The sequence below is a fragment of the Hesperophylax consimilis genome, chromosome 4 (genome assembly GCF_061612785.1).
Source record: "Hesperophylax consimilis isolate HC1 chromosome 4, BYU_Hcon_1.0, whole genome shotgun sequence".
Lineage (NCBI taxonomy): Eukaryota > Metazoa > Arthropoda > Insecta > Trichoptera > Limnephilidae > Hesperophylax > Hesperophylax consimilis.
Genome location: NC_142839.1, coordinates 42,437,458 through 42,725,815, shown reverse-complemented (window position 1 = coordinate 42,725,815; position 288,358 = coordinate 42,437,458). Strand labels below are relative to the sequence as shown.

The window sequence follows — 288,358 nt, the reverse complement described above, 5'->3', positions numbered from 1 at the left end:
GTCTTCCAAATGAGCTCCACGGCCGACAGTTCTTTCGGAAGGTGCGAAGAAACGATACTCGTATTGGAATAATCAGCATTCTTGGCACTCCAAATATCGACATCGTGCTTAAAGATGCTCAATACGACCAATACAATATTTTATCAAAATTAGCATGTACGAATCATGTTCCATTGTTCCATTTTTAAGCTTATACCTGTGAAAGAAATGTATTCACAGAAAAAAGGGCTTAAACATATAGTATTTTTTTAATTGATTGATTGGTTAATATTTAAACAATTTAAAAAAATTTTATACTCGTTTTATTTTTTACCGTTTTAGCTTATTATAGCCATCTTTAGATTGAGATAAAATTAGTTCCATTCATCATTATATTCCACCACAAACCGTCGGTATTAAAAATAGAAATACAATAATATGGTTTAGGGTTTAGTTATGTATTATTTATAAAGTGATCCTACCTCTTCAAGGGTGTAAAATAATATATTTTCACAATTTGTAACACGTGAGTTTTTTTAAAAAAACTAAGAGACATTTCTCCTATATTTCGTATTCCGGTGTGTATATTTTTCGTATAATCTCATAAAATGTAATTTACACCCATCCATCCATATAAATAAAAATGTTCGTTTGTTCAAAATTTCAAATCTCCGAAATTTCTTCCCCGATTGCTTTGAAATTTTGACACAACTTTGCATTCGAATACGCTTGTGTTTTTATATTTCAATATTATATAGATGTCACCTGTGACAGGTAAAAATATTATTTTTGAAAAACAGCGCCATTTGCTAGACGTATAAGCAAAACTCGCTATTGTTTCTATATCTGCACAGAAAGACTGAGCCACAGCAACGCGTGATGAGGTACAGCTAGTAAGTGTATAAAAATATATCTGTATATAAGCCTTTTACAAGGTAACGGAGAGCATTTTATGTTTTCTTTATTTTGTCAACATTTCCCTTTTTGGAGAAGCCACTTTCTTTTCAAGGACGGCAGAACGTTTGTTAATTAACTTAATCAGATGCAATTTGAGATTATCGACCGGCGATACTTCTGACATCGATGTTCCGAACGTTTTAGAAAAATGTTTAGTTGAACGCGGAGAACTCTTAATGATAAAATATTGCTAATTTTCCCTTAAAATCATTCATTATTCGTTTATAAACTGAATCGCAGTCCCTTAACGCATAATTTGATAGGTTTCCTGATACCTTTAGTAAAATACCAATGAATTGTCACAATGTCATAACACGTGTTTATAAAAATTCTAACGTTCTCGCATTTCGTCATTATATCATAAAGACAAACGTAGGTGCATGAAAACGTGTTCTGATATTATTACGAATATACTAAAAGCTTGTCAAGCAGTTCCGTTTTTAAACGGATTAACAATAATTTGAAGAAATTTTTAATAAATCATTTTTCTCCGTGTACTCTGCTACAGACCATTCGCGTCCACAAAAATCTATTAAACTATACAAATACTCGTAGGATATATTATATCACCGAATGGGTGAGGTTTCGGTACAGAAGTATACGGTCTCATAATAGGTGACGTTGAAGAACTTTCTAGTTCAGACTCCGGCTGTTTATTAAAGGTCATCAAATAACGGAATTTACGCAGAACCTACTACTTAACTTACAAAAGCATTCGCTGGTCATATTAAATCATTCATATCAATGATTGATTATCTATGAAATTTATTCGTTATTTTTTGTTCAGTTTTTTGCATCGAGATATGTGGCGAAAGGAGGTTCATTCGTGCCTGCAAAAGATCCGGATTGTGGCAATATATTTACAACGGCATTCCACAGATTAAAAGAAAAGCTTCGTACGTATACAAGGGATTAACAATGTCAAACGTGAATTTAATTTATACATCTCTGAAAAACATCTCTTTGTGAGTTTGTGTTTGAACAATAATTACTTTGCAAACGTTCCTTGAAAAGACAAAATAAACTGCCTGTGAAGAATTTAATAGGCTTTCTCGACAGGTTCTGATCAATACTTTAAATTTCAATGTTTATTTTTTCAAGTCTATTACTATTTCAGTTTTGTGAAACAACTGGCACATATTGTAAAAATATCTAGACCAGAACTTTCACAGAACTTTATAATTAACTTTGAAGTTTGATGAATTGTTTTTTGTTGAATTTTGTTTCTTTGGCTTCAGCATTATAAATTTAATGGTGAAACATTTTGACCGCTACTTCATCTTCTTCTAGCATCCTCTCCGATCGTAGGTTGGCTTAACATAGCTGCCCCAGATATTTTTTTTATATCCGGCGCGAGCAAGTATATTTTAATTAATTAATATGTGTCACCCTCTTTTTTTACATCTCCTTCCCCTCCTCAGCTTCCCACTACCTTCAAACTCACCCCAATTGGGAATGCCATAGTGGAACTCTTGTGTGATATGGATATAATTTTTTTTATTGATATTGTTTAATTCAATGGATCACTAAGATTACGCGATTTCAAACAACTTCCAACATATTGTAAACATTCTTAATTATATTATTCTCATTTAATGTGGGTAAGTACCATATCTAATGGATACCAGCGTGTTTGTTTGTTCACGAAGCATTTCTCTTACCATATCATTACCAGTTGTTATTTGCCTGGGTGCGAGACTCACAACATGATGTTAATGTTTTGAATGTTGCATTAGTTCCCGACATGCATTCGACGTGCCGACCGCCGAAGGCAGATCAATATCTGTACATCCCTAAATTCTTCTCGAAACATGACTGATGAGCCTTTCCGTGCATTCATTCTTCGTCTGTTGAAGCATATCGATGCATAGTTGAACTCTTGCACATGCTGAATGATTACACAAGACATTCAACAAGCGCATATTGTATTACGTTTAACAACGTCCGTGGCAAAGCAGTAAGCCTCATTGCTCTAAACCCACAGATAGCGGGTTTGAAGCGATATGGGTTAGTTCATAATTAATACATAGATTTAAACGATAATAATAATTTAAATAATTTTGTTTTCACCACCATTTATTAATCAAGAAGGATCGACATGTTTCTTCGTCTAGAAACTATTGGTTTTGAAATATGTCGATGTTTTTGATTAAATAAGTAGCGGTGTATAAAATGATATTTATTCTATTTAAAATAAAATGACGCCACAAAGTGATTTTATAATTATTGAAGACATAATATTAGTTTTTAGTTTTTTCCAAGAGGTACGTATAGAAGTGCAATGCACATATAAGAATATTTCAGAGTAATAAAAAGTAGCCAAAATAATACAATCAAAGAATAATAATAGAAAAGTAGCGAAAAAATAATTTAACAATTAGAATAAATTAAATTTGTTTTTAATACCACTTCATTGTGTATATTTTTAATATATAAAACCAAACGATTTCGGTTCACCGTGAACCATCGTCGTTGTTATATCAGAAAAAAATTTAAATTATGCAAATAGCAGTTTATGGATATTTGATCCTCTCTTGTTTCCAGAGGGCCATCAGGGGGGACTCCATTTCATTAGCTATGGCAATGGTGATGATTTTCTTGGATTTCCGTAGTGTGCGCCATATGCTTCCCATGCGGTGGATTTTCTGAAAATAAATAAAAGAATAAAAAGCATATTTGAATTTTTGAGAGACCGTCATTCAGAGTTGAAACGTTGCTCGTTATGGCTTTTGCCAGTAATGATAAGATCCCAAGTACTTCCCAACCCTCCTCTTCCTCTGTTTGCCCTTTCCCTCGTCCTATTGCCTCACTTTCGGGGTAGACATCTCGAAGTTCCCATAGTTCTACAAGCTTCGAACGATTGGCGACACTTGCGCGCTAGGTACAACATACCTATAGAAAACCTCCACCTAAATATTACAAAGCTTTAAGGTACAATTCCGAGGACCGCGGCAGACTGCAACCCGCAGACTGTAGACCGCAGACTATAGACCACAGGCCGCAGACTATAGACCGCAGACCGCAGACTGCTGACCGAAGATTGCATTCCAAAAAATAGTTAAATTATAATGTTTATTAAATCATTTTACAAGTGTATATTCTAATAAATAATTATTTATTATATAATATAGTGCATATATATTTTATCTCAATATGCTGCAGTCAGCTGCATTCTGCCGCCAACCTCTGAATCGTTGAACTTAGTTTTTTTATCACACATAATCCTATTATCAGTTAGTATACAGCTTTAAATAATTTATTGTATCTTGCACTGTAACCAAATTCGGGCTTACAAAATTACCTAATTAGATAATAACTATCATGTCGGTTATCGTGAAACTGTGTCTCATAAATTTAGTTATGGCTCTATAAAGCGGGTCAGAATTTGGGCAATAAACAGAATAACGACCCTCGTTTTTCACTCTGATTGAAATTCGAAAAACTGTTAAAATATTTCCACTCCAATCGTTAAAAGGCTACGAACGGTTTATGAATTTATTTACCTCTGTGTTTCTGTTTGACCCGTATCGCTATTTTAGCCAACAGATGATTTAAATCTCAATTTCTGAGTAATAAATCTCCGAGATGTTTGGTTATAAATCCTTGACGATCGATTCCCATATCTGGGGGGCATCTCTTGATTTGTTGTGTAAGCAATTTATCACTTTAATAAAATTAAACAGTCATAAACATTTGCCATTTGGATCACTTTTTCGATTTCTTAAATAAAGGTACACAATGAAGTCGATCTTAATGATATTTAATTGTTATTCAATCAATGTTGAACTTTTATTTCATTATGAAATCGATATTGTTCGATTTTTCTCTGGTCCAAACGACTGGTAGGTACATACTATATCCATACTAAAGACTGATGATAGACCTTTGATATTAAAATGGGAAAATTTGGTTTGAGATTTTTTAAATGTGAGTACCGCAAAAGAGTTCTAACTGTATTTACACCAGATATATATTTTTAAAATTATTAAATAACGCAAATTAACTTGCGCACGCCGGGATTTGAGCCCATCACCTCCGGATTCATAGCCAAGGATCAAATCACTCAATCACGGCGGTCTTCATTAGATGCATAAGTCCAAATAACCAATTTTCTGGTAGAACAACGTACGATTTTGTTTTTGAGAGGGGCCAACGTGGTTACGGATTACCAAAAACTTGTAGCGGCAAGCTACTAGTAAGTTCTGGAACATCGATATATGCAACGCGCCCCGATTAAAAACCTACGAGATAAGCGGCGAAGACGCGCCGATTTGCTTGTAGCCGGGAAGATTCTCGATTCTACCGGACACGAGTGCCCTATGATGCCCGTAATTTCTTCGTCTGGGGTTATTATAAATGGTTCCATGAAAACCCAACACAGTGACAATTCAACACACCTATAAAAAGTGAAATAAATTCATTAGAAGCGATGAAAAAAAAAATTTCAACCAAACCTAACCTAACCTAACCTACATAACCCAGTTAATAAATTTTTTGTTTCATCACTTTTCATGACTTTGTATAACTTTTTAAAGATGTGATGAATTATCATTTTGATGATTTATCCGGTCACCATTATAAATAGTTAGTTTACGCCAAATAAATTATAAAATTAGCGGAACTACAAACGTAATAACCAACATAGTGGCGTCCATGCGAGTGAAACAAAACTTTTTAAGCAGATTTAGGGATTGTAATGAGCACGAAAGTTAACATTTTGAAAACTTTTTGTGATTCAATAATAAACATTTCATTATAATTATTATTTAGTTTTATTTAGATCACCCTTTTCAACCATTTTTTTTTATCTTATTAGGCTTTCGATCAAATTTTAAGTATGACGCCGTAGAGATAGCTCAATAAAATTTACAGGGTAAACAGATCACGAGATTAGCAAGCTTTAAAAAAATGGTTTTTAAAGGTTTGGGCAGAATTTTTTTTAATATTTTGTTTTTATTAAATCGTCCTCAAAAATTTCAAAAGCTTAGAATTTCAACTAACTTCGAGAGTCAACTTTTTTTAATGGCGCAATGGTATCAAATCTGCCCACAAATTTGTGTCTATAAGACATGCTATTTACCTGATAAGTAAAAAAAACTGTACATATGTCTCAATAATTTATGTCTCTGTGACCAATAATCTTTTGCAAGTTAAGGTTTCAAAAAAGGAACGAAAAAAAATCGAAACTCGAAAACTACGAAAAACGCTGAAAAGATATGGGGTTGATTTGGGTAGCCCTAGAGGTGCTCTACCTCAGGACTTCCGCTTGGCACTATTTTTTGGGACACCCTGTATATCATCTGTAAGATACATACCAACTCAAAATATTTTTAAAAAAAAATCTCATAAAGCAATAAAAGTTCGTCATAATATTATTATTAGTCATATTGTACCTAAGTACAAACAACCACGAAAAAATGTTTGTTTTTTTTTTAACCTTTGAACTTTATAATTTATGCAAATTAAAAACTGTTGTTAAAATGAAAGTATCGTGTTAATCTGCACATGTTAGACAATCACAATGCTCACATACAAACGAGTTTTAAACACAGCATTAAAAAATAGCTAAACGTTTATTTGGAAGGCTCATTTCTGTTTTATACCCATTACAAATAGTCATTCTTTATTAACTTTTCTACTAAATAATAATTCAGAATATTTTTTCATGTGGTAGGCATTGCTGCGTGGTTACAGTACTCAGTTTTATAACAACACTAGCCGTAGACCCGTGAAAATATATTTTTTTTAAATTGCCGATAATCGATCCCCGACCAACAGTTTAACAGACATTTTTGCTGGCTACTACACCACCAACGATTGTAAGAATGGTGGCCTAAATTCATTTTAATATACTAAAAATAATGTATTTTTGAATGTTACGTACATCACAATCGAATTTATATCAAACAAATTATTTTCGGTTGTCTGTGATGATAAGCAAGATGTGAAATATTCCTGAATAATGCGTAAAAACGTAACTTTTTTTTATTTATTTTAATATTCTTTATTTTGGCTTTCACCCATTTGGGGTAATCTTGGCCATATACAATTAACATTTTTCTTATTAACGAATACAACAAATTACAGAATATAATTGATAACACATCATAAACATATTACATAACGTAATATAAATAAACCAAACATAACATAAACATACTTAACATAAACGGTACAGAGCCGGTAACCACAAAATTATAAAAATATAAACCTGTGTTATATAAGTGGGCACTTTTCGTTATTTAACCAAAGATTTTTCTAAAATTAGTAGCGTTTTTTTAACAGAACTATGAAATTGGCAATCTTATAAACAAACACAGCATATGGGAGAAAACAAATGTGATTATAAAACATAAAGATAAACATAGCACAAACATAAGATGAACATAACATAAACATATCATAACAAAACATACACATAACATATCATAAACATAAACCTACCATAAACATAACTTAACATAAACATAACATAGGTAAACATTCACCTTCAATGAACTTCTAATTTTTAAAAGTTTAACTCATTGCGGGAACCAAGTGATAAAGTAGGTACCAAAAATGTTTGATTTTAATAATATTACTATATTTGAAATGTAGAAGTATTGAATTCAATTTATGATTTTTATGGTTTTCTATCGGTGTTCATTCAAAAAGTAATTCTGCTCGACTCTCATCTTATTTGTGTACAAAAATATATTAATATTATATTTTAAAAAAGCAATATTCTAATTAAAATATTTTATAAATACTTTTTCATTTTCATCCATTTCCAAAAACTTTAAATTATAACATCCCCTGATTTTCGCTTGATATTGCTAGAATTATTTATAATATGTGATTACTATGCTTATTATTATTATTAGCATCATAAAAATAACCGACATACTTAAATTTTAATTTTAATCACTAAAAACATTTATTTTAAACAAATGTCTCTACATCTTAAATGAATACCTTAAATAAATTAAATACCTCTGTTTTTTATTTTTTATTTTTTTTTGGTTTTAGACATTTCACCCTGAAAAGAGTGCTTTGTTTTTTATTTATTATTTAAATACATTTGTTAACATGTAATTGTTTAGGTTATGTGATATAATTTATATTTGTTGGGTTAGCTGGAAGAAATAGGATGTAACCTATAAGCTATACCCTTTATAATCTGTATTTTTGTGCAATAAATATATTTTTGAATTTTGAATTTATGTTAGTGCAATCTTCTTTAACGCAAATTAAGTGCTCATAAAACTACGTACCTACTTTTTAAAACCACACAGAAATCCCAGGAATTTCCATGCTACCCTTTTTCCGCCAGTAAGACATCTATCAAAACTAAATAGTTTGTTTTTATTGATTATACTAGCGAAAATTGGAAAAAGCTTTTTTATATTATTATATGGGCCAATCTTCCAAAATGGTGCCTGTCTTAATTTCACATCAGTGCATTATGGTATTTGTGTTATTTATAAAACAGTATACCGTAAGTTTATCAAAATGCCACCAGCTTCTGATGTATTAAAACACACATCCATTCCATCGACGTTTCCACCACTAATGGGTATTATTAGTTCTCATTGTCGTGTTGTGGACCAGAACAGAGGTCCGGTTCATTTTATCTCTTCAATCGATACTCTCTCAACTCATAGAGCATTTCTAGCGCGCCCATAGAGCACTTAATAGGAAATAAAATAAACATTTAACCAGCCCTGAGGCTTGATCCATTCATCTTATAAAACTAACCCGGCGCGAGGTTTTTTCCCGGAGTAACGGCCATGTAACCATGTCCCGTTGTGGGGATACCCCGTCCCTTTTGGTGAGGTGACTTCTCTCCGGAGCGTGGATCGGATCCGCCTAATCTGCCCGTTTTGTCTCGGCGCCCGTAACGGTAACGTATTTTTAAGCCCGACGCACGATAAGACAATCTGCCAAATTATAACACATTACGGCCACGAAGAACTTCTTTTATCCGGGGTGATACAATTCATGTGTTTATTTTGATCTTTGAATTTTGTTTAAAAATCATACAGAAGTAATATTAAGTCATAAGTCTAATTTTTCTAATTGCAGCCCATTCCATGCCATTGATCAGTTCTGTTAAGGGTTGTGAGTTTCTTAACTTATCAAGATTCCATTTCCTGCTTTTTGAATAATGAAAATTGTACATCAAATCCATTTTTGATCTATATACTTTGCGCATTATTTATTCATTCATAACATTATAATATGGTACATTACAATAGAATCCTCAGCCGTTCATAACGCTTAACTTTGCTAGTAAAAAAAACAGGAACAGGGAAACTAACAAAAACACTCGATACAAGCATAATAAAACCTAGAAATACATGTGCAGAAAAATAGAGACAAACCACAAGATCTGAAACTGTCTATAATGAGAGACTCACTGCTTCAAGAACTTGGGGTCAGCGAAGTGTTGCCAAGATTCCTGCACTGTGAGCTGCCCCGCTTATAATTGTGACAGATAATTGAATATTTAGTAACGCGTTTTGTGAAATCAACAATTAATCGCCTGTTTGATCCTGATTGACATTAAAAATGGACTTATGTAAATGAAAAGAGAAGGTCAATCGATCGTGTTATTTTCACAAGGAAAGATGAATGGAAGCCTTTACCTGGTGATGATTTTGGCTTCTTTTGAGTCCTGCTGGTTTCTTGTCGATTCCGTGAATCAATCATAGTTTATATAATCACCATTAATGTTAGATTTTCACAACACAAACTCTGTTTATACTCACCACACAGAAATATTGTGGTTGGGAATGATATTTGCACTATTTACTGGACTTTTCACGAGATTATTTAACGCGCAGCTAAATAACATGCACTCTCAATTACGACGAAAATTCGGATCATAAAACAAAAATGAAATAATATGCGTGTTAATAAGAAATGAATAACACTCGCGTCGGTGTTCTTTTTTCAATTCTTGTTTCTTCCAAGGTGAGACTTTTAAGAAAGGAACAAAGAGAAATGACAATTTTAATATGACATTTGGAAATGGAATAATCATAAAACTGTTTCAATGTTAAACATCGCCCTTACTCGTAAGAATAAAGCTTACTCGCAAATTCAAAATACCTCTAGAAACCTACGATTTATGAGTGCCTCCAAAAGTGTTCCGGCTCACGTAGAGTGTAGTGGCAAGCGACAGAGTATCATTAGGTCCGAGGCACTGCAGCACGGCACGGCACGGTACGGCTCGGCACGTCTCTAGGTGACCGGTCATCCTGACGGATACGGAACGGCTGCGACCGTCCGGGTCGTGAACAAACAATCACGAGATACCGCGTCATGGATTTTTTTTTTTTTTTTTTTTTTTTTTTTTTTTTTTTTTTTTTTTTTTTTTTTTTTTTTTTTTTTTTTTTTTTTTTTTTTTTTTTTTTTTTTTTTTTTTTTTACAGTATTACCGCACAAGAGTCCCAACTGCTTCCGTCTGGAGCCAGTGAGACTATGGCATCCCCAATTGGGGTATGATGTGAGGCTGAGGGTATTGGGGAGGGGAGGGAGATGGGGAAGAGGAAGGTGGGGAAGTACCTGGCTATTCAGATCTGGTCACCAAACACGGCTAAAGCCATTTCAAGCAACGTTTCAATTCTGAATGGTGGTCTTACACCAGGGCGATACTGAGAGTATCTTCCACTCTGATGGATATGGATGGATACTAATAAAGGTCAGATTGCGTTAGAATCAAGAAGACACGAGGCCCTAATGAGATGTATTACAGTATCGAGTGTAAAGCGGCTTCGTGTGTCAGGACTTGTATCTAATTTAGAAGCTTTCCCATAAATAGGTGAACCGATTCATCATGGCGGCGATGGATTACGCTTGTTTGTTCCACGGCATCTCTATTGTGAAACTTTCCGTTATTGTGAACGTGTATGTACTGTGGTAAGAAGCTTATTCCTAAGGCGAATATAAATCAGAATGAATATCATTTTTATCGTTGTATTCATCTTTACGAAATAAAACATTTATATTTTTTTGACATATTTCATCCACTTTTATTGAAATTTTCATTTAAGTCACATTAAAATTCCACAGAAGAAATGTGTAACGCGTTCAGATGTGCATAATATTTAAATTATAGATATTGCACAACTAATAACAGCGCAATGTTGCTTACCAAATATCGACCAAAGCTTAAAATGAGAGAACGTGGCTTTATTTAAGGCGAAGCTTAATGCCAAATCACTATTTTGATTAATTTTTATAACGAATTGGTGTACATTATGAATACCAAAAAATATTCTTTAGATAAATTGAAGGTTTTCCTATCGCTTCGCTTGAGTAGAATACAAATTAAAATATAAATTATTCAATAAAAAAATACAAATGCAAACTACTAAAAAAATTATTTTTTTTTCAATATAAATGTATGAACGCATAAAGGAAACAACTTTAAAAAATACCGTATTATAGCTAAGATTATTTGTGACAGTTTTACTTGATTAACTTTTTTTCTTTCTTATAAAATTATTTACAAAATAAATAAAAACCTGTTTTTTGCTTGAAATGGAACGTTTCTAGGCTCCGTTTGTCAGACAATTTTAATGCCTATTACCTACGATATAAGGTATACCAAGAATATACACATTTTTGACTTGTAGTTTCCTCTTAAATTATGTTTATGTTTATTATAAAATAAAAAATAAATAGTGAAATTATGAAGCTAGTTTTCAATCCGACAACAACGTATTGATTTAATCTGTTGTATGTATTTATATTGTGAATTAAAAAATGATAGCAGAAGTCGGGGACGTCCGAGGAATACATGGCATGATCAAGTAAATCAGATACTTGAGTCGGACATATCAAGAGCTAGAATAATAGAAGAGTATGTATAAGACGATATATGAATATGAATGGGGGGAGGAGTGTTTGCCAAGACCGAGTTGCGTGGCTGTCCATTCTCCCTGCCTACCCTTGCGGAGAAAACGGCCTAATCGTTACTTAGTTAATAAACTAAACAAATACCGGTACAATGTAATTAGGGTGAATAAGTAATGCAATCAATATTTATGAATTTGGAAGGCGGATATGGGTACCGCTACCTCGGGAACCATTAATTGGATAATCAACACCTCTGCCATCGTTCACCCCAACTGGTTTGCTAAGTTTAGTGACTTAGCAGGGGTGCCCCGGTTCATGGGTTGAGAATTGTCTAGGTCTTGACAGCGGGTGCGTCTGGCCACCTACTGTGCGGCGGGCCAGTTTTGAAGAGAGTGATTGAAGGAGACCTTGTTACCTCTCAAACAGGACTCTCTCAATCCATAGCCTTGCATGGCAGTAGGAGAGGTGAATTCAAACGTCCGTCAATTCTGGGCACACCAACCTCCAGATTCCTACTCCTCTTACCTTTTTCCTTCCCAGATCTTGATCTTCTTCTTTACATTAAAAAAACCCTCCATACAGTATCCCCAAAATATGACATAGGCTCCGAGGTAAATTATTTTCCTCGAGGGCTTCCTGTATGGAACTAATGTTAAAAAAGATAAATTCCATGAAATAAATACCGAGGTGGGACATTTTTATTTTAAATTAAAAATATAATTTTATTTTAATAAACCGTCAATAATAACTCCAGCTTAATTAATAATAAAATAAATTTATCTTAGAGTAATTTTAACAATTTTGATTTATTTTAATGTTATTAAATTATTAAATTTAATATTTAGTAGTAATTTTTACAATATTTAATTTGTTCCATTGACCCGCGCTGAAACTGTTACCTCCTCCTGTTACCAACCCCTCCTATGGTAATTTGTCTCCCTTTTTTATAGTTGTGTTTCTTTCTGTCGCCAATAAGATGTCTTCTTTTTTCTATTTTCATATCTTTCTCTCGTTGTATTTTTAATATTTTGTCAAGAAAATAGTTCCTATTGTCGAAAAAAATTATTTTTCCTGACTTTACCTGACCAGTGAAGGAATAAATTCACAAGCTTGAATTTGACTGGCAACATTTTTTCGTGAATTTTGAGACCGTTACCGCCGGGGTGAGATGACGAAAGGATGATTGTGCCGATTGTGTTGTTTTCAAAATGAGTACTTTCTTTTCGTTTTTAATTTAAAGTGTGCTGAGTGAAAACTCTTGCTAATCGAAAGCCATCTGCCGCTGGAGACGATGGAATACTTATTTAATAATCACGCGGATGCTCCCCAAAACTAACTCGTTCACGCAAATGCCTTATTTGTGGCCCCCTTCGATGGACTTGGAAGGCCTTGACGTCTCCCATCTACCAGCACGTTGGCGGTTACCCTCGCTTTAAGGAGCCCTCTCGCCTTTGAATGAATCAGCTTCGGGATGCTGTGGATGGATGCTGGAGATGGATCCAGGGTCGTGACGTACAAGAGATCTTTCTCCTGCCTTCTGCCCATCCGAGTTGCACATTCTTCGCGTCGTTATACGTCGTTTTTTTTAGATTAGCTCAGTTTTACGTCGGGTCCACAGGTATGATGATTGTTTGAAATTTAATATATTTTGGTTTAAATATATATTACATGCTTTCTTCTTGTAAATTCTTTTTTTTATTTCAGAACAAAAGATAGAACCTTTTCCCAATAACAGCACAATCTTTGTCATGGCCTAACTTAATCTGAGACGGTCTCAATCATTCAATGGTCTCAATAGCCCCGGCAATAATTTGAGGAATACATGACATTTAATGTCAATAAGTGTCAGTGTGTAATTGTGATTAGTTAATATTAAGCCATATTGAAGCCTGAGATAACCTGGTTGGCTGTCATTTATTAATTCAATAAAAGTAATGTATTACAAAGTTTTCGAAACTCCGTAGTTTTTTTTCCCATTCAAAAATATATTTTTTCTTAAAAGAATATTCTTTTTCCATGCAAACAATTCACTTTTTAATCTGAAAACTACCTTAAAATGTTGATACATAGAAAAAAGTTACCTTCCTTTTTTTACTTTTACTATCATGTAGAATCACCTGCCTATGTTTGTGCACCCCGGACACCCTGTAGGTATTGTTATTTACTTACTTAGCTGTCATACGCAGATTGATTGGCTCAAATTATATGTAGGTGATTTTAATGTTTGCATGCGCGTACCCCTTTGCAACCTTCTACTACTCACTTCAAGGAGTTTTCTGTATCGATCCCTGGTATAGTAATACTATTAGAATTCAAATTAAATAATATTCAAATCGCCTATCTGATCCACCCAGCCCTGCTAGAAAAAGAACTTAAGGCGATGCACTACGTCGTGTAATATTTTGAATCGAGCCGGTATCAATAACACACCTTACGTAGTTGGCGATAGGGCTTAAATTCCCGCTTAACATAATCCACCTTTTTTGATTTATGCAAGAAAAAAACATGGTCAAAAAGTGCCTTTTATTTTATTTTGTGGATGTTCAGGCACAAATATTTAAATGATTTCGATCATTTTATAATTAACTTAATTTTCCATATTATACAATGAAACCATAACCGAAAATGGGTTCGTAAGTAGGAGATTTTGAACTTTAACTAGTTTTCATAGGCCCTATACATTATTTTTTTCTGGGCCTATAAAAAGACTTATCTAAAAATACTCGATTATTTCAAAGGCCAAGATGTATTCTACTCGCAGTATTTAATTAAATCATCTGAAACATTTCTAGGCGACAAAACTTTCAAACCAAAAACGCGTGATTTTGCATTATTAGGTAGTGCATCGCCTTAAATAATTAAAACCATAAAATAATTGGATACATGTTCGTGAACACTGTTTATGTATGTATACTTTATGTATAGAAAGAAGGTTAAGGTTGAGTGTGAAGTATAGGCATACAAATATTACGTACCGGCCTTCCCATAGTGCCATTTCATTATTAATAAATTCTTATCCGCACTTGCATTAATTTATGAAAAATCCCTCATTGCCTCGTATAATCTCCTGTCCTGAAAGGGGACAACTTCCTCGGTATTAATAATAGGACTGCAACTGGCCATAATCTCTCCGGGGACATTTAAAGTGTTTGAGGGGATAGCTGGAGGCTGGGTAATGTACAATACTATCCGCCGGTGAGTGGGGCGGGAGAAGGAAGCGGGTGAAGGAATGCGCGCGTGCCCCGTGACCCCCGTCGCGCCTGTGCATCGCCGCAACGTAATCATTCTGTACCTGCTAAAAAACCTTTCAACTGAATCGAGAAAATGGCACGTAATTCGGCGGTGATAATTCATCGTCTTTTTACATCGTAAATTTGTCGTCAACGTTGAAATATGCCTGATTGAAACACATTTATTTGTTTTGACTTTTGGTTTAATTTGATTGGTTTTTAAAATGAGCTGGAGATTTTTTTATAAATCATGAACTTTATAGTAACTGCTTATCAAGTAAACGTAACTAAATAGGTGCAGTGCAGAGTTCAAATGAAAGTGTTATTCTCTGACGAGACGCTGCGGGGTGATATATGTGCATACATAAATCAACTACGTTACGTTGGGACAGAACTCCGGTAAATTATTATGATAATTATTACTAGTTGAGAACCGCCATTAAGGTCGACATAATTTGAAAAAAAAGTAACAAAACTAAGCAATAATAATTCAAAATATCGAAACGAGGGAAACTTAAAGTATCGAGTATTTGTGATTTTAAAATAATATAAATTCAAGAACCCAACAAATTTCGTATCCACTTACATGATCACTTAAGTATATTTTTCGCACGACGATTAATTTTATTCAAAAATCTATCACAGGCCATCAATTAAATTGGGACTAACATTCAGACATAGGAAAGTATGAATAGTGATTATAACATACATATTCCCACTAATGTTCTCCTCATTACAATATAGACACAACATTAATACGGCACCCACGTGAATAGAAAAATAACACATCGCCTAATGTCATTAATTAATCCAACGCCTTAGAAAACAAGCCTTGCAATTAATCACAAATGCCAAAAAAATGGGAAAAGTTATTCCTAAACACAACATCTCTAATTTCATGTATTTGAAATACACAGTCACTCAAACGTGATTTTACATTGTATGTTATGTTTTGGCGGAATTACACGGAATGTCAACTAATCGCTAGTTCTTGAAGACGGATGGGGTATTGAAACATTAGCACGCGTTGGTTGGGAGGACGCCCCCTAACGCGTCTAAGAAAGCCTGAAAGCTGCTGGAGCGACGACGGACCGACGACGGAACGACAACGGAAAGGCAAAGTCGAGCGTGTAGCGGCTAAGTGGAAGGTGATGTATTTTTATTTTTATTTTATTTTATTTGGAAAACCAACAGTTATAATAATTACAAAGTATGGTGTATTAAGTGTTAATTATTTAACCAATAATAGGTTTTCACTTAAGTATTTTAATTATTTAGTGAATATATAATATTTATGTAATAAAAAAAGTTACATTAGCCTATTGGGATGGGATGGGGAAGGGAGGGGTATGGGATGGATCTAGTCTGTGTAATGTGTAGCATGTACGTAATAAAAAATAAAAATGATAATATAATTATTTATTGATTTTAGGTTTGAAATTGTGGGGTGCTGAGTTAAATAAGTCTAATTCACTGTATGAATTATTAAAATTGTATGAAGCACGGTGAATAAAAGCATTTTGTTTTGAGTTCGTGTTACATTGAGGGATGTTTAATGTGTGATTTTGTCTGGTTTGTCTGATGGGTACTCTTAATTGAATTCTTTCAAGTAATTCCGGGCAATCTATCACAGTATGGCCCAGAGGCAGAGGTTAAATAGAAAAAGCATGTGTATTCCTCCGTATCTGATACTTGATAGAGAATATTACCTTTAATATTGCCATTTATATTACTTTGTCTCACTTCAACGCTGGCGATACTATCTTCAATCTATTACGACAGGGGTTCGCAACCAATTGAGCGAGTCTCAAAAGCTCTTCTTAAATCAACTAAATCTTACGAATCTCTTGACATCTAAATTAGAAAAGATTACACAGCATTTAGTTAAGAAATAATCACTAAAGTCTTTTGTTGCCCTCTTATTTTGGAGGTTGACTGTCATAATTTATTATATTACTGTGCTAATAATTTACAAACAAATACACATAACTTATATATAATTGGCAAACCAAATTTTATTTTTTTTAATAATGAGAATATACGAACTTAACATTGTGACAGACTTTTCATTGTTTAAATTAAAAATATTTTGGTAAGTTTTTAGATTCTCACGGCCAAAAGCATTTTTGTTGTTTGTTTTTGGGGTGTTATGCCGTGTTGCGCAACACGGCATAACACCCCAAAAACAAACAACAAAAATAAAAATATTTTATTCGCATTAATTTCATTTGGAACATTTGTACTATATTATATTATATCCACATTCCAATTATCTGTGTCTTCTGTGCAGTGTCCCTGTCATGCATACGAGTAATAAGGGTTTGCGATTTCGCAACTCGTAATCCCGCGGAATTTCAGCCTAATTTTTTCCAGCGGATTTGCTGGATTTTCATGTGATGGATTTTTGGGATTGGAAAAAATACTAAAATTACACCAAAACCTGCGATGATAATCCCATCAACTAGTTAAGTATGGAAGCATAGAGCGCGTTTTCCGCTTCTGGGCTTTTGTGCACAAATTTCCGTTCACGACGTACGGGTGACAGGACTCTCCAAAGTCTATGTTTTTTTACGATCTTATTTTTGATCAAAGTCGTATTACGTTACGTTTTCAACGTATTTTTAACAATATTGCTAGTACCAATGATAATTGATCTCAAATAATTGTGGAGAATTCTGTTACGTATTGTATTCTTCAAATACATTTTTTATAATATTACTAGTTCCAGACATGATCGACAGGAAAATTCCTCTTGAATGGCTCACTGTGTTACCTTTTCAATGTATTTTTTTATAAAATATTAGTGTCAAGGATAAATGATGCCAAATTATAAAAAAGTTGGTTTTATTTTAACTTAATGAGATCAATAAAATCTGATATCAGAGTTAAGGACCCCCTTTAAGCTGGTTCCCGACCGCTGTAACTAGATTGTACCTGTACACTTGCGAAGCCTTATCCCGAAAGGGTAAGCAGTGCTCCTAGGCCTATCTCGCCGCTATCTCCAGCATCGCGAATTACCGCAGATGATATCCGATACTGATATCTTAATCGTCTTATAATGGGAGGATATTTTTTCTGCGCTCTTCGGCCCCTTGTTCTACAGCCGCTAACTGCCGAGTGACAGTAGACCAGCTCTAAGCCGAAGATAAGTGGACCGGGAGAAGTCATTAACTCTTTATGGCTCATTCATGTTTTAGATTATCAATCATTTACATTAATTCATGGCGTTATTGAGCGGTTAGCATTTAATGACCGTCTTATGTTCAAATCAAGACAATATTATTAATTTCTTATCTTGATTCGCAAGCAAAATTTAATTCATTGAAAGTTTGTAAATGATATTATTTTAAACGAATTCCGATTAAATTGATGATAGCGTTCACTTTCGCAGGTTTTATTGCTTTTGTATTATGTAATATACATATATATATATATATATATATATATACTTTTTTGTATGTTACACATCAATTAAAGTAAAATTGGCGGGGGTAAATATAATCATATAAATAAGTCGTCTAAACGTGGCCTAGCCATAGTTTAAAAATGGCTAAAATTATAAATACGAACTAAACACAATTAACATGTAATATTGTGCTTCTATCTGCTTTTGTTTTATATATTTATATTATAGAAACAAAACAATACATTGGTTAGAGTGAGGGAACACTTGACAGATATTATATATTTCTGACGGTTGATCAACTGAAGTTCTGACGTTGCCCGGGTTTTACGTTGAATTTATCGAAATGAGATGTAGCTGGTAATTTAAGTGATTTTAAAATTCTGCTTTAAGGGGTTGAAAAGTGAATTTGGGTGGTTTTTCGAAATCTCGTATAGACAGTCACCTTTTAAAGGTCAAGTGTGCAAAATATCACCAATCTCGGAATAAAACTATAAATTTGTATAAAAATCTACGCTGCCCTCCCGCCACAGACACTCTTCTTGGTATAAATAATATAATAGGCAAATAGATAATAGACGTTTATAGATGTTAATTTTACGATGGTAGGCCATAGGTAGAGATTATTGCAAAAGTATGAGATGCGACCGATACTTGTAGAATACTGAAATGAATTTTCGAAAGTCATATTATTCTTGTGCTTTAATATTACGCTCCATTATTTATTTACACTGCTTTCTCAGTTTTCGTAAATAACTTATTTAACAACAACCGTATAACTTCAAGTGAATTGTTTTATGAGGGAATGTAATTTGGGGCACAGCGGGGTTCAAACCGTTCGTTTCTCCCGCAAATCGTTTCCGCGAGAGGCAAATATAAAAATGCCTTTTTATTAAATTATAAAATGATAAAAATCACATATATTTCATTCGAACAGAATGGTATCAAAAATAATAAACAATTTTGACCTGAAATAATAAATACAGAACTTTCTTTTATGGGTTTTATGTTGGACAAGTTTATTTACAGTAACACTTTATGAAATAATTAAATCCTTTGGGAGTGTTTCTTTTAAATGGATATTTTAAAAGATGCCTGTCTCGGTAAGACAAGAAATCCTGGATTCAATTCCTAGTTGTTACCGTCATATTTGTATTTGTCTTGTTCTGTTTCATGTTTGGTTTAGATGTATTAATATTATCTTCTTCTTTAAAGAATATAAAAACTCCTGTTTATAATTGAATTTGAGAGTCACTTCTGGTATGGAGCCCTAAAATACCTGAAAAACCCGTTTCACAGATTCCCTGTCTTAACAAACGGAATGCCGTATTTGGAGCATATTTTATCGGTATTTCAATGGAAGGTGCCACGAGGAACGTGCGTCATTGATCACTTTAGCACCGGCGCACTACCGGGAAACGCACACTTGTATACACTTCAAATTAACCACTTTAGAACGGATTGCTTCTACGAGTCGTTCTTGTGTTCAACAGTTCGGCTGTGGAATAATTTTCCGTTTTTCTTCCCTCCTAAAACATGACTAGACCTTGCCAGTTCCCCAAAAAGACCCTCCACACAGCATCCCCGAAGATGATAGTCATGGGCTGAGTTTAACTTGTGAAATATAGGAATCTATAAAAAATGAAAGTAAAATAGTACCTTTTCTATAATGGACAGTTAGAAATGCAAATAAATTAACAAATTCCGTGAAATTGAGACGGCTTAATTAAAAGTAAGCGTACAGTTTGGAATTTATTTTGTGCTTATTGTGAAGTCACTCGGATACCGATTGGAATTTTTAAAACGGTCATTCTCGACTCCCCGTTGGGCTTGCTCAAATGAAAAATACGCGTCCAGTGAAGTACGTGTATGCACAACGTTAAGACAATAATGGTTATATCACGTCAACCTAGCACTAGAGGCAAATAAAGACTGCAGTGGAATACAGCAGGAGTCTGGCACTCCTAAAAATAAGCTAAATAAGGGTAAATATGCAGAAAATAGGGAAAATAGAAAATGTGCGCAGATTTTGAAAAATACTTAAAAATTCATTATTTCCCATTTTCGGAAACTGAAATAATTACTTATTATTGTTAACTAACCAACAGTGGTTTTTTGAAGTGAAACTTCTTTAGGCGCGTAATGGATTTTCGGGGACGGAGTAAAACCGAGTCAGGATCGACACGAAAATGCGGGTACCCCCACCACCGCTCACCGTTCACTGTCCCTCTCTCACCATATGCGCTTGTTGAGGTGGGGGAGCCGCTCACGAACGTTCTCTCTCTTCTCTTCTTTCCTCTCTCTCAGACACCAGCGAACTGCGCCACGCCAAGCATCAGCTGCTTGGTTAGTATACTGCGTCGTGAGTGTAATACGAGTGAAATACGTAATTGATTGTGGTTCATACGGTTTGGTACAGAATTTCAGTGTTAAAAATGAGTAGTGACGAGATAGAGGTGATGAACACATCAGTGGCACAAGAGGAAATATCCCCTGAGAATCACCAAAGAAGAGGAGAGTCTGATTCACACAGTGATGACATTAACATAAGGTAAATATAACCTATAAGAGTTGATAAATATTTCACAATATAGTAGTATTGTTGGAATAGGATTGTTTAATATATTGGCGAGATTATATTAACAGTGAAATATGATGTAGGAATGTCGTTACAATCAAAGCAATGGCCAACAGGCGGTACAGACAGCGGAAAAAAGAATTAAAGCCTCCCAAACCTCAAGCTAAAACGGCAGCAGAACGTTGTAAAGCATACAGAGACCGTCAAAAACTTTTTAATTGTAATATTGTTATTTATGTAATATTGTATACTTGTGAATAAATTGAAAATTTTTGGAACTATACATTAATCGAACGTCATTCATCTATAAGAAAATATTAGAAAAAGCAAATCCATGCTTCGTCGTTGAATTATTTAACCTCTAATTTTCAAACTAACCTAAGAGAGAAAATAGAGATGATGAAATGAAAATAGAGAGAGAGGAATACTAGAAGTTTCACTTCTGTCTTGCGTAGGCTTGACACACCCACTTTTTTTTAATAAAAGTGAATACCATGACCCTATTTTCTATATATTTACTAAAATAACTTGTCAGCACTAATCAGCATTCTGCGTTTTTTTGTGGTGCTTTTCTCACACTGAAGAAATAGACCCATATAAGTTTGTATATACTAAGCAATATCGACCAAACAAGTATTTAAAATGACAAATTTCTTTCTTAAATATAAAATCAATTTCATTAACTTGTAAGAGGGCTACCGAATTGGAATATAAGGGAGAAATGGCCACAAAGTATGCCAGCTTCAAGATGCTACATTCACAAATGTTTATTCCATGGTCTCCTTTATATTACACATGAATCCTTCCTGTCTGAAGTATTAATTTATATTATTTACACTGACCATTGTTTGAAAGGTAGGTTTTGACATCTTCTTTCAGCTCTTGCAACAATAATTCCGGTCATGGTGACATTTTAGAATGGGTACTTTGGGTAGGTAGGACAATTGCAGTTTTTGATACTAAGGATTCATTCACTTACCTACTCCCATATGTACTGCCCGAACTTATTAAGACTAACGAACACTTATTTCTGGTCTAGAAGATTTTTTTCATTTAAAATATTTCTAAGTACAGCGTGAATGCTTTCTTCGAAAATTTACTTTTTATAACCAAGAGTAGGCGGAATCATTAAATGACTTAAGATGTAAATAAATAGATCGAAAATCAGTAAATACCTTTTGCAGGTCATACAACCGAAGTTTATACCCTGTTTAAAAATTACAATAAACGACTAGCCAGAGAGGTTTCGAAGATTTGTTTTTTTTATTTAATTCCACTATTTATGTGTATAAAATCGGCTTCCAGTTGTGATAATTATCATCAATGAATTCTCACTGAAATGATTACGTGGGATGTTTACGTACTAATTATGTTAAATCCATAATTTCCAAATGGTATTTCGCTATTTTAATATCACGTATTATTTTTATAGTAAGACCATAAAAATACGTACATACCTTCTAATAGGATCCGGGTGCATCTTTCATTACTATATCGAAGTATTGATGATTTAACACATAATCTTAACTACAAATAGCAGTAAATATAATCATATATAAATATTTTCTTCAAGATAATACTAACACATCTAAAGGAAACATGAAATAGAACAAGACACATAAAAATAAAAGATTCACGGAAAAAACGGTCACAAATAGGAATCAAACCCCGGATTTCTTGTCTTACCGGACAGCATCTTAACCACTAGACTTAGTTATAAAACGTCATATTTTTCAATCTCATATTTCAAATTATCAACTAGTTATAAATTTCTTGGATTTGTGATAAGAATAAGCAAACAATTCTCTAAGCCCGAAGCAATGACATCGATGTTCAACTGCGTTATACCTACGATTTAAATTAGAATACGCTTCTGCTGTCTGGGCCCCATACCAGCAAAATTATGTAGAATTACTAGAACAAATTCAAAAAAATTTCTAAGATATCTTTAGATGAGAACGCATGGTGAATACCCAAGATTTGCGCATCACTTAGATTTGCTCTCCGAAACGCACTACGAAAGTCTCCAATCTATGAGAAATGGGATCCTAAAAGTAACGGTGTTTAAAATCATAAACTACTAAATTGACAGCCCATACCTCTTGGAATGCTATAAATTGTTTGTACCGAACAACTACCGTCGGCGTCGACGCCACGACTTGCTCTGTATTCCACACGGCAGAACGTAAGTTCTGGCCCAGCATAGTATGACAAGAGGTATGATGCTGCTAAATGATACCTCTGGGTCTCTTGACATTTTCAACATTGGCCTTGAATAATATATTTATTGTTTTTGTGTTTAATTCGTAGAACTCAATTTTTTTTTTTTAAATTTATGAAAATCCAATTTAATAATTTAATTATTAATTGCAGAACTTCGTAATTATATTATTAAATTTGATTTTAATTAAACTTAATAAAAAAAATAAAAAAAATTGGCATTGAAGATTTCAAAAGTCATTTAAGGCAAGAACTCTAAATTATCGGTTATTGTAAAATGTTTCATTTAGAACTTTGTATATTTCATGTGTATTGTAATAGGATTACATCAATCTGTAATGCACAAAACAAAAAAAAGAATCATCAGAATTAACAATATCATCTTTCTAGTAATTTTACCATATTTTTTGTAATGAATTGATCTGTAAATTAAATATTGTCTCGGATCTGATTTTTATTTATATGTGATACCTATTGACTTTTTCTAAAAGTCGAAAAGAATATTCGTATAAAATATTATTACTATGTATGTAGATATATATAAAGAGTGTTGAATTGAAATGTGACTTTTAATAAAGAGTGTTGAATTGAAATGTGACTTTTAATAAAGAGTGTTGAATTGAAATGTGACTTTTAATAAAGAGTGTTGAATTGAAATGTGACTTTTAATAAAGAGTGTTGAAACTCGAGCTAAACTGGAAAGCAACTATTAGTGTAAATAAAAGAGTTTTAATCGATGACGTTACAAAATACATACTTAGACGCACCGTAGAAATGTTTACAATATAAAATACACAATATATACAATACATTACAGGTAGATGTTTACAATGTGTAAGCTACAATTATATTTCCAGTAAATGTAAGGTCCTGTGCTACCACTAAGTAAATTGCACTAAAAAAGTACCAAAATGCCCTCATGCGTGATGAGAAAATGATTTTATTACTCGGCAAACACTAGTAAAAGTCAAGAAATAAGATTTCATTCGTAAATATACTCAAATCATTTTACTATCATTAAAAATACCATATAGTTTCCCGAAGATTTAAGCGCCATTCGAGAAAGTGAGATGACAAACGCAGTAACACATACATATAAGAAGGACAACCTAATAGCAGTAGGTCACCTCATACAGTATTCTGTGTTCGTCTTATATGTAGTGTAAGCGAGTGAGAGTATCTTGTTATCTCAGTCACACCCGTGGTGTAGAATTTAATTTGACGCAAATGCGAAAAAGCCGCCCGCTATCGTTTATTTCATTCATAAGGACATATTCTTTCAATGTCTATCTTTTTCATACATGAACAGTGTTTGAATAAAGAATTTACTGGGAGAGATTTTACTTTAAAGAGCTTGTGAGACAACAACGAATCTAGATTCTAACACTGAACACGTCACTGTGTGCATATTAGGTACCTAAGTATTTAGTTTTGAAGTGGTGTAAGAATAGCGGGTTGGTTGATGATGCAGGCACTCAATCATCAAGGTCTACTTCTGCCCGATGACTGCTAATGGATAGTTAGGATCTAATAAGCCTTGGATCGTGGAGCAACTCCTAAAGGCGATGGTCGCGGGTTCAAAGGTCGCCCAAGAGAATGGAGAAGGCAACGTCAAGTCAAAGACATAATTAAGTAACCCAGATGGATGTTAAACGCTAATCGATCGGTGCACATACAAAAAAAATATTCAGTACTTAATTATCATGGGATTCCCTGAATTCTTAATACGTACGTTCCAATTTTTGAAAATGACAGTCAAAATAATTTTCTGATTGAATATAATTTTTTATATTTTCCGATTTTATGTCCGGGTTAAATCTTCCCCACAGGAAAAACTAGACCCTTCCACACACTTTTCGACAAATTATCATCTAGTCAATCAACATTATGCAAGTGCATTATATAATAAAAATAAATACAAAACAATACAAGAACAACACGTCAACTCACCAGAGATCAAATGGGAAAATAATTCACCGACTCCAGATATTTTCATATCAGATGGTTCGGCTCGGTAGAACTCCTAACAGGGCCTATAAATCCTACTGATCTTTCGTTAAAATCTTTCGTTATCCTACATGTATTTAAAATTTATTATTTATTTTTCATTATAATATTATTATTATACGTAGGAATTTTTCACTTATTTCTGTAACTCTTTTTACTGCATAATAGGCAAAAAATTAAACACTATAAATCATTATTTATTTTGTAAGCCGACTGCCAGCTCATTCCAAAAAAGTCCTAAACTGTTATTTAGAATATGAATTTTTAAACATCTTGACGAAAGGGAAGGAACATACCAGCAGCATTTTGGGATTTTATATTGATTTTCGCTAGTTTTCGACATTTTCTGGAAAACACATTATTCGTTTTACTATATTTTTCTGCCTTCATGCATAATTTTGAGGAAAACAAGTTCCCTTAAGCCTATGTCATCTTGTGTGGAGAGTCCTTTTATGAAAAGGAAGAAGAGGCAGTTCTGGGAAGGAAAAAGGTAGGAGGGGTGGGTAAGAATCTAGGGATCAGTGTGTCTTGGAGAGACGGACGAATGAATTTATCCCTCCCACTGCGAGACGATGTTTCGCAAGACGATGGGTCGAGTTACCAGTGGGAGAGGCCAAAGGGTCTCCCCAAACCAGCCTCTCCCGATCTGGCACGCCACGCAGCTGGTGGGCAGGCACATCCTGAACACACCTCACCCGATGAACCCGGACACTGCTGCTAAATCACCAAACATGAACTACTAAAATGAACTTTTAGATCTTGAAAAGTTTGTTATACCTACATCTTCATACCACACCATTTTTGCTATAGATATTATTAACGAGGAAAAACTTTAGCATTTGGTAGACACCCACCCACCTCCATATATTTTTTTCCTTTAATTTACCTAATTCTCATTTTTCACTGATAACTTTGTTATATCCTGTTATTTTTAGATTTAAAATAAAATACAAAACATGCATTTTTTTTTAAATGTTGTGTACATGCATCGATACTATGAAATTATAAATGAATGGGCAATTTTACAATAAAAACACATAAACAACGAAAAGCAATAGTGGATATTAATGGCGGACAATGTTTTTTTTCAGCAATACATCAATAAATTAAATTATCCTACCGATTTCGATAAAAGCAAAGACAATTTATCTATATATTTTTTGCCTTCGTCGTTGACTTTTTCGTTATCTCAGGGTTATGATCGGCCGTCAGGTCAGACATAATAAAAGGTGAAAAGTCAACTAAAATGTTTAATGAATGGTTCTCTAAGGCCAGCGGTAGTCGATACATCGGTGATTTGTTTTCAATCCAACATTTTGAAGTGCTTTAAAGTAGAAACACACTGAGTCGACGTACGCTACGTAAGGAACGCATTAAGATACCTGTACTAATTGAAATCCATACATTTTCTATGGAAATGGATGCTTTAGAAACACACTCGTCACACGTAACACAAACGCACGCTTCCGTGGGACGTGTAAAGATGGAGGAGGTGGCCTCACGTATCCAACTAGTTGATTTCACATCCTCAAATCCTTAAATTCACTCTCTGAATCGCAAGACATGACAAAACTATGAATTGCATCTGCTGGCAAGTGAAACACATAAACATAACCTAAAAAAATAAGTTCAATTCAACAAAACTAGAGACCACTTGTCACGTGGTCACACACGTTGCGTGTGTACGTTGACCTGGGTACGTAGTAATGCGTGTATCACGTACGTCGACCCAGTGTGTTCCAACCTTTAGAAGGCCACGTGGAATAAAGACATAAATCCACTTAATAATAAACCGTATAAATTAAGTGATTTATGTCCATCATTCCCCTTGTCACACGAGCGTGATTCTGTGTTTATGTTATCGTGGCAATCTGTAAAACAGTATTGAGCCGGAATCGAGGAATTATCATATTCTCAATGAAATCTTATACATGTGTAAATTAAGGTGTTATAATTCATTTACCAAACTCTCAATATTGTTTTTATTGACGTATTTAGAAACGTTAACACAGATATAGCGAACCTGCAGGCTGCAGGTACCTGCGGATTTGTAAGAATCTTTGTTGTGTATATTTTATTTCGTTTAAAATACAACCGAACAAAGCAATTTTATGACATTTCACCCCGATAATTATATAATAATAATAATAAGCCTTTTATTCTGAACTTCTGTTAGGTATATTAATATTAGAAATGTTTTGTTTATTATAATATATCCCGAAGCTCAGTTTGCCTCTTGGCATAGGCCTCCTCTAACAACTCCGATAATTATAATAGTTAACAATTCTTTATACAATTATTGGTTTGGTAAATCTTTTTAGCAAAATATTTCAATCATCTTCTATGAAGTTTTCAATTAAGCAAGCAAATTTTTCGTCCTACAAAAAGTTTTAAAAATCGTTATCTACATTGTGATTTTCATACAAAAACTAATTGTATCACATTCAAAAAGTGGATCGTTTTCCGATTATTAAATAATCAAAGTGTGAACACATCTACTATAACAGTGATTCTAAAAACAAAATCTTATTTGCGTGACAAGTGACATTTAAAGCCATAGACTTAAACCTAATGAAATATTGTTCTGGCTGTCACTGAAACCAGAGACAATATTTTGAATTTGAATTGAAGTGGGGGCATTTTCGAACCCAACTTTCTTGTAAACTGTGAACAAAATGTCTAATACCCAAACACGTAGCAATAAATCAAACCTTGATAAAGAGGACAAACAAACTATGGATAAAATTTTTGATTATATCGACAAAAAGTTTGATTCTTTAAAAAAGGATATAATTCAAAAAATTGAATGTCAGAATACGGAATCTATAAAAAGTATTGAGTACATAAGTGCTCAATATGACGAAATTATTAAAAAATTGGATACAAATAATAACCAAAATAAATCAATCCAAAACGAACTTGAAAATATTAAAAAAGAGCAAGTGGGAAAAAACGCTACAATAAAAAAAATGGAACTAAGACTAGATGAAATTGAATATACATCAAATCTGCACTACCTAGAAATTGCAGGAATTCCACAAAAAAATGGTGAACAACTGGAGGAAATTATAAAAAAGTCGCATCTGCAGCTGGAGTTCAAATCAAACACGCTGATATAAACAATGTGACCAGAACTACAGACCGAAGACTTAATGCTCCGCCAAAAATCCTAGTAAAATTTACAGAAATTAAACTAAAAGAAATCCTTCTATCTAAAAAAAGAGAAATGGACCTTAATTTACTAAAGGATTTGACAAACGAAAAAGTGTACATAGGTGAAGTAATAAGTCCCTACAAAAAAGAGTTGCTTTGGAAAGCAAAGCAACTAGCCAAAGAAAAATATTATGAATTTGTTTGGATCAAAAATGGGAAAATAATGGTTCGTAAAGGTCATGATCAAAAAATTTTGTACGTAAATCATCTGGACGACCTCGATAAATTAATATAACAAATCACTTACTTGAACACACCAAACTGAAATACCTACTGAGAACATGGATAAGGAAACAATAACTACAAACAAACCAGATGAACTGCTAACTCTTAAAAACAATTTTAATATATTAAATAAAAATATACGAAGTATCTATCAACAAAAACTTCGATGAACTTCAAATACTAATTAAGAATCTAAAAATTAATCTTGATATAATTATCCTCACTGAGTGCTGGATAAAGGATAAATATTCACCCTTACATATTAATAATTACACCTCAAATGCAACCAATTTGAATTACACAAAAAATGATGGTGTGATAGTGTACATTAAAGATGACACTAAAACTGAAGTCAATGAAATAAAATTCCCAAATGCAAACTGTTTGAAAATCAAAGTGGGTGATGAAACCACTATATTAGCTCTGTATCGATCACCAGCTACAACTAATATTAATCAGTTTCTTGAAACGCTTTCTAATAAACTCAATCTTCTAAAAAACAAAAAAAACGTCTTCCTCATCGGAGATATAAATATTGACATACTAGAAAACGGTCATCCAAATAGAACTGATTATCTGCAAACACTGGCCGCCCACGGACTTGAAAGTTTGATAAATAAACCTACGCGTGTTACAAATGACAGCAAATCTTGCATCGACCACATATTCAGTAAGACTGTTAAACCAACCAACTCTATCATATTCACCTCTACTATAACCGACCACTATACAACAATTTTATCTATTACAAAAAAGAAAATACAAAGATCGCAGCCCTACCCAATTATCGTGCAGAAGACAGAAACCATATGGAATGAAGTAAAACAACAATTACTAAATACAAACTGGATAAACCTACTGGAGAACCTTGATACAAATAGTGCCTGGAGTAAATTCATTGAATATATAACTCATACCATCATGTCAAATACCAAATCAATAGAAAAAAAGATTTCACATAAAAATCAACATCTTAAACCATGGATAACCCAAAGTGTTATAAATTGCATTAGAAAAAGAGATGAACTACACAGGAAAGTTAGTTTAAATCCTTGTGATATTTTTATACAACGATATTATAAAAGATACAGAAATATTTGCAAAAATGTTGTACGCAATGTCAAAGAAAATTATTATAAGAAAAAAATAGACGAATGTAACAATGACCCACGCAAATCATGGAAGATCATTAATGAAATTAGAAGTGCAAAATCATCCCATAACAAAAGCATAGATGAACTAACAATTGAAAATACCCAAATCTCTTTCGAAAAACATCCGGACAAAATTCTCGAATACGTAAACGAATTTTTAACAAATATAGGGTCAAAATTGGCAAAGCAAATCAGACATCCAAAAACTAGCATTTTACCAGAAGAAAAGGAAAGTATGAACCAGATAGATAAATTAAAGTTAACTAATGTAACCAATACTGAAATCAGAAACGCAATTGTATCCCTCAATGTTAATAAATCATCGGGAAATGATATAATCTCAAATAAAACAATAAAACAACTCCAAAATGAACTGACCTTCCCTTTGACATACTTGGTCAATCTGTCTATATCTACAAATGTATTCCCCTCATGCCTTAAAAAAGCAACAGTTATACCTATACATAAAAGTGGTAACAAAAAGGATATATATAACTACCGACCCATAAGTCTCTTAAGCTCCTTTTCAAAAATCTTGGAAACTGTAATGAAGAAGCAAATTGTTCATTTTCTTGAACAAAACAAATTATTATCACCATCCCAATATGGCTTTAGGGAAAATCTAAGCACCAATGATGCCATAGAAAATCTAACAAGCATAGCCATAAAAAACATAGATGAAGGGAAAAAGTGTTTGGCTTTATTCATAGATCTTCAAAAAGCTTTTGACACAATAGACCATAAAATATTACTAACTAAGCTAAAAAAAATAGGAATGGCCGAAACAACAATGAACTTATTAGAGTCATATATAACAGGGCGAGAACAACAAGTACAAATTGGCAAACAAAAGAGCAAACTACTTTCTTTAAACTATGGCGTCCCTCAAGGAAGTGTACTGGGACCGATCCTATTCATTATCTATATCAACGATTTAACTAACCTTACCATTAAAGGAAACATAATCAGTTTTGCTGATGATACTGTTTTATTATTTCAAGAAGAAAATTGGACGGATACATTTAATGAGGCTGAAAAGGGGCTTAGTGCACTTCAAAATTGGCTTAAAATCAACTCGCTTACCCTTAATATAAGCAAAACAAAATATATAACATTTTCAATACACGCAAGGAGCCAACCAATAAAATCACTAGAACTAAAACTACACGAATGCCATGGAAATAATATACAATGTTACTGCCCCGTCATCGAAAAAACACAAAACATAAAATATCTAGGAGTAACAATCGACGAAAATCTTAGATGGGACCTACACATCAAAGGTATTACGGAAAAACTCACAAGCCTTATATATTTCTTTAAAAATCTAAGAAACGTATTAAATAAAAAGGATATGAAAAAGGTCTACTACGCATTATGTCACTATCGAATTGAATATGGAATCATAGGATGGGGATCTGCTACACATACGTACCTACACAACCTGAATACGATTCAAAAAGGAATCATAAAGACCATATCGAAAGTACCAATTAGAACGCCTTCAATTGAAATATTCAATTCCTTTGACGTACCAAATGTACAGCAAATATATGCCAAAAATATATTATTGAAGCTCTTCAAAAATAACAAATCCTCTACTAGACTGTGTATGCATAACACTAGATCGAACAAAAATGATATAAAAAATATTCCAAGTTATAAAACCACATTCGGACAAAGAAACTATACATACTTTGCAACAAAACTCCATAACATCCTTCCCCAAGACATAAAACTAATAAAAAATCCTAATGAATACAAATCATTAATAAAAATATGGCTGAAAGAGGTCAATGAAAAAACCCTAATGAAAACACTAAAAACGATATAGAAGACACTAAAAACGACATAGAAGACATTAAAAACGACATAGAAGATAAATAAACCATATTTAAATAACTTTAGTCCGCCTCGGCACAGGACCCCCTAGTGAGGAGGACTAAGAAATACAATATTTTATACTTAATTTCACCATTATATTTTGTATGTAACAATTATTTTATATAGTCGCTAAAATAAAAAATAAAAATAAAATAAAAAATTTACTTACGGTATTGTATGGTGTGTAGTCGTCTTTGTCGTAATGTAGTTTATTTCTAAAGTAAGTTTTTTTAAGCTATATGAATTAGTAAGATGGAGAATACTATCACAGAAGTCTATGTGTCGTGCAACAATTGTTTTATAAATTGGTAAACTTGTTTTTTAATCAATATTTTTTTCCTTATTTTTCCAAGTAAAGACACCCCTTAGCCAATTTTGGCAATGGAATCGGCATTTTTTTCAAGAGGTATATTTTTTTTATTTAGGTAAAATAATTTTACGTTTCAGAGTCATCCAGCAAAGTTGGCCTCACTGGGTGGCTTACCCGTTCTGAGGCCTTCATTTTATAATATAAAAATATAATATACATAATACATTTAAAGAGAAAATAATACATTTAAAAATATAATCTTGTGTGTTTGTGAGTGATGTATGTTTTATGTTGGTTTTGTGGGTTACGTGTAGGTTTTTTTTTTATTTTATGTTATCAAATTTTGGTAATATTGTCTTTTTTGTTCTTTAACCATTTTGTGTTTGGAATTATTTTCGTTTCCCTCAATTTTATTTTCAATTAAAACTGAAAATATTGTGGAATATATAAATTGACTGTGGAATGCTTTTATAGCATGAATGAACAATTGAACAATTTCAAGAATCAGTATTGCAAAATTTAAGATTAAATCTAAGATCTAATCGCAAAAACTTGAAAATGCAGCACCGCCATTACACGGTGAAACCGGTCCGGTCATAAATAAAAACGGGGAACAATGTTATAAGGGTGTTTATATAATAATATGTGAATGGTAGCAGAAGACGAAGACGCCCGAGGAAGACATGACACGATCAAGTGAATCAGATACTCGAGTCGGGCCTTGTCAAGAGTCAGAATAAAAGAAGAGTAGGTATGTATGAGACGATATATGAATGTGAATAAATGGAAAGGAAAGTGTGCCAAGACTGAATTGTTTGGCGGTCCATCCTCTCTGCCTAACAGCGTGATGGTTAATTAGTTAGTTCTTAGATTCAATTGATTTAACTTTTATCATTAGGATTTTTTTCACTATTTGGTCGTCCGGTTTAAAGTTTCATTGAACGCATCATGTTGATATGAATCATAATAATTATACAACAAAAGTCGTGTTTAATATGTAGTCATTCCAGAGTATCATCAAACATTCTATCATTTAGGCACTTGTACAATATTAAGTTAACATAATGATACTATAAATATTAACTTTGAAAACAGAAAGAATGTTTATCGTCAAATTATACGCTTCGAAAAATCACTTGTGAAAACGTTATTACTTGGACCTTTCAAATGAGAACACATACTTTGTAATACACCACTTTTATTGTAAATGAAAGTGAACCAGGTTTCAACTATCTTGAGTGTCATCAGGGCTTGTACAAAATAAATACAAATAAAAAAGAAGGAGACAAACTATTTTATGAAGGTAGATAGGGGGAGGAGATTATAGTTTCAGCGGAGTTAAACGGAACAAATTAAATATGAGACTAGCAGTTAAATTCATTTGATTACTAATTATGTTGGCGTTATTATTGACGGCTTTCTTAATTTCTATGGCTTCTAAATAATTTAAACTAATTCCAATTCGATCTGTATATAATTCTTTAGTTTCTGAGGTTTTATCGAAAGAGTGCGATTAATTTCTATTAAATGATTCGCAAATTCAGAAAATGCATTGTTCTTTTACTTTTATGTTGACTTACTCGTAAAAGGTATAAAAAGCAAGCTGTTTTTCCCATTTATCTTCCGATAAATTATAGTAAAAGTTGTGTACTACAAAATTTGTTTTAATTTTTTATATTTAATGTAGGTATAACCCAAAATATTTCCATTCTTCGAAAAAAAAACACTATGTAACCTTCAATTGAAAGTGTAAAAGCACAAACGAAACAAAAAAACACTATGTAACCTTCAATTGAAAGTGTAAAAGCACAAACGAAACAAAAAAAAAACACTATGTAACCTTCAATTGAAAGTGTAAAAGCACAAACGAAACAAAAAAAAAACACGATGTAACCTTCAATTGAAAGTGTAAAAGCACAAACGAAACAAAAAAAACACACTATGTAACCTTCAATTGAAAGTGTAAAACCACAAACGAAACAAAAAAAACACTATGTAACCTTCAATTGAAAGTGTAAAAACACAAACGAAACAAAAAAAAACACTATGTAACCTTCAATTGAAAGTGTAAAAGCACAAACGAAACAAAAAAAAACACTATGTAACCTTCAATTGAAAGTGTAAAAGCACAAACGAAACAAAAAAAAACACTATGTAACCTTCAATTGAAAGTGTAAAAGCACAAACGAAACAAAAAAAAACACTATGTAACCTTCAATTGAAAGTGTAAAAGCACAAACGAAACAAAAAAAACACTATGTAACCTTCAATTGAAAGTGTAAAAGCACAAACGAAACAAAAAAAAACACTATGTAACCTTCAATTGAAAGTGTAAAAGCACAAACGAAACAAAAAAAAAACAAACCTAATTCGTTACAATGCTTTTGTTATCAGATCGCAAGTTGCAAGAATAGTTTTTTTTTTTAGTTTATTAGTCGTCTACGTGTAAAAAGCTCAATAATTAATTAACCTACCGCAGCATGAACATCTATAAATTTAATAAAATCAAACACTGTAAACCCCACAGGAAACCATAAAATCCTATTATATTATTAGTAAAAGTTGTGTACTACAAAATTTGTTTTAATTTTTTATATTTAATGTAGGTATAACCCAAAATATTTCCATTCTTCGAAAAAAAAACACTATGTAACCTTCAATTGAAAGTGTAAAAGCACAAACGAAACAAAAAAAAAACACTATGTAACCTTCAATTGAAAGTGTAAAAGCACAAACGAAACAAAAAAAACACACTATGTAACCTTCAATTGAAAGTGTAAAACCACAAACGAAACAAAAAAAACACTATGTAACCTTCAATTGAAAGTGTAAAAACACAAACGAAACAAAAAAAAACACTATGTAACCTTCAATTGAAAGTGTAAAAGCACAAACGAAACAAAAAAAAACACTATGTAACCTTCAATTGAAAGTGTAAAAGCACAAACGAAACAAAAAAAAACACTATGTAACCTTCAATTGAAAGTGTAAAAGCACAAACGAAACAAAAAAAAACACTATGTAACCTTCAATTGAAAGTGTAAAAGCACAAACGAAACAAAAAAAAACACTATGTAACCTTCAATTGAAAGTGTAAAAGCACAAACGAAACAAAAAAAACACTATGTAACCTTCAATTGAAAGTGTAAAAGCACAAACGAAACAAAAAAAAACACTATGTAACCTTCAATTGAAAGTGTAAAAGCACAAACGAAACAAAAAAAAAACAAACCTAATTCGTTACAATGCTTTTGTTATCAGATCGCAAGTTGCAAGAATAGTTTTTTTTTTTAGTTTATTAGTCGTCTACGTGTAAAAAGCTCAATAATTAATTAACCTACCGCAGCATGAACATCTATAAATTTAATAAAATCAAACACTGTAAACCCCACAGGAAACCATAAAATCCTATTATATTATTAATCAGCGAGTTATTTTTTGAAAAACAAACTAATTCGTACAAAATCTTTCAACGCCAGATCGGAGAGCGGCTATATTTCATGAAACCCGATAATAATATATTCTAATTAACTCTGGACAGGTGCAAGTATGCATATTGGTTCTGGCTATAAAAAATATACCCGAAACAATAAATCTAAGAATGCAAAATAAATATAAATAAACAGACATTTGACAAATATAATGATTTCTAGTCTGGGTACTAATTTATCCAATGGATACCACAATTACGGTTAATTAATAATTTATTTTCGGAGTGTTATGTCGTGTTGCGCTACCTCCTTCTTTAGCCAAAGTTTCGGACAGCATTACAGTGTCCATCATCAGGTCAGATGTCCATCATCAGGTCAGGTGTCCATCATCAGGGCAGGTGGGCAATAATCACGGTATATCCATGAGATAACGTTATAGTATATTTATTATTATTTTTTATTATTTATTCTTATTAAAACAGCAAAAAAGCATTCGCACAAATAACACGTTGATAAGTGTGTATTGCTAATTTATTAAAAATCTCTTCAAATTATAATAATCCGGTAATCCGGTTAAAAACTGAATTGCAGGACGTTTCCTGACTAACTTTTAGTAAATTCATAATATATCGGAATTTGCCTTGATAATATATAACGACGAAATGTGAAAAAATTAGGATTTTTATGAACACGTGTTCCAACATCGTCATAATAGTTCGGTTATAGTATTTTTACTGGTGCAGTTACAGTCTTTGCCATAATATTATCTGCGTTCGGGATTTGCGCTGTCGCCATTGGAAGTGGACTGTGGAGTGGTTTATAGGCACCCGATAATTTATCTGGGGGCTGTTTATAATACTGCTTAAAGGAAATTACCGGGTTAAATTCTGGAAAAGAATCAATTCGATCAACGAACACATTTAAAAAATATATATAGACAATGGGATATTTTCACAAACTATGAATACCGTTAAAAATATGTGGAAGATTTAAAGTTTATTTTTTTTATTCTGATCATTGTACTAAAAATATGTAATTTGAATACTCTCGTTCATAATTATTGATTTTAAAAAAGATCTTTACCCGAACATTCAGAAACGGTTCCTACTGGCTACAACGTCATCTCTAATATATAAAAATTCAGCGTGCGTGTGTTTGTGCACGCAAAACTAGAAAAGTAGTTGACCGATATCGCTAAAATTTTCAAAGCTATTCTTATTAGTACTAGGAGTGATTAGAGAGTTGTGTGAATCGTAGAAGAAGTTTTGGACACCCGAGAAATACGAAACGCAGTGTCTCTGCACCGGAATGAAATACAGAGTCGAAAAAAAGTCGATGTAATATAGTTCTTTAACAGTAACATTATGGTATACAGTAGTGAATGGCGGTAGAAGTCAGAGACGCCCGAAAAAGATATTACAATACACTAGTTGTGACAGAAAACGCCACTGGCTGGTATGACGGCTGTCATCAACATTGCCCGATGTGACGTTTACGCCACCGAATTCTCGAATAAAAACGAACATGTCGATGGCATGAAATTTAGATCTTTATAAAAAATTTAATTCAAGTCAACGAAAAAATACCCTCATTTGTTTTCCCTCCCTTAAAAACTCTTTAAACTCCCTTATTTATTTAAGAATTTCCTGGAAATAGTCTCAACAAATCAGTTCAGGTAGTGCTGAACAGGAAAACGAAAAATTAATTAAATTTTGAGAAGTTGTGATATATAGACTACATTTAAATGTTTAAGATATACTACACTTTCAGACACAAACACGTTCTAACAATCAAAACGTGGATGATTCTCATTGGCATTTCTCCTGTTCAATTTTTCACTCAAAAATTTGTCCTTTTTTATAAAACACGTGGATATATAGCACGGTCGATCAATAAAAGATTTTAAAATAATTTCTATAACTTGTCATCGTTCCCGAGCTCGACTGTAGACCGTCAACGAACAAACAACAGTTCACAGCGACGTGTTTTTAATTCATTCGCTGTGATCTGTTGATCTACAGATTTTTTTTTTTAAGAAAGACAAACATTCCCGGGTTACGAATAACCCGACAATATTTTAAAATCTCCTACTACCACCACAGTAAGCTGAAAATGTTGCTTGTTTTGTGATGGAGGACTTAGCCAGCCGAGGAATTGAACACACTACGCCTGGGTGAGACCCAAACGCGATGTCAATTCGGCCACCGACCGGTCGAAAATATATATCAATAACTTTACAATATCAGATAGTTATGCAGAACTAGTGACGAATTTGTAGCTAGCATGGTCAAACTATCGATACGCTAACTGTGAGTGGTTTATTTAGACGCTAACCGATATCGTACTGCAAATCGGTATACGCTGGCAATACTAGCAGCTGGCAAATGAATTACGTCAGACGGCTAAGCAAAAGTAAAAAATACTAATAAATTGACAATTTCGAATTTAAACAATAACTTTAATGGGCATTCGCAGTCCGCGTGTACTTTTTTACACTTAAAACGGAAGTGAATTAGTTCATGAAGTCTTTAGTTATGACTAACAACTTTTGTTCCTCCAGGTTGGAATCAATTTATCGCGTTTCGATTGTCCGTGGATCGTTTATACAATTTCGTTGAACTTAAGGGCTTAGTTAGTTCACCTCCATTCAATAATTGGGCAGTTATTGTGCATAAAGAACGACATTATCCAAAAAGACGTGCATATTGACAACTTGGAGGTATCGCAAAAAGCAGCGGCTTTTGTATACCGACTAACGGAATCATATTTGACCGTGCTTGCAAACATCGCTAACTAACCATAGATGACGGATTTTATCAATATCGCATTGACATATAACTTTATGGATCGGTATAAAATCATTAGTAGTTACGCCTGTCGATCCGACTTTACAATGTCGTTTTCGTTATCGATTTCACTGTGCCAGACCCCCTGGTACCTTTCCAATAGATAAGAATGTCATCTACATAACGAATATGGTATAGTAGCTGTCACACAGTAGGTCTTGCTTATAAATAATAGTTCTTAATAAATTAAATAATAATATAGAGGTACATATATTGAAGAATAACTATAAATTGAAATGAAAGTCTACAAATTGAACTTGATTGTGGTGTGTGGTAAAACAAATAGGAGGTAGTAGTCAAAATTTGAGTCCATTGCCATTATTGCCAAAACTGGTCACTTGTTTGCAAGTACTGCTGAATTGTAAGAAAATTCACAAAAGACGCTAGTGCGGATTCACCAGAATGAAATCATCTCATTACACAAATATTAAAAATAAATTATTTAAATTATTAATGAAATTCTAGACAGCCCTGATTTACTGAGTCTAATCACCTTCAACATACCAACTCGATCGAAAATTATTTTTAATTGCAACAATAACATCAGGACTGAGTCATTTAGATACACGCTTTTATCGAAATTGCAAGAAGTTGGCAATGCTCGCAGAAATCGTAGATGCGTTTAACTGCACGGAAAATAGTTACAAGAAGGCTATTATAACGTACCATGGTAATAATGACAATTATAATGAGCATAATACTATTCTTCTACACGGTTCTATACAACTTGTAATGCAAATTTTACGTTTGATTACTACTCCACTGAATTATTTTGTAAATATTATCACATGTTTATAAAAGCCCATATGGGAGTATGATATAAGAATAAATAAATAATATTATATTATATCATTATCAATGATTTTATTATGTAGTTTATAGTATCTACGGGATTTGAGCGTTCGTGTCACGCGTCGAGAAAGCCATTCAAGAGATTCATTCAAATGCTGAGAGGCCGTTTTTAGAATCTCGGCAGGATGTTGGCACTTTTCAATGAAAACAATAATATGCTAATCATTTAGCTATTTACCAATTGCCATATAAATGTGGACTTTCCCAGTCCACAGAATTTCGCCATGAATGAAGTGAATGTGTAGGAAGACACAACTTTTTACACGGGTTATGAATACATAAAATGTATTATTCATCGAATATGTGTATATGCTAATTTTATGTTTTTTTCTTCTTTTCGTTCACTCTTTTGTTGTATCCGGCTTACGCGAGACTTATGATCTACTACCGATTTTTTTTCATTATAATAAAACATGTTCACGTTTGAATAATGTTATTCGATAATTTTATTTTCATCCTTATAGGCCTGTGATTTATTGGCTCAAGTAATCCGAACATTTGAATGAAATCTATTTAACAACTGTGAAAGTGAGCCTTCATGGAATAGTGAATAAGTGTTCATTGTGTTTGGGTGTGAATGCTGCCAGTATCAGTTAGGGATTAAGTTAAATCTTTCTGTAGACCGGACACTAGACACGTGACAAGTGACACAAGGCACGTGGGTCAATGTCCAGTTACGCTGGGCATCCTTAATAAGCACAATTTGTTTTTTTAAACTGTTATCAGTTTGATAACAATCCGGAGAAGCATAATATTTAAGTAGATTTTTTGTTGAAATCAATGTACGGATAATGTAGCGTGTTTTGACATAGAAAGTAGGTTTGTATGCTAGTTTTTTCTTTTTTAATTAAACCCAAAAAAGAACTTGTTTCAGGTGTTTAGTTCGAATTTAGTTAGTTAATTTTAACTAACCTGAAGTCGCAAATATTGTATGCGAATAAGTTTGTGGTTTTACTGTGGATTTTTACTTTGTAATCAACTTTTGACAGAACTATTTGGGTAGCCGTGGAAAGCAAGTAGAATTGGGAAGGGATTCTTAGCGTTGGTCTTTTCAATCGATATAATGGTCTTGAGGGATCAGCATTGGCTGGTTATCACTGCACAAGCTTCCGTAATAGACTTGAATTAAACGCACACTGTCACGCACGCGTCCTTGAATGTTGGTACTCCACACAGCTAGACAGGTACAGGTAATTGGGTGGAAGAATGCAGGAACATCAATCATCCTTAAATCACCTTTATAAAGATTTTACATCTGACATGTCGAGCGCGCATTGTTGTCCAAATAGTGCCCGTTCAAAAAGTGATGCCACCGGAATCGGAAACTACACATCCCATTTCCATATTTATATAACTAACCGAACTTAAACCAAAATCAATTGGTGAGATAAATAAAAGAAATGTCTTATCATAGATTATTTACGAGATGACGGGGCAAGTTAGAACAAGTTAAATAATGTATATTTATGTGAAATAAAGTATTTCATAACGATATGTTAAAGGGAAATGCACATAGTTGCGTTAACATAACCTAAATACACTGTAACGAAAATAACACTATAATAAAAATTAAAGATGGCCGCCAAGTGAGTACGATCAATTTGTCAATTTTAATTTTAACCACATGCATTATTTTACTTCCCCAGAGACTGAAATAGATGGTCCGCATTGAAATTGAATTGACATAGAGTATTTTTTTAAAGTAATTTATGTGTTTTAGTGAAGGATGTCAAGATTGTCCAGCGCATCGTAGGAATAAATACTAACAAAGAGAGATCGGATAAAAATTAAAAGAACGAGCCGATACACAAAAGGGCATGATTTATATATACGTGCTAATAAAGAAAACAATTACTTTTAAATAACTAATCGTTTCTTCTCTAACCAGGTAGGTGAGCTATACCTATCTTAATTTTTCTCCTTTTAAACTTCTCTCTCTCTCTCTCTCTCTCTCTCTCTTATTTACTGTATTAGATATTAATATATTACATATTTTAAACATCCCTTTGTCTTAATGCAACCTAAATAATCTGTAATTTTAAATATTTCATCTAATTTACTATCATCTCCTACACACGTGGGATCTATGTGAATAGAGCTTTTGTTTCTTTAATCAAAATGTGTTTTTTTTAATTATATACTTAGAAGAAAACAGAGATACATACATTATTTAACAAGACAGTCATTGGAGATTTCGATGCATTCTAAATTTTCTCCCGGATTAATAGGATACGAGTTTGGAGACGTAAATCGTGTATAGATGGAAAAATGGTCACCTATTGGGAATAAAGCAACTGCAACAAGGTTTGTGTTACCAGAGAGTGTAGCTTTTATCCCCTCTGAGCTTTTATCCAATGAGTTGATTGTAAAGGCAAGACTAAATTCTCTTGAATTTATGTTAATAATAGTGTAAAGAACTCATGGGAACGAAAAGTTTAAGGGATAACATGTGTAGGTATGGACTTGTAATAATTCGGTGAGTATTTAATTATAATAATTTTCCAAAAACCCCGGCCACTTTGTTCAGCGGCACGGCAACATGAGAAGGGGAAAGAGTCATCCGCGGTCAGTCGCGGGATAATTCCCGGCCGATTGACCGCCAAATTACGAATGCAAATCTGATCGAGCCATTAGTGCGATCTGCGGAGGAACGTGTAATTACCTGCTCTGGAGCCCGGCTAAGGCCCACACGATTTTCCCATCGCATTTTTATTAATACGGACTACGTGGCCATCGCCGTAACGATCTTCGGCAGAGCCTTCGACTCTCTTCATAAGTATTAACCCTAAATATTCCGATAGCGAAGGGCGCAAGCAACCTGTAACCTCCCATGATTGCCCGTAAATATGTTTACGACTCGACCGAATATTCCAGCGTTCGTGCGGTGTTATTATACGATATTTTGCGGACAGCTCCTGTGGTACACTACTGAAGCAAACTGCGAATAATGTCATAAAATAAACCCTGTTCCGCACCAACCGCTGAAGTAAATGCAGGCATCTCAAGCTTACTAAAAGAGTTTTGTTGCAGCTCGCTATAGTTGCTGTACTTGTTTGAGAAGTCTCCGTGCTCAGACTCAAATAAATACTTTCGGACATGTCAGAATTCTAAACGTCCGCACAAAATACAGGAGACAGCTCCTTGGGTCTTCCAATTGGATGCCCCCACGTGAAGCTGCGGAAATCAGCTTCGGAGGTTGTGCAAAAAGAAACTGGACCAGCAATGGGCAGAGGCCATTGAATTAAGATCAATTGTGATGACTTTTTGAAATAGGTATACCCACCCACGATATATATACACTGAGAGAAATGAGTATTGTTTTTTTTTAGTTTTTTTTTTATTATTTATACCCGCTTAACTGCCGAAGCAGTTTGTCCGCAGTTTATTTTCATTATTCAAATTATTGGTAATCCGGTTAAAAACGGGATTGCAGGCCATTTTTTGATAAACTATTTGTAAATTCCTAAGATATCGGAACACGCGTTCGTGTACCTGCACTTGCCTTGATAATATACAATGACGTAGTGATAATATCTTCGTATTTTACTAAAAGTTTATTAGGAAACCTATCTACTCATTCGTTTAAGTCCTAAAATCCTGTTTTAATCAGATTACGCGTAATTTGAAAAGATTCTCAATAAATTTTCAATATTTTAAATCAGTTTTTTTCCGTGTAGAAGCATGCATGTACTGAGCAACTATTTTCATTCTACTCACATCGACATCTCGTCGAACTTATTCTGTCAGACATAATTTTACCACGCATCTTATATTCTGAGTTTTAATTTATATTACAGATTGTCTATACTTTCGGCAGTTTTCTGCCAATTTCATACTTCACTGACTACATAAGGAATAACATTGAACTTCGTTTTGGTCCGCGGACCTCACCTCCTATAACCTCAATAGAAATTATGAATGTATTCTGCCGTCCATTCATTACGACATCACCTGCATATACCCATCTGTCTAAGTCCTTACTAGCTTTCCCAAATATACGAACTAGAAAGTAATAACTACACAAACTCATGCACTTGCTTCAACTATTAACCATTTACAATTATTAAGTCTTCTTAACTCTCGTTACATTAAAATTCTACATTTTAACTGTAAATCCGGCACTGGCAAAAACAATTATGAATTGGAGAAATAACATAGGTTTTCATCGACAAGCAGGTAGCCCCGTACCAACATTTAATTATGAATGACTTATTATGCTGTTTCTAGGCACAAATCGATCCTACATTTTTGAAACAGAAAGTGTAAAATTGCTGTGCATACTAATAAAAACATTATGTTAAAGCTCCCGCTATTCAAAGAACTGTTGAACAGGTACTGAAGTTGAGTAATTACACAATTTTACGAAATCCTAAAAAAATATAGAAATATGGAAAAGGTCAAACATACACCAATATGTCAAAATAATCGTTAAATATTAATAACAATCGGAGAACTTCGAAGTAGCAATAAAAACTATCGGTGGAATTGCCTTTTGGAATATGTTGAACGGTAAAGAATTAAATAAAATATTTTTCACATAACTCTACCTTTCTGCCTTTTCATCGCGTCTGACTATATGGAGAATACGTGAAGGTATGGAGCACTTTGATATGTGTTCACTGTCATATTTCAGATTTTTATCAATATTTTTTTCCATCATAAATATATAACTAATCAGCATGATATTATTTGGTTATTACATATAATAATTTGAAAATATTTTTTTATGTTTGTGGTGTATAAATAAAATTTATAATTTAATTATGACATTAGGTACTTCCACGATTTCACAAGGTTCTAATAGCGTTGCGGTATGAAAAAGTCTGTGATTCATGGTTCCAGGGGTCATTTGGATAACCTTTCTAGAGAAGAGCGTCTGTGGCGGGCGCCCTGCTTGTTTTTTTATACAAAATCTTATAATGATGAAGTCTTGCCCATTTGACCTTCAAAATAAGATGAAGGTCACTGTTTATATAAGATTTTGAAAAACCACCACATCTCCTGTCCCTAACCTTAACAGCAGAATTTGAAATTTGGAAACTTGATATTCAAATTGAGAGGAAAATTATTACTGTCTACATCTGATTTCGAAAAATCTTTGTAAAGCCCGGGAAACGCCGGGGACTTCTACTAGTATTTAATAATAATTTTTGACAAAGGTTCTCAAGCCTGTATTAAACCTAAACTATCCTTAACATTAACCATTTTTACCCTATTTTGTAAATAGTATCAGAATTGGTTATTTATGAAGGGAAGGAACTATTTTAAAGAATGCCAGATATCACTAAATTAAGTTCATTTGCTTTACTATTCTTTTTTTCATTTAAATTGTTAAAAATTTATTTTTAAAATAATTAATTAATTTATCTTTATTTTCATTATATCACCAATTAAATTCATTTGTTTATTTGCCCATTTCTATTTTTATTTATATTTTATCTTATTAAAATCAATAGTTTGTAATACGGTTGGTTTATTCTTGTGAAATGTACTTAACTAGAAAACCAGTTAAAGTATTACCTATTTTACAAATACATTGCATTTAACAAAATAATATATTAAAAAATGAACATGTATTACATTTATATAATTATACACAAATTTCGGACATTAATACGGACATGTGTCTAGTGTGGTAGTCGTAAAGCATGTAAAAAACTGTATAAAAATATATTTTACGTATAAATGAAAGGAAAAAAAAGTACTTAAGATTTTCGTTTGCCCAATAACAGATAGCACTATAAAGTTATTTAAATGTCATAATAACCGAAACCGATGTATGAATGTGAATAAAATAAGAAGTAGGATTAAGACAATGGGGGATTACGCAATCTACGCATGAAGTTCTTCAAAATAAGTTCAAAACCAATAAATAACCAACGTAGTAAGAATGGGATTTACAATATTGATGATACGCCATCAATTAACATGAATTCGAATTATTTTGTCTACAGCTAGTTTCTTATCGAGTTCAATCAGGCATTCACTTTTTTCTCCCTTGCACAACTCGATTAAAAAACTACGAATTAATTATGACTAGATCTCAATGCATGGGAATCGGTACTAAAAATACCGAGATTTCTCTAGACAAGATTCTGCGCTACCGATCTCGTTTCGCGAACAAATATTTCTGTTTATTTCTCATGGGGGGCAATCTGATAATAAAAATTACTCAATCGCGCTGTAATCACGAATTCCCCATCATTTACAGTATAAAGCATCCACTGATGAGATAAATCTACAGAATTGTGTCGTAGGCGTGTCCGTGTACCGGAATTTATCTTTTTTTTCTTTCTTTCAGTTAAGAATGAAAAAAACATCTTGAAATTCTTTCGGCATTATCAATATCATGTCTACGACTATGAAACTAGTGAAATAGATAACTTTACAATACCGGATCGATAGGCGAAACTACCAATGTTTTTGTAGCGATTTCACGAGCACGGTCACGCTGATGATAGCCGAACCGGTATTGATAATGCAATAAATAAGACATCGATATACGCTGGCAATTTTGGCGCGTGTGTCTACGAATCGACATTATTAAACGGCAGACGTCTACGCGAAATTAAAAAATACGTATAAATTAAGAAGGTCAAAATGAAATAATAATAATAATGTTTAATATACATTAGCACTCCGTATATACGTTTGGACCCTAAAACGGGAGTTAATTTGTTAATGAGGTCAATTAGTTAGCTCTATGGATCGTATATATGATTTCTTTCAATTCTTAGAGCTTCTTCAGTTCAGCTCCATTCATGCCAGTATGTTGCATACTGAACGACAGTTCAAAATTTTTTGTTAATTGATAGCTTATGAGGCAAGGAGTTGTTTGACGGTCAGTCCCCTCTATGAAACGACGGAAAAATTACTTGGTTAATTTATTTTAATTAAATGAAGTTTCTTATAAACTAGACGAAATGATCACTATTTATTTTATTGTGAATCTTCTTTTTTTAATTTCCCTATAAATATGTGGTTTTTTTTCATTTTATAATTGAGGTAAACTTAACCAATTTTAGTTAAAAAATATTATCTGTTTACAGATTTAATACGTGAAAATGTGAATTTAGCTGTGTATTTTCCTAAATTAATATTACAATAATTATTATTGTCTTTCAATCCGGTTGTTTAAGATTAGTTCTCGGTAGTAACTCGCAAGTACATAGGTAGGTCGAGTTGTTTACTATTAATGAGACAATCTGGATAATTCTCTCAACGCCACATGTATATGCAGAACAAATTCTTGCGATTTTGTGTTCAGTGTCAGCACCTGATTCTCCTTGTTTATTGACACGGAGTGCTAATCGATATGGCTGGCCCCGGGAATAATATAATATATGACCAAGTTGCGGCTCTCTTTGGCTCTGGTTCGGTTCATTATCCACCTGACGCGAGATGTGACCGGCCAATGGTGGCGGTGAGTGGAGTCAGTGGTCCTGTGATCTCGCCGCCGTGGGAAGCTGGACCTCCGAAATATGCCCAACTTAGCGTAATAGTCCAGTCAGTGGGGAGTTTTACCTTGCAAAAGGTTAGGTAGTAGCGATTTTGATATATGTTGTTAAGATTGGGAATCTAAAGAAAAAAAAAAGTTTTCGACCTTGGGAGGGTCGAGCTCGATCCGCCATCTTGGATTGAAGGTGCCAAAATTTGTTTTTTTTTAAATAATTGTGAAGTGGTCGTTTTTACAACCAAGTTGTTTAGCGCAAACTTAAAGACAACTAAATTACCTACATTTTTTGTGGAAAGTTTTTTTTGTAAGTCTAATAGGTAACGAGTTACAGTGGCGGAAATGTGAATATTTTTCAAAAAAGTGATGAAATTCCCAACTTTGTAATTTTTGGGGGTTATTCATTACATAATTATAATAATTTTGTTAACTCATTTCCACACCACCATGAGGTAGAGAACATTGCGCATTTTTTTTATTGTGGTATCCCCAGTAGGTCAACTCCACAGATATAAGTCTCATAATCTTAAGGTCGTGAGTTCATTCCTCACCCGGGGCATATCTTTTTAGAATGTCACAGCGGTGCTGCCAAGGTCTGGTATCTGTGAGAGGATAGTGTGTCAGCGCTTTATTAGCAGCAGACACATGCCTGGACGGATGACGAACCTCGTGCTGGCACTGTTGGTGGACGCGGTGGACTCTTTCGCTGCAGCAGCTGGCCCAGTTTCTTCACCACCTAGGATTCTTGCTGCAGAGTCTCCATCTTCTATCTTCGTGTCACCTGTTCCTAAACTTAATTTTACTTAACTTAACTTCACTCTATTTTTGTAATATTTATATTTTTTTGTAATACCTGCATCAACTGTAAAGCGCCCCTGAGGTGATATCTCACAAAAGCGGCGCTATACAAATTATCCAATAAATAAATAAATAAATAAATACCAGCGTTATGCTACAGTAAATTATGTTACATTACTGTGAATTATGTTACTATAAATTATGTTACTTAATAACAGTCTTCGTCATCAATGTCATCATATAACTCATTGCCTGTGATATTTGGGCTTCCATTGACAAAATCTCTTCTTCTTCTTCCTCAACATCGATGTGAACCTCTGGCGAATTTCGGCATGTTTGACCATTACAGCACCCACATACAATAGAACACTTCAATCCAGCTTTCCTGCAGCCACATGCAACGCCGCATTCTTTTTTACAATTGCATGAAATAAATTTTAATAAAGTCTCGGGTGCTGGTTTCTTTGTCATTCTTACTGGAACAAGCCCGTTGATGTCACGTTTCCAGGCCCAGTTTTCTGGATTTTTTTGGATTCCATACCATTTTTGGACTTGATGGTACGTTCTAAATGCATGGTACCGTGTAGCGTCGTTCGTTAGTGGCAAAGAGGCAAGATTGAATTTGCTTTTTGTTGTCGACTTTGCGAAACGTTTGTAGAGGACTTCTTCCAAGGTTTCCTTATCCATGTCACCCCCGTATAAAGCAACAAGAAAGCGTGTTCCTGCAACTGCTATGTCTTCTGGTGTTGCATCATGTTGTTTGAAGATTCTTATCATGGCATTGAGTCTTGTGTTGTTTTGCACAAGCGAACAAAATTTATTTTTTCCTTGGTTGAAGAAGGACGATGTTGTATCGCAGCCGCTAAAGGCATGAAGAAACAGAATATTCTCAGCCGCCTCTTTGTATTTCATACTATTCGCGGAATACAATCTTTCAAAAGTTTTGCCTCTACCGGGTTTGCGAAGATATATACTATTTTTTTGTGGTGCTAATGCTGTCATGCTGTCAGCAGAACTAGGAGATCAACGTCTTTGCCAATAATGAAAACAGCGTCATATGATGAACACAAGGAAATCGCAGTTTTGACAATCAACTCATCAGCATCTTCTTCAGCCTGCTTAACTGTAAAATCATCCTGTATAAATTGCTTTGTAAGCATCGAAATCAAACGGACTTTGTTATTTTCATTGGCTAAAAATCGTTCTTGTGAAACTTGAATTGGCATTGTTTCATCGGAAAGAACATCTGCAGACATGTGCTTCTTCGATCGGCGAAGTCTTTCTGCGGTTTTCGTATTTTTTTCACCATCATCAAGCGGATATCCATCGAAAACAATGACTGCATATGATCCATAGTGATTTCTTACATAGTGAACGTACTTCTCGCAAATTGACCCAAAATAATCATTCCGATTCCATACAACTTTATGTAAAAGATATCCTCCATCTACAACATTAATTTTGCTACCTTCAAGTTGCACGCCTTCTGGAAGTTGTTCGAAAACACCATAAAATGATGATTTCGTACCTTTGCGCACGAGCACACTGAGTGACCGAGCATCCAGGCAACGTCCTGTAACCACCCCGACTCAATCAGTGTTGCCAAGTCAGCTGTAGACTAGGATCCCACTATAACAAATCAACGTCATCGAGCACACGGATGATGCTATATAAGTATATTGTAACGTAGAAATACGTTAAAATGATATTGTGTAATATGTTCGTACAAAATTTATCAAGAAAACTGGAGTTTTACAATTTTTTGTCAAAATTTTCTGCTTTCAACCGCTGTAACTCGTTACTTATTAGACTTACAAAAAAAAACTTTCTACAAAAAATGTAGGTAATTTAGTTTTCTTTAAGTTTGCCTTCAACCATTTGGTTGTAAAAACGACCACTTCACAATTATTTTGAAAAAAACAAATTTTGGCACCTTCAATCCAAGATGGCGGATCGAGCTCGACCCTCCCAAGGTCGAAAACTTTTTTTTTTCTTTAGAGTCCCAATCTTAACAACATATGTGAAAATCGCTACTACCTAACCTTTTGCAAGGTGGAGCCCTTTTTTATCCCCCACTGACTGGACTATAATGCCCGATAAAAGTTTTCTTGTGCAAACTGCGTTACGAATATACAATGAAACATTTTGGCTTTTGCGTTCAAAGAGCGCAAGACGTGATACAAATAAATAAATAATTAAACCGTAATTTTTGTCCCATTTATAAAAACAATAATAGTGGTTTATTATCTTCCATTTTTTGTAACAAATAAAGGTATTATTATTATTTTTTAATGTTCATAAGACAAGGTTTTATGCATAGCACAAAGGATAACAAATTACCATAAACAATAATTAGTTGCCTGAAACATCAATACAAATTGAAAATATCTCCACAAAAAGAAAAATAAAGTTCGTTGTTTACAGGTGGCAAAAATATAATAAGCAGTAATTGTTGATTGAAGTACTAGTACACATTGAATTATTTGGCGGGTTGGAAATAAGCCGACGTGGCTCACTAGTCCAGAGCATCTGACCGGAAATCAGAAGGTGCGGGTTCAATTCCCGTCGGCGGCATTAATTTTTACTCGGGAGATATTTTCAATTTGTATTGATGTTTAAGGCGACTAATAATTGCTTGTCATAATTTAAATAAAGGTAATGATATCCTCACTGGGATCCCCGTGGAAGATTTCATTCTCATATTAAATGTAGTAATATGGATATTATAAAGTAATTATTAATATATAGTTATTATTGATAATAGTTTTTTTATGAATTAATCAAAAATATATTTATTATTATTATTATTAATTAATCAATTTACGGTGAACAATAATATCGGAAGACACACGTTGTCTTTGCTCCGTGTTAAATTTGTACTAAACCCGGTAAAAAGTCCGCTTAAAGCATATATTTAAATCGAAAGTAGTCCCTTGAGGGACAACTAATAAACAAGATTAATAGTTGGTTAAAAACGAACAATATTTAAATATTTTAAAGTGAAATTAAAATCTTCAGTGACAGTGACAGAACAAGTGATAATAACATTTCATTTTGGACGCATACAATCACAGTTCACAGTACCTACCTCGCATGTATCGGTGTAACGGTGCGCACAACATGATGCAAATATACTACCGCATCAAATAAATTACATTGTGTACTCAAGCAGGGCTGTCACACACAACAACATGAATACTAACGACAACGCCTTCATATCTATTAATGAAGCAAAAGAACTCATTGACGGCATCCATAATGCCATTACGGATCCATCTCTCAAAATTACTAAAGACCAAATGGCTAAACTTTTAACAAAATTATCTACCCTTTCAAGCAAAATGATTGACGTTGGTACCAAGGTTGGAATAATTGAGGGTAAATTAATGACATATGAAAAAATTGTCTCCCAACCCCCGCAACAATCAACGGCGGACGACAAAAAAACGTACGCTAGCGTAATTGAAAAAGGAAAATCAAACTTGCCAAAAGAAGAGCTGCATACAATTAAGATAATTTCGAATAATAATGAAAACACTGACCAAATAAAAATAAACATACAAAAACAAATTAGAGTCGGGAAATTGTGAGTTGAAGTTTCTGGAATAAAAAAAACAATTAATAACAATGTTATCATCACTTGCCCCAAAAAAGAAGACGCTGATAAAATTATGAAAGAAATAAACAAAAAAGAAAATAACAGCATATCTGCATCAGAAATAAAAAAACGTAAACCGAACGTTATCATCAAAGGAATACATAAAGACTACAACATTCAAGATTTTAACGAAGATTTTATAGAACAAAATGAAGACATTTATCAACTTACCAAAGAAGACAGCAAACACATGCCCAAAATAATGGCAAAAATAAAAAACAAAAGAAGCGATCAACTATCCAACTACATCCTAGAAACAACCGGTCAAATGAGAAAACTATTAATCGAAAAAGGAAGAATAAACCTGGGATTTATGCGGGTTCACGTAGAGGACTCCAACCCATTGTCCCAATGCTACCACTGCCTGTGGTTCGAACATACTGCCAACAAGTGCCGAAAGAAAACAGAAAAACCCAAATGTCTCCACTGCGCAGAAGAACACATTCTAGCGTACTGCCCAAATAAAAATCAAGCACCAAAGTGCTACAATTGTCTAGCCTTTAATAAAAAAAGAAATGGGAAAATAAATTCTAACCATCGAGCGAATGACAGCAAGTGCCACTACGTCAAGAAAATGACAGAATCTGCTTACCAGAAAATTGACTATAATTAAAATGCTATATTCATAAAAAAAAACAAGTAAGAAATTAATATCTCAACTATACTTTGTTTACAGCATATCAATGTCGACACCCTGTTTAATAGCGCCTGTTCAAATTTGCAGTATCTACTTAAGTACTAACAACTCACAGTCGAGTTACATTATTATTTATAAGTATATGATTATTATTGTTCCGCCCAATTATGACGTTATTAATAGAAACGAGTTCTTAATTACTAACAAAATATACTTCCGAACATATTTATTTGCACACTCATTCATCTGTAACACAATATTTCATGATGATTTCAGATGATTTCATAAATAATGAATTAGAAAAAAATATTAAAATTCAAGAATATGAATGCATATCCACTGATTCATGTAACAAAATTATTTCTAAAAACAACAGTGATATAATTATTATGCACCTAAATATTCGTAGTGTTCAAAAAAAATTTGGAGAGCTAACTCTAAAAATAAATAATTTAATAAAAAAACCGGACTTCATAGTATTATCCGAAACATTTACAAATGCTGAGTCACCTTCTTATTGCTTACCCGAATACAATTATATTTCTACCAAAATAGATATCAATAAAAATAGTGGAATAGTAATATTTGCAAGTAATAAATTTAGTATTATTAAAATAATTGAACACCCAATACATTTAGTTAACTGCATCGAAATACATTTCAAACTCGGCAAATCAATGTACCATCTAATAGCTATCTATAGAACGCACGGCTCGAATATAATTACGTTTATTAATGACCTTAAATGCATATTATCGAAATTTAAAAATAAGCTTTGCTTCATTGTAGGTGATTTTAACTTAAACATTAATGACAAAATTGAAAATGGTTGCAAAAATGAATACATTAACTGTATGACTGAACAAAACTTCATATCTTGCATAAATAAAAACACAAGAGAAATAAAAGAACATACTCCATCCTGCTTAGATCATATCTGGACAAACGTAAATATTAAAAATCTTCACAAATTAAAATCAATTGTTTGGAAAACTAACATAACTGACCATCATTCATGCTTACTTCTATATAATAACAATATTAAACAAAAAAAAACATAATATAATAACTAAAAAATCCACCATTAATATGACCATTCTCACTGAAAAGCTAAAAAAAGAGGATTGGAACAATGTTTTAAACAGTGATGACACTGAAACATGTTCGACTAACTTTGAAAATACCCTGTCGCAACACATTAAAAATTCAACAAATGAAACAACAACACACATAAAATCTAAATTAAGATGTTTAAAGCCTTGGATTACACAAGGACTTATAATATCTATTAGAAACAAAGAAAAACTTTACAAGACAACTTTAAAAAATCCCCAAAATGAAAATGCATATATTTTATATAAAAAATATAAAAATAAATTAACAGCCTATATTAAAAAAAGTAAAGAAGATTTTTTTAAAAATAAAATATTATCCTCAGAAAATAACCAAAAACAAATGTGGAAAACAGTTAATTTGGCTATTGACAATACAAAAAAAACACAAAACGTAAAATATATTGAGCATGATAACAAAATTATAGATGCCAATATGCAACCTAAACAATGTGCAAACATATTTAACTCTTTTTTTGCTAATGTCGGAAAAAATCTTGCGAAAAATATCCAAAAATCTTTTATCCCGGAAAATCATAATAATGAAAACTTACAGGAACGTAATATACTCTCAACGTTTGAAACGACAACAGAATGTGAAATCATAAAAATAATAGATAATATGAAAGTAGGTTCGTCTCCCGGTTTTGATTCTATTACGGCACATATGTTAAAATCTATGAAACCTTATTTAATAAAACCAATCACTCATTTAATAAACCTAAGTTTAACAAAAGGAATATTTCCAACGAACTACAAAAATACAATAATCTCACCTATTTACAAATCTGGAGATCCACATCAAGTAACAAATTATCGACCAATCTGTTTAATTTCAAATATAGGAAAAATCTTTGAAAAAATAGTAAAAAAACAATTAGTCAATTTCCTAGATAATAATAAAATACTACACAAAAACCAGTTTGGATTTATAAAATCTCTCAGCACACAAGATGCTATTGCTAACGTAACTTCATACATTTACGAATCTTTAGATAAAGGTAAAAAATGTGCAGGTATATTTATTGATCTAAGGAAAGCCTTTGATAGCATATCGCATAAGATTCTACTAAAAAAAATGAATAATATAGGCATAAAAGACAACGCGATTAAATGGATTTCAAACTACCTAAAAAATCGACCACAAGTCGTAAAAATAAATAATGTTAATAGCGATAAAGAACATTCTGACTTTGGAATCCCGCAAGGTACAGTGCTTGGACCAATTCTTTTCACCATATATGTTAACGACATTTTCTTTCAACCACTACATGGCCAAATTACTTCGTATGCCGACGACACAGTTCTAATAATAAGCGAAAAAACTTGGGAAAACGTAATACTTAAAGCCACTGAAGACATAAATACTCTTAAGAATTTCTTCGACATTAATTTTCTATCACTAAATAGCGATAAAACATATGTAATTCCATTTTCAATACACACAAAAGACATCCCTAAAAATTTTAACATTATCATTCATGACAATTCCAAAATACATAATAAAAATTACTGTCTCCAAAACTGCACAATACTAAAAAACACAAACACAATCAAATATCTAGGAGTAATTATCGATAAAAATTTGAATTGGAAGGAACAAATATGTCAAATTGTAAAAAAAATCAGAAAACTGATATATGTATTTTTAAGAATCAGAAATTTTTTGTCTATAAAAAACCTATATTTAATATATTATGCCTTGGTCCAATCAACGCTAAAATATGGTATCATTAGTTGGGGATCCACATACAAAACTAACATTACTCCAATAGAAGTGGTACAAAGGTTAATAATTAAAATAATATTACGAAAACCTTCCGATTACCCAACGGATCGATTATTCGAAGAATTTCAAGTGCCTTCATTTAAAGATCTTTATATTAAAAATGCACTAATTCAAATCATAAAAGAAAAAGACAAGTATCAATTTCTAACTGAAAACCGTACTAGACTTAAATATATTTTTCCATGCCCAAAATTAAACACTTCCTTTGCACAAAATTATTACACTTACCGGGCAAGAATTTTTTTCAATCGACTACCTGAAGAAATTAGAAACATTAATGATAACATCAAAATAATAAACACTGTAAAAAAATATTTTAAAGACAAACTCACAAAAAATAAAAATGTTTCCAATTGAATTAATCTTAAGAATAACTCACTTCATGAAAAATAACTCACTTCATTTAAATAAGTTTAAAATCATTTTATTTTTAATTACATACTTATTGCAATAAAACAATGTACACTCCTCTTCCAGCCACAAGCTAATGCTTCTATGGAAGAGGGGTCCTGAAATATTTTATCTTATATTGTAACAAATAAACAAAAATGTACTTATATAATAAATGTAATAAATAATAATAAAAAAAAATAAAAAAATAATAAAAAAATATTACATGGTGTTTTTGATCGGTTTCAGAATGTATTTTGTGTCAGTATATTTTCTATTTCTGACCTGCATATATTTTGTATCAAGCTTTTTATTTGACATTTAAATGTTACAATATTGGTGAGAGTTTTGAAAGAGAGTGGGATTTTGTTGTAGAATTTAGTACCATAGTACAAGAAGCTTTTTTGCCCAAATGTTTTATTTGTAGTTGCTAGTGGGATATTTTTTTTACCCTAAGGTCTAGTGTGTCTTATTAACGTGTTAGTTAATACACACGATACACAGAGGAAAATAATTTCCCTCAGGGCCTACATCATCTGTAGGGATTATGTGAGGGAATTTTTATGGTGAGGAAAGAGAGGAATTTGTGTAAAAGAAAAATTTGTGAAGGTTCGTAGGAATCTGGGGATCAGTGCGTCGAGGAGTGACGGGCGTATGAATCCGTCTCTCTCACTGCGGTGCAAGGCGATGGGTCGATAAATTCCGGCTGGAGAGACCAGAGGGTCTCTCCCGATTCGGCCCGCCACGCAGTATGTGGGTAGATGCCTCCGCCGCCAAGACCTAGTCAAACCTCACCCCATGAGCCCGGACACCCTGGTAAGACACCAAACGTAGCGAACCACTTGAAGTGAACTATGGCAGAGGTGTTGGTTACTCAATGAAAGGTTCCCGTGGCGGCTGTACCTAAACCCACCTCCCGAATTAGTAAGTAGATATTATTAATTTTTGCAAGAAATTTTGTTTTTATTACTGTGACAGCTGTATCGGCATTAAGGCCATTATCAAACTGTGATTATGGTCTGAATAATTCAGTAGCAAGTAATGCATGTTTTATTTTACTACACTAAGTTACAACTTTTAATTTATTTAAATAACTACCTTGTGAAGTTTGAGTGGTAGGAGCGGATGGAACGTCACACACAAACACACATTCCTTGCTTCATTCACATTCACTGATTTTTATTGGAACTCTTGACAGAAACTGCCTCTAGTATTCAATTCACTTATTAATCATTCCGTCCACACGACGCCTATACAATGCACTGAGTCGCTCCCAACTAACAAAAAAATAATTAAGCAATAAAAAGGGCAAAATAAAGTATATGAAATCAATTGTATTCGGGCCTATCCATCAATATCCAAGTATTTATTAAGTTACTTGTTGGTTGCGAGCAGCCTAGTGCGTTGTGCGGGCGTCGTGTGGATAGAAACCATGAAATAGGATTAAATTGTGATTAATAATACAGTTTATCTTTAAAAAAGTAACCTGGAGTAGAACTTCGACTCGTTTTTGTGTAAGAGGGTTTGTATGTGGAACGAGCTACCGGTGTTTTTCCTCCTCCATAAAATCCGGGCCTCTTCAAGACCCGCATTAATAAAAACCCTTTTTACAGCCCCTACCTTAACCCGCCTCACAACTCTGCCCAACCGTATTCAACATAGTTCCCCTGCCTTTCACAGTACAGACAGGGGGAGCTCTTGCGAGGTCGCACATAAAAAAATAATTTAAAATAACTGTTAACATTTGGAAACACATCAACAAATTCTCTATTAAATGTAGATTTACATTGATTTGTAACTGTTAGTGTAATATGAGAAAGATAAAAAGATACCACTCTTAAAACTAAAGTTAATGGTTTACATTGAATATTAAGGTTATTCGTTTTCCTAGAATTAAACTTAGCAAACTATGTCGTCGGTATTTTCTTAATATTTAATGGACCATTCCAAATTTTATAATTCAAAGAACTGAACTCATTTGCTGATTTTCGATGGTTTTGTTCTCATGTGACTTATTTATGAGTGTATAGTGTGTAGGTTTTTCGGTGTACCTATTCAGTAAAGGTATTCAGTTTGCTGGGAAACTAACAAATAAAAGTGGCACAAGCAGGTTTCTCTACGCTTCTTCCAATCTCCTTACAATTCGTCATGCATAATTTAATTAATATTATTTTAGTTTGTATATGTACATATTTTTTCTGGTAGTTACCAACCATTTACACATGAATAAGGAACTCCAGGGAAAAATATTATGGCTTAAAAATATGAATTTATGAATAAGTAAGTTATATTATGTATTATTGTATTCTGAATTTATAAGTCATCATTTAAAAACTAATAAAGCACCATCACGTTAAAACACGACGTTTTGTTGGTACGGCTGAATCTGCTGATTCATCATAACCAATCTACGTGAGTAATATATATATGGTCTACAATATCCACATCAGGGTTACCAATTCGTGTATATGTCCATTTGTAAATGTTATGGGCAACTTAGTTCCATCCATCCATCAGCGCCCATAGATGATTTATTTACTAATTATCCAATTATTTTCATTACTATCAATATCTGCCACATGTAAACTATGTTTGGAGCAACACGGTTCCATTTCATTTTAGAACTCATTTGCTTGAGACAAGGTGGTTCCATTTTATTTTAGAACTTCTTTTTTTTTAGACGGTTTAGTGGTTCCATCTACCAATTGTGTGAAACAAATGAAACAAAATAAATGAAAAATTTTATTTATGATAAAGTTAAGAACGTAGTTCGTATTGTAATTTTGCACAAAAACATGGCATTCAGCCAAAAAAACTAATCTAAAGAATCAGATAGAACCCTGATGCGCTAAGTTTAGCTGACTTTCGTGGCAAGAAGGTATAAAAGTTTTTTTACATACTTAGTTAATTGGCTAAATTCCACGTGTTACACAAAAAAAACTCAATATGTTCTTAGTATTCAATTTTCATTTTTCAATTCAATTAGTTTATTCCTTTAAAAACATTACAAAATTACATTTTATTTCGTTTTTAAGTACATTTGTAAAATGGTATCACATAATAAGTAAGCGGTGTATAAACTATACCAGCATCAATAGAGCTTGCCTTTTAAATGCAGCTTCACCGATGCTAAATATGTCGATATCCGAATTAATTCTGTTCAACAGCAAGACTGCTCTCCCCACCGGCATGACCTGCAGGCAAGTTAGTCCTGCAGGCCGGGAGACAAAACAGTCTATGCTGTCGGTGACGGAGGTAACCATCAGGAACATAGAGACTAATACTCTCCATGATAGTCGGATTTTCAAACCATCCACGAATAAGTTTGTAGAAGTGTGATACAATATGCACATCTCTTCTGACCCGTAGATGGTTCATACCGAGCATGCCCAAGAGAAAGTCAGTAGGATAGAGCCACGGGTAGTAGCCATACTCCCTCAGGTAGAGGAATCTCAGAAATTTCTTCTGCACTCTCTCCAACATGAGGGAATACTTCACTTGATGTGGGCTCCAAACCACCGACCCACTCTCAAGCCTACTCCTAACCAACGCAATGTATAGCACTTGGAGAACCCGGGTGTCTCTAAAATTCCTCGCAGTGCGTAGGACGAAGCCCAGAATTTTCAGTGAAGCACTACACGTCATTTCGATATGAGTATGAAATGTCAGCCTACTATCAAACATGATGCCAATACTTTCATAGTGGAGACACGTTTTAAACTTCGGGCATTCATGGTATACCGGTAAAACCAAGTATGACGTGCCCGTGTGAAATAAAGAATGAAACATTTAGAAAAATTGAATTCGATCCGATTCCGTTTACTCCAGTCAACAATTCTATTAATGTCCGATTGGAGTCGAATGCAGTCTTCTAAAGTTTTAATTTCCAAGAATAGTTTTAGGTCATCAGCAAAAAGAAGTGACCTGGAATGCAGAATATTTTCTGTAATATCGTTAATAAAAATCAGAAAGAGGAGCGGTCCTAAATTAGAACCCTGTGGAACGTCTGAGAGCACAAGGAATAATTTTGACAAGAATATTCCATGAGATACAAATTGCTTTTTTCCAGTAAAATAGCTGGCAAAGAATATGAGAAACCGTAAAGAAAAACCTATAGTTGACAAATTATTTAATAATATGTCATGGTTTACGGTATCAAATGCCTTCGAGAAATCATTATATGAGCAATCTACTTGGTAGCCCTTATCTAAAGATTTTGAAACATAATCTGTGAGTACCAGTAGGTTAGTATCTGTTGATCGGCCTTTTCTAAATCCATGCTGTTCCGATATTAAGAAAGGCTCTTCTTGAAACAGCACATGTTTATGAATTATCGATTCGAATAACTTAACCGGGGCGGAAAGTATTGCCACTGGCCTGAAATTTTCGACAGATGTCTTTGATCCACTTTTGAAAATAGGACAAATTTTTTAAACTTTCCAGGAATCAGGAAAAATACCAGTTTCTAAAGATAGGTTGAATATAAAGCTTAGTGGCATTTTTTAAAATTCAACAAATCCTTTTAAAAAAAAATACTGGAAGAAAGTCTGGCCCAAGTGAATGTGTATGTTTCATGTTATTAATTGAAGATTTAACATCTGATTCGTCTATATGACTTATATCAATGTTTTGGGCTCCCTTCACATTCATCTTGGAAGCAGAAATGGGATTTAGTAATGGAGGCTCATTACTATACACTGATTGGAAATGAGTTGCAAATGCATTGGCTACATCCGCTCCTCTAACTTCCCGATCACCATGCATCATGATGTCTGTTATACCACCATCCTTGCGCAGTGATTTTACGTAGTCCCAAAATGCCTTGGGATCATGCTTGATATCACTCTCTATTGAGTCGACATACGTTCGGAATGCTATATGAACATTTTTTCTAACAACTGCTCTGAGGTTACTGAACATTTCATACTCATTTTGGTCACCAGTAGCTTTCCATTTTTTATGGTGAGCATATTTTATCTCAATGCTCCTGATGGTATCTCTAGTGAACCACTTCGGATATCGACGTCCACCTCTGTTGGGAAGTTTCCTAGGGAAGCAAGCGTCAAATACATGATATATACATGAATAAAAATGGTGTAGCGCCTCATTAACGGTATCGAATTTACAAAGTTCATGCCAATCCAATTGGCTCATCATCTGATAAAGTTTGACATTGGAAGTTTCATAAATTTTAATTGTTATTATTTTATTCGGAATTCAAACCTTGAACCTGAATTTCTTAGTTTCATACAAATGGCAGAGTAATCCTTATTACTCCATGACATGATCGTAGAGTAGAGAAACACACAGAATAATTGGGTCTAACGTCTAAAAAGTCACTGAATATTATAGTTCAAAAACTGTAATGGAAACTAACACAAAGAAATGTAATCTTTAGATTCCGAAATTATGTGTGTACCTCATTAATAGTCTAATCGGAATGCACACCGTCTATCGTTAAAGTTCGACGACCCTTCAGAAAGTTGGGTACCTTATTCTTAGGAATTAACAAGTCAGGGGTGCTCGCCCCGGATACGCGCCCCGCTGATGGCATCGATAACAATTGACCTGGTATGCAATAACGGAGGTAATAGCGACCTAGTCAGGGGTAACAAACTAGCTGCGGCGGTAATGCAGTAGGTACCAGGTAGTTCTGGTGTAACGACAAGTGCTCGCCGCACCTGCCCGTTAGAGTTGGCCGCTCTTGCGGTAAGTGACAACATACGGGCCGCAACGGATCCAACGACCAACGGATATAGGAATAACGAATTCGGTCGGCGCGGGTACTTCTACTAGATAAAGGTCTGAGGAAGCCTTATCAATACGAATCGACAAAGTGCTACACACAGCACTCATTAAAATATCTTCCTCGAGTTTGAATATGTTGTTATAATATGTTAAACTGTAGACCAAAGTAAGGGTATGACTGCCGTTACACGGGTAAGAAATTTTACTTCGAACTGGTGACATAGGGTTTGATTTAGGAAGAGTTGCTATAAACAGTGCAAATAGAAAATCATCTATTTTCAAATAATAATAATAATAATACTTGGATGACTTGTATAGCGCCGTTTTTGTGCAAAAACACCTCAAGGGCGCTGTACAAACTTATAATACATTTCTACAGTGATCTATGTTATTACTTAACTATTTATGGAGAAAATATACAGTAATGTACTTACCTGGTAGGTCACTTGAGATTAACACTTAATTAACATTATCTAATTGTTTATTGGCGAAATTTAGATACAGGATTTAGGACTTAATTGAAAAATTGAATATAACTGGACTTTCTCTTAGGATTGGTATATTTAATTTAAGGGTACGACAGCTTAAAAAGGTAAGTTTTTAGTTTAGACCTGAATTCTGTTGGACTTGTTATGGATTTTAGTTCCGGAGGGAGTTTATTCCAAGCCTTCGGCCCAGATACTCCGAAAGCGCGATCACCAAACTTAGTATTTGGCTTGCGCATAGGTTCTATCAGTCTGCCTACAGCTGCTGATGTTGCTGATCTAAGCGTTGACTGCCTCAGACCAGTTTTTTCCGGGAAGCATAGTTAAGAGATGTAGGGTGGGGTCATTTCATTGATGGATTTAAACACCATCCAGCACAGTTTGTACTGGATTCTTTCAGGGCACTTGAGCCAGTAAAGGTTACGAAGGTGTTCTGAAATGTGCGAATATTTTGAAACCCCGGTTATGAGCCGTGCTGCTGCATTAAATATTTACACATAATGAAGAATTTATTTATTAATTTAACGCCCAGAAAGCTTTTACATGTAGGTGGTACAATTTTGATGACAGACAATTTTGAAACATGAGAAAGAAATAATAAAAATAAAATTACATTAAAAAATAATATATGCAAGAAACAAAATTAAAAAGACCAAGAACATAAATTAAAAAATACGGCGATTTAACTGGTTTACAAAAATACAACTTCCATTTAGGAATAGTGTTGATATAAGTCTTTTACGTTATCCACAAAATTCGTATCACCTAAGTATTGGTTTCCCATACTGTGAAACCGTTGTATTGGGGAGTTCGCAATGTAATTGCGCTTATGTGAGTTGCAGTGGAATAGTGTATTTTGTCGTGTTGTTATTGTAGATATTCGTAAGTTTATGAGTTGCAGAAGTTAGCAACAGTCGAATTTAGAGTTTGGAATTTTCGAATAAAAAAGTTAAGTCGTTTATTTTACGCCTGTCTTCCAGTGTGTGTATTTTTAGAGTATTTGTAAAAAGTATGTCAGGATTTTGTTATTGGGTGTTGTAATAATGTATTGTATGGTATTATCACACACTCACACATGCCTAACTCCCTGGGCAGGGCGGTAGATAGTCCGCCCAAATGCCCTATCGTCATCAACCCTAAAATAATTGGAGAGTCCTAAAATCTAGTAAACTGTTGCTGGCCTTCCGCCATCCCTTCACGCTCTAGCATGCAGTTTTGGCTTCCACAACATCCAGTCACCTTAGTATAGGTCTCCTATCACTCGTTCAATCTGCAGATGAAAAAAAAATCAATACGATTATCTGAACATTATACATGAGCCAAAATTTTAATTAAAAAAGTCTCGAATTCAAATAATTTTAACTACTTTCTTAGCAATTTTATCTGCTGACTAGTAGGATTATTGACCTGTTGCATAATGTACGTTGTACCTGCCCACTTACTGAAGGAAATACAAAAACTGGGACATGTGCCCTCATCATAAGATTTAAATATATTTTGCATAACTGGGCTTCCAACCCCAACTCATTATCATGTGCTGCCTATAAGCTATGATTATGCAACGGTCATCATGGGCTATAATTCACAATGTGCTGATGTAACTTACATGTGCAGTTGGGAACGTCACTACTATAGAAGATATAGTGCTTACTGGTGTAAAATAGATAGTTAGTTTGTTGACACCTTTATGGCCGCCTGTACAGATGATTTTGTAAATATCAAAACAATATTGTTTCTTGATTTCGAATTCCTCGTAACCTATCTCATAATTTGCGTGGGTTTGATATCAAAGTTCAACCAAACAATTCAAACAAACATTTTACAGGATGTGTACATGTTTTCATACAAAATTCGTACTTCCTGGAGCCAGTGGGACTACGGCCCTCTCTCTATTATTTAATATTTAAGGAAATTTATGAAGCTGGAAGAAATTGACGAGAGAACGAAGAAAAGGGAGAGAACAGTAGAGAAATATTATCCACTATCTGTCATATAGAGTAAGTATATTTTAACCAGCTGTAAGAAAACTGTTAATACAAAATATTTAAGGAATTTTGTGAAGCAGAAAGAAATTGGCGAGAGAACGAAGAAGAGGGAGGGAACAGTTGAGAAATATTATCTACTATCTGTCATATAGAGTAAGTATATATTAACCAGCTATAAGAAAACTATTAATACAAAATATTTAAGGAATTTTGTGAAGCAGAAAGAAATTGGCGAGAGAACGAAGAAGAGGGAGGTAACAGTAGAGAAATATTATCTACTATATGTCATATAGAGTAAGTATATATTAACCAGCTGTAAGAAAACTATTAACACAAAATATGCAATGCAATAGGACGATACACCGGAAAAAAAGTATAAGCATTCGATAAAATTCCACAGTGAAAATTGCATTAATACTATAATACACGTGGACAAAATCACATTATACAAGAAATATTACAAACAAATTGTATAAAAATGATTAATGTCATATTAACGAGTGATTTATAATATGGCTAAAGTCATGTTAAACCATGCGACATTTCAGTTCTTTCAAGTCAAAAACTTTGAATAGATGGTACATGAAAAATAACCATTTCTTTACTGACTCAATGGGGTAGATAAGCTTAAACTGAGAAAATACGATGATTCACATATACAGTGGTCCGTTTGATAGATGCCCCATGAATGAGAAGGGATTGAAATAATTAGATCACTTGCGTCAGGTGGAATGCTATCCTTTTTCTACCATTATTGCAATGGAAGATACTTCGAGATAGCGTCATTGATCCCTTCAGCACCTGTGCTAAATGCGCACCCAACGTACACAGTTTACATTTATCACACGAGCACGTGTCGTTTCTACGACTCCTTGAGTTCAACAGCTCTCTTACAACATGATTATCTTCACTCCTTCTTATCTTCAAAAACCCTCCACACAGCGTCACCAAAGATGACTTAGACCCTAAGGGAAATTGTTTTAATGGTAAAAAAATTAAAAAAACACTCAAAAGTTCCAACGCATACAAAAACACATCAACATAATTATAGGCATATATGTATATCTAACGAGGTAATGGTAAGTAAGATAAGGTGTTAAGACACCATCCCACCCCTGTAGCGACAGAAGAGGTCACGTGCCACCGCACCAAGCCGCGTGCCACCGGAGCGTGTCACCTCCCTTCCGTCAGGTGCCGCGGTACCTACCCACTGTACCCGGTGCCGCCTCTGCTATGGCACGCTTAGCTTACTACCTACTGGCTACTGGCTACTGGTCACACTTGCGTGGAAAGGCAGCAGGTTGAATGGAATAAAAATTGTGGCCTACTGGAATGCTCTTACATAGGGTGATACCGGACATTGAATTAGTATGCGCTAATTATTTATTTGTATTATTATAAGGGACATTTTTAATTATTAAGGTAGTTGTATACCGATGGCGGCACGTAATTGTAAAAGGGTTTCTGATAATTATTATTAAATTTGATCTGATAAACCAAATGAAAATTGGTTCAGGTATGAAAAAAAAAATTTTCCTGCACGGAAATGCTGTTGTTATTTTTAAAACCAGTTTTGTTTCCATAGAAGTTAGGAATTATCACAAGTCATCAGTAAATAAGGGTGTTTAAATTTTTTTCGTCTGCAATTTTATTTACATAAGAGCAGATTTATTCATCGTTTGAAACATTTACAGAGTGTTGACGTAAATATATTTTTTAAATACAATCAATTTACTTATAGTTACTTGCAAGCTCTTTTAACAAATACAATCAAAAATAAAATAATCTTCAAAAATAATTGTGTAGGTCATTCTAAAAGTCCCGTTAAGAACGAGTACTGATGTTATTTTTGAAAAAATTATATTCAAAAAATATCTTGATTCATCAATTTAAAAATACCCATGTGTATTAAGAACGAATAAGCACTAGAGCCTTGAGACAGTCACACGTAAAATCTTTTAACATCCCAGTTTGTCAAAACTCCTATGGATAAAAAAGTTTTAAATACAAAATTCTCTACCTACTGACATTAGAAACACGCAAACGAAAACTTCCTTTAAAAGTAAAATCATTGATTACCTCCAATAAACATATCCATCAGGAGTATTCCTTACCATATTTTTATTTATGTGTACTGTTTATATATTCATACTTGAATTGTATAATCTAAAAAAAAATACCGATTTTATTTTATTTGTCATTTTAACAATATCATGTAAACAAAACCTAGCTAACAACCACCCTGATAATTGCCATCTCAACACAGCCATTTCACACCTAGTGAGATGGGTAATAAGTGATTTCTATTTTTAAAATTTTCAACAAGAAGTAACAAAATGCTGTTTTAATGGGTGAGGAAAGGGAGTGGGTGGTTTTTCAAATTTTCTTGTAGACAGTGACCTTCCTCCTGTTATGAAGGTCGAGTATGTAAAATTTCAGCAATATCGAAATAAAACTGTAGTTTTGAAAATCAAACCCACAAACACGCATCCGGATACTCTTCTTTATCTATTTTCCAATATAAATAAAAAATGTAAATGTTCGTTTGTTCAAAATTTTAAATCTCCGAATGTTCATCACCGATTGCTTTGAAATTTGGAAATAACGTTCATTCGAATAAGCGTGTTTTTTTATGTACTTATATTACATAGATTTTTGTAACCTGTGATAGGTAAAAACATGCTTTTTTAAAAAAACATCATAATCTGTTGGACAAACGTGCTTTTTTTAAACAGCGCTATCTGTTGGACGTAAAAGCAACACGCGCTATTTTTGTGTTTGTCTGCGCAGACACACTGAGCTTCAGCTCAGCGTGGCGGGATACAGTTACGGCCGCTGTTCCCAATCCTAATAATCAAATTCTAAGCGAATCACCACTGCACTACGTAATTCCAACACACAATAATTGCTTAAGCAAGCCGCTCAGTCTAAGCCAGCCGGACAGCTGGATTGGCTATTTAAGCAATATGTAAGGAAAAAGCTAGTTACAAAAAGTGTCGACAGAGTGAAAAAATACCGCGAATCAATGATCGAATGTCACTCTGACAATCGACAGTCGCGCTCCTTTCAGTTTTTTGTGTTGCATTTGTCATTATCGTTTTAAAATGGATAGATAGGAGTTTTAGACATTTTAGATATACTAGATATTGCGGAATGGGCCGAAGTAATTGATGAAAACATCGGGTTAAACAGGCGGCGACAGGGTGTGGATGTCAATTACATCGAACTATTTATTAATTTACGGACAATATGTCCATTAAAACCCTAATATTGACACGAATAAGAAAACATAGATGACAGTGAATGAAGAGTACATGTATGTGAAGGGCAAAGACAATGTAAAATAGAAAAAGTACATATAGAAAATAACTACAAATGAATATGACAAAGAATTTTTTGACCGTTTTCGTATAAAACGTGTTTTTTATATATTTTGAACCTAATTGAGGAGAATTTAACTTATGCAAGCGAAAGGTAAGTTTTTATTTACGCAAGTGTCATTTTTGCGATGAATGTGCGAAATATTTTGCCCTTACCTCATGTCAGATCTGAAAACCTTTCAATTCTATCAATTTAATGTTATTCTTCGCACGCTTTGCTTTGATCTCCATTTTAAGGTTTGTTTGGGTTTGTTTTGCTGTCGCACGGAGAAAAAACTTACGTCGATCTGCCAAATGAAATGGAAAGTCCCGATTGTGGCATCACGTTCATGTTGTCACTTTATTTTTAATATATTATATACGTTAGTTTAAAAAATATGAAATACCAGTTTATGAATAACGGTATTTAAAAGAAGTAATGTGTATTAATAAGAGCTACAATAATTAACTCTTTAACCCTTTGCACTCTCAATTTTTTTTTTAATTTCCTACTACCAACTCCTTAATTAATTTACAAAAAGGGATAAAAAGTGGCCTCAATAAAAAGTTAAACAAAAAATTTTAAAATATGTAATTTTTATTACTCTTTCTTTACATAGAGTACAAAAAACATAGAAATATATAAAATTAACAACTTAATATGCCCTTATTCACTACTAACGAAATATTTGCTACTAAAAACAGTAAAAACAAATGTAAATACACAAACAGAACAAAATATTATGTGATAACAAGTGAATAGGTATAAGAATCCTTTGTTATGTGTTGGGAGAAATCCCTCAGCGCTTCCTATTGTTACACAGGTAGATAGGCAAGTACCTACCTACTTACATGCGTCGCAACCAAATAACTGCGCAGTGCATTTACAAGGTTAAAAATAATACGATTTTAAAAATTATCTAAAAGGCGAAACTTGACGAGATATATGTATTTTGCGTATTCGGAATATTCAGAATGAGATATAAAGTGTTTAAAAGAAAAAAAAATACATTTGATAATTTAAATTATTTTTCGAAATTGCATTACTATAATGTCGAGTATGACTCGACATAGGAGTTGGTGTAAGAAATATAATGTCGAGCCACACTCGACAAAGGAGTGGTATGAGTTAATATTAATTTAACAAAGAAAGTTTTTAATTTGATGTCATTTTATTGTCTATGGTAATGTGCGGTAGTGTGTGGGGCTACTTAAGATTTTCAAAGATAAAATGATTGGGAACAACGCAAATCGAACGTTCCCTACAAAATGCTTAAAAATCGCTTGGCTGAGCAAAAACAAAGATTTGAACTTAGATAACGATTAAAAAGTTGGGAACAGCGGCCGTTAGTATAATAATAAAATGACATTCCGGCCTGTAGTCCCCACAGAGGTGAAAACAATCTCATAAATAGCTACAGCGAGAGGAGAGTACACCAGTAGAATACAGCAAATCCTATGCCAAGAATTGGTTACATAACTTAAACATTGGTTCATATATTTATTTATTTATTCAAACGCCAAATAATGGCTTTTACAATACGGTAATCATCGAATTACAAGCGTACAGTGATAAACAAGGTAATAATAACAATAAATTAAAGAACAATTAATGTGTAAACAAAAACACTATTGCAAGTGATGCCGTTATTAATAGTGCTGTAATACAAAAAGTATTGGGCCTAAATGCGACCCTTGGGGTACACCGCTAGTAGCCATGAATTTGTGTGATATGTTAGAGTTGTTTTTTACTGGCAGAATTATATTAGTTAAGTAGCTCTTTATCCATTCCAATAGTTTATCCTCTATTCCAATTTTTCCGAAGTTTATTGAAGCGAATTTTGTGGTTAACTTTGTCAAAAGCTTTTACGAAGTCTGTATATATTGAGTCGACTTGGTTTTTTTTTCAAGCGAACTAGCTATAAATTGTTCATACAAAGAGAGAATTGATAGAGTGGATCTGCCCGGCTTAAAGCCATGTTGATTTGATACAATGATTTTATTGATATGTACGGAGATTTTATCAAGGATAAGTTTTTCAAATAATTTGGGGATAGTTGAGAGCATGCAAATGGGTCGATAATTTGTGACATCATGAAAATCTCTTTTTTTGAATATAGGTGTTGGGTAACATTTTTCCATAGATCAGGGAAGCAGCCACAATTTAGTGATTAGTTAAATAATTGACACAGTGGCTTGGCAAGTATTGATACACAGTCAATCAGAAAAGCTGGATTAATTTTGTCAGGACCCTCTTTTTTCTTTATATTGAGTGATTTTATTTTTGATTACATCAGAAACATTAATATCTAAAGCGGGAATGTAGATTGATACATTTAGATGAAAGGGTGGAATTTGATCATTTGGGATGTCTGTATCGTATACACTTTTGAAGAAATCGGCAAAGAAATTAACAATGTCTTTAGTATCACTACTACTTTTCCCCTCGAAATACATGTACGTGGGTAGGCTGGGTTTCCTTTTTCTTAGTGAGTTTATGTGTTTAAAAAAGTTTTTGGTATCTCAAGGAATGGACTTTTCTGTATTAAGTATATGTATTTGATATAATTTATTGGCGAGTATTTTACAGTCAGTTCTGTACTTATGAAATATTTTGTAGTCAGAGATTGAGTAGAGCTCTCGTATAAATTAAAAAATAAAAATGTTACCAGATTACGTGTTTAAAGGTGTATTTAGTGCAGTTCATGGCAATCCTGCGAGAAGCTGCAAAAATTTTAGGCTTCTTAAGACAAATTTATCGGCAACACAAAACATTAATTATCATAAAGGTTTTAAAATGTTCAATGAACTCCCCGTAAATGTTAGGAAGATAAAATTCTTGCAGCTTTTCGTGTTATGTGTCAATGTTGTGAAGTCCAAATATTAGTACGTAAGTAATACAATATTTAAATGTCAAATTTTATATCTAAATAAAATTAAAATAAATTATAGGCTTGGTAGGTAGGTATGTAAGTGAATAATCATTGAAAAATCATTGTAAAAATGTCTTTGTCGCAGAACGCATGGGACCCTGCCAGACTCCAGATCCCAGCATCGTAACACTCGAGAGAAAGTTATTTGCCCGTCAATCACAAATGCTATAAATCATTCACGTCTTTTTTTATTTAATTTCCTTTTTTTTATTTTTTGCTTGTACATTCTTACTATTTACGTGTATTTATATACTTTATGGGATCTGTGTCTCCCCACATTCCGGAATAAATACTTTACTATTATTAAATTATTATAAGCAATAATTAGTCGCCTGAAATATCAATACAAACTGAAAATATCTCCCGAGTAAAAATAAATGCCGCCATTAAAATAATCATTAAAAAATATTTTTTATTATTAATTGATAATTACGATGTGATTTAAAAAACATGTTTAAAAGACACGTTTTAATTCAATACTACCACAATATTTAGATCAAAAGGACAGGTCAAGACGTGCCTAATAATAAGTACAATAATGAGGTGTAACGAGTCAAGTGTCAGGTGCGGGTAGAGGACGGTGGGCAGGGGTGCGCACTGATGGCTGACGAGGCACGCGCCCGCGCCCGCGCCAGCTGACTGGGAGGTCAGCGAGCTGTGACTACTAACGTTTTCTACCGCTGCACTACCTTGATAATGTGAAATTTGGCGGGAAACTAGACATCATTTAGCAGAATATTATTTTTAGTACTTACCTCATGTTCTCGAGTCTTTAAAAAATTATGGAACAACATAAAAATAGTACTTCTGTGATCTCTAGACCTCACGTCCGAAAGGGTAAGTATCTATATTTCTCTTATTTATTAAATCAAAACCAAAATTTATTCTGAAATCATAAAATTTGTAAGTAGGTATGTTAGGTAGGTACTTAAATACCTACCTACTTAATTACAAACCACATATATATTAGGTAACTTTTTTTAAAAAATAAGGAATTTTACAATTTGTCTAAAGAAATGTCACCATCTCAAGGGCAATTATTTTTTTTAACTTTCTCTAGGCCGATATGGGATATGATATACCTACTATTATTATTATTATATTGCTATGTAACCAGTAAATTATTTTGAACTCTGTTATTATATATATAATCATTGAACTCCTTTGTACAGCAGTACTCCCCATGATAACTTGTATTGTACCTTCTTATATTGTCCATACTCAGCTTATTATGTTAAGTACTATGCACTTATTATTTTACTTCTGAACAACTTACCTACAACAATGTATACATACCCTTAAAAGCCTTCAAGGCGTTAATAAATAAATAAAATCTCTTGACTCTGGACAAACACAGATTCGCCTATCTGACGGTACCGGAACACAATTGTAAAACGTCAAATGATTGTCCGGCATTCTTCCATTGTTGACACTTTCTGCTTGAGAACAGGTCTAACTTTTATTTTTTTACAATTCGTTGTGCCAATATCTCGGCTGTTCGCGTGTACACCCACTTATAATATCGGCGTCTATGTTTCTACTCTCCTACGACATGTTATACATGTCTCCTACGACATGATTCAATATTAATCATATCAAATCCTTCCAGCATCGTTTCTTAAGGGGAATTACTTGGAGGTTAGGGGTATTCCTCATACGATGAATTTGAAGTAAAATTAAATCTTTCTTTGTTAAATTATATTATTATTAAAAGAAGGAAGAACTTTGATCTCATATGCATTTTCTAAATTATTAAAAGAATTATTGACTCACCTACTTTGTTGCAACTCATCCCTTTCAATATCCCTTCATGTAGACTCAGAAATAATGATTTGCTTTTCCTCAATCATCACTCCACAAATTATGGGTACCATTCACTAATGTCAAGTCAAGCAAGACCTTGAATTTTTTGGTGTAAACCTAAATGATTTTTGTTGGTCATTACGCAAGTAATATTTTGTATTGATGTGGCAGAAGTTGTGAACTTCATCAAAACCTTGTTTCTATCTCGACTTGACATTATCTTTATTGTTTGTGTGCCCTATTTTTGTGATAGCAGCAATTCCTTTAATTATCCTGCATTGTATCATTTGTCCTTGTATTCAGTTCGTGTAATATATAATGTGTTGTAATTGGACAAGGTCCGTTAGTAAATAAATAAATAAATATTGTTAATTGCTTCCCATCCTTAAAAGGCCTCTTCATAGAATTTCCAGTAAATAAATGACCAATTTCTTCCCAAATCTGGTATAACCCAGTGTGGCCATGTATGCAGTTAGAACAAAATAACCCTAATTCATTGTATTTTGACAATATGATCAGCGTTGCCAATTCGTTGAAGATTCCTGAAATTGTGGGGAATTTAAAATATTTTGTAAGAATTGGGCATTTTGCGGGGAGTAACTTTTTGTGGGGGAAATGCGGGATTCTGGGCATTTTTTGACTAGCCAAACATATTCGAAAAAAATATTTATAAGGATTGTGAGAATCTACTACTCTTTTTATTCAGCAGCAAATTTCTATTTTTAAATCCTGAACCAAATAGAAAATCCGAAAATGACTAGATTATAAAAGTTAAATGTTAATTCAATCGAATTTTGTTTCATTTTAGAGGTAAAAAAACATGCGGGGAATTTGAACATCTATTGTGGGTATTTTCGAACATATGCATTGGCAACCTTGTGTAATTAATACCGAGAGCATTATTTCTTGATTTTACATTATGCAAACATGTTGTAAAATAATATATTTACTTCTTTAATAATTGCACAATCATATACAAAGTATTTTATTTTAATTATATTTACAATTTCAAACCAATTATTTTTTTTAAACCTGAATGAAAGCTACATTCCGGAAATGACTAAATAATAAAAAATAAATGCTAATTTCAATAGAATTTTGTTTCATTTCGGAGGTAGAATTACATATATGGAACTTGAGGGCAATTGTTATTTTGTTCTCCCTAATTTGGGAATTTTGAGCATCTATTGGTGGTATTTTAGAACGTACTTTACTATTAATTTATCAGTGTTGTTAACGATAGCTTTTAACCCATTTATGTGCGATAAGTCAGTCAACCTCGTTAATACAAATCTCAACACTCCGACTAGAATACTAGACTAGCCGCTGTGCTGCGAAGGCAAATGAACTCCAAAGGACATAAATGTATGGTTTTACCTTGATTAAAAATAAAGTATTGTATTTTTATTCGCCTGCATAATGGTTTGCATATCTCCGTCCCGAATAACTTGGCAAGTAAATATTTCCATGTAACTATTTATCACCTTTGCGAGTTAAAGAATGGTCCATGGTATCAATAAGAAATAAGGTAAACACGTGATATATGGCTCAGAGATTCCGCTCGCAGTTTACACTCTGAAATATTGCCCCAAGGAGCTCGGCAGCTCGGATACCTGTTGTCTGTTGTACTCAAGCCGGCCACGTCTGCTCTGTGGGCAGATATACCTGTATTTTCACCGACAGTAAATTCTATACTTTGTTTTTTATAAACTGATTGAAATATCAAAACAATATTCTTATGTAATAAGAAATGCAGTGTAATAAAAATAACTCGTTGCCATGGAGATAAGCACAAAACATGAATATCGTTACCCCAAAGCGAAAAGTTCATACCATACAAAAGTTTATTTGAAATTTCGATTTCCTAAATCGTTTAAGGAATTGTTATGGAATAAATTGTCAAAATCGTGCAGGTATTCATTAACATTTTTAGCTTTATCCATTTCTCTGGACTGGTCGGGGACTTATCGCTTCGTAGTGCATCCTAGCTTCTGCTACTTTTTGACCGTGGTCTATTGACGTCCAATTTGGGAGACAGGTATGAGTTCAGCCGTTCCGGGAATTATTTATTGGATAACCAACACCTCCGCCACCTCACCCCAAGTGGTTTGCTAAGTTTGGTGACTTAGCAAAGGTGTCCGGGTTCATGGGGTAAGGTTTGCCTAGGTCTTATTTTCCGCCCCAGAACTTCTTTTCCTTAAAAATACCCCCCACACAGAATCCCCAAAGATGGCATAGGCCCTGAGTGAATTTATTTTCCTCGGGGCCTCCTGTGTGGAGAAGTCTCTCCTCGCACATCTTCTGAATTCGTTTACCCCAGCTTTCTGTGGTGATCTGACTTCTCTGGATTTTCCTATAAAATTCTCTACGATAATCTGTGATTCAATCCAATATTGTATTTGTATGCCTTTCTTGAAACAATTATTTTTTATATGGACAAAACTATTTAATAATAATAATTCGTCAAAATATTTTAAAGCATAACTTGCAAAAAGAGTACATTCATAAATTAATTTTGTTAAAGCTTCAGTTTAAGGATAACTTTTATGATTGTTATAAGTTTGATATGTAATCTAATATTTACCTTCGTCTTATATATATCACTCCTTTAACAGTAGACTTGCGCGGCACCGATGTTTATTATTTGAAGACCAAATGGTGTCTCATTTTTATAGTTTAGGATTAGTAAAAAGGTTAAAACAAAAGTAGTTACTAGTACCTACCTACATATTATTAACAAACTTTAGTTATTAAATCTGGTCGCCATTTAAAATATTTTGTCTTTAAGATTTGAAAGAACAATTTTCGATCATTAACGTCTAATGATCGATTACCTTAGTCTGTTATACAGGATGCAGCAAAACAGACAGTGCAGTTTTGAAGGGTCGGTACATCCCGTGTGGTGGGGGTAGGAACCTGGGAAGGGTTTCATTGTGTCGGGAGGGTCGTGCCGTTTTCAGTCGTTACCATGGTTTGGTCCGGACTACACCGGAGTTTCGCCATCCGCACGTTTCTTCAAAATTGCCGTTGCCACCCAGCAAACATTCCGGCTGCAATTTTCGACTTCTTCCTGTGGGGCTAGGAAGAACCCAAGGATCAAATTCGGGGGGAAATTGCCGCTGTACTCGTCGAAATGTGCCAAAATGCAGCCGAAAACTTCAGAAATCGCCTTCATCAATGTAACGCTGCTAGGGGCTTTTATGTTTTATCTTTTTTCTGGTGTCATCTTTAGGACTTCGTGCATAAAACGGCACGATTTGCCGAAAAAAATAAAATAAACCCCATTTTTGTAAGTAGTGCCGTCATTTTAATAGCCCTTCAAAACTGGACTGACTGTTTTTGCACTCTATGTTTTGCCGCACCCTGTACATATATTTTTAAATGTCCTGATTAATAACTTCCTATCCTTATTCTTCGACACAATATATTATGAAGTCATCAATAATTCAATAAAAACATAATAAAATTAACCTTTAAAGATCAAGTAAATTCGTCCAAGTAATATTTTACAAAACTCTGCTTAAATCAATATAACTTATTCGAGCACAAGAACTCAGTTTATTTATTCGATTTTTTAAAACCGTTGAAGTGAAATCTAATACGAATCTAATATCTATGTTTGGCGTAAGTTATTAATGTTTTGATACGTTGAAATGGCTTGGGAGGAAGTATGTAAGAAATGCAAAGTTGCTTGTTGTTTTAAATATGGGAGTGAGTCCGAGATGTATTTGACTTTTACGAATTATAATATTGGGTGACCCCCCATGAAGTATGGAGTAGGTAGACGTTGCGCTTGGTGTTGTGATTGCCGTTGTTTATGTGCCCAAAGAACGCAAATGACAGAACATCTGTAGCGTATATTCATATTCAATTTTACACAAAAAAACTCAGTTACCTAAACATAACATTATATTATACAGGGATTTCCAATAAGAGGTGTTATTTTGATATTCAATCGTAAAAGATCAATGGTTTCGTTGCTTGTGTGGCACGTAGCGCCGTCTTGTTGAAAGTAAACGTTGTCCAGATCAATACAATCCAATTCTGGCCATAAAAAATCGTTAATCATCTCTCGATAACGCAATCCATTTACATTAACTGTTACTCCAGCCTCATTTTCGAAAAAGTAAGGTCCAATGACTCCGCCGGACCATAAACCGCACCAAACAGTCACACGTTGAGGATAGAGAGGCTTTTCAACAATAACTCTTGGGTTTTCCGAGCCCCAGATGCGATAATTTTGTTTGTTGACGAAGCCACCAAGGTGGAAATGGGCCTCATCACTCAAGATGATTTGCATTTGATTCACTCAAGTGAATTTAAATAATTTCAATTCGTTGTTGAAGCGTGCATCGTTCCATTTTTATTAATGGCGTAGTTTTTTCCTGACAAATGTCAAAAAATGACAGCTTCAAAAGTAACATCTACCGAAATAGCTGGCTATTCAAAATAACACCTCTTATTGGAAAACCCTGTACTATAGATAATATATTATTATTTATTTATTAACGCCATTTTTCTGGGCTTTTACGTGAGAATATTAAGAAATATACATTATTTATTGTACATAACTGCATTTCTTCATTAACAACATTTTATATTTGTTTAAACATAAATTGAAGATGTCCACTGACTTGGTATAATTGTTTCCCTCCATTAGTATTCTGGGCAAAGAGGAATACATATGGTAGTTAGTCCCAGAATTTCTGCACTGAAATAAATCCTGACTTACAAAGCTTATCAATTCTAGCAATAGAGGACTATCAACTAAATCATTTAAAATTTTATATAGAAATACCAAGTCAGTGAAAATTCTTCTGTCTGACAATTTGAGCATATTATTAATGATAATTTTAATAATTATATAATTTAATAATTTATTATAGATGACATTATACTATAGATAATAGTATATTATAGGTAATATTATATTATAGATAACATTATATTAAAGATAACATATATTGTGGCGGTAGTGCAAGGAGAAAATTTGCTGATATTAAATATTGCTAACTTATTAAGAATATCTTCAAATTAATCGTAATCCGGTTAAAATTGGCACTGAAGGCCCTCACCGAATGAATTGAAAGGTTACCCCTTAAACTTTTCGTAAAAAATAAATGTATTATATCGATGTCGAAATTCATAAAAATCGTTATATTTTCGTATTTCGTCAATGTACATCATCATGCAGGTGCATGAACACGTTTTCCGATACATTTTAAATGTATTAAAAGTTTAACAGGATCCTGCAATCCCGTTTTTAACCTGATTTTAATAAATCAGCAATACTCTTTTTGCTGAGAGTGTAAATATAAACCACTAGTAAAATAGTCTAAAACAGTCAGAAAATATATTTTAAAAAGAGCTACTGCTAATTCTCATTTCAGTACTTATGTGGGGGTTTTGATATCTCGCCAAACAGTGTTTTTAATCAAGATCCATTCAAATCTTCAACCCGATGTAAGAACGGATACTGTAAAATCTGATTGATTCCCCTCTCTTAGTAGATGTTGGATTATTTATTATGTAGTACAAATGGCAGGTGAGATTTCTGAGTTTGTTCTTCCGATATTCAAATGAATATTGCTCCGAAGAACAAATGCCATGCCAACTGTTTAAAAATTTTAAATGATGTAAGCATTCATATCGTCTTTTTGAAATCTTTAAATACCAATAATATTTGTTCTTAACGCAGTTATACAACACTGCTATTTGTATACCATGTTCACTGTTTAATAAGGAGAAAAATGGGTATTGAAAATTTATTAAAATCTAAAAAATATAATATAGTATAGAAAATTTATCTCTTCAAATTATTTGTAATCCGGATAAAAACGGGATTGCAGGCCCTCAACACATAAATGTACAGGTTTAAAGATATATTTTTTAGTAAAATACGAATATATTATGACGGTTGACCGGATAAATCATCAAAATGATAAATCATCACACCTTTAAAAAGTTATATAAAGTCATGGAAAGTGACAAAAATTTTAGTAACTGGGTTAAGTAGGTTAGGTTAGGTTAGGTTTAAATTTTTTTTTCATCGTTTTTAATGACTTTATATCACTTTTTAAATGTGTGTTGAATTGTCACTGTGTTGAGTTGTCATTTTTTATTTTTTTAAAGAAAGACAAACATTCCCGGGTTACGAATAACCTGACAATATTTGAAAATCTCCTACTACCACCACAGTAAGCTGAAAATGTTGCTTGTGTTGTGATGGAAGACTTAGTCAGCCGAGGAATTGAACACAATACGCCTGGGTGGGACCCAAACGCGATGTCAACTCGGAATGAACAAGAACAATGAACAAGTGTTCCGATATATTAGGAATTGAGTAAAAGTTTATCAGGAAACGTCCTGCAATCACATTTTTCTCCGTGTATTTTATTAATTGTTTATGATATTCAATCAATAAAATTGAATTGCCTTTTATTCCAATAATTAACAGCTGCGGCGAAAGATTGCGTGTAAGTGTAAAGATATATATTTTTTTGAAATCCCATTGACCTTTATAAATGTTGGTAGTAAAATACCCGCCGAGTAACTGTGAACCATAAACATTATTCTGGCTCGATCCACGACTACATTTAAAGTGGTGTAAAGTCCCATTTTATTGACAATTTCTTATCAGATAAGTAATAATATTGAAGGGAACAATCGTAACCCACAATAAGCATGTTACTTCAGAACAAGGCGTGATTTAACAAACCGGTACTTCATACAGTCCATACAGTCCTTACTCCCAACTCCCTACTCCTTACGCTGATGACCAAATACCGCAATGATTTATTTACTTACCGAAATCGAATGAAACAATGAATGATGCCAAAACACTTCACCAAATCGGTGTATCCAAGCCCAGTTTATAAATTAAATAAACTGGTCAAATTTCGCCTTAAAAGTTCAATTTTTATTAATCACGGTTAAGTTTGAACGTTAGGTTAGGATTATTTAAAATAATCCAAACTAACAATATTAAAACCTAATAGAACCTATAATGAAAACCTATTTTGTCCATTTACATAAACCCCGAACAGTTATTTCCATTGGTTTTAAATTAAATGATGTTTTTTTAAGAGGAATCTACAAGCCAAACATTTTTATATTCTTGGTACACCTTAAATTGTAGGTAAAATAGACATTAAAATCGCTTGACAAACGGAGTATAGAATCGTTCGATTTCAAGCACAAAACTGCTTTTTTATTTATTTTGTAAATAATTTTATAAGAGAAAATTTAATCTAGTGAAACTGTCACAGATAATCATAGATAGCTGTAATACTGTATTTTTTTAAGTTGTTTACTTTATGCGTTCATACATTTCTTTTGAAAATAATATTTTTTAATAGTTTATATTTATATTTTTTATTGAGTAATTTATTATTTTATTTGTATTCTACTAAAGCGAAACGATAGGAAAAACTTTAATTTATCTAAAGCATTTATTTTTTAGTTTTCATTATGTACACCGATTCGTTAGAAAGATTAATCAAAATAGTGATTTGGCATTAAGCCGAACATTCGACAATTTTTTTCAACCAGGTTTAGTTAATTTGTTTGATAAAAATTTAATATCCTATTAATTAGGTAGTTTGGTAATTATGTTGTCTGAGTCCAGAAGTGGCGAGTTCAAAATCTGACATGTTTGAGAATAATAATCACATAAAAAATGTTTGCAGTCAAACAATCAGTTATTCAAAAAAAATTATACATATTGCCTTTTGTAAAATTACCGTTTCACTTTCACTGAACTTCGGAGACCTTAATGTGCAGGTACATAGGTACCAAACTAATCAATTTTATTGAGAAATATCGATGTTTTAAAAGTAATAGGCATTTTTTTCATAGGTTCATATTGTAAAACATAATTTGATAATGTGGTTCCCACCCGTGCTGAAGCCTCTATTTACAAATTAATAATATTCAATAAAAATTTAATATTTAATAATAAAATAAAATAAAACCGGTTAAATTCCCTTTTTAATTAATTTTGTTATGCAATAATAAAATTTTGTATTATATTAATGTTGTCTTTCCCGAAATTAGTATTTTTTAAACTCACTGCGAATAAAATTTTTATTTTTTTTATTTTTTAACTTCCGATTTAGTTGTCCGGGTTAAGTCTTCCCCAAAGGAAAAACTTAACCCTTCCACTCACTTTTCCACAAATGATCAGCTAGTCAATCAACACTATGTAAGTGCATTATATAAGTAAAATAAATACAAAACAATACAAGAACAACAACACGTCAAATCACCAGATATCAAATGGGAAAAAAAAATTCACCGTCTCCAGATATTTTCATATCAGAGGGTTCGGCTCGGTAGAACTACTAACAGGGCCTATAAATCCTACTGATCCCTCAACATAAATATTTAAAAAATCTTTTGTTATCCTACATGTATTTAAAATGACCGACTTTTGCATCTTTATATATAAATTTTTTATTTATTTATTTATTTATTTATTTATTTATTTATTTATTTATTTATTGTTTATTTGCAAAAACAGTATGAACCAGAACATTGCAATATCGATAATTAACATTTACAAAAAAGTGAATAACAAATAGGTACATTTACAAGTGGGACAAAGAAAAAAGTTTCAAATTTAGATTTACAATTTTAAGTATTGAATAATAATATTTCACGTTTAAATACGTTGTAGGACATGTGGAAAATATCCACATTTCCTGCGAGGCAGTTAATTAACCTAGTGATTCTTCCCAAGGGCATCACCATTGGTAAGTTAGTTCTGCACCTAGGAAGAATCAAAAGCCTGTGTTGGCGGCCTCGCGCGAAATTATCCGGGACATAAAATCCTATTTTAGCCAGAATGTCTGGTATTGATACTAAACCGTTTAGTAGCTTATACGCCATCAGGAGTAATGCAACATCCCTTCTGGAACTAAGGCTGCATATACCCAGCATTCCCGAGATAAATGCTGTTGGAAACAGCCATGGGTAATAACCAAACTCTCTCATGTAGAGGTATCGTAAAAACTTTTTTTGTATCTTCTCGACCATTAGTACATAGACAGTGTCCTCTGGCCCCCATACCTGAGATCCATTCTCGAGAATGCTACGCACTAAGCTAAAGTAAAGCAGCCTTATTACTGCAAGGTTGGTCAAGTCTTTCGAATTGTGTATGACAAAACCCAACATCTTAGTGGCTGATTTACAGATCTTTTCAATATGAGCGTGAAATGTTAAGCGAATGTCGTACACAATTCCCAAGTCCTTGCAAGTCACCATGTGCTTCAGTGACGTATCTTTCATTTTGTAATTAAAATATATGGTCTTGTGTGCCCTTGTAAAGCACATCACTGAACATTTTTGGAAGTTGAACCCAAGTTTGTTATCAATACTCCAGTCAATAATTGCATCGATATCTTCCTGGAGCTTTCTACAGTCTTCTATCGATCTTATTCTCAGAAAGAGTTTGATGTCATCGGCAAAAAGTAGAAAACGGACGAATTTAATCTTTCCCTGAATATTGTTTATAAAAATTAAAAACAATAGGGGTCCTAAATTGGATCCCTGCGGCACACCAGAATTTGTAGGATATGCATTAGAGTTGAACTCACCATAGGACACGAATTGTTCTCTTTCACTCAAATAGTTACAAAAGAGTTTCAATAAGTTTTCCGAAAAACCAATTTCTTCGAGCCTATTTAGAAGCACTAAGTGATCAACTCTATCGAAAGCCTTTGCAAAGTCATGGTAAGATGCGTCAACTTGCTCGTTGTTATCGAGTGCTCTCGACAAGTAATCTGTAAATACCATTAAATTTGTAGTGGTTGATCGGCCATGTCTAAATCCATGTTGTTGTTCGATCAAGAATGGTTCAACTTTGGTATAAACATATTTATGGATAATTATTTCCAATAGTTTAGCAGGTGCGGAGAGAATCGCTTTTTTGATAGATCTAATACGCCTAAATTTTTAATTAGAGAGCTAGGTATAATGCCAGTAGCCGAAATAACGAATGGTAATATTTTTATAGTCTGAGAATGCCAAATTCTTTTTATTTCATTTCCTAAATCTGTGTATTTTCTTATTTTTTCACTAACAGATTTTTGAATATTACAGGAATTTGGAATAGCAACATCAATGATATAAGTTATTTTTTTAATTTTGTCATGTAAAACTATATCGGGTCTATTATGACTAATCGCTCGGTCTGTTAGTATAGTTTTATCATAATATATTTTATAAAATTCGTTTTCTAAAAATGAATTTGGTTCGTATTCATAATATGGTACTACATTACGGCAGTCAATCATGTTATGTTTAATTACCAAATTTTGGTGAATTATTTTTAAAACTTGATTGTGCCTAAATGTATACTCGGACGGTGCTAATATAGAACATCCCGATATAATATGTTCTATAGTTTCCGGAAAAGCCAAACATTTTCTACACAAATCATCAATTTGATTTGTATCTTTGATTATATGCTTTCTATAATTTTTAGTATTAATGACTCTATCCTGAATTGCAAGCATAAATCCTTCTATTTCTGCGCTCAACTCTCCAATACTCAACCATTTGTTTGACTTAATTTTGTCAACATACGTTTGGTTGAGATAATTGAAGTGTTTTGCGTGTAAAATTTTATTTGACCAGGAATCTAATAATTCCTGGTTGGGATTTATAAAAATGTTGGCATTCTCATCGTATAAATTTAAAGGTGTAATATTTCTATCTGCCTTGCAAATTATTTTGTGCATTTCTGAGCTATGAGCTTTCCTATGGAAAAAAGTTCTTAGCATTTCTACCTGATTATGTTTCAAAGAAGTTATTTTGACTATACCTCTACCTCCTAAATTTCTAGGTAAATTAACTCGTTCTATAGCTGAATTTGGATGATGGCAATTAAACTTTGTTAGCGTAGTTCTAACTAATCTTTCTAAGTTATCTAAATCTGTATTAGACCATTTAATTATGCCAAATGAGTACGTTAATAGAGGTATTGCCCAAGTATTTATTGCTTTTACTAAATTTTTAGCAGATAGATTGCATTTTAAAATTTTCCTTATCCTAGTTTGAAATTTAATCCTAATATCATTTTTAATACTACTATGGTCTAATCTATTTGATTGTGGGTATCCTAAATACTTATAAACCTCATCCCTTTTCATACTAGTAATTTGGAAATTTCTAAATATACTCTCGTCCCCATCTACAATTTTGCCTTTCTCTATATGGATCGTTCTACATTTATCTAAACCAAATGTCATTTTGATATCATCTGAAAAGTTTTTAACTACCTCGATCATTTTCTCTAAATTTTGTTCAGAATTCGAAAATAATTTTATATCATCCATAAATAATAAATGCGAAATTGTACTACTCTCCCTTGTATAACCCTTAACTTTTATTCCAAACTTGCTTTTAATTAACATTTTAGATAGAGGATTCAATGCTAAGCAAAACCAAAGAGGACTCAATGAGTCTCCTTGAAAAATCCCTCTTTTAATTGAAATGCCCGGTATTACTATTTTCTTACCTTTTAAATTGATAAGTAAATTGGTATTCCAAAAGGACATAATATTTTCCAAAAAGCTAATAATAATGGGGTTAATTTTATATATTTTTAATACTTTGATCAGCCACGAGTGCGGGACACTATCGAAAGCCTTTTGGTAGTCTATATAGCAAGTATGTAAATTACGTTTTCGAGTTTGAATCTGTTTTAGAATTACAGAATCGATAACTAATTGTTCTTTACATCCCATATGTTTTCTGCGACAACCTTTTTGTTGTTCAGATAAAATATTTTTTTCATCTAAATGAGTATATATTAAATCTGTTAAACAAGAGGTTAAAATTTTGTATATTGTCGGTAAACATGTAATGGGTCTGTACTGAGAAGGATTATTAATATTTTCGCTTTTGGGTAACATATAAGTAATACCCTTAGTTAGAAAATTTGGAAAATTTTGAGGTTGACTGACAAATTTTGAAAGATTTTTTGCCAAAAGAGGATGTAAAGTAGTCAGACGTTTGTACCAAAAATTATGTATCCAATCGCAACCCGTGGCTTTCCAATTATGAGTATTTTTAATAATTTTGGTTAACAATTCAACCGATATATTAGAAAAACTCATTTGTTCAATACCTGAAAAATTGAGTTCTTCATTTTCTATCCATGGAGTTGACTCGTTATGTTTTATATCTTTACTAAAAATATTACTGAAAATAAAATAAAATATTACTTTATATAAATATTACTGTTATTATTTTGTAATGTATTATCACTAAATAAATATAGTATAATATTAAAACCAAAAAATGTAATGAACATAAATATTAAAATCGGCAATTATTACGAGGTACAGTTGTATATTATAACCTGTATTGTGATGGTATTGTGAATACTTGTTTTAATTTTTTGTAACATTGCCTTTTTTGTACTTTAATCCAACTTTTAATTTTGTATTTGAAATTTTTCCCTCAATTTTTGTATCGAGTGAAAGATTGTTGAATGTTTTTATTGCCTCGCGTTTGTCTTTGTCCAAAGCTAAGCTAATCTATTAATGATATTTTGTGTTTGTTGAAATGTTTTTTTAGTCAAAAATTTTGTTTAGCAGTGTTTTTAAACATAACTGGCGTATATCTAGTATATTAAACATGTTGAATATTTAGTCGGTTTCAATCTATGCATGTTTTTTTAAGTATTAATTTTAAGATTTTCTGTGCAATTTCCATCTGACCTATAGCTGAGTTTGTTACTCCTCCCCAAACAATGATTCCATATTCTATTATATTATCCATATTCATTTGGTAGGTACCACAATCTTATTCTCTCAATGACCAACTTGATTTCTCCAAAATTAAAAACAGATAACGTTACTAATAAATTAATAATATCTGGTCACCGTTCATCTGTGCTTCACCTTCCTGCCCACATTTTGAAAAACGTTTAGGTTAATTATTATTATGAATTTCATTCAGGAATCGGTGGAACTGAAATGGTTACGAGGAAATACGATTTATGAGCTATTAATCTTCCTAATAAGTATTTAGCTATTTAAATGCGAGATGAAATGGCCCATCACAGCACGAGGACAGGTAGTTTGGATTGAAATTTATATTTGTAGATTCGGCTACTGCATTTCTATAAAGCCAACTGCTATAAATTAGAGTCCACTCTCTCGGGAATTCTGTCTCCGGGCCAAACTGGTTTTATTACCGAGAACGTCTTGAAGTATGGATTTTATAGGCATTTAAAGGCTCTTTAGATAGGTATTAATTACATAAATAAACATTCCATTCAACTGTTGATCAACTAAAAATGAAATGCTTAAAATTATTATTGTTCTACGAAGAGACAGGATTCTACTAAAGATAAAGATATTTTATTAAAGATCAGGCGCCAAAGAATTTCTAAGTCAGATTACGTAATACGAAGATGCATGTTTTTTTATGTGGACATCGCACAAGACTTCTGAGGCTGAAGGTAGTGGGGAGAGGGAGGAGATGGGGAAGAGGATGGTTGGGATGTACCTGATGACTATTCAGTTCTGGTCTCCAAACACGGCTAACGCCATTTCAAGCAACGTTTTTATTCTGAATTATAATCTTTCACCAGGGCGATAGTAAAATTAACTATGAATTCATTTTACCTATTTGACTATCTGTATTGAAACGATGCATAAATCGCAGAAATGTGTCTCCACCGTGGAAGCCATGACTAAAATAATGAAAATGTGCATTATTTCATTGTATTTTAAAACATAAAACTACACATTACCATGTCGAATATTTAAGTAAAGAGTTCAACGGAACTGGTAGCAAAAGGGCGCGAACAATTGAAAAATGGAATTATTATGAATAAATAAATAAATTCCACACTTCCGTTAGGCGAGCAGCGTACACCGGATAAACAAACCGAACAATCCACCTGCCGACTGAAACAAAAAGTGTAATTATGTTATGAAGAAATACCAGCATATGCGACACGGGCGAGGCCGGGACCTGTTAAGAAGTTACGCTTGGTCGCGATTCCGTGTTTGCTCCCTTAACCGGAATAATAGACATATTATGCAAGAATAGGCACGGGGTCGTGCCTCGCTGATATAAAATACATCAGGTGGGCTCTTATATGCACTTAAGCGATCCACTGTTGGTCTCACAGGATTTGTAGTTTATTGGTGAGAGGCGTTTATTCGCACTTCGATGTTGGTCCTTCTCGCAAAGTTTTATAAGCACCCCTGCTTATGGGACTATGATCTGTTATCGGCTCGAGTGGTGTAGTAAAGGCAAGAGACATCGATAGGTATATGAAAACAAATACTTATTTATAATATCATGATTGAAATTATCTGCTTAATTGTGAAAGCTTCCACACCAATAACATTAATAAACAAGTTACATCACATTACTAACTTTACACTACTACTCATGTTGCGACGTACAAAGAAACTACTCATACGCCCGAGAGGCGCATCATATCTCAAATGAAACTTAGGCAATTAAACAGTCTTCTCTTTAAAAACAAAACACTTAAAGTATACACTTTACAAAAAAAACTACTTCTACTACTACAGTACAAAAAATAGTCAATTATGAAGTAATTAACTAAAAAAAAGTTTAAAAAAAATATTTTAGATAGTAATTTGATTAATAGCCCAAAACGTACATACAAGCTACTCATACGTCTTTGGAGCGCCAAGGGTAGTAATATCAAAAAAATAGCAAACCTACCGTAACGCAACAACCGTATTAAATATTTTTCACACTGAGTGTCGTCCTGTACAGATAGCAGGGGCCAATCCAATGCATTCTAATTCTATAGATAAAAATGATCTATGCACTGCACGGGGTAGATACTTTAACGCTACAAAGGAGTAGGTACTTGTAGGTGGCAGGTAATCACCGATTGAAACACTTGTTCGGCCCGAATGCCCTTTCATAATTCCAATTCCATTTCATTTCGGAAATTGGAAAATTTTCTAAACCATATTATTGATATATTGTTACGAAATTTATTAAAGAGGCAATTGACCTTTGCGATGCAGATGGGCAGGCATAATTGAGAAACAGTAACACCATGCAAGTGGTTTGAACGTCATTCTTAGCAGAAAGGGTGAGGCTTCCGCCTGTTCAGATCTTATCACTAAATATAGCTTAATTGCAACCAATCGTCTTGATTTAAAAGATCGTAGTAAAGCGGAGAGGGAAATCGTTTTCAAACCGAACACAAGCACACAAACATAAGGTTCAAATATTTAAAGATAGAAATATGTTTGTTTTTTTTTTACTTTTATATTTATGGTTATATAAAATATTAGCATTTTTTCATTTGCATTTGGCGTGATTCGAACCTGTGAGCCGGTATTATTTAGATATATTTATTTTAAATTTCTATATTTCTTTCGACAGTTGTGGAGACATTTTATAGGATTCTCGAACGTAATATGTATATAACATCACCCAGACTTGCAGCCTTCACACCTTTGTAATGCCTGTAAAAAATCAACATGAAAAAACAAAGTTAATTTTTAATATAATAGGTACATCGATTATTATATAGGTATTTAACATAGACATATGAATATTAGTAGACCTGCCCTAAGTGATTAAAAGCGTATTATTCCCCACTCCCCATACCGGTTCCATTGGAGCCGGCTGGGCTCGCGTATGGCTTCCCGTGAATCTTGAGAATGTGACGTCATCATTCTTGTTCGAACTAGCGTCGAGCTATGGTCGAGGCATTTTATGAAATAACACGGCAAAATAGTGGCTTGTGATATGAAAACTTCTAAAAATAGATGTGAAAAAGAGAATAAACCCAATTGTCGTATTACATTCCATATGTAAGCATCATTTTAAGCTTATTCACGTCGTATAATATGAATCAGTTGTAGAAACATATAGGTACTATCACATCGAGCCAACATTGGTCGAATGTAGCGATTCTCAAGTGTGCGCATCGTTGTTACTGGGAAGTAAATTATGAACACTTATAAAAGTGTCTTAACTAAATACGTAAACAAAATATTCGACTCTGAAAATAGAAGAATTTTTTTTGATGAATTTGGACTTCGCAAATTTGTTCGTAACGTGGCGAGTAATTTGCGCTCCCATGTAAAAATGTCTATTCATTCAAAAGCAGATTTTACTTTTAGGAACTAAATGGTGATATTATAATGCGAGATGCCTATATACTGTCAGATTGATTTATTGACGAATCACAGTCAGCTTTACCCCCTTCGTTCTTCAACAGTTGATTTTACCCTCACCTTTAATTTCTAGTCTATATATTCATATGTCTGTGGTATTTAATAAAATTGGAGGTTTGACTGAGGATTGAACCTGCCTTCCCGGGGACTGGAGTCAACCGCGCAAACAGTTGAACCAAATCCCGATTTGGTAACACCGACATTTATTCAATTTCAGAGAAATGGTTATATAATATCAGAGTATATTCATTCAAAAGCAGATTTTACTTTTAGGAACTAAATGGTGATATTATAATGCGAGATGCCTATATACTGTCAGATTGATTTATTGACGAATCACAGTCAGCTTTACCCCCTTCGTTCTTCAACAGTTGATTTTACCCTCACCTTTAATTTCTAGTCTATATATTCATATGTCTGTGGTATTTAATAAAATTGGAGGTTTGACTGAGGATTGAACCTGCCTTCCCGGGGACTGGAGTCAACCGCGCAAACAGTTGAACCAAATCCCGATTTGGTAACACCGACATTTATTCAATTTCAGAGAAATGGTTATATAATATCAGAGTGTGTATGCGTGATTGCCACAAAAAGTTAATAGAATCCATTGTCATCGACAAAGAATCTAATTGCCTAGTTTCGGCTTGATCAAATGTCGGTAAAAGGAAAAAAAAAAGAAGAAAAAAACATGTCAATATATTTATTTGTTTGGTGCGACGGGATTCCGACCCGCAACCCAGGGAATTATTTTTAATAAATAACACATAATATATGTTAATGACAAATTTTAAAAATAAATACTTTCTTTCTCGCAACACTTGTTCCGTTGTATGACAGTGCTTCAGAAAATCAGTATTTATGTATGTGAATACCGCACTACATGATCTATAGTGTGAGACTATGGTATCCCCAATCGGGGGATGTTACGAGGCTGAAGAGTATAGGGAGGGGAAGGAGATGGCGGGGAAGTACCTGACTAACCAGATCTAGTCACCAAACACGACTAAAGTCATTTTAAGCAACGTTTCAATTCTGAATGGTGCTCTTTCACCAGTGCGATAAAGAAAGCATCTAGTTACTAATATGCAACTAGCCACAAATAAATTTTACACGTATTATTTTTTCGTATGAATTAAATGTAAAATAACACAATTTAACTAAGGGTTCATCCCACTTTATAGCATAGCCAATTGAAAAAAGCTATGTCATATTCGTTGATGTAATTTCTGGTAGATTTATCTAAAACACAAAAACGAAAAATGTTTGAGTTCAGTATGGTTGTGGCTACGGTCCGAACTAGAATTATGATTTTTTTTATGTAACAATAACAAAATTGTGGCTGTTGAAAAAAAATCTCCAAAATAAGTCTAATTTGAGTCATATTTAGATTTTTAAAAGTACCTAAATTAAAAATATTCTAATAATTCTTATTTCAGCAATAGCGATACACGTGGCAAATGTGTAGTTAAAATTTCGTGATGATCGGTTCAGTAATTCTGGAGAAAAAATCAACGAAGCAAGAAAAATGTGTTTTTGAGAAAAAAGCGTTTAATTTTTTTTTACTGAAAAATCTATCAGCTAATTAACGATGCCAGTACCCTACCCTACGGAGAACGCTAAATAAACTCAGAAAGCTCCCTCAAATAATTCTTCAGACGATTTGATCTTTATAAAATTTATAGACAATATTTTCGAAGTGGTCTATTTTCGAAATCCATTAAATAAAATAATATTTTTAAATTGAAGAACCCTTAAATATTTTTTTCATATTTCGCATGCCTGAATATCAGCGACCTCCTGATTCGTAGTTGAGGATCTTACCCTCGACCATGGAGGCTTTTATAGACGGTCTATATATATATTTATTTGAATACCACACAGTACGAGTCCCAACTGCTCCCAACCGTCTGGAGCAGGTGAGACCGTGGCATCCCCAACTGGGGTGAGGCTGAAGGTAGTTTGGAGGGGAAGGAGATGGGGAAGAGGAAGGTGGGGGTAGATCTGGTCACCAAACACGGCTAAAGCCATTCAAGCAACGTTTCAATACGGAATGGAGGTCTCACACCAGGGCGATACTGATAGTATCTTGCACTATGGAAAATGCCGCAAGTATGCTGTACGTATATTATTTTTAATGAACAAATTGTGAAATAACACAAATTAATCAAATAAAATTTACTTACGCACCTTGGATTTTAACCTGCTACCTTCGGCTTGCTAGTCGATAGCCTTACCCCTCGGTCACGGAGGCCGTCACAATATGCTATCTTATATGCTTTGAACATTCGATCAAAAAGTTATACATGCAAAACCTATCGCGCGCAAAAATAAGTTGAGATGAATTTTCTTCTTTAAATGTGAATAAAATTAACAAATAGGTAGGTACGCTACCTGTGCCACAATTTATCGCGCAGTAAGAGTATCGTCGCTTAATAAATTCTGTCGGTAGAAATCAAAAGGTTGTGTCACTATTTTAAGCAGTCCAATTTGACAATTTACTTACGGCCAATGTCGTCGGCATTTGGAAAGTAAACAGTAAAGACCTACCTCTGCAAGTACGCTGGTATGTATATTAGGTATTGTTAGGTACCTACCTATAGTCACTGCAAGAGTGCCTACCTGCTGTGTACCTGTGACTGTGACCCGCGTATTGTGCATGGCATGATAGCATCCTTGACCGGGCGGTGCACTTTGCATTTTGGGTAAACATTCTGTGCATACAAAAATATGTTTTTGCATCGCATTTAATAAACATGTAATTCGGAGCGGTTGAGAATATTTGTGAGACCCGAAACATTGACATAAACAGGGTTTCCTTTAAAAACAAATGTCAAAATTCAAGAAATAAAATAAAAGTCATCAGAAATAGTCTGATGGCAGAAACTTGAGAACTTTTTAGAAAAGTTGCAATTCAAGAGAAGCTCCTTTGATGTGATTCAGACAATTTAGTTACGTATTAAGTTTTTTTTATTAATTTATTCAAGATTACCATTTTGCCTAATATTTTTAAATTGATAATTGGTCGAAAATTATGTACGAAGGTATTATTTTAGCCATCACGAAAAAAAGTATTTTAATTTTTCCTAGATTTTTAAATAATAACTAAGTAAAATAATTAACTAATTGAACTTAAAAAAATAATAACAAAAAAATTAAATCGTGAAACTTTATGTTTCACTAAAAGATATTACACTACCATTGGGTAAAATTGAATTACATTAATTTATATTAAATTACATTCAATTACATTACTATATTATGGTAACATTAAATTTTACATTACTTGCTTGATGTTGTATTTTATTAATTTATTTTTATTCTTATTTTACGAGTATTTTTTTCATATTACCGACACAGAGGCAGTGCCTTTGTGGGTTCCCTTAAGTTACATCTTTTTACATTTAATATGTTTGTAATTTTTTTTATTTAAAAAATGTGTATACTTACTTACGTTTAAAAAAATCATTGGGAAAAATATTTATTATGTAGTTTATGTTTATAACGAAAGCCCGACAGTAATTCAGCCTGCTTTAATTACCACAACAAGACAAATACAAATACGAAAAAACTATATTTTCTTCACAGCAAACAAAACCATCCAGCTTTGAAGATAATCTTTCCCTTTCTTCTTTCTTCCCGCTCAATACAAAAGAACTCGATTGTTCAGTAACTCTAACTAACTGTTCCATTTTTCAAATATTTTCAGAGTGATGGTTAGGATTGTTAGGTACCTACTGTGGAAAATTGACATGACGCTAAAAGTATTTTCAATTAGAATTCCAACACTGACGATATTTAAAAAGAACTCCGGGTTTTTCTAGTTTCTCGGTCTGTGGGCCCCTTATTATTTGAAGAAAGTATCAACATTTATAATACGTAGGTAGGTATCAAACACGACGCAGCTAATGAAATCGAATTTATTGAATTTGCATTCAATAGACTATTCAGGGAATCAAAGTTTCCGTAATCAACAAGCGGAACAGCAGTTAGGTCTGCATTCGAAATAAATAACGATTTCAGTAATATGATTCACAGTCTTATCTTCTCAATAAGAATTACAACGTGGATTTAATAAATAATTCCCGTTAAAAACTTTGAAGGTTTTGTGAAGTGTGATACCTGCATTTAAAAATAACCAACTACATTTTTAACAGGTTTCAAATTTAAATATTTCATGATTATTTTTTCTTTAATATAAAGCAGAAAATCTGTTTCCAGAAAACAGAATGGTGAGCACTGACATTACGAGTCAGTGAATATGTTTTTAGATCATTAACTTTAACATGTCCAATAAAGTGTAAAAATTACAAAATGTCATATTGCGCCCTCCACAACTCAATAGGCATATCATTTTTTTTTATTAAATAGATATTAGTTTGTTCCATAATTGTTAACAAAAATTTGGGACGAAGCAGGGTAATAAAGCTAGCGAATTATAATTACTGCAAAATTCAAAACAACACTTATGCAAAATGTACGTAAAAGCCCAATGGGCGTTTAAATAAATAAATCACAAAAAATACACTAATATATTAGGAGCATTGTTAACCCACATTTCGCCGCTACCCGTCCCGTTCCCGACATCGGATTTTGATGGAATTTGGATATATGGTATAAAAGTACAGTTTTTTGGAAAAACGTATACTTACAAAACTATGAGGTGTTTCATTCACAGCGTCAGCGAAATAGTGGGTTAAAAATTAAATTTTAAACAACACAAGTATACTTTTAAGTAGATTTATTATTATTTAAATACAGTCACCTTTGACAACTACACTTATTTCCTAAATTATAAATGATATTTCTAACCTATATAATAAAGAAAAACTCAAGAAGTGCCATTTGGGTGTGCCTAATTTCGGCCTATATCTCATAAGTTCTTATTGTAAGTGCAGATATGCATTGAAGTAGGTGAACTTACCTACTTCTATTAATATATGTATAGAAGTAGGTAAGTACACCTACTTCAATGCAAATCTGCACTTACAATAAGAACTTATAAAGAAAAACAGATATTTATTACATAATACTTTATTTTCCAGTATGGTGTATGTCGTCGCATTTATGAAGCAATGCTAGATTACACTCTATACACATATAATAAGTTTGTGAATGATATATACGACATCTTTTTCTATTTTCCCCTTTGTTTAAAAAGCGACTACTTCCTATACTATGATGTCGCCAATCTACTGGGTCTGCCAATAGGTAGAGTACACTTTTGACGACTTTGTGAAGTCTGTGGCAACACTCTAATATTCAGAATACACTTATTTTCTTCTGGATGAACCATTTAATATAATTTCCATGCATTATAAAGAACCATCACAGAAGTTAGGAGAATATGGCCCACCACCACTTTTTACCACAAACCCTTATTCTATAGCTCAAAACTAAATTATCAGCTAAATCAACTCTGCCATCTTTCATCTATCGAACAAGTAGGATCTCACTTACCTTTTAGAATCTATAATCAAATTTACCCCTTTGTAATATTTTTATTTGTTTATCTTCAATGTTTTCATCCTCAACGTTGTTTGGCGCTCGCAAAAAACTAGGTTGCGATTTCTTCCAACGCATTTCCCTCAGCACTGACCATGAAGATGTTGATGATTGTGGTTGTGATGGAGTTATTGAAGAATCACTCACCATCCTTTTTGACTGGACTTCCAAAGTTCCTGCCATATCCCGACTGTGAGGTAGATGTAGCGTCTTCTTGAAAATCATTGTCTTCAATATCTTCTTCATTAGTAAGTTTGGAGACTTCATCTATATATTCTTCCCATCATCGTCAACATTCCAATTCACTGCGATGAAGTCGGCAGCTTCTTGTGCGGTAATAAATCTTTGAATTCAACCTATTCAGAAGAAAAAACATAGTATTAGCGATTGATGCCGGTAATGATGAATAAATAATGCAAAACTTTTTTTCCCCGAATTTCGCTAACGTTGCGCTAGCGCAACACATAGAGGAATTATATAAAATGACCTTTTATATTTATTATTTTGTTAATGTTTATTTCTTATTAAATATCAATCACTTCTATATTGATAATGACTAAAAGTTATTAAAATATTTAAACGATAATAATTATTAACGTGAACGATAATAATTATTCTAAACAGCTTACCTGAGTGTCGTATATCATCCGTCTTTGAAGGCGTCTACCATGGAACGTATTTAAACCTGTTATCTGCTAAGGGTAAAGAAAGAACTTAGAACTAAGAACTTGAAGGAATAAGGGCAATTTCTTATCAAGTTCTTAGAATATGACCCTGCAAATAAACCATTGCACTACCGCAACATCAGCGAAATATAGGTTAAGAGCTCTTTTTCTAATAAAAAATAGTGAAATTAGTTTATCAATTTATTATTGCACATTCCAAAGAAAAATACACTATACATTAAAAAATAGCAAAAAAATGGGTACATTAAAAATTATCACATAGTTCCATAAATTTCACATCTGCAGTCAATCAAGTCAAACTTAAACAAAAATAATCATGAAACATTTACAGATGAGTGATTGTATGAAATATGATTCCTAAACAACTAAATTAAATAAGCAAATGTAGTACACTCCTCCACCACCACAATCAACAGTTATTATTTATTGATAAATAAATAAATAATAACTGATAACTATTTAATAACCTGAAACATTACATTCATAAAAATGATCTTTTGGAAATGCTGTACTTTTGTTGGTCATATTTATTTTTATTTGTATGATATCACACGAGTCAGAATCAAGAGAAACCAGTTGAACCGTGGCATGCACCAATAGTAGGGTGTCTGAAAGACCAATAAACGAAGGGAAGCAAGAAGAAAAACTAGAAAAAGTTTAGAAAAACCCAACTATGTTTAGAGAATTAAATCACGAGAGTAAAATAATCCAGACAGTACATAAGCAAAATTATTAATTATTCATTTTTAAATGGAAGAATTATTATTTACAGATGAAAGCAGTTACATTATCAACCGTCAACTTCTAGAAAAGTTGCTTAACCTTTAGGCTGCGTTCAAGTGTATGGGTGATTTCACTTCCACACGGCACATTTTATCATCTCGTCTCGCCAACCAATAATACTTTTTAAAACTGTAATTAAATATATCGCCCATGATCATTCTTTGTGTAAACCTTGCCCAAATTACGCATCGCTATCTTAACTAATCATAAATAACTCAAAATAATTGTTTTGGAGCGATGTTTATAAAAACATGATGAAATATTACTGAATGTCTGTTTGTGTTTGAATTTTTATATTTTTATTTAATATATGCGCCGAGCATTTTTGATAAAAAAGGATTTGTTTATGAACTTATTTACACGGTATGCAATGTTTCAAACATTTTTCTTTTTAAACTTCGAGAATAATGATGAAATTTTTTCCCTCACAACGAAAGAATAAACATATTTTTTAAATATTAGGTAATCAATTAAAATTCTGTTTTCTGGGCACTATGTTAGTTAAAATATTATATTTATATTAAAACACATTGCGTACCAATACATAAATTCTCTAAAACACAAAACAAGTTGCAGCAAACAACCAATCTCAAAGTGTATCTTTTTAGGTTGAACAGTTCTAATGCGTTTTTAAATTAAAATAAATTCTTAAAATACTTATTTTTACTATAGCGAAATGAGATTATCAAATGAAATTCCTAAATTCACAATTGCTAAAAAAACAAAATTACCCTAAAATAAAAAGTGACGCACAGTTCACAGTTTATTGCGGATGCACGGCGAACAAGATCGTTTGAACGGACGGGGCAAATTTGAAACGAGTTGAAGGTGAAAACCTGTCTCGGGCGCATGAAATCTTTAACCCAAGATAAATTTATTGAAAATATTTCTAGGGATGTCGCTAGAGATATGAATGGGGAATTTTTACAAATTAATTTCGGTTCTGTATCGTGCCTGTACGCAATACAGCGATGTTTCAAACTGAGAAATAACTATAGTTGGTTCCTGCGTGAGAGGCAAGCGCAATGTAATGACTATAAATGCTTCCCGCCGGGGGTTAACATTTAAGACCACTTGGCAAGAGTTTTTGCAGGTTATTGCTTAGGGATAAATTAGGTAATATTACAATAAACCTAAAATTATCGAGTAGTAAATGAAATACAAATTAAGTATACCATACAATAGTGTTTTAAAATTTATACTGAATAATATGCACAGTAAAGGATAAATCTCAAAACACAGATAAAATAAAAATGGAGAAATTTATGAGATTACAATAATTAATATACATACATGCATAATTATTGTAAAAAGTTTGGATGAGAAAATTTCTACAATAGGTACCGGTTAGGTTTTAAAAACATACATATTATATGATGCCACCGTTAAGAGATTGTCCACGGAGAAATCTAAACTACAGATCACAAAAAAAATTCATTTATCTGTGTCAAATTCTCAGTAGCTGGATTATATTAAGGAAAAATAATTATTACTATATCCCTCCGAAAGGGCAAAACCTCTGCAAATATCTCATATGTTAGGAACGTTATTGAAAACAATAAAATAAAAAATAGCACAGGACAAATGAAAATTGTCAAAGATGACCAAGTTTATTATCTAAGCATTAGTAAAGCGATGCAAAATTAATGTAAGCAGCCTCAATTAAAAATAAATTCATACAATTGTTCAACAAAAATACAGAAAATCAATGATTATGCCTAATAACTTTAATAATGAGTATAATGACTTTTGAAGTGGCCCATTTTAAAACTAAAAAGTTTTGTACCAACCTAGGGCAAGAGTTCTCAAATCGGCCGATCGCGGAGCAAAATTTGGTCAATCCCAATAAATGATATTTGTGAATTTTTCCATGTTTTTAATTCACAAACATGAATGAAAAAAAATCATTTTACATAAATATTTAAAATTTTAGAAGAGCAAAAAAAAAAAAGCATCAGCAAAAAATCTCATAAGATTCTTGTTAGAAGTTGATCGCCTTGAAAGTTGAGGTAAAAAGTAGCAACCAACCACAAAAGGGTTAGGAACCCTTGACCTGTGGAATTCAGGAATGTAACATACACAGTTGGCAAAGATCTCTAAGTATGATCGCACCTTCTGAGATTCATGAGAACTCGTTTAATCGTTTTTCAAAATATTTAAATATTTCTTACTATCAAAACGGAGCGTTTGCTCAATGCCTTAAAATATATAGCAATAGTCCAAACGATGTAATACTTTGAATTATATTCAATAAACAGAAAACATAAAAATAGTAATGAGTACAAGTTTTATTTTACATCCGGGAACCAATAAAATAAAATTATTTCCTTTTTTCATTGCAGATTTTTAAAATAATAATTCACTGCATAGTTGGTACGGTTGCCCCTCACAAAACTATGAGAACATGCATGGAATTAGATATGATTTGAAGCTGAAAGGCAATCGGAAATGTTCATAAAGGGGGAGGAATCGCAGCACGGCTAAAACAAATCACATAAAAATTGTTTACATAACTATAAGAATACCACTAACGGAAAATAACGCTGAGCTTTGTTGATCAGTATTAGACCTTTGTTACAAATTTTAATGTAGTAGAAGCTCACTTTAATTGACAAATGCTAAAATTATAATCAAATAAGAAAGAGATCCATTCTGCAAGAATTTGACAAAAATGACAAATACGTAATTTTAAAAAGATTTTTTTCCATGGAATGATTTAATTAAGCTTGGTTAAAAAGATAAAGCTAAAAGCTGTGAGATTCATCAGTTTCAGTGGTAATTTTGTAGGATAATCATAATTCATCATGTTCGAAGGGGGAACTGGAGTTGAGGAACTGGTGAAATAGTTGCTGAGAGTTGACATGATCGGCTGCAACTCTGACAAGGCGAAGAAATTCTTCCACGTCAAAAGCGAAATTTGTAAACTTAGGGTGAGCTCCTCCGTCGGGGTGGTGACCCTATAAAAAGAATGATATTATTAATTGGAGACATTCGTAACATAAAGTTTTGGTCCAAACCTAAAGGCAAAAAAAACAAAATAGTAATAACGCAAGAAGATTGTTGTGTATTTGCGTGTTTATAATATTATGTATTCCATTGTGCATATTTGAAAGATTAAGAAGACAACGGAACACTGAATTTATGATATTAAACAGAAGAAAAAAATATATATTACGCTCACCGCATCTTCCTGAAATAATTTATCTTTCTTTTCCCAAGTGACGTACTTCACTCCACGTAGGCGGGCCAAATCGTAATAGCATCCACTGTCCTCGCAATTGTACCTAGAAGGTATAAAATGTTGTTTTTATGGACAAATCCAGCCGCTAACAATAACACGCCTTATGTGGATGGCAATAAGGTTTAAATTCCCGCTTCACACCATCCACCTGTTGATTTACGCAAGAAATAAACATCCCCAAAAAAGTATTTTATTTTATTTTGCAGACACAAATATTTAAATATTTTAGGATCATTTTATAAAGAACTTAATTTGCCACATTAAAAAAAAAATCATAATCAAAAATCGACAAAGAATTTCGAAAAGTAGGAGATTTTGAACTTTAAAGCAGTTTTTATAGGCCTAATATGTTATTTCTTTCTGGGCTTACAAAATAACTTTAAAAAAACAATTGACAATATTAAAGGCCAAGATGTGTTCTAATCCCAGTATTTAATTAGAGCATCTAAAATATTTCTAAGCGTTCAAATTTTCAAACCAAAAACATGTGATTTTGCATTACTACGTAGTGCATCGCCTTAAAAAAGATTATTAATTGCATGAGGAATAGCTAAAAAAAACAAATATACATTTGAAAAGATATCACTGATTTTATCTGTGGGCCAATATAATGAAAAGGAAATATTATATTTACACTCACAATTCAAATATAACGGCCCAATCTGGTAAAAATAGCAAATGAGTTAATCCAGCGCCATGCATTCCAATGAATATATCCGTATTATGTGTGATGCTCAATTGCTGGGAGAAAGGAATATTTCTATTATAGACTGCTCGTTTCACTTCAAATTCCCCCGTCTCATTAAGAGCATTCAGGAGATCATCCTCGTTGAGTATTTTCCTGTATTTCGTCTCACGAGACAGCAGTGTGATCCTTATTTTCCTGTTTTGTCTTTCATGTTTGACAATGTTCAAGCCGTTGAGAATGTGGGAGGAGAAAGCATGGAATAGACCACTTTTTTCACAGCCGTAAATCTACAAAGATAACAAAAAAAATGTGATGAGAAAATGAATTCCTTGTTGAAACTACATAAAATTAGACCACATTTAAATCTGAAATATAATTTGTTGAACTTTAAAACTTAAATCATTTGCGGCATTATTAATTTGTTGAACTTTTAAATGTAAAACATTTGCGGCAATATTAATTTGTTGAACTTTTAAACGTAAAACATAAGCGACAATATTAACACAAAATTTTTTTATACTGCCTATTGGATTCATGTAGTTTTTTTTGCATTAGCTTCCCACAGGAGGCCCTGAGGAAAAAAATTCCCTTAAGGCCTGTGTCATCTTTAGGGATACTTGTGGTGGGTCTTTTTAGGAAAAGGAAGAAGAGAAAGTTTTTGGAAGGAAAAAGGTATGAAGGGGTGGGTAGCAATCTGGTGATTAATGTGTCCAGGAGTGACGGATGTATGAATGATGGGTCGAGAGAAAGTTGGACTGGAGAGCAGTTGCGGCTCGTAACTTTTGGATGTACTAGAGTGCTAATAATAAATAAAATGACATTATTAGCACTCTATAATTCTCAAAAGTCAAGAGCCACCACCGCCGAAGAGGTCAAAAAGTCTTCCTCAACCAGTCTCTCCCGATCCGACCTGCCACACAGTAGGTGGGCAAACGTATCCGCCGCCAAGATCTAGACAAACCTGACCCCATGAATCCGGGCACCCCTGCTAAGTCACCAAACGTAGCGAACCACTTGGGGTGACCTAAGGCAGAGGTGTTGTTGATCCAATATACAATTATAATAAATTTGAAAAAAAAAAAAACCCGGCTTTAAAAAGATCTCGCAAATCCGACGACAGAGATTTTGCTTAGCCACTGAATAAAAAATTTATGCGTGATTTGTGTTATCCCCTCTCTTTTCCAATCTGACGTCGAGATCGCCAATTGCAATAGCAGAGGTGATGCTATACGTCCATATTATATTTAAAAAAAAAATAAAATAAAATAAAATAAAAAAATTATTTTCATTCAGTTATTATCTCTTTTTTTTAGCAGAAGCCGAAACAGGAAATATTATTATGCCTCCGAATCATTTGCCAGTTTATCCATAAAATAAAATTAATTTAATTACTTTTTCTTAATTTTACTGAAATTCATTGAATATTTTCAACTGCGGAATTTTTTTCTAGCAAACAATAACTGTATAGTTCTCGGGTTGGCAGTACCCAAACCCGCCTCCCAAATTGAGTTTAAATGATTGTTTATCTTTAATGAACATTTATGTATGTAGTTTTAAGAACTTTTTACATTGTATTATTTATATTGAACATTATAATGTACTATCGGTAAGATGCTATTGAGTGCATCATATCCGTATGACTATTTTAAAATGAATAGAGAAAATCTTCTTACAATAGGAGTATTATAAAAGAGGCCAAATATCATTCTGGGCAACAGTGGAAAAACAACATTTTTGAAGCAAACAACTTCTCCTCGGAATGTTTTCAGGTCCCAAACAGGATTGTTGGTGAAGGCGTTCCACGTCTCTTTGAATGCAGAATCATAAGTGAATGTCTCCCAGATCAAGATGTGATTGTCCTTGGAGAAGAGGGATGGATGTGTGGAGTTTACATGGAGTGATGTATACAAATTAAAGAAGTCACAGAAGTGGTGATACATGTTGACAGCTGAAACAGAAAACAGATTACTGAAATGGTTTCCTCACTAAACGTAACAAATTATTTATTGTTAAAACAATTCTCGTAATTTATTCATTTGACAAACGTGGCATAAGGCTGTAATCTCCAATAACACAAATTTCTTCACATATGATGTTCAAATCACTTTTAATAGCGTGTAATATATCTAAACAAAATTACTGCCGAACTTAGTTCTCCACACACAAAATGTACCTATTACCTACTAGAAAACATTAAAGACAACCAAATACAATAAATACTAGTCTCTAGGAAATTAACATATTTTATATACACGGTGTCCGGAAACTCGTAGTACAAGCGGGAAACTGGAGAATCTACACCACATGGGGAACCCAAAAAAACATAAAGTTTTTTGATTTGAGCATTTTCAAAAAAAAAAAAAACCAAAAAAAAAATATTTTTCGGCTATTTTAGAGTTAAAGTTTTTTCTGGTGTTTAGGGTTGAATAACAGATGTTTTAACCCTGCAGAGCAGAAATATTTTTTATGATTACACCGGGTTAAATGAAGGGTGATTTCAAAATAATGCTTCAAATCCGAGTTTCTTCATTTGTTTTACTTTCAAATAGTTTTAATTAGTTGGGTACTTTGATCTTCAGTAATAATTTATAAGAATTTGATTAAAAAAAAAAAAAAAAAAAAAAACTTCAAACTCGATTTACTCGATAACGAAAGCTCAAATAAAAAAAAAATATACTACAAAATCGACTCCAAATGTGATGTAGATTCACCAGTTTCCCGCTTGTACTACGAGTTTCCGGACACCCTGTATAGGGTACATATTATTATTAAATATGTATCTAATGCTATTCACTTACTTGCATCAATTTTCATTATGTACGTAGGTTTTTCTATGATAACATCACACAAGCCGTCACGAATAGGTCGGCGAGGGATGCTTTCAAAGTTTTTCATTTCCGGAGCCCAGGACTGCAGCGGGCTCACATGCTCCGCTTCCTTCATCAGGCGGTCCTGATGGAACTTGCAATAGCCACCTGAAATTAACATTAAACTAGAGAATTAGAATTCAGCAAGAAAAATGCACATGAGACCTGGACATTGAAAGCAAGCTGAATGATTATTATTAAAGCTTTGCAAATAAAACTGCAGGAAATTATTGAACATACCAGGGAGAGTAGAGGTCACCAATGGGCTGGTGCTAAGGGAACTCAAAGAGGACAGTATACCTAAGAAAAGATGGGTGTATAGCTGAAGGGGAGTATTTTTGGCTGAGAAACAATTATCAGAAAACAGAAGAAGGTGTGGAGAAACTTTTTGTCAGGCTTCAAGCCGGGAACAGTTTATCAATATGGTGGTTAATATTCTTTAGAGAATTGGGCTCCCCAGAGATGAAGAATAAACATTGGGCAATCATTTCTGGCTTTTTTTCAAACATTTCTTTCTGTACCTTATAGGCAAACATACGGTTATGTATGGACAGCAGAGGCGGTTCCTTGGTACGTGCATTTGTGCATTGCACTGCTTGTCTTCAATCTCCACATAACAAATTACAACGACATCTGTGCCCCAGTGATCGATGTAAGAAATTCGTAATTCCCGTCAGGTCATTATTTGAGCTATCTTCTAGTAAAAAAATCCCGCGCAAGAGCAAGCGGTCGTGCATACCCCGATATGCACAGAACCAACTTTTACCATACTACTAAAACAGCGTCGGGCGGTATCGAGTCAGCCCGAAGTAGCCGAAACGGTGACATGAGCGAGACAGATTACACTCTTAACGTCAAATTACATGTTAGAGCAGTGCAGATACATAACCCATCCGTGCATTATCGAAGTGCTTTGACGGCGAGTGAATTTTGCATCACTTTGATCATGCGTAATCCAATGCGTTTGGAATGGATTCGCTTAGAAATACTAATGTTCAATGTTAACGCAACAACATTAACACATTAGAACTCGTTCGCGGTGAAATCAAACGGTTTCGCTATATTTTCAACGATGAATTGAGTGTCCTTTATTTTCAAGATAATTTTGTATTATTCAATCAGTTATTTTACAAATATAATTTAGAAGATAGAATGAATTGCAGTAGGTGTTCCCATTCATTAATTTGCTCCACCTAAATTACAGACTAGGTACATTTTAAAAGTGAAATGCACTGCTGGTAATTACAGTCACGGGCCGCGTCTGATGGACAGTGCAATTTATTTATTTATATTATTTAATTACCGACAAAAATGTCTACTTCAGCACACTCTATCTTATTACACAGTTGAAACGTTTGGGTCAGAGGGCTAAAATAGGTGATATTATTTTTAAATGTATTCAGGTGAACATGCTATGGCGTCTTAAACAATGGGACTTGGGAACATTTATTTCAATATTGCTAAGACATAATGCATTATCAAGATGGCCGTGAATTATTTTGTGGAAACATATTAGTCAGTTGCCTTCTAATTTCAAATATATTAATCTTATGACGTACATTGTACAATCATTTATTAAACTGACTCTACAATGTTTTCATAATTGCAGTAATATGAAATAAAGATAATATAATAATATAGGTAGGAGTTTAAAAAAATACACACTCCACACAGTTGCCATAATCACACCTACACAAGTAAATCTTGCAGCACACAAAAAATACAAGTGGGCAAATGTATTACATATTCAGATATCTATGGATTAGGCAAGAGTTGTTTGTCAGAAGAGTAAAAATCCATTATATCTTCAAAAGATTTTGTTATTGTTTCTAATTTAACGAAATGAATTCTTACCAATCTGTCCCTGATTCAAAATGTCCATCTTATATCTAAGATTGTCACCTCTTGTTATAAGGTCAGTAAAGTTGATCATTATGTTCCGGCCACGGCAAAACCTATAAAGAATTAGTTTGATTTAAATATTTTATATGAAAATCATTCACAAAATAATTAAGGAAACAATATTATTGAAATCCAAAGTTACCGTAAATATTTTGAACACTCTAGAAAGGTATCATCGAAAAATAATGGTTCACACATCACCGACATTTCGGAAAATTGCTCCTTCACATATCCTAAAATATAAAATGAATTATTTATAAGATTAGAGATCTGTCTCTCCATTTTATATAGAGTAGAAAAGATTGGTGTTGTTCAAACAAAAACGTAAAAAGATAATTTTATAAGTTGGGAAATAATTACCAAAGTCTCCTTGAGAATAGAACGTCTCCACTTGTGCCTTTTTTGTCTTCACCCATCCTTTGTGATCTCCTGGGCAATATGGCATTGAGTAGGCATTTAGTGGTTTACAATCCGGCTCATATCCCCAACATTTATCAGTATCCAAATACTGTTTATATGAACAATTCTCGTCTTCGGCACATTCCTTGGCGATTTGAGGAAAGGCATTAAAATAATAAGGCAAATGAGCCTCAGGTATATTGATATCGGTAAGGTTAAGAGAAAGGACGTGGGAAACTAATAAACACAAACATATTTTCAAAAAGTCCGCGACTGAAAAACAACGTATCTGCATTATTTCTTTGATGTTATCTATTTCCGAAAGTATCAACAACGGAGAACACTCATATTATTATTATTTACAAAAATATAACCTCAAATTTAGACTTGTCAGTGTGACAGATGGGCGCGCGTTCGAGTATGAACTCCGCACATATGACTCCTCTGTTCAAAACTGCGCCACCATGCGTTACAGCTGATAATATTCGGTAGTTTTTTAGTGTCATGTCATTTAAGTGTTTAACTTTAGTAAAGTCTAAATCGTTTATTAAAAAGTGAATAATAAATATTTTCTAACTTCTTTATGTTTTTACCGATTTGTAATCACGTTTATCGTTATCATTTATTTTTATTAGCTTTGAAACGTAATAGGATTATTCAACTTTTTTTTCAACTCGGCTGACACTTGTACCAATTCTCATATTTTAAAGAGTTTTATAGCTGGACATGTGAAAAACATATTAAAATATGTCGAGAAGTTCTCGCAGTTCAAATTATTGAAATAAATGTAGAAACAAATGAAATTGGTCGTGATGACGACCATGTTACATAAAGTCATTTTAAACTCATATGGGAAGATAAAACTCACAGAGTGGGAAAATAATATATATGTTTTTTAAGTATAGTTATGTCCTTACATGAATATTATCATGAATCATAATAATGCTTCTACAACGCAATAAATCAGGCAAACTTACGTGCACAAGTGAAAGTGCTATTACGAACAGGGTTCAGCATCTTGAGAGTTGAGGCGTCATTTCAACAGATGGCAGTAGAAGATTTCGCGCCTTTTCCGGAAAGTAGCCGTGGTGGGGATCTTCCTGTACCACGTGAGTAGCGTCACCCAATCAGCTGGGTAATTCTGTGCCCGCCGCCAAGCTCGTTTTCTGGTTGTGACTTGAGTGTACCGATTAGCGTTTTCGTTTTCCTGTGATGATTTGACCAGGATTTTCTTTTGATAGTTGTATTTTGCGAAAAGTCGATATCTTCAGTAAACGGTCTAGATGTTAATCTGTTCTTTACGACTACATTATGCCTTTTTTGTTCTAAAATGTATTCGTATGAAGTCGCCATTTTGACCAAACACAAAAGTCAAAATACTAATAACTCTTTTGTAGGCATATTTTCTCAACTTTTTGTAGCTATATATGATTCTTAGGCCTCGCAGTCATTAATCGAACAACGAAAATGTCTCAGAAGAGCAATTCAGTGAATTTCCTGATACGCGATGCTAATGGTGAGTAGACAAACATTGGTGCCACGGCACAGTTGTGTGAATTTTCTTGCCGTTATAATCAACGCTTTTGGATAGGTTTATATATTTAAATTACCTTATAACTAATGATAAATATGTAGAATAGTTTCCCTCAAATAATTATATATTTCAAAAAATTACTGCGTTTCCTTTGCTTCGCTGTCAAGGCGTTTCTTCCGCCTAAACGTAACTGCCGGATAGTAAACATCGACGAATTAAATTAGAATTGCCCGCTCAACTACCTTTATTCAATTTCTACAAGTGTATTGACCATCTTCCTATTCTCGCGGCAAAACGTGCAGTATCATAGGTAATCATATAATAATTATTTTTTAAATCCTAAGCCCTGTTATTGTAGCTGTATCCCATGTACTGATAAAGAAAGATCGCGTCACGGGAATGGAAGACGGAAAAGAAAAAATATTTTAATTAATTTTAATAATAATCCCTTCACGCTGCATTGAAAATTGTATACTGACCCTTGATCCAACATGTGCATTCGGTGACATTCCGATTATGATACAGAGCCATGCATGTCATTTAAATAAAGATAACACAAAATACTTGTCGAAACTTTAAATAAAAAGGTTTAACGCGAGATTTCATACCATCTTCATTGTGGCTGTACCGTTTCTTTTTGCTGAATCCAATTGCTTATATTTTTGGGATGACTTAGTTATTTCCAACCTCAAAATGCCATGCTACATAATGAATGCACTTAGAAACCACATAATTTTACTGACCTCTGTGAATAGTTGTTTTTTAAAGATATGTAGTGACTGAAACAGGTTATTTAACTATTGCCTACTCCCTCTGTTTACAAATTGTTAATTTAAGTTAAATGTGTTCGTTTGGTTTGTAGCATTGTATGGGCCCAATTAAATAAATTTTAAATTAAAAGTTTTCCATAAATCATCAAAATAATTCTAGTAGTAAATTCGCATTGAACAATGAATGGAAATGGTTCGTAGACGACTGGTTCAAAGCTTTCCATTCAGACGTCGTCGGTTCAATCCTCCTAGCTAAGTCATCGGTCATTGTGCAAGCAACATTTTTCACTTACAATGATGGAAGTAAGAGGAGTTCAAATATTGTTGGGTTATTTGTAACCTGGGAATGTTTGTCTTTCTTTAAAAAAAAAAAGGTAAAATGTTTTATGCTATTATAATATTAAGGTATTTTTATTTTGCTTAAAGTATAATAGGGTAAGCCAGCCTCCATCAAAGCCAGAGTCAAGTTAGCCTCTCAGAAGCTGGTTGTACTGTACAGGGACTTGCCCGGGGATGTTTTAGTGATATAAATCTGTACAAATCGCTAGTGTGCCCCACTGTCGAATTTGGCTGCCACCCTGGGTTTGGAACCCCAAAATAATTGAAAAACCCTCAACAAGAAAAATGGGCGGCCCGTTTGTTACAAACGGATTGCAATCTCTAGGGCACAGGTGGGAATGCTGTCCTCGTTCTACTGATATTGATGAATTCATTCCGTTTAACATTGACGGGAAACATGTCAAATGCACAGTCAATATTTGTACATGCTAGGCATTTGCCAAATGATACCGGGTTGTTTCTATGGCTTGGCTGTGTTTTCCCCCTTCTACAATATGGGTCTCTTCAAGACATGTTCACTCCCTCGTCAACAAGACCCACCACACTGCATCCCCAAAGATGTCAAAGGCCTTAAGCGGATGGGGGGGAAAGATAACCTGTTAGTTAATCCTTAGCGCTACACATTGAAATGCACCATTAAGGTACGATTCTGAGGCTAGCCGCAGACTGTGAACCGCAACGGCAGACCGCAGACTCAATGCTAAATGTTACAATAATTATTATTATCATATCATCTCACCGCTGACCTCGGAATCGTACCTTAAAATAGGGTATTTTGAAGGAATTTAAATAAAAAAATCATACAAACTACAAAAATAAAAACTACACATTTCAATGCACCATAAGATAGGCACTATCTCCTCGAACTATAATATAATATTGTAGTACTTAGTTGATCACTGTCTGGTTGTTAAGCTTCTTCCAGTTGTAAAGGCTCCTTGTATTTCCAGTTAAAGGTGGGTTTCTTTTGCACGGCCTTAAATGGCTGCCAAGTTGCAATACCCAACCACAATTCAAATTGCAATAGATAAGCCCAAAATGCGAAGTTTAAAAATGGATAAATGTAATAATATTATTTCTGGATTGGAATAATGATGTTTGTGTTCATATGACGCCGTTTTTTCGCGCCTTAAGTACGTTTCGTGTTTGTGCTGTGCTTAAAAACCAACTTTAAGTGCAAAAATCATAGTTTATTCCCTAGCCTTTATAAATATACTGTTTGCGAGAAATTAACTCATAGTTTTATCGTGTCTATCAGTGTTTTGTCGTCTTTTAATTGTGATTGTTGCGCAAATGAGTGACATCGAAAATAATGACGCGGCGTCGGTCGGCAACAGCGACCAAACGCAAGATTCCCGGAAGCGCCGACGCGAAGATTCGGACTCAGATTCCTCGTCCAGTCAGAGGGGTTACAGACACCTGGACACGCGAGTTGAACGACTGACGCAACAGGTGTCCGCTCTGACGGACGCCCTAATGGGCAGTCGCGTAGAACTCGAGGAATATCCGGGGAGAGAAGACCCCGCTGAAGGTACACGGAGGGAAGGATCGGGGTTCATAGAACTTCCCGCCAGCCTAGCCGCCCAGAAGAACATTCTGGAGTTCGGAAACCCGAGCACCGTGGTGAAAGAGGCACCGATCCGGAAAGCGGACGCGAGAAGAGTGGGAGTTATTTCGGCTCTTCAGCATTTTAACTCGGAGGAATGGTCGCGGGTTCGCTACGCCGAAACCCAAAAGGCTTACACCGCCACGCCTGCCTTCGTAGAGCTGGAGGTGAATGAAGAGCTGAAGAGGCTCGACAAGAACAGCTCTTTTGCACCAGCCCTGGATCGTTCCCTGGGAGCTCTCTCGAATGCCATCCTATCACAAACGGAGGCAGTAAAAGGGAATATGCAGACGCTGGTAAACTGGGCAGCCGATCCCGGCACCTGCTTGACCCCTTCGACCCTGTTCGAGAAAATCCAGGAGATGTTCGCCAAGGAATCCCCATACAGTAGGATTACGGACGACGTCCTACAAATTGTATGTGGAAGGCGAACTGAGTGTCTCCAAAGTAGGCGAAAGGCCCTGTTGGAGGGAATAACAGACCCCTTTACCAGGGAAGGCCTCGCCAGGATCCCACCGAGCTCCAGTCACCTCTTTGATAAAGAGGAACTTGCGGCCTATATATTGGCAAACGGGGGACGAGACAAGGTTGTCAGTGTCGCACCTTTGTCCTATACCCCCCGTCAACCACAACCCTCTACCTCACAAATGGCAAGGCCGGTGAGGGAAGCTCCACCCTCACTCCCTAGAAAGCCCTTTCGACCCGCTCCTAGGCCAGAGAAAGATAGGACACATCGCCAGCCCACCAAGAAGCAAGAGCCCTCTCGCAAGTCGACTAGCGATCGGGGTAGGAGGCGATGGAGGTGACTGGAGGCCAGAGCCCTTCCGGGGAGGACGCCTGAAGGCATATCGGGAGGTGTGGAGGGAGTTGGGGGCGTCACCACTAATCCTGAACATCCTGGAAGGAGCAAGGATTCACTTTGTGTCCAAACCTCCTCTGGCTCTTCCATCAGCCGAGCTCAGGCAGAACTTCAGGACAAAGTCGTCTTCAGACATGACCGCGCACATCGAAATGATGAAAGCGTCAAAGATTCTGGAGGCAGCAGACGACTCTCCGAGCTTCCTGTCAGGTATGTTCCTTACCTCCAAATCAGACCACACCTTCAGACCCATCTTCAACTTGAAGGCCTTGAACGTCTTCATAGATTCAAAGCCCTTCAAACTTTTCAGCCATTTTCGGGTTCCGGAATTCCTCCAACCCGACGATTGGATGATAAAAGTAGACCTCTCCCAGGCTTATTTCCACGTGCCGATCGCAAGATCACACCGGAAATTCCTGCGCCTCGTCTACAATGGAGAACTCCTTCAGATGACGTGTCTGCCCTTCGGCCTGTCATCAGCGCCAAGGATCTTCTCGCTGCTCTCAAACTGGGTAGCGGAGCTGCTAAGAAGGAAGGGACTGAGGACAGTAGTCTACCTAGACGACTTCTTAGTAGCAAACCAGTGCAGAGAACACCTGGCCCGCCAAGTCGTTATTATAGTGCACACACTTCAACAACTAGGTTGGTGCATAAACCTGGAGAAATGCATCCTGACGCCCACGCAAAAGTTGGAGTTCCTGGGCATAACATGGGACACGAGAGCAGACCAAAAGTCTCTCTCCGACCGCAAGTGCTCTGGTCTACGCCAAGCCTTACAGGTTCCCTTGGAAGTCGGCAGTTGCTCTCCCAGGCAGGCTCTAGGTCTCCTGGGAAGACTCAACTTTGCAAATTTCGTGATCCCTCGTGGTCGCTTGCATTGCCGCAGACTGCAGAGGTTCAGCCGCCACATACAGCATCTGAAACCGTCTCGGCCGGTTGCTCTGTCCACCGCAGCACTGCAGGACATACAGTGGTGGCTAGGGGCCATCGGAAGCACGAGCCCAATTCAACCCCTCTCATTCCATCACTTCCTGACGACAGATGCAGCGGACACAGGATGGGGAGGACAGCTAGACGACACCACAGTTGCGGGTCATTGGACGGGGGAGCAGGCACTATGGCACTCAAACCGGAAGGAAGCATATGCCGTGTTAGCGGTCATCAAAGACCAAGCTCATCTCCTGGCAGGGACAAATGTCTTACTACAGACGGACAACAAGACAGTTGTGGCTTACGTCAACAAGGAAGGGGGCACAAAATCCCTTGCCCTTCTAGAAACCACGCGGGAGTTACTAGATTTCGTAGACCAGATGGAGATATCTCTGACAGCCCAATACATTCCAGGAAGATTCAACGGAATTGCGGACCGTCTCTCTCGGGGCGCACAGCTCCCAGAGTGGCACCTACTAAGTCCGGTGACAGAAAAGATATTTGGAAAATGGGGTTGCCCTCAAATAGACCTGTTCGCTTCAGCCACGGCTCACGTGGTACCAACCTACGTATCCAGAGACTCAAGCGACTGCTCAGCTTGCTTTCCCAACGCGTTCAGTCGACCTTGGGACTACAATCTAGCATGGGTATTCCCTCCGCCAAATCTCGTTCCGAGAGTGCTAGCACACTTAAATCAGGCGAGGGGCATGTTTCTGCTAGTCGTTCCAAAATGGGAGAGGACCTTCTGGAGAAGCGACCTAAAACAGCGAACAGACGAACCCCCAATGCGCCTGCAAAATCTAGAGGGAGTCCTAATAGACACGTCGACAGGACTGCCTCCTCCCAGGATCCAGGATCTGGAACTAGAGGTGTGGAGAATTGCGGGTGGGATCAAGCCCTCACATCTTGGAGTCGGGAAGAACGCCAACTCCTCAACTCATCCTGGAGAGAGTCTACACTGAAGACTTACAAACCTGCATGGGATAGGTGGCGTAGATGGGGCACGCAGAACGGCGTGGATGTCAACAATCCCCCACCAACAATGGTCGCCAGGTATCTAGCCCACTTATTTGTTCGAGAAGGTCTAGCCCCTAAGACCATTCAGGTCCACAAATCAGCCATCGTCACATTTTGCGGCCCAGCTCAGAATGCGAGAAAAATCAGTTCTGATTTTCTGGTGAGACACGTTCTCAAGGCAATCTCAATGGCACGAGGAATCAAAGAGAAAGCCCCCATCTGGGACCCAAGACAGGTGGTAGACTGGTTGGTCAAGAATCCCCCCGCAGAAGACTCACTATTTGAAGCATCACGGAGGGCAGCAATACTTCTCGTCTTGGCGTCAGGCAGGAGAGTTCATGATTTAACTCTCCTAAGAGTTACCCCAGACCATTTTATCGACAAGAGGAGTACGATCACCTTGTGGCCAGTTTTCGGAGCAAAGACCGATTCAGCCAAACACAAACAGTCAGGCTGGAAATTGACGGGTCCAGAAAAAGACAACATCAACCCACTTAAATGGTTGAGGAAAGTTGTTGCTCTCTCTAAAGCCAGAAGAGGCCCGCTACTAAAGCACCTGTTTGTGACCACATCAGGAGAGGCAAAACCTGCAACGCAGACAATAATAGGGGGGTGGATTAAATCAGTCCTCAGAGAAGCAGGAGTCCACGCAACCCCAGGAAGTGTACGCTCGGCTGTAGCCTCTCTAAACTGGTTGGAAGACTATCCTATAGAGGAGATACTCGCAAGAGGGAATTGGAAATCTGAGCACACCTTCCGGAAATTCTACCGAAGGGAGGTCGCTCACTCGGGTAGCGAACACCTCCAGTGCTCAATGGCTCCATTCTTTACTCCAGTTTAAATAGCATCACATATAACGCAAGTTTCAGATCACCAGGTGAGAGCAGACACATCTCATAATGGATTCCAGGCATCGATTAGGAACACAAAATAGAATAATTTTACCTACCAATAAAATTTATATTTTGTTTCCATCGATGCCTGGAATCCAGGTAATCCCTACCTGGTGCATTACGAGTCATATGAACACAAACATCACGTGACCTGAAATGCGCGTCACTACAGTGTTGCCAGTAGGGAGAAAAAGTGTGGCAAGTGGAGAAAAAGGGCAAATATAGGGAATAAACACGCGCGAAACGTAAATAAAAGGGCGAAAGAGCAAGCTCTCTCTCATAATGGGAGGTGTGGAGGGAGTTGGGGGCGTCACCACTAATCCTGAACATCCTGGAAGGAGCAAGGATTCACTTTGTGTCCAAACCTCCTCTGGCTCTTCCATCAGCCGAGCTCAGGCAGAACTTCAGGACAAAGTCGTCTTCAGACATGACCGCGCACATCGAAATGATGAAAGCGTCAAAGATTCTGGAGGCAGCAGACGACTCTCCGAGCTTCCTGTCAGGTATGTTCCTTACCTCCAAATCAGACCACACCTTCAGACCCATCTTCAACTTGAAGGCCTTGAACGTCTTCATAGATTCAAAGCCCTTCAAACTTTTCAGCCATTTTCGGGTTCCGGAATTCCTCCAACCCGACGATTGGATGATAAAAGTAGACCTCTCCCAGGCTTATTTCCACGTGCCGATCGCAAGATCACACCGGAAATTCCTGCGCCTCGTCTACAATGGAGAACTCCTTCAGATGACGTGTCTGCCCTTCGGCCTGTCATCAGCGCCAAGGATCTTCTCGCTGCTCTCAAACTGGGTAGCGGAGCTGCTAAGAAGGAAGGGACTGAGGACAGTAGTCTACCTAGACGACTTCTTAGTAGCAAACCAGTGCAGAGAACACCTGGCCCGCCAAGTCGTTATTATAGTGCACACACTTCAACAACTAGGTTGGTGCATAAACCTGGAGAAATGCATCCTGACGCCCACGCAAAAGTTGGAGTTCCTGGGCATAACATGGGACACGAGAGCAGACCAAAAGTCTCTCTCCGACCGCAAGTGCTCTGGTCTACGCCAAGCCTTACAGGTTCCCTTGGAAGTCGGCAGTTGCTCTCCCAGGCAGGCTCTAGGTCTCCTGGGAAGACTCAACTTTGCAAATTTCGTGATCCCTCGTGGTCGCTTGCATTGCCGCAGACTGCAGAGGTTCAGCCGCCACATACAGCATCTGAAACCGTCTCGGCCGGTTGCTCTGTCCACCGCAGCACTGCAGGACATACAGTGGTGGCTAGGGGCCATCGGAAGCACGAGCCCAATTCAACCCCTCTCATTCCATCACTTCCTGACGACAGATGCAGCGGACACAGGATGGGGAGGACAGCTAGACGACACCACAGTTGCGGGTCATTGGACGGGGGAGCAGGCACTATGGCACTCAAACCGGAAGGAAGCATATGCCGTGTTAGCGGTCATCAAAGACCAAGCTCATCTCCTGGCAGGGACAAATGTCTTACTACAGACGGACAACAAGACAGTTGTGGCTTACGTCAACAAGGAAGGGGGCACAAAATCCCTTGCCCTTCTAGAAACCACGCGGGAGTTACTAGATTTCGTAGACCAGATGGAGATATCTCTGACAGCCCAATACATTCCAGGAAGATTCAACGGAATTGCGGACCGTCTCTCTCGGGGCGCACAGCTCCCAGAGTGGCACCTACTAAGTCCGGTGACAGAAAAGATATTTGGAAAATGGGGTTGCCCTCAAATAGACCTGTTCGCTTCAGCCACGGCTCACGTGGTACCAACCTACGTATCCAGAGACTCAAGCGACTGCTCAGCTTGCTTTCCCAACGCGTTCAGTCGACCTTGGGACTACAATCTAGCATGGGTATTCCCTCCGCCAAATCTCGTTCCGAGAGTGCTAGCACACTTAAATCAGGCGAGGGGCATGTTTCTGCTAGTCGTTCCAAAATGGGAGAGGACCTTCTGGAGAAGCGACCTAAAACAGCGAACAGACGAACCCCCAATGCGCCTGCAAAATCTAGAGGGAGTCCTAATAGACACGTCGACAGGACTGCCTCCTCCCAGGATCCAGGATCTGGAACTAGAGGTGTGGAGAATTGCGGGTGGGATCAAGCCCTCACATCTTGGAGTCGGGAAGAACGCCAACTCCTCAACTCATCCTGGAGAGAGTCTACACTGAAGACTTACAAACCTGCATGGGATAGGTGGCGTAGATGGGGCACGCAGAACGGCGTGGATGTCAACAATCCCCCACCAACAATGGTCGCCAGGTATCTAGCCCACTTATTTGTTCGAGAAGGTCTAGCCCCTAAGACCATTCAGGTCCACAAATCAGCCATCGTCACATTTTGCGGCCCAGCTCAGAATGCGAGAAAAATCAGTTCTGATTTTCTGGTGAGACACGTTCTCAAGGCAATCTCAATGGCACGAGGAATCAAAGAGAAAGCCCCCATCTGGGACCCAAGACAGGTGGTAGACTGGTTGGTCAAGAATCCCCCCGCAGAAGACTCACTATTTGAAGCATCACGGAGGGCAGCAATACTTCTCGTCTTGGCGTCAGGCAGGAGAGTTCATGATTTAACTCTCCTAAGAGTTACCCCAGACCATTTTATCGACAAGAGGAGTACGATCACCTTGTGGCCAGTTTTCGGAGCAAAGACCGATTCAGCCAAACACAAACAGTCAGGCTGGAAATTGACGGGTCCAGAAAAAGACAACATCAACCCACTTAAATGGTTGAGGAAAGTTGTTGCTCTCTCTAAAGCCAGAAGAGGCCCGCTACTAAAGCACCTGTTTGTGACCACATCAGGAGAGGCAAAACCTGCAACGCAGACAATAATAGGGGGGTGGATTAAATCAGTCCTCAGAGAAGCAGGAGTCCACGCAACCCCAGGAAGTGTACGCTCGGCTGTAGCCTCTCTAAACTGGTTGGAAGACTATCCTATAGAGGAGATACTCGCAAGAGGGAATTGGAAATCTGAGCACACCTTCCGGAAATTCTACCGAAGGGAGGTCGCTCACTCGGGTAGCGAACACCTCCAGTGCTCAATGGCTCCATTCTTTACTCCAGTTTAAATAGCATCACATATAACGCAAGTTTCAGATCACCAGGTGAGAGCAGACACATCTCATAATGGATTCCAGGCATCGATTAGGAACACAAAATAGAATAATTTTACCTACCAATAAAATTTATATTTTGTTTCCATCGATGCCTGGAATCCAGGTAATCCCTACCTGGTGCATTACGAGTCATATGAACACAAACATCACGTGACCTGAAATGCGCGTCACTACAGTGTTGCCAGTAGGGAGAAAAAGTGTGGCAAGTGGAGAAAAAGGGCAAATATAGGGAATAAACACGCGCGAAACGTAAATAAAAGGGCGAAAGAGCAAGCTCTCTCTCATAATGGATTCCAGGCATCGATGGAAACAAAATATAAATTTTATTGGTAGGTAAAATTATTCTATTATTTATTTTTCAAATTTAAGTATGGAAGTTACATTCCACTTTACAGAGGAGTGCTGCCAACCTTACTGTTTTGTAGTTATAACAATAGGGTAATTATAATTTTTGACTGTTTGGGATTTTAAATTATTGTTTCGGTTGCCTGCTTAGTAACTCCGATCAGCTGTTAGGCAATACTCTATTTTAATACAAGCTCTGGCCTTGGTAGATGGTAAATTACAATATGTACTCATAAGACAATCATTATGTTTGAGCCCCTACATAACAAAATTATGTGAAATAGAGTGATTGCATACACATTTATTATATCATCCATATTATACAATTAACCTTCACAGAGTCATGCTATAATGTCTACCCTGTCGCTAAATATTGTAATTCCTTGTTTTAAAAACTAAAATAGAACTCAGATAATAAAAGAAGAAATGCCTTTATTGTAATTCAACCATGAAACCCAAAAAAGCATTTCTCGAAAAATAGAAGTTGAGGCACAATGGTATGCAGGTTTTCAGATTTTTAAATTATCACCTTGTGGAGACCGTGCTGTCTTAATTAGTTGCCTTTCTGATCTCATGCCCTGAATCCCTTTATTAGGAACTTTTTACCATTTCTGTAAAGCTGACTATTTGTAGACCGGAATAAATCTGATTTCACCAACTGATGAAGGACTCCAGTCGAATCTGACCTTTCGAAGGAGTTGCTAAAGTGCCAAGCGTATCGGAGAGTGTATTTGATGAAAATACCGAACAAGCATTGCTAAATAAATCTTCATACCAAGTGCTATTCATTCTAAGACTTATGGTGCACCAAACATGTTTTGTTCTGAAGAAGGGGTAGATAAGTCTTTAGGCGTTGATTATCGGAACAATATTCGTCTGAATGCTAGCCGAGCGCCCCTACCCACATGACTATCGACCACCTCTATATTCTATATGAATTAATTGAACCTTGCAGGACAACCTCAGATGATAAAAGTGGTGCAGAGCTCCCCAACAACGAAGCAGGCTGTGGGGCAGATGCAGATGGCTCCGGGAGGAGTGAAGACTTACTTCAAGGTGCCCGGCCAGCCCGACACTAGCGCTCAGGTTACCACCATTTTCAAAACTCTTTACTATCAAATTTCCACCAATTTATTTTACGGATATACTGATTATTTTTAATCAACACAAATTGATATTATTAGAATGTGCGTCCTCGGTCATCCAGCTTTGAACATAAGCCTCCCTCATGTCTCCTGTTTTGCTGATTCCTGGCAACTCTCGCCATCTAAATCTGGCAGTTCTCTTCGGGGGGGGGGGTTAGTCTGTATCTTTTGCGTTAGCTAACGAAGGTCAATTCAGCAATAAATGAGTAGCATATAACATACAAAAACAGACCCCCCCTCCCAGGAGTTCATATGTACATACTTTACACACGACTCATTTAGCACCACGTTAGCTAATGCAAAATCTCACCCCCCAGGTCATCTATCTACATATTCCTCATTTATGGGTGACCTCCGCATCTATTCCCAACGTTGTTTTTTATAAGTTTTCCTTTTTCTTTGCAGAGTAAAACAGCCCTCTACAAAGCAGTAAATGTAGCAGGATTTAAAGGTGGTTCAAGTAAGTTGTTTATGAACATATTGTATATATTTTTTATGATTTAATTGATTATGTTTTCCTAATGTGGCAATCTCTTCTACAGAAATAGTCCAGGTACCTGTTCAAACTATTGGTCAATTACAAAAAGTGGCCATTGTACCGCAATCCACAGGTCCAGTAAAAAAAGTGAGTGAAATTATTTGATGATATCTTGATTTATTAAGTTCACATTTCTATTATTTAATAGGTTATTAAAAATTTTCGTTTCTAAGTTATTTCACAAGAACATGCTATCAATTGAATCTAAATTATCTGCCTTGATTTTGCATGTTCGGGTCACACTGCCGGTAGTCAGTTCAACCCCTCAAGCCTCTGGCATATTCTGTGAGAAGATTGGAGTATTTCCGCTTTGCAATAAAATCCAAATAAGTGGAATATTTCTGAATATATCAAAAACGTAAAAACTGTTTTTGAAAGGTGGCGAAACATGCTTTCAAATTTTATTATTAGAAATACAAATAATTTTTTTTCAAATTTATGGAGTTTCATAATTTTTTCAAATTGTTGGAACAATTTTTTTCTGAGAGGTGTACATTTTAATTCTTCTGCTGTTAATTTCTTGATTTGAATATAAAGCTTGAGGTTTTCTTTTAACACCATTTATATCGTACTTCTCACCATTATGGTAAAGGAGATACAACGATCTATATGAACTGTACCCAAAAGCGAACAAATTAGCCTGAGGGGTTTTTAAATCTGGAATACCTATTTGGTGAGTGTTGTGAAGTCGAAGGAAAAGAGGGAAGTACACAGCTGGAGTGTTGTGAAGCAGAATCAGGAGAGGGAAGTACACAGCTGGAGTGTTGTGTTGCAGAATGAGGAGAGGGAAGTACACAGCTGGAGTGTTGTGAAGCAGAAGACAGAGAGGAAGTACACAGCTGGCTATTCAAACCAATTGGGAATATCTTCCACTGTGAATGAAAACAACATTTCACCAGATTTGTAACCAGTAACCTCTGGGCATGAACCTAAATAACCTGGGCTTTTTAGGTCCATGCCTCTGGGAGCCACAGATCTTACAGTTTACTATTAGCTTTAAAACATGGCAGATGTCTCAACATCGTCGCTGACTGTCATGTTTCTATCACTCCCAGTGATGTGTGAGCTTGATTAATTGGTGTATGTATTGGTTTCCAGGTACAAAATCAACAATCAAGTGTTTCGGGAGCTAACAAGGTGTTCGACTCACAACCTGTTGAGCAGCCCTCCCCTAAACAGAGCGCCCCCATGCCTCCCGTCAATGAGAACAAAAATCACATATCATCTATCTTAACCCACACCAATAGGAAGCGACATGATTCGGAAACCGATTCCCTCACCGAATAGTAAGTGCTGTAAAATCTCCTGTAACTCCTGTAAAATACAGTGTAACTCAAGTGTGTTTTACTGTATACATGTTAATAATAATAATAATAATAACATGGCATTTATATAGCGCAGTTTAGTGTTATTTCACTTCAAATGCGCTTAACTATAACAAACTTAAAAATGGTAATTCAGTATTATATGAGTTATGTTATATCCCATTGTAATCTTTCAATATTAAGATTTGTTCTGCATAATAGGGTATTTTTGTCGATTAGTAAATTTTCTATAACAATTTAAAATGGACTATTTTCGATGTGCTGCCAAAATAACATCTTTGTTTTTATTTGTGAATTCAGCGGCGTTGACATCACGCCGGGCGACGTTGGTGACAGCCGTCTTTCCAGATATTGACGTTTTGTATGTCATAATGACATAAAAAAGCCTATATCTGGTAAGACGGTCGTATCTAGTTTTAACGTCATTAATTACAAATGAAAATATTAAAATTACAATTTTTTTTGTACAATAACAGAATCAGGAAAATAAACTCTTAAATCTTCCACACATTTTTAACATTATTCATAGTTTATGAAAATACCCCATTAAGCTAGCCCAAATTAAACTTGGAACGAAGATATTGATGGGTTTTACAAGTCTGTATCTACTTTACTTGACCTAACTTTTCCATGTTTTTCATGCTTTTGTCATAATTTTTACAAATAATTTATTGGTAATTGCTTATTAATAATGTTCAATGATAATTAAAAAGTGGTATTATACATTAAAAAATACATATTATTTTATGGGGATATAATTTATAAATTAGTTCACTGCTGTAAAGTAACAGATTTGTAGATTATTTATTTATTCAATCATAGATAAGACATAAACAACTGTACGTAAGGATTTAAGATATTGATATTTTGAATAGTCAAAATTGTTTTCTGCAAATTGCATTTTTCATAACATGTTATTTTTCTAATCAGATTATTTATTTTCCGTGGAATCCAATATCATGCCATATAAACAGAATATAATTTTAATTTGAATTTCATCATTTTTGTGATGCCCACTTGCACTTGGAAAAAACCTCACTACAATTTATTTTACCATGATCACAAATTTATCAATTTGTAAAATCGCATCAAAATCAAAAATTGATTTCATATTGTGAACTTGATATTATAATTTTAAATAATATTAAGTGAGTGATGCAGAGAAAACAGCATTACTTGTTTGTTATTCATGTTCAAATCAATAATTCACTATGTGCACTTTGCATTTCACCACATATTTGTTAAATTACATTAATTTTTTCTCCATTGAATTACATATTTCAATCCCTTCCTGTGTAACTCTCATCTCTAATGTCACATCCATGTGTTAGTATGTGATAATACAATAATGGTTCCCAGCATATTTTGTCAGTTTGATTATCAAACTCACATTCCGCCCACAAGGTCAAACAATCTGCTTTATGTTGACTTGAATTGCTTTTTTGTTTGTTACCATTTTTGTATCAAATGAGATAGAAGGGTTTTTTGTTGTTGAATTAATTTAAGCTGTAAATTTGCTAAAAGCAGGGGTGTCATCGTTGAATTTAATGCCATACTATTTACATAGTCCCACTCTGTAAAGCCAAACCCAAAACATAATAAACCTGGGGTGTTAAAAACTTCTATCACATTTTTGATAACGCAGTCGAATCCATTTTGAATTTAATGTCTCCATTAAATACTGATTCTTGTCCCATTTCAGTTTTTGATCAAATTGTGATCAGCTGTCAAGCACAACGGTATTTCTGTTTACGCATGTCAGCTTATCACAAATTGATGAAAAGCTGAAATGTGGCTGAGAATTAGCGTTAAACAGGAACCCACCAAATGTAAAAAATTCAGAATGCATACAGTATACATTCAGTGCAGAGAATGTGAAGGAGTTCATCTCTACCTTGATGTTGCTTTTTGTTTTATACCTTTGGTATATCCTTTGCTAGTCTGGTCCATGGAGTAAGATGTTTATTTTTTTTTATTTGCAGGAGGTTTTTAGAGTGTCCATTAATGAGTGATTTCTCTAAAAACTTGATAATGTTAACTTGATGTGTCCTCAATTTTAGCACATCAAAGAGACGAAAAGCAGCCGACAAAGTAGGCAAGGGATTGAGGCATTTTTCAATGAAAGTTTGCGAAAAAGTGAGAAAGAAAGGTTTCACATCATATAACGAGGTGGCAGATGAATTAGTTGCAGAATTCACGGCCGGAATACATGGTTCTCCAGACAATCAGGTACAGTTCATCAGCATTTATATATTTCCTATTAATTACCATCATTATTAATATAATATCTTCACCATTCAGGCAAAAATCACCATCTCACGTGCACGAGTTGGAGATATCTAAATTTGAATATTAGAGAAATAAACTATATAACTTCGAACTTTCCGTTGCATAAACTTTAAAACCGTAATTTTCAGTTTATGTAACATAATTTTAGCTTTCAAAAATGTAAAACATTGTGGTTTGGTGACTTGCCTGAACGGCAGATGATATTGGCCACTGAACAAAAAATCACTAGCAGTGTAATCTATATCAATTTGAAAAGAATTTGTGCAAGACTTTTCGACTCCTATACCCTAGGTAGGTCAGTGAAATCGATTATCAATTGAAGAAATATTTTCGATATTTGAAATATTTTATCAATTTTAGTGAGGTCAATTTGACCTTACGCACATCAAGCACACCCACAACACACTTCTATCGATTGATACCTAACATAGTGATATTTACATATTTCATAATAGACTAATTAAAATTCATCCTTTTCTTTCAGCAATATGACCAAAAAAATATTAGAAGACGTGTCTATGATGCGTTGAACGTACTTATGGCAATGAATATAATTTCCAAAGAAAAGAAGGAAATCCGCTGGCTGGGCCTGCCCACCAACTCGATACAGGAATGCTCCACCCTGGAGAAAGAGAAGCAATACAAACTGGAGCGCATCCAGCAGAAAACGCAACAGTTGCATGACCTTATCTTACAGGTAATTACTTCAAAATGTATCTAAAAACAGCTCCTAAAGTTTTTTGTTTTTTTTAAACCTTTTAGTTGTATCGTGGGGGGTGTGGCAAACATATCGCTCAGGGAGTGAAAATTTGACCATTCAAAAACTAGGGGCCTTTGGGGAACCTAGGAGTGCTCAGGCCACCTCCGTGGACTCTTTATTTGTGGGGCCTGCAGAAGAAACCATGGAGAGTAGAGTTGAGGCCACTTCTGTGGGGCCTTCAGGAAGCGTGGACCAGGGGGAGCGGACTCTTCTATCATGGGGTTCCTTCAGGGAACCAAGGGGGAGTGGAGAACTGAGGCCACCTTGGTGGACTCTTCCCTCTCGGGGTCTTCAGGGAACTAAAGGGGTGTGGACAGGAGCTGAGGCCACCTTAGTGGACTTTTCCCTTTTGAGAACTAAGGGGGAGTGGAAAGGAGGGCAGAGGCCACCTCTGTGGGGCCTTCACGCAACCAATTGGGAGTGGACTCTTCTCTTTGTGGGGCTTTCAGGAAACCTAATGGGAGTGGAGAGCTGAGTCCACTTTTGTTCTACGGGCCTTCAGGGAACCCATAAAATAGGAATTTCTTATGGGAGAACCCTTACCGCTACAGGATTCTCCAGGGTATTCATAAACAGGGACCCTCATGGGACTTTAAACCAACTCAAAGAAATTATGTAAAATGGAAGATAGCACAATGGGCCCATTCCCAGAGTGCTCACTTAACATGTTGAGCGCCATTGTAGAAATGAAGAAAAATTACCATTTTAAATTTGAAAAAAAAAAACTCAGATGGCATCGGCGACCATCAAAACGTATTCCTTTTTTTTTTTACCAAAATTTTCCATGAAAATCAACTGCGGTCACCGGTGACCGTCATGGCGCTATGGGGGAAAAATGACGATTTTCGTTATGAGGTCACCGGTGACCTACATGGCGTTCAACGTGTTAAACTATGATTTATACTATCTCCACTTTAATAAAATAGATAAATAATCCCTTAGTCGCTGTAAAAAAAATACGGAATAGGTTTTTGGGTTCTCTGTGATACAGATTCACCAGTTTCCTTCTTGTACTACATGTTTCCCGACACTGTGTATACAGGGCGTATCAGGAATAATTTGTATGATGCCATTTTGTGTAAAAATGCCTCTAGCATGCTACTTACTCAACAGACTTAAACCACCGATTCCTGAGATTAATTGGTGTAAAAAAATGTAGATTGCATTATGTGTAGTAAACCCAACCAAATCTGTTTTGAAAAATGAAAACACAATTTAAGCACAAAACATAGTTTAAGAACACAAAGTTTGGAAAAGTTTTAGATGGGTTTGAGGTAAGATTAATGTTTTGTTGAAATTGTGTGTACAATTTAAACAGGAGATAAAACAATTCGAAAATATCATGTTCGGAATGTGTTGATTATTAATTTAATTGTATATGATTCATTTACTTCTGAACACGCAATATGTAATCAATAGTGAGATAAATAAAACCTGTGGCATTTATGTACCCCGAGTCAGAGAGATTACTACATATTATCTTTTGACCTGTTGAATGTAGTACAATAATGTCATCTTGAAACCTGTTGCTCATCTTCCATAGAAAAGTCTATTTACTAAACTATTTGCACCTGCTTTGTATTCTATGGTCTGACGATGTAAGCATTTGTAATTACGCTGTTGGTCAATGAACATAATATATTAATGACGTGTTGTTTTCAGCAAATATCTTTCAAGAGCCTTGTAGAGCGTAATAAAGCGGCAGAGAGTCGGGGGCTCACTCCGTCCCCGTCGTCTGCCATCCAATTGCCTTTCATCGTTGTCAACACCAGTGAGCAGTCACTCATAGACTGTAGTATTTCTCATGATAAGTAAGTCATAACATGTCATTATCACATCCATCCAAATGTCAAGAACAATCTTAGACTGCATATTTTTAGCACTGTTAAACCTGAATACATATTTTAATGATATGTATTCTGCAAATATTAATAATTAAGTAATCTGCAAATCTAATCTTATCTTATAGGGGATTTTTTTTGCCAGAATTTTTTTCTCTGTTAGCAGTTTGCAAGGTTCAATGGGAAACTAATAAGAAGCAATACTAGTAGTACTAATTTTTAGAGACAATTTATGACAAATTTACTTAAAAGGCAGATTTTCACTGTGCCATGTCCATTTATTTGACAGCTACAAATTGAACAATTTATTTCTAATGATATTAAGAACAATTTAGCCAAATTTGGAAAGGGTGAAATCATTACCTATGTAATTTTTTGGTGGGAGGGGGACTTCAAAGCCACGAAACAAAAACAATATCTCAAAAACTTGAGTTTGCGTACTTTAATTATGAGCAATCCAGTGGTAAAGGTCTAGAATACTGCTGCACGGGTTAATATACAAAAATTTAAAAAACAACACTTGGTTTCAACTTAATTACCACATACGGGGGTATAGTAAAATATGTTTGACTACCATGTATGATTTTATTAATTCTAAACATTTACCTGTCAGTTTGTACTGTTTAATTATTTATTTTTAATTAAAGTTCTTTATTTTCAGGACAGAATACCTTTTCAATTTCTCTGAAAAGTTCCAAATTCATGATGACATAGATATTTTGAAACGCATGGGGCTATACCTAGGTAATTATAAAATCATTTTTGCACAAACTTCATTGTTTTAAATTAGCTAAGGAAAACATTTCACTGATAAGTTGTATGTTCGTTTCAGGGTTAGATAAAGGAGAGTGTTCCGAGGCTGATTTACAAAAGGCTAAAAGTATGGTCCCCAAGTCACTAGAACATTATGTTGAACGTAAGTTATCATTTAATAATATTAAACGTCAGATTAAATAATAAAGGAGGAATGTATGTCTAGTGTTAATATTGTTTTAGAACTGGGCCAAGGAGTTGATGTGCAATTGGAGGAGTTACTAGACGTAAACAATATAAAGAGTGAAGATATATCGGAGGACGGAGACGAGCTGGAGGGTGAGGGAGAAGAGGAACTGGAAGGAGAGACATACTCGGACGAGGAGGATCAGGAGGATCAAGAGAGCTCTAGTGATGTAGACATCAACGGAGAATGAAGTCGTCTGGAATGAACACATTGCACTAATTGCCATACTTGGTATTAACGGCATACCTGCGATGCACCCAATTCGCCTCTTAATTAAGAATCCAGTTGGCTGTTGTGCCATTGAAAGAAGCCGTAACGCTCCAGTTCTAGTTCCAGTGTAAATGGACAGGTTCTGGTTCCGTTGGTCACCATCTTGTTGCGGACTGCCTTGTTTTAAATTATGAAAGTCGTCTTAAAAATGTCCAATGTCTACTTAACATTTTCACTGGTGCAAAAGTTTTAGATCTTAACAAATTTTTAAACCAATTATTTTATAAGAATTATTTCACTGGCTCGCATTAATAAAGTGAAGTTTATAAATGGATTATATTTGACGGTTTTTATTTTTATTAAGTGTTTTCTACCGCCAATGCAATTGAACCAAACTGAGAATTTTTATATGCACATGAAATTGTACTTTGCGTAGAGTACACTTAATTAACCGTTATTTGTTCGATGAAAAAATTATTGTTGAGAGTAAACTGGCCATTTTACCAACTACATTGTCTTTCATTTGAAATTTGCAAAATTAGTGGACAATCTACGATTATAATGTGTACTGCTTCCTCACTACTCGCTACAAGATGTGGAAATATTTAAAAACATTGAAGACCGGGGTTAATAAATAACCTTTTTTAATTTGTTCAAAATTGAAGCATCACACGTGAAACATGACTGACTGATCTCTGTATGAGGAGAGAGTGTCACCCAAACAACTTTAGCACAGGGTGCATTTAAACAATGTTGCGGAGTTTAGAAACAACTTTATTTTATATAGCATATCCATTCTCTGAATGATCTGCCCGTGTGATCTAAGCCAAAAAAGTGCGAGCAGAACCACAAATAATGGGATAGGAATAAACAAACTGCAAGTGGCGTTTCGCACCGTTTGCAGTTGCTTACCAATTCGTAGTTCAGCTTGTGCTTATTCTTTCCTGTTTATATGCAGTATAAGGTTGGTAACTGGCATTAAAGACTAGTTAAACAGTTGGGACTAGTGATGGACTCACATTTATTCATAGATTCCCGGGAATTATGAAGGAATTTTCATCTAAACGGTGGAATCCCCATCCCTACTACTAAATTTTATTATATTTACAAATGTATCCTATTAGAGCATTCTGAGGACAGATCTTTTAGAATTTTTGGTAAATACTGAAGATATGGGCTGTTGATATTTGCACCCGGCTGATAAGCGTGTGATGTCACGATACATACAATGATTGGCACAGCAGTACTGCAATTAAAATTATGAATTGTGTTGTCACGAAACATGATTGCATAGGTACGTTTTATGCAAATTCACCTTGACATTTTAGAGATATCGGAAACTAAACTTTTTGTCATTATAACTCTTCAAATATAACACATTTTCATTAAATAAAAATATAAAACAACCTCTTTCAGAGTAATAATAAAAAATCCTAACTTTGGAGAATTTATATTAGATCAGGGAATATTATAATGTAGTCAAGGTCTGGGGAATACATTTGCGATTCCCATCAACAAGTTGCCTGGGTGACTTGTCATTAAAACATGGTCACTCCCGCAACCAGAATTCGAATCTCGGGTTTGCTACAAATAAAAATAAAAGCAAGAGGATTTAATTACCAAATGCTAGTCTTTTTCTTGCAGTAAAAATAAGAGATAAATTTAACTAAAACGGCTCATGGGTCGGAAAGGAATCGATATAAACTAGATGTGGCAATGGAAGTACACAGCGCTGCTCACGTACTGTAGTGATCCCTATATGGGCCAGAGTACTTTCTGTATCACGCTTTCTTACTTCACTTGTTTTATATAGATTCCTTACTGGCCCATGGGGGAGCCGCATAACAAACCTCGCAAATCATCCTGATAACTGGAGCAGAATATAAGTCTTGGCGAAATCATAGGTAAAAAACAGAATTGATAAGTAAACATCAATAAAATCCACTAGTACCACATAACAGCCGTTGATTTAATGTCTCACAATGTACAGAAGAGTAATCAATTATTATTTAAGGCGTATTCACTTCAGATCCTCGTCATCGAACAAGTCGTCAAAATCTGTGGAAAGAAATGATATTAGACAATCACGCAATACCCATACTACTAATTATTGTTAGGTATACCTTGTACAGATTACTATCAAATTCAGGTGATAATATTTACCATTGAAAAAATCGGCATGAACTGCCTTTTCATTGGCAGCTAAATCCATCAACAGTCCTGTGGAACCGCCGGCCTGGAAACGTAAATCACTCGTTTCAATTCATGAAATAGTATGAATAAAATGAAATCAATACATCGGTAGCAAGGTAAAAAACGAACCATTTCTGACAGTAAAGAGAATAGCTTTAAAAGGGGACGAAATATTCGCACACTTCCGTATAAAATTACACCAAAGTCGTAAAGTTTTTTTGAAAAATTCATTACGGCTTGATAACCTAAAGTTTAATACCTCTTCTAGGTCCATGTAAGGGCCAACTCCTTCAGGGAACATTTCATCGGCGGCTATTGTAGGCTTCATGTTTATTTTATGAAATAGACAGCAATAATAATTAAATTGTTTTCAACGAAATACAAGACCCCAGATGATTGTTATTTTGTGACAGTTCGTTTTGGTTGTTTTGATTTTATCTATGCTTTCAGTAAAACCGTAGACATAGATATACGACCATAAATAAACCACTCACGGTACCACTAACACCATTGAAAAAAAAAATAATTAAAGTATAGATATATCAATGACTGCCACCGTAAATATTTTTCACCGTAGAGGACTCTTCAAATAGTATTGTATTGTAAAAAAAATTGTATTGAAACTAGAATTTTTTTTTCAATCGTGTCCATCCATGTTTGACGGCCGGCATAGTCCAGTGGTAACGCATTGGACTGCCATTCCGAAGGTCGCGGGTTCGAACCCGACGTGCGCAAATAAATTTTATTTGATTAATTTGTGTTATTTCACAATTAATTAATTAAAATAATATATAGTATATTTGCGGCACGTTCCAGAGTGGAAGATACTACCAGTATCGCCCTGGTGTAAGACCACCATTCAGAATTGAAACGTTGCTCCAAATGGCTTTAGCCGTGTTTAGTGACTAGATCTGAATAGCCAGGTACTTCCCCACCTTCCTCTTTCCCTTCCCCTCTTACCTTCAGCCTCACAACATCCCCCAATTGGGGATGCCATAGTCTCACTGGCTCCAGACGGGAGCAGTTGGGACTCTTGTGAGGTCTTTACTATAAAAATAAAAATAAAAATAAATCATCTCTATATTAAAATAAATAAGCCAATTATTTTTTCGTAGATTTAGAACTATTCACATCAAAATTATAATTTTTTCGCATATTTACCATATTCCATATAATTATTTCCATGGCATTTTTTGGTTTGTTTGGTTATCTTCACATTTACTTTCTCTATGCAGCTATCTGTCAAATCAGTGTCAACCTGTGCAAGCTTACCGTACTCTGTGTAGTGTATTTACAATTTAAACATTTATTTGAGATGCTGGTTGCACGAAACATATTAAATTAAGAATGAGTTATGCAAGGCGTCGATATGCCAGCATTGAATATATGGACGCGCCCATACTTGAACTGATATTTATATATTTAGATCTTCGCGATTTAAGAAATTGTTCACTCGTATGCAAAGCTTGGTGTCGAGTTCTTTCTGATGGAAATAATGAAGTTTGGAGATTCCAATGCATGCGTAGACTACCAGAGGAAATTGTTAAATCCAAATTACTTTCTACTATAACCCCATTCAGATCAAAATTGCGTGCATTCTTTCACGCATGGAATCCCAACGATTGTTCGAGGAATATTTACATCAAACCCAATGGATTCACGTTACACAGGTACCTTTACATGCTCAATATCTCAAAGCTTAGTCTTACTGTGAAACATGATCTTAAATTTTTCCTTTTTATGTCAGAATATTGTATCTGCATTGAAAAAAATAACCATACTGTCAATGTACCACCACATTACACTTAATTTTGATAAAATCGTGCAATCTATACTAATATTGCCATTGAATTTTGTGTTCGACTTCAATTTTTTTTCCTGACAATATTTGTATCACAAATCAGTTTTCTACAATTAATTGCGCCTTAAAGAATTCCTTTTAATTTTGAATGGAGAAATCTTAACTTGTTTTTATTTTTAATTAATTTAAATCCGTTTTTCATTCTGACTGTCCTAAAATGGGAATCCTTCCTAGTTGGACAGTCAAAAGCATAAAATATGATCATTATTATAAAAAATAAATAAATTCAGTAAGTGCTGTTTACTATCCAAACCGACTTTAAATTTCAATTTGTAAAAAAATATTGATTGTGTAAATAATTTTTTTTAGAAATCCCGTTGCGCAAAGCACTGACGCGGCTCGAGGTAAAATCGGATTCCGGAAAGGCCGCCATGCGTGGGAGGTGATATGGGAGGGCCCCCTGGGCACGGTGGCGGTCATCGGCATCGCCACCAAAGAGGCTTCCCTACAGTGCCCCGGCTATGTGGCCCTGCTGGGCTCCGACGAACAGAGCTGGGGCTGGAACCTGGTGGACAACCACCTGCTGCACAACGGAGACACGCAGGGGAGCTATCCCATTCTGAACAACCCTCCCAAATACCAGGTTAGTGCTCTGATGTTTTTGTGCATTCTCTCTATATTGGCCATGTTTTTGGGTTGGACGTTTTTGATGTGTTTGCTAAACCACTGTTACTTGGTTATATTTGAAGGGGTTAAACACTAAGTTGGCAGTAATACGTACTAAGTTCAAATCCGGGAGCAGGTGTTGATGACTCCATTTTAAACTTAATATAATAAAATAAAATAATTATCATGGGTATCGCTGCCTTCACCATGTGAGTTGGGTCATCTAACACATCTCCATTGTTCCCCTTGATGTTTTCGCTAATCATTGGAATACTATTTGGAATCCTTCCTTTTTCATTAAGGTATTTTAGTAAAGAAGTATTAACTATTTACTATTTTTTGTATTTATTTTTATTTTTTTACATTAACCCCACACTTCCCTCAGGGCCTATGTCATCTTTGGGTATGCTATGTAGAGGGTCTTTTTAAGGAAAGGAAGGAGAGGAAGTTCTGGGAAGGAAAAGGGTGAGAGGGGTGGGTAGGAATCTAGGGATTAGTGTGTCCTGGAGTGGCGGACTTATGAATCTATCCCTCCCACTAGAGTGACCAGTCGGAGAGGTCGAAGGGTCTCCCCGAAGCAGCCTCTCAGGTGGGCTGCCACATCCTGAACACACCTCACCCGATGAACCTGGGCACCCCTGCTAAATCACCAAACCTAGCGAATGTTAGGATTATTGATGTTTGTTATTTTTCAGGTGGGAGAAAGAATAAGAGTTATTTTAGACTGTCGCAATAACACTCTTTCTTTCGAAAGGAATAATGATTTCCTAGGAGTCGCATTTAGAGGTAAAACTAATATTTAAATAAAATAATTATTTTAAAGCACTGATATACATTTTTTTTAACATTGCTATATTTCCTGCCAAAGGAAACTGTTCAATATGTATACTATATATTTCACTTACAGGTTTACCAAAGAAGAAACTGTTCCCAACAGTTTCAGCTGTGTACGGTAACACAGAAGTATCCATGGTTTATATAGGCCCCCCATATGATGGTTGAAGTCCGTTTACACCCTTAAATAACGTTTAGAATGTTACATAGTTAAAAACCAAGGAACATTTAATAATGAAAAAACTATTGATGTTTACTTTTAAAGTGAACTAAAATCTAGAACAATGTTTGATAAGCTGCGGTAAATACATGATACTGGAGAGGAAATACTTCTGCACTTTATTGTTGTGCCATGCAATGGTAGCATTCTTATTGATATGGTTTGAGGTATTTATAATCATTTTAAGGGGTTAGGCGTAAAATAATTAGTATTTTAAATGAAAAAAAATTATAGTAGTTTAATTTATTTTATAAAACAAATTATACAAACTTATTATATTATGTTTTATCTTTATTTTACGGCCAAGATCACCCTTAATGGGTAAAAGCCAAAAAATAATTAAAAAATTTAAATAAACTTTATTTGACAAAAATTATAGGTACATAAATATTTCTTTAGAAAGTTATTGCCATATTTGTTGGATCCCGTCCCACAAGTTGGGTTTGCGGTAACCATCATGACATTTCACTGGTTCATCTAAAATCAATCAAACAAACAAAAAAAATCTAGTGCCTGATCAAAGGTTTTTTTTCTTAAATACACAAAAAAAGACTCGGCCACTAATAATACTTTACTTGTGATTTTTCAAGGAAAAAAGCACTACTTTACTGTTTATAAAAAATAGAAGTTTTAATTTAATAAAAACCCTTCGATCAGGCACTAGTTTTTATGCTTTCAACAAACTGTATAAATTTCATTCAAATCCGTCGAGTGGTTTTTGAATTACAGTAGTCACCTTCTTTGAAAACATAGTTAAATAAATAAATAAGTTTTATCAAAAGTTAAAGCTTAATATAATAACATTATACTATTTGTTTTATAAAATAAATTGAACTAATGTCAATTTAAAAAAACTTAACCTTTTTTTGTCACTGACTACCCCTAACCCCTCAATGCATCTTTGTTTAATTATTATTGTGACTGATTTTCAATTTGTGTTAAATTTTTTGTTTTGTCGTTCCATCCTTATTGGTGTATTCACAAACTCCCATGTTATATTAGCCCCGTGCAAGTTTGTTTTCTTTCCCCCCCAAGCAAACATCTGAGCCTCTGGGCATTGTGTTATCAAGAGTTTTACGCAAACTACTATGTATTTATCATTCATCTATCTCAGATGGAATTAAGATTGATGAAAGTTTAGCGCCACAGACTAAATTATTTCCTACTTGCCAAGTAAATAATGCATACATCCACATAATCCATCCATCTAAGGAAACAAATGAATTTTTCACATTGTCTTTCACATATCTTGCCTGCAATTAATCTGTTTTGAGATATGTGCTCCAAACATTAGTTGCAGCCTCTTTAAGGCCCAGTCCATAAGATACACCTAAGGCAACCAACTAAGGTAGTTAAAACACCACTGTCTAAATTTTAAGCAGGAACACTGTTGCCAGAAAAATTCTAAATGATACCCGATGAAAACAATTTTTACAAATATTGAATAAAACTTATTAGCTTGAGCCAAACTACAATATTATAATCAAACCAAATTTTACACCAAAAATTATGGTTTTATGTCTGGTCATTTTGCATTTATGATTTTATTATTACGATAATTTATTATGAATTAATATTTATTACAAAAATAACTCTTAACTTGTGCAAATAATTAAGTTTAAGAAATAAATTGAACAATGTTGTTCAATTTCACTTTCGGCGTGTAATTTATTTCAATTATATTCTTTACTATGCCAATATTTAATTCATTCTGTAAATAGTATTTTTATTTTATTATTCCGTGATACTATCTGAATCTCTGAACTATACTTTAATGTGTTCATTTAAATTCTAGTCAAATGACGAAATTAAATTTAAATTAAGTATTAGAATTTCTACAAAATTTTCATTATTTATTTTATTTATTCCCTATACACTATAGTCACATACTTTAATATTTATTTAAATTATCCTGCAAATGACTTGCAATAATTGGGAAGTAATTAGTTTTAAAAACAATGACAGGAGGTGACTTCTCGCGCTTAGATTTGTGCGGCGCTTCAAGTACCTGAAAATTTTCATATATGAAAAATTGACTATGAATTATTTTTTCAATCCTAAGGCCCTTTGTACATGGATATACTTACAAGCTACGTAAGTGTGACGCAACCACAAGGTAGCCTACCGGTATTCTACTCTCTAATGCTGGTTTAATAATTATGTTAATACTTGATCATTTTTTCACGAGTAGCTGTCGAGTTAATACGATGTCCTTTCAGCCTCAATCCACACCTTCTCCGCTAAAGCCGTATTATGTATTCCGGTAAATTATAGTTATATGAACATGGATATTTTTCCACCTCCACAACAAATTAACATTAAAATCATGTTCAAATTTCATCAAACGATTAGTAGGTACAAATGCAACTCGCGTAGCGTGCAACTGACGTTAAACCCGTAGTCGACGCGTAGCGTTGTGTACGAACACTAGCAAAATAGTATGGCGGGTACTCATGAGCGGCGCGTATGGTACGTGCACGCATGTCCATGTACGAAGGACCTAAACCCTCTAGTAAGAAGAAAGTCACCAGCCGCCATTGTTTAAAATGTGTTTTGGATATTATGTAATAACTTGTATACATTATTTTGTAAACTTATCTTAAACCCCTCTGCGTAAAAAAAAACAAAATGTTATTAGGCGGCGTGTCAAAAACTTGCACGAGTATTTAATTAACTCCAAGGACATATGTACCAATACAGAATATATCTTTAATTATTATCTCACAGACAATAAATACCTTCACACTGCTTTATTTATCCATTAATTGTTGATTTCTAAATAATATTGTGAAAATCAATAGTATAATTTCAAAGGCAGCAATCTGATATTACGTCACTTTTTCAGCAGACCAAAAAAACGCCTTTGATTTCAAAATTATGTCTGCCGATTGCCGATTACGATTCTAACATTTTTACAGACTCTTTTGTTTTTTTATTTGTTTCAATGAACCAATGCACTCCGCCATTGTATTACATCATTAGAATAAAGCTTTGTGATATTACAGATTGCCATATTTTTTCTCACTCTAGAGTAGATTTCCATGTTTGAAACTAAATTGCATTTTGAAATTGAAATTGTAGGCCAAATTGCAGTTTTTGGTTCGGAATTCTGATACAGATTTTTGGAGTTTGAAATCCTCAATGTCACATAACTCATTTTTCTTAAAAATTTCAAATAATACGACTCATTTAATGTTTATATTTCTTTGGTTAACTAAATACAATAAGACAATCGCTACACTTGTAATGCTTATAAAGATGTTCCTCAACTATTATATACATTTACATATGTATATAAAGCCAATGCAAGCATCATTTTGATTGAAACACCATTTACCACAACAGAGAGTTTTATTTTTAATTTACATATACATATTTATATTCACATCAATTTAATTTTGGCTAGTTTTATACGCAACCTCAAGTCCTAATAATTCATACATACACATACGAGTATGTGAGAGGTGAATAGGCTTAAGCTAGGATTAAATTAAATTTAATAGGATTAAACATCTTTGCAACCTCGAAGAGAAGGAAACTTCATTTTATTAATATCAAATTGTTTTTCAAATTATAATTTCCTCTAATTTAACTAATTTAATTGAAGCCAGCAAATAAAACGCTTGATTTTATTTTTAATTTATGTTTTTTTACAAAATATTTATTGACTAGTGTAATAATTTGTAATAATATTACTAAGTGACCGTTGATGCCTTTTATTGATGGTAATAATAATTGTACTGTAAATAGTTAGGATTGCTAGATTAGATTTTATGGACTCGTATTGTGTCAAATCCTTAAGTTTAAACCATTCTATTGCAATTAATTTATTCAAAAAAGAGTTTATGTTTAAATATTGAAAGCTTGTAAATAACCATCACGCCATTTCTCCGGAAAGGGGTGAGCAGAGAGATTTGAATACCACACAACCCTGTACTGCACACACACACAATATGATTGACTCATTCATACTTTTTGTTTTCTGACCTTTGACATAACCGAGTAAGTGTTTTATTCACTCGATAATGACGTCCCTTAATTCTTCTTCTATGCATTTGCACCTCATGTATTCTTCTGACACTCCTTTCTCCGTCCATTCACTCTATGTGTCAAAACCATCTGAGCGATTATTTCTTAATGTTGTTCATTACTCCGGTCAGTGGTTGAGTGGGCATAGCGCTTGGGTCTCACCCGAGCGTCGCGTGTTCGATTCCTCGGCAGGCTAAGTCCTCCATCACAACACAAGCAACATTTTCGGCTTTCTGTGGTGGTAGTAGGAGATTTTCAAACATTGTTGGGTTATTCGTAACCTGGGAATGTTTGTCTTTCTTTTTAAAAAAAAAAAAAAAATACTCTTACATCATCTGCCTATAATCCATTCGAAATATGGTTTACACACAAACTCACATGTGTCTAATTTTCACTGCATTCAGTCAGCCTTTATGCCTCATTGTTAGTATCAGAACTCCGTTGTGAACTGCAAGGTTCACTTTCTTTGTAACTTTTTTTAGCAAAATTCAGTCCTTCATTAATTTAACTTTCTACATTTACCATTCCGTTAAATATCCTTATCAGCCCTGTCTCAAAAACATAATCAAATTTATCATTTTGCTTCAAGGATTCATCATTAATTTAACTTTCTACATTTACCATTCCGTTAAATATCCTTATCAGCCCTGTCTCAAAAACATAATCAAATTTATCATTTTGCTTCAAGGATTCATCATTAATTTAACTTTCTACATTTACCATTCCGTTAAATATCCTTATCAACCCTGTCTCAAAAACATAATCAAAATTATTATTTTCCTTCAAGGATTCATCATTAATTTAATCATCAACGTACATCAAAATTATAACATGTAGATTTTTTCACTTATTTCAGACTTTTGTGTTTTACTTGAAATATTGTATACATATTTTGAATTCAGTATTATATACCCACCTAAATTAGAAATCAATAATTTATTCAATTGCAATAGTAAAGATGACATGATGTGCAAATAATATTAAATTAGTTTACTAAGACTTAGTTACTACAATCATTTAAAAATTAAATAACCTCAAAATCGACCACCAAGTCAAATCAATCATTGTTTCGGGGGTTTAGGATCATAGGGGCCTATCTACAAAAACATGGTTTTGAGGTACACGCAAATAATGATTGGAATGCTCGTATGTCCAATTGTATTGGCTGTAACGGCTGTATGTACTTTGTGTCAGTAATAAATATGATTATGGCTTTAACAAAACCATGCTTAGCTCAAAACATCAGTTTTTGTAGTTAGGCCCTTGTAATCCTGAGCCCCCAGTTTTTACTTATGTATTGGTTATAAGTTTCAGCAAAGCCTAATAAATGTACATGTAGTCTTTATCGAATTGTTTCAAAAATTCCACTTAGTTTAACATTAATCTCTAGTCAGCCGATGTCCAGAAATAGAAATTTAATTATGCAATTTCGTTTGTACCAAGAAAAGTTAGCTTTTGTAAATATGCATTAATGTGGTTCTAGAGACAGCATCTCACAATGAAACCATAACTAGTACAACAAATTGATAATGAATAATTTAACAAATAAATAATGTTAAAAGATGTGTAATATTAGCAATGAATCTTTATGCTATTAATTATTAAATAAATGTATATTTTCAAATGAGTTTGGGTGTGGGTTCTTGTTACGACATTTCAAAATCTAACAGAGTAATGTTGGTTGACTGTATTCCACTTCATCGTCTTTTGTAGTGAGAATCTTAAATCTTATCTGGCTAAGACAGACAATCTTCAACATTTTTATGATGGTAAAATTTTAAAATATGCAGAAACATAATTTTATTTAAGTTATTAGTTAGTATCTAATCAAGAGGGATTGAATGATTTTGTTTCTATAGGGAGTTTTGCATTAACAATCTAAAATCACCCATAGTCCTACATTACAACCTGACAAAACCCTCATGCGTCACTTTGGTACGAGTGGAGGCAGACCACAGGGCCGTATGTAAGTATGTACCTTCGACGACTCACGAATGAGAAAGTCGACCAATGTTCGTACTTTCGACAGTGATTGCGACCGGCCTGGATTTGAAAATCGTTGCTCAGGGCTGACCCTGGCAGACCATGATACAAAGCAAGGATTTCATCAGTTATGTTGGTCTGATCAATCTGATTGAAACAATTATGTACATCAAACGGGCATTAAAATGATAGATTCATCTGATATTGTTTGATTATGTGAGTTCAGTTTATCATTCCATACGGTATTTTCCTATCCTGCCAGTAGCTGAAAATCACTAGTTGATAATGTAATGACCAACTCTTGCAGTTTGTATGCAATATCACAAATAAATAAATTACTGGTGCTTAGACTTTTGATGCAAACTCCATTCACATGTTTCTAAAATAAACTTGAACTCTGGCAAATATTCCTATTTAACCAGGGTTAGTTTATTTTAAAGCAATAAAGTGTTACCTACGAAAATACTTCTAGCAGTTTGTAAAGGAAAGTATTTTACATACTAAATTTTAGACCTATCTACCTAGAAAAATCTGAGCATTAATTTGACTGATTTAAAGAGATAAATATTTACCTCATAATATTATTATGTATTAACCTTTTCTAGAAAGATCTGATTAAAATTAATAAAACCTTATTAACCTTTTTTGCCTTCGAGTACCTTGTGCATTTAGATAACATTATTTGTTTTTTTTTTATATCTGTAGAAATATACATATTTTTAATTTCAGCATTTTTATGAACATTATTTATTTATTTGTGTTTTCCTGTACTAGTAATATTTAATAAACCTAAAATTTCGTCTTCTAATAATGTCTTATTTTTCATAAAACCTATAATATATATATGGTGATCCAATTCCAGTTTCCTAACTTTTATTTTCAAAAAAACACACAATATATAAAGATTATCATATTTTTTTTATTGATTGAAAATTTGGTATCAGATCATCAATTAATTATGTCAAGCAAATGGTCTTGATCTTGGCTTGTTCGCTCAATAAGACAGTCAAATTGATTGTAAATCTTCCTGTAAAAGTCGATACACAGTTCATACAGAATTGTTATTGCTGTAGAATAATTGAACAATTTTAACCCATGATTTGAAACATTTGAGCCATTTTTGTTATTTGTTATCATATTATCATATTTGAGCCGTGTTCAAACGATCTATTTAGTAAATGTGCTGTATCAAATTAACATTTGATGTTTTAAATATGCGCCATTAAAGACAGCTGTCTAATTTACAGTGTTGCCAATAAAGGAAACTCGAATTGGATCTCACTTTATTATTGGACAGTTATTTATAGTGCTGTTTGGGGATGAAATCACGTCAAAGTGAACCGTTCAATCATTTATTTGAGTTTTTATAGTTAAATTACCTTGAAAAAAACCAATGAACATAAACAGTTCAAATATACCCATAAATAATTTAACCTGCCTGATTGGCCGATAGGAACTGGTACCTGGTACCTGGCACTCTATGATGATGTGATAATAATGAGTTGTTATTGAGATGAACACTTTTTGGCCAACAGCTGACTGCGCTTTTCACTTCTTACAATAACATCGATAATTTTGAAGTTATAGGTCTCCGGGGAATGGTTAATATTATAAATAAATAATAAAAAAATAACAGATTGTAAATAGAAATAAAAATAATTAGTGGAAGTATTTTTTTTATTCAAACAAATAACAGTGAAACTATTAGATATATAATGTAAGAATGTGGACAAGATTGCTTCTTAATATTTAAAATATTATGATTTCGATTGCTGATAATTTTTGTGTAATTTTCTAATGAAAATTCTGCTACCTTTCGGAGAATTTGAACAATTATTCAAATTTCAAGGTTAATTTTCAAGTTCTGTGAAAGGTTTTTTCAGTTCTGTCTGAATAATGATATAATAACAGAAGCCTTTCTGTACAGTGATATAATAACAGAACTTGAATAGGACTTTCACAGAACCCGAAAATAAATGTTGAAATTTGATGAATTGTTCAAATTCTCCGAAACAACCCATCCTTAGTGAACACTTTTTTGATAAAAAAATTTCCTTCAGCAAATTTAGTATGAAACTTAGGTCACTTGTTTCACAGAATAATAAATTTCAAGTTTTGTGAAAGTTCTGTTATTATTTCAATATGTGTGAAACAACTGGTTAATAATGATATAATAACAGAATTTGAATAGAACCTGAAAATTAGCATTGAAATTTGACGAATTGTTCAAATTCTGTGGAATAATCTGACCTAAATCAAAATTATGAAATTCAACAGATAAAAATTGGGGCAAATTTATGTATTCTAATAATATTTAAAAAAAAAAAAATTAAGCATGCAATTTTCTTCATTACTAACTAGCCCCGCTACATAGCTCAGAACAATAGCTCGTATTGCTTTAACATCCAACAGATGGTGCTGTAAAAAAAAATGTTTGTCCAATAGATTATGCTGTTTTTACCTGTCACGGGTGACATCTATATAATATAGGTATGTAAAAACACATGCATATTCAAATGCAACGTTGTGTCAAAATTTCAAAGCAATCGGTGAAGAACAGTCGGAGATTTAAGATTTTGAACAAACGAACATTGACATTTTTATTTATATAGAAGAAAGACGTATAAAATACCGTAATACGTTCCAGGTTTTAAATACAATATTAAAATAATAATTGTGAGTAAAATGCATTGTATTTTATTATAGCAGGCATTGTGTAATTTTATTACTTTTGTTAAAGTGGTACTTCAATTTTCCACAAACTTGGTGTTCAAAATTAGAGAAATTTAATAAATTTTTAAATAAACTTATTATGATTTTGCCTCCCAAACGTTTATCCTTCTCTCTCTCAATAGTGATTAAATAATTTAATAACATTGCTTACAACAGCAGTAAGCCTATTTTTGTAAGTTCAATTATTAATTTTAACAATTAACAACATAACACCCAGACAAGCAACCCCCGTAAATAAAAAAAATCCATGCAATATAATATTGTTGCATTTGGTGGAAATAAAATTTGTAACCCCACCATAGAATAAAGAAAAACACAAGAAATGCCGTGTGGATGTATTTAGTGATCCAATATTTGGCCATCGGGGCCTTGAATTTCCAATACAAAACTGTGTTTCATAATGATCACAAAATTCAAATGGGATGGAGATCTACGATGTCAGGTGAGTGTAAGTGAGACAGAGCGCATGCTAAATGGTCTAGAACCAAAAGGTACTAAGTCAATTTGTATGGAAGGCTCTTCTAGCTTTCTTCTTTATTCTATGCCCTGTCACAGTCAAATACTTTAACCATTTACTACAAGTTTGTTTGACTGCAGTGAAATATCCAAACATTTACATGATTCCTTTATCATACTAAAATCAAGCAGATGAACTAGTCGTTTACTAACCGACGTCTACTTCATATTACATTATTAATAGATTTCCAACACAAAAGAACAGTTTCAAAAACAGAAAGAATCCTTTTATTTTATTCTACAAATCACTACGGAACAATCTCCTTAATGTTTAAAGTTTTAACTGTTTAAACAGTTGTCAATGCGCTACTGATGAATAAATAGTAAAATTGAGCTGCATTTTACGTCAAATCTTCTAAGCCACTTATGTAATAAAATTATTATTAATTTTATGAAATATGTGATTTGGTATAGCAAACAATATAAAACATAACATAGAAATGACACAGATAGTATATTGCGCCAAATATCAAATGGCTTATTCAACTATCAATATAAAACAGGTTTAAATAATAAATTCTTTTCTACTGGCAAGGATATAACTGCTCAAATAATTCTGTGTTCCCACTTAATCTATTCTATGAGAATTTATGGTCAATTTCAGTCGCGTGACTTTTTGGTATACTAGAGTGCTAATATTACAAAAAATTACATCATTGATGTTCTTGTATCCAAAAACGATTTTTTTTTTTCGAAAATTCGGTTTTTTGTATGAAGATTTTCAGGAAATCCGTTCGGTGCACGGAAACTGAAATTTCCTGAAAAACTTACACACAAAAAATGGAATTTTCTAAAAAAAAAATCGTTTTGGACTAAACAGCATCAATAATGTCGAATTTGTCAAACTTAGAACCCGATCTCACACTCAAAAGTCACGAGCCACCACTGGTCAATTTACAGAACGAAAGTTGAAGTCAATTTAACTTACTATATACTCACTGTTTTAATCCATAGATTCTATGAAATAGATCATATAATAGACTAGGTGAGATATAGGCTTATTATAACAAAATAGCCATTATTTTATTACATATTCAATTGATTATTTTATGTAAAATCAGCATTATCTTATCGCTGTTTGATATGAATGGAAAATTTTTATGTTTTCTAAATGCCTAAGATCGTAACAAAATATTATAAAATAAGGAGTCGAGAACATTATTCTCAATACAAACTTTAGTACCAAAAAAAAATAATAAAAATCAATAAATTGGAAAAGTAAATTAGTATAAGGTTAATAAGAAAAAGGGCTGTAATGTGTAATAATAAGGTACAGTAGAATCTCGATTATCATGGCTTATCAAGATAAATGAAGTTATTAAAGAAAAAGCTAATTATTATAAAATTACATGGTAACAATAGATTTTGAATTTTCAGATAGTCAAGGTGCTACTGTAATTATTATTAGATATATTATACCCGTTAATTACACTTATATTTTGTTACATTAGTAGGTATGAATGTTAAAATAAAATGGCTCTTGAAATACTGATTCTAGTTCTTAGTTACCCGTTGTCCTCAAGAGCGTGGATGCGTAATTTTAACAACAAAGGGCTAAAGATAGAAAGATTTCCAGACTACGGATGCGACTGCAGCATTGGGTTCAGATTCAGGATACCATGCAATGCCACCCAACCTTTCCAATGTACATAATAAAATTAGAAGGTTTTTAGATCATTCCATAACCATCATGAGAAACTAGGTTTTACAAACTCATGGTCATGATAGTATATGTGTATTCCAGAAGGTTAAATGAAAGTTAAAACTTTGGTCCCTTGTGGAAGTTTTCTTGACTGTATAGTTCTGGATGTGCGACTGAGGAATATTGCATATTCAAAACTATCAAAAATATACATAAATAATATATTATTGACCAATTCAAATACTTCAATTAACTTAACAGAGGTTCAGTCTTCTGTTGTGAGAACAATGGTTTTGATTTATGAACGCACAATCTCTTTAAAACCGTAGGTTTTATTCTTCAATCTACCTCCATCTATTTAAATTATTTCAGAAGGTAATTTACACAGGACAACTTTAATAAAATTCACAAATTTAAAAAATATTACAGAAATATTTATACCAATATACCAATGCGCAATTAAACTATTGTGATCTAAAATATAATATTTTTTCCGTCTCATTAAAAGCCACAGGAACACTAAAGCTTTATTAATGGTTTTACAGAATGTTCTGCTGTACATTTATAGGCAATGCCGGGTTCACACGAGGACTGGACAATACTGTCTTGTTCCAGCTCCGGACACATTGTCCTAGTGTGAACAGTAGTTGGAGGACAAGGTAACGTACCAAGACATTGTCCAAGAAATAGATGTGCCAGCTATCTCCGCAGGATAGTGTCTTACCCTACCACCTCACCCAGCCGCATTGTCCGCGTATAAACGCACTTAGACAAAACAGTAGGAAAATAGCCAGTTGCTCCACGCATACGTATCTCGGCATCGCGCTCAGATATTTTAATTCGGCTTACAAATGTTGCATAAATGGAATACTACAATAATACATCTAGGTATAAAAGACCTAATATTTTTAGCGAACTCGCTTGTAATGCGCGTCGTTGTGTATCTATTTTCGCAGCATTCCGCGTTTGAATTACGGTTGAATTGTTGTATAATCCCACTGTCCTGTACATCTAGGTCGAAGCTGTTCATGGAGCTGAGACAAGACAATGTTGCATTGTCTTCTGTATTGTCCTCGTGTGATCTCGGCATAAACAACTTTTTTCAGTACAATGCTATGATCCCTTAAAATTTTCATTCAATAGAACTAAATACATTCATAATTTAAATAACAGGTCCATTCTCTTCTCAGAAACATTAAAATTGGCAACTTTCCTGATTTATAAATTTCAGTTACATTTAGGAAGAAAATTGTAAAAGTCTGAAAATGTTAATTTTTAATTTTTGCCATTCGAACGAGGAATAAGGACAGTTGAAAACATTTTATCTTATGGTCAATTATTATGTCATAATATAATGAGCAGGCATCAAACAAAATTGTATTTTGTAATTTCTGGAACTCCATATAATGTTACTTATTATTAATATTAATTATTTAATAGATCAAGTTTTAAAAAGTCTGTTTATTAAGTTCTACTTAGCCCGCCGTCCCACTCTCCAGTAAGGAATTGACACAAACCGAGTGCAGAAAGACCCTGCACAGAAAAGTAAAGTTTGCTACGGTTTGCAGCGCAACCATTGTCAGACTTTTCTGCGCAGGGTCTTACAGTTTAAGTCGATTTGTTACCCTCTCTTTACCATTACCGACCCATGGGGTATCGAGCTTATTTAAAATAATAAAAAATTCAAAACACCCATATGTCGGTGGCGGTCCGTGACTTTTCAATGAGCTTGAGTGGTAAGATTGAAAAAACGACAAGGATGGATTTTCAATCTGGTGATGCTGTGCTTCCCCAAACTGAAAGAATCCTGAAAATCTCCATAAAAAATTGTTTTTTCAGCTACAACATCAATAATGTCGTATTTTTTAATCTTGCCACTCTAGCCACTGCCATATGTGCTAGTAATTTAAAACAACTCAATAAAAAAATTATTAGAGTTTTAAAGGATACATACTATACATAACTGAAAAAAATGAGCGAATCGGAATTGGAAGCTAATATGATATAAATTGAATAATTTTCAATTGAAAACTCTAAACCAGGAAAAAAAAGGTGAACCGTGGTCGTTTTACTTTAACTACATAAAAGTGTCGCTCACACTAAAGTGGTTTTAATTAAGTTATATTATAATACACTCGGCGTCACAAAAATCGCACCTATTTTAAAATCTTATGAGACAATAAAGCGATGGTCTCTTTTGGATGTGCAGCGTCGTCGCCCTGATCCACACATCCGGATGAAGCCACCAGTCTCCTGAAAACCCGTAGAACTGCAAAACGGCTTGAGTTTAGTTGCCGGGCATCATCACACTGTCACATCCCTAATTGCAGTAGTGCCACCACTTGAGCGGCTTCGTCAGCAGTGGTGTCCATTTTAAGGGGTTATTTTCTAGCACTAATTAGTCGCGTTTGTCCTCTTCAATGTTCATATAGTGAATGACCTATATTTATCTTAAACTGTTCTTTTTATAGCCCAGATGATACAAGTTGTGGCACCTATAAAGAGTATATGCGCACATTTTAACATCCGATACTCGGAAAATGTGTATTATTTATGAAATGAAACTATTGTCTGATGAGAGGTTGTTAAATGTACTTTAGATTGATATCAATATTGTTTGGGTTAGATGTATTGGCTCGGGGAAATTTTACATATTCGAAGGTGTGAGATTTTTGTGACACCGAGTGTATTGTAAGTGTCTTACACTTAGCATTAAAGTGGTTTTAATTTAGTTACATTATGTAAGTTCAGTGTTTAAAACTTAATAGTAAAGTGGTTTCATTTTAACTAAGAGAGACTAACACTTCGCCAGGCTACAATAACAGGGTTCGGATTGCCGTGTTAGTTCTGAGATAGTGAAGGTAACGGTGATAAACCCCGTCATAAGAAAGGTAGTAAATTAGCTACATAGTATTACATATATTAAGAGTTTCTAACACTTAACAGTAAAGTGATTTTACCTTCGCTACATAAGAATGTCTAACACTTAAGGCAATATAATTTTCAATTAAAAGTATTACTTCACATAGTGTCCTTATCCAGTGGATTTCTTTTCAGTAAAATAGTAAATTTGTTAAAAAAACATGACAATCTAAAATGTGTATACATAGTAGTATTTAAAACTAAACGATAATTACAAAAAGATTAAAGAAAGTAGCGAAAAATTCATTAGGTAATTGTCATTAAACAAAGTGCCCAACCATTAAAAAGTTTCTTACTAAAAAAATAACACTAACTAGCTTGCTATCATTTAAGTTAGTATATTTATATCAAGTAAAAATGCAATTCAAAGGTGAAAGTGAAAATTGAAATCTAGACATGGCTAGAAAGGATTTAAGAATTGAAAATGATGTTTGTTTTCAGATTTACCTACAAAAATAAAAGTCAGTGATTCTCATATAATAAATTATGAATAATTAGTAAGCATTTGAAGACCCATGTGAAAAAACTTTAATATAATAATAATATGGCATTGATGAAGATCTAGATAATTCATTATTTATCTCTCAAATCAATTGATTAGAAACCCATGCAAAGTTTTCACAATAGCAAACCTTCAAAAAGATAATTGTAGATTGAAATCTACATTATATAAGTGTTCGGGGTTAAACTGCTGTAACTTTATAAGTACACTTTACGTAAATTTTTAGAAATTCCAATGTTAAAGGTATCTACTTTTCAGGTAATAAGGTTTAAATGCACCAAATGGTTATTACCGGCATTATTATTTTCTGCATTGTTGCCATATTTACCACCCTCTCTCCTTACAATGTCAGTTTGTTTTGAATTTACATCCAGTGTACAAGTACATATAAGTTTCTTTTTTACCTGTACTATGATGTAGAATCACCTCCCGAAGTAACTGCATTTTAAGCCCGGACACCCTGTATATATTTAAAGGTAGTAAAATACCTACTAAATATTTTCATAGAAAGCAAACACTATTGACATTGAAAATTACATAGTTATTTCATTTTAACACCACTAAATTTGCTTTATTATACCGCCCTGGTAAAAATTGGGTACAATGTAATGTTAAGTTCAGGCATAAAACAGTGGTGCTAAAACAAAACTATCCCTATTTCCTTTTTTTTAAAGTAGTTATTTAAATAATCATTGATTGCAAAATAAATTAAAAAGGATCTGAAAAAATGTTAAATCTTTTTCACCTTTGAGTCTTCATTTGTAAAGCTGTAAAATTGAAGTAATAAATAAGATTAGCCTCAGAAAATACTCTCATGTGTCAACTACTTTCTGACAGCAGTTAATCACTGTGAGTATGTTCAGAATGGTCTCCTTCGTACACATTCAGCGGTTTCTTGCAAGACGGGCATTCTTTGCTTCCCAAAACACGTTTGACCAGGGACATATCCGCATCCAGGGATGGCTTGGCCTTAGTGGGGCCGAACTGGGTGATGAAGAAGGGAGCCAGGATGCAGAAGATCTTGCAGAGGAGAGGGCACAGGAGACCCTGGTGGAAGCACGAAGCAACTCGGTACCAGGGACCCTCGAACGGATCCTTGAGGGCAGGACACAGCATATGGTTCAGGTTTACTTGAGAAGGCTAAATACAAAAACAACAAAATCATAAATTCAAAATCATTGAACTTTATTTTCATTTTGCATTAACCTTTTGAATGCCAGCGTATGTATCCTTAAAAAGATATGTTTAAAAAATTATTTCTCTGAATATAATTAGATGTTCTGGGGAAACTACATTTAGTAGATTATTTATACTTTTTTTAAATATATAAACACATTATCTGATAAGACGGTACAGTTTAAATTATGACGAAAATAGAATCAGAACGCGCACGGCAACTTTGCATCGGCACAACAACAGTTAAAGAATTTGAAATGCAAGAAAAATAATTAATTGATTTGTAAAACCATTGAATTTTTTGTGAGTTTGACCCTTTATTGTTCTGGAGTTCAGTTCAGAACAACAAAAGTAGAATTTCATTTATCATTCAAAGAACTTTACTTCCATCAATTAACATAAATTACAAGGCAATGATGCAAATTTATCCCAATTTAAAAAAATATTTTTAAATACCGGCACAGTAATGACATAAAATATGATCAATTGACCGTGATTAAGTATACGATCATGACCATGCATAAATATGATCAATTATCTCTGATTATAATGAGTTTGTATTTCCCCACCTGCTCAAAAAAGTCAATTTAATTAAAACACAATGAAAGGTCATAAATAAGCCTACGATAATATTATTTGATCAGATATTAAAAACAATTATCGACAAAGTAAAAACTATTTATAAGCTAGGAGCCTAATCTAGTTAAGAAAATGTTAATTACATCAATAAATGAATAATAATTTAAATATTACTTACAATGGCAAAGCCTTGAAGAATAATGAAATGATAAAGCAAGTTAATACTGTAGCTGAATACATCCCACTTGTAGTCCGTCAGCTTTGGTAAATTGTAGGCACCTGGGGGAAATGAACATTATTAGAAGTGTCTAATTTTGAAACCGTTCATCCGTGGTAGAATTTCATTTTGATAAGAATTTTGTTAGAAAAACTTCATAATTAATTCAAACAAAAAATATATTTCTGAAACATTTTTTATCAACTACATAATTCTTTTATAATCAAAATATTTAGTGAACATTTTTAGTTAATCATGAGAATATTTGAGCGCTTTTATGACCACCTATATAATATTATTTATACAGGGTATCCAGGGATAAAACATTAGTCACTTTGGGGAGTGATTCTACATGATAGTACAAGTAAAAAAGATGAATGTGTAACTTTTTCGAAATTCAACAAAAATATTTTTTCCATAAAAGATTTATTTCTCCATTCAAACATTTTTTTTTATTATTTCCTGAAAACTACCTTAAATCATTGTAAATTCGAAAAAAGTTATTTTTACTCTTTACTTCAGGATTTTTAGGAGAATTTTTATCAGGAGTTGCTTGAACGCGTTTTTCGCGTACTGTTGGTAGAGAGCAGGAGACGCTTAAAAGCGTTTTTGGTATTTTCATGCTATTGGTAGACGGCGGGAAATGCCAAAACGTGTTGTTATTCCAAAAATAAATATCTATCATTGTCAAATGTAATTAATTATGCACTCTATCTGAAAAAATTTCTCGCCTTACGGAGTGGATTGATAAAAACCACCCACTAACATTGTGTCAAACTATTAAGGACCATGGTAAAATAATTTTCTCTTACCTCCAAGTCGGAGAAGGTAGTATGGTATCACAAGAATCAGAAGATGTTGTATCCAATACAGCGCTGCCTCAGCCCCAATCTAGAAGGTTTAACCACTCAGAACATTAGAACGTCAAAAGACGTAAATATGATAATAGCGGTCAAGACATTAGAACGTCTTTTCACGTAAACGCGCGAGATTTTACAAAAATCGATTTATTTCCATCACTAGTATACGGATTGCCATGATTTAAAAAACAGAGTATCGATAATGAATAACGCTACGCGTCTGTATTCAAGAATATCTATGGAAAGTAGAGGTGCATTATCTAAGCCGATTGGATCTGTCATCTTGTTCGTTCATAATTTATTACGTTTCTAAATAATTTATTAAAAATAGTTTTGGACGGTTAATATTTTGAGGTGACTAATAGTTTTTAATTATATTTCTTCAATATATAAAGTGTTATTTCTTTATGATACTCAGAAAAAAGTACATTTTTCACGGCTTTGAAATAATGCTAAGCGATTCTTACATATTTTTGACGTTTTCATAAAATGTATATTTAGAAACGCAAATATTTACGTATTACAACATAATGCGATAGTGGATTTCATAATCTTTCCAAAACATTTTTTAGAATGAGGCTACGTTTCCCAAAACGTGAGTTATGAAGCTTTTAGCGAAACTCGAAAATAACACAAAAATTATTACGTTTTGACAGTTCTCAAAGGAACACATAGTAAAAAAATGTCTTTGTCTGAGAGGTTAATAAACATACTAATTTAGGTTGGTGGTGCATGCGTAAGTAATAGGAATTATTCATGCGGAATGCTTTACATTATTTGAGTTCAATGAACTTTTAATTTTCAAAATTGGAACTACTATACATCAGACAAAAGCAGATACCAAAATTATTTTATGACTTTAAATTTTTATTCGAAATGAGTATTGTGTTGTTCAAATGTTTGACAGATGCTTAGATGAATTAAGAGTGAAGATACATTACTGAGACAATGCGCGTGGTTTTACTGAACTAGGTCTAGTGGACACACTTTAGCGGCCTGTTCATAATATATACATTATTTGAATGGCTATCCTTTTCATAAACGGTGCTACATTTTTTATTCGATTAGTATGAACTAGCTGACGTGTACCCAGCGTTACTGGGGGTTAACTTTAGGAGATAGACATATACCGTTGCAGACCTTTCTGTGGGCCTTTTTAAGATATACAATTCTGTAGTACATTATTTTGATGTATCTTATAAGGTTTAGCCAGCGTTAGCAATGTAAGCGCCCGAAAATATATTTTTATGACGTGATTAGAAAATATTGACTTTCTCTACTTTATATGCAAGTATTACATATATATATAAACCTTCCAGAAGAAATTCTCTAAATGATAGTGAAAACCGTATTAAAATCCGTTACGTATTATAGCAGAACTAAGCGCACAAACAGACAGACGCGGATGGCGACATTGTTTTAAACTATTTAGAGATATAACGTGTCTTGTATTTTTATTGGTGTCGTAATTTTTCAAGTTTACTAACATTCAATATGTTTTAAAAAATATATATATTACAATTTGGTGATTTTCTCAACTACCATACTAGGCTCATGCCCTATTAAGGTGGAAACACATTATTAAAACCCGACGCGACCCGATGAAACGCGATGCGTGTTGAGTCGAATCAAATGTATTGTTTTCTATAGACCAGAATCACACTATGAACATCTGACGCGGCGCCATGTGCGCACATGCCACCCGATCCAGACGTGCCAGGTCGGTGTGTTGCCCATGGTGGGGGTAAACACGCCACCAGACGCGGCCTGCGCAGTATGTTTCTAGAAAACACCCGACGCCACGCGTCAGTTGTTCGAGAACTGTCACAGAGCATATACGGAATTTATGCCAATTTAATATTATTTTTGCATTTATTTAGCGAAATGACCGACGAACAATTAATTGAGTTGGTAAAACGATATCCTGTTCTATATGACATGAGTTTAGCTATATACAGGGATCATACTGTGAGAATATCCTATTCTATATGACATGAGTTTAGCTATATACAGGGATCATACTGTGACAAATAATCTTGTGTATGTCACTTTGAATAAATTCGTGTATTTCTTCAAATTGTGTTTTAGTAACCAGAAAATACATATGAAATCTTTCATTATCTTGAAGTAAGTCTGGATACATGAGTATGATATTCACCACACATACTTCTCTTTTGATTTATTTCATGAACCCAGTAACGCCTAGTTATTCTCTTTTTCTTGAGTCGTTTAAGTATCATATATGTACCCATAATTTGCATCAAATCTTCTTCATCTGACTCGTTATTTATTAAATCCATAGTACAAAACCATTCACTTCCACTGCTGTTAGCTAACTGTATTCAGAAATTGCTAGTATGTCGTGGCGTCGCGTGTTGGTAATGTGCACGGTGCACATCGGGTGTCGAGACGTGGCGTCGCGTCGCGTTTTAACAATGTGTTTCCTCCTTTATGGTAGTCGTTAATGGTAATGGTATGGAATATTTCTTCTTTTTAAAAGGAATCATACTGAGGAAAGTATTTTTTTTATAAATACAAATCCTACAATAATTATAATATCCTGTGATTTTTCATGGGTAGATAAAATAAAACTCTTGATATTATTAAACACAAATGAATAAATTAAAACAGATCCATCATGATAGCATAAATAATTTAAAATCTTACAGTTCTAGATTCTGTCTCAGGGAGCAGCATGGCTAATATTGGTCCATTGAATAAACTTATTTGGAAGCGGAACAATCCAGTGACAACTTTGCTGGGGGGAGCTGCCAGCAAAAATATCTGAAAAAAATCACACATCAGGGTTTTTTCTTAGCGTTGTGATTCAATACCAAGCTCTCTATGCGACAATAATAAACTTCCGTTAAATCTCAATCGGTTTGGTCGGTGCGGAGAATGAAAACCAGACCTCGGCAGTAAATTGCTTACAAATTATACTTAAGTACTTGAAGGTGCAGTTCCAATTTCACTATCATTAAATTTTTTTTGGTCATTGCAAAACTGGCCATTGTAATAACTGGCAATTTTTATTTTTCCATGTGACACCTTAGAATAGCGCCCCAGTCTGTACATTGTAAAGGCAGGGGAACTGTCGCCACACAGAAGACAGGGGAGGCTTTGGGCAGGCTTTGAAGATACCCAACCCGACGCGTCTCCAAAACGTTCCAAGTACTACCCCCAAATATGTGTCACATACTGGAGCAGATCACCACAGAATCAGTTTCAATGAAATCCATATTGCCGATTGCTTAGGATGTTGTTATTCTTGAGGTATGTGAGCAACTTGTTATTAGTCACCCTTTCCAATACCTTTGAGAGTATGGAAGTGATCGCCCTTTTCCAAAGATCTGGCACCTTTCCACTTTTGAGTGAGAGTTTAAATAATATTGAGAGCACTGAAGTTCATGCTGCAAAACATTTCTTAAGGACCAGGGCAGGTATTTCAACTGGCCCACTGGCTTAATCGATTTTCGACTCGTTCATAACCTGGAGAACCTCCTTGTTCCGGATCTTTGGTTCCTTCATGTGGAAATCGCAGTGCGGAATGGAAGGGGGAGTCTCTCCGTTATCTTAAGATCAAGTTGGGCGCTGACTCAGCTTTCTCACGGGTCGAGTTAGCCAGCCAGCCATCGGGCTTGGTCAGAGGTGGAAAAGTGGTTCTGCATAAATTTCTCCCAATTGAAACAGCATGCGACCAGAAAGAACGGCCACTGGTTGGGCAGTCTGCCAGCTTTTTGGTAATTCTTTGGTCGTGGTCGCTTTTAATTCTATTAACGGTTCTCTTGTAATCCTTTGTCCGTTTTCGGTATTCCAAAAGTTTTCCAAAGTGCATGATAAGTTGTGTTTTTAGTCTGACCGCTTCAGCACAGCGATGGTCAAACCACGGCTTTGTGACCGCTCCAGAGGATTTGACATAGAAAGGAATGTAGCAATTCATCGCAGATGTGATTACCTCTACCACCTCGCGTGCACAGATTGATTCATCTCCTGAGCTAAAGCAGACTTTGTCTTGTCAAACCTCTTTGGGCATGCAAGGTTATAATAGTCAAGCAAGTTGGGAATTTGAAGTGAAATTAGAAATAATACATGATTTATCATAAACTAGAGCTGCAACATCAAACTGGATTTTATCCAGATACCACAAATGGAAAGTGACTCTTAAAATGACCAAAATACTAACCAGAATAGCAGTGTGAATGTGACAAGGATTTAAAAGATAGATCACAGTCCGGGAGGAGAACTTGAAGCCAATCTCCATCCCCCAGAAAAGGGTCATCATCACCAAGAGAATCCTCTTCCCCATTCGCTCCTTCCGTATATGAGGCTTTACATCGGGAATGTCTAGTTTAGGGAAGGTGGTGACCTGGAAATTTTTCTAATAATAATTATACAAAAACCAAGACACAATATGAAGGGATTCCTCTCACTAAAACAGGAAGGAAGAATATAATAGTGTCTTGAAAACATTGTTTTATGACATTTGGATGGTAGGTATTGTTCATTTGTTGACTCATTGATTGATTTAGGTATGAAATAAATCATGCAATCAACAAAATACAAGTGAACGTAATTTATAGCAATTGACGTTTTGGTAGCTCGAATTATTAATAGTATCTTATGCTTGCAGATAAAATAAAGATTTTTCTTAAATACTTACAGCAAAATACAAACATATTGAAACAACAATAATGGTTTCTATTAGCTGTTGTTTCCCAGTCAGGTAATAAGCGCAATCTGGTCCGAAGTTACGAGGAACCGATCCATTTACTCCACCAAAAGCCCAGAAGAATATTTTTGGAGCCTAGAGGAAAAAAATCATATGTGTATGCTTATCGAACTAATATAAAATAATGAACACTGGATGATTTATACAGGCTCTCAACTTTTTTTGTTATTTGTTTTTGGGGTGTTATGCCGTGTTGCGCTAACTCCTTCTTTAGCCAACGTTTCGGACAGCATTGCAGTGTCCATCATCAGGGCAGATGTGTTATTTAAAACAAAAATACATTTACAAAATAACACATCTGCCCTGATGATGGACACTGCAATACTGTCCGAAACGTTGGCTAAAGAAGGAGTTAGCGCAACACGGCATAACACCCCAAAAACAAATAACTGAAAAATATTGATGATGAAAATGAAAATCTTAAATCATATTTAGGCTCTCAACTAGTCATTCTTTAATATTTATATAGGCTCTCAACTAGTCATCCTTTAATATATAATATAGGAGCACATTGAAACCTTACCTGCATCTTTACAAATGCAAAATAATGTAGGGTTATTTGCTAATCCAATTAAAGTTCAGATTTATACATCAGTTAAGTCAATGGTCGCTGGCAATATTATTGTTCGAATTAAACCTGTAAAAAATAGTTATTTAGTCCCTTGTTCAAATAATTACAAAACATATTATTAAAAAACGATATTTTTATATCAGTACATTCAATTTATTACATTTTATCGATCGAGAAATATTGTATTTTTTTAATGCTAAGGTTTGCTTTTTAAGGCTTGCTTTTCTAGGGTAGATTACATTTTAAACTATTATTGGATTTGACAATAGGTGCTAATGATAGGATCAGTTTCGAAAGTTTTATTCAATGAAAAAATAAAAATTTAGAATTAATTGTGCCACATTGTAAACCAGTGAACGTGCGTACTGTCGTAACAAAGCAAAATAATGAAATTTACAAAATAAAATCGAAATAAAATTGCACATTCAGACAAAAGTCCACAGTAAAAATGTAGCTTACCTTGACAGAGCCACCTTTTGTTAATTCGATAAATTATGCGATAAACATGCTCTCCATTCTTGAAAAGAATTATATGCAAAAAATTGAATTAATCAATTTTTTGACATAACTCACGTTCTATGTATTGTATGTTTCATTTATAATACGATACGATACAATATTTATGTAGGTATGTACAGTTGTAGCAACCTGAAGTTACTATCATATGCTATCATACGAAGGCGACTGCGCGTGCGCGCATGTGTCAGATTCTAACCAGCGATAAGAAAATGTTGAAGATCGGTTGCTACTGTCAAAGTAGTGGCGTGCTTATTCGAGGTATCCTATTTCGATTCGAAGCCTTCAATCGAATAAGAAATAATACATGCAGGGGGTTCTAATATTAGTCTGTTAAACGCAAAAGGTAGGATCAAAACTGTGTTTTTAATGTGACACCGCACAAGAGTCCCAACTACTCCCAACCGTCTGGAATCAGTGAGACCATGGCATCCAATTGGGGGTATGTTGTGAGGCTGAAGGTAATGGGAAGGGGAATTAGATGGGGAAGAGGAAGGTGAGGAAGAAAATGGCTATTCAGATCTGGTGACCAAGCATGGTCAAAGCCATTTCAAGTAACGTTTCAATTCTGAATGAAGGTCTTACACCAGAGAGATACTGAAAGTATCTTTCATGCTGGAGCGTGCCACAAATACACTTTATATGATTTTGAATGAGTGAATTAGGAAATAACACAAAATAATCAATTAAAATACTTGCGCAGCCTGGCATTTGTATCCACGACCTTTAGCTTTCTAGTCGAGAGCTGTACCCCTTTGACCATGGAGGCCCTCACCTTATTTATTTAATACAATAATTGTTTATTCTAAAATAAGCAACGGGTTAGTCGTTAGTTTTTAAATATTGTTAATCTTGAACTGGGGACATAACATAATATTTTTAAATTAACATAATTTTCGTAGAGTTTTGTTTTAATCTTAGTTCCTTTCGTAATGTAACATTAATTTCTGAACACCCTCTGGAAAGTAAAAGATTTTGCACTTAGACCATTGTGCAAACACATTTATTTTCTTGCATCATCTTGGTGTTGCCATTCAAAGCATTTAAGCAATCGCAGCGCCCTCAAATTTTGTATTCAATAATTTGCCGATTTGAAAACAGGATGTGATTTTTTTAAAATTAATATTTTATTTTATTTATATTATTCGATATGTTCGCAAACGTTTCGATTAATTATTAACATTTACAAGTACTATTTGAGCTCAATTTTAGTACCAAATGAGTTCAAAACTACCCACGATCGCAAAAAAATGTAGGAAGACGAAATAGCTTACCAAATATTAACTTCTTTTATTGATTTAGCTCAAATCATCCGGGTTCTTATATATTTTGTAACCCCACATATATAAAAGCTATTGACATTAAGCAAACATATTTGAAATTAATTTAATATATTTTTTACCTAATAATTTTATTCGTCATTATTTTTTAGAATTAAAAAAAAATTCGAGACAGAAAACAATTTCTGCCATCGGTGCACTGGTAACTGGCGATGGGTACAATTGATGACTTTACTCGATCTTTTTGACAATCGAAATATTTCAATTCATTATCGTGGATAAATCGAGTCTGTCACAAATCACTCGAAATCACAGTTCAAGAAATTCGTTTTAAAACGTCATCGAACAAAGAATCGATTCTGTCAGAAATCATCGATTTCAAAGCAGTCACATCATTGGTCAGAATCAATCGATTTCAACGCAGTCAGAATTCATTAGAATATGTGAATCTATTCCCAATTTCGAGAAATGTCAAAAATGTCTTGTATTGCTTGACAAACGAGATATTATGCCCGTGGGTACATTATATTAATGTATTCTTGAATATTCCTACTAGAAGCTTGGAATCTCCTCACATTTCTCACTATTCCGTGGAAGTCATTCTTCAATAGAAAATAATAATAAAAATATTTCATTACCACTGACATAATTAAATTAAATTATTCGATCCTGCCCATCACTATTGGTAACCTTTACCATCATTCTGTCAAAAAATAAATGTCAAAACCATTCCATAGAAAATCCAAAACAGCATACAAAAGAAGCAAATAAGCAATCAAAAGTTATCGAAGAGTGGTTTATTTACCAAGCCTATGAAAAAGCCGAAATTTTGTTTGCGGAGCTTAGAGCAAACCTAGATTATTTTGCCTATTAGAAAACAACCAGTGAAATGCCTATGCAAAGTATGGAGTTGAGTGATGAAGAATATATCATAATGCGAGCGAAAGAAGACCTACACACAGATCCCTATGCGGCCAAAGCCTGGATGCTCACTGCGAAGACTCTTTTCCCAACAAACTTCAATGTTCAATTTGAAGCCTACATGATGGAGAAGGCGGCCGGTCGTCTACAAGAATGCGCCGATTGTTTCACTGCTCTTATTAATGCACCACAAATCCCAAACCAACTTTGGCCGGAAATTGATGCCATTACCGCCTCACTGAAGGGTCCAGAAAACAGCTTTGTAGCACTAATGTTTCAAAAGATAGCCCCAGAAGTGCAACACAAAATTCTGTTGGCTAGTGCAGAGCATAGTGAAGATACTATGGAACATTGTCGACTTTTACTCTTACTGCTTAAAAGATTTCCAAGTGCTGTGGCTTCTCACGGAGGTCGCTTAGTGGAAACTCTATTGAGTGCTGAAAAACATAGTTCTGAAAACTGCTACGCCCGCCTGCTTGTGGTGGAAACATTGCCACTTCTGGAGAACCCACAATCTCCTCGTCTCTTGGTTCGTTTACTCGTGAGAGCCATAGATTTTTATAATAGCTATTTGTACGAAGGCAAAGAAAATGATATAATAGAACCTTGGCAAAAACTGTTTGATGTTTTGGAACTGACTGGAAAGCAGCTGGGCTGGGATCCTTATCTCATTACCTACCCAAATAGTTTAAGCAAAGATAGCTATTTTCAGAAATTACTGCCACATCGGACCGATGATGACTGCAGGCAAGCTGTGTACTGCGGAGCCGTTCACCTTCTACGTGCTCTCCATGAACATAATGCCAATAGAGGAAACATGATTCTATTGGAGGCATTCTCTGATCCTGATTTGCCTCTCTCTAAAAGACGGAAAGGAGAGATTGAGATTACCGGAGCAGCTTCAAATATCTTCTTGGTTGCGGCAAACTGTTGGGAACTCTTACATTCAAATGAGATACTTAAGAGAGAATTCTTGAAGTTAACCAATCAGCTGCAGGTTAAGCCTTGGTTGGGGACATTTATGGAAGAAATGGCTCTATTCAAAGGTAGATTTGAGGAAGCTCTCCCTCCCCCGACGGATGTTAAACTTGCTGCCAGCTTGACAAGAGCTTCCGTGATGTACTGCCAATCACAGTATGCCAGTTGTTTAGAACATGCCCTAGTAGCTTTCGGACAGATGCCCATAGTGGAAGGGCAATTGGAGCCCAGTCTCATCGTGGGCGGAACTCACAGACATTTACATTTTCTTCCTCTGACCAAATCAGCCATTGTCCACTACTGCGCCAAACTATTATTGCACTCAATTAAAGCCGTAGGAAGCATAAGTGACCTGGCTGCGGGAAACATGATAGTGCTACTGCAACTAGACTGGCCGCAGGAGGAAGGACTGTTGCTCCGACTCCTCGATGCCATCCGCCAACGAGGTGTTTTCCATTACCCACTTTTCCAATCATACATCATCAACATTGACATATTGGAGGAGTTAATGTATTTGTGGAGTGAACAGGGAGGAAGCATTGTTCTGGATATACTACCTAATGCCCAGCAACATTTGGGGCAGAGAAGGATAGGAACCCGAGGGGCTGACAAAGGCGTTAAGGAAGATATAAAGCAAGCCATGAGAGCGCAAGTGGCCCGATGCAATGAGCCCATTATAAATCTCGTCACTCAGTTCATCACCCAAGAAAGAAATCATTTGCTCCAAACTTTTCTTTGATATAAATTGAAACAATATCGACATTGGAAACAGGGTAGTAAATAATATGCTCCTTCTAGTATTCTGCCTGATGTCGACCATCATGGTTTTGGCACCCTGCGACCCGCCAGAATAATGAAGGAGAAGTGACGGATCCACTCCTTTCCTCGATTTGGCACACAATTACTCAACATGATATATGTTACCTTGGTATACCATTTATATTTTATTGTGTTCATCCGAATAATAATAATCATTGCTTTTGGCATTAATTCCTTCAGAGTTGTAAGAAAGTATTATCATAACAACATGTTGTCAGCTTTACTATCAAACTGTGGAATATAAATCAGGTACATATTAAACTTCTAAATTGTTTATAGTGCATGTATATTGATTGATTTGACAAATATTTGAAGAGGTAAACTTACACCTAACATTATTTTTTGACTTGTGGAATAAGTATGTAGATGCGGATTGTTATTGAGTTTGCTAATTCAGCTGATGAAGTGCTTATTATATCTACCAATTTAGTTTTTGTTCAAGGAAAATAATTTGTTCTTCGATGCAAAAATATAAAAGGTGAAATAGACAGTCAAATGTACAGAGTATTTTGTGTAGCATATTACTTTATACATATTAAATGTTATGTTGTATATAATAGAACTGGATACATGTCTCGTTTCAATATTGATGAAATCCTTTTTCCTAGTTAAAAAATCTTAGGCAGTGGAAGAATCGCATTTTGTTCCATAGCTTGAAAAAAGGAGTAAAAACTTAATAAATTAGTTCAATTAGTTATCTTATACATAAAATGTAAACATCACTTAAGTTTATTATGTGGATAGTTCACTAGTAAGAAACAAAAACAGATCAAGTAAACTTACTGGTTTTGTAAAATTTATCAACCATTTGAAAATTAACACATTTCATGCGGGCGAAAACAAGGGTCAATTCAAGAAAATTGATTTTGTTTGGAACAGCCATATCTTAAATATTTAAATTAATTTTTGTACATGGTACTCACCACACCCCAACTAGTCTGTGGTGTGCCATTTAGTGGATGTCTTATTCGTAAAAAATGAATGTATTTTACCACATTACAAAAAAATTTATCTTTTCACATAAATCATTACAAAAAAAAACTTTCGCATCTCCAGTGCGATGAATCAACTGTAAGGAAGTATCACCTGTTCTATGGGTTTAAATATAGTTTCCTTTTGATAAAATATTCTTCCACACAAAAGACAAGAATGAGACAAGATGGGGAAGACTTGGTTTGCATTTTTAAATACATATAATTATAGTTGGGGCCCATATAAAGAGATTGATGTAAATTTATTGGACGGCAATGCCTTTTCCACCATTAAGTAGGACCGGCGTAAAAGATGGAAATTCCCTTCCCGCCCGAAGTGTATTGTGCATTTTTGTTTTATTTGCAAAACCTTGGAAATTGAAAAGCAATAAAACACAGCAATTCATAAATCTGTAATATAAGTTTAATTATTTATTAGTCCAATACAAAAATGCATTTATAAAAATTAAGAGAACTCATACATTCCCACCGCCAAAAGCAGGTTTCTTCTTGTGAAATGTAAAGCTATGATGGGAGAACTTTTGGTAGCGTAGGACCTCAGCAAATATCTATCTGACGTTTTTACATCAGGATTGTGTGAACCCGTATTCTCTTCATTGGCTATATCATCCGCCAATAAGTTGAAATCCCATAACTTCAATGTGCAGTCCAGGGAACCTATTCAAAGAAAAATACGAAAAAATATTTTAATCGGTCAGATTTATTTTTCTACGAAAGTATTTTTTTAGGAAAAAAGGTTCTTGTTTAGGTTTTTAAAAAAAAATTTTTTTTTTTAAAGTATATGGGTACCTGAAGCCAATATTGATCCGTCCCTACTGAAGGCGAGGGCATGCAGAGGAGAAGAATGGTTTGCAAACTCGGCAACCAAATGTCCTTGTGATATGTCCCATATGAGGACCTGTCCTCCTCCACTGCCTGTTGCTATGAACCTTCCGCAGATTGAGAAGGATATAACATTGACGATTGACTGAAAAATTTAAATGTTTTCACTGTAACATCACTTCACTAAAAAAAAATTAAGATATGGGTTTTAGAAGTTGGTTAATTCATATAATTTAGACTAAGAAGACACACTATAACAAGGCTGAGAAGCCACATTATTTTTTTTTTTCATTTACATTCATACAAACTCAATACTCTGACACTTGACCATTCTTAAGTATTTGATTCACTCGATCTTGCCATTTCTTTTTGATATTTCCATTTCCCTGATTCCATCAATCTTCTTGTTAAGAAATTATTGTATTCGTCATGACAAAATATATATTACCTTATGTCCCGACATGATCCTGACTTGGTTGCCCGTCACACAGTCCCATAGTCTGACTGTACGATCACTGGACCCTGTTGCTATGTAGTTGGAATTCGGATGAAACTGAATACACTGGAAATCAAAAATAAATCAGCATTATTCATAGTAAAAATAATACAAACAGCAATCAATGTTCAAATTGTTTTACACTGTGTTAGGGATATCTGTGTGTTACGGCAGACAAATATTATAAGTTAAGAATATATTAAGTTAGGTTCTTACGTCCACATCGGATAGATGTCCACTAAATATCCTTAGCGGCTGGTGATGGTCGGTGGCCCAGAGCCGTGCCGTCTTGTCGTGGGATGCGGTGGCGAAGTAGTGGCCATGCGGGGAGAAGCGCGTGTCCCACACGGGGTACATGTGGCCGCGGTAGCACACCAGGCATTTCCACGCATGCAGGGACCACAGTCGAACTGAAAACAATCAAATTACCGATTATGTAACCCAAAGTTTACTTGAAATCATATTAATAAGGTCCTACTGTTGCGAGCTCCATTGTAACCAAGAGGGAGAGATTACAACAGCGCTATCAGGGTATGGCCATAATCTTCAAATTTTACTTTATCTTACCAGTGGTGTCTTCTGAGCAGGATAGCAGAAGAGACTTGTATGGATCAAATGCCACTCTGTACACAGGACCTGAGTGTCCCAAAAGGGTTCTGCTTGTTTCTCCTAATCGTTCATCCATCATGCGGACCAGGACATCAACTGAAATATGTAAGTATACTCAAATACAGGCTACAATAAAGGAGAAAAATTTAAAAAAATTATTTAACCCATAATCAAAGCAAAAAAAAAGACGTATAAAGGTTTAATTAGGTTTTATATACGAGGGGGTTACCCGAAAGAAACTGAACTGATGTTGTGGGAGGCTTAGTTTTTGTAGTACCGGGTTCTGCCAGGAGAACTATGTACAGCTACCTCTCCCCAGTCAGTATGCCAATCACTGCACTGGAGAAGTATTCCTTTTGGCTGGTGTGAATTTTTTGTGTGCTCGTCGTTTTTGAGATGGCTGATTTTCGTGAACAAAGTTCCAAATGACCTAAACTTTTTATCCAAAGTCGTCACAGGTGACGAATCATGGTGCTATGGAAAAGACCCTGAAACAAAGCGACAATCCAATGGAAGACTCCAAATCAATCAATCCGATGGAAGACTCCAAATTCGCCTCGCGAAGAGTTTGCTCTTTATTTGAGAACCACAAACAATAGTGGTTCTCAAATTTGAGTTTTCCCCCCTGGCACTAACTTTGTAGGCCGTTTTTAACATTTCAAGAGTTTCTATGCCAGTTTTCTTAAACTTCACGGCAGTGTGCTATTCACGAAAATCAGCCATCACAAAAAAGATGAGCACGCAAAACAATCATCACCAAAAATCCACACCAGCCGATAGGACGACTTCTCCAGCGCAGTGCCTAGCATACAGACGAGGAAAGGTAGTTTGTAAACGGTTCTACGAACAGAACCGTTTACAGAAATGAAGCCCCCCGCAACATCAGTTCTGTTTCTATTGGGTAACCCCTTGTGGCATCATTGTTTTGATCCTTGTTGTCTTCATAAATAGCCTGGCAAGCCATACTTCATTAGTGTTATAGTAGACCACACGCTAACTAGACACCGTGAGATGTTTGGAAGACAAACTAACAATTCTTCAAGTTCTATAAGGTACTTACCAGCTTCTCTATCAATGTCAGATAACTTATCGACAGATTTCATCACTCTTAGCTTGTTCGGAGTAAGGGACCAGACCTGAAATATACAATGAGAGGTGAACATCTCTAACAAGTTCACAATGCAAAAATTAACTTCATAAAGCATCAAGTATATTGCATGTACAATTTCAGAAGAAATAAAAAGTAAACTAATACCTTTATGGAAGAGTTGTTGAAACCCACTGCCAACAGACTGGAGTCTTCGGCAATATCAGCACATGTTACATTGTGTAAGGAATTTAGCAGAGTATAACAACAGATAGAAGGGAGGCATTCTGGACTCAAGTTAACCCTTTTGGACGCTTCCCTCAGAGCCCTTGCTTTCTCCACTTTATCTGTTTCTTTTCTGCAAACAAAAATAAATTTTAAAACAATACTTTTTTATAAATGGATATTATATTACAAAAAAAGTTAGACTCACAAATCTGGAAGGGGCATTCTGTCCACTGGCGGAGCATTCGGATCAGATTTGGTTTTCTTGGAGAAAAGCGGATCCTTTTTACTTTTCTTCTTTTTGGGTTTGTCTGGTGTTTCCTCTGCTTCTTCGTCTTCTTCCACAGGAACAGTGAGGCTTTGAATGTCTGGCTCTTTTAACAGCCCATAGTACACTTTCGTACGGTTTTCTTTAAAAAAAAAAGTGTTAATTACGCCATGGCAATATTTTTATTGCTGGTAACAAAATAAGGGGTGTCAAATTCTGTTGCCCATTTTAAACATTCAAAAGAAGTTCTGCTTTCAAGTAATTTTTTCCATCGCATTTGAATGAGTTATATTTTTAAATTGTCCCAAACAAAAGGAAAGGAATGATTTTTGATAGGTAAATTATTGTTGAAAAAAAAGAGTAGAGAAACCACTACTTTCCTAATGGCGTAAACATGTTTCTCTAGTTTTTTTTTCTTAAACGAAGCTACATTTTTTTTAACAACTGTAGACCCTCCAACGTCCCTGCATAGGCGGATATGCATTATCCAAGTGAAAGGTTAAAAAAAGTTATGTTAAGTGTAATCTCTAAATATTATAAAATAAAGTCGTTATCCGCGTCTGTCTGTTTGTGCGCTTAGTTCTTCGAAACTACTATCATTTAGAGAATTTTTCTGGAAGGTTTATGTACACATAATACATGCATCTTATATGTATAGAAAGTGGAGAAAAGTCGATGTTTATCCTAGAATTCACAACCTCAAAACTTTACTTCAAATCTTTCCAAACCCCAAGAAACGCCGGGTACACGTCAGCTAGTATAACCATAAGATAAACAAGTCTGATATTTTAAACAATATGTTGAATATATCACAATTCTTAATATTATTTTCTAATATATGCTAAAGAAAAACAAGTCAGCTATTTTATATTTTTAAGATAAGAGTAATAAGAGACATAAGTAATTAATCAACAGAATTGTCTAAACACGCAGCCATAATATAATATGCTCACCATGTTTCGTAGCCTCTCCCATCAGCCCCCCAGCAGTGGCCAGCACCTGCTTTCGGTTTCTAGCGCCTCCCTCATAGAGTTCTAGGTGCAGTCGGTTGTTCACGATATTTGATACAACCGAAGAATTCTTCTGCTCATGCAAGTGTCTCTTTAGAAGAGAGGATATATCTCGGGAGATTTGAATTACAAATTTGTTGGAGCTGCAAGGCAAAAAAAAAGATATATTGAATGTAAAAAAATTATATAGTAATATGAAACATAAATCATAGTATGTGGCATCTTACTTAAAAGTCTCGGCAAGATCATCTTTATTGATTTGGCTTTTGTTGGTAATTTGTGAAAACTTTTTGATGTCATCTTGATAGAATTCTTCTTGTTCAGGTCCAAATTGCTCCAGTAAAATTTTGGCGTGTTCCACATGATTGTTTAATATCAACTCCATATACATGTGCACCAAAACAGGATACAGAATTGTTGACAGTTCATGCTAAAAAGTACATACAAAATTTACATTAGTTCTGACTTTAATTAATACAAACTTTAAAATACCAATTTTAGAGAAGAAAAATTGCACAGCATCCTATCATAATATACATCCGCTACTCTTTTATTGTTTCTAATGAATCCATTACTACAAATCAACCGGAAATGCAACGTGACAACGGAAATAGTTCTACTCATATTATAGGAATGGTCCAATTATGATAATATCATTAATGTTCTCTTCTGGGAAATGGTAAAAAGGTAATTTTTGGATAGGGCCTGACACGCTTATTACGAATATTTTTTAGAAAAAAACTTTATATTCGCCTTAATTACTATAAAAGAAAACTTTTTGCATTTCGGGCGGCGGAAAATTATGAATTTAAATTTTCAATTGCGTTAACCAAAATTCACTTCGCGAATCGATGCGGCGGCAATCAGCTGCCATTAGGTACGTCACTGTTATGTTGGTATCCCTGATACATTGATTTGTATCACAAACCATGTTACACAAACCTAGCGTAGCCGGTAAACTAGTTGAAAACTGGGATGTTTTTCTTGCCTTGACGCGAGCAGGCGTTATTAAGGGGCACTTTCCTTTGTATCACAAACCATATTACACAAACCTCGGCACCCCACGAAGATAGCAACGGTCGTATTTAGCTCTTGTTAATGCATCAGTGATACCAACATAACAGTGCGTTCCTAATGGCGTCGCGTTGTCGCCACATCGATTCGCGAAGTGAATTTTGGTTTTATGCAATTGAAAATCAAAATGCATAATTTTCCGCCGCCCGAAATGCAAAAAGTTTTCTTTTATAGTAATTAAGGCGAATATAAAGTTTTTTTCTAAAAATTATTCGTAATAAGCGTGTCAGGCCCTATCCAAAATTTACCGGTAAAAAATTATTGCAGAGATGAATTTGCATCGACGTTATATTTAAACATTGATGTACTTACTTTATAAATATCCAATGAACTCTCAACGAACTTTCTTAGGTTTTCATAAGCGTAAGTATAAGTGAGTGGGTCTCCTTCGCTGTGGTAGGCCGACAAGGCATTGCTGATGTCGATCTCAGATTGGGAATCGGTCGGTGGTAACTGAACATCGGTTAAATTAGCTTCTTTCCTTAGCAACTCTTCAGTGCCCTAAAACACATTGAAAATGGTATTTTGACTTTTGAATTCCACTGGAATGTATGTCACCTCTGAGTGCTAATTACTTGCTAACGGAACTGGGAGGTTTACCACATACGTACCCTTAGAAAGCTATGTTAAAAGAAGTATTATAATAATATAACTCATTAATGTGTACAAGGAGTATTTAGAGGAGCAATTTCTTCGGTTTGTAGATGATGAACCGGTTCACAAATATTAATTTCGGAATCAATTTCGTACCTTTAAATTATATTTCCTCAGCAACTGGAGCACCACAACCAAAGAGGGGTTTTTATCAGACATGTTCATTCAAAAACATTTAGTAATACAGAGTTAAAATTCCGAGCGAGGAAAAAGGAAACCAAAAAATTATTTGACAGACAAGCCGCAAAAAACAACACTGAAAACCATAGACATTTTAGATTTTGGAAAGTTGGTTCTCAAATATATGGTTGCCTATGGTTAATTTCCATTAGCGCTACAGACAAAAGGTGATTGGTTTATTTATGGACAAAAGTAAAAAAAAACTTTTATCACACATTGAGTGGCAGTGCGTGGTTTATTTATAGTAACAGGTAATGTTGTTCCTTGCATGGGATAACAGCTTATCAACCTCTTTACCCAACGCGATTTAAAATATTTTAGAAAAAGTACATTTGAGTCTTCCGTGTGTAGAACTTTCAGGCCCGGGGTATTTTTTCATATCTGGTTTTATTTTATCGCCATGTTGAAATTCTGAAATATTATTGTGGTCGTTGTCAAGTTGGCAAAAACGTAGAATTGACAGTGGTGGTAGTAGGACAAATCAATCACCTTTTTCAGAAATGGTAAAGATTTTTAAATGCCGAAATGTAAATTAATATTCAGTTAAAAACGTTGGTTATTGAGTTAATCCTATGTTTTGTTGCAGTCGTTCTCCGAGAAAATAGCCACCCTTATGGCCCGGCCCGGACAAGATGTGGTGCCGAAGGATGACGTTCCATGGTGGATGAGATACGCTGGTCGGGGGTTGGGAACTGTGGGCGGTTTTTGTAAGCATATTGAACGCTAATTACTTAACTCCAACAGTAATTAACTGATTTGGCGTCCTCAAACATTGTTCAGTTAACGAACCGCTGCATTTATCTTATCTGTCAATAAACAAACCACTGATAATATCGTATGAGTTGGTATGTCAGATCTTCATTGTATTCCCAAAAACGCAAATCATTATTTTTAGTTCACAGCAATGTGCATTCCAAATTATTTTATTGCGTCGATTGTGCTTTTATTTTTTTTAATTGCTTCTTTATTAAATTGATGATATTATTTCAAATTTTAATTTCATAATGATTTCTATTCCCATTATTCAATTTCACTATTGATCGACACTAGAGTTTAATTTTGTTTCTTGTAAAAAACATGTCCTCCATTCCAATAAGAACCAAACTGGTACTAAAATAATAATTGTATTTTCTTTATAAGTGGTTTAGTACAGTTACCAAGTCGTAAAACAGTATTTGGATGTATTATTCAAGGTTCATTACCTATTTTTTTCCTTATGTATTGTGCAAAGAAGAACAGTAGGCAAAAACATACTGCTGAAAACATTATGAGTAATCACTGTATTTCTCTTGATGAACATCAAATAATTAACAATAACAAGATTAAGCTGACAAACTGCTTTGGCTGTTTAGCGGGTATAAATAATAAATTTAAAAAATATATAAGTAAAATTGTAATTATTATGCTTTTTTTCACTATTTAGTCTGGGTCGTTGCATTGACATAAGTGTAACTACAGACCTGGTTTAATCAAATTTGTATACAGGGTGTATCGGCACGTACCCGACAAACTTTAACCAGCTATTCCTTAGCATATTTGGAGTAAAAAATCTTATGTGCACTTTGCTGTCCGGTAACGTTTTTTTTTCATAAAAAAATTTATTATTCATATTTTCACCACATGTCACAACTGTTTTATCCATTATCAAAGTTTGAAAACCCATCTGGCAATATTTTATTCGAATTCCGTTGAATAATGCATGTGTGTACCTATATTGGCGCACTTTTACAATCACAACGAAATGGCACGGCACCATTCGTCTCATTTTTAACTATTATTATTTAGTGTGTGCGAAAGAGCGAAGACGCTTTTCGACATACTTGCTTATAATAGCTGCTGAACACGAAAAGCAATGCCAATGACAGTGATGTAGTGTGGAAATTTTTGATTTTTTTGTTTTTAATTGAAAAAAAAAATGCTACCGGACAGCAAAGTGCCCATAACATTTTTTACTCCAAATGTGCTAAGGAATAGCTGGTTAAAGTTTGTCGGGTTAGTGCCGATACACCCTGTATAAGAAAAAAATATTATCCACAAAATTGAGGCTAACGGTCTAGACTCGCCTTTACAGGCACATAGGCTCCATCGAAGCCAGATTCAAGTTAGGGCCCGCACACACTTTAATAGTACACAACTGCTGACTCTGTATAAATTGCAAGTGCGCCCCACTGTTGAATTTGACAGCCACCTCTGGTATGGAGCCCTCGACTCTGTACAGAAAGGGGTGGTCTGTTTGATGGATTCCCCTAGCTTGACAAGTGGATTGCAATCTTTAGAGCACAGGCATCAGGTAGATATGCTGTCCTTCTTCTACCGGTATTACAATGGAAGATGCTCCAAGGAACTAGCATCATTGATCTCTCTCTTCGACACTGGTGCATAATCGGGAAACGGGCGCCCAACATATGTACACGGTTGACATTTGTCACATGGAACGGGTCACTTCTACGACTCGTTCTTGAGTTCATAAATGTCGTAATTTTTAATATTAGCTTGCAGAAGTAAGTTAGTTAAGTCACTTAGTTTATGTGATCGGCATGATTATTTTGACCAAACATGAGCCACCATTGAATAAAAAAGATTTAATCATTTGATCGCTAAGCTCAGTCGGCACCAGCGATGGGCGTGGATAGCGACCATGGATGTACAAATTTTGTAGACCGGGCGTTCAGAATCTCGTTCTCACGACAGAAATAAAGATGGCAGATACCTGAAATTATCTGAAATTGGCTGTAATAGTCCATTTCAGATGAACCATCTCTATTTCTGTGTCGCGATAGTGAGATTCCGATGCCCGGTCTACACAATTTATACATCCATGGTCTACGTCTACACGGTGGTGGCGTATCAATCTATCTATTGCATTTTTTCTATGTTTAATAGTACCCAATCACTTCACCAGTGGGTCGTCAAAAATACCTATCAGCCCAGGAATAATACAATTGTTAACTTGTAAAAAAAAAGGGTTCCTTGTTTCTTTGTAAAATAAAATAACTACTGTCCACTTTCAGTCGCCATCTTGCTGGGCCTATGGAACTGCATTGGCATCATGTTGGGCGACGTGAGCTGCCTCCTGTCCGGCCTGTGGCAGATGGTGGCCGGCTTCACTGTCATCATCTGCGAGGCGCCCTGCTGCTGCGCCTTCGTGGACTTTGTCAACCAGCTCTCTCTCTGGGTTGAGAACAGGCCCTACTGGAATAAGGCCGCCATTTATGTCGGGTAAGTGCTTTTTGATTAATTCCATTTGAAAATAATACATTTATATTGTTCCAACTGCTCCACACTGTCTGGAGCCAGCGAAACTATGGCATCCCCAATCAGGGTATGTTCTGAGGCTGAAGGAAGTGGGGAGAGGAAGGTTGGGAAGTGTAAGGTGGGGAAGTACCTGGCTATTCAGATCTGGTCATAAAACATGGCTAATGCCAATTTTGAATGTTTAAGTTCTGAATGGTGGTCTTTCACCAGAGCTATACTGATTCTATGTTCCAATATGGAACATGTGACAAATGTACCATATATTATTCTTAATGATTTAATTGTGAAACAACACAAATTAGTCAAATAAAATGAGGCCCCTAGAAACAAAGACGGAAGTGTCCACTTTGTTAAATTGTTGGCAATCTAAAAAAAACGTTTAATCAGTCCGTTATTCATCAATATGCAAGGAAATTTTAATAATATGATAGTAAACCGGTTTAAGAATACTATTTTAAATCATCTATGTATCTAAATGCCCCAGTTTCTTTAAAAAATGAATTTTTTTGATGGACACTTCCGTTTTTGTTTCAATCATTTTGACCATTTTGGACACTTGCTGTTTTGTTTCACAAACAGTTGGAAACTGCCGGTTTTGATGTAAATGACAATTTCAAAGATGTTGCAGTCAATGTAAGAAAACAATATTTTTAGGAAGATTTTTTTTATTGAAAAAGTTGCAGTTGAGTTCCTCTTGAAGATATTATTGAAAGTTGATAGGTCACTTCTATCTTAGAAATTTTCATAAATTCTGGATAACAGAAAATAGATTTAAAAAAGGTAAAATAGATTTAATTAAAGGTAAAAATAGATTTAAAGAAAAGTTAACTAAATTATAAAATAATACAAAAATTAACTAAATCATTAATAAGTCTGACACGATTTCTGCCGATTCCTCATTACATTCTATGTGAACATAATCATCTTCTTCTTCTTGGGGTACAAGAGAAGTAGTTGGACATAATTTCGAGTAGAAATTCAATTCGGGAATATTTCTCCAGTCACCGCCAAAGTGGATATTTAGCAGTTTTGCAACATCTCGTAATTTTAAAGGATTAACCGAAATTTGATTAGCCTCAATTAAACTGGGATTTATCATATTTGCAGGTAAACACGTTGGAGAATATCTGTGAATAATATTAAAACGATTAGTTACTATTATTTAGTAGACATCTCCTCTTACTTGATTAATTGTGAAAAAAAATTGTGAACAAATTCAGATAAATCTAAAAATGTCATATTTTGACATTTGCCTACAACATGATGACGGTTTACCTTTTTTTCTTGGCGATGTTTGCCTTCCATTTATGCGGTTGTTTGACACGTTTTCTCACTGATTCCGGTGGCAATATATCGGGGAAAGTTTCCATTCTTGGAATATTTGACGTCCACTAACAATAAATGGTTATTTCCACAAAAAATAACAACTTTTCACTACACGATTCACTCACGCTTCCGCACGAGTTTGTATGAATTCAAGTACGGCCGCCATTATGAATAAAGGCTCCTGATTGGCTATTTGAAAAACTGCCGCTTTTGTTTCGGAAGGAGGTGGACACTGCCGTATTTGTTACAACAACAAAACTTTAAAGCCAAAATACTATGGTTTAATGACAATTATATTAAAATCAGATATATTCTCGAGATAGAATGAACCTTTCTCTATAAAACTGCATATTCAACTCATTTTTGACGTTTGGTGGACACTTCCGTCTTTGTTTCTAGGGGCCTCAAATTTACTTGCGCATACTGGGATTTGAACTAGTAACCTCTGGATTTGCAGTCGAAAGCACTACCCCTTGACACTTCATGTAATATAGGCTTGTTATCCTTGTTTTGTTTACTAACAGTAAATACTTTTACTCTTCAAATGTGCCTCTGTCAGCATTGTGAACAAAGATTTATTTTGAACAAACAAAAAATAAATAACAAAACTCGTTTTAAAAAAAAATCTCCTAGAGTAAATATTCTACAGAAATAAACAAAACTTGTGTATTTAAAAGAAGCTGATGTTTTATCAGACAATGTTGAAATTACGCCTGAAGCACTATTATTTATATCTTTCGTTAGAGTTATAACAGAGAGTTAAATGTTCAGAGCTCCAACCAAATAATCTGCTCTCTTTTTGGCAAAAAAAATAACTGTTATTTGAAATAAAAATAATAATTTCATTGAAGAAGAAGAAGATAATACTAATATGTAAATCTAAATGAAACAGTACAAGACACCGAAAAATAAAAAGATAATGGTCACAACAAGGAATCGAACCAAGGATCTCTTAACTAACTTGAATAGGTTACAAACCAATTTCATTAGAACCTGTTTTCATTTAAAATGATATATGCCAAAAATATGGCAAAAATTAGTTGCAAGATGATATTGTTGATTCTGAATTTGAAATATGAGATCGACAAATATGACGTTTAATAAATAGGTCCCAATGGTCAAGTTGGTTAAGACACCTGTCCCGGTAAGACAAGAGATCCTGGGTTCGATTCCTAGTTGTGACCGTTATCTTTTTATTTTCTGTGTCTTGTTCTGTTTCATGTTTCGTTTAGATTTATTAGTGTTATCTTCTTCTTCAATGATATATTACATTGATGGGTATAACCTTCAAAAAGTTGTTCCTGAATAATTGCATTGACCAAGAAATTCCGGACAGAAAACGTGTGCAAGTTTCATGACTCAGTTCACCAAGAGTGTTTGCTGATTCGGTAAATAATTTTCCGCTTCATAATAAGATAAATCAATTGTGTTGACCTTTATTTCCTAATTATTTAGTTTATAGTGGAATACAAAAGTCTCTGAACAGTAACATGGTATCTGTGGAATCTCCAGCTTTACATTACATTAACAAAGATTCGGTTTTTCTGTTGCAGCATTGCCATTCCACCCATTTTCATGTGCCCTGGCCTTGGAAGTGTCTTTGGCAGTGGTCTAATCTTCGGGACCGGAGTTATTTACGGCATGATGTCCCTCGGGAAGAAGTAAGTTGTTTGTTATTTCTAAACAATAAATCACTAATCTTCTTTTTTTATCTAAACGAAACGCAGTGAAATCCACTTATAAGGATTTTCAGGGGACCGGAAAACAAAATAACTTATTAAAAGTGTATACTTTTTATGTGGGAACCTTATATGTGGGTTTTGCTGTGTATTTTGTTTTTAAAAAGATTTAAATACTTACTCAAATGAATCAACAAAATCTTCATTATTCACTGTTTTGCCTCTCACAGAGGTGGATTAAAGAGGTTGTACAATTATTACTGTAAATTGTACAAAACATAAAATAGATTTCATCATTGCACCATTTTTATCTATCATGAATCATCAAACATACAAAAACATTGACACTTTGTAAAACACCACTTTTATTTTGAATTAATATTAACAACCAACCAGGTTTCGCTTAGCTCAAGCTTCATCAGGGCTTATTATATCAACTTCAAAATAAAAGTGGTGTTTTACAAAGTGTATTTTTCATTTGATATATAATGTCACATCACAAAGTGTTTGCTTCCTTCGATAAAAAAAACATTGACATTTATTAATTACATTGAATCAGAAATACTCAACAACTGAGCTGTTTTAAAATGGAAAGTGGAGATGAATTATTTGCTGATGCAATGATCATAATATTAAGTAGATTTTAGGGTGAACTCATTTTGTTTAAGATTGCAAATTTTGGCAAAAATTGACACTAAATAAAGCATTTTGTTTTGTAAATAACTGTATAAAAGTAATTTGTCAGTGGAGAACTCAGTAAATTGGATACAATTTTAGGTTCCACAACAAATTCTACAATTTTGTAAGATAACTGGAGACAGATTTGGACAAAAGTTACTGATAAATTTCAAACATTTTGAACATTTTTTAACTGACAGTATTTCCTACCCTGACTGATATTAGATGTTCCAAATGTTATCAACCGTATTCCCAACCATGACCAATGATAGACGTTCCTTACATGATTGCCAGTGTTCCCAACCTTCATAAAAAAATAATATTTCCAAAAGTGACTAAGTTCCTAATATAACTAAAAGCTTTCCCACTCATGACCAACAGCGTTCCTAATCATGACCAACAATATTTGTTCCCTATGTGATAAATTTTTTTCCCAACCTTGATCAAACCATAAATGTTCCTCAAATGACGAACCGTTTTTCCAACATAACCAACTAACGATTATCTACTACAGGGCTGTCCAAACCACGGCCCGCGGGCCGCATGCGGCCCGCGGTTTAGATTATTGCGGCCCATTGAACCTTTTTTTAACCGACTTCAAAAAAAAGTCCGGAAACAGGAATTGATTTTTTTAAGCTCCTCGCTGAACGTTTCCCGAAACTGACGAATTTCGGGCAAAAAATGGGCTCGATGATGGGCAGTACCTACCTTTGTGAAAGTGCATATTCAACAATGAAGTTTATTAAATCGAAATACAGGTCTTCATTGACAGATACTTCACTTAAACATGCACTGCGCCTAGCTACCACTAGTATTGAGGTTGATGTTGACAGAATTGTAAAAGACAAATTAATGAAAAAGTAGATAATAAAATAACGATATTACGTATTATTACCAGTATTTTATTTTTATAAATTTTTTGCGGCCCACCAATGTATTTAGTCTTTTTTATTGGCCCTGGGTCCCATCTAGTTTGGACACCCCTGATCTACTATATTGATGTGCTCTATACGATCAAAACATTTTCCCAACCTTGACCAACTATGGATATTCCCCACAACCATATTCCCAACATCACCAGCTCCTTACCCTACATGTGCCAACAGACTGGTGTTCATTACATTATCAACAGTGTTTCCAACGTGAACTAACATAGATGTTCTAAAAATGACCAATCATATTTTTGACATTACCGAGAGTGTGTCCAAACTTGACCAACCATGGTCCCATAATAACCAATTATTATTTTATTCCCAATATTGACCAGCAGTTAATAGATGTTTCCAATACTGACAAATCACTGACTGTATTATTGACTACATTACTGAGGCATATATATCCGCCCAAAGTTAGTTTGATGATGATTGGCTAATAGGGGGTCGCGTGATGACATGGCGGCCATGGCAGAAGGGGGTGGCAATACCCCGCAGGGGGGCCTGGGTGGGGCGGGGGGGGTGGGCGACCACGGCCACGCTACGCTCATGGAGGACCCCGATGTGTGGCGTCCAAACTAATCCCATTCCATTACATTGACAAGGCAAATTAACCTACTTATCTAAGTATAATCGTCAGTCACCCCATTCCTATAAGCGAAGATATCATTACTTTGACAAAAATATATTAAAGGTGTACTTAAACGAATTCGTAATCTGCTCTTTCATACATGGTGCTAATTTAATTTTTTTAGGAAAATCCCTTGTTAAATATTAAGATGAATTATTTGTTTGCGCCTGTACATACATAATATGAATATGAATAAATATTTATTCCATATACAAACTCAATTCTTTCAAGAAAGGCATACAAATACAATATTGTATAGATGATTCAATACAATATTGTATTTGTATGCCTTTCTTGAAAGAATTGAGTTTGTGTACCGTGGGTGGTTCTAGAACTTTCGTGAGCTAGTGTGGTAAGAATGAAAAATAAAAAATTATTGATTTTATTGTAGCTGAAAATAATATATTTTTTATTATTACATTTTTAAATCAATTATTATCAACAAGATAATGAAGAAATTGAAATATGGAAAAAAAAGAAGTTTATTTTCATCTACAACATAAATAATGTCGAATTTTTTAATTTTACCACTCTAGCTCACTGAAAAGTCACAGACCAAGACTGTTGTATACGAACAAAATTATTTATTAATATTCATGTTGAGTATGTACGGGCGCAAACCAATAATTCATCTTAATATTTTAAAGCAACACTTGCAAAAAGTGTTGTTTTCTCCTAAAATAGTTACATTAATGCCATCTATGAAAGAGCAGATTATGAATTCTTTTAAGTATGTCCTTAAAGTTAAACGCAACGCTCGTTGTATTCTACGTGTTCATATATATTGCGTTGATTTAATTATTTTATTGAATTTTGCATGTTATGCTGGTTCCATGATAACTCAACACAGTGACAATTCAACACACCTTTAAAAAGTGATATAAAGTCATTAGAAACAATAAAAAAAAAAAAATTAAACCTAACCTACTTAACCCAGTTAATAAAGTTTTTGTTTCATCACTTTCCATGACTTTATATAACTTTTTAAAGATGTGATGAATTACGATTTTGATGATTTATCCGGTCACCATTATGCTTTATACAATATTAAGATGAATTATTAATTTGCGCCCATTTGCAATTTTGTGATGTGATGAATTATATTAATTATTGCATTGCAATATATAATACTGTATAGCAATATTATATTGTATTACATCTGTATTAATATACAGATTATTGTATTTGGATTCATTTCTTGAAGGAATTGAGTTTTTATACGGACAAAAATATTTATTCAGATATTATAAAGAGCGTATTTTAATAAAATAATTAAATTAACACCATCTATGAACATATGGAAGATAACGAATGCCGCCATAAAATATTGAAGATTTAAAAATAAATTACGAAAGTAGCGTTTTTCTTTTTTGACAAAGTCGTGTTTCTTCTTGTTCCCAAATACGTAATTTTGTAATGCTCGTTTTAATGTTAATTATATTGTATTATTTTTTTATCACAAACCTTTTGTATGTTTTATCAAATAAGATTTTAGTATTTATTATTTCTGCATGACAAAACTTTCTGCATGTTATCTTTTTTTATCTTTATTTTTTATTGAAAGTTTTGAAACATATTTATATAATGTACAGTTAGAGAAATAAAGTTACAATGTAGTGTGTATCGACAAATCCCACAAAGGCAAAGCCTGTGCGTGGGTATTATAGTACACATCTATTGTAAAATAAATTTGTATAGCTTTATGGGACGTGTGGGATTGCACTAACCTCCCCACATCCTGGAATAAAAATTATGATTATTATTATTATTGTAGTACTAATTATCACAATTCTATGGTAAGAATTAAACATAAAATTAAGAGATATTGATTTTCTTAGATGATAAATACATATGTAGTATAAAATTAACTTACAAAAGTAGAAACAATAGATGAAATATAACAAAAAATATCATAAAATTTGACATTATCATTGAAAGTTTTAAACCAGACATAAAAATAAGGTACCTACTGAAGTTTTTCAAATAAAAGTATGTAAATAAATATGTATTGTGCTATTTATACAATCAAAAATATATACATATCATAATAATATGTTATGTTTACTCTGATTTCATTTTTTATTACATTTCTTGGTGGACATTGAGTTGCTGCAAATCTGTGACTCTACAGGAGTAAACACACTTATTCTTTCAATGTTTATCAGTTTCTGATATTTAGAAAATTCATTACTTATTGCGTCTTTTGTATAATTTTCACACCAATTATTTATGACAAAACTAGGGAAAAAAATCAAGTCTGCTCCGTGTAAAGTAAAAGATTTGCAGACAACCCCTGGCCATGTATTCATGGAAATTATATTTATCTTAACATGCATTGTCACCCTTGAGGTGATTTTGCACAAAAACGGTGCTATACAAGTCATCCAATTTTTTTATTTTTTTTTATATTTCCGATTTTATGTATGGGTTAAATCTTCCCCATGGGAAAAACTAAACCCTTCCACACACTTTTTCACAAATGATCATCTAGTCATTCAACATTATACAAGTGCATTATATAAGCAAAATAAATACAAAACAATACAAGAACAGCATGTCAACTCACCAGAGATCAAATGGGAAAATAATTCACCGACTCCAGATATTTTCATATCAGAGGGTTCGGCTCGGTAGAACTTCTAACAGGGCCTATAAATCCTACTGATCCCTCAACATAAATGTTTGAAAAATCTTTCGTTATTATTATTATTATTACAATTTGTAGTGTAATTAATTTCAAGTCCGCTCCGTATAAAGTAAAAGATTTGCAGACAACCCCCTGGCCCAAGGCCAACTGCTATTTGTATTCATGTTATTATTATATTTATCTTAACATACGTTACAATGTGTAGTGTAAATAATTTAGAAAGTTTTCAAAGTCAAGGTAATTTATAACAACCCTGCTTATGTTTTTCTGTATAAAACGACCTGACCTGTATATTCATTATATTCTGCTTTTGACGACATTTGCTATGATCTAATTAAATGGCACTGTGTTAAAATGAAGTGGTTTTAAACGAACTTATGCGCTTATATTATAATTATGGCAAGCCGCAAAGTAAATGCTTTTTCGAATATGCAAAATAAAATTGTTCATGTAATCGAAGCATATCTTTTCTAACATTTGAATTTTATTTTAAATTATCCATATGCAATTCCGAAATATTTTCCAGGCGACAAACTCTTCACAAAGGGCACATTAATTTTATGTTTTTTTTTTTTAAAGTTCATTTACATGGTTTCTTGAGTGGTAAGAGTGTTCTGAACGACCTGTGTTTAGTGTATTTTGAATGGAGTTTTATTTTATTCTACAGTACATTTTTTTATCAATGTTTACCATCTAACTAAATTAAGGGTATTTTTTTATATCAAAATTTCACACTGCAATTCATTTTACCTTCATTTTGATTAGTGCGAAAACATCGCTAGACAAATCCCTTATACTGAGGTCTACACGGTATCATCGATGTACCTACTTGCGTGATGTCGTGGCAGTACGTCAGGTCCTTGTCATTGCTTTTACATAAATTTAAAAAGAGTTCGTAATTTTACAAAGACGTTAAATAAAAAGAGATTTTTAATTATTACGTTGTACAAAGTTAACACGGAGTACATTTGACATCAGATTTAGTTCGACCAATCATGGAGAGTATACACAGTACATCTTGTAAATCATTTTTTCGAAACTGATTTATTCATTCTGACAGTAAAAATATAAAAAAATATATATATATATATATTCAGAATCAGTGTTCTTCGATCTACGTGAACATATTTTTTAAAAATAAAAATATTTTTTACTCAAATTCCTTATTGTTTTAAAAAAGGTGTATTGTATGTCTAGCCAATAATAGCTATTAAAATGGTCTCAGTATTCTGCCGTGGTTACTAAAAACACAGTGTCTTCCTTGAAAGTCTGAAGGAAGACACTCTGTTTTTGGTTACCGCGGCAGTTTCGTTGTAAAAGTACTTCAATAAATATTGTACAGAAAAAAAAATCTTGTCTATACATTTCAAACATTTGTGCTTTAATGTGATTCTCTACCATCAGTCGGCTTCCTTGTCATGCGATGTGCTTCTTCATTTAACGTCCTCTTTACCGTAATTGTATACGCTTTTGGCGTTTAGTCAGGAGGTTGTGGCTTCATTTTCTAATGCTCCGCAAAATGTATTGACATAACTTTTTAAAATTTCCGTAAATGCGGCCGCCAGTCTTCTTACAAAGTGACTTTACAGAGAAGTAGCAAGGCGCACTCCCATTAATTATCTGTAAAGCACTGACATAAATATATTGTTTTAACTTTCTGAAACGGATGGTTACTAATTTTAATGTATTGAGTGTGTTTTTAAATGTTTTCCCCACCTTAGAAAGTAGTTGGTCTTATATTATTACTTCAGAAAATATTAAGCAATTTATTTTTCATGCATGTGTATATTTAAAATAATTCCTTGGACAGTGTTCTGCTTAGTTGTTTGATAATTCTTGCATGAAATGAATGCTTGTAAATAAATTATGTACTTACAAGCTAACTGGTAACTAACATTATGTTAAATATATTGAAATAAAATGTCTTCAGGCAATGTTATGAGGAATAATTATTTAATTGCTCGTGTTGTGATGTACCAAAACAGTACAAATCACCAATAGATTTAAATTACAAATTAATTAATATTGCACTTTCACTGAGAAGAAATTATGTAAAAAAAAATCTAAATCTCAGTTAATGGTGTACACATGCATAAGAGTTTAACCAATTAATTTACATGCAAAATTTATTTTTATTAGTGCATTGTTGATGTTTATTGGTGTGTTGATTTTAACCAGGGCTTCTGTTGACGAGATGAGATCAGCAGCGCAGGCGCCCAGCGCCCCCACGCCCCCTGCGCCGAGCTCCAACATGCGCTCCAACCTGATGGAGAACGCCGCCCCCATGAGCTTCACGGGGGTGCCGGCCTTCGACAGTAACGTCTGACACCGTCCACCCCGTCTCGTCTTTCACTCAGCCTATGCCAACTTCATCATCCCTCTCGCCTCCCCGAGGCCTGAGGCTAGTTGTTTCATTAGTTAATCGATCTCATTTCTGATACACCCCTATGTTTTACCATTGTTCAAAGCTGATACGTATATCTTGAACATATCATAATATATTTTGCTGTCTTCGACTGTCAATCTTGAAATGCGTATACATGGAACTATTAATATGTAACTGGATTTCTTAGGCGTTGATTCCTATCTTGAATATCTGTTGTGATAACAATGTGACCCTTGCAATATGTACTTGGAGCGTGGAATTTATCTAGCTGCCTAGGTTCCCCATGTACCACACACTCACTGTGTTGTCACATTCCACTAAGAAATGTCTCACACTACCCACCGATGTGAACGCTTGCTTTTTAGGGTTACTTCCGCCTTTGGGGGTTTATAGAGTAATGAGTTTATCCAGAATAGACAACTGCTTTCGACTGCAATCTTTATCACTATGCAATTATCCAAACATTCTATAAAATTTGACTGTTTGTACTATGGCAGATGGCGTGGGTTCTGAGGTTGTATTGTAAGGTTTCCTGCTAGTGGAAAGATTCCATTTTCTGTGTTTTTAAGCTACGCAGTCTCTCCACCATATGAGATGTAGAAATGTACGGTTAATCATTGTATCCAATGTCAGGTTCGCCCACTGGTAGCGTAATTGGTCACAATGTTTTCGGGGTAAACTGAAATTAAATAAATACTAATGAAGATAATTTATAATTGGAACCTACATATTATATGCGTAATAAGTCATGTGTATTCCTTACTCTGTGGTTAATTCTATAAATGAGATTTTTATGAGATTGATTGTGTATAGTACGAAAAGTAAATTTACTTTAGCTTTCGTATATTTTGGTATTCAATTGTCTGCAATTGTCACTGGGATTCAAAAGTACATTTTGACCATAAAAAAAAAACAATATGTTATAGGTACTTATTATGTATTTCCAAATGAATTTCATGCATATTATATGAATTTCCAAATTGAATTTCATACATATTATATGAATTTCCAAATTGAATTTCATACATATTATATGAATTTCCAACTTGAATAATATTTTAAATTCACATAATTGATGAATGTGATATTCTGTACAAAACATATTCTTCAATTCATTTTCATTGTCTTATGATTCTGATAATTCTGTTATCTCTCTTTTTTGGGTTTCTTTTGAATTAAAATAATACCGTACAGTATTTTATTAAATCCAGTTAATATGGCGCATTAATGAAGGAATAATCTGAATGACATTGGATTTTCATCAGCATAACTCATTTCACGACAGGAAAGATATTATGATATATAAATATATTTTGCAGAATAAACTTTTGAGTTGGTGTAAAAATAATCCTATTGTTCTGAGGTTAACCCATTGTTGTTATTCACACATTGTTTTTAATTGAAATTAATATTTGTGCCACGAGATGCAGTTATAATGTACATAATTAATAATTCTATTGAAATTCATTGGCTTTTGTGTATTTTTTTTGCTAATGTCTAGTAATTTTGTAAAACAACTACACTTATTTGATATCTGTAATATGTAATCGTATTATTTTTTTAAAGTTGTGTGGGGTGTCAGATGAATTTGAATGTCATTGCTTCTGTCACTGATTTTTGTCACCGACTTCTGCCACTGACTTTGGTCACCGACTTCTGTCGCCGACTTCTGTCACTGATTTCTGTCACCGAATTCCGTCACTAACTTCTGTCACAGACTTGTGATTTATTTGAGAAATTAGTGAGACTGCTTTTATTGTTGATTACAGCTTCTTAGCAAAATTCCACTAAGACGTCTTCTAGGAGTATCACAGCACAATGTTGTTGAGGGAGTCAAACATTAAGTCAATTAGGAACACAAGTCATATAATAAGAATGTGAATCCTTTATAATTAAGGAAATGTTGAGTATGTTTTTAAAACCAACAGTTTATCTTCTACTTGTTGCAATATGGATGCATTATATTTAAATCGTTTTGGTACCCTTTTAGAAGAAAATCAGTGAAATAAAATAAAATGGATTCCTTAAATACTAATGTTTTGTGAAGCGTGTAAAATTTGATTTGTAGTAATCAATTTGTTGGTGAGAATTTTTACCTCCGGGCCAATTTTCCTGATGAACCACAGGCTCATTCACCCCTCACATCCTCCGCTATATGAAAAGCTGTCACTCAATCTTCCATGCGTTCCTTTAAAAGTTTCGTGGTATCCTTCGCCAACTGCTTTGTATATAGTATATAACACTATATTGTATAACTATAAAAGCATTCATTTCAACGTAAAACAGTCGGCCTAAATTATTACAACAAAGTGACAGTTTATGACAAATGCTTGTTTTATTGCTTGGGTGTTCACTTAATTTTCATTTAGAATTTTAAGCGGTGAGATCTAAAACCATTTTGTTCCAAATATCACATATTTAGTGCTTAGCCATATGTTTAACAGCTTTTTGTATATCAAATTAGAAGGGAATTAGTTTATGTTTTTGAAAAAGCAAAAGACATTATTCATAAACAAATAAAACATATTTTTGTCAGTAAAATGCATAAAAAATAGAATTTTTCAAAATCAGTTGAAACATACTGGAGAGCTATTTAAAATTATAGTCATATGTAGTTATGTATTTGTCCCTATTTGAACCATTACACATATATATTATATAATTATCTGTTAGTGTAATTAGAATTGTTGTTAGATTAGTAAAATAAACAGCAGATGTAATTATTTATTTTGAACTTCTTTGTATTAAAAATCCGTTTTATTTGTGATATCTAATTGCATTCCCGGATGACATAGATTTATTTAGATTATATCCAATATTTCAGTGTGTAAAATGTGTTAAATTCCCGTATAAATTTATCCGTTTATTATGACTGTAAAGACACCAAACATACCTTTTAGTTTTTCTGTTCATCAAGTGGAAATTATTTTTAAAACAAACTACATAATATTTTTTTTATTATCAAAATAAATTTCTTTTACAGGTGTTTTTTTCGATGTCTGTCTCACTAGGATATACCCGTGTCGAGACAGACGTATTGGATACATATTGTAAAAGGATATTATGAAATGTGACTAGCCATTAACATTTTTCTTTCAAAGTGCGTAGTACATTTTTTGATACTTGCAATTTATACGTAAAACACAGTAATCTATAGGTATATTTAATTCCCTTAGATTGTTGATAACCTCAAATGAATACAGATTATTGAATTATTTTAATTGCAAATTAGCTTGCGTCGGTGGGATGATCCCTTGTTCCAAGACACTTTGTGTCTTATTTGTTAGTTTATTTTTAAAAATGTTTTCTTCTTAATGAACAGGGAGGATATTATGTAATTTTTACATTCATCCTTTCATCCATAATATGACGTTATTTATTTATCCACCACATTCAACATTCTCAGGCAAAGATTTCCCATAATATGATTACTATCCATTCTCACTTCTGTGATAATTATCTTTTTAATTCTGTTTCATAAAATTGAATTTGTTATTGATAAACAAACGCGTTTGTTTAACTTAATTCATAATTTAATAAAAAATAAAATGACTTCACAGAATACAAGACTATATTTTTATTTTTGCATTAATAAAGAGCGTGATAAATTGATTACACAAACATAATGTAATTGATCTGCAATAAAATATTATTAAAAATTATATTGATTTCTGTTTTTTTTTTTAATTCATGTTGTTTGTTATACTCTATTTTTACTAGCTTTTTTTTAAAGCATAATATTGTAAGAATATATTATTTTTTACATTTATTTAGAGGCATTAATGTGTGCAGTTGTATTTTTGTTTTGGCTATGTTTCATTTTGAAACTAAACTTTGAACTAAATAAACTGCATTCTTCCTGATGCCCATCAAATTGCCGAACATCTCAAATTATTCACCTCATTATTTATTTATTATCCCCAAAAGTTATTTAATTCAAACATTGTTAATACTTTTAAGTCCTTTGTGCGAGCTGTTTCCAGGGAACAGTTGATAGTAAGTTTATGAAGCAATGGTTTTTTTAGCTCAATGTAACGATATGTATTTATAGTAGTTAGTGACATTGTTAAAATTCTCGTTATTGTATGTATTCTTATTAAAGCTGTCCCATTAAGAAAGGTACACAATTATACAGGTGTAACAATGCAAATTACGTTTATATTATGTACAACTCGGTAAAGGTTTGGTATGACATTTCCACAAGGCAACTAACTAAAAGAAGTTCACTTCCTGGGTTCATATGCTGGGAGCTAAGAGCCATATCGGGGGACCGTGGTGGGGAGCTGTATCGAGCGAGCTTGGTACTCCCATACGTTCTGAGCTCGCGGCTCTCGTTCAATTGAGTCGACTCTTTGAGCCAAACGAAAATATTGAGCTGGTACCGTGGCTCCGCTCTTAATAAAACGAGTCATGATCCATCGCTAGTTTTAGTCAGGTAAGCTTCCAAACCAATGCCTTGAATATTATGTACGTGATTTGCAAGTTTACACCCTACACATTTGTGTCGCCTGACATGTTCATTAGTTGGTTAACACGTATACTTCCATGTATGAAACGCAGTTTCAATGAAGTCATGTTTGCGACACAGATATTCTTATAAATAATCAATAGCAAATAATTGTTTTGTGTGTGTTCTGTAAACAGTTAAAACGGTATATTGGATTTAGTACTGATATCAATGTTATGAAATAAACTTAAGTTGTAAATAATCTAAATATCTTTTATTCTCTTGGAACCTAAAGATGATATTTGAATATCATTGTTGCAAGTCCGTCACCCATCACCGCTTCAGTTATCCAAACATTTCATTTAACACCTGCCAAAGCCATATATTTGTAATTATTTTTTTGGTAAACTAATGTTTAAGACAAGATTTTTTATGCATAGCACAAAGGGTAACAATTATTTTTATAAGCAATAATTATTAGCCTGAAACACTCATCCACATTGAAAAATCTCCTGATAAAAGATACATGACGCCAACGGGACTTGAACCCGTGTCCTTTCGATTTCCGGTCGACAGCTCTGACCACTGAGCTATGGCGGCTTATCTCTTATCCGGGAAATAATTCAATATATACTAGTGTTTCATTCAACAATTACTGCTTATTACATTTTTTCACCTGAAAACAACCAACTTTATTTTATATGAGAAAGGCATTGTAAGTGCTAACTCTCTCACTAGATGGCGTCGAGACAAATTGTCTACATTTTTAGGTGAAATACTAGAACTTGTCAAATATTAATTATTATTTTTTTGGTAAACTAATGTTTTAAGACAAGATTTTTTTATGCGTAGCACAAAGGGTAACAATTATTTTACAAGCAATAATTATTCGCCTGAAACACTCATCCAGCCGCCATAGCTCAGTTGTCAGAGCTGTCGACCGGAAATCGAAGGGACACGGGTTCGAGTCCCGTTGGCGTCATGTATCTTTTATCAGGAGATTTTTCAATATGGATGAGTGTTTCAGGCTAATAATTATTGCTCATAAAAATAATCATATATTTGTAATAAACGTTGCTTTCATTTCAATGAACGGAAATGTCTACAAAGGCATGGCTGTGCGTTTGATAAATTTTCCTATCTTAACTTTACTTAACTTGAATTGCAATCAATAGAGCACAGGCGTTAGGTGGAAATACTGTGTTTGTTCTTCCGGTGTTTCAATGGAAGATGTTCTGAAGAACCAGCATCGTTGATCCCTTCGGCACCGGTGCAAAATCACTAAACTTTCGCCCAAATGCACACTGTTGACATTTGTCACATGAGAATGGGTCATTTCTATGACTCTTTCTTGAGTTCAACAGCTCAGCTCAGGAATGATTTTCTGGCTCGTGTACTTCCTCCCTCCTTCAACGTGGATCTCTTCAAGACCTATTCACTCCTTCCTCTCCCCAAAAAGATCCTCCACATGCAACCTTAACTCCTCAGGCTAATTCATTTGGTTTTGCAAACAAACAGCTATCTCCCATAGAGTTAGTTTGTTCGCTTTTTGGAACAGCTCGTATGGTCTCACAAAAATCGTTGTGTCTGCCTTACTGTAATAGTGAGAAATATGATATAAACGGTGTTAGAAATGGAAAACACTACACTTTATATTCATATCTAGAAGTTACTACAGAATAATTGAAATGTGCACTCTATGAAACTAAAGGTTCTGAACGCAACTTTTTTATTTATTTTTTTATTTTTTATTATATATTACACACATTACAAATATAGGGCAAAAAAGTCCCGATAAACTGCTTTTTAGCAGTTTGTCTAACGGGTTCTTTGCATTATAAATCTTATTATATTGAATTTACAGTTACATTTTAAAAATTATATGTATAAAACAAAAAATTAAAAATTTTACAGAAGTATAGCAAAAGAAAATTATGAAAAAAAATAACAATTTTAAAAGTCTTTAGTAATATATCATTGTAAGCTAATACAAATTAAGTCTTTCAGTAAGCCAAGTCTTCAGTAAGTTCACCAATTGTTTTGAGCAATTTTCAACTTGAGAAATTTATGGATTTTTTATAAATTATATTTGAGAATTTTTTCTAAATTATTTTTATATGAAGCGACAAAAAAGTGATTTGACAATTTTGTTTATAATACATTTGTCTAATAAAATGTGTGTTTTTTTCATTATTTATTAGTTCAGTGATTAGACGAAAAAATGTATGGTTAGCCATTTTTTAAAAACTTTTTTATGTTTGGACTAAAATTTTTACATTTCTAAAATTATATGTTTATTTCTATTAAAATTTGAATGCTTATTTCATCAGGAAAAAATATTTTAGAAATATTCCTTAAAACAGAAATGCACTTGAATTCTCCGACCTTCTGACAGTGTCTTTACGAAATATAATTGTCAACATGCCAGAGGCCTGGGGTCAAAGATGACAAAGGCCCCGAGGGAAACTATTTCTCTGTGATGGTTTCACATCGATGATACGCATGATTTATGTTTTTTTAAATAATTATTAGTATGGTAGACGTCACAAACTGTGAAATAGTATATTAGATTACAGTGGTCTAACATATAAATCATAAAATAAGTGACAGTAACTGTAAAATTGAAAAGACAATGTTATTATCTAATTTTCCACACAAATGCCTGAAGTGTTTTTAACTACTCTATTTATTTACGGACATAATTTATTATGAAGAAATGAGTTTTACTCTGGATTTTGAACGTTGCCTTGCTAGTATGAGGAAAACATAATTAGGTACTTACTTGTCTTTCATTTTGCCAGTAGGCACATCCATAAAACAGCTGTCTGGGGTTAAAGTCCAGTGACATCGGGAGGTGATTCTACACGACAGCATAAGTTAAAAAGATAATTTTTCACTTGTAGCAATCATTTTGTGGGTATACATAATTATTATAAAAAAAATTTAAAAAACTTCTTATTCGAAATTCTTTTTTTAACTCATATATTGTTTTTAACCCTAGATAACTAAACTGTTTTCATTGTTTCATTGTAACTACACTTTTGTCGAGTGAACCACGCCCTAAAACACTATAAATAAATCAAAAATATATTTTTTTAAATTTTTTTTTTTATTATCAATATAAAGTTTTTTTACAGGTTTTTTTTTTCGATGTCTGTCTCACTAGGATAAACCTGTGTCGATAAGATAGGAACTTGTTACATGGCACAATGGTAAGGTTCATAATGAACAAATCAATTACAAATTAATATCAGTCTACACAGTGACCACACATGTCAACATTATGTGGACCACAAATAGCCTTTCTACATCTGGTGCAGCGGTGTTTGATCATCCTCCGGGCCTTGGATAGTAGATGGAACCGGAGTTCTTTTGTAGAAGATTCGCCAACATTAACAATAAATATAAGAATATATGAAATAGGGCACGTCCTAGTATGCAATTGCGTCACGTGCTGCACTGTTTACTCAAATTAGGAAGGTAATGAAAGAGTCAAGGTCGGGAAGTAGGTGATTTCAAATTTCGCCGAGTAGCGCTTCGTCGCCTCGACGAGCGATTAGTTATCTAGGGTTAAAAAAATATTTATATTTTTCCATGGGAAATTTTTTTTGTCAGCACTTTACCCCCGGACACCCTCGATAATCTGAATCTGTGCAATTTTCAATTCATTATGTCCGTTAACACATTCTTAATGTACCTTTGCGACTCCTGGCCGCAGTTCATGGTTACATTGTTTTTATTTATACTTTCTTTATAAAAGACATTACAAACAAACACATACATTGGGTGAAACAATTTTAACACCTTCGTGTTCTTCACAGCTTCAATGTCAGAAATAATAATAATATTTGGCTAATTTATATAGCCGTATTTCGTGAAAAATCACATCAAGGGTATACAAATATATTTATTATTTTTTTTTTTGGTAAACTATTGTTTATTATTAGTGTTTCAGGCTAATAATTATTGCTTATAAAAATAACAAATATATTTATTAAATATTAAATACAGCTGGCTTAGGACTAGGATTCGTAATAACCAGTGACTTATATCTAAGGTAATAAGATAAAGGTAACAATTTTTTTTTAAAGATTTACCTGAAATATTATGAATTATTAATATTATTATGAAAAAATATAAATGTTTATGAAAATAACTCTAAAACCCTTTTTCATTTTCTGTGCATTTTCTTTTTGTGTAGGTACCTACACAGTAAATTAATGCAATTGTAATTTTATTACTATCATCACATTACTACAACAGACTGTTATTTTTATTAGTCAAACATAATATGCAATAATAAACCACATAGTAGCTGCTTGGTATTTTTGTTACACTGTATTTAAATTAAGGTTTTGTTTAGTGATGGAATACATTTTGATAATTTAAACACATTTTAAACCGATATAATATTAAAAATAGAAATCTTTTAAAAAAAATCATTTTATTTGTTTTGGTATATATTTGAAATATGGTCGAATATTCAATTGAAATCATCATTCAAGTATTAAAATATTTCGATTATTCGACTTCCAAATTTACTTAATCGTTAAAATAAGTTTTGAACTTTTCGTATATTTTTCATATAATAAAGTAAATTGCAATCGATTATATCGAAATGATCCTTCGATTATGCCCATCGATAGTTTTGTTTGAACAAAGATTTGAACGATAGGGAAGTCGCCGTACCCGACGTAGATAAATACGGCCACAACTCGGCACAAATATCAGTCGATCTTCGAGCTCTGCTGCGTGCGTTACGTCAGTGAATAAAAACGCGCTAAACTAAATATTACGATACTCGTGTTTTCTTACGACTTGTTCAATGCTAACAAATGATATTACGAAAGCGATTTTAAACTCAATTTACAATGCACTATTTCGACTTGGATACACTAGTGAAAATAAATCTAATATCGAAAAACATAACAGTTTAATATTGCGCTTTATTTATAAAAATGATTGTGCGCTCGTTACAAATTCAAATACAAATAATTCATTTGTCGGATTATCCACGCAAAGTTTGAATTTGGAATAACAACAATAACAAACACATGCTGTTTATAAAAAATCGTGATAAAAAATTGAAAAAAGTTTATTTCTTTGTGTATTAATGACAAAAACAATTAATTATTTAACATTCTAAGCAAGTGATTAGTGAAAAGTGACGAATTTATCAACTAACATAGTATAATATTTACTAAAAGTCGAAAAAAAAATTGTTTTAAACACGAAAAGCTTTAAAAAACATCAAAAATTAAAAAAAAGTTTTAAAACATCAAAAAGTTTATAAAAACTTTTGTATTTTATATCGACACTCCTTTATTTTAAAATTGTTTTGAAGATGTTGGGAATAGGCGAGTCGAGGATTACGATCGAGGTGCCCAATGGGGCGGAGCTGGAGTCACTGGCGCAGAACCTGACGCTGCTGGTGACGGAGATCGAGGAGACGATGGTGCGCGGGGAGCCCGAGGATGAAGAACAGCTGATCACGGACGTATGGGTCGGCATCGTGCTCACGCTGCTCGTGCTGTCGTGCGCGGCCAGCATGTGCGCTTGCATGCTGTACCACAGATTTCAACTCTGGAAAAGAAGAGGTAATAAAAAAATCCACTGCAAAATATTTCGACTATCATAATACTACTTTATCATCCGTGATAACCTGTACAGGATAGTATGAAGTTAATTAATATGGTCGTAATATTAAAATTTCTTCTCTGAGTCTTCGATGAATAGTTCCGCAAGCTTCTTCTATATCGTTGCAAACAGAATTTCTTAGAATTTTTATTATGTTACTAGTAGACAAGTGGACTAATAGTGGACCGCAATGCTTCGCTATTAGCAATGTCTTTCTTCGCTACATTACATCGAGTTTAATTGGACTCCTTACCTCATTCCGGTCCATAGATAATACGAAAGCGGCGCTATACAAATTGTCCAATAAATAAATAAATAATAAGTATTCCTTGGGCGTCCCCGATTTATTCTAACATTCAAGCAAATCTCTAAACATTCCTGGCACTTATAACAACAAACTTTGAAATTTTCAGCGATGTCAGCTGACTACTTTTCGGGTTTTGCTAGCACAAACACACTCGGGCTGAATTTTTATATACATATTACTAACTGACTTGCACCCGGTTTTGCTCGACCGAAAATATTTTTTTACGACTTGATTACAAAACATCAACTTATTTCTACTTTCTCTAAATATAATATGCATGCATTATATATTTAAATCTTCGGGAAGAAATTTTCTAAGTAATTGTAAAAACTATTGAAATCCGTTGGGTGGTTTAGAAGAACTAAGCGCACAGACGAGGATAGCGACTTCGTTTTATACTATTTAGAGAAGAAGAAGACTAGATCCGTAAAAAGTCAGGGGATAGTCTGAATTATTGAGAAATCAGTTCCAATTTTGAAAACAAGAAAAAAAAACAATACCTATTATTATTTTTTAACAATATTATTTTTATTATAAGAAGTACCTACTTTCTTTATCGCTTGTTTATTTTTATTGGAATAACTTTCCTTTTAACTTTTGAAGATTGTACCCATCAATTTAATATATCATTAGAGAAGAAGATAATATAATTGAATCTAAACGAAACATGAAACAGAATACGACACAAAAAATAATAACAACGGAGATCCTGGGTTCGATTCCCAGTTGAGACCATTACCTTTTAATTTTTCTTTGTCTTGTTCTGTTTCATGTTTTATTAGTATTATCTTCTTCTTCTGAGATTATTTTTTTATAAAAACGGCGCTACACGAAAACACAAATGCGTAGGCATCTACTGGTTTTGACAAGGGGTGCCAAAATGTTACTTGCGCCAGGCGCCGTCTAGCTCAGGCCGGCCCTGTATTATACCAAGTACCTTCATGTAAATCATTAGTCATTTTGAATATAATTTCAGGTAAATTTAAGTTAATGTTTGCAGCTATCAGTCACCAGTCATACCCGAGTAGGTACTAATAGTTAGGTACTGAGGTGCAAATAAACTAACTAATCATCGTTTGCGCACAGTTCGTGATGTTGATATTATTTATTAATCCGTCGTGATATTATGAAACTTGAAACAATTAAAATGAAACTTGTTATAATATTTACACATTTTTTATGTATTTCTTGCACCTTGTAGCTATTTGCGACGGTTTTTTCCTCGTGTTTTCCCATTGGTATTATTGGAAAACGTGATTCATGCATTAATCATTATGATTTGAACATAGTGGTTATCGTAAAAAGTTTTTCAAAACATCAATCTTCATCTGTGTTACGGATGATTTTCCTGCTTTAACAAAGGGACTTACAATGATCTTGACAGGGCCGGGCTTGAAGAAAAGGGCGCATGGCGCGACTAATATTTTAGTCGCGCCATGTCAAAATACGTAAACAATAAAATTCTGATGATTTCGATTTTTGTGAAGTGCCGTTTCTAAGAAAAATAATCTCAAGGGCGATGTGTTAGGGTTAGAGTGTTAGGTATTAGGTTAGGTTATTATCAGGGCATTGGAGCCTTGGCAATTGAGCGTCCGGAGCAGACTGCTCTAATTGCGCCCACGTTGGGCCGGCCCTGCATCTGCATTGGTATGTTTACTAAGGAATAACTTTTTACTTGTGGTTTTACTGATAACTTTACCAATAAAACGATTTATAAAATAGTGATTGATTCGAAGCGTTTACCGGCGTCACGGATTACGCGATGGGAAGTCCATAGAAGGCTCGAACTTTAAATATACAGAACAATTAATTATGAAGTCTACCTCTAGAACCTACGTAATTATATTTTTGTTCAGTACTCATTTCAGTTTTTTTTACTCAATGAATTTTAAAATATATATTTACATCAAAATGATAATAAAGATTTTACATTTTTCTTTAATTTAAGTAAATATTGGCAACTTGATTTCATACCTTAATCATATTATTTTTAAAATAGATGAATTATAGTTGATTTGATGTGTTTATTTATTTTTATAAGTTTTAAATTTATGGGCTAATTTAAATTTCTTAATTATTGTATTATATTTATATGTAGTTCACTGAACATACGCATGAATAATTCTGTAATAATAAAAAATTAAATGAATTAATTAGTTTTACAAATTAAATAGGTAAGAGAAAAATTGTTTTTGAACATACTGTTCTTTTAGATTTCTTCCAGATTCAGCATGTACAGCATGTATGTAAGTCACACAGATTTCTCCAAATATTATTGGGTATAAAAATAAATTATATATAAACAAGTATAAATAAACAACGGTGTGCAAAAAAATATATACTTTTTTATCAAATAATAAGGTATTTGTTACATAATGATAGTAATAGTGACCTTCAAACAAATTAGAGGTGCCTGCGTGTGATCACGACATAACAGGTGCATTAAAATTAGCATAAGAAATAAAAGTTACGACTTGAATATCAATTAATTTCGATTCCCACCTAACCTATGGTACGCATTGGACAAAAACTACTGCTATTTTTTAACGTATCTTTATAAATACTAGAACAGACCCGTGAAATATCACTGAATATTCGGAATTATTAACACATCAGTTCCAATTTTTGAAATTAAATAAATTTCTGACAAAATATTACATAATAGTGGTAGGTAATTTATCGCATCTGAATTCTTGGAAAGTCGATTCCAATTTTAAATAGGATTATGAAAATCATTTTCTTTATGTGATTTCAATCATTTTCATTTAAAAAAAATAATAATTCTAACAAGCGATTAAGTAGGCACCTACTTATTACTTACCTATAGTATAATGTTTTGAAAAACATACACATAAATATTTTCAATATTATTCTATAAGTAGGTACCTACTTTATCGCTTTTCTGAATTATTCTTCACACGATCATTTCCAAACCATCCAAGAAACTAGTTCCAAAAATTCAATGCAAAACCAAGTGCTAGAGTTCATTGAACTGGAGTTACAGATAGACACACAGCCGAAATGAGTATTTTTGATTCTTTCATATTTCGTACAAGTAGATAAACGAGATAGTTTGAAGAAACGTTGAAAGTTCATACACGATATGCAACAAAAACACAATTCTTAGAAGTATAGGTTCTTATGTGTCTCTTCAACTCTGTGCGACCTGTAAATACGTAAAGAGATGGAACACGGAAATTCTGCGAACAAATTTGCGCAATACTACACATTTTCAGATAAGAATGATAAAAAATTAATGCGCCTGTGTAATTTATAATCGATTTTTAGTACTTAGGTACCTACTTTAGACCCTACAAGTACTTACTTTGGCAAATCACATTTCCCGCGTACACTGTTATAGCCCAGCTACACTACTCGCGAAGTTGATCGAAGTTGACCTAATACGATAGTGTGGGCACGAACTTCGCTTCGCTTCGGGCATCTTCGCTTCGCTTGGCCCGACTTCCGATTGTTGTCGGTAAATGCGCCCGAGTCAAAGGACTCGAAGTTCGAACACGAAGTGTCTGCCCACACTACTCGGTTCACTTCAGTTCGCTTCGAGACGTCGTGTTTGGTGGTTGTGCGTGCGCAGAGTCATAGTGACTATACGTAATAAAATATGGCTTCTACACTGTGGTCACAGGACCTAATTTTTTTGTTCCTAGAAACACTCCAATCCGAGGCGGTTATTTGGGACCCAATTGAAAGGGACCATAGAGATAACTAACTAACCATCACGCCGTTTTCCCGCAGGGGTAGGCAGAGAGGACGGACCGCCAAACAACTCGGTCTTGGCACACACTCCTTGCCTCATTCACATTCATACATCGTCTCATACATACTCTTCTATTATTCTGACTCTTGACATGGCCCGACTCGAGTATCTGATTCACTTGATCGTGCCATGTCTTCCTCGGGCGTCCCCGACTTCTGCTACCATTCACATTTGCATCATATATCCTCCTTTTTTTATATTTTTTTTATAGTGAATACCTCACAAGAGTCCCAACTGCTCCCGTCTGGAGCCAGTGAGACTATGGCATCCCCAATTGGGGGATGTTGTGAGGCTGAAGGTAAGTGGGGAAGGGAAAGAGGAAGGTGGGGAAGTACCTGGCTATTCAGATCTAGTCACTAAACACGGCTAAAGCCATTTGGAGCAACGTTTCAATTCTGAATGGTGGTCTTACACCAGGGCGATACTGGTAGTATCTTCCACTCTGGAACGTGCCGCAAATATACTATACATTATTTTAATTAATTAATTGTGAAATAACACAAATTAATCAAATAAAATTTATTTGCGCACGCCGGGTTCGAACCCGCGACCTTCGGAATGGTAGTCCAATGCGTTACCACTGGACTATGCCGGCCGTCACACTCCTATCTTCGCTCATTCGCTCTACATGCCCAAACCATCTAAGCGTCCCTTTCTTAATCTTACTCATTACGCTTACATCAGCCTTGCACTCTTTGCGGATCTCCACATTCCTCACACGATCAAACATGGTTTTACCACACATACGCCCTTGAGGTGATTTTTCACAAAAACGGCGCTTTACAAATTATCCAATTATTATTATTATTATTATTATACGCCTCAGGGATCTCATTTCAACAGCATTTAATCTAATTTCATCCTTTATTTGCCACTTGAACGTCCATGTTGCCTAGTGCACGGACTCCGAGAGACTGAGCTACTCGCGAAGTTGCACGAGTGTGTGGGCACGCACTTCGGACTTCGGCTAACTTCGTCGAGGACTTCGTCGAAGCGCCGAAGCGAGTAGTGTAGCGGCCGCTTTATAATTTATCGCACAAATAAAATGTGTCATAAATAATAATCGCTGCTTTTCTGTGCGCTGTTTTCTAGCAAATTATAACTTCTTATCGACATATAACATGAAATTAATTTCGCATTTTAATAGGGAATTAAAAATAATAATGCAAGTTCGTTACGTTTGTAAAATATATATCTATTTATATGTATATAAAATGAACATTTGTTTTTTAATAGTAACATTAAGGTATCCAGTAGCGAATGGTAGAAAAGTCGGTGATGCCCGAGGAAAACATAAATCAATTAATTATTTTTGGGAAAATGAGACATAAGTAATGAAAGAATAAATAAAACAAGAGCGCCACCTATCGGGTTTAAAATTATTCTATATTTTAAGCTAGAACCAACCTTACAAATTCATAAAATTTCAAAGAAATCGGTCTATCTTATTACTAACTATATACTAGACAAACTATTATCAACTTATGATTGATAACAGATTGCATACACAGGTGCGTTGATCATTTACAAAAATATAAATATCTATTAAAATTTTTTAATGTGAATACCGCACAAGAGTCCCAACTGTTCCCAACCTTCTGGAGCATGGAGATGATGAGGAGGAGAAGGATAGCAGGAATAGGAAGGAGGGGGAGTACTTGTCTATTCGTATCTGTTCACCAAACACGGCTAAAGCCATTTCAACCAACGTTTCAACTCTTAATGATGGTCTTGAGTGATACTGAAAGTATGTCTTCCACTCTGGAACGAGCCGCTAGTATACCATATGTTATTTTTAATAACCATGGACCATATTTCTTATTGACTTATTGGCACCGAACAGAACACGTAGAAGTGTGTGAAGTTGTGGACGTTGCACGAAGTAGGCTTAATTTTTCCTATTCTAGAGAAAGTGATCAGACATTTTCAAATATCAAAATTCTTTCCTGAACATGCCTATCGATTATATTTTATTGTCCTGTATGGGTCATATTAAATGCCTTAAGCGTGTCGACATCAGATTTGTTTTAAATCGCTATAGATCACACTTCTAGGGATTATCTGTTCACTGCTTCAAGGTTACTGAAAATTTTATTGAAACTACTTTCTTTCACTTTTAAGGGTTATACCCATCAATGAAATAATATCATTGAAGAAGAAGATATTCGACAAATCTAAATGAAACAGAACAAGACGCAGAAAAAAAAAGCTGACTGATTCGTCAATAAATCAATCTGACAGTATATAGGCATCTCGCATTATAATATCACCATTTAGTTCTTAAAAGTAAAATCTGCTTTTGAATGAATAGAAATTTTTACATGGGAGCGCAAATTAATCGCCACGTTATGAACAAATTTGCGAAGTCCAAATTCGGAAAAAAAAATTCTTCTATTTTCAGAGTCGAATATTTTGTTTACGTATTCAGTTAAGACACTTTTATAAGTGTTCATAATTTACTTCCCAGTAACAACGATGCGCACACTTGAGAATCGCTACATTCGACCAATGTTGGCTCGATGTGATAGTATATGTTTCTACAACTGATTCATATTATACGACGTGAATAAGCTTAAAATGATGCTTACATATGGAATGTAATACGACAATTGGGTTTATTCTCTTTTTCACATATATTTTTACAAGTTTTCATATCACAAGCCACTATTTTGCCGTGTTATTTCATAAAATGCCTCGACCATAGCTCGACGCTAGTTCGAACAAGAATGATGACGTCACATTCTCAAGATTCACGGGAAGCCATACGCGAGCCCAGCCGGCTCCAATGGAACCGGTATGGGGAGTAGGGAACAATACGCTTTTAATCACTTAGGGCAGGTCTACTAATATTCATATGTCTATGTTCTTGACATAAACAATACAGAGTTGGTATTAGTATCACAAAATTGTTGGGAATAAAAGGTTCATAAAAATAGGACCCTGTACACACCCTGGACTTCCTCATAACATATTCGTGCTTTACTGATAGTGTATTTGTCAATTCATTCGTCATAGGCCCAGTCCCATTTTTAACAGGAAAACTAATAATTTGATCTGATTTTTAATGAACAATATTTCAAATCAGTTAGTTTTCTCCGTGTACCACTGTACACAATAGCACTGCAAGAACGCATTCAAATGACAGTGAAAGTATAGTAGTGTGATTGATGGATGTTAATGGCATTTTAAAAATAAATTTTGCCGACAAAAATGAATTTGTGAATTTCAAGAGTGTTGAGACTTAGAAGGCAGGGAATACTGGAAGGGAAATCAAAATAATTACTTTCGAAATTCGAATTACTAGCATTTTACTAGGCAGGTAGGTACTAGTAATATTGTATATAGCTTAGATGAGTTAATTATTACACTTTGCAAGGAAAAAATATTTATTGAACTTGATTCAAGGCTTCAGAGCAAATCTTCATTCAAGCATACCTCCTGACTCGTAATGGAATTCAATTACCGAGATGATAATTGAATTCGTTGATTGCGTCAATATCTACAGGCAGGTTATTCAACAAGTATTTTTCCATCTGTGGGGAAGGTGCCTACCGAATCAATTAGACCTTTTATACCAAGGTACATTGTCCACACACGGTCACAGGAGTTACCTGAGATAGCCTGCTGCCTTGGCATTTGCAAGATCACATCACATGATGTCCAGCATCTCTAGAGTACCATGATCCTTTGTATTTACATAAATAATGCATTTAAACATGAGTATGCTGTCGATTTCCTGAATAATTTGTATTAATTTTTATAACGTTAACCGCGGAAAATCATTAACGTTCGTCTGACCTCTGTTGTTCTAAGTGGAAGCTGTTTCATATTTCTAATGATTGACTATAAACCGCACGCTAGGAAATAATAAGAAAATCAATTTATATTATATTATACCGCTTAAAATAGCGAATTTGTCTGTACTGGTATTGTGATGAAGCACAATATCAGTACAGGGTGACATTAATAAATTGTTTATGGGCATACTATTCGTATTCTACCATTTAGCAATTCTTGTACGTTATTTACTTTTGCCCTTTAAGCTAAGTATTCGTGTTACTATTTTTATCATCTTTGTTATTAGTATGTATTAAAACACCCATTTATGTAAATTTTTGGGCATCATGCCTGTTTTATGTACATAAATAAAAATTAAAAAATAGATATAAAGATACGTTATATGAATACGAGAAGTTGAAAACAAATTTATTGGGAACACAAAACAACATTTCTTATACGTTAAAAAGGGTATTAAAATGTTCAATGAACTTCCTAACTAAAAGACTTGCAAATTATCTAGTGTTATATCTCAATGTTGTGGAGTTCAAATTTTAGCAGATACGTGAAATATTTTAAATATTTGCAAATAAACTGCGTATGACCCGTTTGAAGGGTGCGTGTTTTTTACAATAAGGACGAAAACAAGAACTGCGACAAGATCGCGGGAGCCGTGAAACTGAACCCCATCAGGAAATCTACAAGTTTCATTTGATGCATTATGTAATTATATTACAACTGTATTTATGGAAAACAGAAGAATACACGTGAGCCAAACCGCGCCGGGCTCGAGAATTTTTTCTCCGCCTCTTATCAAAACCGGTAAACGCCTTGGTAGGTGTATTTTTATTATTATTCGTATTTTTGTAACGCCGTTTAAATGAAAAATAATCTCAAGGGCGATATGTTAGGTTAGGTTAGTTATTATCGGCGCCCGGAGTGGACTGCTTCAACTGCGCCCCCACAAGTCCGGCCTGATTACGTCCCGTAGACGTAGATCGGAATACGTGCATTCCGTCTGACTGGCTAGACGCAGACGGTTCGGCGAATACCAAGAAGGAGTTTCCCAAAAAACACAAGTTGTGTGTTTATCTTGCTTGCTACGAACTTGGAACATGGTCCAGTGTTAGTATTGTTGGCATATTTTCTCAATTCGTTTTCCTTCGGAACAATCTAAAAATCATCTGAACAAATAATTGCCGGCAGAACTCATTTATGATTTATGAGTTAGGTACAAATCGTTCGCATTTTAGTGGAATTTTACGCTCCCCACAGGTATGTATGTAACTGAATCGTAAAATTGTCCGAAATGATTCGTAGATTTTTACTTACACAGAAGAAAACAAACAAATGGCGCCAAAATATAAACAGGTGGTTCGAGAACAAAATATTACCTGGAGATAGGTAGGTACTAGGTAGCTACCTGGTATTTGACGTCACATGCACACCTCTCGCGCACACTTCACAGGTAGGCACTCTTGGTACCAACAAATTTAATCTTGGATTATGCTTGTGACGCATAGATAGTTTTGAATTATCGCTCAGGTCTGTTTGTTCTGATTGTCGCCTGAGTTGTGATTAATTTTATAATGTTTGTTGCCTAGTGACGAAATAATGGGACATTGGTGAGAGTATTGGTGCGGTACAAACTGTACAAGATTAGATCTGATGATCGAAAAACACATATAAAAAATGGAGACAATGTGTCCATGTTTTTTTTAACTAATTGAAAGAGGAAAGTCTATCCAATGAATTGTTCTGGAAAAATGAGAAGTTCCCGGCGTTTCCCGGGTTTTGCCCAGCGTTTTTCTAAATCGTAGACAGTAATTTTCCTCTTCTTTTTTTTTGTAATTTAAAGTTTGTACATGTTGTAGGTATAAAGTATAATATAAATAAATAAAAAAAATTCAAAGTCCTCCTCATTAGGGTTTCCTGTAGTTTTTAAACTTTTGTATTTAGTTTCAAGTTGTCTTTACATCGTATTCATAATGTTTGTAAGTTGAATATCAATTGTTCTCTCAGCCATGTTTTTACTTTTGTTTTAAATATATATATTTCCGTTATTTTTTTTGTTTGATTTAGTAGAGCATTTTATAATTTCGTAGCATAGAATTTAATATTAATTTGTCTGTCCAAAAGATATATTCAAACTAAGTTCGCAAAATTTCATCAAGAAGTATCAAAACTCGGTTTTAAGGGGTGGGAAAAGTGGGTGGGGTGGGCTTTAAAAAACCTCGTTTAGAGAATAACCTCCTAATTTTGAAGGTCAAGTCATATAGATTTCGTGTTGATTTCATCATGAATCATTTATTATTTTCCTTTGCATTTTCTTACATTCGAGTTTCTTGGTAATTTTCACAATCAAAGATACATGATAAATGATAACTCGATAACAATCACTTTATTGTCTGCTGTTTTTGAGTCACTACTCATTCATCCGTGCACTATGGATATAATATATAATCGATTGTTTTTATTATAACTGCAATAAATTGGTTTGGTTAAACGCATAGTTCTTAATTATTGCTTACTGTAATAATTCAGAGGCTGGTCTTCAAGGTGTTATATTTGAATGCCAGTAACGAAGTACCTGTCATCTACGGATAATTTATTAATTTGAAAAAAAAACTTTGTGCTCCTTCCTCGTTTCATTTTAGTCATACTTACTCATAAAAAGACTTACCTAATTTTTTTTCTGTAATTTTAAGACTGCCTTGAAGTAGACAAACATGGTATCTCCGAAACTACTCGGCGTTAATCTCAAATGATCGGAAACTGTTAGTAGAAGTGGGAAACTGGTGAATCCTATATCACATTTGGGGTTGATTTTGTGGAATAACTTTTTGGTTTGTGCTTTCGTTTTCGAGTTAATCGAGTCCCTTCGGGCTTCTCGAAGTTAAAAAAAGCACTAGTGCGTCTCCATCAGCTGTTTAATATATTTTTAATGCGTTGAAGCGTAGACCCAAGGTAGTCTAGGTTCCGAAATTGTTTTTAGCGCTTTAGTTGCCGAAAAAAAACGAGAGGGAAAAAAATCGAAATGCTATGATCAAAATTTGTTGTTTGTTTGGGTTCTCTACGTAATGTCTAATCACCGTTTGTATAATGAGTTTCCGGACACCGTGTATAGTATTTAAAAATTTTGCAATATTTATTTTCAGTCATATTCACAATCATAGTAGGTAATTATAGTTATTTTTTAAATTTTTTATTATTTGTTTTCTGTGATAAAAATATTTTTTAATTGTTCACATAAAATGTATAAATATTATTTTAAAGCACTGGGCACATTGTGAAAGATTTCCCACTGATACATTTTTTATTTTATTTTTTTTATTAGTGACGCCGTGTCAAAAAGAAATGATAACACAATCATCAATATTCTATGGTAGATATCTACTTTGTAGTCTGACTAAGTCATTTCTTTACAACCGTTTCTCTTTCGGACAGGTGATTTTAATAAAAATATGAATAAAAAATGATAAGAAAACATGTCGATTCCTGCAGTATTTCAGATTTCACTGATACATGGTTGACTAATAATGACTTAGTAAATGCTTAGTAAGAATATGAGGGAGCGCGGGGCAGTAATAGTTGCTTAGGGGTGTCCCACACGCGTTTGTGTCCACATCTCCAGATTGTTTCTTCATTATCTTGATGTCCTTTTAATAGAATTCGTTTTGGCATATTGACCCTTTTATTTTACACATCAAAGGTACGGTGTTATTTTCAAAACATTTGTAAATACATAGGTATATGGACTTCTACCATATCTCATAATATTTTTACGAACCACTTTGGGTGACCTATGGCAGGGGTGTTGATTATCCAAAAAACTGTTCCTGGGGCGGCGGTACCCATACCCGCCTCACAAATTGAATAATATTTGGTAATGATTCCGAATTTACTAATTCTTTTTTTCTTTGAAATAGACAATCGCTATCTCCCGGCAACCTTCGCGTAAATGATATTGTTTCCTAGAAAATAAAAACATGCATGTACAATATGCAACCTCAGAAATAAAAAAAACACCCAATTATTATTTAATCATTTTATTAAGGCTGCTAAATATTATGGAAACTAGGAAATTTGTCACGACTAAGGGACTGGACACTAATATAATATATCTTTTTTTTTCGTACGAAGCTTACCTTGTGGTTAGGCATTATATTTTTAAATGAAACAAGCACTTTGTACATTTATTTATTTATTTACTTACTAATAGACCAAGTCCAATTAATACATTAGATATTGCAAGTTAATACGAGGAGAAATGTTACAATAAAATATGCCATGACAAAAATAGGACACAAAAACAATAGAGATAATGTCAACTCAAGACAGGAAAAATGTTTTGATGGAGTTCATGACTTCTGCCATAACAATACAAAATATTACTTGCGTAGTGACTGACAAAATTCATTTAGGCTTACACCAAAAAATTCAAGGTCCTGACTTAAGTTGACCAGTCTGGCCATTCTGTACATTGGTGAATGGTATCCATAATTTGTGGAGTGATGATTGAGGAAAAGCAAATCTTTAGTTCTGAGTCCACGGGAAGGGATATTGAAAGGGATGAGTTGCAAAAAAGTAGGTGAGTCAATCATACTTTTAATAATTTTGAAAATGCAGATGAGTTCAAAGTCCTTCCTACGTTTTCCTAAAGAAGAAATATGTAATTTTAAATCAAATTCATCATATAAGTAATCGCTCTCTCTCTAGCACTTGATTAGGGCAAACCAACGAACAGTAACGAGTTTTTAGGGTGATAATATTATTGAAGTCAGAGGTGATTATATTGACGAGCCAAGTAGCTTAAAAGATTTATTAACCAGTTGTTAATTTGTTTACGAAAAGACGGCTTGTAATCTAAAGCGTCACCAAGGTCCTTTATAGACTGAACAATTGATAATCAAAGATTATTAATAATTGGTTTCTTCGTAAAATGATCTAATTTTGCATTTGTTTAAATTTAATTCCAAGCTGTTGCTTTGACACCAATCATTTAATGATTTACTATCTAATTGAAAAAAAAACAATCTTGGTCGAATATATAACTAAAAACTTTTATAGTTTTGTATATTTACCGGTTTCGCTTAAACCAAGCTTGGTAATAATAATAATAAAATATATAAATAAATAAAGTTCGTGGTTATATACAAAATGTTTGTTTCTTTTAAAAATATATATAAATTACTGTTTCTGTGTTTGTCTCATATAGACTCAAAAACTACTCGATCGATATCGCTGAAGATTTGAAAGTTTGTTGTTATTTTTTTAATTATTTTTTAAAATTGTTAACCTCAACACATGAGGTAAAAAAGATGCAATGTAAAAGTCGATGTAACGTAGTTTTTTTAGTAACAATGTGGTACACAGTAGTGAATGATGAATGTTGGGGATGTCCTAGGAAGACAAGGCATGATCAAGTGAAACAAAACCTTATAAGAAATAAACTTATCAATTATTTAGAATACTATTATTTCCAACTTAACAATAGACCCAGTTTTCAGGTACACTAAAATTCAGAACCTCAAAATCTTACTCCAAACACGCCAGCTAGTACTTCACACTCGTCACCGACCCAAATCATTTTCAATAGATTTTATATTATTTCCCGCTTTAATGATTAAATGTGCAATATTTCATGAACACAGGCATGTTTTCTAGCCACGAGTGACCAAGCCAAAACATGTGATAAGCCAAATAATATGAAAATGCATTATTTCTCTTAGCAATATACCGAAGTTCTTATATAACTGTTCGTGTAGGTAGGTACATAGTAATTATTTTAGTTTACAGAAGGTAGTCGTGCCCCTTCCTCCCCTATATCATAATATTGTGACATCTCCTTGCATATCTTTTGTTTATTAATATAAACAAAGTAACATGTTTGTGGAGCCAGACGTGATAAAAATGGACACAATATCATAATATTGTTGTTGCATGTTTACGTCTTTGCCTTTCCATTTACCCACCTGTAAAATATTATCTTATCATCTGATCCAATAAATAAATAAATATTTAGTATCCGTATGTTATTTGTTTAATATTTCTGCATGTCATGTTACATCAAACAACAGTTTCAACAAACAATAGTGCCTACTCTTTTGTCCAAATCTCTGTTTATAAAATATTATCGACTTCATTATTGTATTTAATTCAATTCGATTTGCTCACGTTTTTATTTTTATGATGTGCTGTACTTTAGATTTTTACTTTTAGAAAATTTATTTAAATTTCGGCTTTACAATAAATGGAATATTTCTGAACGTTTTCCAAAACTAAAAACTGTTTTTGAAAGGTGGTGGATTCCAAATTTCAAAATTTATTAGCTCGGCAAATGAAACAATTAACACTTAAAATTTATAGATTTTTAAAATACATATAAGCATGATTTTCTTTATTCTTTGATTGTGAACCGCCGCCATCGCCTGCCCGTTCTGGATCAAGACTTGGGTTCGAACCACCGTTAGTGAACTTTCAAAATCATTAGTTATTCATATTGATTATTTGGATTAAAGAAATTTCTGACAGCTTTTCAGGAGGGTTTGTTTTGTAAAAGAAATAAACATATGATTTTTTATACATTAAAATTTTGGATAAAAAAGTTTAATGATAACAAAAAAATACACATTATATTAGACATTGTATTATAAACATTAGTGTGGCCTGTCTTTTCTTTAGTTTTAATTTAAATTATTTAAAAATAATTCACAAAGTTTCGTAAATTTTTCTCAAATTGCGATCGGAACCTTTAGTTTTGTAGAGTTTTACGTTTAAATTATTTTGTGGCTTACTTCTAGATTTGTATATAAAGCGTGCTGTTTTTTTCTAACACCGCTAACATCATATTTATCACCATGGCAGTAAGGAGATACAACGATTTCTATTAGAGCATATGAGCTGTTCCCAAAAGCGAACAAATTGACTCGACGGATAATAGCTGTGTGTTCCCAAAACCGAACAAATTAGCCTGAGGTGTTAAAGAATTTAATTTGGTACCACATGAAATGTATCATCAGGTGAACAAATTAGTCCATAGGAAAATATCGAATCATCTCGATTTTGGGTGTTGTAAAAAATGTCCTTAGAGCAGTGGACCGTGAATCTCCGATGAACCATGATCATTGATCGTTTATTGCCAATAAAATTTGCGTGACAATAATTTATTTGACAATGCGACTGGCGAGAAGACGCCGACAAACTTTCCCAAGGTCCAAAGTCGCGACGTCCGTACCCCGCACCTACTCGGTTAGTGACGTCGAAAACGCTGTTATTCCTAAGAAAAAAAATATATTACGAGTTTTCTTACATCGCGCTTGCGATTGGTTAAAAAGAGTGCGGAATGGTGGCGCTGTTATTCAAATACTTTGTATTTTGCGCATTGTCGGAACAAATATTCTATTTTTACAATTGTTTTTTGGATATTTATGCTTTTGTGAAGCATGGTGTTAAATTAATGCATGAGTAAAGGTAGGGACATATTGGGCTCACATACGCAACGTATACGATACTTTTCCCTGGGTGACGTGCATACTTGCCGCACGGCTACGTGCGCACGAAAACTATCGCGTTTATCTCATCTTGACGTTTTGTGGTTTACGCACAGAATAAGTTTCTTCTTTATTCTATGGGTTAACGCCGGTTCTGCGTGGTGATCTCATTTGAAGGTAAAATCCTTTATCACTGGCCAAACAGTTTAATGATTATTATATCAAAATATAACTTTATGTAGAGAATGTTCAAGCTGGCGGGTCTTGAATGAAACGCTGGGAAAGGAACGAAGCATTTCACTTTGTTCCTTTCCCGTAATTCGTGGCTTGGCTCGCGGAAATGTTGTCGTGTTTATGCGCACCCGGTTGTGGTAATCAACATTTTTCTCATTTGATTATCTAATAAGCATAATACAACAATAAAAAGTATAATATATGTAGACTGTTGAGAGACATCTCCAATATCTTGCGTAAAATAAACCAGATTTTACTGCATCGCGAAGTGAAGTAATTATAGCAACAGTAGGTATATTGGTACATACTCTTATTTTGTCTGACGTATACGTCAAATGTACCTGAAACTTCTTTTCTTCGTAAATAATCAATTTGTATGCACTATGACTGAGTGACCTTATCACGATATTCAAATTACAAAGTATGCTGCCTGCACTTGTAGGTGCCTACTTCATTTATAATACGTTTTAACTCTTTAAACTTAGTTTCTTATTATTTAAATTATGAAATTCACGTACGCAACAAGATCGTTATACTCTCCATTATCATTTACTTAAGCGGAGTAGTAATTAACTAAATATATAGCCACCATGTAAATAACAGGTTTTGTCCATGAAAAATATATCGTATATACGTAAACATCACGTGATTAATTTGTTTGGTAAAGACGAAGAGGAACCTACAAGCAAAATAAATTAAAAGAAAATATTATATTATGTAATATTAACGCCATTAACCTCGGAAAACTGCGTTCCAACCACATCATTTTCTGTTATGTAATATAAACACCCTTAACCTCGAAAAACTGCGTTCCAACCACATCGTTTTCTGTTATGTAATATTTGAATACTTTTTATAGATTTATTCTTTACAATTTAAAAAAAAAGTATAGTTTTCTTTAAACGTGTTCCCATTATTAAATTGGCAATTAGTCGTGTTGGGTAAAGGGTCTTCAATAAGTTTATTACAAAAAAAAACATAATCAAAACTGCTAATTTTAGACATTATTAGCAAATAGTTGTTAAAATTTGACCGTTCATTATTCATCTAAAGACTTACGTTCATGAATCTCATGATTGTTAGGCCAACAACTTCTTGATAAGTTGCGTGCCGACTCCATTTTATATGTAAGTACGCATTTATTAAACTTTGATTTAAAAGTCTCTCGCAAAATAGCTATCTCATACATTGCAACATACATCAAGATTTTTTGTAGGAACTTTAATTCAAAACCCTTCAAATATACCAAAGACCTCTCAGATTTCAGGTAATTGCTATTTCTTCGATAGATATTTGAATGACGTAAACATTGAAACAATCAGACAAAGTTAGCTAAGCACTTGTAGTGTAATGTTCAAATGTTCACTTGACAACATTTTTTATGGGCGAATTCGGAAATAATTATGTCGTCGAGTGCTATTTGTCGCATTGAATCATTTTCAATTGAAGCTGGTGAAAGCGACGATAATAATAATTACTGTTGCTGCCCCATTGTTGGTCGGATAACATTTTTCATCTTTGAATTGACCAGTTATTGAAGTGAAACTTCTTTACGCGCGTCATGCAATTTCGAGGACCGGAGTAAAACCGACTCATGACCGAAACGAAAATGCGGGTACCCCCACCACCGATTAAAGTTCATTTGATCTAGTCAAAGTTTTGAAGTAACATATAAATGCTTCTTAGCTCATCCCGACAACTGGCGTTGGTGGTGTAATGGTCAGCATAGTTGCCTTCCAAGCAGTTGATCCGAGTTCGATTCTCGGCCATCGCACATTATTTTTTTTGTTTTTAACGCCTTTTTCATTCAATATCTTATTTTTTAGTAGGTCAGAACATTTTTTAAAAGAAAATAATATTGCAAAATAATAAAAACACTTATCTCACTGTGATAAAACATTACTCCGCTAGAGCGCGCTTTGCGTTATTGTGTTGGATTAAAATTATTATCTAATCCGTATATTATGATAATTGTATTACATTTATTTAATTAATTTATTTATTTTGATAATATGTAATAATTTACAGAAAAAAAAAATTAAAACTATCTCCCTCTGATAAAATATCCGTTCGCTAGAGCGCACTACGCGATCTTGTGTGGGATTCTATTTCTGTACATTGTACATTATTTTTAAAAATATATTATATTTTGGGTGTGATGTAGGTAACATTATAAAACATAACAAGCTCTCATATTTTCAGAACCTACATAATATAATCAATTTATGCGGCTTTGCTTACAGTTGGTGCTCAGCGTGGTTGGCTTTCAATCAGTTAAGCGAGGTTCGATTCTCGGCTGTGGCATTTTTGAAGTGAAACCTTGTTGAGGTGGGGGAGCCGCTCACGAACGTTCTCTCTCTTCTCTTCTTTCCTCTCTCTCAGACACCAGCGAACTGCGCCACGCCAAGCATCAGCTGAAACTAGAAGTTTCACTTCTGTCTTGCGTAGGCTTGACACACCCACTTTTATTTAAAAATCCTAGGACGTTCGAGAGCCTCAACCTTCCAGCGGGCGCGTTGAGAAATTTCCCTTGAGCGGGCGCTTGTCGTAAATTTTACGTCATCAAGTTTTCTCCATGTAAGTGGTGTTTTCTTTATACAAATGTTAGGGAATTTTTTTAAGGATATGAAGAATGATAATAGGCAGTACTTAAAACAAAAACAAATTGACTTTCTTAAAAAAACGAAACAACACTCTAAACATTTTAATATTTTAAAACAAAATTTGTTATCGACCTATTTAGTCAGAATCAATATTCCCATCCTTACAATTGTTACAAACCACCTCAACTGAAGAATGGTTCTTGCATGTAAAGGACTGGCAACGGCAACACTTCATTGATGCTGAGGATCTTTTCTTATCCAGTGCACATAACCGACAAACACCGAGTTTTGGAAAGCTTATGTTTTCTTCTTCTGTCATCGGTTCAATAGCCCTACCGTAACTCACTTTGAGAAAAACATTTATATCTTGCGGTAAATGTTTGACATTTGATTTGACTCTAGCATAGCTCGAAGCTCGATGCTTACAACTAAGTGGAAAGAGTGGGGGAAGCGATAAGGCGCGTCTGTCGTAAATTTTACGACAGCGCGCCCGCTGGAAGGTTAAGGGCTGCGTGGCCCTTTTCATACAAAACTTAAATTTGGATTTGAGAACAAAATACCAAACAAAACAGACATTATTTTTCTTATCCAAAGGTGTAGCAAATATCTAGTACGGATATGTGCTACTTTATTTATTTTTATTTTAAATTATAAAATATAGGCCATTGAAGAATTACATTTTTCGTGACTTTAGAGACAACATTGGCAATTATTTGTAATTTAATGATGACTATTTAACAAAATAATTTTGCTTTCTTTTCTCTACTAATCTGATGAAATATAATATTAAAAAAAAACATTGGGCGTATATTTAAATCATCAAAGGAACGATTTACGTTAGAACCAAGTTTGTTGGAAATAAAAAAAAATCTACCGCTGTTTATACGAATTTTTATTTTATTTATCATTATATTAAGAGGAAGCTACAAGCCAAAAATGTGTATATTCTTGGTATACCTTATATCGTAGGTAATAGGCATTAAAATCGCTTGACAAACGGAGTCTAGAAACGTTCGATTTCTATTTATTTATTTTGTAAATAATTTTATAAAGACTAAGAAAGCAAAAAAGTTAATCAAGTGAAACTGTCACAGATAATCTTAGCTATAATACTGTATTTTTAAAAAGTTGTTTCCTTCATGCGTTCATACATTTCTACTGAGAAAATATTTTTTTTAGTAGTATGCATTTATATTTTTTATTGAGAAATTTATATATTTATTTGTTATATATTTCTACTCAATCGGAGCGATAGGAAAACCTTCAATTTATCTAAAGCATATTTTTTTGTATCCATAATGTACCCCAATTCGTTATACAGATGAATCAAAATAGTGATTTCGCATTAAACTTCGCCTTAACTCAGTACGTAGGGCCAGATTATTTTTTTAATAATTACAATTATTAACTTACATTAAATCCCAAAGTTGTCTCTAAAATCATGCAAAAGTGTTTTTTTAATAGCCCATATTTCAATACAAAATTTAAATCACCAATAAATGAAATAGCAAATATCCGAACTGGAAATTTGCTAAATCTTTATTTTTTTCATATAGCTTCTATATTGTGGCCTCAAATACAAATATGAGTCTTCTAACAAAATAATGTTTGAATTAAATTGTATAGGAAGTTGATTTACCTAGCTTAGCGTGGTCGCACTAGTTTAACATGGGATGGTAAGAAATGTTAAACTCGTACGACCACGCTATGCTGGGTAAATTAATTTGTATAGGAAGTCGGTGTAACTAGCTCAGCGTGGTCGTACGAGTTTAACATGGGATGGTAAGAAATGTTAAACTCGTACGACCACGCTATGCTGGGTAAATTAATTTGTATAGGAAGTCGAAGTAACTAGTTCAGCGTGGTCGCAATAGTTTAACGATGGTAAGAAATGTTAAACTCGTACGACCACGCTATGCTGGGTAAATTAATTTGTATAGGAAGTCGAAGTAACTAGCTCAGCGTGGTCGTACGAGTTTAACATGGGATGGTAAGAAATTTACCATGATGGAGTTTATCGAAATATTTGTTTGTCGTGAAATTTAAAATGTTTAAAAGTTATTTCATTGGTTGAAAAATACGATCATGAATGGGATATATAAAAATAAAAACATCATTTAAAGGGACTCTTTGAGTTGGGCCCATATACTTATATGTTGTTGGCTACAGTACAGGCACTTGTCACTTGTCACTTGTTGTTGGCTACAGTACAGGCACTTGTCACTTGTCTATGGAATTCCATAATTGTGCCCTACGTTAAATACAAGAATTAAATGAATTTATAAAAGCACTGACAGCAACAAAAAACTTTTTAAAATAGGATTCTAAATAGGTAGGTGGGTAAAAAATATTATTCTGTAGAGAAAACAATGGCATCGGTTTTATTAATTATTTGAAAACAAAAGCATGTAAGTAAAATAAATGAAAAATATCGTACACGAGTTACACGTTATGAATGCAAGTAGCATTTATATGAATAATCCGATATTAGACTACATTAATTTATGTCATAAAATTTTACTTTACAACTACTAGAAAGAATCATTTGCTTTGAAATCAATACAGATGAGTAATAATCCTGGTACAAGTCCATGTGTATATAGTCGTAAATTGTGTATGATCATTGTATAGCAGCATAACCGTGTACACTTTCGAGCCCAACCACGAATTATAGGAAAGGAACAAAGCAACCATAAAGGGCGCCTAACGCCACTTGCGGTTGCTTCGTTCTTTTCGTAGAATTTGTTGTTCGGCTCGCGATTCGGTTTGCTAGAAAATCAATCAAACAAATCTCAACTAGTCAAACCAATTAAATAATATTTTTATTAGTTTTTGTAGATATTTTTGGCGAGAGTGCAAATAAAATTTTCGGGGAAATCAATGGTAGGATGACGCTTAAGACTGCCCGAACATTTTCTTCGATTGTACTTTCAATTAAGTTTTAAGAAATGACGTCACGACGGTGTTCTTGGTTGGATTATCCTCTTTAGGGATAATGCTTGTTGACTGTGAGATGAATATTCAAATTATTGCTTCTGAGAAAAAAGTTGGAAGATATAGTTAGAAGATGGGAAAGAAAAAAGATATTTTTAAATTACATTCCATTGAACCGATGATGATGAAATACGCAGATATTGTTCCGTTTTCAGTCTGTTATGGAAGATGTTTTATTCTGTATTAATAACAATGATTTGTTGATTTCATCAAGAGCACTTTCAAATGTTATAAATTTATTTAAAAGGCTTAAAATTAAACATTAAAAATGTTACGAACCATCAATCTGGACAAGCTCAGATTGTTATAATTTATAACTTACCTATAATAATAATGGTCGAATGAACAATAATAAAAAACAATGCCGTGAAAATAAAATGAACATGTGTCATGATAACAATGTAATCCTAGCTTAAGTTAGGTACTTATATTTTGCAAGCATCAGCAAGATTTGACAGGAAATAATTATATACCTACCAACCACCAATAAATTTAAATAAATCTATTTGCTTTATTGGGCCAATAACACATTGTGTAGATTTAACAAAACAAGAACGTTGACATTTAATCAAATAAGTTTATTAATGTTAATGGGTTCAAGGTACACTAAAAAAATTAATAATTGAACGCGGTGGTTGCTATATCGTCATACTCACTTAAACGGTGGCTTTTTTTTTAAATGCAAAAATATTCCTCCACATATGAGGACCCCGGATACCCAACGCCCAATTACGTCGTCACATCCAAATCTCGATTCAAAATTTAAAGTTTACTGTTGATGGAAGAACTCAACAAAGGTCCCGGAGGATCTTCGTCATTGATATGTTCCGCCCAAACCTCTTGGCATGACAACATGACGCTACAGACGCGTGTCCTGCATTAATTCGTACCTGATTGTCGTCAGTCGTCAGTTGCATCACAACAAGGCTTACCGCCTTTGTTTCTAAGACTTAGATTATACATTAATCTTCCAAAAGAGTACGCTCCTTGATTATTTGATCCTCCCGATCTTTTACAGCCTGATTCAAAACGCTCCAAGGCCGTACTGTGACACAACAAAATAAGTAGTTTTGTTCATAAAACTTATTACTAATTTTCTACTGATTAAAACTTTTGTATTCGCTTCTTGATTTCAATGCTATAATGATGTAGTCACAACGAAATTGTATAGTGTTTTTTCAGCAACACGTGACTCATTGCGTAGGTGTTTGTTTAGCAAAAAAAAATGTATCTACAGTTGCGGTAGCTCTAAAATGTGGTGACGTTTGGGTCACTTCCTTGTTTGCCCCTGGAGACAACGCACATCTGAACCATTTCCTTATAACGCGTCAACGCCTTCGCAAAAAACTGTTTTTTTTGCCAAAATAACGGTTGATCTTTTCGTAAAGACGTATAAAATAATTATTATAGATGTGAATATGAATAAATGAACAGAAAATTTACGTACAATTTTTATTGGTTGTTCATGATATAATTATTATCTGGACTGAAGAAGATAAATATTAGATAGGTATTCTTATTTCTTGATAATTATAATAACATCGTTTTTCTATAGCTCAGTTTAGTGGTATTTCACCTTGGGAGTGCATTCTTCTGCGTTTACTAAACACTTTGGACGTACAAAATTAGACATAACTCATTGCTCATACGCTTTTCTCAAAAATGTCTCTATTTTTACCGATTCTTAGCATTACTTACTTCTTTCTACTACCAGTACTGGATTCTTGGAAGCTCTTATCTATCCGAAACTAGCAGTTTAATTTAGGATCATTTCAGCCAATTTCTTATGTTGGCAACATCTCGTTATTATTTCCAAGGTGCAAAATATCGTCAAATTTGTTTATTTGGACAATTTGTGCAATCCGGTCCCACAATATTCCAATGTGTAAAATATCATACCTTAATTATAGATGGCATCACTTTTGTTAGTTGCTAGCACGTGGAGCATGTATACCTTACCCAAAGAGTTCTATTATCTTTGACCTTACATCACATGGCGGCTATGGGAAGCATGTACGGGAGACATTAGGGTAATCAGTATGTCATTGTATTTCCAACGGTCGTCTGTATGTCCTACTCGTCCAGTACCTACAATACCACCTGAGTGTACCTACATATTGTGAGGATTTGGTCGGCTACCTCTGTGTTGCTCCTAATCCTTTTATCCGTCTTTCTATCTCGCAGTAGCAAACTATCTAGATTATTTTAGATTATACAAATACTAGAAAACAATGAGATGGTTAATAATTACGTGGTTTCATTACTCCCACGTTATCACAGTATGCGTGTAATGCATTAACCTCTCTTCCCACACATTTATGTTTCTTTTCACAAAAGTTCATTGATTGTTACGGCCCTTGAAAATCCCATTAAAGTCAAAAGCCTAATAGAAGTCCCGTGCTTCCAACTTCCAACATCTGGCCTGAACCTTCTTGGCCATGTGTTCCATCGGCTCATTATAATATTCATTTTCAAAATGTGTTTTATGACAAAATGAATACAGAACTTGCAACATGCATATTGTATTTACATCATTATCATGACAGAGTGGCTCTATAGTATTAAGAACACATAGAATAAGGTTCGTCTATCGTAGGAACAATTCACCCATTTACCTTATCTGCTGCGAGATATCCTTATTTTCATGTTATCTTCTATCAAGAAAGAAACAAAGAAAGGAAATCAGTATTTTAAAAGGAAACACAATCTCAATAATTATAACAGTTACTTGTAATCGATTCCTTTTCTTATGATTTTCTTGAGAAATATTCCATTTCCGTAAGGAGGTATTTCCAAGATATGCTCTAACGTGATAACATTATCCTCATTCTAAGAACTCAGATTCTAGACGTGAATTACAAATAATAGCAATTGTAGTCTGGGTATATTGATATTGCCCACAGTTATTGGGATTTCATACTATCAATATGAGTTATACTTATTTTATTGATACTGCAGGCAGGTACTTGAGTATCTAATTATCATAAATTACTACCAGTAATTGTTACCGAGAAAAAGATTCTCCTTGATCGCATCGTCATCGCATTGGCCATTTTCTTGTGTAAGATGATGAAATTCTCGCTCGATGAAAATGAACTCAAATCTTCAGAGAATTATGTCCATAAATGCTTTATCTCAAACACTCATCTCAGGACTTATTATTTAGTAAAGGGATCATCCATCTTTGCCCTACTTGTAAAGGAAAGTACCAATTTTAAATAAATTAAAATTAAGTATTTGTGCATATTCCTCTAATGCAATCGTGCCTTCTATGGCACAAAAAATAAACAGTTGTCACAATGCAAATACGTCATGTTTACTTCGTGTCCTTTTTGCCCTCACTTTTATTAGATGAGACCGGATTAACACTAAATGGATCGATGTCCGAAGTCCGACGTCCAAACAAACAATTTCTAGGTCCTAGATAACTTTTAAGTCCATCATCGAAGAGGAAAATGATTGAAATTGTTAATTATAATAATAAAAAGATAATTTTAATGATATTTTATTAATCATATCTCTAAGGTATGGATAAAAAGTGACTCAATAAAATGTATGGTTATCGTTTAGATGATTGTTTATTATCTCATACATACGAACAATAATTACTTCCACAAATTTTAGAGTGAGTTGGTCTAGCTCTTTTCAGAATTCATTTTTATTATCCAATCATTCGTGCCTTACCGCAGCTACACACATTGCGCATTGCACGTTGCACGCGGTGTGCGATGCAGATAAAATTGTTATCCGATAAAATTCTTCCTGACATTGTAAAAAATATTTTTTTATAATTAAATACACTTCCATAAAAACAAATTTTCTCATTATCTCAATGATAACATTACGAAATAATTTTCGTAATCACAAGCTTCTTGAGAGATAACATTTTACTCATTATATACGAATACTTCTGCATATATTTACAAGATATCATCTATATAGCAGAAGGCTGCCACTGTAACTTATTTTTTTTTACAATAGCTCCACACAGGACACCCTCAGGATAGTAATTTCCCTCAGGGCCTATGTCTTCTTTGGGGATGCTGTGTGGTGGGTCTTTTAAAGGAAAGGTAGGAGAGGTAGTTGAGGGAAGGAAAAGGGTATGAGAGGTGGGTTGGGATCTGGGGGTCGGTGTGTCCAGGAGTGACGGACGTATGAATCCATGTAATCCATTTAAATGCAAGACGGGCACACCTGCAAAGTCATCAAACGTAGCTAATTATTTGGGCCGACCTATAGCATAGGCGTTGGTTATCCAATAAATGGTTCCCGGAGCGGCGGGACTCTTACTCGCCTCCCAAATTGAAAACTACCTATAAACTGAATGCAATGAACTGGATTTTATCAAAACTGACGGAAAAAGGGTGCGTATCAAAATAGACAATATTTTCGCGAGCCGAACCACGAATTACGGGAAAGGAACAAAGCAACCGCAACCGGCGTTTTTCTCGGAAATTTTGTTCTGTTTATACGTAGCATAACGAGCAATTTGAAACACCTGTAGTGTCAAAGAGCAATCCGAAGTTCTTTGTAATATTATTCATAAATTCAGAATCATTATTGTTAATAATTTTTTACGACCAAACCACTTTATAATCTATTAATTAGGTTAGGTTAGGTACAGTGAAAAAAAACCTTAATCCTGATCCAACTAATCACAGAAGAACATCTTTTTGGTTATGTAATTAATGGATAAAGTATTATTAAAATATAATTTTATCAACCACTTCTACTATTTGTCAGGTTAGGTGAGATTTTATCTACAAAATAATTATGATTTTTTTACAGGATGATGTTTTCTTTCAGAAAAAAATGCTTGTCGGTATTCTTGTTTATCGGGAGGTTAATCAGTCGGGGTTTTAGTTGTCGGGAAGTTGTGTATGTTGGAATTGGGACCCAAACCCATTGGCTGTTGGGTAACCGACGTTTTGATCGTAATCGAATGATGGTAAGCAAAAACATAAAATCGTGTATAAAAAGATCATAATTTTTAAATTTATTTATATTACCTAGATATGATTAATATTAACTATTATTTAGATTTGCGTAATATAAACTGTGTAAAACTAGCATTTAATATGTTAACGACAAGTATTTACCATGTATTGCTCAGTATGCAGTGTACTGTACATTATCTTATTAAATAAATGATAACATGTAAATTATATCAAATCTTACTTAAACATTACGCACGGACACTATTATTTGATTATTAATTGGTTACGATCAATTTACTTGAGATCATTTTGCTTACGATCATTTGAGAGCTACGATCATTTCATTAAAATTATTTTGTTTATGACTGTTTTACCTATAACCGGCTGTAGAAGGTGCAGTGCTTCAACACCTGCTGCTTCCTTTTTGAAATCTTTGTCTTCCGATATCAAGTTAGTGTTGTCGGTGGTAACTACAAGTAGTTGTAGTAATGAATGGTTCGATTGAGGAAGTTGATCTGTAATAAGCATATCTACCAGAATTACCGCCGTTGCTAGTAACCAAGAAATGTACCATATAATTCTCAAGTCGTTATTAAATTGAGGTGAATATGGTATTTCCTCACAATGACGTCAGCACATCAAATGTTGAGTATTTACTCTAGCGATCAAAACCAACACATAATGATAAAAGATTTTCATGTTTCCAAATAACATCAATAAATGAACTCCAAGGGCGGTGGATTTCGCGAAAATTAAGTCTAAGGATCAAATATAATTTTAATGAGATTGATGTTGTTAGGTTAGAGTAGGTATCTATCTGTGGTGATCTCAACTGTACCAACTTGTGGTGACTGGTTCCTCTTTGTTAGTACTTTAGTGTGGTTCTTCTGGTAGGGATTTAGTGGATGTTCTTTGAGTTTTATTCAAGATGGGTACTTAATAATAACATAATACATAAGTACACTATTTAAGGGAGCTTATTGGTAAAAAGATATAATACGAAAGCAGACATATATATTTACACATCGGTATAATTATGCTTTTTTGTGAAAATCGGCTTATTAATCTTTACAATAAATTGGTTTAATAACTTGAAGAGTTATTAGTGTTAGTTACTACGGTTGATAATTGTTTATTCTTTGTTTCGGGTCAGACACCAAACTATTTGTGTAAGATTTTAGTTGATATCATGTTTCCATCATAATATGATTTGTGTTTGGATAAAGGAAATAGTTATCTCGTCTCCCATGTTAAAATTAATCAAGTTCTCCCAAGAAACGTGCTGGGATGAAGGGACGAAAAGTTTTTTTTTTAAATTCTAGCCGATTCTCATTAGTATGAGATGCACGTTGGCGATGAAGTGACCATCTTATCTTATTTTACGGAACTAAAAAATATTGAATTTTTTTTTTCAACTTGCTAACGGTAGGTATTGCAATAGTTATTGGATAATTTGTATATAGTTATTGTAATAATAATTGGACAGTTTGAACACAACCGCATTTTTATGACAAATCACTTCAAGGGCACTGTACAAATATTATCATCTAGGTTCTCTCGATTAAGTGCAAAAAATAATAAATAAACTTATTATGGCTGATAACTTATAACAAAATGCAATCACAAGTCTGTCAACCAGTAATACAGAACTATATAAATGCAATACATTTGACTAATGAGCGTGATGCAGCGTAAAATGTGCCATAAACTAACCATCATGCCGTTTCACCACAGGGGTAGGCAGAGAGGACGGACCACCATACAACTCGGTCTTGGCACACACTTTGACGGCCTCAGTGGTCGATGGGTAAGGCTCTTGACTAGCAAGCCGAAGGTCGCGGGTTAAAATCCCAGCGTACGCAAGTACTTTTTAAGTAAATTAATTTGTGTTATTTCACAATTTATTAATTAAAAATAATATGTAGTATACTTGCGGCACCTTCCAGAATGGAAGATACACCATTCAGAATTAATACCTTGCTTGATATGGCTTTATCCATATTTGGTGAAAAGATCTGAATAGTCAGGTACTCTCCCACCTTTCTCTTTCTCATCTCCTTCCCCTCCCCACTACCTTCAGCCTTACAACATACCCCAATTGGGGATGCCATAGTCACACTGACTCCAGTTTGTTGGGAGCATTTGAGACTATTGTGAGGTGTTCACATAAAAAAAACACTTCTTGCCTCATTCACATTCATACATACTTTTGTATTGTTCTGACACTTGACATGGACTTTTCCTGCCATCCAATCATGTGTGATATATTATTTATATTATGTACAGAGAATGCCTATAGAAAACTAACCTAACCTCAGATATAAACTTTATGTAGTTTATACGTCTGTAAACATTGGCGTAGATGCCAATAAAATACTTGTTTTTAATAAAATAAGTGTGTAATTGAGTTCATAAATCTTGGTCACCCTATTCGGCAACACTACCCCATGCTGCTTTATCCAATGTAGGTTCGGTTATTTTGTCCGCATTAAATTTTACCCACAAGTGACCGAAAAGATCTTTCGCCCCTAAATTTCAATCTGATCTACAGGGGTTGTATTCGGAATGAAAAAAAACAACATTTTTTATGTTTCCAGAAATTATGTTGTGTTTATATCCAGAAGAGAATTTATTTGACGTTTTAATGTGCCAACCAACTGACGACCTGAGAATAATGCCGAACCTTTTTGTAAACAGGTTGAACATTTTTATTGAGAGAAAAGGTTGTAATAGTCCCGAAAAAATAGGTTATAACGACCAGAAACCTGTTGTACTCGAATATCTTATAAAAAATGTTTCGCACGACCTTAATACTTCCTACCTGTATCTGCAACTAACTAACCATCACGTCGTTTCGACGCAGGGGTAGGCAGATAGGACACACCGCCAAACAACTCGGTATTGGCACATCCCTTGCCTCATTCACATTCATACATCGTCTCATACATACTCTTCTGTTATTCTGACTCTGTACATTGTACATGGCCCGACTGAAGCATTTGGTTCACTTGATAGTGTCACGTCTTCCTTGGACTTCCCCGGCTTCTTCTACCTATTTACATTCGCGTCACATATTATGCTTACACTCCTTTCTTCGTACATTCGCTCTACATGCCTAAACCATCTAAGATTTCCTTTCTTAATCTTACTGATTGAGCTTACATCAGCATTGCATTCTTAGTGATAATCCACATTTCTCACATGATCATACATGGTCCTGGGTTTACACACATACTCAGTGATCTCATTTCTACAGCATTCAGTCAGTATCTGTGCCATTCTTAATAATAATTGCACTGTTTATTTGGTTGAATGCATATTTTTTTAAACAGTTGTTTATCAATATTTAATTTTGTTAATGAGGCAATTTTAATTCATTACCTACGTAGTATCCAAATAAAACTCTATGAGAAGCAATAATTTATTTATGGACTCACATAATACAAACGATGTGGGTACTTGAATGTGAATTATTCCAATATTTGATTACATACGTAATTAGTTCTGTTTTTTATGAGTCAATATTATGTGAGTAGAAGCTCATATTATAAATAATGAAACTTGAAATATATAATAACTATTTAAAATATATTTATATATTTCAAGTTCAGTTTGGATAATATTATATGTTCCCAGAAAGGTGTTCACGCACCATCTCTTTGTGGTGCGACTTTAAAAATTAAATAAAAATATGTAAAACAAATCACTTTTCACAAAACCGCAAATATATTTATATTTGCTTATCGCCTGCGCCTACAGGTTTCGCAATTTGGTTAAACTGTTGTTATTTTTTCAAATTATTACAAAAAATAATTAAATTAATATTTTCCAATAGGGAATTTTAATAATTAAAACATGAATGATATTTCTTCGTTTAATTTTAAAATTAACTTGTAATTGATTAGTGGCTAATCAATTACATTTATAAAAAAAATACTAACTACATTTTATCACCTTACCTTCACTGGCTCAAGTGCCCTGAAAGAATCCAGTACAAACTGTGCTGGATGGTGTTTAAATCCATCAATGAAATGGCCCCACCCTACATCTCTGAACTATGCTTCCCGGAAAACACTGGTCTGAGACAGTCAACGCTTAGATCAGCAACATCAGCAGCTGTAGGCAGACTGACAGAACCTATGCGCAAGCCAAATACTAAGTTTGGTGATCGCGCTTTCGGAGTATCTGGGCCGAAGGCTTGGAATAAACTCCCTCCGGAACTAAGATCCATAACAAGTCCAACAGAATTCAGGTCTAAACTAACCTCTTTAAGCTGTCGTACCCTTAAATTAAATATACCAATCCTAAGAGAAAGTCCAGTTATATTCAATTTTTCAATTAAGTCCTAAATCCTGTATCTAAATTTCGCCAATAAACAATTAGATAATGTTAATTAAGTGTTAATCTCAAGTGACCTACCAGGTAAGTATTGTACTGTATATTTTCTCCATAAATAGTTAAGTAATAACGTAGATCACTGTGGAAATGTATTATAAGTTTGTGCAGCGCCCTTGAGGTGTTTTTGCACAGAAACGGCGCTGTACAAGTCATCCAAGTATTATTATTATTATTATCAATCACAAATAAATATTTTAAAAGTTAGTTCTGTTTTAGTAGGTCACCTAGATGTATACCCTCGTGTATAGGTAGGTACTTACCTATTTTAATACGCCAATTAAAACATAAAAAAAAACTTTTTCCCTCCTTAAAAATAAAAGTCTCACGAAATCTGTTTAAAAATGCCTTCAGGGGTTGGATCTTTCTTTACAGTTGACAGCCGTTATTTCCAAGTGTAGAAATACAGCATCCCTTCTAAATCTTTCTAAGAGTTTAAAATAATATGAAACCTCTTTACCATACTACAACTTTTAGACGAAATCGTTAAACTTAGCCCGAAGCTAGTTGAATTATTATGTAATTCTTTCTTGTACAGGGGTTGTACTTTTTTGCTTTGAATCCTCGCGGAGGACAAAGAAACTTTAGAAAACGTCTCCGTGTAATATGAACCCTTTGTTCTCTGATTATCCCATATCCTTTTAGCCCTTATACACACGTCACAGTCTTGACATGTTCGTGCTGCATGTGACATTAGACCAACTGGCATACTGATGTTCTAAAAAATATACAGCAGGTGACAAATTAACATTCTTAAAATTTTTATCAATCAATTATATCTATGAGTAAAAAAAAAACAGAGAAAATTATTTTCTAGGGTCGGTAGAGGAAGTCTTTTGGGTTAAAATATAATACAGCTTCTTAATATATAAAAATAATCCTGCTTATGTTTGTACTAGCAAAACTCGAAAAGTAGTTAACCGATATCGCTAAAAATTTCAACGTTTGTTATTATTTGTATCAGGAGTGTTTAGAAAGTGGTTTGAATGGTAGAATAAGTCGGGGACACCCGAGAAAGACATAATAATGTATATTTATAAATAAGTATCGGCTTCTTTTGAAGTTATTAAGCCAGCCGACACCGCCTACTTAAAACGTGAGTCCTTACCGGTAGCGATTAAAAACTTCACAAATTGCCCACTAAAAGCTCGTAAGTCTCAAGTGCTAGTTGTTATTGGTAAGTAACATTTTTTTCCAGGAATTTAGGGAGTCCCTAAAATACGGGTAGACTTTTTTCGCACATCCTTTTTGTCGAGTTGTGTCATATAAATTTTGAGTAAATTATTGTAATTTATAAATCCGTGAGAATTTGTCAACACATTGCTGTTTGAGAGCACTCAGGTGAAAACCCATCATTAATGACTGGGAAAAATAATTCAATTTGAACGTTTGTATATGAACGTAAAATATCAATTCTACTGAGTGAGTTTGCAGTTTCATCGTGTAAAATATAGAAAAATGAGAAATTTTTGCTCTTGGTTTGAAAAACACTTTCATCTTTAACTATCTCCCTAGTTATCGATGTCATCATTCATATAACACTGAGAAAAGAAAGGGTTTCAAAGAGTTTTTACCTAAAAATTCCCATTTTTTTCAATTTGTGTACGTATTATTTATTATAAAAAAATTTTTTTTTTTTTAAGAAATACATACATGATATCAAAATAACTGAATCAATCAAATATTAATAATAATACACATATCAGCTAGGTATCAGATCGACAACGCCTCGTCTCATTTCACTAGCTTGTCCCGAGTTAGTGTACGTTGCAGTATGGAGTTTCATACAAAGAATCTGAATGGTTCGAGCAGAGGCGATGCTGATCTGGTGCCGGGGAGATATGTGTACGATAATCCTTATTTGCAATTTAGGGCGGCTTGCACCATAAGTTAAATTTGATTTAAATATAATTTTAAACACATTATTTGATTTAAGTCGACTTGGCGTCTTGCACCACAAAATTTAATTCGTTAAATGCGTTTAAAGAACTGTCAAAGTTAAATACCCAAAAGCGGCTGTTTAACTGAGTTAAACGTGTTTAGCCCTACTCGTAAAGCAGTACTGTCAAAAATATTTAGGTTATCTCTTCGATTTCTGATTGTGTTTAAAATCTATCTCATTTTAATTTGTATTCACAATGAACATTTGGGATATGTATTCTGACGATCATGAAGAAATTATGTTATTGAAATTATAAATAACTTAAATAAATTATAATATAGTCAGAAAAGTAACAAGAGAACAAATTTATTTGAAACACTCAGTGCCAAGAAGTTTCAAAGAATATTTCGTCTCAGTAAAGAAATGACATCAAAATGAGGTGCTCGTCACTTGGAGCTAACCAGAGCTAACACTCCTTATCGAGGAGTACTTTGCAAGGTTGTAAACTTCTAATCATACCTACAGCATTCTTATAATACTTTAAAACAATATCATATGTAAAAGAAATAAAAAAATAAAACAAAATTACTCGGATAATTGTATTTTTAATTCCAACAACAGAAGCTCTTTTTGTATTATTTCATCATTATGTCTATTTGCTTTAACTTTTTCTTCATAAAATAAATGAACACACTATTAAACCACACACACAATCACAAAATATTTTGACACTTCAAGTAAAATGAAACATCGTAGCTGTTTTATTTACGCGTAAATGGCGGTAAACACGCGGTAACTGTTTTACCGACGCGTTAAACGCGTTTAACTAAAATTGCCACCGAACTGCGTGGTGCAAGACGCAACTAAACGCATTTAAGTTAAATGTATTTAGGGTCTTATGGGACTTGGACACGGTCAAGCGGCTTGATCGCAAGCACGTAGTTTATTGTCTATGGCACTTTGTGTCAAGCATTTTGACCGTGTACCGAAGCTGGCTTGCAAGCATTGCGCAATTCTACGTGCTTGCGGCGAGGCTTGATGCGAATTTATATTTTTGTGGGAATAGACAAACGACAATAGACAAATAAATATCACGTATCATAAACCATGATATAAATTGAATAAAATTGTTATAAAATAGGTACTTAGTTATTGTTTTTGTGTTCAATTTGTAGAAATCCATCTAATTTAAAAATTCTGGAAGTATTTTAGTATTTTTTAATAATTATGACAGCGGTTTTCAAGGTCATTAATAATCAAACTGTAGAATAAATAATAAATAATAGAATAAATAAATATGGTCATCCATTCGGAGAAAATGTTTGAAATCATTTGGTGCTGTAGCCTGTAATACACTTTGCAAATGCTAATGGGTAAAGCGGTACCTTAACTTGTACCATTCTTGACACCAAATTCGTTTCTTTTTATTATTTTATTCAAACATAAAGCTAACGTAAGAGCCAAGAACGCTTTGTCTTTGACAGATTCCATTTTGCCGCGAGTCACGAAATGACAGGAAGGCATAGAAGTACATATACATAGACCACCACGAAATCACAGGAAGGCGTGGCCATGCTTGACGGAGAGGCTTGATGCGGGCTGTCAAGCCGCTAAGCATAGACAATAATAGACAACAATAGACAACAATAGACAAAAAAACTACGTGCTTGCGATCAAGCCGCTTGACCGTGTCCACGTCCCTTTACAATATATACCTATAGACACGCTATAGAAATCTGAAAGTGGCAAGCAAAAGGTACGTCAATTGGAATACTTTCGACTTTCGTAGTTTTAGTAAAAGGCTACCTTTACACTTGTAAGTTTTTTCCTGTAAGTTGCTCACGTAAGCGACTTACGACAAATTTACCAATGTAAACGACACCATAAGTCACTTACCGTAATTTATACCAAGTTACGGAAGTTTTTTTTACGTAAGTTTTTGACAGGTCTAATCGCTCACGCGGGAATTTACGGCTCTCTCACAGCTTATCAAAACAGATTGATAAGCAGTGTTGCCAACTCGAATTTTAAAGTAGAGCTAGGCGAAACCCAAAAAAGAGCCAAAAAGGAGCTAAAATTTTGAAAGTGACATAAAGCATGGGGGGGGGGGGTTGTTAGAGAATTTCAGAGAAGAAAAATTCGGGGGCGGACTTTCAAAACACAATTATTTTTGATAATATCGAAGTCTTCAGGATATTTTTATTGTTTTTTTTATATTTTTTTTTTGTTAGGCAGCGACTAGTCCTCTAAAAAATCTAAAAATCTAAGCAGTCATCCGGTTCCAGTTCCTGTACCATCGCACTGCTAGGACCGGCTTCATCAGGATTTTTTTCATATACAGCCATTGTTCCAATTTTTTTTTAACGTCTGGGGGAAGTTCATAATCCTCGCAACATTTGTTGTGTCGCCTGAGCCCCGATCGAATTGTTAAAATCGAATTAACAATGTCATTGCCAAGTCTATTTCAAGTTTTATTTTTGACTATATTTAACTGGCTAAAAACTCGTTCCACTTCTCCGTTTGACCACGGCAGAGCAAGTACCGAAACTGCGAAAGAGCTGATTTGATCGATAGGTTTACAGCGCAGTTCACTGTGAGACTTGCGCGGCGGCCTGAAGTGTCGCGGGACTCGGTCGCTCCGAAGTGTGCGTGTAAACGGCGCTATTTTTAGTAACTGTTTACTTGTGCAGGAGTTCGAGGAAACTCTTTTTTTGGGAAGTCCTCGTTATTTTGGAATATTATTGCAAATATATATTTTTTTAAATATTATTTCACGTGAATAGAGCTGAAAAATCTGAAAAACGAGCTAAGAAGCTAAATTACTTTTTTGGAGCTGACGACGTCGATTTAGAGCCAGATCTAGCTCTAAAGGAGCTGAATTGGCAACACTGTTGATAAGTTGAGACGCTTACAGTAAGTTTTGACGTCACTGTCGGGATGGTAAAACAGAAATCTGCAACACTGACAGGTCTTTCTGCCGTTGCTCATCGGGACTTGTTTATTTGTCGCCATGAACAGCTTTATGAAATAATACACTGCAATAATCTATGGAGACTAACATAACATTATTTATCATTAACACAATGTCATCTTTAAAAAATGCCTGCGTAAATGTGTGATAATGATTCTAGTATTCGACTTCACGAACTGACGGATCAGCTATCAAACTTCACAACAAATTAATATCTCCAATGAATGCATACAAAAATGCAATACAAGAATACATAGAAAACATTACCTGACGCCAAAAATCGAAGAGTCACCATTATTTTTTCTAACTAACTAACCATCACGCCGTTTCCCCGCAGGGGTAGGCTGAGAGGACGGACCGCCAAACAACTCGGTCTTGGCACACACTTCTTGCCTCATTCACATTCATACATCGTTTAATACATAGGTACTCTTCTATTATTCTGTCTCTTGACATGGCCCGACTCAAGTATCTGATTCACTTGGTCGTGCCATGTCTTCCTCGGGCGTCCCCGACTTCTGCTACCATTCACATTTGCATCGTATATTCTCCTTACACTCCTTTCTTTGCTCATTCGCTCTACATGCCCAAACCATCTAAGCGTCCCTTTCTTGATCTTACTCATTACGCTTACATCAGCCTTGTACTCTTTGCTGATCTCCGCATTTCTCACACGATCGTACATGGTGTTACACACATACGCCTCAGGAATCTCATTAATTTTTCAGCTGGTGAAATAGCATTCCGAAAACGAGTATCATTCTTTTTAATTAGCGGTCCAACCATTTCCAATATGTATTAGAAGTCAGTTTCTCTAATTTGGATAAAATTAAAGAATTTTCGTTGTTCCTCAATTATTAATTCTGCCGTTAAACGAACGAAATCCCTATCAGTACTTTTTCTTTGAAGCCAACTCCTAATCCAACGCACTCTGCGGGCCCTTACGTTTTTGTTTGACAAAATTGTGCATATTATCGCAGCGGCAATCCGTTGTGTGCGGAAATGGGTATTATATGGGGATCCATGATCTAACCGTACATAAACAAATTTAATCCCTTATCAAATATTACTAACTGACAGCTGTCAAAGTCGGCGGCAACGCGTTGTTGCATGTTGTCAGGAAGCCATCTTACGAAAAATAGAATTACTGGTGTAGCGGTCTCTGTGAGAAGTTCGTAAGTTAAACTTCCAAACAACTTCCGTGAGCATTATTTATGATAAGTTGGATGCATATGTAATCGCTCCTGTGAGTAACTTATCAAAAATTTACGAAAGTCGTAAATTTTACTTACAAGTGTAAACCCAGCCCTAAACTGTCCGCACCGCGCAAAGTCGTGTCGCTACCTCAAGTAAATGGCATAAAAAAAGTTTCAAAATGCCCTCGTGTGCTGTGAGAAAGTGTTTAATTACTTGACAAACTCTAGCAAAAGCCAAGGAATAACATTTCATTTGTAAAAACAAGCAAATTTAGAAAATAGGATAGTAATAGTTGTTTCCATCCGAAGATTTTATGCGTCATAGAGAAAATGCAAGGCCGACTAGAGTAGAGGTCTGGACGCACAAAAGTCAAATTACGAAGTCAGTTCTGTCGCCAACTAAACTTCACTGTTATATAAATAATCTAATAACTCTGTTGATGTATATGCTTGCGGTAAAATAACACACAAATCAGCAGTGAGAAACGACTATAAACAAGAATCGCTGCCATTTGCAAACTGTCGCTGCTATATTATGGCAAGGCACTGACACCTCAAAATCCGTCAGGCGTTCAAGCCCCCTACGCTAGTCGACCTTGAGGTAGTATTCAACGCAACTTTTAAATACGAAAACGCCGCCTGGTCCTATCGTTTATTCCGTTCTTACACATATATATTTTTTTAATTTGTATAATTGTTATACATAAGCAACGTTTCAGAATTTCAGAAATTTCAGAAAAAGAAAAAAAAAATCAAAATTCAGAATTTTCTGGACACAAATGAGTGCTTACTTGCCACATAAATCTATATATATATATATATATATATATATTGTAACGTCATTGGTTCTAAATATGTTCTGAACTTGAGCTAAGACAATGTCAATTGGTTATTAAATCAATAGTGCGATTTGCAAAATATATATTTATGAACATTTTCAGAATAATTTTAATTTTGTTTATATGCAATGCATAAAAAGGAGACCACACAGAACTCTCGCACTTGATAATGACAATATATGTGACATTTTCGTACTTCTCATTATGAAACCAAGCATTTTAGCTGCTTTCTTTGTGATTTTTTTTTATTTTTTTTATAGTGAATACCTTACAAGAGTCCCAACTGCTCCCGTCTGGAGCCAGTGAGACTATGGCATCCCCAGTTGGGGGATGTTGTGAGGCTGAAGGTAAGTGGGGAAGGGAAAGAGGAAGGTGGGGAAGTACCTGGCTATTCAGATCTAGTCACTAAACACGGCTAAAGCCATTTGGAGCAACGTTTCAATTCTGAATGGTGGTCTTACACCAGGGCGATACTGGTAGTATCTTCCACTCTGGAACGTGCCGCAAATATACTATATATTATTTTAATTAATTAATTGTGAAATAACACAAATTAATCAAATAAACTTTATTTGCGCACGCCGGGTTCGAACCCGCGACCTTCGGAATGGCAGTCCAATGCGTTACCACTGGACTATGCCGGCCGTCGAAATTGATTAATATGATATTTATATTTACTATCGAGAATCACACCAAGATCGCGCATTTTACAATTTGTGCTGGTAACAATTTTATTTTCGTTTAACAGATGTTGATGTAGGTACATTTTTTTGTCAACAAAGCACTTTCTTTAGGGTGAATTGCCTAATACAAAAAAAAATGTCATTTATTTTTATTATTATTTATGTGTTATTTTCATACTCATATTTCAAATGAAATAATAGACCCAATTTTTTAACTAACTAAATTTTTTTCTGTCATAAAAGCGTGTAATAAAGAAAATCAATAAAGCAAAAACAAGTTTAGAGGAAAATTTGAATACAATGATTCTTATTTTTGATGTAGCTATTTACTTATATTTCAGTTCTTCAGATTTGTCTTCACACCAAAAACCAGTTCCCTTGTACGATGTTATCATTGATAAATGTCACTAAAATTTAAAAACTGGAGCAAGGACAGTCTTGTTATTTTAGAGATAAAACACTTTAAATTATAACAACATCGGAGGCATTTTTCTATCCACTTCTGATCTACGTCTTCTAAGTTTCTTCCATCTTCTGCATTGATATCTATTTGGTTACCAAATAGATTAGGGACGGTCCTGAGCCAAACGGTCCAAGCCCTCCACACGATCCGACTTGTTGTATTGCCAACCGAATTATTATTATTCCGACGGTCCGACTGGAGAACAATAATAAGATTATTAAATACATGTAGGATTACGAAATATTTTTTAAATATTTATATTGAAGGATCAGTAGGATTTATAGGTCCAGTTAGGAGTTCTACCGAGCCGAACCCTCTGATATGAAAATATCTGGAGTCGGTGAATTATTTTCCCTTTTGATCTCTGGTGAGTTGACGTGTTGTTGATCTTGTATTGTTTTGTATTTATTATGCTTATATAATGCACTTGCATAATGTGGATTGACTAGATGATCATTTATGGAAAAGTGTGTGGAAGGGTTTAGTTTTTCCTGTGGGGAAGATTTAACACGGACATAAAGTCGGAATAAAAAATAAAATTTGGATGATTTTTGTGGCGCCGTTTATGTGAAAAATCACCTCAAATGCGCTGTATATATATTATATTAGCAAGGCAAGGTCCTGGGTTTAATTCCTAGATGCAACCGTATCTTTTCTGATTTTTCTGTTCAAATTTTCGTTTCAGAATCGCTAATTCTATTCAATGATTAAATATTACAATATGAGGTTTTACTCATAAAGTTATCCCAAAAATAAAAATAAATATTTATTTAATGAATGTAAAAAAGGAAGTGGTACCTACCTAACCGCGTTTACCAAACATTTCGAGCGCAAAGCAATGTACGATAATAATACCTACTTTACATGATTATATTATTGTACGCAGATCGTAAATTGCGTACATAAGTACGTAGATTAACTATTATTAAATCCCTTCCAAATCGAGGAAATCACATACTACGTTCGTCGCGTTTGGTGTTACTACGTGAAGGGACTTATTTCACTATGCGATCACGCGCGCTGATGCCGGTGAGTCATTTCAAATCAATTATAATTTTATGCTAGGTAAACGCTGACTTTAACAACCTCGTTGGCTTATAGGGTAAATTCGACAGGATACCTAATAACTCATATAATAGTGCCTACGTATTCAGGGCCGGCCCTACGCGGGCGCAATTGGTGCACTTCGCTCCGGGCGTCGAATTGCCAAGGCGCCAAGGTGTTGATAATACCTAACACCGAACAGCCTTAATATTAAATTATTATTATTTACTGTTATCACCTACCTATGCGTTTACTGGTTCTAACATTTTACTCGACCCAGGCGCCGTTTGGTTCAGGGCCGGCCCTGTACATATTTATCATTGTCAAGGCTACTTTTAAAAATAGCTGGCCTACTCACTATGAGTAAGTTATGTAATGCAAGTAATAAATAATAAGAATAACTAATAGTTAATAGGAGATATAAATTTTAATTAACTGAGTAAGTTATAAGTAATAAATAATAATAATAACTTATAGTTAATAGTAAATATTATTAACGGTGAGAACATTTTCCAATAAATGATTTCCTGGAGAGAAGATTAGCCAGATTTAACAAAAATGTTCAGATCGTACAGTATAATAATAATAATAATTGGATAATTTGTAGAGCGCCGTTTTTGTGAAAAATCACCTCAAGGGCGCTAAACCTGTATGTACCTATTACCTACATCTAATACTAGTAGATCATTAATTTTATTTAGAAACCCTGTAACATATGGAAGAGGTGAACATTGGTGCATAATCTAGATTTCAGGTACCTTATTAGATCCCACGAGGCTTCCCCCAAGGACTCCTGCTAGGCACTATTTTAAATTGAGCTAAATCTGTTTCCAGTTTGGAAATTTCCTTTAATCAATCGATATCGGGATTTTATTGGAAAAGTTTGCAAATAAGCATTGAAAAAGTAGGTGTAGTCTAAAACTGTTGTCTTCTGCACCGTGTAACACTCTACCGTAGCTCTGTTGTTTTGTGTGCCTCTGGGGTTGCGTTCACCGCTTTTACAGTGGTACCTGCTTATCACCACAGTAGGTAAGAGATGTTAGGTACGTAATTTGTTATTGATGGTGATATAATGGCTGGTCATGGATAAAAATATAATCTAGGCGATAATGTCGATACCGCGATTTGTACCGACACCTGATGTCACCTTATCATGAAAGGTTACCACCTACATTCAGTGTTAAGGACTATGATTTTTATTAATATTCCTTGAACCATGAACTTGTACGTGTTGAAGTCATAAACTTGACAGTGAAAAACCTGTTTTTTATAAGTATGTAGGTGCTAGTAATACTGCCAACTCATAAATTAATTACACGTGTCTACGTGCCATTTTCTACCACTAGGGGTATCACATGTAATTATTCGGTAGAAGACTGACCTTTAATGGTACTTTTCAAGTTGTGCGCTAAGGATTGCACATGTCTTGCGTAAGATCAAACTTATAGACACCGGGATTAGGTAAGTAGATTTTACGTTCTGTGCTGGACCTTGAACCCTGTACCTGAAGTGGCTTCTAAACTTTTCGAATCCATACTTTGCGCTAAGAAGTGCTTGAGCCTAGTTTGGTTATCTCGGCGGTTTAGCGGGTTTTAGTGCGACCGTGAGTACCTACTCGTGGATCCTCTTGGGGGCAATGAATGATGACATTTGACGATCGATTGTCCGTCCTTCAAGCTATATCTCATATTCATTACGTCATTTGTCATTAAATTTAGCACCTTTGGCCAATGCAACCATATCAGTAACTGTGGTTTACTTTATTTTAACTTTAATTTGCTTCCTTATTATTCAATTTATTGCTCTACATTTTAAGGTGATGCCCAGCATGCATGCGATCATATCTCGTTAAGTTACTTTATATTTTTTAGAGTGTTTATAGTAGTCGAAGAGATAGGTCATACGTGATGTAATCATTCTAGTAGGTATCTTCTGTCTCATTCGTTTTCATACAGGACGTGTGAGAAGGGATGGGACGATTGTCGATGATGGGCGTACGACATCTCTCTGGGTCTGTTATATCTTTCGCATCCATATTATGAATTCCGTTAGTATGCATTGATCTAAAATATTTGTTTTTAGACTCACTTCTGTGTAATTTATAAAAAAGGAATTAATAGCAGAAAGTTCGTGAGACGTTTTTTTATTGTAAAATTTTTTTAAGCCTGGTATTGCTTTGAAACGTTTCACCGTAGTATATTCCCGCCTAGGCACGAGTGTAATAATACTGTGAAATTCTTATCAAAACTTGAAGAAAGAAATTTAACACGGTGTTTATTGTTGTCGCTTGGTGACAATGGAACCTTGGTACAGGACAGAAGGAGAATGGCGCAATTTATACAATTAAATTTATAAAACCACTGGTAGTTACTACCCGGCTTCACCTGAGTTTCAACATGGCTTTTGTGTTTCTTTTCTTATTGAACACTTGGGAAATTTGGAACGAACAATATTAGTTAAGTGAATATTTCAAGGCTTCATAGCTCATGATGGAAACGATAATTGTTACGCAAAAAAACTGTGCTAATTTTGGAATGCAAAAGCTCTCTTTTAGAGATGTTTTAGTTTTAAGTGGGATAAACAAACAAAATATCTGCTTTACAGTTAATTTACTTTGTGGTTTTGTTTTCAAATTGATCACCGTGTGTTTTAAATAACTGCTAAACAGTAAAAATGTTGCTAATTGTTAAAAAAATGTTAACTAAAAAGAATACAAGATATTATTCTTCAGAAAACTCATCCTCAAAGGCACATTTCCGATCAATATCGTCTCTCAAATATCCTGTTTCAGATGTCAATCTCGAAATCAAGATTGGGTCCAAATGTTCCTCCTAATATCCTCTTACTAAAATTTTAGCAAAAGACATTCTTCCCACTGAGACATATCCAATTACGATAAAAATGAGACAGCTACCGTTTCTTGCAAACATTTCTAAGAGACCCTTCACTACCATAAAACAGCGCGATAGCTTTGTGATTTTCAATACACAAGTACCTACGCAAGGTTCGTTCGGGCTTACATATACAATTGATGTGTTTTCTTGAAATCGAGCTTTTGTGTTGAAAAAAATCTAAGCGTAGTGGTACAGAATCGAGCTTTTAAAAATGTTTTGTCAAATTTTAGGCTCGATGGTGAAATTGTTAGTGCTCTGTTGTGTTGTAGGTCTTATATTTCTAAGAATGATATTGCTTATTGAAGAACCCCACATTGTTAAAATCACTATGGAATTGAAACTGAGATAATATTGATTTGTCACACTCCTAATTGTCATCAAATGCAGGCCCGGATCAAGGGTTGGACAACTGAAGTGCCGGTCGCAGGCGCGTTATCTGAAGGGAGCCAAAATCATTTGTTCGAAAGAGTGACTGTTGCTTTATTAAATTATGAAACTAAAAACTCTACACGGATAAAAATGATTATTGCTAATTTATTAAGAATCTCTTAAAATTATTGGTAATCATGTTGAAACTGGATTGCAGGCCATTTCCTGAAAAACTTTTAGTAAATTCCTAACATATCAGAACACGTGTTCATGCACCTGAATTTGCCTTGATAATATATTATGACGAATTTCGAAAACACTAGGAATTTTACGAATACGTGTTCAGACATCGTGATGATATATTTGTATTTTACTAAAAGTTTATCAGGAAACCTATCGATTAATTCGTAAAGGGTCTACAATCCCGTTTTTAATCGGATAACGAATAATTTGAATAGATTCTTTAAATCGGCATTACTCATTTTTCATGCGTCACGGTGTACCGACATTATTTTAAATTTGGGTGAGTTTTTTCTTGAAGATACCGCACTGGTTTAAGTCCATTATAAGTCGGGCAGAAGTTAAGATACCTTTTTGGTTTGCATTTATGTAGATAGCATTCTTTATTCTATACTCATAATAAAATGCAACTTGTTTCCTTTGTACTTATACCTACCTTAAAAATTCTATAATGTATCACTGAACTACCGGATGTCTTCGTGGTAGGGAGTCTATTGTTACAATTACCTAAAATTTGTCAAGTGAGTCATGCAACGAGGACCTTTTATTCTACAACCATAATGAGATCAGAAGGTCTTAGTCTTTTGTAAAATTAAAGATAATAGGGTTCATAAAAAAGGATAAATGTGTTCTTGAGTTAGTGAGTCGTTTACAAAAATAATATATTAATATCTGAAAATAACAAATAACTTATGTAGGCTACCCACAGAAAATATCTTAGTATTTCGGGGAAACATTTCATTCCGAAGGTCAGCGCAGTTCTTCCAAAAAAACTGAAACTTATGTATCTACATATTATGTGCAAATCATCCAATTATTAATATTATAATTTTTATATGAAATTAAAAATATACATGGTCGCGTGCCTGTGGCAAATCTTTTAATTTTTGCAAGAGATTGCAGCTAAAAAAAGGCTACTCGTATTACCTATTTATCATATTTTCAAACAAATATTAGCTCTTTAAATTTGTGTAAAGAGACTCAATTAGACTTACAATAATCAGTCTAATCAGATAGACTGTACACACAGGAAGGTAGGTAGGTATGTATGCTTGCAACGTAAATATGTAAAATTAAAATGAACGTGTTAAACAGAGACGATATAATTGTTTTTTTGTACTTGTGTGGTTCTAAATCATATTCGCAAGATCGTGACAAGGAAGTTTACAGTTTGATTTACACCAAGTCTAACGTTTCATTTTTTTAAATATGTAGGTTAAGATGATTAAAAAATGTTTTTTATGGTTTTCTGTGGGTCATTCTTTTATTTATGTATTATGTTTCCGTACGTCTAATAGCTTACACACAGTAGATATTATCCTACTGTGACAGTAGGATAATATACTGTGGTTTTTAAAAACTTATATCGGCAGAATAGGTATTTAACTAATTCACTTAGGCGGGTAATTTTATAGGTGCAAATTTATACCACTTCATATGTAGGTACTAGAATGCTAGCACGGGTATTTGCAAAAAATCACTGCCTACTCTGAAATCGTGAATATAAACCTTATCTTTATGCCTTCAAGTTATCAATATACTTAACATAAAAGTGCCTTTGGATTTAGTCAATATACCTGCGATGGCTTAGTGAAAAAAAACATTTATGAATTTATGGCAGGTGTTGCGATAGCAAATTGTTATTATTGTTCACCTTGTTTTTACAATTAATACTAACTCAAATCAATCACAAAGGCATTGAGTTTTCAAATATAAATCTATTAACTAATAACTTTCATGTGTGTGGCTTCATATTACGTTGCTTGCCAATAATGCCAATGTCTTTGTACATTTTCCGCACATCACCAGTGAGCAATAAGATACTTGTAGCAAATCAGGATTTTGCAAGAGTTTATCCGACAGGTAATATTCAGTATGCAACGAAGAAACTATGATCGCATTGACCTGTGTGGTGTTTGTGGCATATTCTGGCAATTTGTGAAAGCGCTGCTAAACATATACTGAAATAAGTTAAAGAAAAATCCTAAGAACTATATTTCCATTGTTTTATTGTTGAATATTATCATTATTGACATAATAAACAAGTTGTTTTTCTCCTCTTTTTAGTAATACAAGCCCGCACCGTCAACGAAGCGAACATAGAGGCGGCCGACAGAGAGTCTCTCCCCAGCTACACCATAGTCTCCGGCCTGCCGAGCTACGACGAGGCACTTCAGCAGCTTAAGATAGTCCGCGAGAAGCAAGCCCGACAGAAGCAGGCGGAGGCCTCGGCAGGGGACTGGAGTCCACACACGCCGCCCACTCCGATGACTAAACTGTCAGTGACAGATCTCTTCCAACTCTATATGGCCGCTGGAGCCGTCCCAAACCAAACAGTACCACCCACCAACGCGGAAATCACTGCAGAAAACAAATCCTAACGAAGACTGTCTGACAGTAAAGTTGTGTAAAAATTATAATAGGCTACTATGGTGACCCCACACCAACCGTTTTAATTTTGTGCCACAAAATTTCGTGTGCGGGTACACTTTTAAATTTTTTATGGTAGAGGTGAAACGAACACAGTGATTTAAAAAAAGACAATTTGTGTGATATGAAAACTAAGCACTATTTTTAATATTTAATACAGTGGAGAGCTGTGAATCAATGAAAATCTAATAATGTCTCCACAAACAAGCACTTTGAATTATTAGTGTTTGTTCGGCATCGCTAGGTGAAAAAAATTACCCCGTGCCACTTAAGTGCTGTGTATTTACCTGTTAACAGGTCTGTTATAATTATAATTGTAACCAAATGGATGTTATTTTTAAACTTACATTGTGGGAAGATTTTGGACTTAATTGATTATATTTTGTATGAATCGACAGAGCACGAATGTGATAAAAAAATAATGCAACTTGATGTAAACTTGTGAAAATTATTTGTTAGAATTTCTTTAATGTTGACTGAGAAACTAACATTCCGTTCATGTTATGGTCAATTTTAACCGGATTTTTTTTGAAAATACCTGACAAATTGTTTTATACATATTACTCCCAGAAATCTTCCAAAATTCATATTTGCTACATATTATGTTAATTTCGATGAAGAATAGATGTCTGGGTCAGTGTTTAATTTTATAATAATGTGATTTTAAGATCTACCTAAGTGTAAATATCTAAAATAATGATGTAAATTAATTAAGAAGACAAAAATGCATTTTTAATGTTCAATCATTTGAGTACCTACCTTAAGTACTAAATAACAATAAAATGTGAATAGGTGGGGAGGTACGAGGTACCGTACCTTCCGACAGAATAATATAAATTATATTTGATGTAATAGTATTGTTGTATTGTTGATACCTTTATCAGTATGCGGAAGCACTTGAAATAATATAATACTGTGCTCATAGTATGTTACATACTTATCCATGTGTTTTTATTTATTACCTTTATTATTATGAAATTGTTTTTCACACAACCTTATCGCCTACGCACACAAGCAAGTATTTAATTTAAACAAGGTTGCTCGATAACGGACTAGGTCCATTTGATTAAAGCAACCCACCGATCTAAAGTATAGTACATCACTTTTTAATGTACAGTATACTTTCTAAAGTATAGTACATCACGTTTTACATTAATTGAATCAAAAAGGACCATTCGTCAATATAATTTATTTACGAAACAATTTCACCCCAATCTTTCTTTTGATTCATAAAATTTCTTAGTAATTTTCTCTGTTAATAATTGAACCCATTTATTTATTATTTTTTAACGATAAACTAATGTTTATAAGACAAGGTTTTTATGCATAGCAAAAGGGATAATAAATTATTACAAGCAATAATTAGTGAAATAAAAATATAATAATATTTGACAAGTCAAAATATTTCACCAACAAATGTAGATATAATATATCTCGGCGCCATCTAGTGGGAAATTTAAAAGCCTTTCCCACAAAAATAAAGTTGGTTGTTTACAGGTGAAAAAAAAAATAATAAGCGGTAATTGTTGATTGAAGTACTAGTACATATTGAATTATTTGGCGTGGTGGAAATAAGCCGACGTGGCTCAGTGGTCCAGAGCGTCTGACCGGACATCAGAAGGCGCGGGTTCAATTCCCGTCGGCGGCATTTATTTTTACTCGGGAGATATTTTCAATTTGTATTGATATTACAGGCGACTAATTATTGCTTACAATAACCATTTATTTATCTTCAATAAATATAATTTATTTTTCCCCTTATACTAATTTATTAAAAGATTGTAAAAATGCAAGTACTTACCTACCGTTAAAAGAAAATTAAATGCGGTACGAAATTAAAAATACGTGTTGCTAAGAGTCTTCAGAAATTAATTTTAGTTTCATGCAGATGGTTTAAATAAAAGCGGCAAGGTTTATTGCCATCTATCAAAAAATCACTTAACTAAAAGTCAATGTCGATAACAAAAATTCCTTCTTAGTTTTACTGCCATCTGTGTTTTCGTCAACAAACTGTTATGGGAGATAATTTTAAAATGCTGCCAGACGCTTGCAGAAATACATCGAAAAGATATAATTAAATTTGATTATTAAAAACGACAAAATCTTAGCTTGGATATTTAGAGCTTTTTTTAGATTACCCCCACACAGTAGGCTCGGAGGACAATAATATCCCTAAGGGCCTTTGTCATTTTTGAGGATGCTGTTTGGTGTTTTTTTTTAAGGATAGGAAGTTCTAGGAAGGAAAAATGTATGAGTGTAAAATGGTGCAAGACGATGGGTTGAGAGGTCAAATGGTCTCCTCAAACAAGCCTTTCCCGTTACGGCCCTCCACGCAGCTGGTGGGTAGGCATCCACCATCAAGACCTGAACCCACCTCATCCGATGAACCCGAGCACCCCTGCTAAGTTACCAAACGTAGCACAACACTTGGGATGACCTGTGGCAGAGGTGTTGGTTATCCAATAAATGATTCCCTGGGCAACGGTACCCACCCACCATTCAATTTGGTTGATTTATTTAAGAAAAAAGTTTTTATTTGTTATCTACATTTATTTATGACATAAGATTAAGAGCCAGTCTGGCAGCACTATTTTCAAACACGTTCGCCATCCGTCAGATTTGTTCCGCGGTTTCCTCAGAATTTCCCGGGCTCCGAACGTCAGTGATTCAATTCGATATTTTGTCGAAAGTAACTGAATAATTGTTATATTGTGCATGTAATGGGAGATAGCGACTGGAGACCGTTTGTGTACGGAGGGCTCGCATCCATTACCGCCGAATTTGGTAAGATTCTTTGACCTACAGTTAACCTATGTGCATACGATGTTCTATGGAGGGGGGACGTCAAGACAAATCCACGTGCTGTTGGGAGTCTCGTCCTGATACATAATACGATATGATTCACAGCTTTCGTATGGCGTATTGCGTACGTTCAAGTTAAAAATAAATCATGAATGGAGTTATATTTAGATTTGCATGACATTCTGTATTTACTTTGTAGAAAAATAGATAATTCAGCGAGCTGCGGTGAATCAGTCGCCGCTGTGACGCAAATGTAATGAATGATTTATTTATTTGTTTATTATTTTTTTTGACTCACTGTTGTCTATAACATAATATCACAACGAAATGAGAAAAAAGTAGAAATGACAGTAAATACACAATTTGAATAAAGCAATGATAATGGGCCAAAAATGTAAATGGAAAGATAATGTTAAGTCAAAGATTGAATAAGGTTTTGATAGTCATTGATTTAGGTCTTGCTCAATCAAGCAGAAACGTACAAAAAAAAACGTACGTAAAAGTACATTTGTGTTAAGGCCAAATGAAGAAAATACCATACTTGATAAAGTGACGTTTTGTTTAAGGCCAAATGAAGTCAATACCATACTTGATAAAGTGACATTTTGTTAAGGCCAAATGAAGACAATACCATACTTGATAAAGTTACGTTTTGTTAAGGCCAAATGAAGACAATACCATACTTGATAAAGTTACGTTTTGTTAAGGCCAAATGAAGACAATACCATACTTGATAAAGTGACGTTTTGATTTTGTGTCAACAAATCTAGTACATAGAAGTAATATCCAAAGACAAAATGAATGTATAAGGTTGATACTGCAATTATTGCAGTGCTTCGTGATGTGCGTGGGCACAATTCTTCGTCACTGCAAGGGCTCCTAAGGGTTATGTGTGCAGAGGAGTAATGCAACTTTACCATAGAGAATATTACTAAGTTTCTTTGCATAGCAATTGATAAAAATATAATAATATTGCGGTGTATGTTGTTCTAGCTGTTGTTATTATTTTTTTAGGAACGTTTCCGATCGATACGACAAAGACTCGGTTGCAGATACAGGGGCAGAAGTTGGACGCAAGGCATGTTCAGCTCAAATACAGTGGCATGACAGACGCCTTCTTGCAAATATCCAGGCAAGAAGGTGTCTCTGCTCTCTATTCCGGGTATGTACACAAACAAACTGTAAACATTGTTAACAACTCAATTTTGGAATGATAAACAACAAAATATTATTTGTTTCTCTGTTACGTAAAACATAAACAGTTCATAATCTTATAATAAACTTATAGTGGTGTGCTAATTTTTATGAAGCTCCCAATAAAATAATTTAATTAAACTAGTAGTTCTGTGAACAGTAAACCTAGCGTCCAAAAAGTATGTTTCTAATTTTCTTTATTTTAAATTAAACCAAAATTTCCTCTGAAATCTTAAGATTTATAAAATTATATTGAATAAAATTTATATTAAATACCCACCTACTTAATTAATAAGCATGTAGATTTCACATTTGAAAAATAATCTTTACTGAAACATATGACTGATGCAAAATTTTCGCTATGCTTGTTTTTTTCAAAATAATGTTTTTGTTAATTGTACTGTCTTACCAGATAATGTGTTTATATATTTTTAATAAAAAATAGCGTACAATCCACCATAAGTATTTTCCCCAGAATAGCTTCTTACTTTCAGAGAAATGATTTTTTTTATCTTGCCCATCGGCTACTGCGGCGCACGACAGGTTAAAACGGCTACCATCTTGAAACTGGAATGTAAAAAACTAATTTACAAACAGATGAAATGCCAAATGGTTGAGTTAAAACAGGACTTTGCTATGCTCAGTCAATAAACTTAGCTTTTTGTTAATTGTTTAGCTTTGAATTGAGGCAAACTCTTTAGTTATGTAATTATTAAATAGGTTTGTGGGTTTCTTTGAATTTCTGGGTATTCTATTTATGTATAATAATTTTAGACAGTGGGAAATTAATATTTTTGGTTGGACTTACCTGGTGTTGTAACATTATTAATGCTGTTGTTTTCAAACAGTTGTTAATGTATCATGCTCCTACACATTTCTAATATTAGCTTTGCATCGCTGAATAGGAGAGTTCTTCACATAATAGTGTTATTTTTTTCCATGCAACGGAATAGATATTTATTCAGAATACGAAACAATAATATAATAATATTTTATGAGGCATCCCTTGAAGTTTATTTTCATTTTTTTGATATTGTTAATTTGATGTATAATTCCGTTGTTTAACTCTTGACAGGCCAAGATGCCAAATAAAACGTCTGTAACCAAGTGGGTCTTCCGTCAACCCCATGCATTTTTCTGTCTTATGGGCTTTTAAACTATAAAAATCCCAATTATGTATTCAGTCAATTATTTATGGTAACTTATGTATTTGTGCAGGAATACGTAAAACACTAAAATGATATGTCAAATATTTAAGCTACTATAAGGAGGATACTAATTTTGGGTACTACCTACTCCCGCACTTGGCTGCGGGATAGTTAACGGTTATGATTTTAATGTATTTTTTCAATTCAACTGGACCAGTTTTATCCTGATATGGGCATTGTCAGACTTGTTCGTTTTCAACTAAAGTAAGAATATTATAACATCAGCTCAGGGATTAATATTCTGAGTATTTTCCACTACTATAAGTGCATCAGAGTATATTGGAATTTTCTGAAAAATTAAAATCATGAGGCTAGCTTATAAAAAAAATGGAAATCAATTTTATTTATGGACTGACCCAGATGTTGTGCATTTCCTTGCTTGCCTGCTAAAGATGCTCATAGTATGGTGAAACCAGTCTATACTCTTTCCCGTTACAGGCAGAGTACACAGAGCACATAAATATAATATTTTAGTTTGATATGACGTTAATTATAAATTTATTCTGCATTATTCTCATAATTACTTTAGCCATGAAAATCTCTCCAGATTATTTTGATACTATAATTTTTTCATTGCCATTATCATAAAAGCTGGCTTATTGGATCAATTTCAGTTACTATACTATCAACCAGGAAATATGATTGTTGATTACGTAATCTGACACTTCAAATTCCATCTGTTGTCCTTAGTGGAAATTGTGGTTTCCAACTGTGATAATATATTTACTGGGTAAACACATTAAAATGCAATATTTCATTAGTTCATTTTATGAGCAAATTTTCACTTCCCAGAATAATATTGTGTGTAAGTTTAAAAAAGTTTCATGACGTTCATTAAACTATCCCATATAATATTATGTATTACATTATGTTGTCAGAACTGATTTCAAAACAACATAAAATCTTTCGTGAACAACATACGATACAGAAAGGAAAATTCAATAATATAAACATTGCCTAGTAAAAGATAAATAATAAATTGTATTATGTGACTACTAATCTGTTAGGTATATTGATAACTTGGTTTATTTTAGCATTAATAAATTAATTCTTTCCGCATGCCCAATGTGTGTATACAGAATGACAGGTGACTGTAATTCTTGCATGTCTTTTACACTAAATGAGCATTCATGTTTTGTACGGATTATTTGTGAGGCGTATTATGTGCCCAAAGGCGAGGGTATTTATAATTTTGGCAACATTGGCGTAGCCAGCTACTGCATTTGATGGGTCAGGACAATTAAACCATAATTTAATGGAACGGAAATTATGATATCGACGATGTCAGGCGAGTGTAAGGGAGGCAGAGTGCTGGGCTATTTGGCTAAATGGAACATTCGTTTCCTTTCAAATTTGTATGGAAGGCACTTCTATTGTTATTTTTTATTCTATGCATCACAGTTAAAAAATAAATGCAAACTAATCACGATAAATTATTAGGTCTCAAAGGTTACAGATTGCGGTGTCATCGCTGGCGGACGGCAGCGCGGAAAATTCAAAATGTTAATATAATATCATTTTGAATTTTATAGGGGGGTTGTTTGAACCCCCAAACCCCCTCCCCCTACCCCTCTGGGTATGCCTCTGATGTTGGATTTCCTAAAATTAATCCGAAACGCATTGAGCACACACCTAATTACCATAAACATTGGCTTACTTTACAAATTAAAGCAATTAAATCTGCAGCCTTCTTATTAAATAATGAATGGGGTGTGTTATTTATTATTATTTATTTTTAAAATTAATTGATTACTTGAAGTCTTAATTCTACGTTTAATTGGTTCATTCCAGAATCTGGCCGGCGGTGTTACGGCAGGCCACGTACGGCACCATCAAATTCGGCACCTACTATTCGCTGAAGGAGCTCCTCGCCAAGCACCGGGGGCCCGAGGTGTCTGAGTCGGTGTGGGGCAACGTGTTGTGCGCCACCGTGGCGGGGGCTTTCTCCAGTGCCATCGCCAACCCCACCGACGTAGTCAAAGTTCGCATGCAGGTCAGCATTTGTTTTATTCATCGTCGTCGTCAGTATTCATTGGTTACTATGTTCCACCCCTTGCAGTGATCATCAATAATGAAATTAGTATTCTCAACTTAACCTAACCTAACCTAGTCCAACCCCACTGACGTCGTCAAAGTTCACTGAAGGTCGGCATCTTGTTTTATTCATTAACAGTATTATTTGCTATTATGGATCCAGTCATGAAAAACTAAAGTTAATGTTATTTTTCACAGTTCAAGTGGAAGATACTCTGGTATCGTATCCAGTATCTCCCTGGTGATAGTCCACCATCCAGAATCAAAATGTTGCAAGAAATAACTAAGCTTGTTTTTTATTATTTTTTAAATGTGAATACTGTGAGATGACACGGTTGTTTTGCAACACCTCAACAGGTCAGAGAAAAGATCTTGGTTCTCCTGTCTGCCATTTGAATACTTATGATTCTTTATTTTAGCTATGTTTAGTACTTTCCATCCTTCTACAACTCAATATCTAATCTATTACAATGATTTACATGCGTGAAGCATGTCCTCTCCATATATTTTTAAAACTTCATATTTTGATTGTTTGAGGTGATAATTATGACGATATCAATTAACTACTGTTTTTTTATAACAGCAGTTTAGATATAGTGTAATCTCTAGCTGTTGAGTTCCTTTGTTGTCATGCTTATGTCTTATTAGCACAAAACCATTAGCCATTAACATGTTGCATGTGCAAATTAATCATCATTTTATTACTGGATATTTCCAAATCAATGCTCAAAACGTAATTCGTACTAGACTTATCTTGAGAAAATTACAACATGGTTACATTTTTATGTATTTCCTTTTAGCAAATGTTCTGAATGTTGATAAACATCCACCAATTTCACTTTGAACATAAATTTTTTCATGCAATCAGCTGATGACTTGATGATCGTTCCTAACCACTTTTAACCAGTATGAAAGATAAAAAATCACCTTTTATCTACTGTATTAATGCAATAAATTTAATTGGATAGGAATTTCTTTGTATATAACCCATTATTATGTTATCCGCATATTCTCTCATGAGGTTGTTCATAAAGGTTATCATTTAAATATAACAATAAGAAAAAATTATTAACTTGTTTATATAAAAATAATTTAAAGCAGAATAATAAGATTTGGACTTGGAATCAAACATAACAAGATGCTACCAATCATACAGATACTCGACACTTGGCACCGGCAGCAAGAAAACCTTGCGAAGTGGAAAGACGGACTGTCTGAACCATTTTACTTAAAAAGTGGTGTCTGACAGGGAGGATGTATGTCTCCAATAATATTTAAGGTATACATGGATGAAGATGAATTTACTCACTGGTTAAACCAGAGGTTCCCAAAGTGGTCTATATGCACTCCCAGGGGTCGATATCGGCTTGCTGGGGGTCTATGCCAGCGATAAAAAAATTTGGGGGTCCGCGAGATTCAAATGGGGGTACATACGAGCGGACCCCCATTTACCTCAACTCAATATTAGGAGTTCCGTAAATGACACAATACACCTAACACAAATAACACAGTTTATGTAATACTAATAATAGACTGAGAAATTACTTATTTGATATTTGTATGTTTATATATCGTAAAGTTCTTTTCTCGTCAGAATTAATATATTGAACCAAAACATTCCACATTGGAAGCCGCGAATTTTCCTAGTTCCCCAACTTGTTTTTGAAAAACGTCCAGGGTAATAATGACGTTCAACATTTAGATGTACTTCATACAGACTTCAAAACTATGTTTGAGGACATTTTGACTGTGGAAATGGAATGTTGAAAAATCGGATATCATATGACAAGAAAAACTGATTGCAATAAGCGCTAACAAAGAACTTAAGGGGCAGTTCTGTAGAGCCAGCTACAGAAAGAAATTCCCATTGCTTATCCTGCTCCATTTTCATTTGGTGTAATACCACAGAAGGGCGCCCCTGTCTACACAATGCAAAAATAGATGAACTATATCGCCACCCGGTTGTAGGGCAGGCAAGGGAAGGGAATCTTTTTACGAAACAAATAAATGATTATCACATGGGACGTTAATAGTTTTAGGAAAATTCAATATTCCGCAGGCAGGGGGTCTATGGAAAAAAAATATTTGGCAAGTGGTCTACTAATTTCCTCACATTCCAGATTTTTTTATCATTATCATATATTTGATTTATAATTATGAATTACGAATCATTTATTTATTATTTTGCTGAAATAGCTCAGTGTTGTGTTCCTGCAAAATTAGATGTGTATTCTAATAGGTTTTGTTATTTTTTCAGGTGCTTGGGAAGGGTGCTGATCAGAACTTAGCGAGATGCTTCCAAGAGATATACATGAACGAAGGGATCAGGGGATTATGGAGGGTAATTTAATTTTTGCTTATGTTTCTTAATAAAATATACTGCAACCACCGCATCATGTGATACATACTCCGTCCCATTCCAGCAGCTCCGTATGGATGAGACAGTGTGTGTATCACAAGATCCGTTGTGAGGTGTGGCAGTGTGATCAGTGGCGACGTGCGATACACATTCCGTCTCATTCCAGCAGCTCTGTACGGATGAGACATTGTGCGTATCACAAGATGCGTTGTGAGGTGTGGCAGTGTGATCCAACGCAAACTGCAGAACAGCAAAATGACATTTACATTTTTACTTCAAATATGCTCAAGAATCGGCGAGTGGCGAGCAGTGAGATCTATTGTCTCTGATAGAAGCTTTCTTTCACAAGTTCCCGCGATTGGTTGGGTCAATTGTGAATGTCCCCGACTTTGGCATCTTCGGTCTATATGCGCGCCATAGAATAAACGAGATGGCACTATCTCTTTCGTCTCAGTAAAAAGTATGTACCGAAGAAAGCTTAGGGACGCTTAGATCATGGCCGTGAGGGCGACAGCACGATGAATATTACATGTTTTAAAGAAATGGTGACACAAACATATGTCGGTTTTTCATTTTACACGCTTTCCATGCGTGGAACAATGGTTGTTTTTAAAGTGTAATTCGGGAAAGGTTTGGAATAATTCTTTATTTTATCGATGTAGAATAAAGCTGTATCTGTATCTCTGGATACTGCGGACGGGCATTTCAAACTCTTATTTAATTTACTTTAATGTTGTGCACAACTACATTAAAACGTAATCTATTAAAAATAATTTGCCATAAGTACATGGATTGTGTAGTTATTTTCAATTTACTATATTAACATAATATGTGTTTCAAGCCGTGGACATTTTTCGCAATATCAAATAAAGATTAGTCACATTTTTTTCAAATGACCCACCATGCCTGGATCCCTAGAGCTGCCTCTGGAGTTACGCATGATGATTTTTAATTGTTTGATCAGCTCTATCAAAAATAGATTTACGGTTGCGGTAGAGAAAATGATAAATTACAAGACCTGAAAATTTGTTTAAGAGTTAGTTGTTTTAAAGCAATATAAATGAGATAAGGCTGTGTACTTTTGGTTTTCCTGTGTGTGAAATGAATGGATGCAAATATGTAAGATTCTTCTGTTTAATTATATAATGATCATCGTAATATATCATCTTCTTCTTGTCATATTCCGATCGTAGACCGATCGCTTTGACAAGGTGCTTCCTGGCATCTCTGTCCTGTGACACTTTAGCAGCCTCTTTCCATTAAAGGCTTAGCCTCTCCTCGCACAGTCTCTAGCGTTGCATAGCATTCTTAATTAATTTCAATTAAATCACCCAGTCAGAGAAATATTCTCGGGTCTAACTGAGGAGTGGGGTGTGGGGTGTGGGGTGTGGGGAGCGGGGAGCGGGGAGCGGGGAGTGGGGAGCTAATCTATTTACTTACACAATATTTAAATAAATAAATATTATTTACTTGTAGTTACATTATAATTGCACAAATAGTAGGAACGTCTAGTTACAAAAATATCATAAATATTGTATTATAAAATCAGTGCAAATACCTAGAAAGTAGCGACGGAATAGCGAAAGAATATACAGTGAAACTAACATAACCTGTTGAACGCCAGAGTATAAAACAGAAAAATATTAGAGGAACCTAACGTTTTATTAGCCCAAACGATGCTGATTTTGTTTTCATACGTTTTTCAAAGCATTAAGGTCAAAATCGCATTACAAATTATTCTAATAAGAATCATATTAGAATGCTCGAATGTTCTCCAGAGACCCATCGGCGTTCCACAGGTTATGAAGAATCACCTTAACTCTTTGCACGCGGCTGTATCAACAGTTGATACGGAAACTTTGACGGCCGATATTCCAGCGCTCTTTCATCATAAAATTATTTCTTGCTCACTTGGACATTCGTAGAACTATCACGATGCTGACATCTACAAGAATTTCTCACAAATAAAATTGTATTTCATAAAAAAAGATCGATAATCAAGTGCACCTCTTCGCGCCTTTTAGTCCTTTAGTTTACATTTTTGTCAACAGATGGCGTTAGTACTAGTATGTCATTCATAACTTTTCATAACTAAAAATGATAAGTGATCATGGTGTCCCACTTGTGTCTATCAACGCAGTGGCCTAAGTACACACACGCCGAGTGAATGGCGGGACCACATTCAAAAGATATGGTACGTCTTTGTACGAAATTTTATGTTTTTGTTTTTATAAACATCTAAGAGTGTTGACACACGAGGATTTATTTTCATACTCTGGAGAATAATCTGTTCTGTCTATATAGTCCAATAAATCATGCTAGAATGCTATAATTTGACATTTAATTGCTTGCATAGGTATTTGAAAATATGTACCGCGTACGGGTATAGATAAAACGGAGCAAATTAACGCGTTCAAAAGGTTAAACTAGTGTCACAACACCTGTTGCCTGAAATGTACAACTTTGTTGGAGCAGATTACGCGAGTCACACACTGGCAGTTTGAGATTATGTGTTTGTTATAATTATGATTGAAACAATTCAAAAGTTGTAACCGGAAACAATAAAATATTTTTAATTAATTTTATCTATGTAATTTAAAAATACATAAATATTAATAACTAGACATCGGATTATATGCACTAACAAAGTGCCAAAATATGCATGCAAATATGCACTAAAAAAGGCCGAAATATGCACTAAAAACTCTTGTAAAAATTTGCCAAAATATGCACAATGCAAAATCAAAAACCATTTATATTTTTATATATTTTAATTAAAGACCGTACAAAAACAGTGAAATATTCTTAAAATTATGCATAGTTTTTTTGACAATATACAACTAAGTATTTTTCCAAATTTTGAGCTCAAATTTGTGACGTTTGTCACCCAGTATTAATTTGTATGCCGAAAACGACCTCTCTACGTCAACTGACGTCATTGGACAAAATTTAAAATTTGGCTCCATTTCTGGAGATATCTGTTTAGGCAGGGACTACATCAACGGCACCTGTGCCGTTGATGTAGGCATTAATGTTCTTCATATCTTCAAGACTCGGGTTTTTAAGCAAAATAGAGTATAACTGTTTACGAATCTTTTCTGATATTGAATTAGAAAGGGCGTTGGCGAGTTCGATCATTGTTTCCAGTATTTCTATTGCTTTAATTAGAGGAAGGTTTTTTGTTTCCAATTTTTTATGGTATCTGGTAACTTGTGGAAATGTGTTGAGATGAGGGCGATATTCTGTTTAATGGATGCGTCTTCAAATGCTAGCTTGCTTGAATGAATTGCAATGGCCTCAGAACTGTCAAATTGCCCAACTACTTGTTTTAAGGCCTCAAAATTTTCAGCATAGAATAATACTGCCTTTAGCCAAGTACCCCATCGAGTAATTATGGGTTCTGGCGGCAATGCTAGATTTGGCAATTGCTCTTTATAAGACTGCACACGCGACGTTTAAAAACACTTTTTTTGTAGAGGAAATCAATTTATTAACATTCCCATACTCTTGCCGTATCTCTTCTGCAAGGCGATGAAACCCGTGAGCTAAGCAGGTAATGTGTAGTAAATTTGGATAAAAAGTTTGCAAGGCTTGGCCAGCTTTCACCATGCATGGCACAGCATCAGAAACAAACATGCAGATTTTTTCATCCACAGAACAATCGGGAAACAAAGATCTTATGGAATCATTTATGAAACGAGCAACAGTTGAATGATTTGTTTTTTCTAGGATTTTACAGGCAACCAAGTGGGGAATAGAGGGCTCCTTTGTTAGTTTTCCAACTGTCAAATTCGCTATATATCGTCCACATGAATCCGTAGTTTCGTCAGCTGATATCCAGAGTAAATTGTTCTGCAGATCTGCACGAATTTCACTTAATACGTCTTTGTGGATAGCGGACAGGTAGTTTTTTCGAATCGTAGACTCTTCAGGGACTATCTGGTTCGTGCAATATTTCTTGAGGAATTTTTGGCATACTTGTTTATTCAGTTGATGAAATGGAATATTGCAAGCAACAAAAAACTCACATAGATCTTTATTAAACGCCGTCTTCTTTGCACAGTCCGAAGTTGAAGGCATAACTTGTGTCAGCAGTTGCTGGTGACTTGTTGATGGTTTATTTCTTGCTGCTATGTGGGTTGTAGTATTTACGTGTTGGTCGATCTGATATTTTTTCGAACAAGGTATACGTTTGTCACAAGTCTTGCAGAAAATCACATTGTCATCAATTGTGAACTGACCGGGGTAACCTTTAATCCAAGATTCCATTAAAGCTAGATTATTCTTTTTTACTGGTGGCATTGTTAAAACTTTCGTAACCAAACGCATGTGTTTTAAGCGGGTGATTGAATTATTCTAGGGAGCTAGGTGACACTTACGCGTAGGGCACGAGTGCGGTGGCTGATTCGACCCGAGCGCGTATTTCCAATCCCTACCGCGATTCAGTCGGGCCAGCGAATTACGGTCACACCCTCACAGAAACAGATAGAGTAACGAAGCGCGTAGGCGACTGAATCGGTATAGCTTTTGTAAGGTGATTTATGCATAACAATCCCTACCGCGTTTCAGTCAGTCAGCCACCGCGCTCGTGCCCTACGCGTCATCGTCACCTAGCTCCCTATACGTAGATGATACCTCCCGCTATTAAACGAAATATGCACGATTTGGGAAAAAAGGCTGAAATATGCATTAACGTCGTAATTAGAGAGTTATATGCATTTGCATATGCAAATATGCAAATGCATATAATCCGATGTCTATTAATAACTATGTGTGTAATACTAGAAAAAAATATTCATTTAAAAATTTTTGACCGGTCGGTGGCTGAGTTGACATCACGTTTGGGTCCCACCCAGGCGTAGTGTGTTCAATTCCTCGACTGGCTAAGTCCTCCATCACAACACAAGCAATATTTTCCGCTTACTGTGGTGGTAATAGGAGATTTTCAAATATTGTCAGGTTATTCCTAACCCGGGAATGTTTGTCTTTCTTTTAAAAAAAAAAAATTGTCAAAATCCCACTTTAAAAGTTTTTTTAGCCGGTCTCTTGGAAAACTTCTTAACCTTTAGGCTGTTTTCAAATGTATGGATGATTTCCCTTCCACGCGGCACATTATTTCATCTCGTCTTGTCGACCAATACTTTTTAAAACTAATTAAATATATTTCCCATGATCATTTTTTATGTATACCGTGCTCAAATTACGCATCCACATCTAAACTAATCATAAATAACTCATAATAATTGTTTTGGGGCCATGTTTATATAAACATAATGACATATAATGGAGCAGATAAAACATTACTGATTATAAACGCCGCCAGCCAGGCCGTACCGGGCGGTGCTTGCGTCTTTTTGCTTTTGAATTTTTATATCACATTATTTGATTTACGCTCCGAGCAAACTCTATATAATGATTTGTTTATGAACTTATTTGCATGGTATGCAATCTTTTAAACGTTTTTCATTTAAAAACTCGAGAATAATGAAATTAAATTTTTTCCCTCATAACAAAAGAATAATAATATTTTTTTATATATTAATCAATAAAAAAATCTGTTGGGCACTATGTTAGCTAAAATATTATATTTAAATTAACACACATTGTGTACCAAAATATACAGTCTCTAAAACACGAAACAAGATGCAGCGTAACATACTCTGTTTGCAAATCAAGATAAACAAATAAATTTATTGAACATATTTCTGTACATGTGGCTAGAGATATGAATGGGGAATTTTTACAAATGAATTTCGGTTCTATATCGTGCTTGTATGCAGTACAGTGAGGTCTCAAACCGAGAAATAACGTGAGAGGCAAGCGTGATGAAATGACTATAGATGCTTCCCGCCAGCTGGGGATTAAGAGAGTTTTCACTGTAACTTAAAATCATAGGTAAAATATCAGTCTGTTGGTTTTGGATAAAAAAGTAACATTAGTTTTTTTTTAATGCAGGTAAATCGTTAAATAGTTTTGGGCGTAGGTATGCGTTGCTTTCGTTAACTTTATCTTGTGCAGCCAACTGGACGTCTTCTGTCATTCTGAGTATATGTTTGGACAATTGTGTAACGAGTAGCTAATGATAATTTAATTTATATTATATCTACATTAAATCTAATGTCCTCCACGCTGGGGTATCACCTGTGATGTAATGTTTGTGTGTAATGTATTTAATGTAACTTATTTGTGTTGTTAGGGAGTGGGCCCGACAGCGCAGCGAGCAGCCGTGATTGCTGCTGTGGAGCTGCCCGTGTACGACAAGTGCAAGCACAAGTTGCTGCCGCTTCTGGGCGACAGCGTGGCCAACCACTTCACCTCCAGTTTCATCGCCAGCCTCGGGAGCGCCGTGGCCTCCACGCCTCTTGATGTCATTAGGGTGAGACTGCCAACAGATTTTATTACTGCCGATAATAGACAAAGTAAGCTCTCTGGTCTAGCTTTCTTTTTTTTAACTGATTTTGGTCGACCTTTAACCTTCTTGTATCTTCTTGGATTGAAATTTGTCCTTCAGTTTTCCATCCTCCAAGTGATATGTCCTGCCCATTGCCGTACCTGTTTTTGAACTACATAATCTGGTGTGCTTCATTATTTTATTTTTGTATCTCTTCGAGTGATACCTATCATGCAAATTACCATCTCGCATTGCTTTATTTTAAGTTTATGGACATCTCCTTTGTGTCCTTATTTGGCATGTTGATCTATATTATACATTATACAATTTATTTAACCTCTCGGACAAAGACTATTATTTACTTTGTGTTCCTTTGCGAACTGTCAAAACATGAAAATTTTTGTGATATTTACGAGTTTTGTTAAAAGCTTCATAACTCACGTTTTGGGAAACGTAGCCTCATTCTAAAAAATGTTTTGGAAAGATTATGAAATTCACTATCGTATTGTATTGTTATACGTAAATATTTGCGTTTCTAAATACAGGGTGTATCGGCACTAACCCGACAAACTTTAACCAGCTATTCCTTAGCACATTTGGAGTAAAAAATGTTATGTGCACTTTGCTGTCCGGTAACGTTTTTTTTTAATAAAAAATTAATTAAACATATTTTCACCACATGTCACCACTGTTTTATCCTTTGTCAAAATTTGAAAGCAACATCGCAACTCTCGCGTGTTGCTGCGAACGAAGCCCGTATTACATAATCCAGTACCAGAAAAGAAATATTTTATTTAACAATAATGATTATTCACATTTTTCGTATGCGAATCACTGATTGTCTTCTTGTATTGTACACATCAGTTTTATTTTTGTATCTAAATTGTTTCACCTCTGGAATGCTTTGGTTTCACCTCTTACGCGTTTCACGTATTAAATAGTCTAATTTTGAAACTAAGAAACTAATTAGTAGATTTCCTGAATTTATAATCGAAGTCCAATAATTCTGAGCACTTTTAAAAACAATTTTCCTCACTTAGGTACTTATCAATAATAATAATTGGATTATTTGAACAGCGCCGTTGTTTTTTAAATCACCGTAAGTGCTCTGTCAAAATGTTACTTGCTAGGCTATCCTACAACGTATATTTTTTAATAAATTTAGTTATTTACAACTTCGCGGAATGTGATTTATGAATATTATTGCTTATGTTAAAAGCCTTCCAGAATTACCGGAATATAACGAGCAGCTTGACACACTTAAGTTTATTTCCACTAATTTGAAGGTACAAAGAATGTATAGTTTTAAAAACAATCCCGATGAATCAAAAAACGGTTCATATAAAACTGCTGCGCAACACACTGAGACAAAGGAAAGCACTCACACAAACGTCATGACTGCATTGGATTGACCACCTGCAAATGAATGCTGCCAGATTGCTAATTTATTTAAACAATAATTATTAAATTTTATTTAAAATATCGCAATTTTTTTAAAAAATCGACAATAAATTACAACTATAATTTAAAAAAAATATTCTTAACCCCACGCTTTTTCGTAATTGATTAATTAATTCAGAATTTAAACGTTGCTTGAAATGACTAGCCGTATTTGGTGACCAGATCTGAATATCCAGGTTCAGAATTTAAACGTTGCTTGAAATGACTAGCCGTATTTGGTGACCAGATCTGAATATCCAGGTTTAGAATTTAAACGTTGCTTGAAATGACTAGCCGTATTTGGTGACCAGATCTGAATATCCAGGTTCAGAATTTAAACGTTGCTTGAAATGACTAGCCGTATTTGGTGACCAGATCTGAATATCCAGGTTTAGAATTTAAACGTTGCTTGAAATGACTAGCCGTATTTGGTGACCAGATCTGAATATCCAGGTTCAGAATTTAAACGTTGCTTGAAATGACTAGCCGTATTTGGTGACCAGATCTGAATATCCAGGTTTAGAATTTAAACGTTACTTGAAATGACTAGCCGTATTTGGTGACCAGATCTGAATATCCAGGTTCAGAATTTAAACGTTGCTTGAAATGACTAGCCGTATTTGGTGACCAGATCTGAATATCCAGGTTTAGAATTTAAACGTTGCTTGAAATGACTAGCCGTATTTGGTGACCAGATCTGAATATCCAGGTACTTCCTCACCTTCCACTCCTTCCCTTAGCCATAAAACTTACCCCAATTCAACATAAAAATTGTTTAAATTATCGGATGTAATGAAATGCATAATAATTAGACCCCAAAATACTTAATTATTCAGGGAAATAAACCCCTGAGTCATCAGTTGGAAATACCAACGACATTAAGTGAAATTAACAATGCAATAATCCTATTATTGCATTGTTTAAAATTTCACTTAATTATTAGCATTAACAAATAATATTGGGATTAGCAAATAATAATTTACGACAATTTACTCGGAAATCAATAAAGCCAGAATAATAAAAAAAGAAAGTTATCACTTACGTCGTCTGTAAGTGGCTTTACCAAAGTTTGATAATGCCGTCAGAAGGTGAAACAGCTGTCACGCGTAATAATAATTACAACTAGCAGAACTTGTTTATAAACACACTGTTTTTATAAATTTTTTAATAAGACTGTTAAAATAAAAAAAATCTCTAAATTGAAATGGAGTTCTACAAACTAAACTTAAAATCAAATAAATTTATTGCGAAGGTTCAAAGTACTGTACTGTAATATTATATTAAATAATTTTTACGTGTTTAATTATTGTTTAAAGTCAGATTAAAGCGATTAAAAAACCCACCTGGCAATTCTTATTCGAGTTTCGTTGTTTTTACGTATTGGCGCGCTTACAAGCATCAGTCGTCTCATTTTTAACCATTAATATTTAGTGTGTAGGAAAGAGAGAAGACGCTTTTCGACACACTTGTCGAAAAACTTGTTGAATGCCGACGGGCATACTCTTCTACAGATTTTATTAAATATTGATATGTAGGTAATATTGATGTGTAAATGAATGACATTGTGAGAATTTTACCAATAAATAATAAATGAAAATGCGGACATGTAGTTTATGTTAATTTTTTTATTGGAGCATTTGTTCGAAGTGACTACCATTATTTTCGATGCAAGCGTGTAGTCTTGTTATATTTTGATTATTTAAGTTTGCAGGATTTGCTTTAATTTCTGCAGCGGCTTCCATCACTCGTTCGAGCAGTTGCTCTCTTGAGGCTATTGGCTTAGCATACACTTTTTCCTTGAGAGCCCCCCACAGGTAGTAATCCAGGGGGGTCAGGTCGGGTGATCTTGGTGGCCAAGCAATGGCCGGACTTCCACGGCCTATCCAACGACCAGGAAACTCGACATCCAAGTAGTTCCGCACGGCAATCGAATAGTGTGGTGGGGCTCCATCGTGCTGGAACCACATTCTCCGTAGTAATTCGAGGTTCACATCTTCCAGAATCTCGCCCAGTTGCACTTGTAAGAACTCCAAATACATCGGTCCATTTAGTCTGGGAGGCAACTCGATTGGACCGAGTATTTGATTTCCCAGGATTCCTGCCCACATGTTGATGGAAAATCTGTCCTGGCTCGACGACTCCCGAACAAGCTTGGGGTTTTGTTCAGCCCAATGGTGCAAGTTGTGCACATTTAGCACTCCTGTTTTAGTGAACTGTGCTTCGTCGGTAAACAATATGTTTTTCATGAAGTCTGCATCTCTTATGACATTATGCAGCATTCTTCTGCAGTACACGACTCTGGAAAAGTGGTCATTCTCCATGAGGCCTTGGCAGCGCCTATAGTGAAAAGGTTTGAGCCCGTGCTTCTTCAGAACTCTCCATACCGCCATGTGTTCCCTGTGTCCTATCATCAGAGCGACCCGACGCACGGACAGCGTGGGGTCTTCGGTAATTAAGTTCAGGATTCTCTCCTCAACTGCCACAGGAACGATGTTGTGTCCTCCGCCGGCGCCTTCAATCCGTCCGATGCCACAGTCACGCAATTGTTGATACATCTGAAACAAAACAACAAATAACAACTGCTTTTATTATTCAGCTCAGTAATAATGTCAAATAAACAATCGCGGGCTTTTTCACTCATTTTATTTTTAAAGAACACTTATTTTAGGCACATATCAGAAAACTTACGTTTTCTCTTCATTTATTTCATTTTTTTATAGTAAAATGTATAACAAAGTGTTTTAAATTATAATTTTCTTAACTAGGTACGGTTGATATCTTGGATTCACAGGGGTGAAATTGAATTCAAGTAATTTAAATAATCCCATGGTGAGAAAGGGAGTGAATTCAATTGCAGTGAATGATGCATTTATTAGAGATTAAAATTAATTAACTTTTTAAAACGCCGTTTAGTGACCACTGAACACAAATCACCTAAAGTACAATTTACATTTTTAAAGTTGGTGGCCCCTTGTTATGTTTTTAATGTTCCCAGTTTAAATTTCAAAAGCGCTTTTTGGCATTATCAATGAATGTAAATAGTTTCAATAAACAATTGATAGGGTACAAACCTGGACAAAGGTAGCATGGTGTGGGACGCGTCTTCCAGGAAACCTCATGCGATACTCCCTTACGGCTGCTCGTGAATTTCCATTGCAAAATCCATAAACAAAAACAATATCTGCTTGCTCGGCAGGTGGATAATTGAGGGGCATATTTCAACAGTAAAAACTTAGATAACAAAACAAAAACGAAACTAGAAACTTGATGACATGCGAACTCCCAAAACAGCACTGACCACTGATACGAGACGGGGTGGCGGGAACCACACGGGACTTGAGACAGAATATGTGTGAAAGAGATGACAGTAGCGCGGCGTTGCCAATTATTTTACCCCTATACTGTGGGCAGTAGCGGAGTGTGGAAATTTTATTTATTTTTTGTTTTTAAAAGAAAAAAAATGTTACCGGACAGCAAAGTGTACATAACATTTTTTACTCCAAATGTGCTAAGGAATAGCTGGTTAAAGTTTGTCGGGTTAGTGCCGATACACCCTGTATACATTTTCTGAAAATGTCAAAAATATGTAAAAATCGCTGACCATTATTTCAAAGCTGTGAAAAATGTACTTTTTTCTGAGTATCATAAAGAAATAACACTTTATATATTGAAGAAATATAATTAAAAACTATTAGTCACCTCAAAATATTAACCGTCCAAAACTATTTTTAATAAATTATTTAGAAACGTAATAAATTATGAACGAACAAGATGACAGATCCAATCGGCTTAGATAATGCACTTCTACTTTCCATAGATATTCTTGAATACAGACGCGTAGCGTTATTCATTATCGATACTCTGTTTTTTAAATCATGGCAATCCGTATACTAGTGATGGAAATAAATCGATTTTTGTAAAATCTCGCGCGTTTACGTGAAAAGACGTTCTAATGTTTTGACCGCTATTATCATATTTACGTCTTTTGACGTTCTAATGTTCTGAGTGGTTAAGGTTAAAAATCAACTAATTTCATTCTAAACCTGCCCTCATCAGGGCAGCACTACAACAAATTAAAAATTCTGTATATAAATTACATTTGTATAACTTTATTTGTAACTATATAAATAAAAATGTAAATATTTGTTTGTTCAAAATCTTAAATCTCAAAAAGTTCTTCACTGATTGCTTCAAAATTTTTACAAAACGTTTCATTCGAATACACATGTGTTTTTATATTGCTAAACATGTTTTTTTGAAAAACAGTGCCACCTGTTGGACAAACATGCGTTTTTTTTTAACAGCGCCATCTGTTGCACGTAAAAGCGACACGCGCTATTGTTTCTCTATCTGCATAGATAGCCTGAGCCACAGCAATATTCTTATAAATATAAATCACCAGTAAAGTACCATCTATATTAAGTTTTTGTTGTTTTGACAACCATGCTGGAAATAGTAAACATTGAATTTTATTATAAAACCAAATGTGCAAAGTTTGATAAACTATTTATAATAATAATATGTTTGTTATATTTTCCAGTGCTAGATTCTAGAGTGAAAACCAATGTTAATTAAACTTATAAAGTTTAAATATTTACCATACTTTGGTATGTTTCAGACAAGATTAATGAATCAACGGAAACTGAAGAGAATAAGCAGTATATTACCGGGTGAACAAATTTATAAAGGAACCATTGACTGCGCAATGCAAGTGAGTAAAAAATATTTTTTGCCGCCTTATAAGATAAGTACATAATTTCATCATTTTGCATAAACTTGCCACACCATTTTGTTGATTTCTGTTATGCGACAAACTAATGATGAAAATAAAATTATTTTTATTTTTGAATTAGTAATAATATTTGTTACGCCGAAATGTGTAATGATCTGCCCTTTCTACTTCAACTTTTTCTTCTCTTCTTTCTACGATAAATTTTCTTTAAGTCCCATAGGTAACTTTTCCATAAGGCTTTGGTTATGTATATATCCGGGGTAGGAAGGTCCTCCCTGCCGTCTTTCAATCCCTTGCCTCTCTCTTTATTACACACCCCTTCAAGTGTGTACATCCTAGTTTGTCTACGTGACGTACGACCTTGAACGTACTCATTTCACGTGACGGATCAGTATAAAAAGGCTTCACCGAACGTTGTGTTGGTTTTTTGTTTCTCGGTTTAGAAACCTAGTTATCTATGTATGTGTGGTATCCCTTGGTTCTTTTGAGATAGAGTGAGTTGAATTCATTACCGCTGTGTTTTAAAGCCATCTCATAAACCTGATTTTTCTGAGTCGCCTGCTCTTCAAACTAGCTACGTGAGTCTACCTGTCATAGGATTATGTGAGTATAATAAAGTGTTAGATTTTATATATGTGATATACATACGATAAATTTATGGTGTTAGTTGTCGGCGCCATCCATGTATATATTTTGGGAGGGGAAGGAGAGGAAAGGGAATGAATTTTTTTTCAAGCTAAGATTGGCTCCTCCTCTTTACCAAACAAAACTGATGGATGATAATTTGAGCAAGGCGATCGATATCTGCGTGTCTGGATATCACAACCGGCCGGGTCTCCCCTTGTTCCAAATCGGCAACCGTCACGCCAGAATAAAGAAAACCAGGTCTCATCACCAATTTCAGAATTGCCCCAACCTCAAACACCTCCAGGATAATCTACTTTACTGAGTGTAGAAGGGGAAAACCATGACATCCCTTGTCACGAATCTAGTCGCGAAAATGTGACACGTAAGGTCCTAAGTTACGTGCCACCTCTAGAAAACGTTGTAACTCCCTCGTCGTCGGGGATTTACATCCCTTTCTAGGTCAATAACATAGGTAACACGCGACAATCTTGTCGACATTTAGCCTGCTTTTTAGCGATAGGTTGTGTGCCTACCCATTCAGCCAATTATCATGTGAGATATATGTAAGGTCTACTCGAAATGCCAAATTTAGGATGAGGACTGTCTGTATTTTAATATTTGGTTCCAGTATTTATTTTATGAGGTTACTAGCACCCTCGTGTATTAGGTATGGGTAACTTCTACTGAATACCTATCCTCTCAGGTAGGTATAACCGGATAATTGGTTTGATTTTTGCATTTAATTTAAAGAGGCTGCCTACCTCTCGAAAGGTACCTGTTGAGAAAAGTTGTTCGGTTGGTAGTTTTATTTCGGAGATTACCATCTCCCTCTTTTGACTTTAGATTTGTTTTTGTGCATCCCAATTCGTAACTTAGAAAGTCAAACAATAGATGAAAAGTATTAAATTAGAAAGTCAAATAACAGAAGAAAAGTTTTCATTTTGTTCCGTCTGGTTGCATCCGATCGCTTTCAATTCGGGAGGTCATACGCTAGCAAAACTTCCCCTTTGACTGACTGTACACCGCGCCTCTCAGCCTATATATGAAAAGGTCATTGGCCTGTCTCTCACTCACAGCTGATTGACAATCCGTCTAGGGTATTCCTTTTAATGATAACATTATTTGGGCGGCAGGTGTCGTAAACTTAGTTCCTGTACCTCGGTTGTATCCGTCTTTTAAAAGGGGTCCTCTGGAATTTAATAAATAATATAAAAAACTCACCCAGTTAGTCACCTCTCATTCTCAGCGTGAAGCTTACCTGGTTACACTATATAGCTAAATCACTTTAATTTTCGACCTCCTCCCTACGCTTATAAAAGGGTAATTAAATATTCCTGTAAATAAAATTGTACCTCCCTAATCTGTCAGGATTCGAACCCACAGTTAATAATCTATTTGATTCTCTGGTTTTCGGTCTCCGCGGATAGAATGCCATCTCGCCAAATCAATAACCTAGCCCGATTAAACACTTCCTGCCTTTATATGTTCACTCTGTTTTAAAAACGCAATCATTATTTTTATCATTTCCATGTTTTTAAGACAAGTCACTTAGTTTGAACTACATATTTACGAAATCACGTTTAATTTAACACATTTTATATTATAATCGCGATCGCCCAACCCTTAGCGCCCCTGGGGTGATTTTTCACAAAACGGCGCTCTACAAATTATCCAATTATTATTATTGTCATTATTATTAATTGTATTCTCACTGAGTCGAGCCACTTTCACTTCACACAAACACTGGTTCAATAATCTTTCACTTTAATTCAAAACCCAACAAAGCTTTCTAACACCATCTGAATTCACTAATTAACTCTAATTTCACACAACACTTCTGATTTGTATTGATTTCTCGGAGCTGCCAACGTATCTAAGTTCAAGACTCGACTGTTTCATCGATCTCTGCTCCTTTCCCGTGGGAACATGGCACTTCTAGCCCGCCTGTCAACAAATCCCCTCTGTTAGCCCAAACAAAAAATTTTTGGAGTACATTCATTTCGTTTATTTATGTGGATATACAAAACATCACAAATGGGTTAAGGATGTATCATTATTTAATATTCATTTTACTAGAGAAACAATGATTTTTCATTTTGCTTTATTTTATGATACAATAATATTGTTAACTTGTTGTTTTCTTATAATATATTTTTTTTCCAGTCGGTCAAGACAGAAGGGTTTGGAGCGCTCTACAAAGGTTTTATCCCCGCGTGGCTGCGGATGGGGCCCTGGAACATAATCTTCTTCATCACATATGAACAAATGAAGAAATTCTACTAAACAGTAGTTGCATTATTTGAGTGCATTTAAACAAACCTATCGTTTTTTTCGATAGTCTCCTCTGTATTGCATTTTCACCGCTTCATGATTTTCTGAAACGTGTTTCAACCAATATTTCGTTGGTTACTTACTCTTCAATCATTTATTTTTATAATAATAGTTTTTTGGTTAAGCTTATAAGTGCAACGAGGTGATTAATTATTGCAAGTGCCATCATATTAACTTAAAGACAATTTTTATGTCATTTGTGTTAAAATTACCACGCAAATATCAAAGTTTTGTTTTATGTAATTCCATACAAAAAATATTTAAAACTGGTCGCAATGGCTTTAAAGCTTACTAAAAAAACTTGCAGAGTGAATTCAATTTATTGTTTCTTAAATGAGCTTATTACTCCATAATGAATATTTGCAGACCTACGTTTGCAAGACATTTTTAAGTTAATTTAATTTCCTGTCATATCATTTGCAATATTTCTGACCACAAAGCGATTATATTCTGATAAGGTTCAATGAAATGGACAAAAGGTATTCCAGTAACGAAGGTGCTAGATTCGTGATTGCGTAAAAAAACATTACATAAAGTCTTGTGTGGTATTAAAATGGTGTCAATAATATGTACCTCTTTCGTGTAGAATAGATCTCGATTACTAGTAATTACATAATTTTATCATTCCTGTTCAGGCAAGAGTAATCAACCTCAAAAACATGTTTGAGGTGCGTATGAAATGTCACAAGTATTTTTTTTTTTTTTTTTACAATTTCCATTAACATTTTTTTAATCAAAATTTTTTTAAAGTGGATAAGTTTTTAAAATTTTAAGAGTTGCATAAAAGGATCAAATGCAGATTTAAAATCTGTTTACTGTGGCATCCCTGAGTTTAGCTCTTAAATTTTTATCATTAATGTTGATATGAATGCTGTTGCCTGTACAGGAATGATAAGTGTAAAATGTACATATTGTTATGTACAGTCGTGTTTGGCAAGAGTTGTTTGTTTGTTTTTATGTATTGAACTGAAGTTGTTTGTATTTTTAGTTCGTGGTGACGTTTTTCGCATAGTGAATTAATCTCAAAATAGATCTTTTTATGTCACTATAATAAGCGCTACTTATTCAAACTTAACTTATTTATTGTAAAATGACAAGCTAACCCTTAGTAACAATAAGGTTTCCCATAGTTTTTAAATTTATTTTTCTATGAATAAATAACTTGATATTTATATAAGATTTACTCATTTGGTTGTTTGTTTTCCAAGAAGTTTTAGCAAATTTAATTTACTAAAAATGCATTATTCTGTAAAATGTTGCAATTTTTTTTTTACTGTAAACACTGTCTCACATGGAGAAGATATTGTTTTTTTTTTGTACAACATTAAACTTTGAATATTTAAAAAGAAATTCTTATTGGAACCATTCAGAATTATTAGTTACTATGCTCTTAAATTTAAAGTCTTGACATGAATTATTTTGAAAAATGATAAACGTGTTATTGTTAAACGTTAGTAAAATAGGATTAATTACGTTACAATTATGTACACACCATTACAGTAATTAAGATAACCTTAACATTTCTCATAACTATGAAGTTACGATTCGTAATATATATGTATTCATGTACAAGCATTTGAGAACCTGTGAAAGAATTTGATATTTATTTTTATTTTGGGACTACATTTGCTTTCTTATTTTTGCATAGGTTAATGATCCAAATTTAGGATTTTCATAGTCGGAATTCAATTAATATAATTTAATTAATATTTTTGACAATAATACTGAGCTTACATGCCATATATAGATGAAAAAAGAAGTAAAATAAGTAGAAAAATGGTATATGTTCCAACACCACCCATTTTATTGTGACGGTAGGTACAATAAAAAATAAGAATGTATTGTCAAATTATCGAATTGATTTTTGGTGTTTTTTTAAAAAATGAATTATTTATATTATCTCCACACGGATGCTGTGTGGAGGATCTTTTTAAGGAAATAAAGAAGAGGAAGTTCTGAGGAAGGAAACAGTTGTGAGGGGTGGGTAGGAATCTGGGCTCAGTGAGTCCAGGATTGACGGAAGTAAGGCGATGGAGTCCTGCTGGAGGGGTCAAAGTGTCTCCCGATCTAGAGCTAGACAAACCTCACCCCTGTTCGCTGTAAATAATGCAGGAGTAAAACAAGTGTGAGTTGGTAGTCATTAGGAATTTAATAGCATTTAGATTCCTTGTTATTATTACAGTATTGGATATTGAAATACTACTTAAAAACTAATATTGAGATACATATGTACATCTAATGAAACCAAAAGTTAAATTGTTGAAGGTATTAAAGTAGGGTACAAATAATAGCACGAAGAAGGGTGGCTTTTGCTGTGCGAGCATATTTATTTAATAATAATTTATCTGTGACTTGCCAAATTGTTTTATTTTTAGAAACCTTCGATAAATATCCAACGAGATTGGATGAATTTTCAATTGACTGGAGATTGAATAATCACAACATTGGATTATAATAAAGTTTGTTTTTATGTTGCAAAACTTCTTATTATTGTTAAGTTCTCTTTGGTTTGTATTATTTTTACACATTACAGCCGCTTCAGAAACAAAATGTTATTTGACATTTCTTACTTGTGTTTTGTGACTGGATCTGCATTTCCAGGTATTTCTCAACCCTCCTCTCCCCCATCTATTTCTCTTCCTAATTCTTTCAGCCTCACACCATTCCATAAACTTGGGATTCCTCAGTACCACTGGCTGTGGGTGGTTAGGATTCTTGTAATTTAATTCAGTATTTTTGGAAACTTCAGTTCTCGATTTTTCCACTATGAAAATATTTATCGTTCTCCATTATATTGCATTTTTCCGTTATCAAATGAAAAATTGTGTTTATTGTAAAATTGTTTTATTTCCGGTGACCTTCTGGTGTGATTGATGCCTGTAACGGACTATTCCATATCTTTGTCTTTTTCTTATAAATTATGCCAATCTTATGTTTTCTATATCGATGATAGTCATTAGATAAACAGTTCTTCAATTCCTAAAATCATTCTATTCAGGGCATGTTTGGTTTTCATTTGATATCTGAATAATATCATTTCCCCAGCATTTATTTTTCTAACCCATGTGAAAGCAGCCATATTTATTTCCATTGAATGTGTAAAAAATGGCTCAGAATTATACTGGGTCAAATAAATTATTATATAACAAAAAATTGCCTTTTGCAACTTTAATTATTAATTACCGAATTTATAATGGGATATTTTTTCTGCTTAGTTTCTCTGTGAAATATAACATTTTGTATTAACTGTGATTTGTTTATTTGATTCCTTTTCAGGAATATGCGTAGATGTAAAAGGATAGTGTGTGATATATTTTTGAAAAAAATATAAGATTAATAATTATTGTAAATTATCACAGTGTAGGTACTGTGTAAGTTTATTAAAATGTTACTAATTTGTTTGCGTGACTCAATGTTATACCAAAAATATTTAAATTTTAATAAATAATTTAATTTACTTGTATTTGGTGTTCTTATTATTTAAGTTCTTCTTTAAGCCTTAGACACATTACGCTGTATTATGTGCTTGGCATACATATACGCATTATGTGTTGGGGTGACACACTATGCTATAATCTTCCTCATGAGAGGGGATGGGATCAATTGGGTAACTGCCCCCGAATATCATTGCTTTGTGTGGGATCTGTCACTTTGACAGATGACAGCCTCATAATTATGGCGCTCTGTTAATTGTTCTGATCCCCTCTCCTGCCGTAGGCAATAATAAAAATATAAATTTTCAAATATCGCTTTGCTAGCAGATCACAGCGCATATGGTCACAAAGTCAACATTTATAACATATCATCTTTTTAGATGTGACAGGTCTGTATGGGATTGTATGGCAAGCAATATGGAGTTATATAAAACGCTTTGAACTGATAGCGTAATCTGTCACCCCCTTAAAAGGTATGTATTATAAAATATAATTATAGAAATAATTTTGAGAACCACCATAATGGCATCTGTTTTTCATTTGATTAGTTTTACAAATTCAGATATGAGAACTGCAGAAACTTACAAAACATTTCAGTTACAAATTCAGTAAAATATTTTTTTAATATTTCAAATCTTTTCGATTTTTTTATTTGAATGATCATTTCAAAACAGGTCTGTCTCTGTTCTGAAACATTCCGTTTCCGTTTCAAGATGGTGGCCTTTTTATTGGTTCGGTAAAAAATATTTTTTTAAATGTGAAATCGTTGTTTATTTGGACTTTTCTTATTCGCATTTTTTCAATATTAAGATGTGAGAAATGTCCATCTCATGCATGCCCCCACAGAGACAGCCTGGATTCTCACTGCCTCGTAAACTCTGGCCCGCCATCAATAGGATAAGGTCCTCCCACAACCGCTGTGCCCACATGATGCACAGGTGGGGACTTAAAGAGTCGGAGATGTGTGAATGCGGTGCGGTGCAGACCACCGAACATGTCGTCAACGTATGGCCGCTGTATTCATTCCCCGGCGGGATTGATGAGGTTTACAGGGCGACGCCTGAGGCTCATTGACCTAGATGTTCCCTTCTAACCCCCCCCCCCTTACGAAAGAAGAAGAAAATTATGGTACTGGTCCCGGAAGAAAGTTTGAAAAAACAGCTGTAACCTAACCTAACCTTACCTGTCAAAGGCCATTCTTTTTGGCGGCCGTAAAGGTCCCACATGGGTAGTAATAAAATCAGATTTTTATAAAACATGGGAATGTTTTTATAATAAGTACTACAGTAATACTACGATATCTCTCGACTAGCAAGCTGGAGGTCGCAGGTTCAAATCCTGGCGTGCGTTTAATATAATATACAGGGTGTATCGGCACGTGCCCGACAAACTTTAACCAGCTATTCCTTAGCATATTTGGAGTAAAAAATCTTATGTGCACTTTGCTGTCCGGTAACGTTTTTTTTTTAATAAAAAAATTATTATTCATATTTTCACCACATGTCACCACTGTTTTATCCTTTGTCAAATTTTGAAAACCCATCTGGCAAATATTTTATTCGAATTCCGTTGAATAATGCACGTGTGTACCTATATTGGCGCACACTTACAATCACAACGAAATGGCACGGCACCATTCGTCTCATTTTTAACTATTATTATTTAGTGTGTGCGAAAGAGCGAAGACGCTTTTTGACATACTTGCTTATAACAGCTGTTGAACACGAAACGCAATGCCAATGACAGTGACGTAGTGTGGAAATTTTAAATTTTTTTGTTTTTAATTGAAAAAAAAATGCTACCGGACAGCAAAGTGCCTATAACATTTTTTACTCCAAATGTGCTAAGGAATAGCTGGTTAAAGTTTGTCGGGTTAGTGCCGATACACCCTGTATATAGAATATTTGCGGTACGTTCCAGAGTAAAAAGATACTTTCAGTATTGCTTTGGTATAAGACCACCATTCAGAATTGAAATGTTGCTTGAATTGCTTTGACCGTGTTTGGTGACCAGATCTGGATAGCCGGGTACTTCTCCACCTTCCCATCTCCTTCCCCTCCCACAACATACCTCAACAGGGAATGCCATAGTCTCTCTGGCGCCAGACGGTTGGGAGCAGTTGGGAGTCTTGTACAGTTTCACATAAAAAAAAAAACTTTTACGCCAAAATTATTCGAGTATAAAATAATAAAACACGTACATAATCAAAACTGATCTGTCAAATAACGCAATAGATATAATCTTATCTGAATCTTACCAAGAGAAAATGTTGTGAAAAGTATTACTTTTGACTTTGCCACTTATTATCTCGGAACCAATTCTACCTACTACTCTGTAGCAAAGATAAAAGAAAGAGAAAGTAAGAAATTGTTCAGCCTAACACTCATTGTAGTACGGCTGATCCCGGCAAAGATTTCCCAGCTGTGTGCTTACTGCTTAGCGGCAATTTCATTAAATTACTTGCCTTCTCTGATACATATTATTATTATCATCTGCGCGCGACAAAGTAACAGCTTCAGTTTATGAGAACCCCCGAGAGATACTGCGCATAACTTCACCTTATAGGTAGCTTACCAGCTCTGCCGCGGGTTAACTCGTATTTTAACAGCAATCTAGCTATCGTCAGAACGGCACTAAAGCAGTTGTTTTTATAGCCACAAATAACAATAACGATTTAGAACAATGCCGATGTTAGGCCGTAGTTAGAAAAGATGGCGCTTTTAAGATGCGAGCATATAAAAATGTTTTGCCTTTGATTTTCTTGGGAATTTGTGACGGGAGGAATTGCCGGAAGATAAAACAAGAGGGAATTAACGGGAAAAGTAAATTTTCTAATATTTGTTATTGATTTTACCATTTCAAGTTTTATAATTACGTATTTCATAATTATTGCCGACGGCTGTCGGTTTTTTCAGCCATGAGTGTAGTACATCATAATACATCAATGGCGTAGGTACTTTCTTGTAATTGAAGAAGTATTTGAATGTGTTCCATTTTTAAATTGTACCAAATAAAATCAAAAAGGGAATGAGTTGGTTTTAACAAATGGAATGAAGCGAAAACGATGTTCATCAGGGGGGGCGGAAATAACGTAGATCGATTGATGTTGGAGTGAGGTGTTGCGTTGTGAAAGTGATGTATTATGTGTAAATGGAGGATAATAAACAGGAGAGGAAGGTAATTTGTGGATTCTGTTTAAATCTAAAGTACCGTGTACTCAGTATAATGTTCACGCAACAAGTTAGTACAAAGTGATTAGTTTTTTTTGTATAAGTTACCAGGTTCTACTTTCTATACCGAGTTTGTTTTCCCGGTGGTGAAAATACGAACAGGGTAATATAACAGGTTTTCATGTCGCAGCTCTTCCCGATACTATACGAAAGAAGAGTAACCCGATATGATATAATATACCAAATAAATAACAGATTTGAAAGAAAGTTCTTCGTCTCGGCTGTTACCAAAGAAATGTTGAAAAAATAGTGGTACGAATTATTCATAATAGTTCGTATTTCCAATGCATAGGAGTATTTGGATGGAATTATGGCAATGATGATGAAGATATCCCAGGCATTCAAAATGTGTAAAAACGTTATCCATATGAAGGGAAATGTACACTACACAAACATCGCAGCGAATTTACCAGTTTGCCAAATATTCAACTTCATCACAGTTGGGACTTAATTATATAAGAATCTCGTATTTCGGATGTAGGGCGTAGGGATCTGTCTGTGATCGTAACTCTAATCATTTTAATTTTTTTAACTGGCAGTACCAAGAATTAATGTTAAAGTACCTAATTACAGTATTATTTTAACATAAAATTATTTTAACAAAAAATATTTGGAATTTATGTGTCAAGAATTCAGACAAGCGATAGAGTACCCACCTACCTGTAAATGAGTAAATTTTGTGAATATTTTTCTTGATAATTCTGCCGCAATTATTGCCCTTTTTCTGATTTGCTCTGTAGACAAACTTTCAGCTTCACTAATCCTACGATTATAATATCCCGTGATTTTTGACTGGTCTGCGCTAGTGTTAAATAATTCTCTAATAATATAGTTTTTCAAAATACGTTAAAATTTATTGTAGTAGGTAGATACATAAATATATAGGTAGATACGTCAGCAGTGCATAGGTGTGAGTACCTTGTTCGTACCAACTCTCGCTATAAGTATTATAGGTACCTATTCACAATAATCTGGTACCCTACCTACAGTGTTTGGAATAATTATAGGTACGAAGAAGATGAAAGGATTTTCAACTTTCCTTGAAATTTGCAAATAGAGTTATGTCGTCATCCAGAAAACAAAATGGCATAGATCGGATACAGACATATTGAGATCAAAAAAATTATAATCAGTCAGATTGCATAGAATACCTACGTAAACCTGTGTAAATTGGTCTGTGCCATGTAATAAGTATTATGGTTGCGTCACACGACGCTACGAGTATATCATCATATCGCTGGCTATACCATCCCATATAGATATGTTACATGAGAGAGAAAATATAATATGTTCGTGGGCGTGGCTTAGATGATATGCTGATATCTGATAGCCTAGCAATATTTAAAAAAAATATGCTACTCCTCCTTCCAGGGTCGGCCCAGAGCCAAACGGCATCAGGAGCGAGCATAATTAATTACTCTTGTCAAAACCAGTAGACTTCTAGGTAGGTGATCACAGTAATCAATAATTTTCGGATGGTTTGTATTTTTTGTGTAGCGCCGTTTTTATTAAAAATAATCTCAAAGGCGATGTATCGTTAGGAGTCCTAACTTAGGACTGTTAGGTATTATCAGAGCTTTGGCGCCTTGGCAATTCGGCATCCGGAGCGGACTGCTCCAATGCGCCCGCATTGTGAACCGGCTCTGCCCCTTCCTGCCTACGGCTATGCCTACAGATGAATTAGAGAGCTGCCGTGGTCACGCGGTCAAGGTGACGGATAACATGAACATATAATCTGTATAGGCCATGCCCAAAAACGCTTTGAGCGTATAGCGTCGTCTGACTTATTAATTATTATCAGTTTCTATCTGGGAAACTCAATTCCTTACCTTAAAAAGTAAAAAGATTAAATTGAAGGGGGGCTAATTAAAAGTTTGGGTAATTCAACTTTCCAATTAAAAGTTCAAAAAGCCTTTGTGTTTATAAAAACATTGGTTGTATTGATTTTTGTTTCGCAATTTTCGCTCAAGCCTAAAAGCTTCGTTGATTTTTTTTTATCGCGTGCAAATCTATTTGTAGGTACGTACTTAACTTGCCCCGGCTTAGTGGGGAGGAGATATACATTCATTATCAGTCCTGTGTGTGTGAAATAAAACATAGCAGAAGTTGTATTCAGAAGCGCAGAATATGGATATACTTTCATGGATTCGGTATACAAATGTATGAACCATTTGACTGTCCTAAAACGGGAAACTTCCTAGTTGGACAGTCAAAGCTTCCTTTTATATTTGTATATCTTGTATGTAATAAATGTAATAATAATAAATAAATAAATAAAATAAATAAACCAAAAATTACTATAAAATGAATAAACATCACAATCACTTTAGTCCTGGGCCTAATGTCGTATTTTTCCCATTTTTGTCTTTTTGTCTGCATTGCATCGTTTCACTCGACTAACTAACTTACCGTTACGCCGTTTCCCGCAGTGGTAGCTTCTTTCTTGGGCGTCCCTAATGGTCATAGTCATGATATACATGGTGTCTGGAAACTCGTAGCACAACCGGGAAACTAGTGAATCTACATCGCATTTCGAGTCGATTTTGTGAAATAACTTTTCAGATTTGAGCCTTCTTTTTCGAGTAAATCGAGTCCGAAATTGGAATTATTTTAGGTCAAAATAAAAAAAATAAATAAAAATTGGTTGGGTTAATGTCAGCTGTTTAATGTGTTTGAAAATGCATCGGAGCGTAAACCTAGCTTATTTTTTTTAACATTGTAGTTACCGAAAAAAATAATGCAAATGCTCAGATCGAAACATGTCTTTTTAGGATCTCTATGTGATGTAGATTCACTAGATTCCCGCTTGTAGGTACTACGATTATCCGGACACAGTGTATATTCTTATGGATCTTTTTCTCCGTTCATGCAAAGGTGTAATATTTTGGGCCTTTTCATTGTGATGTTCAACTATTGCTTGATAGTTGTCAGGACGGGGCTAATGTCGTAGTGTTATAGGCATTTGATTTTGGGTCGTAACATTTCGGATTCGATTTTAGAAGAGTGCAAAAATTTACCAAAGGATTGCAATTATTGTAACTGGAACGGGCGCTAACCCAGACGCAAACTATAGCAAGTAGGTTGCTATATAGGGTGTTAAGGGGCGGACTTGACTTACTTTAACCAATGATTCCTGACATTATTTGGAGAGTAGCTTGACATATAGGGTAGACAGAGGCTATTCGGATCATTTTTTATGTTTTCTTGAAAAAAATTAAAACTAATGCATTTTCGAAAATAAAATTTATTTAATATTAAGCATTTGACATTTTGATATGTTTTAATTTTAATAATCATAAAATAAAGTAACTTTAAAAAAACATATGACTATTACTGTAGACCTCTCCACCGATCCGAATCACCACATATAAATGTGGTGATTCGGATCAGTGGTGGGGCTACTCGGATCAAACCCGAAAAAATAGTTAAGTATGAAAGAAAAACAAAAACCAAAATATGTTTTAGAACACACAACTTATATGAAAGTATCATGACACTTATTACACTCTTATTGGCTTACACACCGCACAAATAAAAACTTTCTTGTCGTAACATTTTTTGTGGCACCATTCTTCGCAAGAAGAACATTGAATCCAATCTTCCTTTGGAGGATGTTTGTACATCCTCTTCATTGCAATAAATGCAAAACCACTTTCTTAAAGCCCCAGCCGATAAAGAAGTTGTTATGGAAGATTTTTTAACTTTAAGTCCCGGGGTACCTTTTCCTTTGAACTGTAATTTTGGGCGGTTTTGGTGACATTTCAATTATTAATTCATCCTTCTTACGTTTACCCTTATACAGGTCAAATGGAGGTATGAATGATCCAACTGCATTTATATAAGCCAAAACAGTTATATTTTGACCTCGCTCGACAATTGTCATTGATACCACTTCACGACTTTTCTTTTCAGCAATAATATGCGGTGGATGATTATTTAGGGCATGCCGGTTTCGTCCATATTATAAATGCATTCTGGCCTTCCTTGTAATTGACAGTCTCTTATTACCTTTTCCAGTGAATTTTTGAAAATTGAGATCCAGACAAAATTTGAAAATTTGTCTGTATCCATTCCGTTAATCCTTGCTCGAGATAGTCCTTCTGGTTTTCTTATGGAGAGGTATCTTATGAGGCGTAAGAAAACGATGAAACCAATCTTGACCTGCCATTCCAACATCTGAATTAAATCTTCGTTGAGCTTGATTACCAAGACGATTACAATAATCAAAAGCGTATTTCGTGACTATTTTTGGAGTAATGCGGAATCCACGTTCAGATAAATAAACCAACCTATCCGCAAACTGTTTTTCAGATTCAATATCTATTGCAAGTCTTGCTCCTGGATTAGAGATGATTCCAGTGATTGAAGTCGTATGTCTTGTAATGTCGTGTATGGGATTCCGTAGCTCACAGCAGCACTGCGTAATCCCATTTCACCGGATTTTACTTTCCTAACGGCTTCACCCATTGCAATTTTCGACCATAATTGATTAGTTGTCTTTTTCGCATAATTGCGCACCTTCTGTTTTAAATAAAAATATAAAACAATTAACGCATCGAATTTTAAAAGCACTAAAATATGATCCAAATAGCCCCCCCCACCGTCGGTCCGTTTAACCTCACATTTATCAATATGATATTTACTCAAAATAAAGTACAAAAACATACAAAATGCAATTTATTGCGCTTTAATTCTGTTTACTGTGCATTTTATTGATAAATATATAACATATAAACATGACTAAATAGCTTACCTTTTCAGAAAAAACACTAAGAACTCAGAGAACAATATTACATCAGACATTTATTTGAGACGTAACTTGTACGATCTTCACACATATCGATTTTTAGCAGTCAACCCACGCAATCTGTAATATCGGTAATCTTACTATTATGGCATCCGGTAGATGGGGAAGCTATGTCTACATTCTTTCATTGTCATTTGGTTACAATAGCCGAGATATATCCATATTGCTTAGCTTGATCCGAATAACTCACCTGATCCGAATAGCCTCGGTCTACCCTACGGCGCCCCAGCAAAGAGACGTTCGGAACAGCCAGCTCAATATGCACCTCCACAAGATTTGGATTACTAACATTAAAAGTACTTCATTATTTGGATCTCTCTCGCGATGAAACATGAAACCGTATTTGCTTAGGCTTACTTCAACTCCAAGGAGAAAATTAGAGTAAATTACACACGTTACATTAAGAGATGAGGCGTGCTTAGATGCAAATTTAATACTTACTTATGTCAATTTTTCCAACGAATTGACAATCTTAACTATTAGGAAGGTATACAGGGTGTATCGGCACGTACCCGACAAACTTTAACCAGCTATTCCTTAGCATATTTGGAGTAAAAAATCTTATGTGCACTTTGCTGTCCGGTAACGTTTTTTTTAATAAAAAATTAACTATTCATATTTTCACCACATGTCAACACTGTTTTATCCTTTGTCGAAGTTTGAAAACCCATCTGGCAATATTTTATTCGAATTCCGTTGAATAATGTACGTTTGTACCTATATTGGCGCGCTTTTACAATCACAACGAAATGGCACGGCACCATTCACCGGCAAATATCATATTGATAAATGTGAGGTTAAACGGACCGACGGTGGGGGGGCTATTTGGATCATATTTTAGTGCTTTTAAAATTCGATGCGTTAATTGTTTTATATTTTTATTTAAAACAGAAGGTGCGCAATTATGCGAAAAAGAAAACTAATCAATTATGGTCGAAAATTGCAATGGGTGAAGCCATTTCGTTGTGAATTTTCAAATAAATTGTAAATTTTGTTTTCTTTACATTCTTCTTTACATTTTAACTTATATTGGTATTATATTAGCATTACAGGAACTGTATTTTTACATAAAGAAAGTTCGAAAATTGTTCAATTCTTCGTGATATTTTTCCTTAAAGGAAAAGTTCCTTCTTTACTTTCATTTTTTATTTTTTGTTATTTTTCATTTCCTTGTTTTATCTTTTAATATTTCTTTAGTTTATTATATCAGCTAAACAATAGTAAAAAAAAAAAAAAAATGTCGTGGTATAACTGAAAGTATTCTAGAATATGAATATACATAAGTATTTTTTTTAACAACAGAATAGTCAACACTATAATTTACTATAATTTTACATGTAAAAACATTATCATATTGGAATGTCCTAAAACGGGCAATCGCCTAGTTGGACATTTTAAGTTCATTAATTGTATTATGTAATATTTACAAACAAACAATAAATAAACAAATAAACAATAAACCATTCGTCTCATTTTTAACTATTATTATTTAGTGTGTGCGAAAGAGCGAAGACGCTTTTCGACATACTTGTTTATAACAGCTGTTGAACACGAAAAGCAATGCCAATGACAGTGATGTAGTGTGGAAATTTTTAATTTTTTTGTTTTTAATTGAAAAAAAAATGCTACCGGACAGCAAAGCGCCCATAACATTTTTTACTTCAAATGTGCTAAGGAATAGCTGGTTAAAGTTTGTCGGGTACGTGCCGATACACCCTGTATAGTTACGAACGATTGAAATGGTAATATAACCAATTAAACACGAATATAATGTCTCGTACGATCGGTTCTACCACGAATGGCCATATTAGTACATTAATGTTTAATGGTTTTCCTATTAAATACCATAATGTCTAATGTACGACTGCCTGTCTATCGGATTGTGGCGTAATTATTCCGAATTCAAACAATGTTGTGGCAATTTCACTGTTCAAAGGGACGACAAATTCACAATCAGAATAATGTTCCTGCCACGGAGAGCTTTTCTCGGTTTTAATTTGTAATATCTCTCTATGTTACATACGTCATTCATAAAAAAGAGACACAGAATATAATGGATTAAAAAAAACTGAATTATTATATTATATTTGCCTATACGTATCGAAAACTGAAAATACACATCAAAAACAATACTAATTATAATACAATAATAGTATTTACACTTTTAAAATGCCCCCAGTTGACATATAGGTACACTAGAATCTTATTTACAACCTCAAAACTTTACCCCAAACTATTCGAAAGTTCCCGAGAAACGCCGGGTGTTACATAATAAACATAATAAAAATAACCTCAAGAAAGACGCAGACGTTTCCAGGAATCTCTCTGTAATCCATAATCGTAAAGTAATATCGTTTCTCTACGGGATGACATAAACGTAATCTAATAATGATTGTATCTCTAGATCGACACCCCCTACCCAAAGTACTCTATATGCAAAGCTGTTACTTTACTAAAGCCTATTTTGGATTTGTATTCAATTTTATAAATTAGATAGGTACCTATAAATAGAACGTTCTGAAATGTCAATTTTATAGAATAATTCATGGTAAATTACGAACAAGTTATAGAATTGTTGAAAGATTTAGAGATATTTTTAAATTTATAATTTACTATTCTCTACATTGAATTAATCTAATTAGTAATCTAACATGATGTAAAAATAGATGAAACGACTATTCCATTTGTTGAATCTGCGCGCAACCTTGGAATAATGGTGGACGGTAAATTGAGGTATGAGGAACATATTAAAAACAATTCGCAGTGGTGCTATTCGAGACTTCGTCTGCTGTACAATATAAAAGATTATATATCAATGAAATTACGAAAGATTATTACTGATAGTCTTGTTCTCTCAATTTTGGAGTATGAAGACACAGTATATGGTCCCTCTTTACTGAAAAAACCCAAAAACAAATACAACGAGTCCAAAATGCATGTGACCAATATTGTTATAATGTCCCGAGACGCGATCATATCTCGCCTTACCTCTATCGGCATCAGATTCTAAATATGTCGAACAGAAGGAAATTACACCAATTGTGTCAAATGTTCAATTTGATGAATTCAAAGGTTCCTGCCTATCTGTTTGACAGATTGCAGTGGTCCCGTGACTCTCATGCACATAGTACGCGTCAAAGAAACCACTTACTCGTTCTTCCCAAACATAAAACTACTGTGTTTGAGGGTAGTTATAGCTATTCTTCGTCAAAGCTTTGGAATGAAGTACCACTGTCAATTTGAATATCGACATCGTAGCATTGATTCAAAAAGCTTTGCTGGGAATGGTTGCTATCGTTACAATGAAGGGGATACTTAGCTACATGTGGTTGCGATTATTGTTTATTTTGAATTTTTGTTGACTATATTATTAATTTGCACTGATTTGTAACACTACTATTTCTATATTTATTTGTTTGTGTTGATTTGAGTTTTTATTGTTAATATTATTTCATTTTTCATTGTTCATTATTATACCTAAATGTGTATATTTTATTTTTATTATATTGGAGGCACTGCTGAAAACCAGCTTCATTCCCGGAGAGATCCGGAATGCATAGCTGAGCAGTGACCTCTTTGTCAATAGAATTTATGTTAAAAAATATGTAAAATTTATCTATTGGAAAATAAATGTTTTATTATTATTATTAATGGTATATACTATCTATCGCCCTGGTGAAGTTACCATTCAGAATCAAAACATTGACTGAAAATGATTTAGCAGTGTTAAGTGACCCGATCTCCGTTCTCTTCCTCATCTCCTTCCCATCCTCCTTCTTTTCAGCTTCACAAGATACATGCAATGGGATGCCATCATCTCGCTGGCAGTTGAAATTCTTGTGCGGTATTCAAATTAAAAAAGTCCTGAAACAAACATGAAGTTTTCGTTGATTGGAATCGAGGCTCTGAGGCGAACCCCCCCGATGTGAATGCTATAGCTAAGCCACTAACCCCATTTACCACATACAAATGCTTGTTTAGTAATGGTGTAAAATATAAAACATGTTTATTAGTAGGGGGGTTAGAAATTATAACGTTAAAACAAAGCAACCTCCCCTTGCTTGTGACTAGGCGGTGGGTAGTTCAAGTTCCAACGACAGCCAGATATAAGAGTTATCTATTCTTCTTCCCCCTTTAATTAGATACATCGATCGCTAGTCAATGGCTGCACTTATTAATATTCCGTTTGCGCTCCTCACCAATAACACCCAGTAATCAATCTTCCTTTCACAGCTTCCGAGTGGCAGATGGCTGTGCTCTCTTGCGGCAGGGAGTCTCAACACACTCCGGGGGAAAAAACAAGGCTTTTGTTTTCCAATCTCTTTGTCAAATTACAGCCACTAATCAATAACGGGCGCGCGAACAACACACTTATAAGCCGTGTTTCTGAAATAATTATATTGTTTCTGGGTCCTCGTGTATTGATTGTACAATGTGGTACATAAAGAAGTGAGATATTATGATATTTGTTATTTTGGCGAGGTATCAGAATTTGGCGGCAGTGTAACCTATTCTGACAATTATGGTAGACAATGCTAGGAAACCACATGAAATATCATGAACCTAAAAAGCCCTGGATGGAGCCATTCGAGAAAAATTTGAAGCCAGGTATTCTCTCATAAAATACCCCAAACATCATAAGCTGATTATAAACGCATTAACAATACACAAATAACATAATAATTGTTCACTTTGCATACAAATTATTTTAAAAGTTAGTCATACAAGATTTGGCTTCAATACCAAAATCGCACTAATGCTCTCTCCAGGACTTTTTAGGTTCATGGAAAATAATAATGAAAAACCACATTTTTTTATGTAAATTGTGTTATATACAATTCAAAACGATTTTTCATAGGTTTAATTTTCCGTTTACGTTTACGGTTTAGGTTTACGACTTTCAAAAGGGCCCCCGAACTTAGTATGCACATAGCCCCTTCACGACTTAAGACGGCCCTGTTCATAACGTACACGTCACCTTGTATGTAAATATTTCCAGTTTATCTCACTACTTGCTTGTTCCTTTCCTCTAAGTTCTATTAAAAACATAATCTGCCCCCCATGGGTTAGGGTTAAGGCTAACGACGCCACTACATTGATTTTATGCATGCGTATCATTGATAGCCTGTCTTTTATTTTCAGCAGTTATAGAATGGATGTATTGGAACATGATATGACCACTTCACCGCATTACAATAATGTATTTATGACTTCACCGCTTCAAATAAATAATTGCATAAAGTCTGTTAACCCGAGTAAATTAAAATCTTGTCAATGAGTCAACTTCCCTTCAATAAATGAACATAACCTAATAAGTAGACAATATAAACGAAACAAACTTGTAGTAGGAACTAGGAACAAGAACTCACTAAAAATTCATGTTAAACATCTTTGCATAGTGTTCAATCGCCAAAAACATTTGTTCAGTTTTGTTCTGAAAGTTTGAACGAAACAAACGAGAGTTTCAAAGAACTTTATAGAAATTTGTAAGTCTTCTTCCAATACATCCGTAAACATTCAGACAGTAGTTATTCAGATATTAAAATTGATGATGAAAACACAGTTTACTGCTTCGGTATCGTAATGGATAGCATATTTACTGTATTTCAGGAGTTTGTAGGTTCAATTTTCAACTCTTAAAAATTTATTTATTTATTTATTTATTTATCGTTTCTTTACATTGTATCTTTTTTTTAAGTTATAATTTTTAACCTCACTAGGACAAGCCTGTGTTGAGGTTAATAATTTTACAAAATATTAAAAAAATAGTACAAAGATTATAAGAGATTTAAAATAGTACAAAAATTAAAAAAAAATAATTCAAATATTAAGATAACAATATTGTTACATTGACGTTTCTGCGAATTGGATACCTACATGGTACCTATCAGCCTATTCATTACAATATAATGCTGTAAACATGTAGGGTGACCATGATATTTAATTGCAATAAAAATGTAACAAACTATTATTTTTTTTTTTTAACAGAGAAGAAAGAAAGAGAGAAAAAAACATTTACATTAAAAAAGAAAAGGATGAAAAAATTAACTTATTCAAAATATTATGCCACAATTTAAAAGGACAAAGATGAAAGAATATGTTGGAAATCCTCGGATGGCAGAAATAATTTAACATTCTTTTTAAATGTACACAAGGAATTTGACGATTTAATGTGATCTGGAAGGCTATTAAATAAAAGTGGAGCCTGGTACAAATAATGTCTCTGCCCAAATGAGGATTTAGGGTGAATTGCCATAAAGTTCAGACCAGAGCCAATTCTTGTAGTACGAATTTGTTGCGTTCTTTTAGCAGAACTAATATTGTTAAAAAATCTGCATAACGTTTGTAGGATAAATAGTTGTTTTAAATTCATGATATTACATTCCTTATAAAGTAACTGTGTAGGATATGTAAATTTTTTCTTATACATAACTTTGAGAATCAGTTTTTGGGCAATATTAAGTGGTTCTATTACAGTCTTCAGGCAGGAACCCCAGCACACTATATTATATGAAAGTAGGCACTGAATTATAGCAAAATACACTGTTTTTAATTTTTCCTTGTCTAGTACATGTCTGAGATCTTTAAAAATATAGATAAGTCTCCTAACTTTATTTACTAACATTTCGACATGATCATTCCACCTCAAAAATTTATCAATTTTTACCCCCAGGTATTTGAGGCTGTCTACACTTTCCAAGGGGTTGCAGTTACACGTTTGCACACAATTGTGAATAATCAAATTATGAGAGGTAGATGGCTGACTTTTATAAGAAATGCTAAAAGTGATGTATTTGGTTTTTTGTGTATTTAAAGTTAAAATATTATTACTCAGATAATTATTAACTATTCCTAAACCTGTATCACATTTTTCAAAAGTTTCACTCCAATTTTTACCCTCAAATATTAAGGCAGTGTCATCTGCAAAACTAACAATGTTACCTGGAATTTTTAGACTGCATAAATCGTTTATATAAATAAGAAATAATATTGGCCCGAGTACACTACCTTGTGGTACTCCAAATGAGATAGATTTACTATCGCTTAACATTTTATTTATTTCTACTTGCTGTGTTCTATCACTAAGGTAAGATCTGAACCAACCCATAGCTGTATTATCAATGCCTAAAGATAATAATTTCTTAAGAAGCAACTCGTGGGAAACCGTATCGAAGGCCTTTGATAAGTCTAAAAATACCGCTATAGTTTTGTTGCCATAGTCCAGTGCGTTTATAACTTTGGTCAATACCTTTAATATAGCATCACTCGTACTTCTGTTCTCTCTGAAACCAAATTGGCTGTCGGAGAGTATTTTGTATTTTTCTAAAAATGATACTAATCTTGACTTAGCCAGTCTTTCTATTATTTTTGAGAGAGTATTGAGCAAAGATATTGGTCTGTAATTATTAACATTTTCGTGATCTCCACCTTTGAAAAGAGGTATAATCTTGGCATTTTTACAATGGGAAGGAAATATGCCATTCTTAAAACTAAGATTAACAATATGAGTTATAGGACCAGCTAACTCATAAACATGCTGTTTATACACCATTATACTTAAGCCATCGATACCACAGGAAAAAGACATTTTTAATTCATTTATAACTTTAGTAACTTCAAAAATGTTAGTAGTTTTAAATTCAAAACTATCTCCTGTAACTTGAGTACCAGGTTTAAAATTGTTAACAAGATACATTTCGTTGGTTTTATTAGCACTGCACAAGTTTTTTGCGTATGTAGGACCAATATCACTGAAGAAGTTATTAACATGGTTGGTAATTATATGTGGATCCTCCTCTAATGAGATAGTTTTGTTATTGATTACTAATTTTTTTATGGACACTTGCTCCTTTTGAATATTTATGGCTTCCTTTATAATCTTCCACTGTTGCTTGTTATTACCGTTGACTTTATCCAGTTTCCTTCTGTAATACGTTTGCTTTGTATATTTTATAATTTTTGTACACCAGTTTCTGTATCTCTTATAATAAGCCAGCAGTTGAATATTATTAACCTCTCCTCGACATTTGTTGTGCAGTTTGTCGCGGGTTCTAAGGCATTTGATAATTCCATCATTTATCCAAGGTTTTAAGTATTTGATGTTATGTTTTACACTTTGTACCGACGAGCAACTTTCCACGTGCATTTTTAAATATTTTACGAAGTTTTCAGTAGCTGAATTAACATCTTGCGATGACAGGACTGACTGCCATGATTCTTCTTTTAATTTAGCCTTCAAAAGAATGTTATTTATGACGGTTTTGATTTTTTCATTTTCCTTTGCTATTTTCTTTTGTCTAAAGCTCATAAATCTCAGCAATACCGCATCATGATCTGTTATGTCAGTAGTGAAGACAGCTCCCTGTGGTTCAAATTTAGATTTTACCATAATGTGATCGATGCAACTTGAAGCAGTAGACGAAACTCTTGTAGGTGAAATTATAATAGGCTTTAAGCCGTGAAAAGCCAAAAGTGAGAGGTATTTTTGAGTTTTTATACTGTTCAAATCTAATGTATTAATATTTATATCACCACATAAAATGATTTCCTTATTTTGTATAGATGTAGAATCAAGTAGGACACTCAGTGATTCAAGGAAACTATCTATATGAGTCTGGGACGGAGATCTGTAAATGGCTATTAAACATATATTATTCGATATCTGCATTCTTAAGCAGTTTGCTCCAGGGAAAACAATTTCCTCAACAGTCGCCTGAACATTTTGTTTCACGTAGGCAACTACACCATCGTTTTGCAAATAGTTATTATTTGTATTGTAAACTGTGTATCCTGGGATGCTAGGTATATTGATCAAATTTTTTAGCCAAGCTTCTGTAAAAACTAATACCTCAGGACGATGTTCTATGCCATCAAGCATAGTTAAGGTTTCATCAAAGTTTTTACTTAAACTTCTAATGTTTAAACAAACTAAAGAAAAGTTTGAATGTTTCAAAAAATTTTTGCAAGTAAATGAATCTTTAATAGTTAAATTAGGTTCTGTATTGTCATCCAAATCAATGTTTTTTCCTAAATCGATGTCCATTTTTAATATATTAAATATTGTCGGTGCCTTTTACGATACAACTTCTAAATTATATTGAGGTCATCTTCGTGTTTTATTTCTTTAATTTTTTTTCCTTCATCTTCTTTCATTAGAATTGATCCATTTTTAAACCAAATATATTTGTATTTTAATTCTCTTCCCTTTAATTTGGCTTTCCAAAGCAGTTCTTTAAAATAAGGAGATAGCGATTCTCCTAGGAATATCATTTTCTCACGGTTTGAGATCACCTTCTTGTTTGCCAATAATTTTGATCTTGTTTCTGGATTTCTAATTTTTAAGAGAATTTTTTTCGGATGACCTGGTCTTCTGTCATATTGTCTTATTGCTGATGTAATTATCCTCTGTACTTATTTGGATATTAGCACTTTTTATTAGGTTTATAGCAGTTACAAAAATATGTAATGTAATAACTGTATGTTATGATGTTGATTAATGGGAGAAAATATAACATTTCTAGGAATTTTTGTAAGGGATTAACAATGAAATTGAATGAGATTTTTATTCAAAATCTTATTTTTATTCTTTATTTTCGGGAAATATTTATATGAAAAGAAACTTATATTTCTTAATAAAGCTTTCTTTTGAAGGATTTTTTTAAAACAAGAACCAGTTCATTATAAGGGAATGATATTTCAACCGATAGAAATACGATATAAATCGGTGTTACTTGGCTCAGACAATAAAACGATATATCAATCTGTGTTACCTCTTGGCTCTGACAATAACATGATATATAAATCTGTGTTACCTCTTGGCTCTGACAATAACATGATATATAAATCTGTGTTACCTCTTGGCTCTGACAATAACATGATATTTAAATCTGTGTTACCTCTCTGCTCTGACAATAACACGATATATAAATCGGTTTTACCTCTTCGATCTGGCAACAACATGTATTATAAAATTAATTACTTACGCACAGACCCAGTTTTGTGTCAACGGTTTGTTGGTGAGGAAATTTGAAAGTTAGTAGCAATACTGAAGTGATTTGACAATTTACTTCGCATTACGAAATGATACTTAGGTTATTGACGTCTTAGGACAAGCTTGCCCTAATGACATGATAAGATGCGTAACTTCGCAATTTTGTGCTTTTTCTACATTAGATTGGATACAGTAGTATTTATTTTCGCTGTAGAAGCAGCTAAACTTGTACTATAATAATTTTTCTAACCCTGAAATGGTCACGCAGAAGTACCGACTTTGTAATTATATTTCCTTCCTGTACTGATTTTTTTCATTCACAACAGGTTATTTCTTTATATCTAAGTAATACCCAAATACAATAATTTCGAAATTCGGAGAAAACTGTGAACGTTAATGCGAACAAATGATTCAATTAAATGATAATGGTATACGCCCTTTCCTGCAGAATGACCCACGAATTCTCTTCAAATAATACTTTTCACAATGGAAAGACGTGCGATTGATAGAAGAAAAAATATGCTTACATATGGCGGATGTGGGATAACAAAGGGACCTATATTGTGCCACTGGACAAAGGGAGGGAAACGCGTGGGAAATGTTAAATGTGATAATTATTAATGTTCCAGATCGAAAGGCTTTTCCTTATTAGGGTGGATTGACTATTGAATGGTAGAAAGCGTAGCAAAGTATTATTTGATCAAGGCCTGCGCGTATCAAAGGTCAGAGATCGCGAAATAACGAATTGATCATTTCATGTTGAATTAACATTGTTATCATGAACGTGACTCTATCTAACAATGAAAGACTTGTTTGTTCGAGTTTTGTAATGTTTTAATTGTTTGAATTGCTTGAAAGAGAGACTTAGAAGTATTTTCTAGGTTGGAAATGCTGATACAGTCATTGGAAGAGTTAGTGCAGGAAAACTCCAATAATGGAGGTTAGAACGCGTTGGTCGCAAAGAGAAAAGTAGTTAAAGGAACTAGGCTAGTAGTCGACAATGCACTTTGAAAAGAAGTTTTGATAATGTATTAATAATTTCTTCAAATTATTGGTAGTCCGGTAAAAAAACAGGATTGCAGGCCCTTAATGAATTAATTAATTGTTTTCCTGAATAACTTTTTAACGAATATTCATGAAGTCAAAAAACTTGTTCATAAAAGTATTAATATTTTCGCATTTCGTCATTATATATTATCAACAAATGTAGGTTAATGAACACGTTTTCCGAAATATTAGGAATTATTCAAAAGTTTATCAGGAAATTGCCTGCCATCCCGTTTTTAACCAGATTACCAATAATATGCATATATTCTTAATAAATTAGCTATACTGTTATTTCTTCGCGTAGAGCTCTGGAACCAAATTGATGTAAGGCAGCGAGTATAGAAATGAGATCCTTGAGGCGTGTGCGCGTGAAACCATGTTTTAACGCATTAGAAATGTGGAGTTGACTTGGAGTTGAAAAATCAAAGCTGACGTAAGCTTAGTGAAAAAGATTAAGAAAAGCTCGCTTAGATGACTATGATTTTATGAAACGGAAGAGAATGGTGGAAGATTTCGGTGACGCTCGAAGAAAATATGGCAAGATCAAGTGAATCAAACACTTTAGTCGATTTATGTCAAGAGTTGGAATAATAGAGTGAGAAAAAGCGTTTTAAAAATTCTGCCGCAGAATATTCAACACTAACACTTCCATCAAAAGTTGAAACTCTGAAATAATAAATCAAATCAAATCAAATCAAAAATTATTTATTGTAAAATTAAAATTACAAAAGGTATAGCTTATGGGTAGACCCCATTTCTTCCAGCTAACCACATTTATTTAATTACAATGTTTATACAGATAAAATAACAATATACCAATGTAAAAATAAAAAAATACAAATATATATACCAATAAAAATAGGTGTTTCATTTACGTGAGGTATTCACTCAACGTGTAGTGACATTTATTAACAAGGAAAGTGTTTAGTAACGATTTGAATTTGTGTGTATCTTGTATTTGTTTAATGTTATGTGGAAGGTTGTTATATACTTTAATGGCCATGTAGTATGGTCCTTTTTGGAATATTGTTTTGTTTGCTTTTGGTATTAGTAAGTTTTCTGTGAGCCTTGTAGCGTATTTATGTGTTGAGTTTTTTAGTGGGAACTTGTCTGTAGATGATCGCACTAACATGCATAACTCCAATATATATATGTCTGTGACTGTCAGAATTTTCAGATTTTTAAACATAGGTCTACATGAATCTAAACGATCAGAGTTTGTAATTTTTCTTATGCATCTCTTTTGTATGATGAAAACATCTTTAGCGTTTACCGAGTTTCCCCAAAAAATAATACCGTATTTTATTATTGAGTATACATAACCATAGTATGCGGCTATTACTGATTCGGTGTTTAATATTTTTCTTAAGGTACCCAGAACATAAGAAAAACTACTGATTTTTGCTACAATTTTTGAGACATGTTCTTTCCAGTTTATGTTTATATCTAATTCCATTCCCAGTAGTGAACAGGTTTGGGAAGGTTCAATAATATTATTATTAATGTTTACATTTATATTTATAGGTGTAGCTTGCACTGGACAAAATTTTAAAATTTGGGTTTTGTTTGTGTTGAGTGATAGATGTTGCGATAACAGCCAGTTTGCTATTAATTGACAAGTCTCGTTAACTTGTTTGTTAAATTCGTCAACGTCTCCATTACATTCAAACAACAAAGCGGTGTCATCAGCAAACATTGAACATTCTGTGCCAGCAATTATTGGAAGTTCGTTTATATAGATAAGGAAGAGTAGAGGCCCAAGAATGCTTCCTTGTGGCACACCCTTGTTTATTGTTCTCCATTTGGATTCTACCATGTAATGGACCATTTTTTCATTGATATTTGAAATTTGAACTTTCTGCTGACGATTTTTTAAGTACGATTCAAACCATTTTAATGCTAGACCTCTAATACCCACATGTTCAAGTTTAGTTAGAAGAAGCTCATGATCAACATTGTCGAATGCTTTTGAGAGGTCGAGAAAGATACCTACAGTTTTTTTACTAATATTAATATTTTCTAGAATTTTGTTCAAAAAATTGAAAACTGCCTGTGTTGTTGAACGGCCTTTACGGAATCCAAATTGTTGTGGACATATTATCTCAAAGTTTTCGAGAAAGTTATAAATGCGATTGTACATGGCTCTTTCAAATATTTTTGAAAAGTTTGGTAATAAGGATATCGGTCTGTAGTTTGAGATTTCCTGTTTAGGACCCTTCTTATACAAAGGTACAATAATAGATTGTTTTAATTGTTCTGGGAAGGTTCCTGATTCAAAAGATTTGTTAATTAATATTTCCAACGGGTAACTTAACGCTTCTGCACATGCTTTTATAATTTTTATAGGGATTTTGTCAGTGCCGACACTGCTTTTATTTTTCAGTTTTACGATGATTTTAATAATTTCCTCCCTGTTTACAGGCGTTATAAAGAATGATCGCGACTGTTTGTTTTTGACTGTTTTGGCAGATTGTGGATGTAGAGATGTATTTTGTGGTGGTGGCGGTGGTGCAAAGAAAATGTTAAATTCATTTGCAATGTTTTTTGGTTCTGATACCAGGTTATCATTTATTTTAAGACAGATTTTTGGTTTAATTTTAGAATTAGAATTATTTGAGTTCTCTTTTATTATGTTCCACGATGTTTTGGTTTTATTTTGCGCGTTTTGAATTCGTTTACTATTGTAATTCCGTTTAGCTACCTGTTTTACTTTACTGAGAATTTTTTTGTATTGTTTGTAATTGTTTATGATTGTGAGGTCATTTGTGTTTTTTTGTTTCATGTATAGATGTCGTTTTTGTTTAATAGATATCTTAATACCAGTTGTTACCCAATTTATTTTGCGTTTTTGGGGATATTTATACTGTTTAAAGGGGAAACAAAGCTTCATACCATTATTTATTTCATTAATGAAGTATTCGTAGCTGTCATTAATGGATTCAAAGGATTTCAGTGGTTCCCAACATATACACGATATGTAATTGTTAAAAATGTTTGTGTTTTCTGTGTTAAATAATTGTTTTTTTGTATACCACGTTTAGTTTATATTATATTCTGTTTTTACGTGCATTAACTGTGCCATATGATCTGATACAGCTAATTCTGTGACTTCCCATGTGTAAGAGCTTTTTGATATATTTGTACCTATATGATCAATTATACTTTTTTTATTTCCTTGTATACGAGTAGGCTTATCAATAATCAAGCGTATGTTGTGAGATTTTAGTGTGTTTTTGAGTGAATCTGCGTTTTTGTTCTTGTAGCTTGTATCAATATTTAAGTCACCGCAGAGTATTATTTGTTTTTTGTTGTTTTTGCAAATTTTGTTTAATAATAGTTCAAGTTGTTCAAAAAAAATATTTATATCAGAGTCATTATAGTAAACTGTACAAATTATCATTTTAAGCTTTGGGATTTCAATACCAACACATTCAAATACAAATTCTTTCGTTATTTGTTTAACACTTTCTAGTTCTGTAAAAGCAATGTTTTCGTTTAGGTAAATGCAGACACCTCCATGAATATGGCTCTGTCGACAAAAAATTGAACCTAATTTATAGCCCTTAAAATTGATAGATGTCGCTTCACCCTTTTGTAAAAGTACCTACCCCCTTATTAATTTACAGAGTTTTAATGGTTCTGACGTTATCCAGATATTTGACACTGTTATGATTAATAAAATTTCTGTACATTTATACAAAAGTATTTCAAAACATTCAATTAGTTAATCAAGCGTATTCCGACATATAAGGCTTCTACTTTTCTGAATTTATTTGTTGACACCGAAGCAATTAAACAAACTTTGAATAATTTTTCGCAAATTCGTCTGCAAATCGAGTTTCGATAATTTCTGTTAACGATATCCATTTGCGACACGGTTGTAATGATCTGCCCTTTTTTCTTCAAACTTTTCCTTCTCTTCTTTCTACGATAATTTTCCTTCTCTTCTTTCTACGATAATTTTCCTTAAGTCCCGTAGGTAACTTTTCCATAAGGCTTTGGTTATATATATATCCGGGGAGGGAAGGTCCTCCCTGCCGTCTTTTCTTTATTACACACCCCTTCAAGAGTGTACATCCTAGTTTGTCTACGTGACGTACGACCTTGAACGTACTCATTTCACGTGACGGTTCAGTATAAAAAGGCTTCACCGAACGTTGTGTTGGGTTTTTGTTTCTCGGTTTAGAAACCTAGTTATTTATGTATGTGTGGTATCCCTTGGTTCTTTTGAGATAGAGTGAGTTGAATCCATTACTGCTGTGTTTCAAAACCATTTTATAAACCTTATCTTCTAAGTCGCCTGCTCCCCCCCCCACTAGCTACTCGATTCTACCTATCGTAGGGTAATGTGAATATAATAAAGTGTTAGATTTTATATATGTGATATACATACGATAAGTTTATGGTGTTAGTTGTCGGCGCCATCCATGTATATATTTTGGGAGGGGAAGGAGAGGAAAGGAAATGAATTTTTTTCAAGCTAAGATTGACTCCTCCTCTTACCAAACAAAACTGATGGATGATAATTTGAGCAAGGCGATCGATATCTGCGTGTCTGGATATCACAACCGGCCGGGTCTCCCCTTGTTCCAAATCGGCAACCTTCACGCCAGAATAAAGAAAACCAGGTCTCATCACCAATTTCAGAATTGCCCCAATCTCAAACACCTCCAGGAAAATCAACTTTACTGAGTGTAGAAGGGGAAAACCATGACATCCCTTGTCACGAATCTAGTCGCGAAAATGTGACACGCAAGGTCCTAAGTTACGTGCCACCTCCAGAAAACGTTGTAACTCCCACGCCGTCGGGGATTTACATCCCTTTCTAGGTCAATACATAGATAACACACGACGATCTTGTCGACATTTAGCCCGCTTTTAACGATAGGTTGTGTGCCTACCCATTCAGCCAATTATCATGTGAGATATATGTAAGGTCTACTCGAAATGCCAAATTTAGGATGAGGACTGTCTGTATTTTAATATTCGGTTCTAGTAATTATTTTATGAGGTTACTAGCATCCTCGTGTATTAGGTATGGGTAACTCCTACTGAATACCTATCCTCTCAGGTAGGTATAAACGGATAATTGGTTTGATTTTTGCATTTAATTTAAAGAGGCTGCCTACCTCTCGAAAGGTACCTGTTGAGAAAAGTTGTTCGGTTGGTAGTTTTATTTCGGAGATTACCATCTCCCTCTTTTGACTTTAGATTTGTTTTTGTGCATCCCAATTCGTAACTTAGAAAGTCAAACAATAGATGAAAAGTATTAAATTAGAAAGTCAAATAACAGAAGAAAAGTTTTCATTTTGTTCCGTCTGGTTGCATCCGATCGCTTTCAATTCGGGACGGCATACGCTAGCAAAACTTCCCCCTTTGACTGACTGTACACCGCGCCTTGTCCTATATATGAAAAGGTCGTTGACTCGTCTCTCGCTCACAGCTGATTGACGGTTCGCCTAGCACATCCCTGTTAATGATAACATTATTTGGGCGGCAGGTGTCGTAAACTTAGTTCCTGTACCTCGGTTGTATCCGTCTTTTAAAAAGGTCCTCTGAAATTTAATAAATAATATAAAAAACTCACCCAGTTAGGCACCTCTCATTCTCAGCGTGAAGCTTACCTGGTTACACTATATAGCTAAATCACTTTAATTTTCGACCTCCTCCCTACGCTTATAAAAGGGTAATTAAATATTCCTGTAAATAAAATTGTACCTCCCTAATCTGTTAGGATTCGAACCCACAGTTAATAATCTATTTGATTCTCTGGTTTTCGGTCTCCGTGGATAGAATGCCATCTCGCCAAATCAATAACTTAGCCCGATTAAACACTTCCTGCCTTTAAGTACATTCACTCTGTTTTAAAAACGCAATCATTATTTTATTATTTTCATGTTTTTAAGACAAGCAATCTAGTTCGAACTGTATACGAAATCACGTTTAAATCAACCCAACTTTATAACACAATCGCGATTGCACAACACCTGGCGCCCCTGAGGTGGGTTTTTACAAAACGGCGCTCTACAAATTATCCAATTATTATTATTGTCATTATTATTAATTGTTTTCCCACTGAGTCGAACCACTTTCACTTCACACAAACACCGGATCAATAATCTTTCACTTTAATTCAATATTCCGCAATATTCTCTAATACCATTTGAATTCAATAATTAACTGTAATTTCAAACAACACTTCTGATTTGTATCCATTCCTCGGGGCTGTCAATGCACCCAAGTTCAAAACTCGTCTGTCCCTCCGGTCTCTCCTTTCCCGTGGGAATCTGTTTACTCCAGGCCTGTCTGTCAATAAATCTTCCGTCGTTGTCTAAACAAAAAATTTTTTTGAGCACGTTCGTTTATTATTTATCGTTTATTTTTGTGGATATTCAAAACATCACACGGTTTGTCAGCAACGTTCAACTCTAATTTTCAGATTCCATATAAAAACGAACGGCACAAAAATAATTCCATCTTAACGACGTTTATTCGTATTTTTGATAACAATATTAACACTCCGCACACTTATATCACATTTTATACTTCTTTAAAGGTAACAATTTATTTACATCTATTTATCTCATTGTGTAATGCGGTTACAGGTGAACATACAAATTTGTTAACCGGTAAGGGTAGGCACACAATGAGAGTTATCCCGGAAGCGGAAAATTGGATGGAAGAAAAGATAATGCAGGGAAATTGATACCATTTAGTAAACAAGTTTGCAGTGTCAAAGCAGTTCGTCGAAATAATAATAGTGCCATTCATATTCTTTATTCGGTTTCAAAGCATTACACGGAGAAAAATAACTAATATTGAATACTGCTAATTTATAACGAATCTCTTCAAATTATTCGGAATCCGGATAAACGAATATATTGATAGGTTTCCTAATAAACTTGTAGTAAAATGTCGGAACACGTGTTTATAAAAACTCTAATATTTTCGCAAATTTGTCATTGTATATTATCAAAGCAAATGGAGGTGCATGAATGTGTGTTCCGATATATTACGAATTTACTAAAAGTTATCAGGAAATGGCCTGCAATCCCGTATTTAACCTGATTGAATAAATAAGATTTTGAATTAATAATCAATTTTCTTTTTTTTTCTGTGGACAAATTATATTTAAGTCGCTTCTAAAGAATTCACTCAATAAACATTTACAAAAATGTATTTTTTTACAATGTCGTATTATTTATTATTATTAACGTGCTTGACTCCTCTTTTCATTTCAATCGCAATTTTTTCGTTTTTGGCCTCTTTTCTATCAAGTTTTATCTTAAATTGCCTCCTCCACATTCAATATTTTTCTCTTCTATGTCTGAACTAGACGCCAATTTTCCATTTGATTATTAAATTTGCCAATTAAAATAAAATTAATACATTTATAAATTTC

General features: G+C 34.2%; 10 protein-coding genes across 12 annotated transcripts; 6 read left to right on the top strand and 4 right to left on the bottom strand.

Moving 5' to 3' along the window:
- Positions 1 to 93,728: 93,728 nt before the first annotated feature.
- Positions 93,729 to 103,990, bottom strand: Eogt (EGF-domain O-GlcNAc transferase). Its single transcript, XM_089631491.1, has 8 exons — positions 103,513 to 103,990; positions 103,295 to 103,385; positions 103,105 to 103,205; positions 101,182 to 101,358; positions 100,057 to 100,331; positions 98,336 to 98,670; positions 97,636 to 97,738; positions 93,729 to 97,411 (listed from the first exon to the last, which is right to left on the bottom strand). The coding sequence occupies exons 1-8, from the start codon at positions 103,844 to 103,846 to the stop codon at positions 97,247 to 97,249; spliced, it is 1,581 nt and encodes a 526-aa protein (XP_089487617.1). The 5' UTR covers positions 103,847 to 103,990; the 3' UTR covers positions 93,729 to 97,246.
- Positions 103,991 to 104,674: 684 nt separating this feature from the next.
- Dp (transcription factor Dp) lies at positions 104,675 to 124,591 on the top strand. The gene is made up of 11 exons (XM_089631490.1): positions 104,675 to 105,067; positions 115,929 to 116,059; positions 116,524 to 116,578; positions 116,661 to 116,743; positions 117,755 to 117,942; positions 120,042 to 120,210; positions 120,755 to 120,967; positions 122,693 to 122,841; positions 123,533 to 123,615; positions 123,704 to 123,787; positions 123,868 to 124,591. The coding sequence occupies exons 1-11, from the start codon at positions 105,019 to 105,021 to the stop codon at positions 124,059 to 124,061; spliced, it is 1,398 nt and encodes a 465-aa protein (XP_089487616.1). The 5' UTR covers positions 104,675 to 105,018; the 3' UTR covers positions 124,062 to 124,591.
- A 1,438-nt stretch (positions 124,592 to 126,029) lies between these two features.
- Positions 126,030 to 126,718, bottom strand: LOC149424751 (COP9 signalosome complex subunit 9). Its single transcript, XM_089631489.1, has 3 exons — positions 126,534 to 126,718; positions 126,245 to 126,317; positions 126,030 to 126,139 (listed from the first exon to the last, which is right to left on the bottom strand). The coding sequence occupies exons 1-3, from the start codon at positions 126,600 to 126,602 to the stop codon at positions 126,102 to 126,104; spliced, it is 180 nt and encodes a 59-aa protein (XP_089487615.1). The 5' UTR covers positions 126,603 to 126,718; the 3' UTR covers positions 126,030 to 126,101.
- Positions 126,719 to 127,540: 822 nt separating this feature from the next.
- On the top strand, positions 127,541 to 130,494 carry Fsn (F-box synaptic protein). Its single transcript, XM_089631488.1, has 4 exons — positions 127,541 to 127,944; positions 128,445 to 128,718; positions 129,437 to 129,527; positions 129,649 to 130,494. Exons 1-4 carry the CDS (start codon positions 127,622 to 127,624, stop codon positions 129,741 to 129,743), a joined length of 783 nt encoding a protein of 260 aa, XP_089487614.1. The 5' UTR covers positions 127,541 to 127,621; the 3' UTR covers positions 129,744 to 130,494.
- Positions 130,495 to 137,474: 6,980 nt separating this feature from the next.
- Positions 137,475 to 152,903, bottom strand: LOC149424749 (transmembrane protein 164). 2 transcript variants are annotated; one of them, XM_089630976.1, is made up of 8 exons: positions 152,714 to 152,903; positions 152,207 to 152,320; positions 151,615 to 151,758; positions 151,138 to 151,320; positions 149,622 to 149,738; positions 146,907 to 146,985; positions 146,056 to 146,156; positions 137,475 to 145,262 (listed from the first exon to the last, which is right to left on the bottom strand). In XM_089630976.1, the coding sequence occupies exons 2-8, from the start codon at positions 152,210 to 152,212 to the stop codon at positions 144,963 to 144,965; spliced, it is 930 nt and encodes a 309-aa protein (XP_089487102.1). In that variant the 5' UTR covers positions 152,213 to 152,320; positions 152,714 to 152,903; the 3' UTR covers positions 137,475 to 144,962. The 2 variants fall into 2 exon arrangements, with proteins under 2 accessions (XP_089487102.1, XP_089487103.1); XM_089630977.1 differs by lacking the exon at positions 152,714 to 152,903 and adding an exon at positions 152,415 to 152,619.
- Positions 152,904 to 154,817: 1,914 nt separating this feature from the next.
- IntS10 (integrator complex subunit 10) lies at positions 154,818 to 158,130 on the top strand. The gene has a single exon (XM_089631486.1). It carries the CDS (start codon positions 154,940 to 154,942, stop codon positions 156,686 to 156,688), a length of 1,749 nt encoding a protein of 582 aa, XP_089487612.1. The 5' UTR covers positions 154,818 to 154,939; the 3' UTR covers positions 156,689 to 158,130.
- Positions 158,131 to 158,155: 25 nt separating this feature from the next.
- On the bottom strand, positions 158,156 to 164,276 carry Taf5 (TATA-box binding protein associated factor 5). The gene is made up of 12 exons (XM_089631485.1): positions 164,102 to 164,276; positions 163,664 to 163,852; positions 162,505 to 162,707; positions 162,221 to 162,420; positions 161,208 to 161,409; positions 160,943 to 161,132; positions 160,748 to 160,823; positions 159,646 to 159,783; positions 159,295 to 159,488; positions 159,031 to 159,144; positions 158,550 to 158,727; positions 158,156 to 158,417 (listed from the first exon to the last, which is right to left on the bottom strand). Exons 1-12 carry the CDS (start codon positions 164,168 to 164,170, stop codon positions 158,206 to 158,208), a joined length of 1,965 nt encoding a protein of 654 aa, XP_089487611.1. The 5' UTR covers positions 164,171 to 164,276; the 3' UTR covers positions 158,156 to 158,205.
- Positions 164,277 to 164,604: 328 nt separating this feature from the next.
- Positions 164,605 to 182,489, top strand: fwe (calcium channel flower). 2 transcript variants are annotated; one of them, XM_089630975.1, is made up of 6 exons: positions 164,605 to 164,688; positions 164,772 to 164,892; positions 167,197 to 167,404; positions 170,320 to 170,427; positions 172,499 to 172,660; positions 177,512 to 177,648. In XM_089630975.1, exons 1-5 carry the CDS (start codon positions 164,686 to 164,688, stop codon positions 172,635 to 172,637), a joined length of 579 nt encoding a protein of 192 aa, XP_089487101.1. In that variant the 5' UTR covers positions 164,605 to 164,685; the 3' UTR covers positions 172,638 to 172,660; positions 177,512 to 177,648. The 2 variants fall into 2 exon arrangements, with proteins under 2 accessions (XP_089487101.1, XP_089487100.1); XM_089630974.1 differs by lacking the exon at positions 172,499 to 172,660 and having other exon boundaries at positions 177,512 to 182,489.
- Positions 182,490 to 186,899: 4,410 nt separating this feature from the next.
- LOC149424745 (protein commissureless 2 homolog) lies at positions 186,900 to 234,242 on the top strand. Its single transcript, XM_089630972.1, has 2 exons — positions 186,900 to 187,763; positions 232,967 to 234,242. Exons 1-2 carry the CDS (start codon positions 187,511 to 187,513, stop codon positions 233,278 to 233,280), a joined length of 567 nt encoding a protein of 188 aa, XP_089487098.1. The 5' UTR covers positions 186,900 to 187,510; the 3' UTR covers positions 233,281 to 234,242.
- Positions 234,243 to 235,951: 1,709 nt separating this feature from the next.
- Bmcp (uncoupling protein Bmcp mitochondrial) lies at positions 235,952 to 261,850 on the top strand. Its single transcript, XM_089630970.1, has 7 exons — positions 235,952 to 236,113; positions 237,146 to 237,293; positions 240,325 to 240,526; positions 242,825 to 242,908; positions 249,123 to 249,302; positions 255,376 to 255,468; positions 258,280 to 261,850. Exons 1-7 carry the CDS (start codon positions 236,050 to 236,052, stop codon positions 258,397 to 258,399), a joined length of 891 nt encoding a protein of 296 aa, XP_089487096.1. The 5' UTR covers positions 235,952 to 236,049; the 3' UTR covers positions 258,400 to 261,850.
- Positions 261,851 to 288,358: the final 26,508 nt, after the last annotated feature.

What these genes read in the sequence shown, in the direction of transcription:
- LOC149424751 (XM_089631489.1), bottom strand. Translation starts at nt 126,602, where the DNA reads ATGAAGCCTACAATAGCCGCCGATGAAATGTTCCCTGAAGGAGTTGGC. An exon ending in CTTACATGGACCTAGAAGAG is followed by an intron (nt 126,318 to 126,533) that starts GTATTAAACTTT and finishes TTACGTTTCCAG; the next exon opens with GCCGGCGGTTCCACAGGACT. An exon ending in TCATGCCGATTTTTTCAATG is followed by an intron (nt 126,140 to 126,244) that starts GTAAATATTATC and finishes TTCTTTCCACAG; the next exon opens with ATTTTGACGACTTGTTCGAT.
- Dp (XM_089631490.1), top strand. Translation starts at nt 105,019, where the DNA reads ATGTCTCAGAAGAGCAATTCAGTGAATTTCCTGATACGCGATGCTAAT. An exon ending in ACGCATGGGGCTATACCTAG is followed by an intron (nt 123,616 to 123,703) that starts GTAATTATAAAA and finishes TGTTCGTTTCAG; the next exon opens with GGTTAGATAAAGGAGAGTGT. An exon ending in ACTAGAACATTATGTTGAAC is followed by an intron (nt 123,788 to 123,867) that starts GTAAGTTATCAT and finishes ATATTGTTTTAG; the next exon opens with AACTGGGCCAAGGAGTTGAT.
- Eogt (XM_089631491.1), bottom strand. Translation starts at nt 103,846, where the DNA reads ATGCAGATACGTTGTTTTTCAGTCGCGGACTTTTTGAAAATATGTTTG. An exon ending in GAGTGTTCAAAATATTTACG is followed by an intron (nt 103,206 to 103,294) that starts GTAACTTTGGAT and finishes AATTCTTTATAG; the next exon opens with GTTTTGCCGTGGCCGGAACA. An exon ending in CATAATGAAAATTGATGCAA is followed by an intron (nt 100,332 to 101,181) that starts GTAAGTGAATAG and finishes TTTCTGTTTCAG; the next exon opens with CTGTCAACATGTATCACCAC.
- LOC149424749 (XM_089630976.1), bottom strand. An exon ending in CTGAGACAGAATCTAGAACT is followed by an intron (nt 146,986 to 149,621) that starts GTAAGATTTTAA and finishes TAAACCTTCTAG; the next exon opens with ATTGGGGCTGAGGCAGCGCT. An exon ending in CTACCTTCTCCGACTTGGAG is followed by an intron (nt 146,157 to 146,906) that starts GTAAGAGAAAAT and finishes CATTTCCCCCAG; the next exon opens with GTGCCTACAATTTACCAAAG.
- Bmcp (XM_089630970.1), top strand. Translation starts at nt 236,050, where the DNA reads ATGGGAGATAGCGACTGGAGACCGTTTGTGTACGGAGGGCTCGCATCC. An exon ending in TAGTCAAAGTTCGCATGCAG is followed by an intron (nt 240,527 to 242,824) that starts GTCAGCATTTGT and finishes TTATTTTTTCAG; the next exon opens with GTGCTTGGGAAGGGTGCTGA. An exon ending in CCATTGACTGCGCAATGCAA is followed by an intron (nt 255,469 to 258,279) that starts GTGAGTAAAAAA and finishes TTTTTTTTCCAG; the next exon opens with TCGGTCAAGACAGAAGGGTT.
- Fsn (XM_089631488.1), top strand. Translation starts at nt 127,622, where the DNA reads ATGAGTTATGCAAGGCGTCGATATGCCAGCATTGAATATATGGACGCG. An exon ending in AATGGATTCACGTTACACAG is followed by an intron (nt 127,945 to 128,444) that starts GTACCTTTACAT and finishes AATTTTTTTTAG; the next exon opens with AAATCCCGTTGCGCAAAGCA. An exon ending in ACAACCCTCCCAAATACCAG is followed by an intron (nt 128,719 to 129,436) that starts GTTAGTGCTCTG and finishes GTTATTTTTCAG; the next exon opens with GTGGGAGAAAGAATAAGAGT.
- IntS10 (XM_089631486.1), top strand. Translation starts at nt 154,940, where the DNA reads ATGCCTATGCAAAGTATGGAGTTGAGTGATGAAGAATATATCATAATG.
- fwe (XM_089630974.1), top strand. An exon ending in AAGGCCGCCATTTATGTCGG is followed by an intron (nt 167,405 to 170,319) that starts GTAAGTGCTTTT and finishes TTTCTGTTGCAG; the next exon opens with CATTGCCATTCCACCCATTT. An exon ending in ATGATGTCCCTCGGGAAGAA is followed by an intron (nt 170,428 to 177,511) that starts GTAAGTTGTTTG and finishes GATTTTAACCAG; the next exon opens with GGCTTCTGTTGACGAGATGA.
- Taf5 (XM_089631485.1), bottom strand. Translation starts at nt 164,170, where the DNA reads ATGAACATGTCTGATAAAAACCCCTCTTTGGTTGTGGTGCTCCAGTTG. An exon ending in TGAGGAAATATAATTTAAAG is followed by an intron (nt 163,853 to 164,101) that starts GTACGAAATTGA and finishes AATGTGTTTTAG; the next exon opens with GGCACTGAAGAGTTGCTAAG. An exon ending in CGGATCAATATTGGCTTCAG is followed by an intron (nt 158,418 to 158,549) that starts GTACCCATATAC and finishes TTCTTTGAATAG; the next exon opens with GTTCCCTGGACTGCACATTG.
- LOC149424745 (XM_089630972.1), top strand. Translation starts at nt 187,511, where the DNA reads ATGTTGGGAATAGGCGAGTCGAGGATTACGATCGAGGTGCCCAATGGG. An exon ending in TCAACTCTGGAAAAGAAGAG is followed by an intron (nt 187,764 to 232,966) that starts GTAATAAAAAAA and finishes TCCTCTTTTTAG; the next exon opens with TAATACAAGCCCGCACCGTC.